The following is a 246,580-nucleotide window of genomic DNA, read 5'->3' on the forward strand; positions in this document are numbered from 1 at the left end:
CAGCTTCTTCCAGTTATTTCTTTTTTTTTTTAAATGCATCAGTTATCACCATATTGATATTCTAGTGTCATACTGTCCAGCGCTACGTTTAAATAGTATTACCTCCTAAAAATATACACTTACAATCCTTGCATAAAATCATGAGCTTCATTTATATATTCACATCAAACATCAGAATGGGGCATAAAGAAAAAAAGTCACAAAAATCCCTGTGACTTTAACCGTGGCATGTATGTTGGTGCCAGATAAGCCGGTTTGACTATTTCAGAAACTGCTGATCTTCTGAGATTTTCACACACACACACACACACACACACACACACACCAGTCTCTAGTTTACACAGAATGGTGCAAAAAACAAAAAGCATCCTGTGAGCAGAGACTCAGTCGCTGTGTATTCTCTAGATCGGGGTGTCCAATCTTATCCGGAAAGAAGCCACACCTGAGTCTATTGAAAGCCAAGCTCAACTGATTAAACAGGTGGAATCAGGTGTGGCTCCTGCTTGATTGGAATCTAAAACTGCACCCACATCGGCCCTTTGCAGATAAGATTGGGCACCCGTTATCTACAGACTGTTGTATGTGAAAATCCCAGGAGATCAACAGTTTATGAAATACTCAAACCAGACCATCTGGTGCCAATATCCATGCCACAATCAAAGTCACAGAGATCATACTTTCCTTCATTCTGATGTTTGATGTGAACATTAACTGAAGCTCTTGACCTGTATCTGTATGATTTTTATTTTTACTGCACTGCTGCCACATGATTGGCTGATTAGATAACTGCATGAATGCGCAGGTGTATTTGTTCCTAATAAAGTAGATGGTGAGTCCATGGGGTATAAATATAAGATTGCACACATGTGAATCCCTGACAACCAGATCTTACAACCCAAAAAAAGACAGATGGTTGTTGACTACAATTGACCTAGCTTCTTTGGCATGGCTGGGGACTACAAACAAACAAACACTATACCCAGTGTAAAATATGGTGGATCATTTATAGTTTGGGGCTGTACTGGGATATTTTCCCCCAAAATCCGGTTGCCTATGTCAGGAGATTTGGCTGTCCATGCAGCAAGACAAACTCACTCTGAATTCAACAATTTATTTTCCCGGATGCAGTTTAAGACAAAAAGCCATAGAGTCAACCCTCTCAGTGTATTTTTCCTCTTTGCCTGTACAAACTGAGGCACTTCTTACCCCATCTCATGCAGCAGTTTGTCTCAGTGGTTGAGCTTTGTAAGGTAAGCAGCAAACGGGGTCAAACTGGAGTTTGATTAAACTTTAATTACAGCTGCAGGGCACAAAATCCGAAGCGTGACGCTCTCTCTCCATAGAAAAACAGTGGTTTAGCCAGTGATTTTATCTCACATCATCTGTCTGCAGTCAACTGTCTGTGCGGCAGCACACTACGGAGTCAGTTAACTTGGCTAGTTTATGTACTCTGTAAGTTAAGCTTTGGAAGGGTGTTGAAAAATGAAGTGTCACATTCTGTGTGTATATGCGGTTAGCAGTTTGAATATTCATAATACCTCAAAAAAATGTAATAGTATTGTTGCTTGAAACGTCCATCTCTACTTTTAACATAATAATGACCTAAAACACAGTTACATATCAGAAAGTATATACATATACAGTCCACACAGGATTGGTTTTTTTGTGTTTGTTGCAGCCAAAAATACTTTTTAATGCGGCGTATTTTTAAAAAATTTGTGCTGCAACTTGTAGAGTTTTTTGTGAAAAACTACTTGAATTGGCAAAATTGCAACTGCAGGACATTGTTTCGCAGTGATGTTGGTAAATGAGATCTTTTAGCTGGATTCATGCTCGATGCACTTGAATAGAAGAGAGCTTTGGCTGAATGTGTGTTGCGATGATATCACATGACGCGTCTTGGCCCAAATCTGCGGAAAATCTGCGGTAATTTTCAAAAATTGAAAAAGCTCCTCAGAATATTGCGGAATTTCTTTGATTTTGCGCTAATTTCTGTGATTGCCAAATCCAGGAGGGAATGTCATTAGATATCTCAGGAAGAGGATCAATTACAGAGGTTATTTTTAATAATTATACATTTTAGGGGTGCCGATAGTTTTATAAATGTTCTGAAAAAATCTCTGCACTACTTATAAAAACTTATGTTTGTGAATATAATTACCAAAAAAAATATTAAGCATCCTTATGTGATTTTTTTTTTCTCGGTGCATGTGATGTTCATTTATATCTTTCATTTTGCTCATTTTTTAAAAGACTAGAAGTAAATCTGGATTCTGCAGTTGACCATATGGCTGAAGACAGAATGCCAGATTGTTAAGCAACTGAACATGAGAGGGAGTGTGTCGCTGAGAACTGATTTGGCCGACAAAAGGGGTGTGTTGCTATGCAATAAAGTAAAATACAAACAAACATTGCTGGAATTTCGTATTAAGCGTATAAGTTACTTATATACAAATTTAAAAAAATTCTAGCTGTAAAGAAGCAAAACAAAGCTGTAGGTTATCACTACGTTTCATGCTAAATGTCTTCTCAATGCATTAATTTTTCCATTTCTGTATTAGATGAAACACAGATTGAATACAGATTGAAACTATGAATACGATTAACAGACTGCTGTTGTGACGCGCTACTGAAGTCTCAGACTGTAAGGGGGATGATAAAGCTATAGACTAAAAGGTGAAATATATTTTCCCCCTGGAATATACAGTATAATACAAGCACAATGCTTTTCAACAGATCAAGTAGTGTGGTCTGATCTTACTGGTATATAAATTCCTAAAATTTTAAGCTCACAATTAAATAAAATTGTTTCATGGGGGAAAAAAACAATAAAAAAAACGCTGAATATAGTGCACATTTTCATCACTGCCCTCAAACACAACTACTCAAATAAATGCCATTCACTCAGGGGCAACTACCAATCAATGTCAGCACAAAGTGCTGTGATTAAGAGGCAAATTATAGATGCTAGAACTGCTCTCGGTTCCTCTGTCAGACAGGCCCTCAGACACACACTGAGGATTCTGTACACCAAAAGATAATGCAGATCACTTGAGTAGAAATGAACGGCAATGATTATAGCAAAAAGCTCTTCTTTAAAGAACTATACATTTAGACCATCATAGAGTCCATCCTCTACAGCATCTTCAACATACGCAGTCTGATTAGCCCTGTGTGTGACGCACTGATCTGCAAGTCTCCTAAACATCTTTGATCTCAAGGGGAAAAAAGATAAAACAAAACAAAAACACAACACATCTGCTTGCAGTATTGAACTGTTCATTAATTCATAGCAGCTAAAGAGAACTCTTTGAAATGCAATTAGTATTTTGTCCTGTGTCTAAGCATTACCTTTAAATTGCATGTGCATATCATTTAATATCCCACTGACCTTTGCATGAGTGTTTCCGTGACATGCATAAAACACAGGCTATCAAAGCACATAATCCATGGCCACTTCACCCTTTTCAATGTAGTTCTAAGGAGCTTGAAAGCCCAAGCTGTTTCTACCACAAATCTTGTGTCCAAAACAGCGACGGAGCCAGGAAATCATTTCAGGGGAAATGAGGATACACCGTATATTAAATAAATTCATCATGTACAATTAAATTGATGCGTGTATTTTAAGTGGTTCACACAGAGTAGAAGCAGTGATGCTTCTTGACATCAACCAATTTTGCCATATTCATAACACAACCATATTCATAATACAACCATCTTCATAACACAACCATATTCATTCAACACAAGTAATCTGCTGTCACCTCGATATCTTTATTCTCAGTGTGTACTTGCACGTTGGTTTGTAGCTTTCAAATGGAAACGGAAAAATGCATAATCCTGTGTACTTAATTCTGGTTCTCAACATAGCATCTGTAGCCAATAAAATGTGATTTTAAAAAATTGAGATGGGCTTATTGTATATTTTAGGCGGTTAAATATAGAATCATAATGATGATTTCTTAACCTATTTTTATTGACCAGTTATTACACAAAACAATGCTATTTGTCATTCACACACATGCACATATGCGTGTATACTCTCTATCTATCTATATAGATATAGATATAGATAAATATACAAAGTAATATAAAAATCCAAAGTAATTTATAATAATTTAGTATTTTAGCATCTTCAAAGTAGACACCCTTTTTGCCTAGAATTTCCAGAAATGTATTCTTGGCTTTTTCTCAACCGATTTCTTGAGGAATCTCCCTGGGATGCTTTTTAAACAGTATTAAAGGAGTTCCCACCTACGCTGGACACTTATTGGCTGCTTTTTGGAATATTTCGCTCCCGGTCATCTGTTTAAAAAAATATTTTTTTGTAAATAAAATGCTAGTTTTCTAATGAAAGAAATGAATATGTTGGCACAATTATATTTCATCTACAACACTGATTTCAAACATTTAATCATACATCTTCAGATCAAAAGGTTTTTAAGATCATGAGAAACATTTCAGTCTCCAAAGTGTCTCCAAATGTTCGACTGGTACTGTATGTAATATATATTACATACACATGTACATACATACATACATAAAAGGGCTGGGCAATAAATCGACACAATATCCATATTGTGATAAATGATTATGCGATGCACTTTTCTGAGATATCATTGTTATGGTGATATACTTTTTTTTTGTTTTTAATAATTACAAATTAAATGGTACTGAACGGATGCTGTTGATTTGACGTAATTTTTGTTAAACTTAATCTTCTTTGTCTTTGTAGGCATTAAAGAAAAGTATCGTCAAACTCAGTTAAACTTTTTTATTTTTTTTAGTTTGCTAACTAAATTATATATTGTGATACACATACACAAAATATTGGGGGGGTTCAAACCCAAAGTACAGCTACACCTGTGTGCGCTCACCTTGTCGGACGGCAGGTAAGAGGAGGTGTGTGGACAGGCTGTGACTGCCTGACTCTCTCTTGTGGTTCAGGGTGGAGATGAAACTGCCATACGAGGAGAAAGGTAGCTTTGTTCCACGATCCAAACTCTGTCAGGGGAACGAACATGAGGCATAAATCCCATTTGAATTGTGACCAAACATGTGTGTCACAAATTAGTATGTGATCTACCGTGAACATTACAATTAGCTGGAAAGCACCAATTTACTTGCAGCACAGACGAGCTCAAAGTCTGAAAATGCTGTGCTGCTGTGTGTAGGATGTGAAAAGTAGTGATTTAATCAGATTCACCGGCCTGTAATCACCGCATCACCAATCATCAGGACAGACCAACAAAGCCATGCTTGAAGCAAACAGAGCAACTGGAAAAGCAAAACCAAACCCATTGCAAAAAATAAAAACCCAGCCCGTCTTCTTATTTGATCTTATCAGAGGCAAATATCTGGACTCTTCTTCTTTTTTTTTTTTTTTTTTTTAAAGAAGAAAAGAAATCAAGTGTTCACCAGATGGTCCCACCCCATTTATTTATTTAATTAATAACATAAGTTTTACTCATCAGAAACGAGGAGTGATGCTTTGGGGTTGTGTGTGATGTATTACATAGACTAATGTTTTGTTTTTTTTTTTGTTTTTTTTAATGTGCAGAACAAATCACGCATGTGTATAAATTTCATCTCAAAGCAACTTGACTGTATAAAAAGCATCTGATTTCAGTGTTTTCTTCTCTTCTGTCCATTAAGATGCAAATGTTCTGTCAGAGTCCCAAATCCACCATTTTCCCAGTGTCGGGAATTTCCATCAGCACTGGGTTTCCCTCAGCTGAAGTGCTCAGATAACAACTAAACTTATCACGACATAGGCTACTTAAAACTTCTTTCTCAGACAAATGCAACTTGTGAGTTTGTAGTAAGAAACCGAAAGAAAAGAAAAAGAAAAAAAACACACCGACTTACAGGGTTTATGATGGGAGGAAGTCTGTCTCTGTCTCTCTCTTCTAGCGGATAATTATTCTCACTCATGTTTAGATGCATGTTTTCCCAAACACGATCACATGGCTTGTTTTGTTTGGAAAAAAAAATGAACCATTTAAAGCAGCGAAGAAGCTGCGGGTCGGTTTCTTTGCCGTTTTCCTCTGAGCAGGAGTGTTTACACTGCTGCTGCTGCTGCTGCTGGAACACTCACTGGGAACGCGCTGTTCCTGACGGCAAGCAGGTGAGTTTTGGAAGTTGTCACGATAACCGAAAAAAAAGAAAAAAGATGCTTTTTTTGCCCTCCAAAGTCGAGTATCAAACTACAGGTTCATGTATGTACACGATAATACAATGACAGAAACGACAAAATAATTCTTTGCGAAGCTGCGTCGGTTCACACGGTTGTGTGAGTTAAGTTAGTGAAGCTGAGCTGAGGCGCGCCGCTGCTGCGCTCCAGCTGCTGCACTCCGCCGCCATGTTGGTGAGGATGAAGCTCGCGAGGAGCAACTTAGTAACGGTCGCTAACGCTACGTCACACCGAGGGCGGGGCTTTCAGTGCTGAGTCAGATTTATCGCACACGGTTTATTTATTTATTTATTTACTTAGCCTAGTATTTATTCATTACATTGCATCATTTAAGGCAATTATATATAGAATAATAATAGAAAAGAATAATAGATATATATAAATAGAATAGAAATAAATAATAGAAATACATATTTTATATACAGTACTGTGCAAAAGTCTTTTTTCTTCTATAAACCTTGTTATAGATTTTTGTTGTTGACATTTTAGATTCCAAAACATTAGTTTTCCAGCACAAAATGAAATCTTACAGCAAAATGTTTGTATGTCAGTAAAGAAAGCAGCATATTATGTAAGAGAACTCTTTTCAGACAAAAAAACAAAAAAAAAACAATGAAGGGTGCTGGGTTTTGCTGCAAAAATAAGAAGCAAGTATGACAGTCAAAGTCTCCTGAAAAGCTGTGGCTGGTTCTGCAAGACGCTCAGTAATACTTATCAGCTAATTTCTTTATAAAACTGCACAAAATGTATGTGAGACTACATTATTATTATTTTTTTAGAGCAAAAAAAATTGGGCGTTGTCACGCCCATTTTTGAAGGCATCTTTGCTGTACGGCATTTCTTTAGAAAGTCATCACAGTAGAAACCATCACGGACATTCAAATGGTTTCCATTACAAATACCATTACAAACCATCAGCTAACCATTAAAACCATTACCATTACCCTTATTAGTCCTTAATGGGATCCACTAAATATAATATGCCACCAGTCAAAGGCAACAAATTGCCAGTAGAGAACATTTAATTTTGTGCTGGAAAATGAATGTTTGGAAATCTAAAATGCTTTTGTACTGACTCAATAATGTAGAAGTCATAAATCTATAACAAAGTTTGTACAAAAACAATAGGATGCCTAAAACTTTTGAACAGTACTGTAGTCCTGATACTTTTGGGATGAACTGGTACACTGTATCCCAGCTCTCCTCAGCAAACCTCACTCTTGTAGTTGAATGAGCACAAATCCCCTCAGCCACGCTCCAGAAGCTAGTGCAGAATCTAGAGCTTCCCAGAAGTTTGGAGCTTATTGTAAGAGAAAAGGGGGACTAAATCTAGAATGTTCAAAAAGCACATATGGTTTGATGGTCAGGTGTCCACAGACTTTTGGCCTTATAGTGTATTTCAAATTGAGACCAATTATATACTCGAGTGTTGTAGCTGAGGTTGAGGAACTGTCAGTAAATTCACACACCATGCTGACAGTGCAATTTAATTTTTTTAAAAAAAGGGGAAAAAAAGAAAGAAAGAAATAACATTGAGGGGAAAAAAACTGTTCAGGCCATACCCACCTTGGGTTTAAATGCAGATACAAATTCAGAGTGTCACTGTTACACCCCTGCTACAAACTTTTATACCCCATGAATGAGGAAATTTTCAGAAAAAACTATCTTAATAGATTTTTGCTCTCTAATAAGCAATTTTAGAAAACCATAAAATGAAAAGCCTAAAAAGAATAGCCTAAAAACTACAATGTGTCACCCTTTTATGAGTGTCACTTAATTGTTTTGTTCTTTCTTTTATAAATCTTTATAGATTCTCTTTCGTCCTTTTTTTTTTTTTTTTTAATTTTCACTATTTGGAATGTCATCTTTTTGTGAACTGATTTATATTGCATTTATTTTTATTTCTAAAAAATGAGGCTAGTGGTGGGAGCACGTTGGTTTAGTGTTTAACACATTCGCTTCACACCTCCAGGGTTCGGGGTTCGATTCCTGTCTGTGTCCCTGTGTCTGCGGAGTTTTCATTTTCTCCCCATGCTGCGAGGGTTTCCTCCTGGTAACCACGCTCCAGGTTCCCCATGACCCAGTAGGATAAGCGGTATAGAAAATGGTTATATGGATGGATGAAGCTTGTGAAAAGTGAAAAGTTTGAATCCATAGTGCGATGTGTTTCTGTGAATCATTACAAAGTTTTTCTGACTGACCACCTTTATCCTACGATAAAACGTGTCCTGATGACAGTTTCCCCATACACAGGGCATGAGGGCTCAATGAATAGTTTGATGAGGATGAAAATGAGGTAAATCATATGACATGGCCTTTGCAGTCACAAAATCTTAAACCAAATGAATATCTTTAGACAGCTGTCTCCTCCAGCACCAGCACCACCATCAAAGCACCAATTGAGAGAACATCTTTTGGAATAATGGTATCTATTACTTAAATACAGTTCCAGACATGTGTATAATATATACCATGGTGCACTGAGGTTGTTCTGGTGGCTTGTGGTGGTGCAACACTATACTAATACACTTTATGTTGTGGGTTTTTCCCCCTTTAATTTGTCACAAAATTATATTGATCAGAATTAGCAGGATTACATTGTAATATCATCACACATTACTACAATGTTGAAGTCTTCCTCTATGGTACATATTCTCCTACCTATTACCTTTTGTTAATCCTCAACATTACCCCAGCCAGTTAAGAGAGCAGTAAATGTGCAGTTTGTCCCACAGGTTTAATCAGAGGCTGAGAAGACTTGCATCAGTCAGCAAAATCTCTGGAACATAGCCACCAAATGCTCTCACTCCTCCATTCACTTTTGTCTCTATTTATCACCCAACAAAACCGGCCTGCATGGAGGAGGTGCTGTGAACAATTATTAAGCTCAGTGTCTATATAAGCCACACTCACAGTCCAGTAACAAACCTCCTGAATCAGCATATATTATTATAGCAGATCTGTTATTTCTGACAGCCTTAGTCAAATTATTCTCTTTGGTTTTCAGATCATTTGCTCTTATCTGCTCCATGAACATGGTAAAACTTTAAGGCATTGAAATAAGTTTTTAAAATATTCTTTTACACCAGGTTTTCCTCAACTATTGACATTTTCTTAAGATTTAAAGTTTTATTTGGGCTATGGATTTGCAGAAGTGCTGTGGTGTAAATGTCTGGTTTAATATATTTAGCTTAGTTTGCATAGTTTGCATATATTGTGTCATACTTTTATTTAGGATTCTGGCTTGAGATTGAGGTTCATTTTATAATTGTATGTAATTTTATTTTCATTTGATTTTTATTTAGTGTATATTTCATCATATTGCATGCCCTGCTCTTATTTTACTCACCTCAGATTAATTTGCCATCATTGTATACCAACATCTGTTGGTCTTAAATCTGGTATATAAATCAACTGCTATAGTTCCTTTGAGATATTTACACTCAACTCCAGAATAATTGTACCAGAATTATCATGTAAAATAAACATTACACACAGTGACTTATTATGAATTATGTTATTGTTTTCTTTCAGGACCTCCCCAGACAGTGAGGAAGGTGGAGAGGAGGTTAAAGTGAAACACAAAGATTGCAGTTTTAGAATAGCATATTATTTATTTGTTTGTTTGTTTGTTTATTTATTGTATTTTATTTTATTTTAATTTTTTTTTTTTTTTGGGGGGCGGGGGGGGGTTCAATCTTCATAATCAATTATCAGATGCACACAGGGCAGAGGCTGGATTTGAACCCCCAGCCCCAGACATAGGGCACATGGTGACTTAGTTGTTAACACATACAACTCACACCTCCAGGGTTAGAGGTTTGATTCCGGCTCTGTGTCTGTGGAGCATGTTCTCCCCATGCAGCGGGGGTTTCCTCTGGGTACTCCGGTTTCCTCCCTCAGTCCAAAGACATGCATGGTAGGCTGATTGGCATGTCTAACGTGTCCGTAGTGTATGTATGGGTATGTGAATGTGATTTCGCCCTGCAATGGATTGGCACCCCGTCCAGGGTGTACCCCGCCTTGTGCCCGATGCTCCCTGGGTTCCCCGTGGCCCAGTAGGATAAGCGATGTAGAAAATGGATTGATGGAGGTGCGAGGCAAACGTGCTAACCACTAAGCCACTGTGCCCCCTATATTATAATATAGTATTTTCTGTATAATATATACCATGTATATAATTATGTAAAGATTGAAGCATATCATAACACTATAGCTCGTACACAGATTTAACCAGCAGGGGGAGAGAGAGACTTCAGTTAGACTTATTTAACCCAATACACTGCTCAACTGCAAAAGTTATTTAACTATATTATACATACTGTATGACAGCTGTATATATTTTAATTAACAAATATTTTCGTGGAAACACACATGCTCAGGTTTGATTAAAATTAAATTCTGTTGATAAATGTAATATACAGATTGAATAGACTATAAGCAATTGCACAGTGATAGTTTTAGTTATAACTACATTATGTGCTATTACATTCACTATAATGAATGTTAATGCTGTTTATACCATATGTGGTAAAAGAATTCAGAAGAGTTTCACAGTACTACAAATGAGACACTGATACTGTATGTGTAGTATAAACCAAGCACACATGACTCCTGGTTGTTTGGGATAAAAGCAATACTGAAGAGATTCTCTTTTAACATCATTATTTAATATAATTTTATATTTAGCATTTTAATAATTTATACACATAGTGTTGCTGTTTCACAGCACCAGGATCTGAATTCAGGTTACAGTTTGTGTAGTTTGAGTTCTCACTGTGTCTATGTAGGTTTCCTCTAGGTTCTCTGGTTTGCTTCCACCTCCCAAAAACACAAAAAAATGCTGAGTGGTTGATTGGTGAAATTCAGTACGTTGATTGGTGAAATCGGTATGTGCCTTGCAACCAGTATTCCTAGGATAGGCTCCAGACCCACCACAACCCTGTCCAGGGTAAACCACTTACTGAAGATGAATGAATGAATAAATGAACATTTATGCATACACATTGTACTGTATATACAGAGTAGTCTGGAGGTTACTGTTAAAAATTCTGCATTATTGCCCCAAGTGTTGGACAAATTAGTATCTGAATAAGTTTGCAGTGTTTTGTGTCAATCTTGTTAACATACGTTGACACACTAATGTACCTTTTGTAAATGTACATCTAATGTACATTTTCTGTTTCAGAATCTCTTATGAAGGCCATGCATGTTAGAATCAAGACTCAAAAGAAAAAAACAGTAAAAAGTTGTTGTTCCTATAGTAAAAAAAAAAAAAAATTCATACACACTGCCAGGGGACACAGTGGCTTAGTGGTTTGCATCGCGCCTCCAGGGTTGGGGGATTGAAACCTGTGTTGTAGGCTGATTGGCATTTCCAAATTGTCTGTGGTGTGTGATCCAGAGTGTTCCCCATCTTGTGCCCCTGTGTTGGATAAGCAGTACGGAATATGGATGGATGGATATACACTGCCAGTCAAAAGATTGGACACATTAGATTGAATATATATTCTTCATTATCTTAAAAACATTTTACTAAAGGCTTTTATGGTAAGTCAATATCGAAGCTAATGTTAATTTATTTCAGAATGAAACAGTATTTTAATAAGTAGCTGTTGCTTAAAACAAGTAGTTTGTTTCCACAACCAATTAGTTTCAAGTTCATTTAGACTTTAGGATAAGCTGCTAACAAATTGTCCAAATTTAGGAACTTTAAAGTTTTGATTAGTTTAACACTTTTCTTGGTCCCTGTGTGTTTTTTCATAGTGTTGAAGTTTTCTTAGGATAAAATACTAAAAATGCTCTGTGAGCAGTTGTTTCCAAAGCTTTGCCTAGTAGTGTACATTTAACATAGTTGCAATATCTTTTTATAATGATGCACCATTAACCTGTTAATTTCGTATACCTTATAATCATAACCACAGCACACATACTGTACAGTACATAAGTAATAAACTATGCAATTATTGTTGGCATAAAAAGTACCAGCATACCTACCGTATTTGCGTGTAAGAAACACTCATATAATTAAACAAATTTATACAAAATACACAAAATATCCAACTCCCAACCCAGTGACAAGTAAAAAAACCAAACAATTGCAGCAGGCCAATAGAAGCACAGTTACTTCACTGGCAGCAAATAAATTACAACAGCCATCAGTGTGCAAAAAAGTGTATAAAAATTTCTGATTTCATAAACATGCTGATACACATACAGTACCAGAAGCAGAATGAGGAGGGATTTTTTGTTAGTATGACTCATTCATAAGGATGTCTTACACATTATGACTGTGTCTTTCACATATCCGTACATATATACGCATGCTCTTACATCACACTTGCCCTGGCTATATCAGTCTGGCAACAACCTCCAAACTGTAACCTGAGCAGGTGTGTACTGTACACAATCATGTGGCCTCAGACAGCATTAGTACCCCTGTACTGCTATATCTTTCTGTCAGTATGGCAGTAATTCTATCTGCAATTATCTAACACCAGGTTGATTATTTGATATGCTTATGTCTTCAGATTACCGAAGAAACTCCTGTCACTACTGCAGCCACATGCTGAAACTGGATCATAACATTTTAATTAATAAGAAAAACGTTTTGAATGAAAGTGTTAAAGTGTTACATTACGGACAAGTTTTGTCCAGAAATCCTGCTTTAATTGGGCTAAACTCTAGAGTGTGTGCAGTACTGGAGCACAGCCAGCCTGTTTCCATGTTCTTGGCTGCAGTGAAATGCAAATGGAGCACTTTGAAAAGTTGTGAGAAGGTCTATCTAATGAGACAGGGGGAAAAGTGACATTATGGGACAAATATAGTTAATCACTGAAAGTTAAACAAAACAAAAGATTTATATGTAATTATAAGATGCATTGTGATTTCTTCAAATAGTTCGGGGACAGCATACAAAACACTACACATTGTAATGACAGTGTTATTATTTTGGCCTGTTGCAGCATGTCTCACATCAACAACTTACCTAACTATATACAGTCTTATTAAAAAATAAGTACACCCCATGGAAACGTCTGATCAGAAGGTTGTGAGTTCAAATCCCAGCACTGCCAATGCCCTTAACCCTCAACTGCTCAGTTGTATAAATGAGATAATTGCAAGTCGCTCTGGATAAGGGTGTCTGCCAAATGCTGTAATGTAATGATACACTCTATCAAATGACATATAAAACTGACAATTTGTAGTAATGTTCACATATCAAATGAACAAAAAACAGATCAGTCATATGGAAAAAGTAAGTATACCCTGACATTTATTATACCTTCAAATCCATAAAATTAGAATCAGGTGTTCAAGATTGGGTGCCAGTTATTAGAACCTGCTTAGGGAGTGCAGGTGGAATCTTTCATATTTATACCCCTCTCATATTTAGTGTCTGGTGTTCCCATTGCTATTGAGGTGTGTGGTGTCATCATGCCAAGATCTAAAGAGGTCTTTAGGCCTTCAGAAAAAAGGTTGTGGGTGCCTATGAATCTGGCAAGGGATTTAAAAAGATCTCCAAATTATTTGAAATACATCATTCCACTGTAGGGAAAATCATCTACAAATGGCGCAGATTTCAAACGATTGCCAATTTGTCCAGGACTGGCCGTCCCAGCAAAAAGACTATCTGATGCAAAAAGCAGTTTCCAAGAACCCCAAAATTTCATCACAGGATCTGCTAGTAAGTCTTGCAACTGATAGTGTCAAAGTGCATGCTTCTTCAATCAGAAAGAGATTGCATAAATTTGACCTGCATGGGAGGCGTGTCAGGAAAAAGCCTTTGCAAGACTACAATTTACCAATGAGCATATAGGCAAAGACCAGGCCTTTTGGAATAATGTTCTCTGGACAGACGAATCAAAGATAGAGTTGTCTGGCCACAGTAACAGCCGACATGTTTGCTGCAGACAAAAGACAGCTTTTCAGAAGAAGCACCTCATACCAACTGTGAAGCAAAGTGGTGAAAATGTTATGGTTTGGGGTTGCTTCGCCGCCTCAGGGACTGGACAGCTTGCATTCATTGATTCAACTATGAATTCTGCATCATATCACAGAGTGTTGAAGATAATGTGATGCCATCTTTCTGAAAGTTGAAGCTGAACCAAAAGTGGAACTTTCAACAGGATAATGATCCTAAGCACACTAGAAAATCCACAAAGCTTCTTACTTTTTCTGCAGAATAACATCTATTGATATTTCTGTTGAATAAATGATTGAAAAAGCTTGTGTGTTTGTTAAAATATATCAACTTTATTAATTGGCACTATTACAAAGATGATCAAATGTTTGCTTGTACAAATATTTCAAAAAAGCCAACAAGTTCCAATTTCTTACACTGATTTCAAGTACTGTATCTTGTACTAATATTAATTCATCCAAAAACCTGATAATAATCAGCAGCTTTGAACACAAAACATTTTCTGTATATTTTCAGTGCATACTAAGTGCATACACAGTGCATACATCAAAAGTGATGATTTTGCTTCCATTGCTTCTGCTGTTTGGAAAATCTCTAACTCATCTCTAATCATAACTCTCTAATCATAACTCTTATACTTCTTTAATATATAAAAAGAAGTGATCGATATCATACTTGATATCAATACTTTATTTTTATCCCAATACCTTTAACTATGCATAACAAAAAAAAAAAATTATTCACACATTTCAAAATCTCCTCATAATGACCAGATTAAATATATTGTGTTTCAAAATAGTTTATTATTTTTGACATCATATTTCTAAAACTATATAACATTATAAAACTATGAAAAACATCCATGTATACACGTGAATAGGTTTAAAAAAAAAAAAAGTGTAATTCAATTCAATTTCAATTCAATTCAATTTTATTTGTATAGCACTTTTTACAATGGTCATTGTCTCAAAGCAGCTTTACAGAAATATATAAACACAGGATACAGATTTTAAATGTGTGATTTTATCCCAATTGAGCAAGCCGGTGGCGACGGTGGCAAGGAAAAACTCCCTAAGATGTTAAGTGGAAGAAACCTTGAGGGGAACCAGACTCAGAAGGGAACACATCCTCATCTGGGTAACAACGGATAGTGTAAAAGTAAAGGAAAGCACACTATGGTTTTATATGAAGTCTGTATGTTGAACTAGTCCACTGTTCAAAGGAGACCCGAGTGCAAAATTGCATGTTGTAATTGCAATAATTTTGATAAACTATGAACTAATGATGAGTTAAGGCATGTACTAATCACAAACGAATGAAGAGCTAACCTTAACTACGACACGAGTCTTATGAATTCATGCATGAATAACGACCGCCTTAAGTACATCAGTACACGTTTGTTAGTTAAGTGTTCTCTCAAACAGTTAGGCGAAAGGACACCTACGTCAACCAGCAATAGCAAGATGATTGAAAGCTGCTGCAGTATGTCTGATGCTAAAGAATATTCATCACCCAAATTCTTCTTGCTGCTTTGGATGTTTGGTAATACAAGATGTTCACAATTCAACAGAATTCTGCTGGATCTTGTGCATTTGTAACCATGTTAGTCATTCATGACCAGTGGGTCAGCAGCCTTCCAGACAGTTTTCTCATGATGTAACATCTATATATAGGTCTGTTTAAAGAACTCCATTTTAACTATTTACACCCAGAATCCACTCAAAGCACAGTTTACAGAGACTTTAGTCTTGCATGAATGAAACCTACTGGTTGATGCAAATGTTGCCAAAAATATTGTAATATAGTATATTTGCTAAGTATAATATACATTTAATAGAGCCATATTATTACATCAAACATATTACTTGATCATAAATATAACTATAAGAATGTGAGAAATATAATTCACACAGCATAAAACATTTGTATCACAAAAGCAGTTTGCTGACATTATTTGATATGTACAGTATATACATTACAAGACCTTATTCTTATTTACAATCCATAGTACAGACGTGTGGAATTTTGTAAATCAGATTACCTATCAACTTATCGGTGTGACTTAGAAACCCAGGTTAGCAGAATTGTCTTAATTCTGGGAAAACTATCAGGTTTAGATATTATACTGATGTATATTCACCCGAAAATTGTGCTTTGTTGTTTGCGCTGCAATGTTAATAAATCCAGTAATGTAATTTGGCTGGAATCATACAGAGTGTTTAGTAGTTTAACTCTGAGTGCACTGAGAAAGGCTCTAACTCTGTAATTACACTGTGTTATTGACAAGAGGTGAGCAAAACCTGCATCTCCCAAAAGAGTAGAAATCTGACAGATATGGTAAATGGCGCACTTATATAGCGCTTTTATCCAAAGCGCTTTACACTGTGTTTCACTCACCCATTCACACACACTCACACACCAATGGTAGCTGCCATGCAAGGCACTAACTTGCCATCAGGAGCAACCTGGGGTTCAGTGTCTTGCCTAAGGATGTGGTATGTGGAGTCATGCGGGCCGGGAATCAAACCGCCAACCCTGGACAACCCTCTCTACCAACTGAGCCACAGCTGCCCCAGGTATACAGGAAGTTACACAGATCAGCATGTTTCACTGTTCATAGATGCTCTAGATTTCGTCACGAAGATTCGTATAACATTAAACTTATGCTTAGATTGAGTTGTAGTTTCAACGCTTCAACTTGCAAATTCAACTCATCAACTTGGGGTAATCTTCTCAACTACCAGTTCCTTCTTTATTTACAGAGTGACATTAAATCAACATGGCCGCTCATACTGTTAGTGTTAAGAATGTGCATCCATTGCTATTTGAAACACCATAAATGCTGCATATAAGTCATCTTCAGGGCTTTTTCGAGCCTCCACAGAGGCTTTGTGTCTCACATACCAGCAAAGCATTTTCATGCTCCACTGTTTAAGCCTCTTCATTTGAACTCTCCCTTCATCCCTCTAAATTCTATAAATAACATGTCATCTCTGAAACGTAATGTCAGCTGACACATTGTCTCATAGCAACAACAACCCTTTCCCATAGCTGAGAAGCCCTGGAGTTCATTTAATATTGAATGTGAGAAGAAAAACTATGACTTATGGTTCTGGCCTTGAACTTGTCTTTGTTAAAGGAAGAATAATTCCACTGGCCACATGACTCAGGACTGACTCTGCCTCAGGATAATATCAATTCCCTTCAAATGAGCTATAATATAGAGATTAACAGACAGTGAAAATTAAGAAAGTATTAAACTTCACATGATCATATTTATGTAGTTTTAAATTGTAAATTTTTTGTATGAATTATAATTCATGTCATCGCATTAAACTTTCCGTATGGGTCCAAAGGAACTTGGAATCAAGAAGAGGTGAATGTTACCTGTTGGAATTTCTGGATTTATGGAAAACGAATCCAAACATCCACCACATTCCTATGCTTTTGCTCATAGCCTTTACACACGTTCCCTTACATAACACAACAGACACCATGCTCTGAGGCACTGACAGGTGTGACCAGTCAGACACTTCAATCACCACTTTGAGGATAATCAAATCACATGAGATATCTTGCAACATTTTGCACAGCTCATTCGTGGCTTGGCTGGCCACCATTACTGCTGCCATGACCCTAACACAGGAAAAGGTTGTAGTTTATTGATCCAATGAGATATGGTTGCTACACACAGTAACAAAATCATTGACAGTGTGTATCACATATGTATACTACTATTTACACATATATAAGATGCAAAAATCAATGCAAAAACAAAATACAGTGGAAAAGATATTGGCAAACTAAATATTATATTGATGGCCAAATATATTGATGGCCAGATGAATACCCAATTGTGCAGCCAAAAGAAAAAAAAAACATACAGTATAGCAGAGCATGGAGTGAACAAGTCCACTAATTCATTTAGTCTTGAATTAAGAATCCAAGTATTTGTATTTGTTTCTTGAATCCAACAAACAAATACACAAATAAGTAAATTAACAATAAAAAATAATTAATTTGTGTGACAAATGAAATGATCTTAAGGTCTTGGGTTACCACGAGCTACCAGCTCTGATGCACTTTGTCATAGATTCTACATGTCTCTGGCACTGTACTGGAGACATGAACACTGTTCTTCCATAAGATATTCAGTCAGTTAGTGTTCTGATGATGGTGAGGGAGACAGATGTTTCCTCTGAGACACATGTAGACAGCCACTGCATCTTTTCAAAATGCTGCTCATGCTACATTATTTCATTTCAGCTACACCAAGCTAGTACACCAGTTTAAAAATGCTTTCACTTGCTTCATACCCAGCTTCACCAGGCTGGAGTACCAGCTCTGACCATTTAAGGCTGGTACTCCAAAAAAACTGTTCAGGATCTAAGCTGGTCTAAGAAGAATTTTCCACCAGTGAATAAAAATGCCATTTGAAGTTAAATGAAAAGATTAATCAATATTGATTAAGAATTAATCAATAATTCTCCCATTCTTATTGTGCATTCAAGTCTTCCTGGGAAGTTCGTATTTACGAGTTGGGAAGTTGTAATTACAACATCATGTGTGTTCAAGTCACATTGGTCGGAGCAAGAAAAAAAAACAGCAAGGTTTATTAACTCTAATTCTAGAAAACGTACAACAAAGAATGCGCATCAGGTGTGTTTTGCTTTTTTATGTTTTCAACCAATTCATGAAGCCACTGTAAACTTTATCGTTACATATTTTATCACAACTGTACAATGCTATCATATTTTGTGCAGGCAATTATCTTGTTTTATTGTAAATAAAAAAGCCTGACTTGTTGCATGTACAGTACCAAACACATAATAACTGAAATCAGCTTCTGAGATAAGTAAACATTCAATCGCAACAAATTTACTGTTAACTGCAGACATTGCATCCATTGATTCTACTATGTTTTCTTACTGACACGCCCCCAACTCGGAAACTTGTAAATACGATAATTCCGACATGACTTGAACGCACGATTAAACAAACAAATACATAAATAAATACATTATCATGCAAATAAATGGGTGTGGCAAATTAAAGGCAAAGCCAGCATACACTAGCTGCGCTAACATGGACAACAATAATCCACTCTTAATCCGATTACGACCATACTTTGATTAAGAAACTACCATGTAAACAGCAATTTTTACTTACCTTAATCTAATTAAGGTCATACTCGAAGTAAGCAATAATCTAATTAAGACAGGTGGAGTACTCCTGTTTTAGTCGCATTATGGACGTGTATTACAGACATGTAAACACCTTAATCACATTATGAACGTCGTGTGGGAGTTTTCACTGCATTTTGCGACAGGACACGATCACACACGGCAGTTTTACGTTTTATGGCAAACAAGAGAGTTCGGCCGTGTCCCAAATCGCATACTTGCCTACTATAGGCCTGTAGTGTGGAAAAATACATGTATCTCGGCTACTATACAGATGGTAATTACGTGATTTGGGACACAGCCCACGGCTTCAAGCAGTTGTTTATTAGCACGTATAGCATGACAAATAATTAACTGCACTTAAAGCGTCCGTAAAAAAAATTCAGTAAAAACACCCAAAACTGTATACGGTACCATAACGAAGACGAACTGTATGTTGATACGTGAAATTCTGGAGGGACGTCGGACGGCGTGGCGTGGTGACGTAATGACGCAGGCTGTTAATCTAATTATGTTCTAGAACATGTAAAACGGGAAAATGACAGGAGTATTCTAAAAACGACTCATGTAAAAACCTTAATCACATTATTATCTTACTCAGATTAAGGTCAATAATTAGATTACTGCTGTCCATGTAAACGTAGTCACTGTCTTACAATGTTGGGTTACCATGAGCTACCAGCTTTCATGCATGTTGTCACTTTGACATGTGAAGCACATACCGTGATTGGCTATTGTTGTCCTGATTGACAGGGGAGAGAGTAAAGCCATCCCTCCCAGCCAGAGAACAAAACCAGTGTCATTTCACATCAAACCAGTGACTACATTTCCCATCCTGCACTGCGGCCTACAAACATGGCCGCCATGGACTACAGTTCAGTAACCCCCTCCCCCCATAAAAGACATTTTGAACACGATGACTTTGTGAAGTATTGAGTGTTATTACTATACCAAGCATTTGTACCCTGTTCCTCATTTTGATTCATGCTCATTGATCGTGCTTCTTCTTCCTTGTCCTCGATTCTTGCCTTGCCTAGTTCATGCCTGTTTACAAATCGCCTGACCCATTGCCTGTTCCTTGATTACGCTATTATCTCATGATTTGGATTTATCTGCCTGCCTCACTTTATTAAAAGCTCTTACCTGCTCTTGCATCCATCCTAACCGTCATTACGTGGAATACGTGACAGAACGTAACAACTAGTTACATTGTCTTGCACTCCCATTCACGGATGGCTGTGGCATCATCAAGATCTTATGATCTCCTGATGATAAGGCAAATTCTTTTCTGTTGCATCACTCAAGAGCCTATAATACTTTAGAAATGGAAAGTCATGTGGTTATTGTTCTTGTCCCTATGTCAAGTCTACTACACAATACATCATCTATTGATGACCTATTGTGATTCTGTGAATCACACAGAACTGTACCTCAAGTACTCAGAGTGATGTTTTTGTTTATTTTAGTTTTTTACTGGAAAATTTCCATGTACAAGATCTCTTGAATTCAGAAAAGTTGCTTCACACTCTTCAGTTCTTACTGAAGGCTAAAAACAGTGAGAAACTGCTAAGTGTCATTTCTGAGCTTGTGTTTGTTTATTCTTTGTAAGGGATAAAGAGCCCTTTGACATACTGCACTCCAGCCAGCTCAGTCTTGGCTGGAATATGTGCCTATGTGTGTGTCTATGTGTCTGTGTGTGTGTGTGTGTGTGTGTGTGTGTGTGTGTGTGTGTGTGTGTGAGTGAGTGCATGGTGAGGATATCATGACAGCACCTCTCTTTTTCTTGGCCATGCAACACAGTCCAAGCAGCTGTAACTAACCTCTTTAACTGTTAGGAAGGATACCAATGACTCTGGCAATGTTTTCCGCTTCCCAGATGTTATTTTCTTTCTTTCTTTCTTTCTTTCCTTTTTCAGAAATAAAAACAACTTTCCACTTTTTCTGCACAGATTTTGGATTCCGAAAATGTTGTGTTTTTTTTGTTTGTTTGTTTGGTTTTTTTTTAAACAATGCAATCTCCTGTATTACCAAATCATTCAGATTTTCTCCCCTGCTGAATTCATTACTATTTACACTGTTGGGTAAACCTATATCCAGTGCGCATTTTCAAAATGTCCTCTGAAGATGCTGTAAGTATATGTATTATTAAAACTTTATTAAAAATGTAATGCATTTTGTCTAAAGGTCTCACTAAAAATACAGCACTGCTGTTTTCCGTGATTAGAACTGCAACCAGAACTTTGAGACTGCAGAGAGGGTAGTTTTACTGGCCCCCATGACCTCTTCCATTCTGTAACATTTCAGCATTTTGTTATCGTTATCATGCAGTATTTTCTTTTAAAGTTGTGGAGCAGACTGCCTCTTTAGGAACCCCATACTGATAATCAGAACATTGAAAAGTTGCATCCTAAAGACAGTAGCAGTAAATGTTCTGCCGCTATTTTCCATCAACTCAGCTAAATCACAAGAAATCAATCTGTTTGGTGGAGTAGATGACTGGAGGTTTTACCGACAGGTTTGGGTCTGAATTTTTTTTTGTACACAATATCCTACTACTAAAACTGCTAAAAACAAACAAATAAATCATACGTATGTTTCTGAAGTGTCAAAACAATAAAATTACAATATGTTTACAGACAGTGTTTGATTGGTGTTCAAGTGAAGCAAGGTATGGTCTGCAGTTTTACTGATATGTCAGTGCAGGTTGCTGTGATTTTCAGTGTGAGAAATGTCAAAGCACTACAAAACAAGCCTGATCTTCAAACTCAAGCTTTGATCTACTGCACACCAAAGTGTTTGTCAGCAGGACCAGAGGAAATGTTTCATCCTCTTTCTGGGCCCCTGAGAGAGTGATGTCATTTTAAATCCACTGACGATCCCATGAGCCCATTGTTAGTTTTTGGATATCCAGAGAAACTAATGATTTATAGGATACAAAAATTGCAAATATTTGAATTATACGTGACAAAAGCTGTAACAATAACAACAATTGTTTACTGTTAGAAAGTTAGCTAAATTAAATGACCAACAGTTGTCAGGCATTGTGGCTTATATACTGTATATTATGCCAAAAAGCATTAATGATGCTCTAGTCAGCGTAAACATTATGATAAATGTCACAATAAGCCCTCTGTGATGCTGCTATAGACTTAAATAAAACTCATAATAAAACTCATATACTTTTATTAAGAAATAATAAATGTCATATCAAATCAAAGTCAGAGAAGATGTAACATTATGTCTAAGCCATGTAGGATCTCTTTAGGAATTCAAAAAACTTTAGCCTTTGAAGAACCATTTTTCTGAAAGACTAGAATTAAATAATTCAGAGGTGAACAAATACCCTCTAGGTCTTTTACTAGTTGTATGTTCAGCTTGGAAAATGTCAAGAAACATACAGAATATATACACATGCCAGCAGTAATGATTAATCAACCCTGCTAATAGCCCTGATTGATTACAGAAATTACTTGGGTACTGGCCTTTGCATTCTTCCTCCTCATGTTTGTTTGACAGTCAAACTCTCAAAGAGCCTCAGGTGAAAATGTGACACATGCTGAACTCAACATTTGTGGAGACATACAAATGAAAGCAGCTGAATAAATAAAGACCTGCAATTACAGCTATTTGAGACATAGTGTCCAGTGTAACCGAGCATCCTGGGTCCAGGATTTTCACTTTCCTCTGCTGCGGCACTGAAGCTACTGTTCTTTTTAGGACACACTGAGGGAGTGACTGATGAAGATAGACTCCAAGAATGGCTTCAAGTCTCCTTTTGTCCAGATGGAAAATAAATTTGGCACGGGTCATGAGGCAAAGACAGAGCTGAAAGAATCTTTGGAAAAAGTGACTGTGTCTTTGGCTGATGTGCTGAGGAGAAATACAGAGGTGTAGCGACTAGCTTAGACATTCTTCTGGTGGAGAGAGGTTTGGTTTTTGCTAGTGCAGAGCTTTTGACTAGCTTTTACAGAGCAGCGCTTCATTCAGAGGATTAATGTAGAGAAAGCAAAGCTGACCACTGACTGTGAGAGCCTCCTTTTTATGTGCTGTGTACTGTGTGACCTTCCTGTCTAGAAAGTGAGAACGGAAGCAGACACACACAGCTATATCCCCTGATCCCCATATTCCCACTCTCATCGGACGCTACAAAAGGACAGTGTGTGTGTGTGTGTGTGTGTGTGTGTGTGTGTGTGTGTGTAAGACAGAGAGAGAGAGAGAGAGAGAGAGAGAGAGAGAGAGAGAGAGAGAGAGAGAGAGAGGACTGGCTTTCCAACAGAACATTTTTTGGCAGCTTTCCCCACCACACAAAAAGCCGAGGCAGCAGAAGGACTTGAAATGTAGATTTAGCGGAGGGGAAATTCTACTCTTGGCAGATAGATCACAGATGAAATCACAGAGAAGATATCAGGTGAAACTATAGCAAGCCTGAAAATTTTGACATAAAATAATTGTCACCAGAGAGGTATGGCTTATATTGCTGTGAGGCTCTGCTCATGTGGCCGTGTGCTTTACATCCAAGTCTCAACCAACACTTATTACCAAATGCCTAATCTTACGTTGTAAAGCATTCTGTAATATTTGACTTTAAAAAAAACAACAGTAAAGTAGTTAGTCATTGAAACTAATTAGCCAGACATGACCACAATATATTCTTCTAAAGTTCATTTACAAATCATTTTGACAGCTTCCTTGGCTCTCCAATAACAGTTTTTGATAATTTAAACATTAATTCACATTAATTAAACTCTGGATAACCACCAGAGGTGGTGAGAATCACATAGAAACATTCTTGTACACGAAAGCACACATACAGAGACCTTCCAACATACAGTAATCATCAACTGACGTATGATGCGTTATCTCCAATAAATACCACTGTCATACAGTCATCTTTCATTGACACTGTCACCAAGTTCTCACCAGGTTTGCACTGGGTCTGAATGACAAGTAACCAAAGCAGATATCCAGGATTCATAAAGCCACAGTCACATATGACATTAATCTTGTAGAATTTAGAAGGTGCCCAGTGATGCCCAAGTAGCTTCATGGAGTGGCATGCCTCTAAGCAATGACTATAAGAAGTAAATGCTCTTCATAGAGCATCATCTCACAGTAGGTCACAGGAGCATCCCCCAGTCTGCATATATGTCATGGAGATGATGTCCACCACATAGTGGACCAGTTATGAGACAATAACAAGTTTCCTGCAAGACAGACGAACAGATGGTCTGAGGATAGGATGGCCTCCGTTCAGTCTAAGTAGCTCTGCAGGTGTAAACACTGGACATAACATATGCTCTCCAGGTTCACCTTCATTGGGTAATATATCCTTGGGCAGAAACCCTGGGTTTTACACTCTACACCCCCACCCCCAACCCTTTCAATCAGTAAAAAAGAATTACTGTATGGTCACAAGACTGTTATAAGTTTAGTCAGGACACTGTTGGGTTTCTGTGTGTAGAGTATCATGACTCTGTGCTTAGCTGCGGGTGAGCAGGGCGAATGAAGAGGGACGGGTGTGAGCCCCATGCTGAGCAAACAATTCACACCTCTCCACAATAACATTGGTACAGAGATAAAACAAACAGCACAACTAAAGCTTTTTTGATATTAAAACACTGTATACAACTGCCACAATAAAATTATAACATTTAAACCTAGAAGGCCATGTAAAAAAATAAAATAAAAGAGGAAGGATATACCTATGAAAAACTGCAAACTCTTAAAGCGCTGAGTGTCTACTTTCATATGAGCCATTACCCACTACTATGGAGTGTGACATCACAAATAAATTCAATTCTGAACACAGGCACCCCCCAAAACACCCCACTGTTTGGCCTCCGGTAAAAAGAGTTAAGTAAATGGTAGGTCTTAGGACCAATGTTTGTCCTCTCACTTGTCTCACAAATGTCTCAAAATATGTCCCTACTGCTGCTTTAGTGTCAGTCATTCTTATGTTTTTGTTTTGTTTTGTTGTAATAGTTTGCCATGTAAAATAAAATAAAAATACAAAAAATATAGTTTTTAAGATTTTTTTTTTTCAAACTATGCCTTTATTAAAAGTTACAGTATAGCTTAAAGTGTAACATAAATTTTACAGTAAATTACAGTTTTTGGGAACCATTTGCCAATAAACAAGTGTTTTTGTACAGTTGCTTACTGTGCAATAGCTACAAATATGCTCAGGTCATTTACTTTATGGCAAATTTCATTTGTAACCAATATGAGTGAAACAACATAAACAACAATGAATGTGGTCTTATTTAGATCTTACAGCTCATAGTTGTTGGTTTTGTTTTTTTATTCAAACAGTTGTGAATCCAAATCACACCACAGAGGTAATTCTACATTCCATCACATGTGTGTATTTAACAAAGCTTCACATTTAGAGTAACTTGCATACAGTGTGTACATGTCTCTAGAGGAATGATATCAGGCACATTGAAAAATAGAATAGATTATCCTAAGCAGAATCTGATGTTGACTAAACATTCAACCACTTCTTTTGAAAAATATTTACAAGTGCTTCTTGTTACAAAAATATACATTGTACATTGCAGCACAAGGACATTTAAAAGATTATTTGATTTAAACATTTATTCAGGTACCACTTTAAACCACTGTTGGATTTTGAAAGTCACTTGTGTTTTTTTATTTATTTATTATTTTTATTTAGGTGTTGTGTTGTTTTTTTGTTGTTTTTTTTTTTGCAAGCATTATAGATATACATACCATACAGAACACACGGTTTCTTAGGCTTTGTTTCAGGTTCGAGTTTGAAAACCAAAAGATGATTTTAGAACAAAAATGCTTTAAAAGAAATTTGCTAAGATGTTCGTATATTAAACGTAAACCTGTGTGTCCAATTCTGTACAATCTGCTGAATTTCCTGCTAAGAAATAACAATAATAAAAGTAAAACAATTGATTTGACTTGTCGGTTAATAAACAGGATTAGACTGAACGTCTGAGCATGAAAAATGCCAAACTAGTCTGGATTCCAGATAGGCAGCACTGGAACAATGCTTCTCATTATTGACTGAAACAATGCCTCCATGTCTGGTTTGCTAGGTACTTTCTATTATAGATAAATGAAAGCCATATTTTTCCCTTAAGTGTTCTTTCAACCTTTTGTGAATTTGATAGCAGAAAGGAAGTGTTATTGAATTTTTCTTGTGTGTGTGCATGCGTGTGTGTGTGTGTGTGTGTGTGTGTGTGTGTGTGTGTGTTTGTGTCTTTGGTGTAATACAAAAAACCTAATAGTAGAATATGGATTATATCTGTAGTACCATCTCTGTACAGTCATGTCAGATACAAAATTGTGGAATCAATTAGTAAACATATTAATTATATCCTTTTGCAGACGGTCGATGTAGATTTGTAGATTTAGCACTTTGTGTCATGACACAGGTCACCAGACTAGAATGGCTAGACAGTGTGTAGAAAACAAACGTGATCTTGATGAAATGGACAGTTCAGAATCAACATCACCTGTAGTTGAATGATTTTTTTTTATTTTTTCATGTCCAAGATAATATTGAGGGACACTCCAAAAACGGAGTGTGTGTAAATACAGAGCTCTCCAATGGAGCCAGGGAGTGTGACTTCATGCAGATGTGGCAAAAAGTGTGCTACTGTATACTGTGTACTGTACTGGTAAAAATGTACATCACTGATACAGTAGATAAAATTGACCAGTGATCTATCTGGGTATTCTGGGTTATGTTTTTTTTTTCTTTTTCTTCTTCTTTGGAGGAGTTTAAGTGCTCCAATAACATCTAGGAGTATTTGTACTTAAATTATTTATGGTTTTAGAAATCATAAGAATGGATTAAAAGAATGGAGGGATGGATTTGCTCCACGTGTAACTATATTTATTTTACTGTGCAAATTTAAATAAATGAAAAACAGGAACTCACTAATTATTTGAATTTCCCTTTTGGTAATTAAGCAAGTGCTTTATCGTAATTAGATCTTTTTTTCTTGATAGAAAAAGTTCAGATCAATTTACACGTGAATTCATTATTCACCAATATGTATTACTTCCATACATATATATTTAAAATAATATAGATATTTTATTTTATACATTTGCAAGCACTTTGAATACATGTGGATTTCCAGGATCCAGATTCACTTTTAAACAAAGCAGCGTTTCATCAGTAAATCTAGTGCAAGATTTCAGTGCTTTTCCTCACTGCTCCTAGTAAGGCTTTTCCTTCTCTGTACAAAGACATTGTTGGAACAAATGTCAGGGGCCACCGTATACCCTGCTGTCCTGTGTGGTTCAGTTAAAGACAGAAAAACAAGTAGCTTATGTGAATAATAACAAAGGATGCTTGGAACTGATAAGACGCCATTGTGTATTTCCTTACTAGCTATGATTTAAAAAAAGGCTGTTGAGATCAGCAAAAACAGGATATTCAGAAAAGGCACTACTTTAACTACTGATACCAAAAAAAAAAAAAAAACAGCTGTCATGATAATTGAACACATTTGTTGAGTAATTATCTCATGTCATGTGAATTTCCTTGGGTCCATAACTTCATGACTGATCATGTCAACAGTTCTTCTGGTAGACCAACTAAATGGAACGAGACACACATGCCAAGCCAGGATGGGATTAAACGCGCGTTCAGACAGCTACAGTCGCAGCTGAGACGAGAAGTCTGTTGAATGAGGAGGTTTTAGAACATATAAGGAAAAACGAAAGAACTCGAACGAATGAAAAACAATGGTGTGATTAAGTCCCTCCTGTGCAGCATGCCCATTCACTGTTCCGTCTTTTGTTGGGCTGAGAAAAGTGCAGGAGCCTCAACCGGTTTAGCCAAAGTCAATACGAGGACGATATTCCAGTACCATTGGGTAGGCCTGAAAAGAGATAAATAAGAGAAATGAGTGTCACTGCAAATCACTGAACATATTTAATAAAATACAGAGTGTGATGAAATTTTGTCACTGTATGAACGGATATACTTTCAAAATTAACTTTGATAAGAATTGGCAGAGACAAGCAACCATAGATCAATGAATATGGAAACAAAAGAGGAACTGCAAATTGCACATAGTTCATAAAGCTTTGTGCTGCGTCCCAATTCACCTACTATCCATCCTAAATAGTGTCTGAGATTAGAATTAGAGTGCCCCAAATCGTAGTATGTTAAAATGCGTATCCTGGATGGTCTACTTTTTCTGGTAGATTTCTGAAGTATGGATCCGTGGACACTTTTTCAGCTAATATTGCCCAGAACTCCTTGCATGACAGAGGAGGAGTTTTGTTATGGTTTGCTTCACCGTATTGAACCTGCAAACATGGCGGACGAGTGTAACGTCAGTGATGCGTCTACGATATTTAGGTATAGTAACTTAAATGTTAAGCACTAAATATAAATATAAATTTAAATAAATCAAGGGAATGGTAAATTAAATTATATAGTATAAATTATATAAGGAATAATGAATGAAGAAAAGCTGAAATGCAATGAGGAGTTTGTTTACGGTGACAGTGTGTGTAACTAGGCAACAATGTTCTCTTCTGTTACATTCCGTGTCCCAGTACTTGAATACACACTCAAAAGTACATACTTTTTCTTCACAAAAAAAGTACATACTTTCGGTGTATAGTATAAGTAGGCGAATTTGGACACAGCATTAATATATATTTTATGTAAACCATTCTGAACTGACAAAGGATATCACATGACATCCTTTTCAGAAGGTCGCTAGCAGCTCAATTAGAGTGATAAAGATTTCAGTGAAATAGTCTTGTATAAATATTCCTTTGTTAGATTTTCAGATGGAAAACATAAATTTAGATTCCATTTCAACAAAAATATATTTTTTTATAATTTTGGAATATATATACAAATACTGTTGTTTGTACCCAGGCAGACTATTTTTAGAGAGAGAGAGAGAGAAGAGAGAGAGAGAGAGAGAGAGAGAGAGAGAGAGAGAGAGCAGAAGTTTTCTGTGTGTTACCAGAAAGGGGGGAAATGAAGTACAGGCCCACACTGACCCAATTCTGTGCCTTTTCAGCCTAATGAGAATTCGGGTAGAATTTCAGGTAGCTGTCACGCCATTCGGTTCGAAGTGTTCAGAAAATAACACCTTTGTGGTACTACTCATTTGTCATCCAGAGTACTTGTTATGTAAAACACCTGTACCACTAGAGTATTGATTTATAAAGCATGTGATGAATGAGGACTGCTTATATTAGTAACAGCTCATTAGTAAACTGCTCCTCAGAACACACATAAAAATGCAAATTTCAAATGGTATCATTTCATAGTGTGTCACTGGTCTGACCCTGAAAAACAAAATCTACTCTACCATAGAAAACAGAATTGCAAATGCACATAACTGTACTGCCAACTGAATGTAGCACTTACATTTGACGTACTTCCAAAAAAAAATTCAACTGGACCAAAATAGATCATGATGTGTAAGCTATCCAAAGAGTGACCAAGCTTTTGTCCCATCATTAAGAAGTCATATTTGAGATATCTGAGAGGGGCAGCTGTTAGACAGACCTCAGCTATTCCCTGTTTGCTTCTCCCCAGACATTTTGGACCTGACCTCTCACCTAAAAGTGGCACTCACAGAGCCAGATTTAGAGCGACAGTGCCAAGATTGTTAAAATGATTAAAGTCAAAGAGTTTATTCCTGTATAGACCAAGCTGTAGGTCAATGCCATGATGCAACCATGACATGATTTTGAGGTTATTGGTGATGTACCTTTAGAAAATAACACCTGACCAAGATGTAGGTCACTGCCATGATGCAACCATGACATGACCTTGCGGTTATTTGGTGACAAGTACCTTTCTTTATTAAGGTTGAGACATGGTAAAATTCTTCCTGGCATTTGAATTGGTTCTAAACCAAAAGCTGCCTTTATAAATACTTGAGGATAGTTTACCTGAGCAATCATTTAAATGACTGGGTTACCCATTCCAAAATAAAGAGCCACTAGCCAAAGTTAGCTCCTTTAATGCTTTGTCAAGTTCAAACCAAATATAAAAACATGAAGTCAGAATGTAAAAAACAGGTCTCAGTCCACAAATTTGCACGGTGTCCCAAAAGTCTCCATACATAGGAGAAATTAACCGTTTTTTAGCAAAATGCCTTCCAAATTTTTCATACTTACTTTATATTGTGTATATATATTTTTTACGATAGCCTGTAATCCATTACACTTTATGTGATTTGACGTTAAAGGAAGAATCCATCTGAATTAGTTTCATAGCAATATTTCTAATCAATAAGTGATCTTGTGCAAAAATATATAGCTTATGATGAAATTCTTTTCATTTTTGAAAACAATTCAAAGTGAGTTAAGAATTGGTTTGGTTCTGGTTTAAACCTTCCTACATCAACAAGTACTCCGACATCTATTTCTATGTTCAGTTTCCTTCCCGTTTAAGCTCACAGAATTTTTTTTCCTTTTATTTTTCATTGTAACCGTGGTAGTAATATCCCCCTGTGACATCAGCATGACACAAAACTTCTAACTTAACAGAAATAGCGAAAAATATAGCATCAACAATCATAAAGCAAACTTTTACTTTAAAGTTCTTATCTATAATTCAAGAGTATATACTGTACATCTAAAAGAGATGTGCAGGAAAAAAAAATATACAGGAATCTTAACCGTTTTTTAAGCCTTTTAAGTTCAAATTTTTATGGATTTCACTGTACTGGAGATCTTTTTGTAAACGTCAACAACTTTGGAAGACATTTGCAAAATGTAGCTGCTTTGAAATTCAAAATCCAAACAAATCTAGACCTTTTACTGTTCCCTGTAAAAACCCGCCCCCTGAAGACATGCATGTGTGACGCCTAGGCTTAAATAAGCGAATGCTGATGTAAGCATGAAAGTTTTCTGATCGGACAAGGAGATGGAGACGGCTCCTTTTCCTGACTGGTTGAATGTTGGTGGTCATAGTTACAGAAACTAGATTTTCTCTTCCGAGTTCTAATGACAGCTGCGACGCCGAGAAGAGAACGTGTGTTCTGATTTAACTATCGCTAACTCAAAGCAAAGGAACATCATATCGAGAGATCATCCATAGAATAATGAAGTTAATTATGAAGAATTATGAGAGGTTTCATCCATAGAATTATGAAGTTAATTATGAAGAATTATGAGAGGTTTCATCCATAGAATTATGAAGGCAGTCTGAGTCCCCTCAGAGGATAATGAGCTTAGAAGCCAATACTGACTCGGGTTAATTCATTATTTATCTTCATTGAGGTGCAGATTTAGTACATGAGGAGAGAATAAGAGACATTAACACATCTTACATTTTCACCTCGAAGCCTCCACCTCGTCATGTATATGAACTCCATGGTGTGATCTTTTCCCATAATCTCGCCATTGCATAGAACGTCTAGCTGTAGAGAAGGCCACATTGCCACAGTGTGAGGAACTGCTAGACTTCAGCTAAGGAGATATATTCTACTGTGTGTTAGCTTAGCAAACTAAATGAAGTTACATCCTGCACTCAAGCTGGGTTTACACTGTGCAATTCTGCTCTGAGAGAATTTTGCTGTTACTGACTCTTTTTAAAATTTTTATTATGAATAAATGATGTAAGAATCACTTATACATCAGGTAGAATTTGTCGCACAGTGTGAGAATGTAAACAATGCCAGATTAAATGTTTGACCAAGCTTTAACAAAAAATTTTATTGTAATTCATCATAAATGAGTTGAGCAGTAATCTGAGTAAATTTCAGTATAAACCCAGTTTTATTCTATTGGTTCGTGCTCTGTGGGTTATACAATCAGGTCCATAAATATTTAAACATTGACAAAGTTATTGTTATTTTAGCTGTCTACCACAGTACAAAGTTTAATTTAAATAATGAATATGCATTGGACTAAAATAATTGGACAAACTAGAATAATCATACATAAATGACAATTTCTAATACAGAAGACGCTGAGTTTCTTCCCTAGTGAAGCTCGGCCTGGTCTGTACTGCAGCTCTCTCTGGCTCCTGCTTGTCCTTTTGGTGTTTTGTCTATGGTTTTGACTTCTTTGTACTTCTTTCCCTTAAATAAGTCTTGGGTCACTTTCGAAAGTATACTTCAGGTCATTGTCCATCTGTATGTTGAAGTGCCATCCAATGAGTTTTGAAGCATTTGACAGAATCTGAGCAAAAAATATAGTCTATACACTTCCGAATTCATCCTGCTGCTTAGGTTAGCAATCACATCATTAATAAATACAAGGGAACCAGTTCCGTTGGCAGATATACATGTCCACACCACAACACTACTTCCACCATGCTTCACAGATGAGGTGATCTGCTTTGGATGGTGAGCAGGTCTGTCCCTTCTCCATACTTTTTCTATCATTCTGGTACAAGATTTTCCAAAACCATACACACTTTTTAAGATTTAATTTTTTTGGCAAACTCTATTCTGGTCTTTCTGATTTTGAGGCTTACCAATGATATATATCTTGTGGTAAACCCTCTGTATTTACTCTGGTGATGGTTTCTTTTGACTGTTGACTTTGACACAGACACACCTACTTCATGGAGGGTGTTCTTCATCTGGCCAATTGTTGTGAACAGGTTTTTCTTCACCAGGGAAAGAATACTTCTGTCATGCATGGCAGTTGTTTTCCATGGTCTTCTGAAGACAGTTGTTTTCCATGTGGCCACACCTATTGTTTTTGCTGTCTCTCTGATGGATTTGTTTTGATTTTTTTTCAGCCTAGTGTTGGCTTGCTTCACTCACAGTGACAGCTCTTTGCACTTCATATTGACTTCATACTGAGAGCTAACACAGAGTTAACACTGAAAGATAATAGAGTTATCTGCTTACTTGTAAGTGAAATAATGAGGGAATAACAGAAAATAACACACACCTGGCCATGGAACAGCTAAGCAACCAAATGTCCAATTACATCTGGTCCCCTAAAAAAAAGGGCGTATGGGGTATGGGGGGCACATATAAAATATGCTGTAATTCCTAAACCGTTCATCTGAATTGGATGTAAATACTTATTTAATTTAAACTCAAATGTACTGTGGTGGACAGCTAAAATAATTCTTTTGTCAATATCCAGGTATGGACCTGATTGTGTAATAACCTGTATAACCCGACTACAGGTTGGCATACACACACACACACACACACACAGTGCACATGTTACCTCATAAGAACTTGGAAGCTTTAACTTTAGACTTAAGAACTTCTTGATTGTTCCTACAGTGACACGAGTTGAGCAGCGAATAAATTTCTTCATTAAGCCCTGAAGAGGGAATAAAATACACAACACACTGTCACAGCTATTCCAACATTACGCTATACAGTGGTGCACTCAATGTTCAGAGTAACCATTACCAGCAATTAGCAGCTTCTCTTCACATTTCACATTAATCTTCCAATTAAAAGTTGCGCAAATGTACTGTAAGGAAGTAGGGTTATAATGCAATCGCCATCCTTGTTGTGAGAGAATATATGAACATATAATTCACAAAAAACCCTAATCAAAGGGTCAAACGTCTCTAGTGGAGTAAAGCTTGAGACCATATATGATAAAATGAGCCATTAAAGCTTGGCAGGAGAAATTAAGAGAGAGGACAACTGGAGAGAGTGTGAATTACTCCCACATTTTTATATTCCAGCAAACAAATGTTTGTTTACTGCATCTGCATAGTGGATGAGTGATTATACATATATATATATATATATATGTGTGTGTGTGTGTGTGTGTGTGTGTGTGCGTGTGTGTGTATAATGGAAGTCTAAGGGCAGTTTTTGGGTCAGGCATTAATGGCTTATGCAAGACATTTTGCAAATCAAGCTCTAAATCGGTATAATTCACCCTTTCAAAGACAGGACTACTTTTTTCAGTGGGAAGAATTTGTGGTGATGCTTAACCAGCATAGTCAATTTCTGCCTGCTCATGCACAGATACCACAAACATTTAGGAAAGGTAGCCAGAATAATTTTTTAGTACTCCAGTGTTGGTAAGACAGTCTCATAATAAGACTCAGTGTGTAAGTTCAGTGTGTTGTAGTTTTGCATTACATTAGGTTGCTGACATATTTTAAAAGTTTAATGACAGAATTCAACACCTGCCCTTAGACTGTTATTAGTGAGTTGTGAGTGAACTGGTTTACAGTGTTTGTTTTTCTCCTTATAGTACAATGTGTTAAATTATATCTATTACTATAGATGCATTGGATAGCGATGCCATTGAAACCAGTCCGTACAGGATTTTGTGGAGGGTTTTTTTCTCCAAAATTTGCGATGCAACTTGTGGAGTGTTTTGTGCGGAAAGCTACTCGAATTGGCGAAGTGCACAAAACTGTTTTGCACGGTTTTTCGCCAATGATATTTGTTAGTAAATGAGACCTTTTTGCTGTACTCATGTTCTACGCATGTGAATCGAAGAGGGTTTTGGCTGAATGCGCATTGTGATGATATCACACGGTGTCTTGGCCAAAATCTGTGGAAAATCTGTGGTAATGTTGAAAAATTGCAAGCTCCTTCGAATATTGCGGAGTTCGACTGGAGCTTGATTTTGCATTAATTTCTTCAATCGACATACTACTTTCAATATTAAACACATAGACAGGAGCTTCAAACTGCTTTTCTTGTCATGTGTAATAAAGATCAGCCTGGCCTTTCACTTGTGATAATTCACTGAAAAAGATTCGATCTTAAAAAGTGACGATATCTTGAATAAAGCTTATCTAAGATTTCTCAATATTTAATTATTATATAACAAATATAAGACAATTAAGCCTATTTCTAGACATGTTTACTGATTTTAAGCTTAAAATGATATTGGCAGATTTTGCTTCATCCTGGGAAAAAAAAATTATTTCAAGCTTGAAATGAGTAAAGAAATATATAGAAATAGGCTTAATCACCTGAAATTTGTTTAGAAATAAATAAAGATACATTATTGAATTTGCCTATATTCAAAATTTATTAACTTGCTAAGATATAATATTTTCTCATAGACACTTGGTGGCAAAGAGAGTATGATCATTATGACGTACATACTAAGAGAGAGACAAAAAAGAGTGAAATACAAATATCAATGTGAAACACCGATAGAGTCTAAGACAGCAAACCTTAACTATGTTCTCTCCTATTGGGCCGTTGTTGCGCAGACAATCCAGGCAGATGGCTATCTGTGGGTCATTCCTGTGGAAGTCCCCATCCCCTCCATCATCAATGTCCTCGTCCATCTTCATCCTCTTACACTCGGGACCGTCATCTGGAATGAGACAGAAGCCCATTAATGACTGTGTATGCATACACCGATGACATCAGCCGTGACATTAAAACCACTGACAGGTGAAGTGAATAACATTGATCATCTCATTACAATGGCACCTGTCAAGAGGTAGGATATATTAGGCAGCAAGTGAACAGTCAGTTCTTGAAGTTGATGTGTTGGAAGCAGGAAAAATGGGCAAGTGTAAGAATCTGAGCGACTTTGACAAGGGCCAAACTTTTATTGCTAGACGACTGGGTCAGAGCATCTCCAAAACAGCAGGTCTTGTGTGGTGTTCCCGGTATTCATTTGGTTAGAAACTACCAAATGTGGTGCAAGGAAGGACAACCAGTGGCAGGGTTATGGGCGCTAACACCTTGGTGCCAGATACCGTAGGACACCTTCAGAGGTCTTGTGGAGTGTTTTGATTGCACAAGGGGGATCTACACAACGTTAGGCAGGCGGTGATGTTTAATGTTATGGTTGATCGGTGTATGCAGCAATACAGACGTGCGTGTAGAAACAGTTCAGTAAAAAAAAACCCAAGGGAATAAATGAAATAGACAAACACATGTAGTATGCATGAGATGCATTGTTTTCACCTCCCCTGAATGAATAACCTCAACATCAAGCGAATCCAAAGCCTGACAATCATTCTGCTGAACTGAACAGATACACTGTTCTTGTAGCGCAGCCGTGTCTTTCACCAATTCTTCCTTTCAAATTAGAATGATGATATACAAGAAGACACACTTGGGGGATATGAAAAGGAAAGTAATTACACAATCATTAAGAATTGCTTACAGCTGCACACTCTTTATAAGCGGTTGTAGAGATTGAAGCCTTCAGGAAATTCTGTGTGGCTGATGCATGATTGGGTAATTCAGTGAGCAAATGGATGGCAGGAACACAAAGCGGCTTTTCTAATGTTCAATCAAAGGCCAAGCCACGTTTCTGCGCAGGCAGTATTTGAATTTTTCAGACCCATGAACCACACAAGGCAGTTTTTGATGTATAAAACGTGATCCTGCGGTACGTCTTCTTACCAGCAGACTCGAGGCTTTATTTAATGTCTGCAGGCTGAACCTGACATCAAACTGGAGCAACATAACTATGGCATTAAACCTCTATCCTGGTCACTTCCATTTATTTCAACAACAAAGACATCTAGTCTCCTAATCTTCCTTGAGACAATCTCAGAAATTGAACAGGCTTTCGCGTGAGAATGCACTTGATGTGTCACTAGAGAACATAAGCTATAGCTTAGTTATTTGTAAGTGACTGATTGCTTTCTTAGCGCACCTTAGTTTGGTGAGATGAAGACAGATATAATCAGAGTTCCTTGGAGAGGGCTGTCAAAGACCAGCTGCCTGCTGTCACCTTTAAAATCGAAATTTAACACTCCCATATGCAGCTACACTGCAGTCTGTCTCAGCTGGCTCTCAGTCTCAGTCTTATCCTTTGACTTATAGTACACAGACATTCACACTATGAACTGCGTAAGACTCACTCTAAAAGCTCTCACTGACATCTCATTGTGTACAGTACTGTATATCAACCATGAGGAGAAGTTTAGGGCTAACTTATACCACTGCATTGTTGAATTATTGAATCTTGATTTGTTTTCTATAAAAGCAGCTCTGGCAATACTGCCAGCTCCATCTAATACATTATTGTTTCTATAGCAACAACTTATATAGGGACTTGTAGAAAGTAGGCCTAATAATAAATAATTAAAAATGTGTTTTTACACATCCATCCATTTTCATACTGCTTATCCTACACAGGGTCGTGGGGGAGTCTGGAGCAAGTTCCCTGGACTGGGGGCCAACCCGTTGCAGGGCACAATCACACACTACGGGCAATTTGGAAATGCCAATCAGCCTACAGCATATGCCTTTGGACTGGGGGATGAAACCGGAGTACCTGGATGAAACCCCTGAAGCACAGGGAGAACATGCAAACTCCCAACCCCAAAGGTACGAGGCAAGCATGCCACTAACCATTAAGCCACTTTGGGACATGCTGTTATATGAAAAGAATCAACTTACCATCATTTTCTTTCAACTTATTCTTTTTCCAGAATTCAATCTCCTGCTGTTGTTCCTCTGAACAGAAACAAGAAAACACAAAGAGAAATAGAAAGTCAAGGATTAAAAAAAAAAAAACATAACTGAGTAATCGGCTCTGTGTTCTGATTCATCAGCAAAACACAAAATTACTGTATTTAAGTTTTCAGTAATTAACTCTATCATCTTAATGGAATACTCCAGCTTTCTTGACCTAATCTCTAATTACTGCATCTGTAGTGTATGTGTGATGAAGAATCTCAACCTGTTTCCCTGTAACGAGAAGCAAATTAAAAACTGTTTTACTGAGGTTTTAATGGTATATATAGTATATAGGCAGTTAAAGTGGCCAATAAGTGTTTGCGCTAAAGATATGCTTTCGAGAAATGTTGAATGAGTCCTTCATTCATAAATTATTTGTAAATTAAGCATTAAATCATAAATGTACTGTCAGATATTGTGCTCCTTTTTTCCGAGGGAATCATTTGTTTGTTTTTGCCTGATCGCACATGGATAAGTCAAAAGTTTAAGAAAACATATAAGTAACTGGACTTCTCCAGTGTTAAGAAAAATACAACGTAATGTGAATATAATGTTTTCACGTTATATAGTCATATATTTGAACTACTGTTGACGGAATTCGACAACTACCCTCATACGTCTCAGGTAAAATGGTTTCTTGTTCTCTTCTCAGTACAGGGAAATGTGTTAACGCTCTTATTAGAGATGTAGTAGACAGTGCTGGAATATTCCTTTAATCGAGAAGAACTCGATTGCACTTACTTTCCCGAAGTCCAGGCACAAGCTTGAATATGATTTCTTCTAATGTGTTGTCCAACCTTTGAAAACAGGACACAGTTAGAGGGTGGACAAAAAAAGGGCAGAAATTTCACAATAAGCCGTAAAAACTACTCCCATAAAAATAACATTTGTGTTGATGTAACTGAGGTCCAGACCAGACACACATACAGAAGCAGTATATTGTGGCTACTATGTTCAGGCTGAGCTACTATGCAGTTCCAGGGCAGGGCTGCACCTGTGTGTGTTGGCTACACTGAGCAGTGCAGCTGTTGGCTGGAATGCATCTCTGCTAATACCAAATTTATTGAATAGCCCACACACACACACACACACATACACACACACACGCACACACACACACACACACACACACACACACACACACACACACTATGGTTCTGCCCAATGGCATGCAGCTACGGCTAGACAACTCAGCGTCAGCTCTGATACATGTGGAGCAATCTATGAGAAATGTTCAGCAGTATTCCCAGTTTGGTGTCAATCTACTTAACTGGGAAATCACAGAACAGTTTATTTAGCTCTGTTTCACAAAGTAGCCCTTTAACATTAACACTAGTTGATTTTGTTATTTGCATTGTAAGAAGATGCTGCAGTCTGCTTTGCTTTGATCATTAATTATGAAATATATCCAGATCTTTGATGTCATTTTGCGTTGTCTGTTCATTAGTGAGACGATGAACAATAGGCTTATGAGTATGAGATGTTGATATTGGAGAATATTTTATAGTACAAAGTACAAGTACAAGTAAATGAGACTGGTGTTGGACTAATAGTAGTAACGTTATTGATGCATCCCTATGCAATCCCAAAATCACCAATTTACCTGACTTACATTTATAAGTCATAAGGCCATGGCTCGTTGGTTGCCATGGCCCTATTCTTATATTCAGCATAAAAACTGTGCCAAAAATCTTCATTTGAAAGTTTTTGTTTGAAAATGACCGTATTGTAGGGCCTTTTGAAGTTAAAGCTTTCCAACAGTTCATTTTGGAACAACACCCTGAACGACTAGCGTTGGTGTTCCCCCTGCAAATTGGCCTACAGCACTTCAGAATGGACTGAAGCTAGACACAGAGGGGGCGGAGCCAACTGGGGGAGTGGAAAAACAGTCCCTCCAGGATTTGGCCATACTGTGATCGCAGAAATTAACGAAAAATCAAGCAAACTCTTATATTCGGAGGCGTTTGCAATTTTTTCAAAATGATCACAGATTTTCCGCAGATTTGGGCCAAGACGTGTCATGTGACATCATCACAACGCGCATTCAGCCAAAGTCCTCTTCGATTCAAGTGTGTCGAACATGAGTACAGATTAAATGTCTCATTTACCAACAAACATCACTGCAAAAGACTCCGATTTCGCCAGTTCAAGTAGTTTTCTGCAAATTTTGAAAAAAGCCGCAGCAAAATCAAGTATTTTTGGCCACAACAATCACAAAAAAAACCTCAGCGAAATACTTTAGGGATTGGAAAAATTTTGAAAATGTTTTCACTGCAATTGCGATTTACTAGACCGGCTACACAGGGCTCTAAATCTTACATACTGCTGCTTTAATATCTTTTATCTTAATGAACTGAAGGTTTAGACGTTTTTATCTTTTCTCACGTAAAGTGCTTGGAAATCTAAACATACAGTGCTGTGCAAAAGTTTTAGGCACCCTAGTCTTTTAGTACAAACATTGTTGATTGTTTATTTTATGACTTCTACATTATCAGGTCAGAACAAAAAACATTTTAGATTCCCAAACACTAGTTTTCCAGCACAAAATGAAATCTTACAGGAGAATGTTTGCATGTCATTAAAGAAAGCAGTGGATTATGTAAGAGACACTTTTCAGACAAAAAAACACAATGAAGGCTGCTGGGTTTTGCTGCAAAAATAAGAAGCGAGTGCGACAGTCAAAGTCTCCAGAAGAACCGTGTCTGGTTCTGTAAGATGCTCAATAAAACTTACAGCTCATTTCCTTATAAAACTGCACAAACTGTACCTAAGACTGTTATTTTTATTTTTATTTTAAAAAAAATTTGTCACACCAAATATTGACTTTGTTCAGTTTATTATGTTTATTTATGGTATTATTTTTTAAAATGTAGAAACATTTCATTTCATTATTTTGAAACCATCTTTGCTTACAGAATTTCTTTGCATATGCCTAAACCTTTTGAACAGTACTATATATAATTAATTAGTTATTTACATATACATACGCATTATAAAACAGTCCTACCTTAACATTTCCAGTGGATTTGTTTCATGGACTTGGATACCACATTTCGGACATTCGTTGCTGTCTTCAAAATGCTGGACGATGCAACTTTTACAAACTATCAAGGGTAGAAACAAGAGAATAAGAATGAGACAATTCACTCAGATGTTTTACAATTCAACAAAGCTGCTACGCACTTATGAAAAAACATTCATAACTCACAAACATTTCCGAATTATTTTTAATCATGCATTCATTAATATGCCAGGACACAAAAAAAAATTCAAACAGCTTTCTGTGGGAAACCTCACCACTTTCTCTAGGCAAACTGATTTCATTGACTGAATGTCTGAATGTCTGCCAAGAGAACATTTGGCTATTTGTGCCATTGGTATAATCTCTTATATTACCCATTTCAGATTTACAGTTTCTGGGAACTTCAGGGTCTGAATCTGGATGACTGATATCTGCATATCTGTGTGGTGTGTAAGTAAAACTAAGCCTGAGGCCTGAAACTGAGATAAAGGACCGAGCTGCATCATATTCACTGAGCCAACTACATTACACACACACACACACACACACACACACACACACACACACACACACTGTACACATCATCTTTTACCACTGTGTCTTACAGCAATGAAGCTGCTTTCAGCTGGACTGTGCATTGAATCGGAATGTTATAAAAATGAACTGGGCTGCTTTTCTCTTAGAACAACCAAAGACACACATTTAACTCTCATTCATCCACAAATCAGTCATGTGAAACCCGCATTAGACACAATTAGGACAGCAATATACAGTATGGTCTGAGAAAAGAGGGAAAACATAGGACTCTTTAGGCCCTTGAGCAAATAGTAAAGTGTGTATTACTTCCTGGCTGTACACTTATGGATAAACCTATACATCATGCATGCCCGTTGGTTACTCTGCTCTCACATACTCCCCCAGAAATAACAATCAGAGTCACACCTGAGCAGATTTATAGGTTAGGCAATAATAGGCAGAGTACAAATAACCCTAGCTGCTGATTCATTCTAATGCATTTCACACTGCTACAGGATAAGCAAGTTGAAGAAAGAGAGAGAGAGAGAGAGAGAGAGAGAGAGAGAACTAAATCATCCTATCAAATGCAAGACTCCACAACCAGGCTTTGTGTTGAAATAGAAGCCTTGTTGTTTGTCTTTCCCCCTTTGGATTACAGTTTGTAGAAAGATAAGAAACTGACTCCTACAAACAAATAATTGGAACACAAAACGCTCATTGAAGGTGGAAAGACATTTGTTGTCATGGTGACTGGGGCTCCAGATATCTCCGTTCACCCTGAGGACTGCAGAAGTGTGTATCTACAAGGGCACTTTCACCTTTACTATTCCATCAAAACATCAAGAGGTGTAAAATAAATACACTGATGGCATGGTGGGTAAAGAAGCACAAACACAAGCAAAAAAATCTTTAGGATCAATTCTATCTGTGGTCCCTTGATTTATATTTTATTTTCATAAGACGTGCCACTATATAAACGAATGTGGCAAAAGAATTGTCCTTAATGACATAATACATGCATCAGTTACATATAATGCATCAAATTCCAAAATTATTGGCACCCTTGAAGTGAACAGGGAAAAGCAAATAAAAAACAATTAAGCACGATGATACAAAGTTCAAATAGATAAACTATTTCATGCTTTTGTTTATCAAGATCATTCTCGTAAGCACTTCTTTAACCCTTTAAGCTCCTGAGACACCTCAGTGACTCCAGAATCTTGTAATTACACCCATTAATAGTTTCCACAAACTACTGCCACAACGTTGGAGGCACACAATTTTATAAAATGTTTTTTTATGCTATAAAAAATAGCATTATAATTTTCCTTTACTGAAACTAAGAGTCCCAAACCTGTTCCAGCATGACAATGCACCTGTGCACAAAGCAAGCTGCAGGAAGACATGGTTTTCGCCATACCACAGGCGAACACTTTTCTGTTTCCAAACACACTGAAATTGAGTTTTATTCATTTTATATATTCATTTTGATAGTTTTTCATAAAGGGTGCCAATAATTCTGGAGTTGCCTGTAATTCCATACTTAATGGTCCATTAATGGAGTTGTCCTCAGGAGGCAGGAGAGTTGTTGGCACTGTAGCAGAAGGTTTTGATAATAACAGAAGTACGAGACTGAAATTCAGTGAAACGTAGCTAACACAGTAACATTCCAATGTTTTCTATCAGATTTCTCCAGCACTACATACCTCGCTTACTTCATTTCCTGACTCAAAAGTACATCTCACTTAGGTCACATTGGTGCCCACTTGCTGCACAAGAGAAGGAGTTTGGAATAACCTGAACAAGAATAATGTAGTACTCTAGTGCAGTTCACCATAGTGGTAGCTTAGCTTGTTTATAGAAAAGAAAGAACTAGAAACAGCGAATCAAATACAATTTTTTACATTTTACTGCTCATACTTAACCCTCTTACCCCTAAGTTCCCACAGTATTATGTCCCATAACCCTATATTCCCCAGAGAAACAGCACGCCAACCCTGAGTTCCTGGGCCAAAATCAACATTTTAATTTTAACATTTTTAGGCCTTGAAACAACTTATAATAATGTATTTGTGTAATATTACTTTGAAAATGAAGCAGTTCAGTGTTTTTACTAAACTTAGAGCACAATTCTTAACTAGAGAAATTACGAAAAAATGCTCGCTAAAATCCTTATACTCATTTAGAAGTACCATACGAGCATCAGCGTGGTCAATGCCTTTGAATAAATTCAAGTAAATAATAAATAAATAAATGCATTTTAGCGCCAAAAGTCAAGTTTCTGGTGATAATCAGACCAGCAGGTAGTGTTTTCACGAATGCACAGAAATGGTCCCGTTATGACTCCAGACCCCTGCAGTGTCAGTCGCACTGGTTGATGCTGATGATGAAGATGGATCAGGGTCTGAATCAGGAGAGTCTGGGTCTCTATCAGTTTCGGTTTCGGTTTCAACATCGCCTGAACTTTCACTGCTGTCACTATCTAGAATCCTCGCTCTCGCCTGTGTAACTGTGTATGTTTTCTTTTTTTTCACTATTTTAGATGTACCTGTGTTCACTGTAGGTGTAACTTTAGCTGGAACACGATTAGCTTTTCGCTTTGGCATTTTTAGTTCACTTCTACTAGTACACCAATATTCAGGCTTGGATCAGCTTCATCGTAATGCCGGCGTAATAACGTAATCACGTCGTGACGTCATGACGTCATCAACCTTCCGGGTCAAAAAATAATAATTAAATAAGTAAGGAATCATAGCAAAGTAATGCCGGTACACTGGCCTTACGGGGATAACGTTTACACTGTAAAGCCGCTATATCGGCTTTACGGGGATTTGGCCTAGACAGCCAAGCCGGTATATCGTCCTTACGGGAATAGATCAAAGATGGGCAAGCCGGTTTTTCGGCCATACGGGGTAAGAGGGTTAAAATACAATCTTTGATTTTTCACTGTTAGATTACAATACCTTCTGGATAAGTTCTACTCCTGAAGTTATGTTGACTAAATCCCTCTCACGCCTCCGTGGGCTCATATAGAAATCTTTATTTGAGCTTATTAAGAATAAGAATGGCCCTACATGTTGATTGGGATCCCTCAAGGGAGAATGATGGGAAGCTGATGAAGGAGTTCTAGCAGTCATGGAACATAGCGTTAGTCTCAGGGTGACAGCAAGCCTGACTTGGCAATTCCTGACTGTGGCTTTAAAAAAAACAAACATGTTTGTTAAGGCAAAGCACTCACAGGTATGCAGGCACTCTGTCACTGTGGTGGGCTTGATCAGGTAGCCTTTACACACATAACAAGTGATGAAGTGGTTGAACTCCTTGACTAAGTGCTTCCTCTGAGTGGCCATTTTCACCTCTTGCCGTCGGACAGGTGGAGGGATATTGGAGATTATGTGTGGGGTGTGGAAGATCTATGGAGTGAACAGCTGAGGGTAGAGCTCAAAGCACGGCTCTGCCGCAGAGCGCCTTGCCCTTACGTCCTGGCATTTTCGGCCTTTGGTGACATCACGCTATGATGTGTGCTGCCTTTTTGTCATCATGCTCCTTTGATATCTGTAAGATACCTGAAAGAAAGAAAGAAATGTTGTACACCAGGAAACTTTTTTTTTAGATTGACATTGACAGGATTTTTGGAAACGGCCCTCATCCCGAGCAGCTGCTAGTCTCTGCTGAAAACATATCCTCATACTCGTACAAATAGACCAGGGGCTAAGAATATCATTAAGCCCAAACCCTGTTAGAGATGAGCTAGTACAGGAATAATAACACAGTACCAGGCAGTTCTTAAACTGTAGCTACACTCATTAGCCATTTTGTCAGGCCTACTATACTACACCTACTATAAAACTTCATTTGTAGTGTACAGTTACTGACTGTGCGCTGTCAGCTGAGGTTTTTAAGCACTGGGTAGTTACTGGCTGCTTTATTAGACATACCTTCCTTGTTATCCAACCTTATAGGGTATGGTTAAATTATTCATTGCCGTGTGAATTAACTGTCTTCTAAACCAGGAGCTTCAAGCACTGTAGTCACGGACCCCTTTAACTATTAACAAAAAAAATCACAGTAGTGAATTCCTATCAGTACAGATTTATTTTACAAACAAACAAAAAATATACAGATAATTTAAATGATTTCTTAATTTTTTTTTAAATACTTTCCATTTTAATAATAATTTACAAATATTAAATATTTATTAGAATTTTCTTTTCTGAATTTCTACCCATAGAAGCCAATTTTATTAAAACTGTCATTAAAATCCAGTTAACATTATTTATATAACATATAATTTATATATTTAATTTATATAAATGTAATAACTTTGATAATGGTCAAATCAAGAAATAGATGAGCTATAGTCAGTAACTGTATAGCTACAAAGTGCATCTTTCGCCCTATTCAGATGGGATTCAATTTACATGGGGTCCTGGAGTAATTTCCTATTTTACAGGTGCTAATCTGTGATTATTTTCCATCCAGATCGGCCATGTCAATATTTTCTTTCATCATTCTCTAAGAAAATTACAGGCCAAATTTCCTACCTACTGTTTTTTTCCCTAAACTCAGCAGTCGTCTGATAATTTTAAGTCCAGTTCAAATACACGTCTATGATTTTTATGCAGACGTCAACTTGTGTTAGAAAAAAAAAAGATGTTTCGGCAGCTGCTACTTGCTATATTTAGTCTCATAAAACATGTATCAGTAACCCTCCCCCAGATATTAAACACTTTCCCAAATCGTGAAATCAAAAATGGATGCTTTAGAAATGACACTCAAGCACATGCTTGGTCTGGGAGGTCACAATCTTATGGTTATAGATTTCTATACACATAATGATTAGTTGTATCACTGCCAGTTCCTTAAGTACCTAATGTTAAATGCTGAAGAATTAATACTGTAAATTATTTCAATATTTCAAAACTGCTAACCAATTGCAGCTTTTAATTTATTTAATATTAGATATTTAAGGATTTGACCATGTGATGCAAACATCCAGCTTCATAGAAATTACATTCCACTAGAAACTTGCACCTCCTGTGTTAATTTTATTGATGTCCAGGTATGAGAGTTTTATCACTGAGCAGAAGTTTAAAAAAATCTATTATTTTCCCCCCTCTTTCTGCTCTCGTTTTGGGCTTGCCAAAGAGGATCACCCGTCTGCATATTGATTCTGTTTCTGGCCAGATGCCCTTCCGGATGCAACCCTGCCCATTTCCCAGGCTTGGGACCCGCAGTGAGAGAGCACAAGCAACCCTCCAGTGACTGGGGTTGGTCCCTTGACCAGGAATTGAACCCAGGCCTTGGCGATGAGCGCACCGCATGCTAGCCACTAGTCCACCAGGGAACCAAAAAAATGTATTAAGTTACGCTCAATTTTTCTTAACTTTGTTAAGACTAGATATGGGCGTGTCCTCGCTGGACACGCCCATATCAAGTCATCAACACACGCTGTCGTTCATGTCGGCAGAAGTTGTCAGTTCTCTTTGAAAATTAATGTCCTCCAGTCGCTTTGTCGCTGCGAGTCTGTATGTGTGAATACACCTTTTCATATGTCGCTCAGATAAACTTATCCAAGCGAACAGGGCTTACATTAGACCTGATAGAGTGGCCAAAAAAACACTTTATTTATTTATTTATTTATTTTATGCAAAATGATCATTTCTGCAAGTAATGTCATTTACAAACTAGCTACACTGGGGGAGCTTATTTGCCATGCGCGCAGGTGCGTGTCGTGTTAAGCCCCGCCCCCTCGTACAAAGCGAAAGCGATATGCCTTCTTCTTCTTCTTCTCGACTCTCAGCGCCTTTAGCGGGAAGAGCACCAACAGCACACACTACTAGCCTGCTACACAGTACACAGAAATAGTGCGCTGAAAAAGTACACACCACAGGTGCCTCCGTAAGCGGCGTACTATTTTAACATACTATTTAGTACAGTAGCACTAGTGTTGTTATTGTTGTTGTTGTTGTTGTTTTTTACGTAACCTATGACACTTTACAAACCGCCGATATAGGCTATTTTACACATCTAGAACCTTCTGTTTTGAGAAAAAAAAAGCATGGGCGTGAACAAGTGCCTAGCTTTCCTCTAAACTTCCAGGAAGCCTGTGTAAGAGTAGAGTAAGTGGCTCCATGGAGCTGAAGAGAGAGTGGTGTGTTGTTTTTACAGTTTGACATGTTTGGTATGTTTGTTATCTCGGCCTGTCATCTTTAAGCATAACGCACCAAAGTTTAAGGCTCTGTGCGGTCAGGAAAGCTGAAAGTTGATCAAAAGCCCATTGTAACTCGCCGGAAATCATTTTAGTTGTAGATACTGTATCAATATGATCAAAGCGGATTGATACATCACATCACATCACATGGCTGGACTTGCTAAGCTGTTACAGTCTAATATCAGCACCATCACATCAACACTGCCTGTCTGTTTATTTTATTTCATTCTCTATCACCCCTGTCCGAAATAACCCACGTCCAATAACGTCCTCATTTCAGTTCACTAGCGTGTGTGTGTGTGTGTGTGTGTGAGAGAGAGAGAGAGAGAGAGAGAGAGAGAGGCAGAATGAAGCCCTGACTAGTTAAAGTGCTGTCCGTGAAGCTGTCACCTCACACCGGGAGCTACACATGCCCTGGAAACTCTAGACACACTGTATGACACCCGATCGCGTCGCCATCCCAACTGAAACTTTACTACACCAGGCACCTTGTAAGAGGTAACCGAAAGGCGATCGTCATGGCTCCGTGAGTTTAATAACAAGCCCCTGTCCCTTACCTTGTGAAATCACGAGTCCTCCTTCATGGTGCTGCGCAATCATTTGGCGAGCGTGTGCTGTGAATGTGACATGCGGAAAAGTCGGCGGGGAGAAGGCGGAACTGCTGCTCTCAGTGTGTGTGTGTGTGTGTGTGTGTGTGTGGACGCGGATGATGATGGGGATGATGAAGGGCGGGGCGGAAGACTCGTGTTTACGCCGAGCTGCTTCAGCGCTGAGACTCTGATTGGAGCCAAAGTGGGGCGCAGCTGCTGTCGTAACGGCGGGCGATACGAGGCACAAAAAAAACCCTCTAAACCTGTTTGTCAGTACACATTAAAAAGCCAGAGCCTGAAATATGTCGATTCATGATAATTTACACATGTGTCTCTCTTTTTTTTTTTTTTTTGCTAATCCCTCTCTCTTTTTTCTAGCTGGAATATTGGTAGAGGCTAGGTGAGGATTGACACTACATACATAACAAATAATAGAACATAAAATGCATCAGTAGAGCAATACACTGTTTTAAGAAACTGAATTTAATGCAAAACACTGTATGTGGACAGGGTAAAATAAGTACTCTTACTGTACCTCCCACCTCTGGGGTTGTGGGTTCGAATCCCGCCTCCACCTCTCCACCCAGTGCGCATGGAGCTTGCATGCTCCCCACCCCTGTGCCTCAGAGGTTCCTCTAGTTTCTCCATTGTAGGCTGATTGGCATCTCTAAATTGTCCGTAGTATGCGAGTGTGTGGGTAGTTGTGCCCTGCGATGCGTTATAGCACCCGGTCCCGGGTGTCCCCTGCCTTGTGCCCCATGATCCCTGGGATGGGCTCCAGGCTCCCCCATGACTGTGTGTAGGCTAAGCGATATTAAAAAAAAATAGATGGAAGCATATCTCAATTAATCTTTTGCCACTGGATAGCTGAGAATATTTTTTTTTATCTGTTGGAATGTTTTCAAAAAATTTGCATCTATTCATGCAAATGAGGCTTCGTGTGATTAAATATGCGTACATTTGCATACTTTATAAATCCAAAAAAAATCTTTGGACGATGTTAGAATTACAAATGTTTATTCCACTGAAGTGAAGGCGCTCTGAAGAGATAGACTTGCAAACCAGTTTACTGGAAAATCATTTCTTTTGTTGCTTAAGCAAAACTAATAATAATAATAATAATAATAATAATAATAATAATAATAATAATAATAATCATGGACTATTGTAAAAACTGTTTTAATACCATTTTCTGTGGGAAATCTATCTTACATCTAAGTAACATTTTGAGAAATGTCTCTGTATTAAGCTTTTAGACAGTAACAGGAATGCCTATGTAAAAATTCATGAATGCAGCTCATCTACAAAATTGGATTTTTGCTTTTGAACAAATTAAAATCTGATTTTAAGAAAAGTTTTGAGTTTAAAGCACATTATTTCATGTATTGCCACATTAGCAATTGTGGTTTTGTAGAGTTTATAAAAGAAAATAGAATGGATATCATAATGACATGGAGATGTGGCATCATGTGGTTGTGGCGAGCTTTCAACTTTTTAACTTTCAGATAATGTGTTGGACAAAAACAGTACATTCAACAGATTACTGTCAAGTTTTGAGAAGAGAAGACATGTAGATTGTATGACATATAGACATGTACATCCAAAAATGTGAAAAATGATTGATGTGTCTTGCCTTAAAAGTACTTTACATTACACCACTTTCACCAACGTGGACTGTTGACACAAGGCAGGTTGGGTCCATGGATTCATGCTGTTGGCGTCAAATTCTGACTCTACCATCTGTGTACCTCAGCAGAAATTGAGATTCATCAGACCAGGCTACATTTTTCCAGTCTTGAACGTTACAGTTTTGGTGAGTCTGTGCCCACTGCAGCCTCAGCTTTCTGTTCTTGGCTGACAGAAGTGGAACCCAATGAGGTCTTCTGCTGTTGTAGTCCATCTGCCTCAAGGTCTGACTTGTTTGCATTCTGAGATGCTTTTCAGCTCACCACAATTGTACAGAGCGGTTATCTGAGTTACTGAAGTCTTTCTGTCAGCTCGAATCAGTGTGAAACTCTGCAGAGACAGTAACCCAAGCTCAGGCTCTAACCTGGGACCCTAGAGCTGTGAGGCCAGAACCCTTCCCTTTGCATTTAAGTGCACAGTCACAATTAATCTCCATAGCACATATTGGAAAATGGAAGTGTTGTACTGCAAGACAATAGGTACATTTTCTTCTTTGAACCAAATATTTCTTATGATAAGAAACATTCCTTATCCAGTTCTGTACTTTTCAATCTTATTTTTTTAAAACAGTGAGTTTTAATCCAATGACTACTGCTGTTAAAATCAATTGCATACTGCCTCACTTGTAAGTCTGCCAAATGCTTAAAAAGTACATTTCTAATTATAGATCTATTTCTTTTCATAGTCTTCTTATCATGGCTTTGCAATAATTATTTAAATTATCTTACACATCTGCTACAGATGCAGTAGATAGAGATCCGGTTGAGAAAAATGTTGGACTATTCCTCTAAGAGCTCTAAAACGTTTATTACATGCTACATCTTTATTATCAAATAAGCCAAATATATTAGAATTATAACAATAAAGCCTTAATAGTATACACATATGCATATTGCAGTAACAGTTAAAATAGAAATTATTAGGCTTCATTTACATTTGCATTTACATTTATGGTATTTGTCAGACGTCCTTATCCAGAGAGACTTACAGAAGTGCATTAAAGTCTCTATGAACAAACACACCCTCATATTGATTCACTAGATACGTGTATATATAATGGATACGTGGGGCACATGGTGGCTTAGTGGTTAACACGTTCGCCTCACACCTCCAGGGTCCAGGGTCTCGCTGGGGCCATGTGTGTGCGAAGTTTGCATGTTCTCCCCATGCTGCGGGGGTTTCCTCCGGGTACTCTGGTTTCCTCCCCCAGTCCAAAGACATGCATGGTAGGCTGATTGACGCGTCTAAAAATGTCCGTAGTGTGTGCGATGGATTGGCGATGGATTGGCACCCTGTCCGGGGTGTACCCCGCCTTGTGCCTGATGCTCCCTGGGTCTCCAGGTTCCCCGTGACCCTGAAAAGGAGTAAGCGGTAGAAGATGGATGGATGGATGGATAATGGATACGTGTGTGTATGTATTACCTCATATTTATACCCCTGTGAAACAGGAAGTCATGGTTGAACAATTTCCTGTTCCTAGTCACTCAGGTGTACTTTAAAAAATGTAAAATATCAATGGGAATGTACTTCAAATATATTTTTCTCATATCAATTCATAGGGTTACCAATAATTGTTGCACACCTATATTTAACAAAGATTTTTTTTTTATTTTTATAAACCTGTGTTTTGTTTGCAGTTGTTTGCTATCCATGAGAGCAGAGTATTTTTGTGAATTTTTTGAACAATAGCTCAAAAGGTTAAACAATAAATCTAATTTTTCACAGCGTTCTTTGCTCATATTTACCAAGGGTGACAATATCAGTGGAGGTCACTGTATAAATTATATATAGACGCCCACTTCTGCTCAGTTACTTTAAATCAAAGACAATAGCAACAGTGATGATTAGAGTCATGTCCAAATCAGACTTTTTAATGAATCACCACAAGTGGTGCTTGAAAAGCACAGCACACAGGACATGGTCTTCATTCCTCTAATGTGTTTGTTGGGTGGGACCGGGACTGTGGGGGAACAGGCTGAAAGCGAGATATGGTTACCCCTTAGCAGCTGTGAGAAACACTCTTTTTTAGAAATCTAAGCATAAATTCAGATGTCTTTACGGGAATAAAAATAGAAACTGCAACTCAGCATACAATTTTATAATTATTTTCATACTAATATAATCGTATCCTGCATAATAGACCTTTCATGGGAAGTAAAGAGGCATCATAATTCTGACAAATTGGATAGGATCCCTTAAAATAACACTGAATAGCAAGGATAATTTGTTGCACATCATCTTTTTTTACATGTATTCAGATTTACTATTTCTATGTCAGCTAGGTTTTGGGTTCAAAAATTATTTAAAACAACATTAAAAACTAGAGCAGATTAAAAAAAAAGTTATTAATCACCACACCTAGCTGCACTTCCCTTTGACAGCACTGATGATAAATGAGGATCAGCAAGTTCAAGATTCACACAGCTTGTGTCAAGGCTAAAAAAAAGTGCTGCCTCAAAGATTTGGTGGGTGGGAGAGAATCTGACTCACAGATGCAAGGACATCACCATAAGTGCCTGTGCTTTCAGTGTGTGTGTGAGCCACATTACAGACCTTGGTAAAACCCAAGAGAAAAAACATCACAGCATACAGCTTGCTTCACTGAAGGGGCATTTTCACGATCTTTGAGCTTTTAAGGTAAGCAATGCTTGAAATATAACATCATGTAAAAATCAATCTATTCGATTTAGCATTAACACTGCATGCACAAAGTGAACAAGAAAGTAGAATAAGGGCGTAGTACAGTGCAGCCCATTAGTAACTGCACTGTGATGTAATTATTTTGTCTCAGTAGCCTACTCAAGCCAATTTGACAAAACAATGGGCACTGTGTTTATGTGCAGATTACCTTCATTATATTATATACATATTATTTTATATATATATTTATATGGGTAATGGTAATGGATCATAATGGCTGCACACTGTATCATTAGTTCATACATAAGAGAGCCGGCAAAAGTAGTACAGTTGTTTTCTAAATGTCACTTATGCATGTGTCGCTGTTCTGAAAATTATTAACCAAAGAAATCAATTCCATTAAAGTTGTGTTATCATATACATACTTTTTGTTCATCTGGGTGATGCCTTTAAACAAGTGAAGCAGCACTAGTAATATTCAAGCTTCTGATCATTAGTACTGAACCTTAAACACTGCCCTGATAGTGAAAATATAACTAAATATTACAATAAACTGACAGTCCCAAACCATTAAGTGTGTTAAAAATCTACTGTTTGGTACATTGTGTAGAAGCAGTGATGCACTGGTGAGCTTAGAAATAGAAAACAACTGAACCAATCATAGTAGACTATCAATGAACAGTATAACTGGTGAAGACAATCTGGAGTGAAGGAATACATTTAACAGGAAGACCTAAACACCTCAAGAATACTAAGGTCATATTCGTTTGTAAAAATGCACATAGTGATGTGCCTAACATAAAGCTCAAACTAATCACTCAAACATGGTGCATTGGTGACAACATTTCTACCAGTTAGAATGATTTTAACTTTACAATGCTTTTGGGAAACTGGGTCAAGATCTAACTAAATGCCTTAGTATCATTAGGCTGCATTTTTACCCTACAATCTGACACCTTGAACAGCTTTCTGCCTTCACTTTCACCTCATAGTAGTTTTCTTTGTTTTTTCTTTAATATAAAACTACCCAATATGATAAAGCTCAGATCCAAAAACTGACCATGTTTAATTACTGACACATTGCCACATGCCAAGCTTTCACTATTAGTTATAAATGTAACAGATCTGTAGGCCTATGTGACTTTAATTATCATAATATCACCGTCCTGAATCATCACAATATAAAATAAATGATGTATTATTGTAAAATAATACTTCATTCCTTCCAAAAATGCTTATGATGTAGTAATCAAGTAAAAATAAATAAATAAATACAATTTTTTAAACAGTTTGTCAGTTTGCATGTGAACTAATTCCTACTGTAATCTGTTTCAATTTCCATTTTCCCCTGGATGCTACACATTGCATATGATGTACAAGTTTGCATATGAAAATGAAATGGCTGATCCAAGCATTTCTTGTGTATCTGTACTTTGCAACAGGAGCCCTTATGCGCGTCACTGATATTCCGTGTGCTCTGGAATAAATGAATAAACCTGTTGTAGAAATGATGGGCACATTTGTCTTCTAAGCAATTCCCTCATTAATAAACATAACCACACATAGCAGCACCTCTGCTGTGTGCCCTCCAGTGAGCTTAACTCAAGTGGGATTATGTGAATCATATTAAATATGCAAAAATTTGGATTATTAACAAAAGCAGCTGAAAAGGTAAATCTGCAATCCTGAAATATGCTCAGAAAAAAACAAACAAAACAACAAAAAAAACAATGAAAAGTGTTACAATGAAAAAGTAAAACAGTTTTACACTGATAGTTGTTTACACTGTATTATGTGGCTTCTATCTTAATGTTATGCAGTAGAACTAATGTTTTGTCGATTTTCAGGTGTGACAGGTCTGGGACACTGATGGAACGCCACTCCTTGGCTTTATTTTCTGGTAAAGACAATGAGCTGGATTTTGTTAAGGTAAGTCATATGACAAGGGAATTCTTTGTGAAGGACTGGCATTTATGAAGTGTATAGATTTTTGAGAGGCTGTTAAATTCATGTTAATGTGTTGCTACTGAGAAATATTGTTTTCCTATTAAGCCGTACAATGCTGAATTGAATTCATTAGTATCCACTGAGTGACTCTCTTCCAAAGTTTAATCTCACTACACTCCAGCAGCTCATTAAGACATCAGCTCTTTGCTTGCTAATAATGAAAAAGAGTCTGGCCGGTGAATAAATTAAATGAATAAACGAGGAGACAGCAGCAGCAGTTACTCTCATTAGTGTTGAAAGGGAGGTTTGACACTAATCACTGACAGTTGTCAGCTATGATAACCTCTCCATAGGCCCCAAGCGCATGCTAATGGTCAGCTCACTGAAACCAACGGGTTTGTAAAGATAATTGATTTATATATATATATATATATATATATATATATATATATATATATATATATATATATATATATATATATATATATAGACACACACACACCTACACACACCTATATGTGCTTTGATAAAAACTTCACTAATGGTCTTGGTGTGTTTCCTCTGCCATGTCAGCACCTCTACCTGTATCCATATTCCATATTAATCTTGAGAAAGGCATGCTGAAGCAGCTCTGTGTGGCGACAGATTCAGGGCTCACATGTGCCTTTCACTGGATAAATCAGTAAGAAAACACCTCACCGAATCTTCTCAGCAGGAGCCTCCAAATGTTCTGCACTCCACATCACACACTCTCACACTCTCTCTCTCTCGCTCTCTCTCTCTCTCTCTCACACACACACACACACACACACAGGCACACACACACACACACACACACACACACACACACACACACACAAACACACACACGGCTGCAGCTGTCCGAGGCATGAGAACAGCCCACAGAGGTGTCTCACACACAGAACCTTAAACATCTTGTGTTTTGCATTTGCTGCTTCCCTTCACAGCAAACCTGTGTATCAGTACGTAGCACAGCAGGAGGAGGAAGCAGCTGCAAATGATCAGCAGCATAATGACGATTATTGCTGCCACTCTCAGGGTCAGGCAAACAAAATATTCAGAGCAAAGCAAAAACAAAATGCTGTTTTTCCCCAAGAAGAATCTCATTCAGAACAAGGACATTAAAAAGTGCTTGGCCTAAAAAAGTGCTCCAACATTCATTTAAAATACAAATCTTCATGAAGACAAATTAATTCAAAGCAGTATATAGCAATCAATAGCTACTGATAATATAAATATTGTTCAAAGACATTTATATATATATATATATATATATATATAAATATATATATATATATATATATATAGAGAGAGAGAGAGAGAGAGAGAGAGAGAGAGAGAGAGAGAGAGAGATCATTATACTGTATATATAATAACCTATATTGATAAAAAGATACAGATGAGAAGAAAAAAGGAAACACTTCACAGTGATGCTCAATAACTCATACTAGCTGTGCAGGGACTTAGCAGGAAGGAATAGTACTCTCTAACACCTACTATTAACCACTAGTGCATGAAGACAGACTAATTCCTCAGTATGGTTTGGTAGTTCGTCATGAAGTAAGCAATAATAAATAAGTATTTCCTGGAGAACTACTAGCTAAGTAGTAATTAGTAATGAGCAGGGGTGGACAAAGCACTGAAAAATTATAATTAAGTATAGATGATATGTGTAGATATGTATATGTATAGATAAAAGTGGAAGTATCCAGCCAAAATGTCACTCAAGTCAAAGTTTAAAATAAAATTGCTACTTTTAATTGTATTCATTATTACTAAGTCAAAACTAAATGTATTTAACTGATAAAAAATTAAATGAGTCATGATTTTACTTCTGAAAGTCTCTTTTTATACCCAATCCCATTACTGACCTGTTGCCAATTAACCTCCAGCTGTTTCTTTTTAGTAACACTTACTTTTCCAGCCTTTTGTTGCCCCTGTCCCAACTTTTTTGAGATGTGCTGCAGCCATCAAATTCAAAATTACCTTATTTTTTCCCTTAAAAAGGTCCATTTCCTCAGTTTAGACATTTGATATGTTTTCTATGTTCTATTATGAATAACATATGGGTTTATGAAATTTGCAAATCATTGCATTCTGTTTTCATTTATATTTTACACAGCGTCCAAACATTTTTGGAATTTTGATTGTAGGTTTACAATAAACTATAAATATGGCAAATTAATACTTAGTAACAAAATGCAATTACCGATTAACAGCCTTAACTCCTGAGGAAGGACACACAAACACTTCAGTCATTACCTAACATATACAAATTACTGACTCGTTTGGTAAAATTGGAAAAGATACAGTATTTCAAAGACTATGTACATTAAACATATACACAGAGTGATATATTCATGTGAGCATATTCATCTCTTTGTGATTGTAATTACTCAGAAGGAACACAGACACACTTACATCTGCAGAAAAGAAAAATGTGATGAAAGAAATTCTATTAGACACTAGCAGAGTCTCCTTGTGGGATTGATGTGCAGATTGGCTCATACAACCACATACAAGTTTCAAAGAGAGTTGAAATGGATCAGCTGTGAACACAGAGGTATGCTGACCTCTGGCTCCTTGGAGCATGCTTTTTTATGTTTGGAACTACAAAAGGTCAAAGAAAATTAAATTGTAGTTACTTATGTTAGGCTACTTTGCATCAGCTAGTAGTTCTTCAGTAAGACAGCATTTGAGGAGTTGAAGTGATTACTGGTTAATGCATAGTTAGAGATTTATATGACTTGATAGTTCATAATAAACATAATGAACCAGTAGTTTATTATTACTTACTGAGTAATTACCCAGTATTTCATTAGTAGTCAATATGAGTGACTTAGGTGTTAATATTGTACTACTCACTCATTACTGCTTGGTCCTTGTATAGTTATTTATGAGTTATTGAACAATACTGGAACGTGTTACAAAAAAACAACAACCCTAAATCGTTATTTTTTCCAGTGACTGTAATACAAAATACCATTAAATACACTTTTTCATTGGATTTCACCCCATTTCATACCAGAAACAGATAGTTATGCACACGTGTTGTGTTTTTCAAAGCATTGTGATGGTCTGTGAATGAAATAAATTATGCCCTTAACATTTATTATTAATGCTTTGACACAGCTTGACCTATCCAAACTGTCTCTTGCATTCAAAATAGTATGTAAAACAATGGCATTAGTCAGAAGTGTAGAGATTTAACAAAGTTAACTGTAAGTGTATGTAAGTGAATCTGTTATGGCATACAGAGTTTTTATACCACTAGGATGGAAAATATTGTTATTCTTTGAGATTTTCACATGAAACATTCAATAAAAAGCTACATTTGAAAATTTGAAAAGACAAACAAACAAAAAACAAACAAACCTGTGATTGAATAGAGATGTGTATCACTTTATGACAAAGCATCAGAATACTGTACCAACAAATATATATACAAATAATGCAATAGATATTTAGGAATTAGAAAATAATATAGCTGCAAAAGAAAAATTCTGTTATGATAAAATATGCAGTGGCTATTTAATATATTAATACTTTTATCATGGATTTGGAATAACAATGCAGAAACCTGAAAACACGAAGATTAACATAAAATGGCTTCCTTATTGGTTATGGTTACTTATTATGATAATACTATTTAGTTTCCTGTTAAATTAATTTGAATGATTTATGTAATAGTGATCTTACTGCACCTGCATCAGTAAGAATGAAGATTTTTATTGTATTTATTTTTTGCATCAGTTGTAGACTCAAAAGCATCATACAAAGGTGTCTTCAATATTACTGATTACACTAAAAGGCTCCAGGAGAAGAATGAAATGGCTGTGTCATGCCTGTAAGGGTTAAATTAAAAGGTGTATGTTGTGTGCTGTGTGGTGCCTGAGAGCTCATAAGTGACTACAAGTGGAATGGAAACAAAGTCAGGGAGACAAGACTATCACTCCCTTGGGTTGAGTGTGAATGAGAAAGCAACACACTCACAGTCCCATTTCCAAACATCAGTGTTGTTTTCAATGCCATTCTTCAGAAACAAAATATCAAGTTTAATGGTTATAATGTATCTCAATATTGTGACATTGAAAGTTTATGGTACTGAATATGAAGTTATCTCAGATGTGATTTGTATGCTGTTTGATATCCACTTCATTAATCCAAACTGTTTATCATTGCATTTCATTCCGTTATTGGGTAAGGCCTTCACATGCCCACATGCTCATTTTAGACTGCAGTACAGCATGTACTTGTAAAAACGGCATATGACACTGTCACGTAATGGAGGCTGAGACGGATGCAAGTGGTGCAAGGGACAGTGGTGGCTTGACGGTTAAGGCTCTGGGTTACTGATCGGAAGGTCGGGGGCTCAAGCTGCCAAGCTGCCACTGTTGGGCCCTTGAGGAAGACCCTTAAACCTTTCTGCTCCAGGTGTGTCATGCCTGACCCTGCGCTCTGACCTCAACTTCCTAACATGCTGGGACATGCAAAGAAAAGAATTTAACTGTGCTGTAATGTATGTGACCAATAAAGATAATATCATTATCAAGAGCAGATAAGAGCTTTATTAAAGATAGGCAGACAAATCCAAAACATGAGACATAGGCGTGGTCAAACAGGCAAATGGTCAGGTGATCACAAAGGGCATAAAAGAGACAAAACAGAATCGAAAAGTGAGGACGAGAACAGGATCAAAACTATGCCGCATGGAACTAGTGATGGACGCTTTCAAAACACTGCTTCATGAAGTTTCAAAACCTTTTGCGCATCTTTTGTTTCGAATAAGTGGTTCAGCGTGTGTATCAAACTGTGCAAGTCACGTGATTTCAGCAAACGAGGCTTCGTTACGTCATTACTGTTTCGAAATTTCCATGGTTCGCCGCTAGGGGGTGTTGATCTCCAGGTGAACCAATGAACCAGTGTTAAATAAATAATTTGAACTGTTCTCTGGTCGGTTTTATTATGTAGGTTTAGAAAACTGAATTGATTCGATAGTGTTTATGCTGATCCATGGTCAGTGCTCGCCTCAGGAAGCCTAGTTAATCAGCTGACGTGAAATCCCATCAAATTTCCTGATAAAAATAAAGACGACATGGCCAGATGTTATTACATAGGCGAGAGAGATTTTTTTTGCATTTATTAATCTTCATTTTCATGACCAAAATAACCTAGTTATTCACAATGAGGTGTACAAAATCAAGCTCGTGTAGTTGTCAGACAAATGTTAAAAACTCAACTCATTAAAAAAAACAACAATAAAAAAAACCCACTAATTTTTAACAATGTAGACAGGCACACTTCACCCAGGATTCGAACCCAAGACAGCAGTGCACCAGTCGACGCTTGTCTAAATCGTTTTTCAAGGTTGTTTCAGAGCAACACCTGCAAGTGACCACTAGCTGTAGGGTGTCGGATTGTTTCGAAGCCTCGACACAATACGGCACATTTGCTTCAACTGCTTCAGTGTTCCACGAAGCCTCGCGCTGCCCACCACTACACGGCCCAAATGCGTGTCACAGTGATAACACTCAGTACTTCGCAACACATAGAGACACACGAGGGATTTAAATAACAAACGTAATCAGGAGTGAAACACAAAACAGCTGAAAACAATGATGTGTCATACAGGAAACAACCAATGACAATAGAGGGGCAGAGACAGGACAGAAATCATAACAAATGCACACGTGTTAAAAGTAAACAAAAAGTCAATGTCACTGTCAAACCCTGAAAGCATATGCTCACGCATCGAGCTTCGGAGTGAGCTGCGTGCTCCTGCACTAGTGTGAGGGGAAATCGTAACAGACACAAAGGTTAAGCACACCTGTGACTCGTTAAGTCCTAGATAATTCACTGCTGACTCAATCCAAATAGGCTACAAGTAACCTTTTTTTTTATCGCCGCTACTAGCCTAGTAGTAAGGCAAGACAAGAAACCAAAGAAGTAAACAAGCATGTAAAATAAGATTCATTTTGAGTAGGGAAAGACAGGACCGAATTCATATAGTATATATATATATATATATATATATATATATATATATATATATATATATATATATATATGAGGTTCCATGCTTGAACACACACAGCAGCTTATGTGACTCAGGGGCAATCAATAGTTCATTAGACTTACATTCTTACTAGATAGCACACATGGGAGTGTCAGATGTTCTAGAGGTAGGTGCATGAGAGCTATTTACCACTGCTAAAGCAACTAAAGATTCAGAAATAACCAGTTTTACATTTCATGTTTTCACTGTGTAGACTTTTCGATTTGATGTTACTGATTAGCATGCTCATTAACATGCTGAAATCTTCTTGACTAATTGAGATCTTAAATCCTGCAGTCCAAGCAGTCTCTGAAAGAAACAATGCATCAAGAATTCAAATGACTGAACATCTGCTCTGGCTTGATTGCACATTTATGATCTGATCTGAAGTGTCAAGATATAATAATTGAAGCAATTATATTTAAATTATTGAAGCAATAATCTCCACTGCCTCCATTTGCGTACATTGAAAATGACATGTATCCAAACCTATCCAATTTCAAGGTGTTTTTTTTTTAAGGTTGCTGGCAAAAGTTTTGGCATCAACGAAGGAGTTGACGCTTTAAAACGGGAATGTCTATCAGGTGAATATGAGAAATCCATCTGCCAAGAAAGAAAAGATGAGTTGAGGATCAACAGTAAGCTTGACAGTGACTATGAAATCTCAACGGTATGTCGAAACGTCAAAATCCATTAGGAATATTGATTTAAAATGAAGTCATTGAGGCACCAATCACCTCTCATACTGTATATACAGTAGTAAAGGAAAATCTGATGAAATTTTACATTTCATTTGCTTGCTTTTGCAGTCAAACAAAGTGAACCAACTAAACCATGACTTCCAGAAGATTTTGGAAGTGAGGCAGAGGAGGAAAATGAGTCAGATCTCTGAGCACAAACGACAGCCAGCACCTGAGATAGTGGTGGGAACTTATAGTACATCTATAATTGCAATTGATCTTAGTAAAACCTTCATTAAAGTTTGATTATTATTCCCACAGTCTGATATTGTTGATGAAGATGACTTTCTGAAAGCAGTAGTGGACAACAAATTACCAATGGTTGAGAGTTATCTCGCCAGGCGTGCGGACCCAAACACATGTGATAGTGTGGGTGCTGAAACAAACCCCGCATTTCATTCAGACTGTTCAGCGTTTCGGACTCCTGCAGAGATGATCATCACACTCTGTCTCTTTTTTTGTAGTTCAAGTGCACAGTTCTTCACAGAGCGTGCTCTCAGGGGAATGTGGAGATTGTGAGGAGACTGTTGGAAACTGGGGCTTTAATTGAAAACAAGGATAAGGTACAATTCAAATCTGATGTTAAAAAATATGTCTCAACATTGTTGGTGTTTTAGTTGGTGATTCCAAATTTGGTGTCACAAAAATGACAGTATTTCATGATGGAATGAATAAGTTAATTGGATTCTGAATTAGAATGAATTCAATAAAAAACAGGTCATCTCCATTTTTTCCCCTAAGTGGAAAAATTCATAAATGTTTATACACGACACACTGCACAATTTCAAATGCTTAGCACATTGCTATTCAAGGCCTGTCATTTTCACTGTGCTGTTACTTGGTGTGATAACAGCTTAGGTGTTAGTGGGAAGAAAAAAAAAAAAAAAAAAACGGTTCTCCAGAAAGCAAATGCATTTCCCATCTATCCATTACTACCTCTAATCTTTTATCATTTAAATAGTCATTTAAAAACAAGTATTTATATGCCACTTTTCATTTTTGAGCTATGCATATAAAAAAATAAGAAGGTCAGAACATGTACAGCTGATTAATTACATCTAAATTAATTACTACAAATCTTGAAACATATACTGACAAAAATTACCCAATAACAATGAATAGGTCAAGTTGAATACAAAGGACATTTTTACTCTGAATTTAAAGACTTCTATAGTCTCTAGGGTTGCAAAAATGTCCTTAACTGTAGCTTTTGGTTTTACAAAATAGCCCTCAAACTGTAGGGTGAAATCAGCAACCTTAGTTTGAGCAGACTTGGTATCCAACATCAATATTTCTGTTTTATTAAAACTTTCTTTTCATCAAAACTCTCAGTTCTTTGACAAGGTCTATTTTCATGGCTGTGCTGCTGAATCTGGACAAATTCAAGTGGACAAGTGTGAATCATTATTGTAGACTGAAATGCTGACATTTTATATGATTTACATGTGACAGGAGCTGTGTATTAAGAGAGAAAAATAAGGAGTGATGGTGCAAAAAATTATTTTGGGACACTCATTTAGACTCTGATACAAAAAACTGGTAACCATCTGTGAAGTAAAACTTAAATCTAAGGCAAGATCTGTCCATTAGAATGCTATGGTCAATTAGATCCAATAGTACCAAAAACAGCAACATATCCGCTGTCCAGTCCAAGTAGTAGGTCAGCAATCACTTTTGCTAGAACATATTCAGTACTATGATATATCCAGGAAACAGACTCAATTACACAATGCTTGTTATTCCTACTTCCTACTTTTACGGAGTGTTGGGTATCATGTATATCCAAAAACTTGGATAGGAAAGATGTGATGGTGAATGCATGGTAATTGGAAAGCTCAGAGGGGTGAAGATGTTGTTTCTTAAAGAGAGGTTTATCAACCGCAAGTAAAAAAAAAAAAAAAAAAAACCAGTAGAGAATTTATGTTTAGTAAAGGCTCCACAATCACCCATAATTCAAATGGTAACTTAGACCAAGGGTTCACAGACTTTTTGTAGCCAGGGACCCCTTTAAGTGTAAAAGAAATTCAATGGGTACAAAGTTATTTCATTAATATGATTGAATAATAATATTATGGCTTGTTATTAGAGTCATGGAGCTTTTTAATTCTGACTTTCCACTGATAGAACACATTAGATACAAGCTGATTTTATGTATTGGCCTACTTGTTTTTGAGTTATTGGGGTTTGGATTAAACTCACGCAGTACAAGTTACGTCAAAACGGCAAATAACTGTAAGAACTAAACTATAAATATAATCACTTAGATAATGGTAGGTTGTGAGTTTCATGAACGTAACTACATTAATCACAGACCCTTGAGGGTTCCTAGACCCTGCTTAGAAAACCACAGCCTTAGACAGCATTGGGTCAAGTACACATAGTTGGCCTAGGGGTTATAGTATTAAGCTATACAGCTTGTTCTAGTCAATGAGTCTAAACAACAAGTCTATGCCACCTTCTGTTTGTTTATCATTACAACACATTTTAACACATAATTAACTGCTGACAAACTGTGGCTAAATTTAAACCCCCTGTTCTCTATTTCTGTACTGAAGAAGTCTGAGAAATTATTGCTGAAGGAATTTGAAAGTCACATTTGTTTGTTAATTTAGATATTGTGTTAAATATGCACCTAATAGTTTTATAGCTTCTTTTAATTTAGTTGTTTTTGCTCTTGTTTTGGGGAGCTTCCCCATTTGACACATATGCAGCTGTTTACTGGCTCTTTTTTGTTGTTTGTTTGTTTGTTTTTTACATATGAGATGGTACTAGATTATCAATAGTTCTGTTTCTATGCAGCTTGACGCGACAGCTGTTCACTGGGCCTGCCGTGGAGGAAGCCTGCCTGTTCTCGAGCTGCTCCTCAACCACAAAGGCAACATCCATGCCAAAGACAAGGTTCAATTACACACGGCAGGAACATCATTCATAATCTGTCACTTAACTGCCATCTTCTGAAATGTAACACTGATCTATATACATTTCAGCTCCAGAGTACTCCTCTTCATGTGGCAGTGAGGACAGGTCACTATGAATGTGCTGAACATCTCATTCACTGTGGTGCCGACATCAACGCAAAAGACAGAGTAAGACAGTCTGTGCCATAATTACCATTTCTGTAAAGTCATTATAATAGTTGCCAATGTAGACACAATGTATGTTTATGTTCTCTTGCTTTTTAGGAGGGAGATACGCCAATGCATGATGCCGTACGGCTGAACAGATTCAAATTTATCCAGCTGCTACTGTTGCATGGGGCCAATCTGAAACTGAAGAACTATGTAAGTTTATTAAAAAGGTCTTCTTCCACAGATTCAAAAATGATATGAAGTTCTAAGTGTGCAGGAAATTCTCTCTCTATTGATGTCACTAGATCGTGTCTAAATATTATATGTCCCAAGAAAAGGTTTACTCTATATTTGGAAGCCTTATTTGGTTTTTCACATTATTATATGTGTTTTTTATTTGTATTTATTATTTGTAAAAAAAAAAAAATAATAATAATAATAATAATAAATTATTGATTGTGGGTGGCTTTAGTGGTTAGCACGTTTGCCTCGCAACCCCAGGATTGGGGGTTCAAGTCCTGTCTCTGCCCTCTATACATGAAGTTTACATGTTCTCCCCATGCTTTGGGGGTTTACTCCAGTTTTCTCCCCCTGTCCAAAGACATGCATTGTAGACTGACTGGCATTTCTAAATTGTCCATAGTGTGTGCGATCGTGCTCTGTGATGGGTTGGCACGGTCCACCTTGTACCCTGAGTTCCCTGGGATAGGCTCTAGGCTCCCCTGCAACCCTGTGTAGGATAAGTGGTATGAAATATGGATGTATTGATTGTAATCCAAGTCTAAAACGCAACCAAAAGACTCTGGTCCTGGCTGCATATTTGTGTCTGTGTTCGCAGATTTGGTTTAGGATGCACACAGTGCCATCTACTGACATTTGGGTGAACATAATCTATTGCACTGTGTCAGAGCTGTTTCAGTAATGATGACCTCATTACAAGACATGCCACAGGAGTTTTCATTTAAATATTCTGAAGTTTTTAAAAGAGAAACTCTCACAGGCGTTCTGTTAATGTAATATTGGACAATTACATTTACATTCATAGCGTCTGGCAGACACCTTTATGCAGGGTGAATTATATTTATCTCATTTATACATCTGAGTAGTTGACGGTTAAGGTCCTTGTTCCAGGGCCCAGCAGTGACAGCTTAGTGGTGCTGGAATTTGAATTCATAACCTTTTGATCAGTAGTCCAATGTCTCAACCACTGAGCTACCACTGCACACAATGGTGAGGCTTCTGTGCTGGCTATGGAACAGTTGCGAGCCCTTAACCTCGGTTGCTCACCTACATGCTTTGATTAGCTTCTGCCTCATTTCTAAGTTTCCTGAGATAAATCTCTCTGCCAAATGAATAAAGTTAAATGTTTTTCCTTACTCTGACACTTGTTTTCTGCAGGAGGGTAAATCACCCATGGACAGCGTTTTGCAGTGGCAGAATGGAGCTAAAACTATCCTAGACAACTATAAGCACAATAAAAACGAACAGTAAACGGGAGACGCAGCAACAAGCTGTACAACATTGTTGAGCAGAAACTGATCTCCATACATGAACAGAAAGTGATACTTTTAGGTGGGCTGGTGATATACAAGTTGGGATGGTAAGCAAACTTGTTGAAGGAAATAAGTGAAAATATGAAATATTTTATAAGGGTATTGGAAAGCAGTGAAATATAATGACTTATTATTCGACTAATAGTTGCAGGCAGACTGAAAAGAAATGCTATAGAAATATATTGTTTGCAGTACAGTTTTTTTTTTTTGGCAGTATGCCTGACTACAAGTTAATGGCATTTTTAATTGCTGAGGATTTCTCTAAAGCCTAACAAACCAAAATTGGACTTAGAATGTGTGCCTTTTTGATAGTGCCATATATACATCCTGTCCACTTTAATAGGAATACCTGTACACTTGCTCATTTATGCAGCTATCCAAAAGCCAATAATGTGGCAGCAGCACAATGCATAAAATCATGCAGATACAGGTCAAGAGCTTCAGTGAATGTTCACATCAAACATCAGAATGAAGACAAAATGTGATCTTGAAGGTGAAAGTGCTAAAGCATTCACTCAGTCACTGGACAGCTGAAGACTGGATTGACAGGTGATCCCCCCCTCCCTTTTCAGCTGTCCTGTTTGGGTGGGTCTGTACCCATGATAGCCTCAGATTCTCGTTCTTTGCTGACAGGAGTGGAACCCAATGTGGTCTTCTGCTGTTGTAGCTCACCCACCTCAAGATTCGATGTTTTGTGGATGCTGAGATTCTTTTCTGCTCACCACAGTTGTAAAGAGTGATTATACAGTATGAGTTACCATTTTTCTGTCACCACTTTAATCAACAGGGCATTTTGACAAACAGAACTGTTGCTCACTGAACTTTCTTTTTTTTTTTTTGCTGTTCGCTCCATTCTGTGCAAACTCTAGAGACTGATGCGTGAAATTCCCAGGAGATCAACAGTTTCTAAAATACTCAAACCAGCCTATCTGGCACCAACAAGCATGTTATGGTTAAAGTCACACCCAAACAGGACAGCTGAAAAGGGGGGGGGGATCACCTGTCAATCCAGTCTTCAGCTGTCCAGTGACTGAGTGAATGCTTTAGCACTTTCACCTTCAAGATCACATTTTGTTCCTCATTCTGATGTTTGACATGAACATTTATTGAAGCTCTTGACCTGTATCTGCATGATTTTATGCATTGTGCCGCTGCCATACAATTGGCTAATTGGAAACCTGCATAAATGACCAGGTGTTCCTATTAAAGTGGACAGTGCATGTATTTTCAATAATGATTTAATAATTTTCACATCATGACTTGCATTGTCTTTTGATTTTTTATAAATGGCTAAGTTGATCTGTAAATATGACTTATTTTGGCAAAACTGTACTGAATAAACCTTTTTACTGGCATGCTTTGCTGTTTTATTAACAAGCTTATGAAATGAGAAAGTCTGCAGTAGGAGTTCCATGACATTTATTGATAATTGACCAAAAATACAGCTTGTAAACTAAGACACCATCAGTTCCATCATTATCTTTTTCAAGGTATTAAGATAAGTAATTCATGAACAGATACTGATCCTCATAATGATCAGGCTGACTCTTTGCAAACTGCTGCTAAGATTTGACAAATATTGCAGGACTAATGACATAATTTAAATCTATTTGATATGCTCAAAATCATTGTTGTGTGTCATTGTCCCACAAGCATTAAACACATCAGTGGATCAGAAATGATGTCAAATCTGAATCAATACAGAGCCAGCAGTTCAGGCAAAAAACATCCTGATCCCGAAAACTGAAAACCAGTGTCTGGATGAATACTGTAACTCAATTGGCAGACTAAACAAAAATGAACCGCTATTATTTATGTCCAACTTGAAATCTGAACTAAAGTGTTTCAGTTTTGGCCCTCTTTACAGCTGGAGTTTCTTCCTCTGGCTGCTCGATGGGTGGTTGGCTCTTCTTCTTCTTCATCATGTGAATAATACCCAACGCTGTCATACGGGTCTCTGTATTGGAAAAGCACAAAAAACCCCACACATTTTTCTTATAAATGTTTAGAAAATAGTATGCATTTGTTTGACATTACAACGGAAACATGACAGGAGTAAAAATCTTTAATAAATGTAAACGAATAGTTTACTAGCAATATAAAAACAAAGTAAAACTACAAGTAATTCAGGTATTTTAACACATACTACCACAGCACAGTTGAACACTTGAATCAAACCGGTCAGAAGGTGTCGATTAATTTTCTATAACAGCATCTGACAGCAGAGCCAGTTACAGGGTGTTTATGCTGGACATAATGTATTACTGATTTAATCTAAACCTAATACATAATAATAACAGAATTAAATGTGTTAAAAATTAACAAATTAAAATCAATCATTGTTGATATGTTGAAGCTTTCCCTAAGGTGACATTTGTTTACCATTTATGGAAGGAGTTTCTGGTGTCAGCACTTTCTAACGGTCTGCTGAACGTTGCACTTTGAGGTTTCACGGTAACAAGCAGCATTTTACAACATACACTGATCACAACATTAAAACCACCTGCCTAATATTGTGTAGGTTCCCCTGTGCCACCAAAACAGCTCTGACTCATCAAGGCATGAACTCTACAAGTCCTCTGAAGGTGTGCTGTGGTATCTGGCACCAATACGTTAGCAGCATATCCTTTAAATCCTGGAAGCTGCGATGTAGGACCTCCATGGATCAGACTTGTTTGTTCAGTACATCCCATAGATGCTCAATCAGATTGAGATCTGGGGAATTTGGAGGCCAAATCAACACCCTGAACTCTTTCTCATGTTGCTCAAACCATTCCTGAACATGTTTTGCAGTGTTTCAGGGCTCATTATCCTGCTGAAAGAGGCCACTGCCATTAGGGAATACCGTTACCATGAAGGGGTGTATGTGGTCTGCAACAATGTTTTGATAGGTGGTACATATCAAAGTAACATCCACATAAATACAAGACCCAAGGTTTCCCAGCAGAACATTGCCCAGAGCCTCTGCAGCTTCCCCTCCTTCCCATAGTGCATCTTGGGGCCATCTCTTTCCCAAGGTAAGCGATGCACATGCACCTGGCCGTCCACATGATAATATGATTAATCAGACCAGGCCACCTTCTTCCATTGCGCCATGGTGCAGTTCTGATGCTCACGTGTCCACTGTAGGTGCTTTCGACATTGGACGGGGGTCAGCATGGGCACTCAGACCAATCTGTGGCTACATAGCAAGCTGCGATGCACTGTGTGTTCTGACATCTTTCTATCATAGCCAGGATTAACTTTTTCAGCAATTTGTGCTGCATTAGCTCTTCCGTGGGATCGGACCAGACTGGCAAGCCTTCACTCCTTATGCACATCAAGGAGTCTTGGGAACCCACGACCCCGTCGCCGGTTCACCGGTTGTCCTTCCTTGGACTACTTTTGGTAGGTACTAACCACTGCATATGTCGTTTAGCAATCACAATTTGTCAAAGTCTCTGGCAAAGACAAAGGACAATCTGCCCTTGTCAAATTCGTTCAGATTCTTATGCTTGCGCATTTTCTTGCTTGCAACACATCAACTTCGAGAACTGACTGTTCACTTGCTGCCTAATTTATCCCACCCCTTGACAGGTGCCACTGTAACGAAATAATCAATATTGTTCACTTCACCTGTCAGTGGTTTTAATGTTATGGCTGATCAGTGCATCACTTCCAGAGAACTAACTTGTTTCATAAATGCTCCACAACATTAAATGTTACTATGAACTGATACAAGGTACGATGTGATTTTCAATAAATAGAAAAATTGAAAACTGCTGTCAAATCACTGTGGTATAAAGGAATAAAACTCTTCGGGAGGTGCTGTAACAGGAAAATAACCAATTTTGAGGAGGTAACAGACATGTGCTTTGCATAGGGCCACATTACACCACCCCTGGTGGTTATTTTGATTATTTAACTATAACAGCACACCAGCAATATTTTATTCCATACATAAATGGATGTTAGTGAGGGTGCAAATAATTTTACCTCCATGCAGTATAACGGATCGGCAGTTTGTGGAGACTGCAGCTTTCGCGTCCCCTTCAGAGAGACCGAACACTAGCCCACTATATTCTGAATTAAGGACCAAGCCAAATACATAAAGGACTTCAAATACCATACAACTCTAACTGTACGTTCACACATGCAGCGGTTCGATCGGTGCAAGTCGCCAGTTGCTGTACTATGAAGCTGCCACTGGGCATTACTACTGGTTGCTATAGAGACGTTTATCAGTGGGTGGCGCAACTAGCATTCCACATGGGACAACAAATCAGTTTCCCTGCCGCTAAAATGAAACATTCTGGAGGTAGAGCGTTTGTATATAAAGTTCACCAGTGTATACATATGCATCTTATCCATCAAGACAGGTCAGAAGCAGTGTGTGTTCTTTGCGATTGTCGCAGTCTATCTGTACAAGAGCTGCGGTTGGATGAGGTATGTCCAAACTTTTGACTGGTACTATAGCTATATGTTTAAAATGCATTATTTTAGGATTTAATCAGCCAAATCTGATTGTCTATCTAGGTTACTCAGCTAATCATGGGTATGGTATGCTATTTGTCATGTCACACATGGTTGATATGGTCCATAATTAAAAGCTAATATTCCAGGCTATTGAATGCTTTACTCAACTTAATTGGAATTCCCATGATGTCGGGTTAGGTTTTTCCACACATCGTTAACACAAGCCCCCTCCCCTTCCCCCTAGGGGCCAATTGCGAAATTTTTCCTCCATCTTTTCTGCACTACAGTATTGGGCAGGAGACGGCTCACATGCGCTCTACTGTCTTCACTCTCATTGGAAGTCGCCTCACCAAGTCACTCCATATTTGCATAAAGTTAAACTTTTCACAACTTCGACGCGTCAAGTCCCCAGTGGTCGTTGTCGCTCATGCCACCAGCTCTCATTGAAAACCAGTGGCCTCCTGACGCCTTGCCGCTGCGAGTCGCTGTATGTATGAATGTACTTTAACAACTGTAAAGGATACAGATTGGCGATGTCATATGGTCCACGCAACTCAAGGGGCTAAAATGCAAAAATCAAGGAGAGCGTCTGAGAATTAAAAAGGACTCTTAATATGCTTAGTCTATTTCACACCGCATGTACAGTAACATTTCAATAAAGAAGTAATGCTCTTACATTCTCCACTCCACTTGTCAGAATGACATTCTGAGAAGGCGAAAATACCAAAGTTACTTCAACACTGAACTCAACACTGAATATCATAGTTGTGTCTTACTGCAAGATAATCACCTTTCCCTTGCACACATCCACTAGGTTGATGGCATTTGCGATTGTGTATTTCTTCATGGTGGAGTCTCTGATGGCCGCTGTGTAGCTTATCTCAAAAAACACCCCCCTTTCGATTGCCTTGAAGAATCAATGTTCACAGTGAAGCGAGTACAATTAGGGAATTATAAGCCTCCTGAATTTTATTGTATTTATCTCTTTGTATAATATTGCTTATCTATTACTCTTATTATTGTTAAATAGATGCTGAGTGTTATAAATAAAACTGTGTAAGAGCACAACTAAACAACAGTCAGTGGTAGAGCTACAATTTCAACGAACCCCATTTACTGGTGACCTTTTGCAATAGAAAGGCTGTTTTTCAGTCGTTGCTATGGAGATGATGTCCACGTCATATGTCATGCAGGCAGCCTGTTTCAACAAGAGATGTACAGAGTTAAACTACTTCACTGCATGAAAATCTAATGTGTAAAGAAAACATTTACAAAGAGAATAATTACAGAGTCAAGATTTATTTACATTCTAATGTGACAAATTTTACCAGCATGTCAATATCCCTAGATGAGAGAAAACTATTTTAGATTTTGTTAACAGAAACATCTGAGGAACCAACAAAGCTGCACTTGATTCTTTACCCAGCATACAGAAAAATCCTCAAGGAAGCTGTCGCAGGAATTCAGTCAAGTGTGGTATTTGGAAACTAAGATCTCTTTTGGACAGGACAGTGTAGTACAGCATGGTGTGCTGTTTCCAAGGTTCATACACATTTTTACCAATAAACTTCCATGACTTTTCAGGCAAATGTTTATGACCATACATTACCTGAAACGTCTATGTATACGTGTAAAATAAGAATAAAAATTCATGTCAAAATTTACCACAGCACATCTTAACTGAAATTAAACCAAAATAACGAGTAAGGTCAGTGTGTATTGAAGAATGTTTACACAGCTATACTATAAAAGCAGTCCATACTACACAAAGGACACTTGAAGAATCGTTTTTATAGTGCACCTTTAAAGCTCATGATCACTATCATCTGCCATTTTATGGAATGAAGCTGTAATAAAGTGGAAAATATCTCCTTTTATGCTATGAAAATGAACAAAATTTGGGTTTGGAATGACAAAGGGAAGTAAATGATAACAGAATTTTCATTTTTAGGTGAACTATCGCTTTAACTTTTTCAGCACAGACCTGATATGGTCATACAGACTCGTATAAAATACAGTGGTTGCAGACACTTGGGGGTTTATTGTCCAGAAAGGAGAATTAAAGGATTAAAGAAAATAGTTAAAGATCTAGATTTGCAAATAATATATTTTTATTTTAATAAATGGCTTTTTCCTAACCACAACCTAAAAACACACGAGTCAAAACCACACGTTTCGCCATGTTCTAGGTTAAGTCTGAGGATGATAACTTTGAGATTTAGGAATCATTTTCTTAGATAAGTGAATTTACTGAAAGGCTACCAGTAAAGCCGGGTAACCACGTTCATTACATTCATTCGCAACATGCACACATTCGTTCGTCATTTTCTGCCTAATATAATGAAAACAGCTCCGTTAATTTTTCTCGTCTCGTCACATTGACAATAACACATTACATTACATAAATCACGTAAATGTTTGCATCCCTGGATATTACTGTCGGTCGTTTAACGTTTCTATTGTGAAACAGTCGTCAAATTTAAAACTTGAGCTACTTAGCTTACATTTTACCTCACGCTCTTTAAAACTGAAGTATCTCGCTGCTTCTGTGAACAGTAAAGCCCCGCCTTCTTTCATTTGATTAGCCAAACATTTTTGACACTGACGAGCGCTGTTAGACGGCCCAGGCAGAGCACTCTAAACATGTTCTGGGTTTATTTATTTTTCTAAAATCTCCAGGCCTGGAACTTGCTATTTTAAAATTCCATGACTTCCAGGTCTTTCATGACCATACAAACCCTGTGTTTCTAAAACCAAAAGTACCTGTATCCTAGGTCGGTTTCATATCACAGTAACCACTAAAGTTCTCTGAAGGTTGTTATACAGCCAAATATGATCAGTACAATACTACTCAAAATCTGCTCCTGAACAGCAGCAAAACAAAGTATGTAGTTGTGGCATAAATGCTAATACAGATCAGCAGCTCCAAAGTAGATGGACAGAAAAATGCTAAGGTTCTAGGTGTTCACTAAACAGACCTCGCCTGATTACACAGCAACATAGAAACGTGATTGCTTTACAGATGGAAGGTTGTGAGTTTGAATCCCGACAATGTCACAGTTATCCGTGGCCAGGCGTTGAAGAGAGAAAAACTGGCCGTGCTCTCTGGGTGGGAGGGATGTTATTACTCTCTCTCCCTTGTCAATCTGAGTGACACTAGCCAATCATTGCCGTCTGTGAGCTCATGTATTCAGAAGATGGCAGAAAGCCCTTTCCTTTAAGTGTTCTCAGCTGGCTGGGATCAAAAAGATGCGATGGCTGGCTTCATGTGACTCCAAACACACGTGTGTTAGCCTTCACCCTCTCTAGCGGGTAGCAGTCGAGTGATAAAGAAAAGCTAGCTAGAGGGCGGGCCTGGCCAAATTACTAAACTGTACTACCTGTGAAGGCTAAGGAAATGGATACTGCCAACTGGGATTCTCAGTGTTAAGTAGGAATAATACTGTACTGTGCTATCTTCTTCTAAGGCCAAAAGTTTGTGGACACCTGACCATCACACCCATATGTGGTTCTTCCCCAAACTGTTGCCACAAAGTTTGAAGCAAAGAATTGTACATCTTCGTATGCTAGTACAGCATTTTTTTTTGTTGTTCATTGTATAGCATTTCAAATCCCTCTTTATTGGAACTAAGGGTCCTAAACATGTTCCAGCATGACAGTGACCCTGTGCGCAAAGCAAGCAAGAAGTGGTTTGCCATGGTTGATGTGAAAGAACCCTGACCTCAACCCCACTGAACACCTTTGGGATGAACTGGAACTCCATCTAAGCACCAGGCCTCCTCTCCTGAAAAACTCTAGTGTACAAACTTCCCAGAAGAGTGGAGGTTATTATAACCAGTCCATACAGGATTTTACAGGGGTTGTTTTTGTGATTGTTGCAATAAAAATGCTTGATTTTGCTGGGGCTTTTATCAAAACTTGCAGAAATCTATTTGACTTGGTGAAGTTGCAACAGCACGAAATTGTTTTGCACGAATTTCACAGTGATGTTTGTTGGTAAATGAGACCTTTTAACTGAACTTGTGTTCGGCGCACATGAATCAAAGAGGGCTTTGGCTGAATGATGTGTCTTGGCCTAAATCTGCGGCAATTTTGAAAAATTGAAAGCTCCTCAGAATATCAAGGAGTTTGCTTGATTTTGCCTTCATTTCTGCCATTGCAAAATCCTGGAGGAACTGTATAGCAGACACTGGGGAATCAACCTGGAACAAGATCTTCAACAAGCACATATGGATGACAGTCATGTGTCCACAAACTTTTGCCCATATAGCGTATAACAATAAAGAACTTGACAGAAACTTACATGGAAGAGTTTCTCAGTTTTGGGATACACGGCCAAAATGTCAAAGTTCTTGTATTCACTGGACGGCCTCTAAAGCGAAAGTCACAAAATAGTATGAGATTAGGAATCGTTATTATGAATGATTTTTTGTTTATATCATGATCGACATTTTGACATTCCATATGAACTTACAAAGTGAGAGGCTTCTGTGGCCACCACCGTCAACCGGTTCAGCACTTTAATTGGTCTGGATTTACCCTGTGTGTGTAGGACAGAAACCAGGAATCAGAAGACTTGCCCTGCTTATTAACATCATCACCCAGATAACAAATTATAACAAATACATCACCTGTACTATGGGGAGTTTCTCACACAACTCTGAAGCAGACAATGGCTTAGGAATTTGCTGCAACAGATACATTATCAAAATTAAAAGGACATTATTAAATGATCAAAATTCAAGTACTCAGTCAGCAGGAATGGAACACTATAATACCTGTTTCTTCTGCTGGGGTTCCACTACATAATTTATTGCAACTGTGGAGTAACCAACTGAAAAATAATATAATTGATATTTGATTAAGTGTGAACATCATACATATACATACATATGTAATATGGGCATGGCTTGAGGCGCCTGGAGTAAAGTTAGTTTATTTTATTTATTTTTTTAACTTTGCTTATAGAGCTATCAACCTAAAACTTACGGTGAGCAGCTGTCTCTATAATGTTTTGCAGCCTTTTCTTGTCGCCGATGGCGATTATGTTTAAATCCATATATACAGACATTTTCGTTTTGAAACTTTGCCGAAAACGCCCAGTTCCACATATAAATAAATATATATATTTTTACAAAAATAAAATTAAACCTATTCTCTCACTTAAAGCTATTTAACGTGCTCTCGTGACACTGCAACGCTTAAAAAGACATACACATCCAGAGCGCTGAGGCATGGGCGCCATATAAAAACGTGGTTTAACGTTCAACAGTTGGTGCTCTTGGGAAATGTAGTTTATATGCGACAGATGTTTCGTTAAGACGTCAAGAACGACACGCTGGTATAAACTACAACACTGCGCTTCCGCTACCAAGAGCCTTTTCGGCTCGACGGAACAATCCGATTGGCGGAATTTAAACAGAAGCCCGCGGACGATGTAAATGCGGAGTTGGTGTGGTTTTTTTTGTTTGTTTGTTAGGTTAAAGTAACAACGGTTAGATAGCACAGCTAGCTAGTACATAATTACAACCAGGGAGAAGAAATAAAAGAGGGGGAAAGAAAATAAGGTTTACATCGAATGTATATCACGCAGGAATAATTGTATGTTTTTCTCACCGTAGTTTAAGAGAAGGTATGAGTTGAAGCTAGTTTTAAGCTATAAGCTACCGTTAGTGCTAACAGACAGGAAGACATCTGTCCTAACTGGTGTTATTAAGTGGCGTAAACATCAGCGATGATTTATTATTATTATTATTATTATTATTATTATTATTATTATGAACAACAGTTAGATAACAATAACCTCTTTATTCATATGTTGTATTGCATCTAATTTAACTCACTTGACTTGTGCTTTAACACGACAGTTTGTTTATTTCTCAGAACCATGGAGTCCTGCTTGAATTACAAACCCGAGAGAGTGGGCTCTGTAACTGTGGAAGATCTACGAAAAGATCTTTTTACGGAATTCTCCAAAATACCTGCATCTCAGGTAACACTGCATCCATGATCATAATCCCGTCAGCTAGACCAGCCTCAGGGTTAAAGTGTTCTTTATTTATTTATTTACCTTGGCATTTACACGGTCATGACACACGCAATAAATTTAAGAAATCAATCATATCTCACTGTCCCTGCAGGAACCTGGATCTGTGGAGAAGGAACACTTGCAGGTCTACTTGCGGATCCGTCCTTTGACCTCCACAGAGAGTGAATTTGGTGAATCACAGGTGTGTACAGTTCACAAGGCTGAAGGGTTTCATGTCTTCAGGCTTTTTGAAGCAGATTAGTCTAGGGATGCTCAGATCAGGAATTTTGCAGCCGACACGATTACCGATTTCTTGTCATCATGATTGGCCGATCCTGATCATTCACGCTTTATATAAGTGATATGTAAGCTTTCTGTTGACCGTCACTGTTAAACATTTTTATTTTTTTGCCCCTCAGATAAAGTAATACCACAGATGTTGCTTTGGTTATATTATTTACAGTAATTTTAGAGATTGTTGTTTTAATTGAGAATCAAATAAATAAGCGCAACAAATATTAATTTTACAGTGAACATTTTAATAGGCCTTTTAAAAATACACGGCAAATGGCGAATTTTTCATTGTATCTTGAGACCTTGTAGTAATTCCACACCGGTGATGACATAACAGCAGCGCTAAAGCTTAATGTTTTCATATGTTTTACGTCATCAAATTGCGATCGGTTCGTGAGATCAGCCAAATTTAGAGACTCTTAGAATTTGATTATTGGTCGAGACCGATTGGCGGCCAATCAATCGGTGCACCCCTAGATTAGTCAGATGGATGGATGAATGCAGCATCGGTGTCAAACGTAATAGAAATGTTTTAACCATTTTCTCACTTCACAGGATTACGTTTCCGTTCAGCCCCCGGACACTGTGGTTTTGAAGGCCCCTAGATTATCACTGCCAGCTAGACAAAGTGAAAAACTAGGACCCCAACTTGCACAGCGATTCCAGTTTTCAAAGGTGCTTTATTATTTTGTTTTTATTGTTGAGCCTGGTTGAAAATACATCTCATAATAGATTTTATCACATTTATGTTCACATGAGATTAATTTTCCAGGTTTATGGGCCGGAAACAACGCAAAGGCACATATTTGATGGAACAACAAAAGCCCTCGTGAAGGATGTCCTAGGAGGAGAAAATTCTTTAGTCTTCACTTACGGTGTAACTAATGCCGGGAAGACGTTCACGTTTTTAGGTGAGATTGTCTTACAGGACTATTTGCTTATGGACATTACACAGCTCTTCTGCAGTGAAGATGCATGATGTGTATTCACTCTGATTTTTAAGGCCCTGAAAGTGATGGAGGAATTCTGCCCAGGTCACTGAACGTGATCTTTAACAGCATTGTGGGACGAGTCTATACGCAGAACAACATTAAGCCCCACCGCTGTGTCGACTTCACAAGACTGACTAAGGACCAGCAGGAGGAGGAAGCCAAGATTAAGAAAAACCTTCTAAGAAGATTTAAAGAGGTTCAGTATAATACAGAAAGTGTTTCGTATTTTTGCAAAGATTGTAATTAATATAATATTGGTATAATCAGCTTTTCAAAAATGTTTGAAAATCTCTTTCTCCTCTAGACCGATTTGCAGAAAAACAGCTCGAACATATCAAATTCGGGTTGCAGCACCTTACTTGAGGGCAAGTATTAAATACTTCTCGATGTATTTATATATTTATTTGTTTTATGGGTTGTTTCATTGGAGGTAGCGGGAGTTATTTGCAGAATTACTCCCACATGAGTAAAAATGAGCCAAAATGAACAACACCTCCATAAAGTAACAGCACTAAGCTTCTTCCTGTAACGTATAACAAGGCTGACTACATTTATTATTTTGTCTTCTGAGAAACATGTAAATATTTTATGTAGCTTGTGGAGGGCAGTACTAAAGAGGATCTTAAATAACAAAATAATAACAATTTACACCATTTATCCTGTCCCCCCCTCCCCCCCAACCTTATGATCATCCAGGTAACAGCACATGGTATTAAGAATCAATCGAATGGAAACCTTACAACTGGTTTATTTGTGTAAATTCAGTTATTATTGTTTTGTAGATTGTATGTAAACATCTGTTGTGTTAAATAGCTTATTTAAGGCAGTACTAAATAATAATAATAATAATAATAATAACGTGTGTGTTTTGTACAATTCAGCAACTTTCTGTCTATTTTGTGTTGAAAGCCTTGGTTTTCTCCATAGTGATGGGCAACAAAGGAACTTTCCATATGTGCAACATCATGCATGGTGAAATACAAGACTTTTTACAGACAGAGAATAGATTGCTTGAATAAATTATTATTAAATATTCATCACCAGTGACAACACTATAAATGTACAATAATATAAAGATCTTTTAAAGGTAAAATAAATAAATAAAACATTTTCTCAGAGAAGATGATCTGCTTTTATATGAGTGGAAGATTTTAAATATGTTGCATAATGTTTTTTGTTTTTCTTTGGGGTTTTTTTTTTTTTTTTTACAGTCGTTTTTGACCATTTCCAATTTTCCTTGCTTTAGGTTCGAGCTATGGTGAGTTAGATGAAGATAGTTTTTGTTTGGAGGAAGATTCCCACATGAAGTTCTCAGTGTGGGTCTCCTTCTGTGAGATCTACAATGAAAACATCCACGATCTGCTCGACTTTGTCTCAAATACGTCCCACAAAAGGAACGTGCTACGACTGTGTCAAGATGTCAAAGGCAATACATTTGTCAAAGGTAACTAGTTGTGGTCATCTGCTCCTGGTTTTCATATTGTTTATATAAAAAATTGTACTATTGTTCAATTAATTTGCTTACCAGCAGGATGATGATGATGTATTTGACAGGGAGAGGAAAAACCACACTACAAAGTGCAATGGCAAGAAATTCTAACCATATTGAACATTATATTAAATATTATTTAAATATTTTTCACAGATCTGACATGGGTCCAGGTAAACAGTGCAGATGAAGCCTACAAAGTTCTGAAGATTGGAAGGAAAAACCAGAGCTTCTCTTCAACAAAGCTCAATAGTGCTTCAAGCAGAAGGTACAATTTTTGTATTATTATTACGCTGACCTTTTCAGCTTCAAGGTGCACTTGCAGTCATTGCTTTTTATAGAACTCTATAATGTATTACTCAAACATGTGCTCTTTTCAGCCATAGTATTTTCTCCATCCGAATCCTGAGAATTGAAGACATGGGTGTTCCTCGAGTCCAGACAATAAGCGAGTGAGAATTATCTTTATTTGTACTCGAGTCAATCTAGATCCTGTTTAGTAATTATGTGTCTTTTCTGAATTGATCATGGTTTTTATTACACGAAAACCATGCAACTAAGTCTTATTCTTCATTATGATGATGACTCTTTTCTTCGTCCAGGTTGTCTCTGTGTGATCTTGCCGGATCAGAACGATGTGCCAAAACCCAGAACAGAGGAGACCGCTTAAAAGAAGCAGGGAATATTAACACATCGTTGTTAACTTTAGGAAAATGCATGAACGCCTTGAGATTGAGTCAGACACAGTCAAAGTGAGTCTGGAATCTCCTAGTTCTTATATTCATATTAGAAGTGACATAGAAGGATATTCTTTGAAGAAAAATCTTGTATTCAAAATTTGTTTGCTCCTGTTAGGTTCCAGCAGCATATCCCCTTCAGAGAGAGCAAACTCACTCACTACCTGCAGGGCTTCTTCTGCGGCCGTGGGAAAGCCTGCATGATCGTTAACATCAACCAGTGTGCTTCCATGTATGATGAAACGCTGAACGTCCTCAAGTTCTCAGCAGTGGCTCAGAAGGTCAGTCATGCTCGAAGTTTCTCCTCCCCTGCTCCTTTTTCACCACTCACCTAATGCAATTTCTTACTTGAAATGCCAGCTTCACATAAGTGTCTACAAAACGAGAGGAAAATAATGAAACGCAATGTCTTTGGCATCTAATATGATTCAGAAATAAATATTATACAGCTAATTAATATTGTTTGAATGCATCCAGTGATTAAGAGGTTAGAAATGTTCAGGATATGCCACTCTTAACCATTCACTGGCTATATGGTTATTTATTGGTTTTAATCTGACAAAAGTGTGAGCTTTCTCTCACTCATGATGAAAGTGAGACATCCATATCAGGTTCAAGTTCATTGTTTTAGAAATCAGTCAGGGAAACCTTTGATAACCTTTGATGCTACAGTGCTGTGAAAAAGTATTGGACCTCATCCTGATTTCTTCTGTTTTTGTGTATCTCTCATACTAAATTGTTTCAGAAATTAAAACAAAATCTAAGATAAAACACAGGTAACCTGAGTAAACAAAATACTGTTTAAATGATAATGTTATTTATTGAAGCAAAAAAGTTATCCTATGTCAACTGGGCCTGTGTGAAAATGTATTTGCCCCATAGTTACTAATTCTGCCAATCTATGAAACTGCATTCATAATGGGCTTCAGCTGGACCAGACGCAACAGGCCTGATTACTGCAAACCCTGTTCAATAACATCAACACTTAAATAGAACTTTTTCAACATCATGAAGTTGGTTAAGTGTGTGAATGTGTATGTGAGTGTGCCCTGCGATGGATTGGCACCCTGTCCAGGGTGTACCCCGCCTTGTGCCCGATGCTCCCTGGGATAGGCTCCAGGTTTCCCCGTGACCCTGAAGGTAGGATAAGCGGTATAGAAGATGGATGAAGTTGGTTAAAAGTTCTCAACCAGTAACACACTATGCCAAAGTTGAAGGAAATTCCAGAAATTATGAGGAAGAAAGTGATGGAAATACATCAGTGTGGGAAGGGTTACAAAGCTATTTCAAAGGCTCTGGAGCTCCAAAGAACCACAACGAGAGCCATTATCTCCAAATGGAAAAACTCTGCAGAGTAATGAACCTATCCAGAAGTATCCGACCTTCCAAAATTACTCCAAGAGCACAGCAAAGACTCATCCAGCAAGTCACAAAAGAGCCAAGGACAACATCAAAGGACCTACAGACCTCTCTTGCATCAATAAAGGTCACTGTTCATGACTCCACTATCAGACACTGGGCAAAAATGGCATCCATGGAAAAGCAGCGAGGCGAAAACCACTGCTAACCCAGAAGAACATTAAGGCTCATCTGAATTTTGCCAAAGCACACCTTGATGATCCTCAAACCTTTTGGGAGAACGTTCTGTGTATTGATGAGTCGAAAGTGGAACTGTTTGGAAGACAGGGTTCCCATTACATCTGGCATAAACCAAACACAGAATTCCACAAAAAAAATAAGTGGAAGTGTGATGGTGTGGGGATGTTTTGCTGCTTCAGGGCCTGGGCAACTTGCAATAATTGAGTGAAACATGAATTCTGCTCTCTACCAGAAAATCCTAAAGGAGAATGTCCGTTCTTCAGTCAGTAAGTTGAAACTCAAGCGCAACTGGATTATGCAGCAAAACAATGCTCCAAAGTCCTAGTCCTAGAAGTAAGTGAAAGACTGATCTCCAGTTATTGGAAGCATCTGCTTGCAGTAATTGCTGCTAAATGTGGCACAACCCGATTAAGTTTAAAGGGGCAATTAGTTTTTCACATGGGTGATAGGTGTTTGATAACTTTTTTTGCTTCAATAAAATAAATAAATATTGTAATGTGTGTTTACTCAGGTTGCCTTTGTTTTATGTTGTCTTTTGTTTGATGATCTAAAACTATTTAGTATGAGATATAAACAAAAACAGAAGACATCAGGAAAGGCAAATATTCACAGCACTGTATGTGAAAATAACATACAGGCTACAAGAGTACTTTTTATTGTACTGATCTCAGAATGCTTCAAAGATCTGCATACTTGCTGTTGTCCACCTGCTGTGTAGGTTGTGGTCTTGAACCCCAAACCAGTCTTAAGTGTTGTGCCCAAGAAATCTGCCAGAGAAGTCTCCATGATGATCAACAATGTGGACAGGAGAGAGTTTACTCGGAGAAGCACTTTGATTGGGTGGGAGACAAGCTTGGAGGACGTTCAAGAGGATGATGATGATGAAGATGATGAAGATGATATGGAGGTAGATGAGGAGGAAGAAGAGGAAAGTTGTGAGGAAAGCATGGTGGAAAACACAGTGCTCGAAGCTGCAGAAGATCAAGAGCTGGGTGAGGTACGGTGTTTCTGATATTGTCTAAACTCCATTTATAAGGCAGCATACATTCAAAGCAGAGCTCACATTCTGCCAGCCTCTATGGCTCTCCAGGTTTTATAAACAAGAAAAAACAAATGATGTGGACCTCCAACTAATCAGGTCAAAGAGGTGTCTCTGCTTGCCTGTTGGTTTAGAAAGCTTACTCCTTTGCACTTGTGTTCAGATTTAACAGTTCTGTGCAGCCCTGGATATGTATATAGAGGTGTGGCTTTAGAAAAAATACTAAATTATTCAGAATTTCCAAACTTGCCAATGCTTTGAATAAATAAGACTGAGAATATATCAGGTTATGTTATGATCAATTAAATTGTTCGAAAACGTTACCATAAAATTTACCTTGCCTTACCAGTTTGTGTGTGTGTGTGTGTGTGTGTGTGTGTGAGAGAGAGAGAGAGAGAAAGAGAGAAAGAGAGAGAGAGTGCAGCAAAATCAAGCAGTTTTGGCCACAACAGCATTTTAAAAAATTTGCAATGCAAGTTTTTTGTGCCTTTTTTTTTTTTTTTTTTTTTTTTTTAACGGAAAACTACTACTGAATTGGTGCAATTGCATTAAATAGCACAATCTTTCACAGTGATGTTTGATGGTAAATGAGACCCTTTAGCTGTACTCCTGATCGACGCACGTGAATCGAAGAGGGCTTTAGCTGAATGCGTGATGTGATGACGTCATATGACGCGTCTTGGTCCAAATCTGCGGAAAATCGGCTGTAATTTTGAAAAGTTGCCAGCTCCTCCGAATATTTTCAGGAGTCTGCTTGATTTTTGCGTTCATTTCTGCAAGTTTAACGCAGCGGTCCCACTCGATTTGCAAATTTATTTGCCGGGGTGGAGTAAAATCAGGTGGTTATGGGCAGTCCTGTTGTGAGTTTGTTTCCTGAACTGTTCCTCATTTGTTGCTTGTGAGTACTAAGACGAAAAGCTTCTTACCATAGCAAAATGATAAACAACTCCTCTGTGTTGAGTTTTCCAGATAGATGTGACTGCACTTATTTTTTATTGGCCCACAGTTCAAGGATTGGCAAAATTTGCAGGTTTGAAGTCTAGATGAATGCTCTGTGACGTGAAATCAGAATAGATAGAGCCGAGTTAATCTCTGCCAATAGCAAATGCCTTTTTTACGTACTGCGTCCTCTTTCATGCAGTTGAACAGGCTTTTTTTTTTTTTTACTAGGCTGAATTTATTCACATCCAGTGTAACTGTTGCTTAATGGCTGAGCTGTATCTTGTGCCTTTTTGATGTACTGTCTTCCTTTCTGTGTTCACTTCAGCTACAGCAGAAGATTAAAGAGCTTAAAGAAGAACTCTCCAAGGAACAATCTGAAAAACTGGCCATGGAATCTCGAGTCCGGGAAGAAGTTACCACTGAGTTCATGGAGCTGTTTTCCAATATGGAAAAGGATTACAAGTAAGACCGTAGTTGGTTTTTACATCACAGAAGTTTATTAACCCGGCCCAAAACTTAACGAGTTCTTGTCTTTCTAGTGAACGTCTACAGAGAGAGAAGGAAATAGCTGAAGAAAGAGCTGAGAGGAGATTGGAAATACTTAAGAATTTAGTCAACAATAATGGAACTGAGACTGGAACCATGAATTCTGCTGAGGATGGAACTAAGGTATAACATGCATTTTCATCCTGGGTGTTTTTCATGAGCAGATATTTTGCTTCGCATCATTTTCGTTTTTACGCAGGCCTACAAAACAGTATGAAGTAGGTTCTTCTCTTGTTCAGGAGACTAGAGTGACGTTCTTGGACGGGATGATTGAAGAGATGCAAAATGATGTGGCTAAGATAAAGAGAGATGCCGAGGCAGCACAGTCATGTCTGGAGAACAGGGGTCATTGTCCGGGAGCTGTCAACAAGCTGAGGACACAGCTGGATGAGATGGCGGATGAGATGGCAGAAGAGCTTCTTAAAAATCGGCAGCTCCTGGATATCAAAACTAAGGGTGAGTTTACCCACTTATTCGTGTTGTTATTTGACATGGCAGGGATCAGTGCTTTGTCCCTCAAACTGTGTCGCTAATTTCTTTACAGAACTGGAAGAACTGCAGGTTTGTTTACAAAATTCCAATGACCAGCTGCTGGAGGCTAACAAGGTTGGTTTTATTTACGGCACTCTTTGTTTTACACTGTTAGGTTATTTACAAATATTAAAAGCATCATTTACTTGGTCCAATAGAATTCTGAAAATCAGAAACTGAGGAATCAGCAACTTATGGAAATCTGCCAAGATAAAGATGAAATGATCTCCAAAATTCAGACTGCTTTGGATCAAAATGTTGAAGTAGCTAATGAAGATGTAAGTTTCAATGAGCATGACGCTATAAAAGTGACATAAATAGTGTGAAAGAAGTAAACCTGCACTGATTATATTACTGTGGTTTTCTCCAGAGGGCCTATATCGACACCATTAAAGAAGAAATCTTACACTACCGAAATAACTGCAAGTGTATGCTCAATGATGATGAAGAAAGGACCAAAGACCAGGAAATTCAGCAGTTTGCAGAAACTTTAAAAGAGAAAAATGATTTATTGGCTGAGCTCAAGCACGAACGGAATTCTCTTGATCAAAAGGTGAAGGATCTCACTGAAGATCTAAAAAAACAAGCTCGTGCATGTGAAGCTGCTTTCTCTTTGCTTGAAGCAGAAAAAGCAGTGACCACCAAACTAATAAATGAGAACAGCGCACTTGCCTGTGAGCTCAGTGATTTCCAGGAAGCAGCCAATGACATGAAGTCCAGGCTTACAGCCATGGAAACTGAATTAAGCATTAAGACAACGGAGGCAGCCAAGCTTTCTGAGGAGCTCCAAAAAGCCCAAGCTTTTCTCTGGAAGCATGAAGAAGAGGCTACTGAGCAATCTCAGACAATCAAATCCCTGAAGCTGGAGACTGAGAACTTGCAGCAGAAGCTCAGTGCCCAGGAGCTTTCGGAAGAACAAACAAGCAAGTGTGTCTTCCAAGAAACCATTGCAGCTCTCCGTAGAGAATGTGAGACAGTAATGTCCACTTCCCAGGAGAAAAGTAGAAGGATCATGGCCCTGGAGCAGGAAGTCAATCAGATAAGAGAGGAAATGTGCCGGAAGCAGACCCTGTGCAATCAGCTTGAGCAAGAGCGAGGAGCTCAGAGAGAGGAAAACCAACACCTGCTCAGCCGCTATGAAGCCGAGAGACTGATTGTGGAGCAGATGAAGAGACGTCACTCTGAGCTGGAGACAGAGCTTCATGGTCTGAGACAGCAGTTGTTAGTCCTGGAGGAGCGACAGCAGGCCTTTACACACAGCTCTGAGAAAGTTGGAGAGCTAGGGAAGAAGCTTGGTGAGAAAGAGGCTCTTTGTGCCGATCTGGAGCAGAGACTCCTGCAGACCCAGAGCAAACTGGACCAGGTGGTGGAGAGTGATAGACATGTGGAGAGCTCTCTAAAACAGAAGACAAAGGAAGTGGAGGATAACCTTGTTCATAAAAATGCAGAATTGGAGATTAAAGCTCAGGAACTATTACAGTAAGTTGCTTCAACCAGTGCACAAAGTACTGGAACCTTTGGCACCAGAACACTAAGATTTGTGAACCAGTCTAGTACCAAAGGATGTAGTTGTATAACTTTTAGTATAAATTAAGTGTTTTGTTGGTGCTATATTTGTACTGTGAAAGGCAACATTATTTTACTTCTTTTAGTCTTTACTAGAACACAATGATTTTTTATGATTGTGTGGAGTGTGACTTTACAAGGGTTTTTGGTGCATTGGAGATAACTTTATAATATTTACAGTTTTAAACTTCTTTGTCAACAAACCTTTTCTGCAGTACTTTTGTGGCAAAAAATCAAAGGAACATTGGTTATTCAAATGCTTCTTCTATGATCAGTGTGTATAAGGTGGTGCTGTGCGAGCCATGATTGTGATTATTCTCAACTTTGCTGTCGCCACTGTCAACAATTGGTGGGAAAGGATTTGGACCAATAGAACTTGGACTTGGATGTCCATGTTTGGGCCTGCTGTTATTTCTGAATGTACAGCATATAAAATGGTTATCATATTAACACTGGGTTTCTTTTTGAAATACTCTGTGTAACCAAAAGTATGTGGACAACTGACCATCGCACCCATATGAGGGTCTTCCTGAAACAGTTGCCACAAAGTTTGAAGCACATAATTGTCTAGAATGTCTTTGTATTGCTGTAGCATTAAGAATTTGCCTTCACATGACAATACGCCTGTGCACAAAGTGAGGTCTGTGAAGACATGGTTTGCCCAGTTTGGTGTGGAAGAACTCATGTGGCCTGCACAGAGCCCTGACATCAACCCCACTAAACACTTTTGGGATGAACTGGAATGCCGAATACACCAATATCACTAATGCTCTTGTGGCTGAATGGGCAAATCCCCACAGGCATGCTTCAAAATCTAGTGGAAAGCCTTCCCAGAAGAGTGCAGGTTATTATAGCAGCAAAAGGGGGACTAAGTCTAGAATGGGGTTTTCAACATGCACAAATGAGTATGATTGGTCAGGTGTCCACATACTTTTGGTCATACCGTATATATTGTTACAGACCTGTTCAGTATCTACATCTGAACCAAAAATATAAAGAAATGGTATCAGCTCTGAAGTACTGATTCTCTCTCTCTCTCTTTTTTTACAGATCTAGAAAACAGGTGAATGATGGTCTGGGCACCATTAAGAGGTTAAGTCTTGATCTGGAACAGAAGGAGAAACTCATCTCTGATCTACTTTCTCAGCTGACTGAGAGCAATGCTCAAACTGAGCAGATGCAAAAAGAGGTTAGTCTGTGTATCTTGTGGTAAATTATCAGAATGATTTTGCTTATTAAAACTTACGTAAAATCATTGTTTTCTCTGTAAGATTGCATTCTTGTCTGAAGAAGTCAGAACGCTGCAACAGAAGCTGTGCGACATGGAGAAAGACAGGGATCAAGCTCTGAGTGCCGTCGCCAATAAAGAGAAGATTATCGAACAACTGAAGACTGTGAGCAACTATCTGCAGTCTCATTGGTTTAGAGCTTTTATCTCCGTTTTATTAAGGCTGTTTACTTAGTCTTTTTTTCTCTTATATTTGACAGGACCAAGCTAACAAAGCTCAATCACAGCAGGACCATGAAACCTGTCAAGGTAATCCTTTAAAACAAGCAACTCACAGGCTAACATTTAGAGCACTGTGGTATTTTTTTATTATTTTTATTTTATTTATTTTTTTAAAAGAAATGGTTATCACATCTGGTGTTGATTTAACCTTCCTAATCCAATGGTATTACATCGAATGCTTAATATGTAAAATAAGTAAAGAAATCCTCAGATAGCATTTGATTTACGCTTGCAGAGCTTCTGGCCAAGGACAGGCTCATTGAGGAAATGCGTCTCACCCTGTCAGATGAAAAGAGGTCACGGAAAGAACAAGAGCGACTTCTGGAGGCTAGACTCAATGAGATTGAATTGATGAATGGAGGTGATAGGACTGTGTCCTGTTTTTTGCTCTCATAGACCATTTAATGTGCTATTTATTTATTTAATTATTTCATATGACTGACATTTAATGATTTCTCCCAGAGCTTCTGAAGCTAAAGGAGAGCTGTCAGAGAAAGAGTGGGACTGAGTCTGGACCTGATTATTCACACCAGGAGGAGCAAAAAATAGGAAAAACTCCAGGACTTTTGACAGTAGGTGTAACAGGCTTTAGATACACTGTGGTTTTATATTCAGCTTATGCCTCTTTAGTCAAGCTACATTTTTAATAGTATTGTAGTAATGGAAGAAATCAATCCCCTGCACTATCCATACTGTTTATAAGCGACCCTGGATAAAACCCCAAGACCAGTGGGGAAGGACAGAGCCACACAGGTTACTACTATATCACCAACAGAGAAGGTTGTGTTTTTGGCAAAGAATTTAACTTCGAATAGTAGGCATAAGCAAAGGCCCTCTTAAACAGTAATGAATGTTGAATATTCATTAAATGGCTTAGTTAATAATGTGGAAAACCTTAGGTATTTTAGACGTGCTGTCTGGTTGCCCTTCTTAAATTTGCTTACAATGCAACATGACTTGGTTACTGCTTTTAAAACTAGGATTATTGAAAAGATTTAAAAGCATATGGAAAGGAAAGGAAAGGAACAGAGAAAAGGAAACCGATATAGTCTGATGCACAGTCATATCTTAATTAGCCTGACTGATAATGCCAAAACATCCGGGTTCAGTAATTCTGTCTTCATTTTTTTACTGCACAAATGTGTAAATCTAACCCTAGAGATTCCTGTGTGGAACTTGGCAGACTGAAAATGCTGACAGGATTATGTGAATCTATCATCTGCTAATAAATATTACGTGGCTCTGATCCCAGATCAACACTCGTATTCTAAAAAACACACTGAAACGTGCAGTGTTGGATCTGTTTGTCCTCAAGTCCCTGTGTGATTATTTTTCAGCAGACTTCAGTGCACGAGGCCTCAGTGCTCTCCACCGAGAGCGAGAGAGAAAAGCGCTTCCCCAAACCCGAGCTGGAGATCAGCTTCACCCCTCTCAAACCTGACCGTCTGAACGTCCGCAGGCCAGGAGACGACGAGTCGGTCACAGTCAAAATCAAACGCACAGCCAGGAAGAGGAAGAGTGCTGAGATGGAGGTCTGTGTCGAAGATTAGGGGAAAAAATTCCTAATATAAAAAGTTTCTTTCTTGTAGTCATTACTTGCCTTTGGCTGTTAATTGTTGCACACTGGTATTAACTTGCAGTCTGGTTTTTCTTTTTTTCTGTTCACTAGAATTCAGTGGAGTCCGAGAACAGGAAGAACATGCGACTTAGAGGAAACTCCAGGGCTAATATACAACATGTAGAGGTATATAGGTGCTAAATTTTGCTTGTACCTATGGCTTCATGATCATCTCGAACAATACCATTATTTTGTTCATTTTGATTAGTACATATTCATAAGTAAATATACGTAACCAGAAACACTTAAGGTTTGTCATAAAGGAAAAAATTCACCCAGAAATACTATTTTATAATTATAATATAACAGAATTTCATTACATTGGTTTATTTGGTTTCAACATGTTGGTCTGTTTTTACTTTGGTTAACGATTTCCTACATTATTCATGATGCCTTTAAAGTGATGAGAGCTCTGTTCATCTATATTTAAAGAGACTGATGCAGCAGTGCTTTAATCCTATAGGCTGTGAAGCTCTGTCACTTCATCTGTACGCACTGCTCCTACAGATCAGGTTTCAAAGTTTTATTAGCATCAAAGTTGGAACAAAGTTGGAACAAAGTTGGAACCAGCACCATTGTGTCAGTCATCTCCTAGAGCACTAACTAGCCATATTTTGCATGCCTGCTAACTTGCCCCAAAGCTGCATATTAAATGCTTTCTCCTGAAAAGTGGTGTGAGAAAAGAAGCTCTTGTTTTTTTGCTTTGTTTTTAGGAGCTAACAGTGAAACCTGACCGTTATCTCTCATGTTTGAGATACTCCAATTAAACACTATTTTAACTGTGCTAGCCTGTGACATCAGAGTGGCAGACAATCATATCTTGCAGGAACAGCGAAAATACAAAACCAACCAACAAATTAACACTAGCATAGCTGGTGAGACACTTAAATATGTTTGTGTCTCAGAGTGGATCTTTCCTTGAAAGTGAACAAGATCAGTTCTGGTACAAAAAACATTGATGTTGCTTATCAGTGATTTGTAAATATTGAGAATGTTGGAGCAGTATTGGATCCAGACTGCCACATTAAGCTTTTTTTTTCAGCTGTGAGAGTCCATTCACAATTCATCCATGTATCAATTCTTCTCCCGTAAGTCCCCCACAGTGCTGGCTAAAAAGGCCAATCAATTGAAGCAAAAAGATTCTCCTGTTAGTCTGAAAGGCAAGAAAGACAGAACCCTGCAGAAGATTGGTGACTTCATCCAAAGTTCTCCAACCCTCCTAGGAAGCAAAGGTTAGTACTGGCTGACTGTATGCTCCATCGACACTATTGTGCAATTGCTCATACCTTCACATGTGCTGATATTCGTTCTCCACAGCTAAAAAGATCATGGCAAAGGTTGCTTTGAAATCACCGGAGCCAGAGAACAACACTGAGACGAGCAACAAACCCAAGAGATCAAAACGCAAGCTGTTTAAGACGCAAATCTCCTCCCCTCTCGACATACCTTCACATCCGGTCAGTAGCACTTTATGATGCACTGAATGATTTACAGTCAGCTCCAGAATTATTGGCACCTTTATGTGAAAATAAATAATATGCAAGGTGTGATATTCTGAGCAAAGATGTAATATACATACCTGCAAACTACTGAATCAAAATGCGTCATTTATGAGAATCGTGTAAATCCGAAAAGGGGGTGTCGTGATACATTTTTACCTAACGTTACCCCATCAAACTTTTCCCAACCTGTCGGTAAGCTTGTTAGAACGTAAGCTAATGTCAGTCAGTTCAGCCTGAATCGGAATACTTTTGCTGGGTTTAAGATTAACTCCCACTGCGTCCGTATTTCTGTCTGTTTTTAACGTCTGTCATTATCGAAAGTTAGAAGGGAAATAAAACCGAACACGTAATGAAACAAGACCCACCGTGTTTTAATGAGTGATCGTGTAGACCATGGTTACATCTTGTTTGCTAATGTATTCAATTTAGATGTCAAATGTAGTGAAGTGTTTTTTTCTTCAGTTTTAAGTTTCAAAGTCGCAAAACAACAGTTGGGTTTTCAGACGTCCCAACTCTCCCGCACGTTCCGGGAGTCTCCCGCATTCTGATAGTGGCTCCCTGATGCCCGCAAATTATATACAATATCCCGGAAACCTTTTTTTTTCTTCTTTTTTTCCCTTTTCTGTTCTGTGGTCATTTTTAATGGTAGATGGGCTCTCTACAAACCAAGAGAGCGAGTGACAGACCTTGTTAGAGAGTGACAGAGCACGTCTCCTGATTGGTCTCTGTTACGAAACAGGGACTTGGAGACCGGAAGTAAGTGCAGGAGAGCTGTCTTTATTGTGCCACTTGACTAAACACATGAGGAGGCAGGAAACTAGATCCACACATAAAACTCTAACCTAGAGCATGGACACTTCATGTACCTAGAGTATGAACACTCAATTTAACTAGAGCAGGAACCTCCCATTAAACTAGAGCAGGAACATCTCATAACTAGGACTGGATACAAACACTCAACTACGACAGGGTATCAACTAAAGGACAGGAAAACAGACAGAGCATGGCAATATCACAACCTGGCACCATTATACATTCTGTCGTCTTCTCTGTTAGTCCTTTCTCTGCTTGTCTTGGATTTACGTTGCTTTACTACAACTCTTTTTTTACAATGTGTAAGGTTTGGAACATACAGTATATTCATACACACGTTTTATTTTTCCCACAGATCATCGGAATGGATCAAGACGACAAAGAAAGCGATCATCTCATCATTAAAAGAAAACTTAGAACAAGAACTGTCAAAAGATGATTTCGGCCATAAGCCGGTGCATGGTAGAGTACTGTTAATTAGCATGTGGTGAACTTGTACTGAACGTTTTAGCAGAGTAGGACAGCTGATGTAAGAAATTTTGTGCATATTTTGTGTAAATAGCTTGGATATTGCACTTAGGCATTACAAAATTGCTTTCTATTTTTCTTTGTATCTGTGTTTTTTTTTTTTTTAATGCAATAATGTGGAAAAATACAATTGTATTTTAAAAATGTCAATGTTGGTTGTGTTTTTCTGGGTAATTCTGTAATAATCAGACTCTGCTCAGGCCGTAATAAGGTAGGTAAAGGCTGACTGCTAAGGTTCGGTGTGCTGTGTGATGGTCATTTGTTTCTACTGTCAGTGGACGGAGGTGGTTGTCATCTTGGAAGAGTAAGTAATAGATTTGAGGAGGCACCCCTTCTCAAGGTCACAGATGTTTTCGCCTGCACACAACTATCTACTAAAACATGCAGTGAAAAAAGTGCAGTTCAAAAGCAAGTCAACAGTTTAACTGAATGAATCCAGCAATGTTGGTTTTGCACTTCTTTATTAGAGGTGTCTAAGAGTATCCATGTGTAATAAATCTTTGTTACTTTCATAACTTTGCATTAGTTTTTACTTTACAGGTCTATGACCATATGGTATATGGTATACATAATATATATTATATACTATATATTTTATAATTTTTTTAAAAAAAGCTATTTTCTCATGTATTTGAACGTGAGACACTTATTGCTCATCTACATGATGAGGGGACATGTAGTCTTGCCTCTCTCACTGTCTGATAGATTGATTGACATCATCTTTGTGTCATGGCTGCTCATCAGCCAATTGCTGTGGACAGTCAGGGGGCGTCCCAAGAGCTGCTGTGGCCACGGCTGTGTTATGTGGATTACCGAGCGGTGAATGAGTGCCATTGTGCTGTCATTTGTAGGACAATGTGTGAAGAGTATCTACATTTAAAAAATAAAAGCTTGGGAAAATAATGCATGTACCTTGATGGTTAGCTGCAATAGGTGGTGTTTAAGTTCAATTTCTTATTACTGAAATCTGGAAGCCTTGTGGCTGTGTTTAGAGCATTTATTTAGTGAGCTTGAACAGTGGTGCAGATTAACTTTTTTTTTTTTTAACTTTCTGGTTTTCTTCCTGTTTTTCCTCAATTCCTGCTCCACTTTGTTCATGCTAGTTAAAAAAAGGTGGGGGGGTTGATTGTGTGGGTTCTCCTCATTATTTAAATAATATTTAAATAATGCAAAATAAATGTACTGCACTAAAAATGTATTTGAAATAGAACCTAGCATCTCTGAATTGGATTCATTCCATTATACTATACTGTAGTTTTTCAGGAAAAACAACTTAAGCAAATGCACCAAATTTTGCATACATTAGATAAATTATTATATTTGCAATGCAAGTCAAATGGATAAGCTGATGAAATACAAATACATCAGTGATATATTCGACCTACTTTTTCCTCACACACCCTACTGGTTTTTAATACTAACTTTATTAAAAATGAATCCTTGTATGTTGCTGTATAAATATTACAATATATTCATCAATGGTAGTCCTGGTTTGGAAGTTTATTACAGGGTTGTGGTTTAAAATTGGTCTGGTTTTAGTGAACAGTGGTCTGGTTTTAGTGAACTTGCCAACCCTGTGTAACATGGCACATAGCAGGAATATTACACATCAAAGCCTTAATACTTTGTAAGATATTCATAATATATAGAGCATATTCTAGAGGAGTTTTGAATATGGCATTTGGTTAAGTAAAATGGCACATGAGATTAAATTTTTCAAAGACATGCTGTCGTGTGAAATTTTTGGCAATAATAAACACTGACTGATTGGCATCACACACACACACACAAGCTGTCACCTTGTCAGGTCTTTACAGTGAACATAGTTTAAATAGAAATGAAAATGTTTTATAAAGGGTCAGTGATGTCAACCTATAAAGTGAATCAGGTCAGTTTCAGGTAAAGAAAGATCCAATTACAAGACATAAACAATAATTACTCAGTCTGCAGCTGCCATTACTCCATGTCCTCTAAATCATTTTTGCACTAATGAAGTCACTGTTATTATTATGATCATCTGAATGGTGCATCCAGAAAATCAACTTGTGTGTGCGCATAGCTGGACCTGAAGTAAATACGCAGAACTTTCCCTGTGTAAAAATTTACGTAAATTTTGGACTTAATTAGGCAACTCTGAATACACTTGTTAAAGAGACTTTGTGTTTCATTTATGCTCTGTGGCTCTCACTTTAATTTTCATTTAAATCTTATCTTTGTTCATCCAAATGTTTTAAAGTCATCCATGAAATATGTGCTAGCTTAGTGCAAATGAAACCCTGTTTCTTGCAGTCTGGGTGTGTTAGCCAAGACCAGAGCCTGATGAAGAGCTTTACTGAAATACCACAGTGAACAAACTGCAGCTTCATCAACGCCTCAGCTCGCACACCACACTGACATCCCAGCTGTTGTTGTTTTTCCATCTCATGAAGAAAATCTCAAGAATATGTGAGGAGTATGTATAACATTACCGATGATGAGTCATTTATGAATCTTCAGTATGGATGGCTGTCATTTAATTTCTATTATGCTAGGATAATTTACCAGAATAAGGCATGATGTATTCTAACCTAATTCTTATTAGAATGGACAAACCTGTTGTTTTGGGGTATACACTGTATATATTTTTTGCACCATTCTGTGTAAACTCTAGAGACTGCTGTGTGTGAAAATCAGCAGTTTCTGAAATACTCCCCCAGGAGGTCAGCAGTTTCTGAAATACTCAAACCAGCCCTTCCGGCACCAACATCTATGGAATGATCAAAGTCACAGAGATCACAGTTTTTCTTCATTCTGATTTTTGATGTGAACATTAACTGAAGCTCTTGAACCGTATATGCATGGTTTTTTTTTTGTATTGTGCTGCTGCCACATGATTGGATTAATAGATAACTGCATGAATGTGCAAGTATACAGATGTTGCTAATAAAGTGGTGTGTATGTGTGTGTGTGTGTGTGTGTATTACACTGTTAGCTGTTAGCCATATCATTAGGAATGGAGCATGCTGAGAGGCCATCTCACACATCCCACAGCATACTCTGGGACTACAGTAAAACTATACTAAAGATATGAACTCAATCGCAAAAGCCCGCTCTGTTACACCCCACACAGGTGGACAATTATAATCTTATTGCAGGAGCAGAGGAACGTCTTTGGATAAAGTCAAGGACTGTGACATTTAAATATACAACATGTACCCAAATGTACACATCTGCCTAAAGAAAAGGACCAATTAATGTGCTTGTGCAAGCTCAATGTCAGAGATCCTATTGTGTGTACTAATAATACGTTCTCCTTTCCTCTAGTGTCTTCTGGAAGCTTCCTTCAGGACTTGCTGATTTATTAGCTTAGAGAATATTTGGTTTCAGAGGTGGCAGAGCTTCAGACATGTTTGCCTGTGAGCGGATACTGTGTGGAACGACACTGGAGTTTGTGAAGTGTATAACAGAGGGTCAATAACAAGAGAAGCTGCTATGCACATGTAAGGCACAAATACAGGTTTACTGTAAATTCAGTGTTGAGGTTCAGCATAGGAACAGATTGTTCTCGTCCATTCATTCATGCAGCCTCAAGACCAAAGGTGAAGTGCATGCCTCTTTGATTTACCTGACAATCTAGGCTATCTTAAAATTTTTATTCAGCTTATTCACACTTAGCTGCTCAGAAAGAATCATTTACCAGCTTTAGCTAAACAACCACTAGTTTGATGTAGAGAGTGAAACTGAGCACAAGGTGATTTGCGAGGACTTTATTGTTACAAGTGGGCTACAAGTGTTTTGAATATGTATATAGAAAATACTGATTATATTATTGTCTAATCTGTCATATTAGAACATCATTAATCAGAGTATTAATTAGTCAGTAATAACAAGTTGCTAAGACTTTTCACTCTAGCTATCATTATGTTGGTACTGTCTAATATCCAGCTGTACAGATTCATGTGACATCTAAATAGCAAGGCATTAAGCATTATCTCCACTAATTCCACGTTAAACGTAGTAACTACATCTTCATCATTAGCTTCTCAGTTCTGTTTATCAGACACAAGCTAACAATATTTTTCCTTCACTGTTGAAGGTATTTTTTTTTAATTGGTACCTACATCCAAAATGGAGGCAAAGGTATATGTTAATACTGAGCAGAGTCACCAATTCTTGTTCGTCCACTACTGTCAATGTGCCTTAAAAGTATCTGATTTACTCACAAGACTTTGTCCTACTTATGGCACTAGATATCAATCCAAAAGGCTTGGGACACAGCTGGCCATTTTCCAACTGTGTATGTACTCGATTGCTCACCTCCATGACCACAGCTTTGGGATGATTGATTTCACCTGCCATCTCACACTCATCCCCATTTCTTGATTAAATTTGTTCACCTATTTCTATTCACCTTAGCTTTATAGCCTGTTGATGAATAATTTCTTGCCAAATGAATTTTGCAAGGGAGTTCTTACAGTGTTCATAGGGCTACATAAGCCCATCCTGACAACTGACAAAAACCTAAAGAAACATTTACCAAAAAAAGCCTTAAGACGGCTTCTGTCAATTTTGATGTCAGGTTGATATATCACTTGAGATTTTATTTTAATCTAAAGTTTGATGACATTTTCAGGGGTGACCTAAGTAAGAATGTCATCACAGCTGACTAGCTCTGAGTACTCCTGGTATGTCACAGACACTCGATGTGGTAACAGCTTGCTAAATCAGATTAACTAGAAGAACAAACAAAAGAGAACACATCCAAAAGATGCCTTGCAGCATCTCCTAAACTCTGCATTTGGAGGTTACGTTGTAATGAAAATCTGTTATATTGAAGCTTACAACAGTTACACTGTAACAACAGAGCTGCTATAACAGCACATTACAAAATGTTTTATTCTTTTTATACCACAAAGCCTAGAATTTTTAGTGTATTAATTAACAGCATGTCATGCCTTTTAAATGTTTAGTTATATTTAAACTTATTACAATGTAAGCTGACACTAGAGATCAATGTTAAATGCCTCCTTACAATAAAACCTCACCATAATCAATGATTATATATTTGTCTTCTTTTAAATACTTTTTATCCATTTATTATTGGTGTTAGATCATGTAGATCGGTGGTCACCAACCCTCTTCCTTGAGATCTACTTTCCTGCAGATTTCATGTCCAACTAAAATCTAACACACCTGTGTAAGCTGATCATGAACTTCTTAAGGCAATGGTTAGATGGTCAGACGGGCATGATTATGGTTGGAGCTAAAGTCTTCAGGAAGGTAGATCTCCAGGAACAGGGTTGGTATCTGTTGAATTGCAGCCAGTGTCAGAGCCTGATACTGACCAATCAGAATTGGGTGTTCAACAGTGCTGTGGTATAAATATGTATATTTTCTCAGGCCTTTTAATAAAGAGTTTTTCATTTAGCTAATTATACAGTATGAGTTCCATGGCAAATGTACAACACTGTCATAACAAAGTTATGCATATTTTAATTTCATTTTACAGTTGCATTATTTATTTTGATGAAAACCTATAACAATTTCATGACACTATAATTCCAAAGTTAGCTATATTTTCTCTAAACCCAAATTAGAAGTAGTTAGGTTTGTTTCTTTAACATAACATCATTGCCATTATGTGACTCTGATATCCCAGAGGTTGCAGAGAGATATGAAGTCAGTTGTCATTATATAAAGAAAAAAAAAAGTACAGTAAGTCAGCCTGGAATGTGTTATATCACAACAATATTTCAAGAAAAATCACGTCACATGATTCAGATGTTGTTTTGCTGATTTAACATTACAACAAAAAAATGTTTATGGCAGCTGTATAGAAGATGATGCCTGTTGGAATAAAATATGTAGTTTAATGTCATGTGCCAGATAGGTCTTATGTAGGTATAAAGTATCCCATTAAACACTGTACAGTTTCACAAGTTATAATACGCCCATTCACCTAATCTTTCATCTTTAACCCTATAATTGACCTGCAATTCAATACGTCTGATGCTATATAATCACCTCATCACCTTACTTTTAGCATTTGTTCTATAAATATTATCAAGTAATACATTAAATATATACATACACCCATATGCACTGCATACTAATGTCAATTCTTATGGAAGCATCGGGTGTCCAAGAATACAAGCAGTTTCAAGGCTGAGTAGAATTGTAACAAACCTGAGCTTTAGCTTGCTGACAAAATAGAATGAACATCATATCCTTTAATCTCCCCTACCTTTCTCACAGCTACAAGACAATTAAAGCCTTGCTTCTAATAATAATACTCATCCCTAATTATGAGACAAGCTTAGCTTGCGGCCCCGTTAGAAGTGACAGACCAATTAATTGCCACTTAGAGGGCAGACAAAGCAAGACCACTTTGCACAAGAAGACATTAATGTGTGTCTCGTCATAAACCCTGATACAGAAAGAAACAAGAGTCTTGCAAGATTATTAGCTGGGAATAAAATATTGATATTTATACTGTCACAAGCGCAAATTCATTGTTACACTGTTATATTATTTGATCATCTTGTACTACTGGTATTGAGGTACAATACTTTAAATTGTTTAAGTCAAAAATTTTGTACTTAAAATCTAGGAGAAACTCTGCATCACTAATGTCTACTATATAGTCACACTAATAAGGTGTTAAGCCATGACTCTGCTTCATTAAATGTTTGTGCCAGTAGTGAATGAGTTTTGACTGGTGCAATAATGCAACACTTCTGAATCCTTTGAACAAAATGTTTTCAGCTGATGTTTACTATCTAGAAATAACACCTCTGAGAGCAGTGAACCCATCAACAAGCTTCTGAATATCTTCTGAGCCTCACATCACCCCAGTGCTATTCAGTAAAATCAATTCTCAACATCTTATCTATATCTCTACATCATGTCTGGGTTCGCAGTTTTAGTGCTTCATGCATGCTAGCTGTTACGAGCTTGTGGTTGAATTTTCTGTAAATGAGGTTCTGGTAGGTGGTCCTGAGGTCTCGGTTGAAGAAAGTGTTTATAAAGGGGTTAATGAGAGAGTTGGCATAGCCCAGCCACAGCAGGGTTCTCTCCACCCACAAGGGCACGCAACTGCAGCGCACACCACAGACAAATGGCCTTGTGGTGGAGAGCAGAAAGAAAGGCATCCAGCACACACTGAACGCCCCCACCATAACCCCCAATGTAGTTGCTGCCTTCTGCTCACGCTTGAACATGGACATGTTCCTGTGCTCATTCCTCAGAAGTCGTGCAAATCTAGTGCACTCCTTCACCTCCCTCTGCAGTTTCAGCACAGCAGACACATAGTTCACACCATCATCAGCTCTCGGGGGGAATGTGATGGCGTGCTTGGCCACACTGACTTTGACAGCTCGGTATATCCGGTAGTACATGATCAGCATCACACACATGGGGATGTAGAAGGCCACAGCTGTGGAGTAAATGGTGTAGCCCAGGTCCTGGCTGATCAGGCATAAATTATCGTCATTGACATTCTGAGCCCAGCCAAACAACGGGGGCAGAGTGATGGAAGCAGAAAGCAGCCACACAAGCAACACTATTTTTGCCATGCACTTTCCACTTCGCCTCACAGGATAGGTCAGCGGCTTCGATATGCCAAGATACCTGTAACAACAAACACAACAGAAACTAATGTAAGCAGAGTATCTTAGATGTGAAGCAACACTTTTGCATAGTAACCTTGGTTCTTCTCCCAGTCTCAAGGACATGTTCAAGGACCTCATGTTTTACCTCCTATTGCAATTAATAAGCATGAAAGTGAAGAGAAATTTAGGCAACACAATATTTATTTCTATTTTCTTATGAATTTGTTTTTACATTCTCTGGTACTTATGTCTCAGTGGATGCACATTACTCCCACACTAAAGTACCACACTGCATAACCATCCATCTCTTTCATCATTGTTTGACAATTATTAGTCACAGCAAGTACTTATTAGTGCTTAATTGAATACAGATTTGCTTCTCATATTTTTAGCTTGATATTATTCTTACACCCTGACCTATTTTTAACAGCATGAGGACACATTTTTGAAGGTTTAAATGTAAATGTAATGTCTCGTTTTCAGAGGAACCTGGCATGTTTTTCAGTAAATGAAAAACCTAAGGAGAAATTAGAACCGATTTCAACATTATACAGGAAATGGAATTAAAAGTACAATGCATAATAAAAAACTTAAAACACTAAAAAGGGAATACACAATACATACACAATTGTTTTTGTTTATTCATCAAGTTATATTTCATAATTACAATAAGTAAATATTTAATAATTATATACTGCATGTAGGCTATTTAAAAAATTTTTTGTTTGTTTGTTTTTTTGGAGATGAGAATGAGAGAGAATGAGAGAGCATACAAGTGAGTTACAAATTAATTTCACCATTTTTAGACGTGTGTCTTACCTGAAAATTGTGTCTAGAAATATTTTCAGTTAATTTTTTCATACAGAGGCTTGCTGTCCAAAAATTCAGTCAGTGCCATTATTTCATGTGACACTACACCATCAGAAATAATTGTACAAAACTGTACTATTCTTTGTCACTGGAGTGGTACACTCTAGGGTCTACTTTTTTTGTACAATTTATATGTATTATTTACCTAGAAAAGTTCATGTTGTGTACCTTTTAAAGCTTTAATCTAAAAGGCAATCACATTCCTATACAATTATGTACATCGAAAGTACAATATATCCATCGATATCTCAGAGTAAAAGATTTTGAAATAACAATGGGCTAATAATAAAGGTAGGCTACAAAAGCAACAAGGTTATGTACAGTTTAGTAACGTGTAAAGAAGCTGAACTGAGAGAGAAAGAGTTTAAAGTAAAGTAGAAGTAAGAAAGATTGACCTGTCTATACTGATCACACACAGAGTGAGGATTGATGCTGTACAGCACATCACATCCATGGCGATGAAAACATTGCAGAAGAGCTGACCAAACATCCAGTGTCCTCCTATTAGGTCAGTGATGCTAACGAAAGGCATGACAGCCACAGCCACGGTCAGGTCCGCTACAGCCAAAGACACAATCAGGTAATTAGAGGGCTGCTTCAGTTTCTTCACCAAACACACCGACAGGACCAGCAATAAATTCCCACAAATGGTGGAAACAGTGAGTATGATAAGCACTCCTCCGATTAGCACTTTCTCAGGATTCCCATAGCGCAGAAGATGCTCAGCACAGCTGCTCTTATTGCCCATGAGACTCGAAGTGGATGGAGTTGTTGGTTGTACTTGGTTCTTCATTAAACGCAGCTCCAGCATCTCAGAGCTCCAGCTGGACATCACAAGTTCCTGCAGGTTTTCCTCACTCTTACTGACCTTTCATTATTGACGCAGAGGAAACTACTCCTGCAAGCCATCAAGGCAGTTTACAGTGATTATAGATTTCGAATAAAGTTGCATCTTGTTTGTAGTACTTCATGCACTCCTCGGACATCATAAAGTATTCTCCCCTGTGCACGTGCGCGCGCGTGTGTACCGGTGTTGGAGAGAGACACGCGCTGAGACGCTTTTATATGGAGAGTGACGTAATTTCTCAGGGTGGACAATGTGTTTTCACCTCGGCCACGCGCTGAATCCCTGTTATTAACACAGTAATAAAGTAACCCATGACGGAAACGTGTCACTGGATATAATGACCACATTTTGGTGTATAGCAAAATCGCCAATGTTGAACCCCTAAAGCAGGGATGTCAGACATATTGATCCACCTAGAAATAACAGGTAAAGGTTCTACTCAGAGCCACCAGATGAATTTTGAATCCGTGCTGTAAATCCCAGGGGGCACAAGGCGTAAGGGTACACCCTGGACAGGGTGCCAATCCATCGAAGGGTACAATCACATACACATTCACACACCCATTCATACACAACGGACACTTTGGACATGCCAATCAGCCTACACGCATGTCTTTGGACTGGGGGAGGAAACCGGAGTACCCGGAGGAATCCCCCGCAGCACCTGGGAGAACATGCAAACTCCGCACACACAGGGCCGTGGCAGGAATCGAACCCCCAACCCTGGAGGTGTGAAGCGAACGTGCTACAAACTCAACAGCTGAAAAATGTTCTAATGGAATGTTAGTGTGAGGAAACTGTTAATAAGAAGACACCCCCCGGAAACTGTTAATAAGAAGACACCCCCCATATTATTTTGGTTATTGGTATTGACAGTAATCAGAAAGACTGGAGGCCTGTAATTTTTGTTGTTATAATTATTGAACAATTACCGTTGAAATATTAGTCGTGATGAGAGCTAGAAAGAATATTTGGTACTTATACCATTAGAGGGCGCTGATGACTAGTGGAAGGGAAAAAATACCCACGAACGCACATAGCTAGAACATCACTGATCGGTGTGTTGAGCTGCACTGTCGCAGCGTGTATGTTCTCTAACGATTAATATGTTTTGTAATTAATTGCAGAACATAAAGACAACGGTGAGCAAATAAAGAAGCTATATTACCCCATACATGCGTTACTCGTTTTAATGTGTGCAACATTAGCAATCGAAAACATTTAATCTGTAACCAGATCTCTTTCCATCATAACAAATTTAGGGGTTTCAGCAAAACTTGTGAAATCAAAACCCACGTTTTCTTCAGTATTATGGACAATTGTATGTAGATTCGTGATATATAGGCTAACCGCAATGAAATCGATTTCAGTTCCTGGCTACAAATGTGGAAAAGTGCAATTCATACAATTGTTTTGAATTGTTTCCTTTTGTGATAAATGTGAGGCGGGAGGCGCGGCAGCTTATAGGTTAGCATGCTTGCCTTGCACCTCTGGGGTTGGGGGCTCAATTCTGTGGATTTAAATTTGTGCCAAAAGTACCAAACATAACTTTCCAAGCAACTAACAAAAATATACAACAAGAAAGAATTAAAACAGTGAACTCAGTGGCAAAAATGTAACATGGTCTTCAAATATACAGCATTCTTTGCTAACAGTTTTCGTTCTTGCTAATAATGGTTAATGAATGCGCTGCCAGAGTTTTATGCTTTCAAACTTTTCATTTACACTCCACAAGTTCACCCTGGCCATTCTGGCACAAATCTCACGTGTGAGCAGGTTAACAGTGTTTTACTCCCATTGGCTAGTGAGATTTGGATTGACAGAGACGAGCTCTCAGGAGCGATATGGAACGTTGTCGTCATCACCAACGTCATCCTCCCCCTCCTCCTCCTCAGCTGGACCCTCGAGCTGTCGATCCAAATCTCTCTAGCCAATGAGAGTAAACCGCTGTTAAGCCCCGCTCACATGTAAGATTTGTGCCAGAATCTTCGATAAGGCACTCACTTTTAGACATCTCTGCAGGAGGGAGACTCTCTATACAGTATTTTCAGTTGAAATGGTAGCACAGATTTAGCACATGATTATACTGCCATCACATGGCATCCTTACACAATCACATATAGATGCAGTCTTTACTTCTTGCTGTGGTATGTAAAGAAAAAGCACAGAAATATTTTTATTGTCATCACAGGTACAAGTACCTCACTTCCAGCCCATGAAGCCTTTTTAATGCATAAATTCTAGACATCGACTGTAATATTAAAAAATCGCCTTTAATATAAAAAAAAATGTATAAAAATGACCAGATTACCAAAGCATGTCAAAATCTAGACCATCTTTTCCATCTGGTAAATTATTTCCTCCAGCTTCCCTATTACTTGAGATAATTAATTAAGAAATTTGAGATTTTCTAGTTACCTTGAATTGTGTTGTGATCCTTTTTTAATAATAACTTATCTATGATGTTGTATTAGTAACATAAATCAGAAACTGTTTCCTTTTCTACCAGCACATAGGTGGCAAAGATGCTGTACCAGTTTGATCAGTTTAGCCTGTGTACAAATTTGAACAGTGATTTTAAATATAGGTTTACATGCACTTCTCTGTTGAGCATTGCATGTCTAGTCTAACCTCTGAGATTACATTAGAAATTAAAATACCTCAATATTTTATTAAAAAAAAAAAAAAAGTAAGTACCAATTCATGGTATGTCATTTGGCCTAAATTACTACTGAAATTGCTGTTTACTAAAATCTAAAAATATGCTGTCCTCAAGTTTTCATATCAGTACTGAAAAATCTCTCTCCACTAAATATGTTCGATGATTGTGCTACACCCTTAAACAATGTGACCAGGAAGATTTGTAAAACCTTTTCCATCGTCTGACCCACATACCAAGAAAATAAAGGTACTAAACTGTACCACTCCTTGTCACTGGTCTGGTAGCCTCAAGGGTGCTTCTTTTGTGTATTGTGAATGTAGTGTACCTATAAAAATTATTTAAGGTACATAATTGTGTGTGTGTGTGTGTGTGTGTGTGTATGTATATATATATATATATATATATATATATATATATATATATATATATATATATACATACATACATACATACATACATACATACATATTTTATATTTTATATAAATTTTTACTATTTACTCTTTATAAGTTTCACAGATCTTTATTGGAAAGGGTTTAAACAATGTTTTTCATGCTTGTTCAATAAACCATAAACAATTATTGCACATGCACCTGTGGAACAGTCCTTAAAACACTATCAGTTTATAGGTGGTAGGCAATTACGGTCACAGTTACAATAACCTAGGACATTAAAGAGACCTTTCTACTGACTCTGAAAAACACCAGAAGAAAGATGCCTAGGGTTCCTGCTCACCTATGTGAACATGCCATAGGCCTGCTGCAGGGAGGCATGAGGACTGCAGATGTGGCCAGAGCAATAAACTGCAATGTCTGTAACGTAAGACGCCTAAGACAGTGCTACAGGGAGAAAGGAAAGACAGCTGATCGTACTTGCAGTGGAAAATTACATGTAACCATGTGTCGTCACCCCCCCCCCCCCCCCATTATTCCATTTCTGTTCGTCAAATGTCTGTGAAACTTCTTCAGTTTATGTCTCAGTTGTTGAATCTTAAATATTTATGCACGTTAAGAAATTTCTGGAAATAAAAGCAGTTAAATGTGAGAGGATGTTTCTTTTTTTGCTGAGTATATAGATATATAAACCTATAAACTTATAAATGAGTACTTAAAATGGTTTGAAATGTCACAGCTGAACCAGTCAAAACCAACATTTAGGTCACTACCAAAATGTTGGTACTACTAAACATTTGGGGGGTTTTTTGTATTGAAATGCATGTTTCTGTATTGACTTTGAGTTATCAATTCACATTCTATATAAACCTATGTGCAGTGTACATAACATTATAATATCATATTGTTATTGAAACACAGGTGTTACCAGAACACACATCTTTTTAGGAAAAATTCAAAAGAGCAAAATTATGTTTAAATTTTCAGGCTAATTCTAAAATGTGTATGTAGTTGTATTACTGTATTTTCTTTTGACTTTTGACATTTACCTAAAAAAAAAAAAAACTAGATTGATTTTGATTTATTGTACATACATTAAAGAATAATAGGGGCTAAGAAAAATTATGAAAAACTAAATCATCCCCACAAAATAGATTTTTTTAAAAAATTCTGTTAACAAGAATTAAAAATAATATCCAACTGTCTATTTGTTCTTGTATTTCTGTCATATTTTAAAAGTATTTAATTAATTATATTTTTTATGAAAAATTACATTTAGAGTTGTGTAAAATTGTGAAAAGACTGAATGCATTTAGTGTCTGATTAGTTACTATCCACCACAAAGGTAAAATCATTTTATTCTTGTTTCTTTTTTGTTTTTTTTTTTGTTTTTTTTGCTTTATTTGCATAGAACAACAAGTGACCCAGACAACATAACTGACCCAAGCTCAGGGTCAAAATGGCAACCCAGAGATACTCAGAGAGATTTGTCCATTTTCTCTGTAGTTTGTCAAGTCAAATTTGTTAATTTGTTTTAATACAAAGAGTATGTTAAAATAGTTTATATCATCAACTTTTTTGTGCTGTTTTTATGTGAAATAAAAGGTGGGATGGTGTGTCTGTAGGCCTACTGTATATTATCTACTAAAAATAGTGCATGTAAATACCACTATTACGTTGCCATTTTGACTATAATTACTACACTCACTAAACACTTATGTAACTCATTGTTTATTCTTGGATACTAGGAGGAGGTCAGATAACACCTGTGAAAAAGCTTTTGGAATTTTGAATGAAATGTATTACAATGGATGACGAATTTCACAAAGATTTACTCTAATGAGCAAGGTGACTTCTACATTTTAGGAATGAATGAGACCCAACAACTCGTACATGCCAGCACAATAAGGGACAGGAAGAACTTCTTCCAAACTGCACCCACCCTCTAATTACCCCAGGCTCTCTAACTCCATTTGCCCCAAGAACCCCAAATAACACACAAGGGCTAGAACTGGACCCAAACCTGAACCCTCACACCACTGTAACACTGTGTGCACTATAACCCACATCCACCCTGACCTTATTTACTTTCAGCACTACACCCTGCAGTGGGAGACAGGTCAATGAACTTACCTGAATTTACTAACTGTTCAACATTTCTCTCAGGGCAATAATTTTTAAACTAGAATGCAAATACAGAAATACACTGGAATGTCCTTATTTAATGTCTTTATTTCATCTGCAATATAGTAAAGCCTTATATGCTTGCAATGACTACTTCTTTAAACAACATTATCTCTCTATTACTTACAACATTATGTGCAGTAATGTAGCAATATAAGCACAATATTCCTGGTAAGAAGTGCAATACACACAATCTACATATTTTAGATTCTTTTATACAATGCTTTTTTCATTCAGTATCTTATTCATATACAGTATCTGTATTTATTTATTTTAAATGAACAGTGTTTGTACTGTTATTAGTGTCTCTCTCTCTGGATTGTATAACAGAAGGCCACTAAGATTAATTTTCTTGTACTTGTACACTGACAGTCAGCTATAGAAACTATAGAAAGCCTCTACTGCTGCTACACCAGCATATATCTCTCCCTCAAAAGAAGACTACAAAAATAACCCTGGAATTTTTATTTCGTCCAGTAGCAAAGTAAACTAAAAATAAAATAGCACAGAAACACATATACCAACTGTATGATGGAGTGATTACTCTCTGACTTTTTCCACGATAAATTTGAAAACAATAGACAATTTTCTTTTTACAGGATCAATTTAAAGTCAGACAATGTGCATTGGTAATTCCTCAGAGTACTCCAGTTTCCTCCCCCAGTCCAAAGACATGCGTTGTAGACTGATTGGCATTTCCAAATTGTCTGTAGTATGTGAATGGGTGTGTGAGTGTGTGTGTGAGATTGTGCCTGGCGATGGGTTGGCACTCCATGAAGGGTGTCCTCCACCTTGTGCCCCAAGTTCCCTGGGATACGTTCTAGGCTCCGGCGCGACCCTGTGTATGATAAGAGGTACAGAAAATGGATGGATGGATGGATGGATGGATGGATTGATGACCTAATATTGTAGACAATTCATGTTATTAATAATGATTGACTTGATTCCCTCCTATATATTAGGGATATGGTGGGTGGGATTTTGTGTCAAATCCAGGCGAGAATAACTTTAGATCATTTTAATTATAACTGGTTTCTTGTCAAATCTGACAGGTAATGAATTTTACAGTATGACTAATATTGTAAATCCATCCATCTTCTATACCGCTTATCATACAGGGTCATGGGAAACCTGCAGTCTATCCAAGGGAGCATGGGGCACAAGGCGGGGTACACCCTGGACAGGGTGCCAATCCATCACAGGGCACAGTTCACATTCACACACCCATTCATACTTTGGACATGCCAAGTAGCCTTCCATGCATATCTTTGGACTGGGGGAGGAAACCGGAGTACCCAGAGGAAACAATTGCAGTACCAGGAGAACATGCAAACTCTGCACACACAAGGAATCTTGTCGGGAATTGAACCCCCAACCCTTGAGGTGTAAGGCGAACGTGCTAACCACGAAGCCACTGTAAGCCCTTGTATTGTAGATAATTAATGTAATTTAAACTATTTATGAAAAATAATGACCCTATGTATGATCCAGGTGAGAAGAACTTGATCATCTTTAGAACATTTTAATAATGTCTGGTTTGTTTTATATAGTTAAGGTGACAAATAGACTTATGGAAAATAAAAATAAGCATGCTGTATTGGACATATCTGAGTTGGAGTACAGTGGCAGAGTGAAATGAGGGCAGAGGTGAGGCCAGTGCAGTGTGCCTCCTCTTACTACCACCCCCCTCCTCCCCCCACCTCTTCCTCCCTCCCTCCCTCCCTCCCTGCCGTGACGTTTCACTCGGTGCGTGACGTCACCGACCGGCTGTTTGACTCGGAAGCTGCAATGCTCGAGCGAAACGCGTGAGGAAAGAAAAATGACCGACAGCGACCTCGAATTCGCGTCCTAGAAGAAAAAAAAAACAAACATTTTCCTTGTCTCAGTGACAGCTCGCCTCAGTATTACAGCCTTCCCTCACTTCTGACCAGATAAAAGCTCTTCACTGTGGTTCGTCGTCGAAAGGTACACGGTTAACAGAGCGTTCCAGTCTTCCAGTGTTCCGTATTAAAGGGTCGCTTCTTGCTATGGAGAACGCCAAAACACCCGAGCATAATGGAGCACCTACACATTACACGAACGGTCTGCTGAACGGATTTCACCCGGCCCAGTCTAGTCCGAGCGGAGGAGGTGTTAGTGTCGGTATCGGTGGTGGTGGTGGTGGTGAAGGAGGAGGAGGAGGAGGAGGCGATGATAGTGGCCCGAACTGTAGCGGTGGCCATAATGGTATCGAAAATTTCCACCATCTTCACCATCAGGATGTCGCCCACAGCAACGGCTCCCCTGCCAAACGCTGCAGACTCCGCAGACGGATGGACTCGGGAAGAAAACACCGACCTCGTAAGTCGCAGCTTCTCCGCAGACACACGGCTTTAGTCCGGCATTTTACTGCCGCTTCCTTCAACAAAGACGGCGCATAATATTACATACAATTAACCAGACTCCTTTCCTTTCATTCAATTAACCAGACTCCAATGATATCAAACGGCACAGCGGTTTCTTCTAAATCAATAAAGTCCTTTCAGCTTATAAACGGGTCTAAATTTAAGAGGAAATGATTTGTCAGGTGCAGTAAAAGTGTCGACTCGGGTGTGGGAGGCTCATGAAAATATCTCCCGAAAATGAGTACAAAACACATTTTTCTGTTCTTGATCTGTTCTCTTCAGTCATTTCTATCTTCTCAAAACCATCGCCACTGTGCCCTTGAATTCCCATTGAAGAATTCAGACTATTACTCAAGTACACTCGACAGTTCATCCTGACAAACCGTCCAAAAACATTCATTTTATTCGGTAAATAACCACGCACTCGGTGTTTTGTTGATTGATTTATTTATTTATTTTAATGTAAACAGTTATAGTAATGTGTTTGGTCTATGATTACCAGAATGAATTGTGCACATAAAATGGCCCTGAGTGCATTGTATTGTGAAATCGTGTATATAGTCTGGAGTCAGCATTTGATTGGCCGCCACAGATTCAGGAGATGTGACAAAAACACCACCGCTCTGATTGACGTGGCTCCTCAGCCAATCAGACGCGAAGCCCATAAAAGGGGCGGGGAGCTTGGTCAACACAATCGAAATGAAGATTCGGGCTTCCTCTGATCACACAAGACATGTAAAAATGTACCTTTATTACAGCAACATATCATCTCTCGGTTTTCTGGTGAACATTTTACCTGCCTCCGACCTTTCAATCCCCCCTCTCCCGTGTGTGTGTGTGTGTGTGTGAGTGTGAGTGAGTGATTGCCAACAGATTTTTTTTTGTACATGCCCTTTAAATGTTCACGTCCCTCCTTATGCATGTGGAGTACTTTGGTCTCTGTGAGCCTCATGGAGGAGGTAAACATACCTTTCACCTACATGTGTTCCTGCCAGGCATGGCATTTCTTTTGTTGGACCAGGGTTAAGGTTCCTTCATCAACTCAATAAGGCTTTGTTGATATGGCCCAAAGATAGCAGATGCATTGTAAAGAATGAATAGTAGCATAGAATCCAGGCGAGAGGATCTCACTTCCAGGGTGTTGCAATTAATTACAAGTATTATGTCTTCACAATGCATGTTTATTATTCCACTAATATTAAAGTCTGCAAAAAAAGGAGGACCGCTCTTGATCACGAGATGCGTTCCTTTTTTACATGGAATGTGAACGGCTCTGTCTCTAGAACCTTGCTGTATTTGTCTGTTTTATTCAAAACTGTAACACAAGGTATTGTTACACATCACTATATTATAGTATAGTCCTACTGTTTCAATAATTTATATCATGCATGTTCTACCGTGTTGTTTGTCAGTGTACTGACACCCCAGGACAATTGTCATCTCAAATTAGCATGCCTTTGTGATTTATGTATGCATACCATACCTTATGAGCACAGACTTTGCTTAAACTTTGTTTTTGTCCAAAAGAATTGTTGTTCGTATAGACAGTCCAAGCTAGTAACACCATTACAACCTATTAAAACTGAAATGTTAAAATCTAATAATATTCTAATATGTAATAATAATTTCACTATAAACGTGAATTACATAATTACTCCATTTGTTATCATGTCTTAATTTTATTAAAAAAATTTTTTAAACAAATATCAACAAAAGGGCAGGTATATCTCTAGGGCATATGTGTAGGGCAGATATGACAAATGGCTGTTTCTAATGGTCTTAATGGTGTGTTTTAGCCTTCCCGTGGTTTGGCATGGATATTGGAGGCACACTGGTGAAGCTGGTCTACTTCGAACCAAAGGACATCACAGCTGAAGAGGAGCAGGAGGAAGTGGAGAGCCTGAAGAGTATCCGCCGCTACCTAACCTCCAACGTGGCCTATGGCAACACGGGCATCCGTGACGTGCACCTGGAGCTGAAGAACCTGATAATGTGTGGCCGCAAAGGCAACCTGCACTTCATCCGCTTTCCCACTCACGACATGCACAGCTTCATCCAGATGGGCCGTGACAAGAACTTCTCCAGCCTGCACACCACGCTGTGTGCTACCGGAGGGGGAGCCTACAAGTTTGAGGAGGATTTCCGGATGGTTAGTTAAAAAAAAAAGTTAGATAGGAAAGAAAAAACTTTATTTTCCCGGATGCGATATCTTCCTACGCATGTGATATCTTGGGCACAAAAATTATTATGGTTTAAAATAGCTAAAATTGGTTTAAATAATCTCCACTGTTGTTCCTACTCCTACAAAATCAGCCCAAACTAGTCCTCACAGGTTTGCATATTTCCTCTGGGACATGGGGCAGGTACCATTGTTAAGAGCATTGGTATTTCTCATATTACTTCTTGGAATAGGCCACAAAATGAGACATGTACTACAGTGTATGAACCATATAATTGTAGTACATTTTGGAGAAGACTTCATCAAGACTTCAGAAGACTCCATGCTAAAGCTATCTCTCACTGTGGCTGCGTATTTATTTTTAGGTGGCGAATCTGGAGCTGCAGAAGCTGGATGAGCTGGACTGTCTGATCCAGGGCCTGCTCTACGTCGACTCTGTCGGTTTCAACGGCCACCCGGAGTGCTACTTTTTCCAAAACCCCTCTGATCCTGAAAACTGTGTCAAGAGGCCATGTTGCCTTGACAATCCCTTTCCCATGTTGCTGGTAAACATTGGCTCGGGGGTCAGCATCCTGGCAGTTTACTCCAAAGACAATTACAAACGGGTCACAGGCACCAGGTAAATGACCCTGGCACATGTAAGCAAAATTACCCTGGCTAACATTAGGGATGTTCTTTAAAGTCTTTATATAGCTACCTAGTTTTAGAAGGAAATTGGCTCCTAACGTTTACTGTGCATCTTGAATCAGCCGCAGTTCTTCAGGAGACTTTGAATGTCGCACTTATTTCTTATTTTTGCATCAAAACCCAGCAGCCTTCATTATGTTATTTGTCTGAAAAGTGGTCTCTTAAATAATATGCCGCTTTCTTTACTGACATACAAGCATTTTTCTGTAACATTTCATTTTGTGCTAGAACGCTAATATTTGGAAATCTAAAATGTTTTTGTACTGGCTTCATAATGCTCGATAATGTAGATGTCATAAACTAAAAATATGTTACAACGTTTGGCTCTTGCACAGAGAAATGTTATGTGGCTGGTAGCGCAAACCTTGACACACCTCGAGGGAAGTATGTGCAGCTTTTGCCCTCGGTGGTTAATCTGTCTGGTATGTATATAGGTGCTACAGGGTAGGGTCTGGAATTCTGAATTAGAAACTATTAAATTACTAATAGACAACTTCATGTCATGCCAGGAATAAAAGTTGGATTATTCTTGGAAAATCAATGATGGAATGGTGAGTTTTGAGACCGAACCCGTGCGAGAGTGTTTTGTTTGTCTTATATCCAGATTAATTTTGCAGTGAAATTTTTAAAAAATGTATTAGTGAATGACGCATCATACTTTTAGAGAGTTTAGAGTTTCATTTAATGTTATGGAAAGTCTGAGAAATACATTAGTTACTGTTATCATTTATAACAGTTATAAACAGTTGTTCCCTCACCAGCCTCTCTGTTTTTTCCTCTCTTGAAATTAATCAGACAAAAAAATTACAGCTTGTCATGTTTTATCGAGAAACCACAAGCACATAGTCCTGTGTTCTGAACACACTCCTGTGGCTGAAAACTTACAAAGTGCAAATTTATAAAGTGCCGACACTGGAGACTCCTTCAATAAATGTTAAATAAATGTGTCCTTACAGAAAGCTTCATCATATCAACAATTATATATTTTATTTGTTAAATAACAACACATTTTAATTTTTAAAAATTATTTGTCTTGGGATATCAGCCAAGTCTGAATTAGCTGTTACTGTAGAAATGATAATGTAATATAATGAGCAGAGTCATATAAACTTAAGATTTGCCATGCCGCCAGCATTACTGACTACGTTTACATGCTCATATATATTCTGATATTAATGGGAATTCGGCAATATTCGAATTATATTGAGTCAGTTAAACGCCGCAACCCGATTGCCCGATAATATTCTGATTTCCACCCCTGAAATATGCCTGTTTTAATCGGAAATTTGTTGCACGGAAACACCTTATTCAGAAAATCCACTGAAAGGAGATATGTGCATGCTCAGTTCACAAGGAATTGTGGGTGCCAACAGATGCTTAGCTGTAGGATAGATATTTAGGAATGGCAACTCAGGCATACTTACAATAACCCTGTATACAGGAAAATTCCGATACCTGTAAGCACGTAAACATCATATTCAGATTATGGCTGCAACCCGAATATGGATTTTAAATGGAATTTGATGTGCATGTAAACATAGTCACTGTCAGCTGTTATAGAAACTTAAAAAAAAAACCTTCTGACCGAAGAGATTTAACAGTGCTTTGGTGTAAGTGCATGTAAAGTCACATTGAAATAATGTATTGCACTTTTTACACTGTAACAATAATAAATAAACTGTGTCTTTCTCAGTTTGGGAGGGGGTACGTTTCTCGGCTTGTGCTGCCTGCTGACCGGCTGTGAGACGTTCGAGGAGGCTTTAGAAATGGCGGCGAAAGGGGATAGTACAAACGTTGACAAGCTGGTAAAAGACATTTACGGTGGTGATTACGAACGCTTTGGTCTTCAGGGGTCTGCTGTAGCATCCAGGTACTATTTTTTTCATCCACTCAATAAGTCTTCACAGCCGTATAATGCTTTGTCTTTATAGAAGCCATGGAACTTCTTTATGGAACAGCTTTTCTTTTGTCCTTTAGTTTTGGTCATATGATGAGCAAGGAAAGACGTGACAGCATCAGCAAAGAAGACTTAGCCAGAGCTACTCTTGTCACCATAACAAACAACATCGGTTCCATTGCCCGCATGTGTGCTGTGAATGAGGTTTGACCATTTTTTTTATATGTATATATTTGTAATTTATCATCGCTGTGAATCATATTCGTTATGACATTGCACTCATTCATTAGTAAGTCAAAGCACAGAATTGTTGTTATTATTTGACAGCTAGCGTTGCTTAATATTAAATTCTCTTTTATTAAAAGAAATGCATATGAAGCATGTCAAAATCTCACCCATACACATCCAAAAGGGAGTGTGTCGAGCCTGTGGGAAGCTGATACTGTTTGCTTTCAGCTTCTTTACAGTGTTGCCTTGTGGCATGGAGATCAAGCAGCATTGTACAGGGCTATCAAAGCACACAGAACAACACATTCCCGCCATCCTACTGTCCCTTCTGTTTGCTTCTGTTTGCTTGTTGCTTGTTTAGTCATTAGAAAATGGAAGTAGCATAGCTCTAAAATAAAGATATTTACTGCAACCATATGAGCCTAGTGGTTGGGTTAAACAGAAGGGATCTGCAATGGAGGTATTATAAATCCCACTGTTGGAACAATAGAGGCTCAAGACAGTGATTTAACACAGGTTGCATTCACTGGTCGGGGTTAAAGCAACACAAACATGGGCACACATGATGCAGTATTAAACCATGAGCATGTCATAATGAAACTAAAGCTGAATCCCGGACATTTTCTCAAATTTAGATGCTTTTTAGGGTCTGAAAAATAGGACATGTCTGGGAAAAAGAGGGCGTATGGTCACCATGACAAAAACATTTCAGAGAAAAATTTGTGTTAATTTCCACCAAATTAACTTGGAGGTTTCTCAAGTGAGGCATGACTAGAAAGAGAGAACTAGAACTATAATCAAGTAGCTGTCTATATTGTATTATGTCAAAAGATTAATTTATTTGGTTTTAAATGAAAAAAATTGTAATCCAGATAGTATTCCCTTTTTTTTCTCTTTTTTTTTTTTTTTTAATTTTTAAAAAAAACAAAATGTACCTGTACTCTGATTTTGTTTTTTGACCTAACTGTAACGGATTACAGTTACCAGTTTTTTGTATCCTGATTACGTAATGCCGGAACTCCCCAAGCCTGAGACTCAGTCAAATCTGTCCCTTCATTCTTTATTTTTGCAAAGTCATAGGTATTTGCTTTCTCCTGTCTGATTAGGTTACACTCTCACAGGCAGTATTGGAATTAAACAGGAGGTCCCAGCAGGGGGCGTTGTGAGGTTGAAAGTTGACGTGACCCTGTTTTACACTTAGGCCTTTGGGTAACAATTTGTTGTGTTTACAGTCAATAAATACTATAAAACTGTTAACAATTTACAAATCATTTTCAGTGTCATTTTAAGACAAATAGGCATCGACAGACCTACGTGTGATTTAAATAATACAAACTCGGAGCCTAATAGAAACAGTATTTATATGTGCCATAGATCTATATCCTACAGGCTATAGCTTACAGAATGAATACAGACTGTGGGAATAAATTGAATATCATGTCCTAATGTGATCATGAGCGATGACACTAGAGACATACAGATGATGGAGTTGGAATCTTAAAAGTAAAGCACATTCTGATCACTGTATATAGGCCGCTTATTTAGACTAAACTAGATGTTCCTTTTCGAATAAAGGGTTGATCCCTGGCTTGACTAAATAAGCCAGACAGGGATCTGGAAACATGATCTGTCACACTTGTGCTTAAAATGAGTAGACATGACTTTCATGTGTAGTTTTCCTAACACTTGAGACATGGTAATTTAACAGATTTTTTTTTTTGTTTTGTTTATAGAAAATTGAAAGAGTTGTATTTGTTGGGAATTTCCTGCGAATCAACACAGTTTCTACAAAGCTGCTAGCTTATGCCATGGACTTTTGGTCAAAAGGACAGTTGAAAGCCCTGTTTTTGGAGCATGAAGTAAGTTATTAACTTCAGTAAAATCAGTCAAATATTTCTAAATATTACACACATTAAATTAAGTACTGAATTTAACTGACTGTTAAGCACATTACCTCTCCATCATGTGCAGAACAAATGTGGTAAACATAGCATTATCGTAGATGATTCTCCTGTGTGCAGGGTTATTTTGGGGCTGTTGGTGCCTTCCTAGAGCTACTGAAGATGACTGATGACCTCTGAGGCATTGAAGAACTCCTGAACTTTCTAACCAGAAGCTGCTGTAAGATGTCAAAGAAAGCATCCTCCTATAACCAGGAAAAGCCAAGTCAGCTATCTAAGATGATGCCTGTATACTTCCCTGTTTGAAAGCTTAATGCAAGCCTGATCTAGATACTTGTATCAGGTTTTGCGAGTATTGTGTGTATTTTGCCACTAATAAGAATGGTACAGTCTGCTGTAAGATAAAATGAAGATGGTTATGTCAATAGACAACACCCCATAAGCCAAACTCTGCTGATGTTTAGACTGATGATGATCACTTTGCAAAATCCTTATTGTGATGTTTGTTTTAAATATTTGGTATAGAACATGACTTAATAGCAGAAATAGATTCAAAGTAATCTACAGCTTTGTCTCCTCCCCCAGTATACTAAGTCATGGTTCCATTGTATTATAGTCTTCTTTACCTAGTCCAAAATGTTTCACTGAGAGTTTGGCTAATTATTTTGGTTTTAAAGGTCCAATAAGTAAGATTTTACTATTAACATTTAATGGTAGGTTATATAACAGAATATGTGATATGTGGCTATCACTTCATTGCCATAGGGATGGGCTGATGGCCGTAGTAACAAGAAGTAATGAACTAGGCATTTGACTCCTTTTTCCCTTTATACCGGCCACACTGGACTTGGGTGCAGTTCACATGTTGCAAAAAAAAACAAAAGAACATGTGACCAACAGTGATTAGCAGTTAGTCAGTAATATGCAATGTACAGCAAAGCCGATAATTCCCTGATTAAGATGTGAGCATTACTATGCACATCTCAGTAAACTAAACACTGTGGTCCAGCATTAATGTACACAGGAGACCTACGCCTGATTGCCAGGGCAGGAGATTTGAGCATATTACTTATTGGACTTTCATATTTATGTTTAAAAAATTGTACAGTTTAAATCAGAAAATCCATAGGATGACTTAGCAGTATTAACCAAATCAAATGCATCATATCAGCATGTCATTTTTGAGATTTCTCCACCTGAAAATTTAGAAGCTATAAATTTTGGGACCAAGATTTTTAGTGTTTACTAATCATCAGCTTTTTGATTTGTTGGATCAGTAGTTGAACACTGATTTATTCAACAGTAACGGTATGCTCTAGTTTTATTCTATACTTTGAATGATGACTTGTACCCAGAATGACTACTCTACTCACATGACCATAATTCTTTTTACCCTTGAGATGTACTTACACTGTAATAGATGTTCTTTTTTTATTATTTGTTTGTATTTATACCATATTTTTGCAGTATCATTTTAGCGATTAGTCATATTTGTTGCATTATTATATGATGGTATCACAGTTTCACTTGAAGCTCCAAATTGAGCCTCTAAACATGTCTCCTGCCTTTTTTCCCGCCTTTTCAACAAACCTGCCTTCATCAGCCTCTCTGTACAGTTCTCCTCGACACTCTGTAAGTTTCTTTTAAAGAAGCCCAGCATAATGTACCTTTAGCATGAACATGCACCTTTACATAGGCTTCTCCATACAGTAGTACGTGTAGTGCTCTGTTTGGCTGAATGCTAATTGAATAATGCAGGCTGTGAAACATGTTCCTATGAGAAAGTGCTGGTGTGAAAAAGTGGATTCTTTATGCTTTAGCAGAGCGATTGTGTTGAGAGAGTGCTGGGAAGCTGTTGGGTTGAAAGCCAGATTCTGAAAAGCTGGATATTCTGGAAAATCCAGTCACTGTAATGAACACAGTGTTCCTCTAGGGACAGTTTGGAATTGCCTTCCTCCTCCTTGTGTATGTGTTTCTGCATTTGCAGAGACTGTGACAAAAGCTTAATGTATAACGAATATCAGCAATGCAATTCTGCTGACCAACACAGAGTGTTAAGCTAATCTTGGTAAATGAAGTCAAACACTAGTAATATTTTTCATGTCACCTCAAATGTCAAAAGTATTCACTCACCAGCTGTCAACAGCCACATATGCATACTTTGTCTATTTAGAATGCCTCATACTCTGAAACTCACTTAAACCCATGTGATGCTGGAGTTCATTCTGTTTCTTTGACAAATTTTTCTACTTCATCGTCCCATTACCTTGTCTTAGTCCTCAGAATTGCCTTATGCTGTTGGTCGCCATTTTGAATTTTGAGTATTTGCGTGTGCACAATGGGAGTCCAACGCAACACTTTTCCGTTTCAATCAAGTGTTACGGGGTGCCTTTTTACTAATGGAGACCAGACTTTTATCTGTGCATTTTCCTTCTTCATCTAGATGTCATTGTAAAATGTTAATGTTAAGTTGGTCTGTTCATGGTTTTTTTTCCCAGGAAATTGAATCCATATGCTAGTACACACTGTTCTAGGCTCTGAGTCACTGCAAAATAAAACTACACCAGGAACGATTATATGAATACAAAGCAGTCTGAGACAAGTTGAAGCACTACAGTCTTTCCCATTAATGTTGAATATGTGCTTTGTAACAGGCTTTGTCTGCTTAATGCACGAGTGGTAGGGATTAGCATATTCTCAGGCATGTTCCTTTTTTTTTTTTTTTTTTTTTTTTTGTATTTTCAGGCACACCAGCCTGTTTAGTCATACTTAATGCATTATCATCTCAAACCTTTAAAGAGTTGCTAATAAAATCCTTCCAGAATCTGGTCTAATCTTTTATCACAGACCACTGTGTGTTTCCTTTCAGCAGTAATGAGTACAACATGCCTGATGGTGTAGCAGAATGTGCTTGGTCTCAGCTGTATGGCACATACATTGTCAGTTAAAAGGCAGTATATTACCATGTGTGTGAGTAATCCTAATCCTTCAGTGTTGTCACTCTGACCTGTCAGTGCGTGGACTGTGTTTACATGTTCTAGAGGGGGCTAGGACTTATTTATACCCCATGTGGAATGAACAGCTCATTCCAACCTGGTCTAAAAATTCATGTTCTCACAAATCTCTTTTGATACCCCCCCATGTTTATTCTTCAGATTTTCTCTCTTGTCAACAAACCTTGTGAATAATTATTAAACGTGATAAATGGGTGAAAAAATGTTCAGCATGTTCTCATTTTATGGCAGTGGTGTGTGTGTGTGTGTGTGTGTGTGTGTGTGTGTGTGTGTAAATAGTTACACAATTTTTAAAAAATCTCAATAATTAATATTTATTGCTTACAAACATCATATAATTTTATAAGGCTTGTGCTTATGTCTCGCTTCGTTATAAATATACACAGTGAATTAGCATTAGATCGAGGAACTTTGGACAAAGTTGTATACTAGCGTTCAGCACAGTATGCTGACACAGTGCGCTTCTCTTTTTTCCTTTTTCTTTTTAAAAAAACAAAAAATATACTATTTAGTATCTTAGTATGCATGCAGGTTGGGAAGTAACCGGGGAAACGCGCGAGCTTGAGTACTGGAGGTCCACATCCGTCCCACAACATGCTCTGTGGGGTCTCCTGTACAGAGCAGGATGTTTCCGCTGCTGAAAACTCGGGCGCCGGAGGAAAGTTTACCACTCCGATAAAATGATGGGGAAACCTCGGAAGTTACACAATGTTGAACTCGTTTATGGGTTTTAGCTCGGTTACTGTAGGGCTGTGTGTGTTGTGCAGCTCGATGAGGAATCGACGCACTGTTTAACTGCACGAGGCTGCTGTCTGCTGCAATGGTAAGCACCATCACCTTTTGTTTTAATTATGTGTCAGTGTAAAGTCAAATACCAAACCTGAACGAAACAACTTGTGTAGTCTCACTTCAAGCCCACAGTTTGTTGACACATGTAACATGTATTGTAATAAATAAATAAATAAACAAACATTTTAATATATATATATATATATATATATATATATATATATATATATATATATATATAATAGATAGATAGATAGATACACCAAATTACAGTAAGCCTCTTTTTAACAGTAAGCTAGGTTTATTTTCTGCAAAGGCTGAGTAGTTGTGTAAATTCATTAACTAAAAGACCAAAACCTTTTCGAAAATGATTGTTAATTTAACTTTGACTTTAACTTCAAAATGTTTAACTCCTATGCCCTAGCAAAAAGGAGACTCCTCTTTAGTGGACAAGTGGATAGTGGATAGATAGTGATGACCATCTAAATCCTACTACACTATACTACACTATACTATACAGTACTACACTATACTACAGTATACTACACTATACTATACTACACTATACTGTACAGTACTACATTACACTACACAGTACTATACTATACAGTACTAACTATAAAGTACTACACCATACTATACTACACTATACAGTACTATACTACTCTATACTATACAGTACTACACTATACTATACAGTACTATACTACACTATACTATACAGTACTATACTATACTATACTATACTATACTATGCTATGTGAGTGCATTGCAAATGCACACTATTAGCCGGCCTGATTCAAAACCTTACGTAGAAATTTCAGACAAATACATATTACATTTCCTTAAACAAATTAGGCCTAAAATACTACTAATGCTGCTGAATTAAGAAGGAACTGAAAGGAAGAGTATAGAAAGGTTAATGCAAGTCAGATTTTTTTTTATTTGAAACTTATGTTCACTCAGAGAAAACAATTACACAATAGGAACACTAAGTCATATATATAGAACAATGGCCAATAAAACTGACACAAGTGTGAGAGTAAGTTGTTATTATTATTTTTATTTTTTATTTTTTTGCTGACATCTGCTGTCGGCAAAATCCTGCCCTTTGAAAGTGTTGTTCTAGATAAAGCATGTCCAAACATGCACCAGCCTTTCAGCAGGGTTATGAAGGTTGCTGGGGCAGACAACCGGTTGCTGAGTCCTGAGGGAACTCCTGAGTAAGCACGGCCCCTGTGTTCATAAACACACATCATGAGAAAACATGTCACCTTTCTCTGGCCAGTTGTGAATCATTAGAGCAGGCTACATGCTGAGAAAGCAAGGACGCATTAGTGGGCTCCACTCCATCCAATTCTCTAGGGTGTCCCAGGGCAATAGGCTAGATTTGTCACATTGTCTGTTAAACATTGTAGCTCACCTCGTCAATTATATCCAGTTATTCTTCTGGTAGTAACATCCTGTGCTCAGCTGAGTTACTGCATTTCCATACAACTTCAAAAGGAACTCCATGACTGCTGGGTGTGCGCAAGACAGGGTGGGAAAAGATTCTGTGTGTGTGTGTGTGTGTGTGTGTGTTGTGTGTGTGCATGTATGAATGAATGTATTTTGGACTTGTTGTTAAGGAGCAAGAAGTGGAGGTGGGTGCAGCTTCCATGGCTCAGGAAAAGAAGAGAAAGAAGACAGCAGGAGTGCGTCCTCCAGATGGTGGCTGGGGCTGGATGATCGTGGCCGGCTGTTTCATGGTCACTGTCTGCACTCGTGCTGTAACAAGGTAAAAACCAGATTGGATCACATCATTATGTCTTGCTGTTGTAATATTGTGCCATTTTTATATACAGCACCACAGCATTGTCTCTAAAGACTCTAAACCTTTTTACCATTGACTTTGAAACTGCGTAAACAAACACAGTATATGAATATTTCTGATTCATTCAGGCTGACTGTTTCTTATGTAGTTATTCTGTGCTCAAACTTAGACATAGGAGCAGCAGATACCATGCATAACACTATGTTTAGTTCGCTCTACAGTGAGAATTCTTGAAAATAAACTGAGCACAGCAAGTATGTGGATTTTCTGTCATGGCCAGTTCAGGTTACATCTGCAACATGGGTAAACAATTTGGCAAGCTGTCAAACAAGGGGCCACAGCAGTCATACTGGTTTTACAGGTAATAGTTCACTGTCCACTATAATTTACATTAATTTACCTGGGACTAAGTGTGATTTTAGCTGTTTGTGTTTCGTTTGAGTAAAGTCAGATATAGTGTAGTGTGAACACTTGTGTTTGGTGCCCTATATTGAGAACTGTAGTGTTGTTAAAGTGTTGTTATCTATGCCATGTCTCCTGTCTGTGATAGTTTGTGAAAAATTAATGAAGGGGAAATATATACTGTAGTTCATTAGCTGTTCCGCAGTTGTGAAAGTGCCCGATGGCTGCTGTACCGTGGCTGGAATGTGCTGTTCTCTGCAAATTTACATGTTGCAAAATAGGCCTACGATGTCCCTGCTTTACCGGTTAAGAAAGGTGTGGTAGAGAAAAAACTGCTTTTTCCATTGTAGTGTAAAGCAGATGGTATGTCTCTCATGTTATGTCTCACCATTATACACAGAGAAACTGATCCCTTAAGGTATCCGTTTAATTTTTAATAAAATAAATATTTTAATAATAAAATAAAAATATATCACTATGTAATGTGTTGTTGTTGTTTTTTTTAATGAAAATGAATAAATAAATGATAACAAGAACTGTCTTGGCCTCTCACCCTATACAGAGATACCAGAGATACGTGGTAATAAACAACTTAGTCCATATCAAAAGTCTCCTTAGAGGTGAAAGAGCAACTGACAATTTAATTTCTCTCTCTCTCTCTCTCTCTCTCTCTCTCTTTTTTTAGCCAGCTTTGATGAGTGTAGTTTAGAACCTGAAGAAACACTTGGCCCTAAGCTGGCTCTAACAAGCCTGAACAGTAGATTGAAAGACATCTCTCCCTCCGATGGCCCCTGGCTGGCGTTGCATGTGTGTTGTTTGGCCAATGATTAAGTATGTGAGAGTCACTGGCTGTCATATTCACTCTCACTGATTTGACCCTGGTCTCCTGCTTGGTGCTTTCACCGTGTTTGTTCAGGTGCAGGCAGGCTGTGATGAGGCTTGTGCCTCATTAGCCCTTTTCCCAGCTCTCCAACTCAAAAGCCCCCCCAGGACTCAAAAGCTCAGCTTCTTACTGTCCAGCTAAGCAGCAGTAATTGCAGCGTCTCCTCTCATTTGATAGAAGGTGATTCTTAGTAATTACTGAATGGGATGTTTCAAGAGGAATATGGCAGTAATCACGGAGTATCACATGCTTTTGAATTTTATTGCTTATATTAGACTTGTAATGACTTTTTTATGTTTTCTAGATGCATCTCCATCTTTTTTGTCGAATTTCAAATGTACTTTGCACATGATTACTCTGGGACTGCATGGATCCACTCGTTAGTAGACTGCACCACCATGCTGTGTGGTATGTGATATTTTTTGGATTTTAATTACTGCACTATAGCCTTTTCAAATGAATAAGAGCAATCTGGCCCTCTATGTAGCAATGGTAAAATGTCACTCTTTTGTCTGAAACCAGTTCTTTCATTCCAAATTAAATCATGAAGTAGACAAATGTAATTCTCTAGTTTAGTGTTCACCATGTATAACTGTTAATTATTTTTCCTTGGATGTAATATCAGGTTGAGCTTATTTTGCATACCTTAAACATATCCAGTTGTCATTCACTTGCATACATTTGTAAGCGAAGCAAACCTTTTACTGTGTGTGGCTTTCATTTGAATAAGACAATAGAAAGAATGAAAGACCACAGGAGGCTCGACCCCCTCTCTCTCTTAAAAGTTAGCAAGACACAGCTTGACTTGTAACAGCAGGCCTATTTGTTTTTGTTCTGCGCAATAATGTCTGCTGTCACAACACCTAGCATTTGTAAGGAACTGAATGCTTCCAAAAATAAAATTAAAAAAAGTGAACAGTCCTAATCAATGCTGTTGACTTATTAACATAAAGTCTTCCTTTGCTGCCATTAGCTGACGTGGTAATTTCTTATCAGCAAACTGATAGCATAGCATTTGCTGGCCAAAATCCTAGCAAGTTCAATGAGTTGAAAAAACAGCAAGCTTTGCAGTTAATATAATGAAATCTGGAAACAGCCTTTTGAATGTGTCTCAACCATAAGTAAGGTTATAGCATTTTAAAGTCTGGGTACCCCCAAAAAGTGAAGATTGCCTTTAAATATTTCATTTTCAATCCACCGTGGCACAATGGCTAAGTGAAATCTGATGAAAGCATGACATTCACTATGTGAGGAAATCACACTTAGCTATCAAGGTTTTAGACATCTTTGGACAGGCTGGTTGTTTTTACCAAAGCTAAAGCAAGATAAAAGAAATATATTTAGTCCTTAATGTCGTGGTGTCAATGTATTTTATAGACAGTAAAATGCAATTCTGATCAAAACCTGATATTTCATCATTTTGACTGTTTCCCAGAATTCATCTGCAGAAGTAGTTTTACCACATTACTCTACACAGTGGAGGCCCCAAGTTTACATACACCTAGGCTAAAGATATTCAGTCTCACTTTTTCACAACTCCACACATTTCATGTTATCATTCATTTTGTTTGGCGAGTCAATTACATTTGGACCTGGGCATCTACATCAGAGATAACAAATAAGACAGTCAATTAGAGAGAGGTTGTTTTTTTTTTAGTTTAATTTGCTTTATCCCAATTCCAGTGGGTGAGAAGATTACATACACCAAGTCGACTATCTCTTTATGAAGTTGGAGGCATCAGGTAACGAGTATGTACATCCACCATTAGGAGAGTCCTACAACGCCATGATCTGAAAGGTTGTTTTGCAACTCGAAGACCAGCATTAAAAGTCAGAGTGAAGTTTACAGGTTATCACCAGCCTTTTGGTGGAGTGTTCTTTGGTCAGATGATACAAAAATTGAACTATTTGTCTATGAAGAGCAATGCTATGTATGGAGGAGAAAAGGTGAAACTTTTAATCTAAAAGAACACCATCCCAACTGTGAAGCATGATGGTGGCAGCATTATGGTTTGGGGTGTTTTGCTGGAAAAGGGACTGGTGCACCTCAGAAAGTTAATGGCATAAAGAGGAAGGAGGAGTAGCCAGTAATACTGAAGCAACACCTCAAGACATCAGCCAGGAAGGTAAAACTCAGTCACAACTGGGTCTTCCAGCAAGACAGTGATCCTAAGTAAAGTTATAACAAAATGGCTTAAAGGCAACAAATTGAAAGTATTGGGCAGTAGTGGCCATCACCCTTGTCAAAGTCCTGACTTAAATCCCACACAAAATGTGTGGACCAAACTGAAAAAAACATGTCTGTGCAAGAAGGCCCACAATCCTGACTGAGTTACACCAGTTCTGTCAGACAGAATGGGCAAACATATTGTGAGAAGCTTGTGGAGGGCTACCCCAAGATTTTGATTCAAGTTTAAGCAATTAAAAGGCAGTGCCTCCAAATACAACAAAGTGTATGTAAACTTTTGACCCATTAAAAATCTGATATAGTAAATAAAAGCTGAAATGATATGTCTCTTAGCTGTTCATTTAAAATGACCTCTTATGGAAATAAAGTAGACTGACTTAACAAAGGAAATCTATAGCAACATGAAATGCTTGAATGTCCTAGGTATACAGTATAAAAAACTAGATAAAATGTCATTTTTACCATGCTAAATGAGTTAGCAAAAACATCAGATTATCTTTGATGCTGTGTTTGGCTTTACCAATGTTAGGCTATGTTATTTGACCATTTTTGTTCCAATGGTAGCTCCTCTGGGCAGCCTGATTGGGAATCAGCTTTCATGTCGTGTCGCTGTGATACTTGGAGGATTCCTGGCCTCTACTGGATTGGTGCTTAGCTCTTTTGCCACCAGTTTAGAGTATCTCTACCTCTCTCTAGGTGTCTTAACTGGTAAGGCACTCTAAATGAATACAGATTCATTCAGTCTCAGCTATGCTCAAGAAATGTTGTATATAGTATAAATGGGATAATATTATAAATGGTTGGCTGTTGTTACATGGAAACATGCTTTTTTTTGTAGGACTTGGCTTTGCTCTCTGTTACACACCAGCCATCATTATGGTTGGCGTTTATTTCTGCGAGAGGAAGGCTTTTGCTTACGGCATTGCTATGTCTGGCAGTGGCATCGGCACGTTCGTGCTGGCTCCTGTGGTGCAGCTACTGATTGAACACTACTCTTGGCGTGGTGCTCTGCTTATCCTGGGAGGCTTGGTGGCCAACCTGTGTGTGTGTGGAGCTCTACTACGGCCCATCACTCTCAAAGAAGAGGAAGCCTTGCCCCTGCCAGTGGACTCTGAGTGTGGATACAGTTCAACACCTCTCACATCTGATCAGAAAGAGATGAACAACAAAGAGCAGAAACACAGCAAGCAACGCTGCATGCACTTCTTGCAGGACTACCATTTCCTGCTTATGCCCGACTTCCTGGTCTTGGCAGGCTCCTTCCTGCTCCTGGCCAGCGGCTGCAGCCTGCCATTTGTGTACTTGGTGCCCTACGCTCTAGACGCAGGTGTCAGTCACCACCATGCTGCCTTTCTTATGTCTATTTTAGGTGTCATTGACATTGTGGGCAACATCACCTTTGGCTGGCTCACAGACAGAAGGTGAACTACAGTGGATGCTTGCAGAATTTAATGCTGATGAAACATTGTGTGGTCACCTGTGAGTGTATATATATAATTCAGAAAACAACAGAGTAGAGTTACAGTATTGTAAAATCTGGCTGCCCCCAAAAAGTAAAAAGGGAGAAAATTTAATTTAAAGATTCCAGGTCTATCAGAGATATTTTGACAGCCAGCATCTCGTCACAAACTCAATTGGCTTATGTCCATTTAGGCTGATGTCCATTTTACTGTCCAAGAACTTGATCAAAATCTGATATTCATTTTCATCCTTAAGCAGAATGACACATTTGTTAAACTGACATTTTACTCAAGATGATCTTTGCAGGAAAACCTAAGCAAGTTTAAAAAGTAAATCAAATAATTTCAGTCTCATTGTGGTAAAAATATATTATGGTTTCTTAGAGTTTCTCAAAGTATGTTAAAGGTGCCTTTTTGATCACAGAGAAAATATTCCTTGGGCTTCATGTTGCTTACTTAGTGGTGTTGCAGATTCGGGCCTTTCAGAACAGGTGTCTTTATACTGACATCATGTGACAGATCATGCGGCACTTTCACTGCAAACAGGTGGACCTTAATCAACTAATTATGTGACTTCTGAAGTTAATTGGTTGGACCAGACCTTATTTAGGGGTTTCATAGCAAAGAGGGTGAATACATATGCACTCACAACTTTCCAGTTTTTAATTTTTCTTTTAACAAGTTTTTTTTTTCCATTCCACTTCAACAATTTGGACTGTTTTGTTAGGTCCATTACATGAAATTCAAATAAAAATCCAAATATTAATTCCAGGTTGTAATGGAGCAAAACAGGAAAAACACCAAGCGGGGCGAATTCTTTTGCAAGGGACTGTACATCCTATGAGTTTTCCAAGATGACCGCACAATTAAAGTGTCTTTTTCTTGTTAGCTGTTACTATTGCTTATTAAGTCTAGGTTGATAGGTCAGTGGTCTCTAGTTGTAAGGGTAGTGCAAGGATTTATGACATGTCATTGATGATATTTTGCCACTTCTCTGAGATGCTTTTTTAGTTTGAAAAGGGTGGAAATTCCAAATTTCCAACTAATCTTTCATAATATCCTGATTGAAAACTTTCATAGATATCAGTCGCTAATTAGAGGCAGAAACTCAATGATGAGTGTACAATATATTTACATCATCCTTTTCCATCCTGTGCAGGTGCCTGAAGAAGTACAGGACCATTTGTTACATGGCTGCTGTGGGGATGGAGGGTCTCTGCTGCCTCCTCATCCCTCTCCTATGTACATTCACTCTGCTAGTGCCCTTCTCAGTGCTCTATGGCTATTTTGATGGTGCCTATGTGGCCCTTATTCCTGTGGTGACATCAGATGTAGTGGGGAAAGCATGCCTGTCATCTGCACTTGGTGTTGTGTACTTCCTGCATGCTATTCCATACCTGCTTAGTCCCCCTATTGGAGGTGAGTGTCACCAGGCATCTACTTCTGTGCATTACATATACTTTCTATCTTAAACCACTAGCTGTTCTGAATTTGTCCGATTGGTACTGTTTTACTGGAAAATACGTGCCCCGGTAGTGTAGACACAAACAACACTGGAGCAGATGATGAAGAAACAGCAGGTTGAAGTTGTATAATTGTTACTGAATTAAGATTTTGGCCTGAATTTGTACTAATATGGTTTATGTTTGATTCTTATTCTGCTCAGGCTGGTTGGTGGACACCACCGGCACCTATACAGCGACGTTCTTTCTCAGTGGTTTTGCGCTCATCTCCAGTGCTCTCCTGCTGTGCATCCTCACCATGGTCCGCCACTGCCAGAGAATTCAGAAGAACTCACTAAGCAAAGTGTCCACACCAGAAGCATGTGAAACAAAACAGGTGGAGTTTTATACTGCAAAATTCTTCTAGTGTTGGACCTATCATTTACTGTAAATGATCTGTTAGCTTTTGTTTTTGTAAACGTACATGTTAAGTACTTGGTCGGGGGGAAAAAACCCATTTGTAGCATTACCAGCACATTTTCACAGTCTCCAATCCCATTAATGTGCCTTTTCTATCTGGCAAACTTTCTGTTGAAAAGCATTTCATTCTTAGATTGTGAATGAAAAGTTGGAAACAGAAAAGGTGAGTTAGAGTTGGTGCATATTGCATCGTTTTTTTTGTTTTTCAATATAAAGTGTTTGTTCAAAAGTGTCATATAACTTGAGTGTGTTCCATTTTACACTAGTATTACTGTACTGTAGTAAAAAAAAAAAAAAAGGTATATTTTCTTATGAACAGAATTGTGCAAGACTTCATGAAGTAGGCAAGACCAGGATTTGTTAACATGATTCAGCTTGGAAAAGAAATGAGTGCCACAAGAGGGCAGTGCTGATTTAACTCACTACAATCTTGGATGATTGTTGGAAGCCGCCATGTTGTCACACAATGTTTATATCAAGTACAATGACATTAAAATAGGTTTTAGTGACCTTTTTATTAGCTAGTTTTACATATCATCTTTATTTTATGAGAGAATAAAGAGTTACAAAGTCTTTTACAATAAACCTGTTTCAAACTAAATTATGATTAATAAAAGCTTAGCCCAGTGAAATAAATCTTCTGTACTGATCCAATGCTGTTATCTTGAATGAACATTTATTTCTGTTAAAGTAATAAAGTGTACATGTTTAATACTGCCCATCTGACTGTGTCTGTTAAAAAGAAAAATTAGTGTTGCCTTTCATTTTTTTGTTGAACTCTGAAACTACACTGTTATAAAGACAGCCTCAGCATACACAGAATATTAAGATATTCAAAAATGTTTGTGAATATTTTGCAGAATTTTCTCATCTCTCTACGGCCCTGCATTTCTCTCCTCTTTCCTTACAAAGGTCCTCCGAGCTCCTCCACTCCGAGGGCTTTTAGATGAACGTCTATCATTAATCTTGTTCAGATGTTTAGCACTTTTCTGTCCATTTATTGTGTCTTCGTCTATCTTCAGACATTCCATGTAATAAGTGATGGCTTCGGGTAGGTCTCTCCTTCTGTACTGCAGAAACTGTGCATAACTCAGATACACTTGTTGTTGGCCTTCATTTTTCTCTTCAGCTATCTGAAGAGTTTGCTGAAACATCTCTTCCGCACGATCAAGTTTCCCATCCTCGCTGTACTGAATTGCCAGCTCAGTCATAGCTATAATAAAGCCAGGTTTCAGTTCTGTCGCCTTGTCTAAATGATAAATGCACTGACTGCGAAGTCTCTGAATCTCAGCACCAGAACTACGAGAGTTTTGACTTCCTTCACGTTGCAAAGAAGTTGTTTTTCTCTTGTAGCAGAGAGCCAGCTGATGGTGTATGAAAGCAGATGCGGGTGACTTCTCTAAAGCTCTTTTTAGAAGGGCGATGGACCTCTCTACATCGCCATAGGCCCTCAAAAATTTACCCACGTATCGAATGACATTAGGAGCATTTGGAGAACCCTCCAGAGCTTCTTCCATTAATCTCTCCCCTTCATCGTACTCCGTGGACTGAGCAAGCTTGACTGCTAGGATAGCTTTAAGCTCATCATTTTCCGAATTTGTGTCTAAGGCCCGCCGTAGTTGTTTAACTATTTGAGAGTCGGTTACACCAGAGGACTTTGTTTCTAGTCTGTGGAGAACAAAGGCATAACCACAATTCCACTCAGCATTCATGGGCTCTAGCTCCAAAGCCTTCTCAAAGCACTCTTTAGCCTGGTTGTAGTACTTGCGAGAGAACTTGAAGAAGGCCCAGGCCTTTTCTCCAAGCACTTCATGATGATGACCCAAAGCAGACTCGGGGAAATTCTGTGCAATACTTCTAAGCTTCTCCAGGTAACTCTCACATTCATTAAAGCACTTCATGTGGTACTGAAGCCAGGCCAGATTCCCATAGGGCACTATAAGCCATTTCTCACAGCCATTCTCCCGGCACTCTCTAGTGAGCTCTACACTCTTCTGCAGGACGGTGAGAGCGTCATGAGGAGACCCTAGAAGATACTTCACAAATCCCAAACAGTTGTATGTCTGCGCAAGTCCAGCTTCCCCCCCAAGCTTCAAGTCGACATGCTGTTCAAGCCTATTTAAAAGATCTGTGAGATCTAGGTCTTCTTTCTTCAGCTCCCAGGTGAAGTGACATTCAAGCTTGCACAGTTCAGCTTGGAGAAGTGTGGCTTCTGTTAAACTGTAACACAACAGAATATCCGCTTAATAAAGTTGCTGTAATGTAGCTATGTCTCATTCTGACCCACATGACACCTCATAGACTCAAGCCTACAATATTTTTTGAAAGAATAGCTACAGTTTTAATGCCTACCTCATTGTGATCGTCTCAGCTGATTTGGGGAAAAAATTCAGGCGGATCGTTAACGTGTGGCTGAGGAAAACTTTACGTGGAAGAATATGAGGCAGTGACAAACATACCAGTCCAAAGCAGGTCGAAATCGAAACCTAGGGAGGCTATGGGCGTGTGTTTAAAGAGACAAACCAATGTATTATTTTCGTAGCGAACGGAACAGACTACTGGAGTCAAGGTGTACTTTCTAAAACTACTGTACATACATATGAAAATGAGGTTAATCTGAAATGAAAAAAGACGCCCTTTGGATCTTGGACTTTAGTGTAGTTGACAGTTTAATGGGCAACATCACTGAAAAACACCACAAATCATTTTCAAACTCGGATTTTTCTCCGGTCGAGCTTCCGACACAGACAAACGCCATTTATACGAAAGTGTTCTCACAAAATAATTTATTTATGTCGTTTAATATTTTAAAGTTGTATTATAAGTCATAAACGGAAGTACTCGTTTCCATGGTAGCGTGGCCGAGCGGTCTAAGGCGCTGGATTAAGGCTCCAGTCTCTTCGGGGGCGTGGGTTCGAATCCCACCGCTGCCAAGCGTGGCTTTTATACATAGACATCCTCACTTCTGAGAGAAAATAAGTTGGACGTGTGTTTGTGGTATGTGTTCTGCAATAAACCTGCACTTCACGTTTTATGCACATTGACATTTCTGATGTGCATCACTGATTGTAATCTTCTGCTTTTTTTTTTCTTGGAGGACCGCTGACATAGTGTTATTAGCTGGTTCCACAACTAAGGGTTAGGGTTAGGGTTAGTGAAGTGTACACTATGAAGTGTAAATGATGTAAGACAAAATCAAAGGACAATAAGGCCAATTGGTCATTTGGTTTCATTACAGCAACATATCATCTCTCGGTTTTCTGGTAAACATGTTACCTGCCTCCAACCTCTCAATCCCCCCCTCTCTCGTGTGTGTGTGTGCTCGCGCGCGCGCGATTTATCTGAGTGTTTTAATGAAAGTCTGTATAAAATCCATTATACCCATTCACTTTTCCTCTCTGCACATATTGTATTTTAACCAATTAACTTGAACTAGGAAAGGTGTGATTATTTGAGACATCTTGAAAAAAAAGAAAAGAGAAAAAATAATATATATATATATATATATATATATATATATATATATATATATATATATATATATATATATATATATATATATACATACAAACATACACACACACACACACAAAAAAAAAATCTTTATGTTCATTTTGTTGCAGGAGAACAACCTAAATTTATATCCGTCATAATGAAAAGAAATTTATTTATGATCAAATATTATACTGGACTAATGATCTTAAATTCAAACCATTAATAACATTAATCTTAGTGTCTTATCCACAGTACATATATTATTACAGATATTACACTGTTACCATTAAATCTCATGAATGTGTAAATAATTGGCTGTGTAACATAATGCATATTGGTAATATTACTGTAATGAAAGCCTAAGTTCACAAAGATCTGTGAGGTAATCCTCATTGTCTACAAAGCTCAGCGCTTGCTCAAAGCACTCTATGGCTTGTTGTTTTTCTCCTTTTTCCTTATGAATGATTCCAAGTATTCCAAAGGCCTCTCCATCCCTTGGGTTGTTCTCAATTCTTCTCTCTGCAATCTTTTGCAGACTTTTAGCACTTTTCCTTCCATTATATGTATTTGGATTTATCTTCAGACTTTCAGTGTAATGTTTGATGGCAGCAGGCTCACATTTCATACAGTACTGCTGGAATTCTGCATAACAGTGATGAACAGACTGTATGTGCTCGTTTTTTTCTCTAGCTACCTGAAATGAATTCTGGAACATTTCTTCTGCTTTCAGCTTATCCCGGTTCGCCCCATACTGGAGGGCCAGTTCATTCATAGCAATGATGAAGCTGGTCTTCAGTTCAGTTGCCATCTCCAAATGGTAAATACACTGCTCTCTAGCTCGCTTAATTTCAGCACCTTTTGTGTGGTGTCTTCCTGCTTGCATCAGATTCACAATCTTTTTCTTATAGCAGAGCCCCAGCTGATGGTGTATAAAGGCTGCGTTGGACACTTTCTCTAACGCTCTCTTTAGAAGGGCAATAGACCTGTCCACAGATCCTTCATTCCGGAAATACTTCCCAACATATCGCATCACATGGGGGTGTTCTGGAGACCTCTCTAAGGCTTGCTCCACTAGGCTCTCTGCCTCGCTATACTTTTTGTGAGCAGCCAATCTCAAACCAAGCAGAACTTTAAGAACATCATCATCTGGGTTAGTGGCTATGGCCCGTCTAAGTTGATCAATTACCACTGGATCTTTGAACATATCATCTGCCCGATACAGAGCAATGGCAAGGCCGGCATTCCATTCACCATCCTCTGGGTCCAGCTCCAAGGCCTTCCTGAAGCACTCTTTAGCCCTTTCATAATATTTCCGAGAAAACTTGAGGAAGGTCCATCCTTTTTCTCCAAGCACCTCTGCGTATGGGACAGATGGATATTTCTCTTTAATTTCGCTCAGTTTATTCAGGTAGCTTTCACATTCTGCAAAATTACCCATATGATAGTATAACCATGCAAGGTCTCCATAGGCAACAACAAGCAGCTTGTCACAGTCATTTCCATGAGACTTGGTGAGCTCTACAGATCTCTCTAAGTTGCTGAGAGCCTCAGTATTGGAGCCTAGTAGAAACTTCACATATCCCATACAGCTGTGTGTGCGCGCAACTCCTGCCTCCCAACCGAGATCCAGGTTAAGCTGTTCTTCGAGCCTGTTCAGAAGATCGGTGAGATCTGTATCATTTTTATTCAGAGCCCAGGTAAAATGGCATTCCAGCTGAATAAGTCTGGTTTTTAAAATTGTGTCTTGTGTTGAACTGGTAGAACTGGTAAAACAATAGATAGATATTCTCAGAAAATAGGGTATTGAAACTTTGATATAGTTAAAATACGTTTAACACATTTAAATACATAAAAACTAGGTAATACTACAAAAGTGGTCCTTAAGGTCAAATTATATACATTAAATTATTTTATAATGTTATTTCACATTATGTAATAGATACAGACAAATTACAAAAAATTTACCCTTATGGGTACTAGTCCAGTGACCAAGAAAAGTTAGGTTTAGTCCCTTTTTTTCAAAGTGTGTAGGCAGAAAGACAGCACTTACCACATCGTGGTCAGTCTCTGTGTATATCACAGTGTGGAAACAGATCGGAGACACTGCTCTGACACGGATATAAGCTGTTAACTTCTCCACCCATAGGGTCAGGAATGGAAACCGAAACTATTTACTTTTCAAATGCAGCCTCAATTGGATGACATCATCAGCAAATAAGAATGTAATAATAAATAGGGAGAAATACGAATGTAATAATAAATAAGAAAATAAAAATGCAATAATAAATAAGGAGAAATAAGAATGTAATAATAAATAAGGAGAAATAAGAATGTAATAATAAATAAGAAAATAAGAATGTAATCGCTTGGATTGAATAGTAAATGATGTAAATGAAGTAACTGAGCCTCAAATATCAAGTCAGACTCATTTAAAAAAAAAAACAACAACAATAAAAAAAAACGTGATTAAGAAAACAGCATCGTGTATAAATATTTCCTTCAGAAGCAGCCTTCATTTAGCTTTCGTTTTCTCCTCCTGATTTCCAACTGCTTTGCAAAGGAAAACTTGACTCTCAAACAAATAGGGTGAAGTCAGCTAAAATGGGCCACTATGTAAAATTTGCCAGATAAGCTTGGCGCGTTATAGCCCTTTAAGTTTTTACAGCCAATCACAATAGCTGATCTTACATTGTTGCTTCAACAATAGTTGACATATAACAATAGTTTTGATTGGTCTAAGGTTCTTAAAGTGGGCGTGGCAGAGTGTTATATGACGCATTTCAGAGAAATTGTATGGTAAGTGAGCATGGCATGGTCAATTTCATTCATCACTAATAAGGGTGATAAAGCAATTATAAGTAAGCTTGCCAATGAAGCATGAACAATGTTTAGGAACAAAGTTTTGATAGGCTCTTTCAAATAAAACGTATTTAGAAAGAAACTTTGATTTTTGTGAGAAAAAAAGTCATTTTCGGTAGTGGCCCATTTTAACTTAACCAGCTAGCTAAAATGGACCACAATTTTCAGCTAAAATGGGCTGCATACACACACACACACACTCAGACAGAAATTACACAGAAATTGAGGGTGAAAAATAGGTTCATAGGCTTAGATATATATTCATACAAATCTTTTTAAATATTTTGCATTGCAGACAGTATGGCAGGAGGACAGGCAAAGAAAGAGAGAGAAGAGAAAGGTAAAGGAAGATGTCAATACAACCAGTGGAGAAAGGACGGAATGAGGGGTGCCATTAATGAATACCAGGAGACAGTTGAGAGAGGGCAAACACTAAATGTTCGCTTTTTAGCAAGGGCTTGGAACATTCCAAAGACCACTTTGCATAGGCGCATTAGTGGCAAAGTTGCTGGCTCTGGTTATGTATCTGGGAAGAAGCAGTACCTGCCAGTGGAATCTCAGAAAAAACTGGCCAGTCTTATCAAGCTCCTCTCCAAAAGAGGCTTCCCCCTTACCAAAAGAGATGTCCAGGTTATTGCATTCAATTATGCAAAGGCCAATAATATCAAAGGCTTCTCTGAAGTAAAAGGCACTGCTGGGTATTACTGGTTTTGAATAGTTTTTAAACGGAATCCAGACATCAGCATCAGGACACCAGAGGCCCAGCAGAAGGAGCAGCAGGGCTGAACCCTGGTGTGGTAGGAAAGTGGTTTCAACAGTATAAAGACCTGCTGGAGGAACTTGCAATCAGAGATGTTCCATCACATCTTTGGAATTGCAATGTATTTGGCCTGCAAGACCAGTTTTGCTCTATCTGTGTGGTTGAGGAGGTGGGTAAGCCCTGTGTAGAGGTAACTGCTGGGGAGAAAGGAGAGATCACGACAGTCCTTGCAGCATTCAATGCAGCGGGAACATTTAGGGTGTGCTGTTGTCAGTTCAACTCATGGTACCACGAAAACTGTGGAGAGGACATTGTCATCTGTGTTGAAGACGGTTACATCTGCAAAGCCTGCATTTGAAAGGAATGCAGGAAAATATATAACTGGCTGGACTAAGTGCGATTTTAAGATCCACAGTAGCTACAGGAAATGTTATTGTATTTTATGTTTTTTTTTTTTTTTGTCAAAGATGTTCTAATCTTTAACAAAATATTTGACAAATATTTTATACAACCATACACACACACAAACACAAAAGACACCAATACACAGAAACGCACACCTATACAACATAAGTTTCTTTTTAAATGCATTTTTCAATTAAATATTTGTTCAACTTTATATTAAATGAAATATATTAACGGTGTTGTTGCTATGGCACACTGAACACAATAGTGTCATTTTACTGTTAAAATTAAAATGATTTCAGTCGAAATTACCTGTGTTGTTCCCTTTTTATATTGGCCCATTTTAACTGAACAGCTGGCCCAATTTGCCGGAATGTTGTGTCGTGACTCAAGTGGATACCTGCCGATACTCTTAACTCTCATAATTTTAAAACAATTATACTTTTTCATATTTTTAAAAGAAAATTATAGTTAAGAGACCCATGCTAATTTATAAAAAAAATATCATTAGATCTCATGCATAGCTTATTTGATGGTATTATAAATCATTTACAAAAAGTGGCCCATTTTATGACTTCATACTAGGAAGCGATTTGCAAATGCAAACGGTAATTTGAGAGAAAACGCAGAGGTGTAACAAGTAGCTAAATTACCTGTGTTTCACTATATATATATATATATATATATATATATATATATATATATATATATATATATATATATATATATAATCTTCTTTCTGAGAAACGTGTCTTTTTTCCTCCAGCTTTATTTTCTCACAAATGCAGCAGAACAACTTCCACTTCCAAACCAAAAGATGGCGCTATTGGTCCCAGGAAAAGCATTACAACACACATTACGTTACACCACAGTAAATGTAAAAAAATTTTTTTAAATGCCTGAGATATAGGTGTGTAGTTAACACAAGTTCAATATATTTTTCACATTTTATTCTACGACATAAAATACATCAGTAATCCCCAACTCGTGATTTTGTTAAGCTTTTACGTGTCTTGATAAAGACGCTTGCTAAGGAGTGGCTAAAAGGGACTAGAGACGTCATCACGCCAAACAGGAACACTCATCTACTACAGCCTCGTTTTGCAAACTATTCCAACTCAAACTTTCCAACTTGTAGATTTATCAATTTATAGTATTTTCTAATTGTAGTGTCCATTCCCCCAATTGTAGCGCTATAAAACTTAGCGTTGGTGACGTTGAAGTCATGTGACCATGGTGTAGTTCGTTTATAGCCTAACTTTAGCCTTTTACTTCTGCCGATTGTATTTAGGCTTCAGACTACATAAAAGTTGCGTTCATTTGTGAAGATTATCTTGAACAAAAAATGTAAAATAAATAATCATTTTAAAAAATTAAATAAATAAATTTGTTGGTCACAGAGCTGCAATAATCCAAAAGCCAAAAGAAAAATCCTATTGGTTTTTTGTGGCGGGAGCCAGGGTGATGTTAACTTCCGGGCTGCCCTACAAAAATATGTCATCCCTCTATAGCCCTCAATTTCAAGTTAATGGATACTGTGATGATCTAATTTCAGGTTTTGCTTTCTGCTTTGACATATGCAGTCACAGGCTCTTTTCTTTTTCACTTGGTTTATTTACAAAATGTTTCAAATAGACTGATAAATAAGACTGTTCTTTACTGTTGGCCCACTGTGTGCTGTATATACTGAGTGGCTGCCAGATAGACATCTGTGCCGTGTGTGTGAGGAGTTTACATGTTCTCCCCGTGCTTCGGGGGTTTGCTCCAGGTGTTCCGGACTCCTCCCCCAGTCCAAAGACATTTTTTGTAAGCGGACTGACATTTGAATGTGAATGGGTGTATGAGTGTGTGTATGATTGTGCCCTGCAATGGGTTTCACCCTGTCCAGAGTGTCCCCCACCGTGTGCTCTGAGATCCCTGGGATAGGCTCCAGGCTCCCCGCGACCCTGTGCAGGAAAAGCAGTAAGGAAAATGGATGGATGAATGAAGGTGAGGGTCCCATGGGATCGATGGCTGCTTGTAGTGCTGCTAGTTCTTCAGGGTTTAATAGGTTGTCAGCTGTGGGAACAACAACAATGACATGTGGGTCAGTGGGTAGCCCACAACCCTCCCAGTCAAGGGGTGTCTTAATAGTGTTCAAAACAGTGTTACTATGAATGCAGACTTTAAATAAATGGATAAATAGTAATATATATTAACTATTAATAAATATTAAAGTAAATAAAATATATACATCCAAATGGAACCAAAAAGTAACATTCCAAAAAACAAATAAAAATAGAGACATTCAAAATTAATAATAATAATAAAAGAGACACTTCAAATAACACAACAAACTGTGCCAGTTTTTCTTTTGCCTCTAGAGGCCACTCTCATACTGTAGTAGGCCCCTCTTCACAACTCCCACAAATAGACACAACCGGGAAAAACTGTGTGGATTTTGAAATCGCTTATTGGTGCTGATTAATCCCCAAAAACCATCAATCAGTCAACTTATCGATCTGATTAATACTTTCTTACATACATATGGTCAGATTGTTTTGTTGTTTTTGCTCTGTATCAACAGCCACGGCTGAGGTGAAGGAGATCTTCACCAAGGCATGGAATGGAGAGTACAGACTCCTTAAGGTGGGCATTGAAAACAGTAGGTTTGAAGGCTGACACTAAGCTCTGTGGTTTGGTTTGTGACTATTAGAATCCATATAAGGTGAAGAGAGATCTCCGTGCTGAGCCTACAGTTCTGCTGTGTTCTTCAGAACAGCTTGTGTTGGGAGGAACCAGATCTGCAGCGCAAAAATGGGAGCTGGATTTACATCCTGCCTCTCTTGGAGGATGACATGCCTTCGTACATCCTCTACAGGCTGGGCAGCACCAATAATCAGGGCTATGAGTGGATCTTCCTAGCATGGTCCCTGGATCATTCTGCCGTGCGTATAACGTAGTGTAAATATAGTGTGCCCAGGAAGATACAGGACAAGATTTTAAATGTTTAGTTAAACTTTACAAGCTGAAACACATAGATTTTTTTAATGGAGTCCTCTCGGAGAAAAAATGGTTACGGTACACCTAGCAGTACATAAGACACTGTTTTTGTTCCCTAATGTACAGGTTAAATGTGTCCTCAAGGATTCACTATTGTAAACCAGGGCAAAATAGCTGCCTTTATATTCTTTTATTTGTTTTTTTTTTTAACCCCTGTACATCCAAAACCTGTGCCATAAAAGAGTTGTAGCTTGGCTTTTAAAAGAATTTATTTACACTGCTAATTTATATTGTTTTTCTTTCGGTATGGCAAATCTTTTCTTTAACATGATTGTCTTGCTTTTTACAGGGTGTGATGGTTGGTATGGGACAGAAGGACAGCACGTTGATGACGAGGCTCAGAGCAAAAGAGGTATCCTGACCCTGAAGTACCCCATTGAGCACGGTATTGTCAACAACTGGGATGACATGGAGAAGATCTGGCATCATACCTTCTACAACGAACTGCGCGTTGCCCCTGAGGAGCACCCCGTCCTGCTTACTGAGGCTCCCCTGAACCCCAAAGCCAACAGAGAAAAGATGACCCAGGTTGGTTTAATGTTTGAAACGACGTGAATCTGCCTTTTGGTTGACATTTTTAAACCTATTACTCTTCTCCTTAAGTTCATCCAATTCATTCACTTTCTCCAGGCTTCATCTCCTCTTAACTCCTGAGTTTCTCATCTGTTGGAACCAGCAGGTTATTTCTTTCCCTGCCCAGTCTTTCTGCACATTGTTTTGTGTGCAATCTTTGTTTACACACGCTTCTCTCTCCATATTTCTGGCTTGTCTTTATTCTAACTAACCGCATGGCCTGTAGCGGCAACCTAATAGAACAAAACGGGGATTAAACCTTCATTTTCTCATTTCAGATCATGTTCGAGACCTTCAACACCCCAGCCGTGTACGCTGTCCGGGAAGTTCTGTCCCTGTATGCCTCCGGTCGTACCACTGGTATTGTGATGGACTCTGGTGATGGTGTGACCCACACTGTGCCCATCTACGAAGGTTATGGCCTTCACCATGCCATCCTCAGTTTGGACCTGGCTGGCCCTGACCTGACTGACTACCTCATGAAGATCCTGACCGAGAGAGGCTACGGCTTCACTACCACAGCCGAGAAAGTAATTGTTCGTGACATCAAGGAGAAGCTTTGCTACGTTGCCCTTGACTTCGAGCAGGAGATGGGCACTGCTGCCTCTTCCTCCTCTCTGGAGAAGAGCTACGAGCTGCCTGACGGACAGGTCGTCACCACTGGAAACGAGAGGTTTGGGTGCCCCGAGGTTCTCTTTCAGCCATCTTTCCTGGGTAAGAAGTTAACAAGCACTGTATTTAGTGCATTTGTACTGTTTAATGTCTCGTGGAAATTAGACAACACTCGCAGACTTTCTGTGAAAAAGTTTATTATAGAAGGGTGAATACAGGATAGAAGAATCTATGTACCAATAAGGAGCAGTTTGAGGCAGTTCAAACAGGCTTTGTTTCAGGGTCGAACCCTTAACAGAAAAACGTGTTTGTGTCTCTGTAAGCAGATAAACATTCTGTACTAATCTAAATGACATGACATTACCTGATTTGACATGATCCTCTGATGAACATGAACAGAACAGAACAAGAACAACAAAACTATTACAAAGTAAAAATTAAAAATTTCCCTCACAAGTGCTTCTGGAGACCTTGTCTAATACTGTCTTGATCTTCAGGTACGGAGTCCTGTGGAATCCGTGAGACCACCTTCAACTCCATTGTGAAGTGTGACGTGGATATCCGTAAGGATCTGTATGCCAACACTGTACAGTCCAGTGGTACCACCATGTACCCTGGCATTGCAGACAGGCTGCAGAAGGAAATCACATCCCTGGCCCCTAACAATGAAAATTAAGGTGAGCTTGGTTTATCCATCATGGGTGGCTAATGAATGAAAAAGCAGGTGAATGCTTTAATGTGAGACTAATGCTGGTCTTGTCTTTGCAGATCATTGCCCCATCTGATTGCATCATCTTCCATTGCATCATCTTCCAGCAGATGTGGATCAGCAAGCAGGAGTACGATGAGTCTGGACCCTCCATCGTCCACCGCAAATGCTTCTAAGCAGACTATTACCACTTCACGCCGACTCAATCTGCGCAGAGAAAAACCTGAAACGACAACATTGGCATGGCTTTTGTTATTTTTGACGCTTGACTCAGGATCTAAAAACTGGAATGGTGAAGGTGACTGCAACGTTTGTTGGCAAATATGTATACCCCGAAATTCTACAATGCACATGAGGGCTCAAAGTACTTTTTTGTTTTCTGTTTTGTTTTTTTGTTTTTTGTTCCTTTTTAGTCATTCCAAATGTTCATTAAATGCATTGTTCAGAAACTTATTTGCCTCTATGAGGGCTGCACAGTGATTGGGAGCATACTTAACAAGACGGTGGGAAAAGACTGTGTGTGTGTGTGTGTGTGTGTGTGTGTGTGTGTGTGCGTGCATGTATGAATGAATGTATTTTGGACTTGCTGTTAAGGAGCAAGAAGTGGAGGTGGGTGCAGCTTCCATGGCTCAGGAAAAGAAGAGAAAGAAGACAGCAGGAGTGCGTCCTCCAGATGGTGGCTGGGGCTGGATGATCGTGGCCGGCTGTTTCATGGTCACTGTCTGCACTCGTGCTGTAACAAGGTAAAAACCAGATTGGATCACATCATTATGGCTTGCTGTTGTAATATTGTGCCATTTTTATATACACCACCACAGCATTGTCTCTAAAGACTCTAAACATTTTTACCATTGACTTTGAAACTGCGTAAACAAACACAGTATATGAATATTTCTGATTCATTCAGGCTGACTGTTTCTTATGTAGTTATTCTGTGCTCAAACTTAGACATAGGAGCAGCAGATACCATGCATAACACTATGTTTAGTTCGCTCTACAGTGAGAATTCTTGAAAATAAACTGAGCACAGCAAGTATGTGGGTTTTCTGTCATGGCCAGTTCAGGTTACATCTGCAACATGGGTAAACAACTTGGCAAGCTGTCAAACAAGGGGCCACAGCAGTCATACTGGTTTTACAGGTAATAGTTCACTGTCCACTATAATTTACATTAATTTACCTGGGACTAAGTGTGATTTTAGCTGTTTGTGTTTCGTTTGAGTAAAGTCAGATATAGTGTAGTGTGAACACTTGTGTTTGGTGCCCTATATTGAGAACTGTAGTGTTGTTAAAGTGTTGTTATCTATGCCATGTCTCCTGTCTGTAATAGTTTGTGAAAAATTAATGAAGGGGAAATATATACTGTAGTTCATTAGCTGTTCCGCAGTTGTGAAAGTGCCCGATGGCTGCTGTACCGTGGCTGGAATGTGCTGTTCTCTGCAAATTTACATGTTGCAAAATAGGCCTACGATGTCCCTGCTTTACCGGTTAAGAAAGGTGTGGTTGAGGAAAAACTGCTTTTTCCATTGTAGTGTAAAGCAGATGGTATGTCTCTCATGTTATGTCTCACCATTATACACAGAGAAACTGATCCCTTAAGGTATCCGTTTAATTTTTAATAAAATAAATATTTTAATAATAAAATAAAAATATATCACTATGTAAAGTGTTGTTGTTGTTTTTTTTTTTTTTTAATGAAAATGAATAAATAAATGATAACAAGAACTGTCTTGGCCTCTCACCCTATACAGAGATACCAGAGATACGTGGTAATAAACAACTTAGTCCATATCAAAAGTCTCCTTAGAGGTGAAAGAGCAACTGACAATTTAATTTCTCTCTCTCTCTCTCTCTCTCTCTCTCTCTCTCTTTTAGCCAGCTTTGATGAGTGTAGTTTAGAACCTGAAGAAACACTTGGCCCTAAGCTGGCTCTAACAAGCCTGAACAGTAGATTAAAAGACATCTCTCCCTCCGATGGCCCCTGGCTGGCGTTGCATGTGTGTTGTTTGGCCAATGATTAAGTATGTGAGAGTCACTGGCTGTCATATTCACTCTCAGTGATTTGACCTTGGTCTCCTGGTCTCCTGCTTGGTGCTTTCACCATGTTTGTTCAGGTGCAGGCAGGCTGTGATGAGGCTTGTGCCTCATTAGCCCTTTTCCCAGCTCTCCAACTCAAAAGCCCCCCCAGGACTCAAAAGCTCAGCTTCTTACTGTCCAGCTAAGCAGCAGTAATTGCAGCGTCTCCTCTCATTTGATAGAAGGTGATTCTTAGTAATTACTGAATGGGATGTTTCAAGAGGAATATGGCAGTAATCACGGAGTATCACATGCTTTTGAATTTTATTGCTTATATTAGACTTGTAATGACTTTTTTATGTTTTCTAGATGCATCTCCATCTTTTTTGTCGAATTTCAAATGTACTTTGCACATGATTACTCTGGGACTGCATGGATCCACTCGTTAGTAGACTGCACCACCATGCTGTGTGGTATGTGATATTTTTTGGATTTTAATTACTGCACTATAGCCTTTTCAAATGAATAAGAGCAATCTGGCCCTCTATGTAGCAATGGTAAAATGTCACTCTTTTGTCTGAAACCAGTTCTTTCATTCCAAATTAAATCATGAAGTAGACAAATGTAATTCTCTAGTTTAGTGTTCACCATGTATAGCTGTTAATTATTTCTCCTTGGATGTAATATCAGGTTGAGCTTATTTTGCATACCTTAAACATATCCAGTTGTCATTCACTTGCATACATTTGTAAGTGAAAGAAACCTTTTACTGTGTGTGGCTTTCATTTGAATAAGACAATAGAAAGAATGAAAGACCACAGGAGGCTCGACCCCCTCTCTCTCTTAAAAGTTAGCAAGACACAGCTTGACTTGTAACAGCAGGCCTATTTGTTTTTGTTCTGCGCAATAATGTCTGCTGTCACAACACCTAGCATTTGTAAGGAACTGAATGCTTCCAAAAATAAAATTAAAAAAAGTGAACAGTCCTAATCAATGCTGTTGACTTATTAACATAAAGTCTTCCTTTGCTGCCATTAGCTGACGTGGTAATTTTCTTATCAGCAAACTGATAGCATAGCATTTGCTGGCCAAAATCCTAGCAAGTTCAATGAGTTGAAAAAACAGCAAGCTTTGCAGTTAATATAATGAAATCTGGAAACAGCCTTTTGAATGTGTCTCAACCATAAGTAAGGTTATAGCATTTTAAAGTCTGGTTACCCCCAAAAAGTGAAGATTGCCTTTAAATATTTCATTTTCAATCCACCGTGGCACAATGGCTAAGTGAAATCTGATGAAAGCATGACATTCACTATGTGAGGAAATCACACTTAGCTATCAAGGTTTTAGACATCTTTGGACAGGCTGGTTGTTTTTACCAAAGCTAAAGCAAGATAAAAGAAATATATTTAGTCCTTAATGTCGTGGTGTCAATGTATTTTATAGACAGTAAAATGCCATTCTGATCAAAACCTGATTTTTCATCATTTTGACTGTTTCCCAGAATTCATCTGCAGAAGTAGTTTTACCACATTACACAATGGAGGCCCCAAGTTTACATACACCTAGGCTAAAGATATTCAGTCTCACTTTTTCACAACTCCACACATTTCATGTTATCATTCATTTTGTTTGGCGAGTCAATTACATTTGGACCTGGGCATCTACATCAGAGATAACAAATAAGACAGTCAATTAGAGACAGGTTGTTTTTTTTTTTAGTTTAATTTGCTTTATCCCAATTCCAGTGGGTGAGAAGATTACATACACCAAGTCGACTATCTCTTTATGAAGTTGGAGGCATCAGGTAACGAGTATGTACATCCACCATTAGGAGAGTCCTACAACGCCATGATCTGAAAGGTTGTTTTGCAACTCGAAGACCAGCATTAAAAGTCAGAGTGAAGTTTACAGGTTATCACCAGCCTTTTGGTGGAGTGTTCTTTGGTCAGATGATAGAAAAATTGAACTATTTGTCTATGAAGATCAATGCTATGTATGGAGGAGAAAAGGTGAAACTTTTAATCTAAAAGAACACCATCCCAACTGTGAAGCATGATGGTGGCAGCATTATGGTTTGTGGTGTTTTGCTGGAAAAGGGACTGGTGCACCTCAGAAAGTTAATGGCATAAAGAGGAAGGAGGAGTAGCCAGTAATACTGAAGCAACACCTCAAGACATCAGCCAGGAAGGTAAAACTCAGTCACAACTGGGTCTTCCAGCAAGACAGTGATCCTAAGTAAAGTTATAACAAAATGGCTTAAAGGCAACAAATTGAAAGTATTGGGCAGTAGTGGCCATCACCCTTGTCAAAGTCCTGACTTAAATCCCACACAAAATGTGTGGACCAAACTGAAAAAAACATGTCTGTGCAAGAAGGCCCACAATCCTGACTGAGTTACACCAGTTCTGTCAGACAGAATGGGCAAACATATTGTGAGAAGCTTGTGGAGGGCTACCCCAAGATTTTGATTCAAGTTTAAGCAATTAAAAGGCAGTGCCTCCAAATACAACAAAGTGTATGTAAACTTTTGACCCATTAAAAATCTGATATAGTAAATAAAAGCTGAAATGATATGTCTCTTAGCTGTTCATTTAAAATGACCTCTTATGGAAATAAAGTAGACTGACTTAACAAAGGAAATCTATAGCAACATGAAATGCTTGAATGTCCTAGGTATACAGTATAAAAAACTAGATAAAATGTCATTTTTACCATGCTAAATGAGTTAGCAAAAACATCAGATTATCTTTGATGCTGTGTTTGGCTTTACCAATGTTAGGCTATGTTATTTGACCATTTTTGTTCCAATGGTAGCTCCTCTGGGCAGCCTGATTGGGAATCAGCTTTCATGTCGTGTCGCTGTGATACTTGGAGGATTCCTGGCTTCTACTGGAATGGTGCTTAGCTCTTTTGCCACCAGTTTAGAGTATCTCTACCTCTCTCTAGGTGTCTTAACTGGTAAGGCACCCTAAATGAATACAGATTCATTCAGTCTCAGCTATGCTCAAGAAATGTTGTAAATAGTATAAATGGGATAATATTATAAATGGTTGGCTGTTGTTACATGGAAACATGCTTTTTTTTGTAGGACTTGGCTTTGCTCTCTGTTACACACCAGCCATCATTATGGTTGGCGTTTATTTCTGCGAGAGGAAGGCTTTTGCTTACGGCATTGCTATGTCTGGCAGTGGCATCGGCACGTTCGTGCTGGCTCCTGTGGTGCAGCTACTGATTGAACACTACTCTTGGCGTGGTGCTCTGCTTATCCTGGGAGGCTTGGTGGCCAACCTGTGTGTGTGTGGAGCTCTACTACGGCCCATCATTCTCAAAGAAGAGGAAGCCTTGCCCCTGCCAGTGGACTCTGAGTGTGAATACAGTTCGACACCTCTCACATCTGATCAGAAAGAGATGAACAACAAAGAGCAGAAATACAGCAAGCAACGCTGCATTCACTTCTTGCAGGACTACCATTTCCTGCTTATGCCCGACTTCCTGGTCTTGGCAGGCTCCTTCCTGTTCCTGGCCAGCGGCTGCAGCCTGCCATTTGTGTACTTGGTGCCCTACGCTCTAGACGCAGGTGTCAGTCACCACCATGCCGCCTTTCTTATGTCTATTTTAGGTGTCATTGACATTGTGGGCAACATCACCTTTGGCTGGCTCACAGACAGAAGGTGAACTACAGTGGATGCTTGCAGAATTTAATGCTGATAAAACATTGTGTGGTCACCTGTGTGTGTATATATATAATTCAGAAAACAACAGAGTAGAGTTACAGTATTGTAAAATCTGGCTGCCCCCAAAAAGTAAAAAGGGAGAAAATTTAATTTAAAGATTCCAGGTCTATCAGAGATATTTTGACAGCCAGCATCTCGTCACAAACTCAAGTGGCTTATGTCCATTTAGGCTGATGTCCATTTTACTGTCCAAGAACTTGATCAAAATCTGATATTCATTTTCATCCTTAAGCAGAATGACACATTTGTTAAACTGACATTTCACCCAAGATGATCTTTGCAGGAAAACCTAAGCAAGTTTAAAAAGTAAATCAAATAATTTCAGTCTCATTGTGGTAAAAATATATTATGGTTTCTTAGAGTTTCTCAAAGTATGTTAAAGGTGCCTTTTTGATCACAGAGAAAATATTCCTTGGGCTTCATGTTGCTTACTTAGTGGTGTTGCAGATTCGGGCCTTTCAGAACAGGTGTCTTCATACTGACATCATGTGACAGCTCATGTGGCACTTTCACTGCAAACAGGTGGACCTTAATCAACTAATTATGTGACTTCTGAAGTTAACTGGTTGGACCAGACCTTATCTAGGGGTTTCATAGCAAAGAGTGTGAATACATATGCACTCACAACTTTCCAGTTTTTAATTTTTCTTTTAACAAGTTTTTTTTTTTTTCATTCCACTTCAACAATTTGGACTGTTTTGTTAGGTCTATTACATGAAATTCAAATAAAAATCCAAGTATTAATTCCAGGTTGTAATGGAGCAAAACAGGAAAAACACCAAGCGGGGCGAATTCTTTTGCAAGGGACTGTACATCCTATGAGTTTTCCAAGATGACCGCACAATTAAAGTGTCTTTTTCTTATTAGCTGTTACTATTGCTTATTAAGTCTAGGTTGACAGGTCAGTGATCTCTAGTTGTAAGGGTAGTACAAGGATTTATGACATGTCATTGATGATATTTTGCCACTTCTCTGAGATGCTTTTTTAGTTTGGGTGGTAAATTCCAAATTTCCAACTAATCTTTCATAATAACCTGATTGAAAATTTTCATAGATATCAGTCGCTAATTAGAGGCAGAAACTCAATGATGAGTGTACAATATATTTACATCATGCTTTTCCATCCTGTGCAGGTGCCTGAAAAAGTACAGGACCATTTGTTACATGGCTGCTGTGGGGATGGAGGGTCTCTGCTGCCTCCTCATCCCTCTCCTACGTACATTCACACTGCTAGTGCCCTTCTCAGTGCTCTATGGCTATTTTGATGGTGCCTATGTGGCCCTTATTCCTGTGGTGACATCAGATGTAGTGGGGACAGCATGCCTGTCATCTGCACTTGGTGTTGTGTACTTCCTGCATGCTATTCCATACCTGCTTAGTCCCCCTATTGGAGGTGAGTGTCACCAGGCATTTACTTCTGTGCATTACATATACTTTCTATCTTAAACCACTAGCTGTTCTGAATTTGTCCGATTGGTACTGTTTTACTGGAAAATACGTGCCCCAGTAGTGTAGACACAAACAACACTGGAGCAGATGATGAAGAAACAGCAGGTTGAAGTTGTATAGTTGTTACTGAATTAAGATTTTGGCCTGAATTTGTACTAATATGGTTTGTTTGATTCTTATTCTGCTCAGGCTGGTTGGTGGACACCACCGGCACCTATACAGCGACGTTCTTTCTCAGTGGTTTTGCGCTCATCTCCAGTGCTCTCCTGCTGTGCATCCTCACCATGGTCCGCCACTGCCAGAGAATTCAGAAGAACTCACTAAGCAAAGTGTCCACGCCAGAAGCATGTGAAACCAAACAGGTGGAGTTTTATACTGCAAAAGTCTTCTAGTGTTGGACCTATCATTTACTGTAAATGATCTGTTAGCTTTTGTTTTTGTACAAGGTACATGTTAAGTACTTGGTCGGGGGGGAAAAAAACATTTGTAGCATTACCAGCACATTTTCACAGTCTCCAATCCCATTAATGTGCCTTTTCTATCTGGCAAACTTTCTGTTGAAAAGCATTTCATTCTTAGATTGTGAATGAAAAGTTAGAAACAGAAAAGGTGAGTTAGAGTTGGTGCATATTGCATCGTTTTTTTGTTTTTTAATATAAAGTGTTTGTTCAAAAGTGTCATATAACTTGAGTGTGTTCCATTTTACACTAGTATTACTGTACTGTAGTAAAAAAAAAAAAAAAAAAAAAAAGTATATTTTCTTATGAACAGAATTGTGCAAGACTTCATGAAGTAGGCAAGACCAGGATTTGTTAACATGATTCAGCTTGGAAAAGAAATGAGTGCCACAAGAGGGCAGTGCTGATTTAACTCACTACAATCTTGGATGATTGTTGGAAGCCGCCATGTTGTCACACAATGTTTATATCAAGTACAATGACATTAAAATAGGTTTTAGTGACCTTTTTATTAGCTAGTTTTACATATCATCTTTATTTTATGAAAGAATAAAGAGTTACAAAGTCTTATACAATAAACCTGTTTCAAACTAAATTATGATTAATAAAAGCTTAGCCCAGTGAAATAAATCTTCTGTACTGATCCAATGCTGTTATCTTGAATGAACATTTATTTCTGTTAAAGTAATAAAGTGTACATGTTTAATACTGCCCATCTGACTGTGTCTGTTAAAAAGAAATATTAGTGTTGCCTTTCATTTTTTTGTTGAACTCTGAAATTACACTGTTATAAAGACAGCCCAGCATACACAGAATATTAAGATATTCAAAAATGTTTGTGAATATTTTGCAGAATTTTCTCATCTCTTTACGGCCCTGCATTTCTCTCCTCTTTCCTTACAAAGGTCCTCCGAGCTCCTCCACTCCCAGGGCTTTTAGATGAACGTCTATCATTAATCTTGTTCAGATGTTTAGCACTTTTCTGTCCATTTATTGTGTCTTCGTCTATCTTCAGACATTCCATGTAATAAGTGATGGCTTCGGGTAGGTCTCTCCTTCTGTACTGCAGAAACTGTGCATAACTCAGATACACTTGTTGTTGGCCTTCATTTTTCTCTTCAGCTATCTGAAGAGTTTGCTGAAACATCTCTTCCGCACGATCAAGTTTCCCATCCTCGCTGTACTGAATTGCCAGCTCAGTCATAGCTATAATAAAGCCAGGTTTCAGTTCTGTCGCCTTGTCTAAATGATAAATGCACTGACTGCGAAGTCTCTGAATCTCAGCACCAGAACTACGAGAGTTTTGACTTCCTTCACGTTGCAAAGAAGTTGTTTTTCTCTTGTAGCAGAGAGCCAGCTGATGGTGTATGAAAGCAGATGCGGGTGATTTCTCTAAAGCTCTTTTTAGAAGGGCGATGGACCTCTCTACATCGCCATAGGCCCTCAAAAATTTACCCACATATCGAATGACATTAGGAGCATTTGGAGAACCCTCCACAGCTTCTTCCATTAATCTCTCCCCTTCGTCGTATTCCGTGGACTGAGCAAGCTTGACTGCTAGGATAGCTTTAAGCTCATCATTTTCCGAATTTGTGTCTAAGGCCCGCCGCAGTTGTTTAACTGTTGGAGAGTCGGTTACACCGGAGGACTTTGTTTCTAGTCTGTGGAGAACAAAGGCATAACCACAATTCCACTCAGCATTCATGGGCTCTAGCTCCAAAGCCTTCTCAAAGCACTCTTTAGCCTGGTTGTAGTACTTGCGAGAGAACTTGAAGAAGGCCCAGGCCTTTTCTCCAAGCACTTCATGATGATGACCCAAAGCAGACTCAGGGAAATTCTGTGCAATACTTCTAAGCTTCTCCAGGTAACTCTCACATTCATTAAAGCACTTCATGTGGTACTGAAGCCAGGCCAGATTCCCATAGGGCACTATAAGCCATTTCTCACAGCCATTCTCCCGGCACTCTCTAGTGAGCTCTACACTCTTCTGCAGGACGGTGAGAGCGTCATGAGGAGACCCTAGAAGATACTTCACAAATCCCAAACAGTTGTATGTCTGCGCAAGTCCAGCTTCCCCCCCAAGCTTCAAGTCGACATGCTGTTCAAGCCTATTTAAAAGATCTGTGAGATCTAGGTCTTCTTTCTTCAGCTCCCAGGTGAAGTGACATTCAAGCTTGCACAGTTCAGCTTGGAGAAGTGTGGCTTCTGTTAAACTGTAACACAACAGAATATCCGCTTAATAAAGTTGCTGTAATGTAGCTATGTCTCATTCTGACCCACATGACACCTCATAGACTCAAGCCTACAATATTTTTTGAAATAATAGCTACAGTTTTAATGCCTACCTCATTGTGATCGTCTCAGCTGATTTGGGGAAAAAAATTCAGGCGGCTCGTTAATGTGTGGCTGAGGAAAACATTACGTGGAGGAATATGAGGCAGTGACAAACATACCAGTCCAAAGCAGGTCGAATTCGAAACCTAGTGAGGCTATGGGCGTGTGTTTAAAGAGACAAACCAATGTATTATTTTCGTAGCGAACGGAACAGACTACTGGAGTCAAGGTGTACTTTCTAAAACTATTGTACATACATATGAAAATGAGGTTAATCTGAAATGAAAAAAGACGCCCTTTGGATCTTGGACTTTAGTGTAGTTGACAGTTTAATGGGCAACATCACTGAAAAACACCACAAATCATTTTCAACTCGGATTTTTCTCCGGTCGAGCTTCCGACACAGACAAACGCCATTTATGCGAAAGTGTTCTCACAAAATAATTTATTTATGTCGAGTTTAATGTTTTAAAGTTGTATTTTAAGTCATAAACGGAAGTACTCGTTTCCATGGTAGCGTGGCCGAGCGGTCTAAGGCGCTGGATTAAGGCTCCAGTCTCTTCGGGGGCGTGGGTTCGAATCCCACCGCTGCCAAGCGTGGCTTTTATACATAGACATCCTCACTTCTGAGAGAAAATAAGTTGGACGTGAGTTTGTGGTATGTGTTCTGCAATAAACCTGCACTTCACGTTTTATGCACATTGACATTGCTGATGTGCATCACTGATTGTAATCTGCTTTTTTTTCTTTCTTGGAGGACCACTGACATAGTGTTATTAGCTGGTTCCACAACTAAGGGTTAGGGTTAGTGAAACGTACACTGTGAAGTGTAAATGATGTAAGACAAAACAAGACAAAATCAAAGGACAATAAGGCCAATTGGTCATTTGGTTTTATTACAGCAACATATCATCTCTCGGTTTTCTGGTAAACATGTTACCTGCCTCCGACCTCTCAATCCCCCCTTCTTGTGTGTGTGTGTGTGCGCATATATATATATATATATATATATATATATATATATATATATATATATATATATATATATATATATATATATGATTAAGTAAAATCTTTATGTTCATTTTGTTGCAGGAGAACAGCCTAAATTTATATCCGTCATAATGAAAAGAAATTTATTTATGATCAAATATCGTACTGGACTAATGATCTTAAATTCAAACCATTACTAACATTAATCTTAGTGTCTTAATAACATTAATCCACAGTACATATATTATACATATATACATACTGGAGGGCCAGTTCATACATAGCAGTGATGAAGCTGGTCTTCAGTTCAGTTGCCATCTCCAAATGGTAAATACACTGCTCTCAAGCTCGCTTAATTTCAGCACCTTTTGTGTGGTGGCTTCCTGCTTGCATCAGATTCAGGATCTTTTTCTTATAGCAGAGCCCCAGCTGATGGTGTATAAAGGCTGCGTTGGACACTTTCTCTAACGCTCTCTTTAGAAGGGCAGTGAACCTGTCCACAGATCCTTCATTCCAGAAATACTTCCCAACATATCGCATCACATGGGGGTGTTCTGGAGACCTCTCTAAGGCTTGCTCCACTAGGCTCTCTGCCTCGCTATACTTCTTATTAGCAGCCAATCTCAAACCAAGCAGAACTTTAAGAACATCATCATCTGGATTAGTGGCTATGGCCTGTCTAAGTTGATCAATTACCACTGGATCTTTGAACATATCATCTGCCCAATACAGAGCAATGGCAAGGCCGGCATTCCATTCACCCTCCTCTGGGTCCAGCTCCAAGGCCTTCCTGAAGCACTCTTCAGCCCTTTCATAATATTTCCGAGAAAACTTGAGGAAGGTCCATCCTTTTTCTCCGAGCACCTCTGCGTATGGGACAGATGGATATTTCTCTTTAATTTCACTCAGTTTATTCAGGTAGCTTTCACATTCTGCAAAATTACCCATATGATAGTATAACCATGCAAGGTCTCCATAGGCAACAACAAGCAGCTTGTCACAGTCATTTCCATGAGACTTGGTGAGCTCTACAGATCTCTCCAAGTTGCTGAGAGCCTCAGTATTGGAGCCTAGTAGAAACTTCACATATCCCATACTGCTGTGTGTGCGCACAACTCCTTCCACCCATGCGAGATCCAGGTTAAGCTGTTCTTCGAGCCTGTTCAGAAGATCGGTGACATCTGTACTCATTCCAGCTGAATAAGTCTGGTTTTTAAAATTGTGTGATTGTGTAAACTTGTGTTGAACTGGTAGAGAAAGCAATAACTGAGTCAGATGTATGATTGAAACGGATTAAAAGTAAAACAATAGATAGATATTCTCAGAAAATAGTGTATTGAATCTTTTATATAGTTAAAATATGTTTAACACATTTAAAAACATATAAAAACTAGGTAATTGTCACGATTCCTCTGCGGAGACAAACGCGGAAGGACAGTCCAGAGTGCGTGAGGTTGATGGAAAACGGAGTACAACGGAAAACAAGGTCAGTAGATCGGGCAAACAGGTGTAGCTGGGATTAAGCAGAATCATAGTCGATAAACACGCAAAAGGTGAAACCAGAATGGCGGCTCAGGAAGTACGGCTTGGTACACGACAGAGACGAGGCTGCTGAGCGTTTACTTCGCAAGCCGCTGATGTTAACGCATCCCTTTTATAACCTTTGATCTGGTGCAGGTGTTTGTAATCAAAACTCCGGCGAACTTGAGCGCGGGCATGGCTGGGAAGTGTAGTTCTCGTCCGCCCCCTCCGTGGGCGGCACTACACGCTGTGAACTGCAGCCACGAGTTCGCCGTGGCATAACAGTAATACTACAGAAGTGGTCCTTAAGGTCAAATTATATACATTAAATTATTTTATAACATTATTTCACATTATGTAATAGATACAGACAAATTACAAAAAAATAATAATAATTACCCTTATGGGTACTAGTCCAGTGACCAAGAAAAGTTAGGTTTAGTCCCTTTTTTTCAACGTGTGTAGGCAGAAAGACAGCACTTACCACATCGTGGTCAGTCTCTGTGTATATCACAATGTGAAAACAGATCGGAGACACTGCTCTGACACTGATATAAACTGTTAACTTCCCCACCCACAGGTTCAGGAATGAAAACTGAAACTATTTACTTTTCAAATGCAGACCCAATTGGATGACATCATCAGCAAATAAGAATGCAATAATAAATAGGGAGAAATAAGAATGTAATAATAAATAAGAAAGTAAAAATGCAATAATAAATAAGGAGAAATAAGAATGCAATAATAAATAAGGAGAAATAAGAATGTTATAATAAACAAGAAAATAAGAATGTAATCGCCTGGATTGAAATAGTAAATGGTTTAAATGAAGTAACTGAGCCTCAAATATCAAGTCAGACTCATTTTAAAAACGTGATTAAGAAAACAGCATCGTGTATAAATATTTCCTACAGAAGCAGCCTTCATTTAGCTTTCGTTTTCTCCTCCTGATTTAACAACAAATAACAAGCGATTTGCAAATGAAAACGGTAATTTGAGAGAAAACGCAGAGGTGTAACAAATATCTAAATGACCTGTGTCACACACACACACACACACACCACACACCTCCGGCTTTTATTTTCTCACAAATGCATCTGAGCAATTTCCTCTTCCAAACCAACAGATGGCGCTATCGGCCAATTTACACTTGTCTCCCGGGAGAAGCATTACACCATAGTGTGTAAATATTATTTTTGTTAAATGCCTGAAACAAGGTGTGTAGTTAACACAAGCTCAAGATATTTTTCACGTTATATTCTACGACATAAAAATACATCAGTAATACCCCACTCGTGATTTTGTTAAGCTTTTACGTATCTTGAAAAAGACGCTTGCTAAAAGTGGCTTAATGGGACTACAGACGTCATCACGCCAAACAGGAATACTCATTTACTACAGCCTCGTTTTGCAAACTATTCCAACTCAAACTTTCCAAGATTATCAATTTATAGTATTCCGCCACGCATTGTAGCGCTATAAAGCTTAGCGTTGGTGACGATGAAGTCATGTGACCGTGGTGTAGTTCGTTTATAGCATAACTTCAGCTTTTTACTTCCGCCGATTGTATTTAGGCTTCAAACTACATAAAAGTTGCTTTCATTTGTGAAGATTATCTTGAACAAAACGTGTAAAAATGAAACTTTTGTTGGTCACAGAGCTTATTTTCTGCAATAATCTAAAAGCCAATAGAAAAATCCGGGGGAACCAGGGTGATGTTAACTTCCAGGCTGCCCTACAAAAATACATCATCCCTGTAGCACTCAATTTCAAGTTAATGGATACTGTGATGGACCTGTTGATGTAATTTCAGGTTTTGCTTTCTGCTTTGACATATGCAGTCACAGGCTCTTTTCTTTTTCACTTGGTTTATTTAAAAAAAAATCAAATAAACAGATTAAAAAGAAGATAAATAAAAATGGTCTTTACTGTTGGCCCAGTGTGTGCTGTATATACTGAGTGGTTGCCAGATAGACATCTGTGCCACGTGTGTGAGGAGTTTGCATGTTCTCCCCTTGCTTCGGGGGTTTGCTCCAGGTATTTCGGATTCCTCCCCCAGTCCAAAGACATTTGTTGTAGGCGGATTTGCATTTGAATGTGAATGGTTGTATGAGTGTGTGATTGTGCCCTGCACACGTCTAAGGTGTCAACCACCGTGTGCCTCGAGATCCCTGGGATAGGCTCCAGGCTTTTGTGCAGGAAAAGCAGTAAGGAAAATAGATGGATGAATGAAGGTGAGGGTCCCATGAGATCAATGGCTGCTTGTAGTTCTGCTAGTTCTTCAGGGTTTAATAGGTTGTCACCTGTGGGAACAATGACAATGACGTGTGGGTCAGTGGGTAGCCCACAATCCTCCCAGTCAAGGGGTGTCTTAATAGTGTTCAAAACAGTGTTACTATGAATGCAGACTTTAAATAAATGGATAAATAGTAATATATATTAACTATTAATAAATATTAAAGTAAATAAAATATATACATCCAAATGGAACCAAAAAGTAACATTCCAAAAAACAAATAAAAATAGAGACATTCAATATTAATAATAATAATTTTGATTATGATATAGTTACTATATATGCAGACTTTAATACAGTGAAAAAGACACACTATTAGCATCACATAAATATATATAAATAAAGTTGGTTTCACTCTGCCTAATTTTTTTTCCTACATTCTTTTGAATGTGCATGGAATAAAATAAAAATATTAGGTGCCATGAGTGTACCTTCTGCCATCATTACACATTTGAATGACCATGTAATATGAAGCAATGTGATAACAATTAAAAATGACCATATCTGGCCATGGGCATTGTTTCGACTCAGGACAGCTGTCATTTGCTGCTATTGTCAAGCAACTGTTTGAAACCGTACACAACAGCACTTCACCTTTACACGTTCGCTGAGAGTAGGCTAATGGTTGACAGGCAGGAATTTGGCCAATATATGCTGCAACCCTTTTATAATCTATCAGTTGGTGTGCAAGAAGGCGGGAATTACAGAGAGAGGTTAAAGCAACGCAAACATGTGCACATATGATGCAGTATTAGACCATGAACACATCATAATGAAACTAAAGCCTAAATCTTTGTATGTTCTGATTAAAATGGCTTGCATTAAACTGCATTTCACACTTAACAGAAATTTCTGATGTGTAAAGAGGGAGAATACAAACTAATACAAATGTGAAAACCAACACTAAGAAGTGCAAATGATGTAAAAGAAAAAAGAAACATGAATATTATAATACAGATACTGAAATACAAATAATGATGGCAAAGTTACAATAATATTAATAGTGATAATCACTCTCTCCCTCTCTCTTTCTGTGTGTGTGTGTGTGTGTGTGTGTGTGTGTGTGTGTGATTTAACTGTGTGTGAGTGAGTGAATGTTTTAATGAAAGTCTGTATAAAATCTATAATACCCCTTCATTTTTCCTCTCTCCACATAGTATATTTTAATACAGTACCAATTAACCTGAACCACAAACAACAAACCTGGTTTGGTAATTTGAGACATCTATACATGATTTGAACTAACTTTATGTTAGCACTCACTCACACCTTATTGTCACTGCACTGATTTAAAATCTGACTCTAATTTCATCTTCAAATTAACTGCTAATCTTCTATTCGCATACTTATGTCACTCACAGATATGCAATATTGAATAATTTTCCTCAATAAATAAATGACCATGTAAAGTACTTTTGTCCCAATTGTTTAATTTGGTTCTCTTTATCTACTTTTAGGACTTGTGTGAAAATCTGATAATGTTTTAGACTAGGTCTTATTTATGCAGAAAAATTAAAATTTCTAATTTGTTCACAAACTTTCAAGCACCACTGTACATGTATGACCTAATGACTTGTCTAACTCGAAACAGACTAGAATTAGCAGCTTACTCCGTGTATTAAATGTGCATGGGCAATCTGTGTATGGTCATGGATAGCGATAATTGCCCCTGAAACACACTGCCTAAAATGCTGCAGCAACAAAGACCTGCCTGTTAGTTGCAATTTGCATTCTTTACACTGCCACATTCACACTCCTAAAAAGAAGAATAAAAAAAGTATTATTAGATACCATATTTAACAAATGACATAAGTAAATCAGATTATCTGACCAAATATGACTTACTATTACCAGGAGGTTGCCACATTCACTTGGTGATGTTCATCAAACTGTGAAAGAGATGATTTATATTAGGATTGGGCACAAGTACTTGAAAGTTCATAGACCTCCTCTAAAGTGCATTTGAATACTCATATGAAAACAAATGTTTTTTTTTTGCTTACATGGATCTATTTTCCCCAACTCTATATTCACTGAATATGACACATTTTACACTTCTCGCAAGTAATTAAACTGATTTCAGATGAGTTTAAATGGCTCATTTGGTACCATTGTCTAATCAATATTAAAAAGGGGATTGGAATACAGACAATTACAACATTTTTTTTTTTTTTGCCTTTTATGTGTATTTATCTGTTTTTAATATATTTTTGTTCTGTCCAACTGTTTTTGAATGCATTTTTTAAACAAAATAAGAGATTAACTACTTTATTGTGCCTGTGCATGGTGATGATCATTAAAATAAACGACATTTAGATCTTGTTTATCATGCTATTCTGTAGAATTTCAGCCTTCATAACTGAAATTTGACTCAAATGTAGGTTAACTGGTGTACTATACGGTAAAAAGTCCCACACTGGGCACAAGCACAACTGCAGATATATTACTAACATTGAGCACCAGTATGTTTTTGTGCATTACTATGCATGCATTTAGGGAAGAGCGCAACATAATAATACATATTACATATACCTCCCATAATACATATAGAAAAATAAATGAAAAATTTATTACACAAAATTTCACAGAAGACACAGATCAATCATTTTAACAACTAATGTGTTAAATCTTAATATGTTGGGTCAGGCAAGTGGCTGTCTAGCTAGCAAGTTTTGCAAGTTGGAAAAAAGTGCTGGGACAAAACACAAGGCATATTTCTTTAGACTCGGACATCGTGCTAGCTAGAAATCAATTTGTATTACTGACATTTGTTCCCTGGGCTAGCAAACTTTAGAAGTTAAATTGAGTATTCACTGACAATGCTAATTTGCACATTGTGTGAGTCTGAATTTAAGCAAAGGGACGCTTGGAACAATTCACCTCGCTTAACTATTTCAATGCTGTTGCATATTACACTCAACATTATAATATATACATTCTTTGACAGCGAGGTCAATTCTTAACTATGAAAAACCAATACTTACCAACAGTGAATATCCAAAAGAAGGCTTATCAGCCGCATTGGTCCTTGCAGAGCCAGCATAAGAAAATGGCGGTCACACAGTATGAGCAAGTTGCATGAGCAAATGGCACTCCCCAAATGAAACTAATTTGTGTTAATCAAATTGAAATAAATATCATAGATGACACTATTTATACATTTTATGTTGGACTAGTTAAATATACATACGTATTTCTCCTAATTAGATATTTTTAAAGAAAGTGAACAAATTTTAAATCTGTCATGTCTATGAAGGGCCTGAATAATTTTTTTTGAGTGTATGTAGATTATAAATGCTATCCAGAGAGAATCTAGGTCAATGGTTTTGCTTTTAATTTCCAGTTTCTTAGAATATATTTAGTATTGTAAGAAGAACTCTGCTGCTTTACTTAGTGATATTAATTTCTGATGTGTCTCCAAAATCTTCTGATTTTGTTCCCTTTATCGTGTTTTATTACCTAAGCACAGATAAAGTGTCCTGCTCACTTTAATTTCCACAGTAATCATGTCTGTGTATATATCCACACTCAACACATTTGTCATTCCCAAATGCATTGTACAAGTGTCTTGTATTAAGCCATCAGCAGTGTGTGACCATGTACAATTTGGCAAACAGCTGTGTTTACTAGACATCCATATTTCATTACCAGGAGTATCTAACATTTTATTGAGTTTTATCCAGCTGTATTCACTCCACAGAAAATATCATATTAAAATAGTTGAAAGTGCTTTAATTACAGTTACAAGAAATTGGTTTTCAGAATTGAAATGCAGGGCAGACATTAGTAGTAAAACATTAATAGTGAGTAAAGCAGCCATCGTATTCCATTACTACATATAATTATGATCAAATATAATAATGAACAAATTATCTTAAATTCACAGTACATATATTATTACAAGATACTACACTGGTTGCCATTAAATTTCATGAATATGTTTAAATCATTGGCTGTGGATCATATTGTATATTGGTAATATTACTGTAATGAAAGCCTAAGTTCACAAAGATCTTTGAAGTAATCCTCGTTGTCTACAAAGCTCAGCGCTTGCTCAAAGCACTCTATGGCTTGTTGTTTTTCTCCTTTTCCCTTATGAATGATTCCAAGTATTCCAAAGGCCTCTCCATCCCTTGGGTTGTTCTCAATTCTTCTCTCTGCAATCTTTTGCAGATTTTTAGCACTTTTCTTCCCATTATATGCATTTGGATTTATCTTCAGACTTTCAGTGTAATGTTTGATGGCAGCAGGCTCACATTTCATAAAGTACTGCTGGAATTCTGCATAATAGTGATGAACAGACTGTATGTTATCGTTTTTTTCTCTAGCAGCCTGAAATGTTTTCTGGAACATTTCTTCTGCTTTCAGCTTATCCCGGTTCGCCCCATACTGGAGGGCCAGTTCATTCATAGCAATGATGAAGCTGGTCTTCAGTTCAGTTGCCATCTGTAAATGGCAAATACACTGCTCTCGAGCTCGCTTAATTTCATCACCTTTTGTGTGGTGGCTTCCTGCTTGCATCAGATTCACAATCTTTTTCTTATAGCAGAGCCCCAGCTGATGGTGTATAAAGGCTGCGTTGGACACTTTCTCTAACGCTCTCTTTAGAAGGGCAATAGACCAGTCCACAGATCCTTCATTCCGGAAATACTTCCCAACATATCGCATCACATGGGGGTGTTCTGGAGACCTCTCTAAGGCTTGCTCCACTAGGCTCTCTGCCTCGCTATACTTCTTGTGAGCAGCCAATCTCAAACCAAGCAGAACTTTAAGAACATCATCATCTGGGTTAGTGGCTATGGCCCGTCTAAGTTGATCAATTACCACTGGATCTCCGAGCATATCCTCTGCCCGATACAGAGCAATGGCAAGGCCGGCATTCCATTCACCCTCCTCTGGGTCCAGCTCCAGGGCCTTCCTGAAGCACTCTTTAGCCCTTTCATTATATTTCCAAGAAAACTTGAGGAAGGTCCATCCTTTTTCTCCAAGCACCTCGGCGTATGGGACAGATGGATATTTCTCTTTAATTTCACTCAGTTTATTCAGGTAGCTTTCACATTCTGCAAAATTACCCATATGATAGTATAACCATGCAAGGTCTCCATAGGCAATAACAAGCAGCTTGTCACAGTCATTTCCATGAGACTTTGTGAGCTCTACAGATCTCTCTAAGTTGCTGAGAGCTTCAGTAGTGGAGCCTAGTAGAAACTTCACAAATCCCATACAGCTGTGTGTGCGTGCAACTCCTTCCTCCCTTCCAAGATCCAGGTTAAGCTGTTCTTCGAGCCTGTTCAGAAGATCGGTGAGATCTGTATCATTTTTATTCAGAGCCCAGGTAAAATGGCATTCCAGCTGAATAAGTCTGGTTTTTAAAATTGTGTCTTGTGTTGAACTGGTAGAGAAAGAAATAACTGAGTCAGATGCTTGAATGAAATGGACTAAAAGTAAAAAAAATAGATACATATTCTCAGAAAATAGTGTATTGAATCTTTTATATAGTTAAAATACATTTAAAAACACATAAAAACAAAAGTGGACCTTAAGGTCAAATTATATATCTTAAATTATTTTATAACGTTACTTCACATTATGTAATGGATACAGACTGAAGTTTGTACAAAAATGTACCCTTATGTGCAGTGGCGGCTGGTCAATAGGGGGCGCTGGGGCACCGCCCCTTCTAAGTTATCAACAGAAGAATGCTACTTAAACATGTTAAACATGAGTTAAATATATATTGCTAAATAATTATGAAATAAAACTTAGTTGTACTACTTGCCTTTTAGTCATGTTAGCATTTATTTATTTTTTATCTAAATTGCATTTTGTTCAGGGCACACAGTGGTTAGTGCTTAGCACGTTCGCCTCACACCTCCCGAGTTGGGGTTCAATTCCCACCGTGGCCCTGTGTGTGCGGAGTTTGCATGTTTTCCCCGTGCTGCGGGGGTTTCCTCCCCCAGTCCAAAGACATGCATGGTAGGCTGATTGGCATGTCCAAAGTGTCCGTAGTGTGTGAATGTGTATGTGATTGTGTGCCCTGCAATGGATTGGCACCCTGTCCTGGGTGTGCCCTGACTTGTGCCCGATGCACCCTGGGATAGGCTCCAGGTTTCCCTGTGACCCTGAAAAGGATAAAGCAGTATAAAAGATGGATGGATAGATGCTATTTTGTTCATATCTGTCTGCAGGGCACCGACCAAATGAGTGTGTATGTAGGTACTTAAACTTTTGAAAAGCAGGTGACTTGAGGCTGCTCTCTAATTGGCTTGCTTCAGATTGTCCTTTGGCCGCAGCTCATTGCACACCAGACACGACCACTTTTGTTAGCGAATCAGTATTTTATATATATATATATATATATATATATATATATATATATATATATATATATATATATATATATATATTGACCTCGTGTGATTGGACCATTCTCAAAGACTCTCTTTCCCACTCAATTGACAGAAGAAGAAAGTGTTAATATTTAGTTTTAAATCGGTGTTCTTGTCATCATTTATCACCGTGCATCTTTGCACTCTTGGGGATTTCCGCATACTTGCCATCACTTCTGGATTTTTGCCTAAATCCCACCCATTCATGAAACCCCGCCCACTTGGTGGCAATTACCTCCCACTTGGAGGTCTCCGGGCTGCAGCAACACATACTTGAATTGTAGAGCAAGATCGTAAACAGTAATCAGGCGACAAACAAGCAGACTGGAATATGTTAGGCAGAAATTCAGAGTCGAGAACAAACAGAATCAGAAACCAGAGAAGTAATAAACATTGACTTGGTACCAACAGAGACAAAAAGACTTTGTGAAGGAAAAGCCCCTTATAAAGGGCGGTGTGTGTGTGTGTGTAATGGTACCAGGTGTGTGTAATTAGTACTCCGGAGATTGTGAACGTGTCTGTGTGCTGGATTGGGAGTTGGAGTCCGTGGCGGCCATATTTGTAGTCTGAGGTGTATTAAAGGCAAAGGCAACGTTTATTTTCAAGTAGTGCTACTGACCATTATTTAGGCAACATTAGTGTTTTTTGAGTGATTATAGTTTTTTGAGTGATTACAATTTTGTGTGATTACCTTGATTAATTTAATACTGATAATAAACCCACATTAAACTCAAATTCGCTGATTCGTGGTACCTTATTGCATGCTTTACCACTTGTATTTTCCATTTTTATCTAAGCAGTAGTGATACATTGTTTTATCACCTGTTAGATGGCTATTTAACAATTACATTCAGTCCCGCATTACTAACGGTGTGATTGTCAGTTTGTTTGTGCCCTCCCCAGTGACCAAGAAAAGTTAGTTTTAGTCCCTTTTTTAAGTGTATTCGGAAAGACAGCACTTACCTCATCGTGGTCAATCTCTGTGTATATCACAATGTGAAAACAGATCGGAGACACTGCGCTGACACGGATATAAGCTGGTAACTTCCCCACCCAACTGTAATAAAGTTGGTTTGACTTTGGACGTTTGATATTCGCAGATTTGCGGAAATTAAGGGACCGTCTTTAAAGTTACATATGACACTGTTAAACACAATTCTAACTTCAATAGCATTTGAAGGGAATGACTTACAGTCATATAACCAAGTGCAAAGTGTTCATCTAGGTGTCAGCTATGAGGCACATCTCTTAGATTTTGATATTTAACAAAATAAACTATTAAATCATATGTAAATTTTGCCATGTAATTCACTACAGAAGTTGCCCATACACAAAATATACTATTATTTAAAGCTCAATAGCATTTGAAGGAAATGATGTACAGTCACACAACCAACTGTAAAGTGTTCGACTAGGTGTCAGGTATGACGCACAACTTTTAGATTTTTGATATTTAACCCTACAATGCATGAACCAAAAAAACCTTCATGAATCCATAAAGGGGGTCAAAATGACCCGTACTGGACTGAATGCTTTTCTTCAAAAAATAGATGTCCTATTAATAAAATCATATATATATAAAATATTATATATATATATATATATATATATATATATATATATATATATATATACATATATATATATAAAATATAATATATATATGTGTATACAGTATCTCACAAAAGTGAGTACACCCCTTACACTTTTGTAAATATTTGATTATACCTTTCATGTGACAACATTGAAGAAATGACACTTTGCTACAATGTAAAGTAGTGAGTGTACAGCTTGTGTAACAGTGTAAATTTGCTGTCCTCTCAAAATAACTCACCACACAGCCATTAATGTCTAAACCGCTGGCAACAAAAGTGAGTACACCCCTAAGTGAAAATGTCCAAATTGGGCCCAATTAGCCATTTTCCCTCCCTGGTGTCATGTGACTTGTTAGTGTTACAAGATCTCAGGGGTGAATGGGGAGCAGGTGTGTTAAATTTGGTGTCATCGCTCTCACACTCCCTCATACTGGTCACTGGAAGTTCAACATGGCACCTTATGGCAAAGAACTCTCTGAGGATCTGAAAAAAAGAATTGTTGCTCTACATGAAGATGGCCTAGGCTATAAGAAGATTGCCAAGACCCTGACACTGAGTTGCAGCATGGTGGTCAAGACCATACAGTGGTATAACAGGACAGGTTCCACTCAGAACAGGCCTCGCCATGGTCGACCAAAGAAGTTGAGTGCATGTGCTCAGCGTCATATCCAGAGGTTGTCTTTTGGAAATAGACATATGAGTGCTGCCAGCATTGCTGCAGAGGTTGAAGGGGTGGGGGTCAGCCTGTCAGTGCTCAGACCATACGCTGCACGCTGCATCAAACTGGTCTGCATGGCTGTCATCCCAGAAGGAAGCCTCTTCTAAAGATGATGCACAAGAAAGCCCACAAACAGTTTGCTGAAGACAAGCAGACTAAGGACATGGATTACTGGAACCAGGTCCTGTGGTCTGATGAGACCAAGATAAACTTATTTGGTTCAGATGGTGTCAAGCGTGTGTGACTGCAACCAGGTGAGGAGTACAAAGACAAGTGTGTCTTGCCTACAGTCAAGCATGGTGGTGGGAGTGTCATGGTCTGGGGCTGCATGAGTGCTGCCAGCACTGGGAGCTACAGTTCATTGAGGGAAGCATGAATGCCAACATGTACTGTGACATACTGAAACAGAGCATGATCAGTATGCAGTATTCCAGCATGATAATGACCCCAAACACACCTCCAAGATGACCACTGCCTTGCTAAAGAAGCTGAGGGTGAAGGTGATGGACTGGCCAAACATGTCTCCAGACCTAAACCCTATTGAGCATCTGTGGGGCATCCTCAAACGGAAGGTGGAGGAGCACAAGGTCTCTAACATCCACCAGCTCCGTAATGTCGTCATGGAGGAGTGGAAGAGGACTCCAGTGGCAACCTGTGAAGCTCTGGAGAACTCCATGCCCAAGAGGGTTAAGGCAGTGCTGGAAAATAATGGTGGCTACACAAAATATTGACACTTTGGGCCCAATTTGGACATTTTCACTTACAGTGAGGGAAAGAAGTATTTGATCCCCTGCTGATTTTGTACGTTTGCCCACTGACAAAGAAATGATCAGTCTATAATTTTAATGGTAGGTTTATTTGAACAGTGAGAGACAGAATAACAAGAAAATCCAGAAAAACGCATGTCAAAAATGTTATAAATTGATTTGCATTTTAATGAGGGAAATAAGTATTTGACCCCCTCTCAATCAGAAAGATTTCTGGCTCCCAGGTGTCTTTCATACAGGTAACGAGCTGAGATTAGGAGCACACTCTTAAAGGCAGTGCTCCTAATCTCAGCTTGTTACCTGTATAAAAGACACCTGTCCACAGAAGCAATCAATCAATCAGATTCCAAACTCTCCACCATGGCCAAGACCAAAGAGCTCTCCAAGGACGTCAGGGACAAGATTGTAGACCTACACAAGTCTGGAATGGGCTACAAGACCATTGCCAAGTAGCTTGGTGAGAAGGTGACAACAGTTGGTGCAATTATTCGCAAATGGAAGAAACACAAAAGACCTGTCAATCTCCCTCGGCCTGGGGCGCCATGCAAGATCTCACCTCATGGAGTTGCAATGATCATGAGAACAGTGAGGAATCAGCCCAGAACTACACGGGAGGATCTTGTCAATGATCTCAAGGCAGCTGGGACCATAGTCACAAAGAAAACAATTGGTAACACACTACGCCGTGAAGGACTGAAATCCTGCAGTGCCCGCAAAGTCCCCCTGCTCAAGAAAGCACATATACATGCCCGTCTGAAGTTTGCCAATGAACATCTGAATGATTCAGAGGACAACTGGGTGAAAGTGTTGTGGTCAGATGAGACCAAAATGGAGCTCTTTGGCATCAACTCAACTCGCCATGTTTGGAGGAGGAGGAATGCTGCCTATGACCCCAAGAACACCATCCCCACCGTCAAACATGGAGGTGGAAACATTATGCTTTGGGGGTGTTTTTCTGCTAAGGGGACAGGACAACTTCACCACATCAAAGGGACGATGGACGGGGCCATGTACCATCAAATCTTGGGTGAGAACCTCCTTCCCTCAGTCAGGGCATTGAAAATGGGTCGTGGATGGGTATTCCAGCATGACAATGACCCAAAACACACGGCCAAGGCAACAAAGGAGTGGCTCAAGAAGAAGCACATTAAGGTCCTGGAGTGGCCTAGCCAGTCTCCAGACCTTAATCCCATAGAAAATCTGTGGAGGGAGCTGAAGGTTCGAGTTGCCAAACGTCAGCCTCGAAACCTTAATGACTTGGAGAAGATCTGCAAAGAGGAGTGGGACAAAATCCCTCCTGAGATGTGTGCAAACCTGGTGGCCAACTACAAGAAACGTCTGATCTCTGTGATTGCCAACAAGGGTTTTGCCACCAAATACTAAGTCATGTTTTGCAGAAGGGTCAAATACATGTTTCCCTCATTAAAATGCAAATCAATTTATAACATTTTTGATGTGCGTTTTTCTGGATTTTTTTGTTGTTATTCTTTCTCTCACTGTTCAAATAAATCTACCATTAAAATTATAGACTGATCATTTCTTTGTCAGTGGGCAAGCGTACAAAATCAGCAGGGGATCAAATACTTTTTTCCCCTCACTGTAGGAGTGTACTCACTTTTGTTGCCAGCGGTTTAGACATTAATGGCTGTGTGTTGAGTTATTTTGAGGGGACAGCAAATTTACACTGTTACACAAGCTGTTACTCACTACATTACATTGTAGCAAAGTGTTTAAATATGATTTAACAGTTTATTTTGATCAATATGAAAAATCTAAAAGTTGTGCCTCATACTTGACACCTAGATGAATACATTACAGTTGGTATTGTGACTGTACATCATTCCCTTCAAATGCTATTGAGCTTTAAAAAATGGTATATTTTGTGTATGGGCCCATTCAGTAATAAAATACATGACAGTATTTATATATGATTTAATAGTTTATTTTGATAAATATCAAAAATCTAAAAGGTACCTGACACCTAGATGAACACTTTACAGTTGGTTATATGACTGTAAGTCATTCCCTTCAAATGCTATTGAAGCTAGAAACATGAATAACTATGTCGTATGTAACTTTAGAGATGGTCCCTTAATTTCTGCACATCTGCGAATAACGAACGTCCAAAGTCAAACCAACTTTATTACAGTATCCAACTATAGGTTCAGCAATGGAAACCGAAACTATTTACTTTTCAAATGCAGCCTCATTTGGATGACATCATCAGCAAATAAGAATCTAATAATAATTAAGGAGAAATACGTGTGTAATAATAAATAAGAAAATAAGAATGTGTAATGGTAAATGTTCTGCACTTATAGCGCTTTTATCCACAGCACTTTACACTGTGTCTCATTCACCCATTCACACACACAGTCACACACCAATGGAAGCAGAGCTGCCATGCAAGGTGCTAACTTGCCATCGGGAGCAACTTGGGGTTCGATGTCTTGCCCAAGGACACTTCGGCATGTGGAGTCATAATAGAAGTAATAATAGTAATAATAATAGTAATAATCATAATCATAGTAATAATAAGTAAGAAAATAAGAATGTAATCGCCTGGATTGAAATAGTAAATGATGTAAATGAAGTAACTGAGCCTCAAATATCAAGTCAGACTCATTTTTAAAAAAACGTAATTAAGAAAACAGCATCATGTATTAATATTTCTTGCACAATCAAATGCAGAAGCAACCTTCATTTAGTTTTCATTTTCTCCTCCCACAGCACCCACTGTGCTCCCATTCACTTTCCTTATAGTCACTCCAGGTCTCCATGTACAGCTGTCATATTATATTAGCCTTTAAGCCTCATATTATCTCAAACGGTGTGTGTTTCAATCCCAACATTGCCAAATGAGGCTTTTGTATCTGACTAAGACAGCGCTTAGTTCAGCGTGTCTTAATTTCAGAAAAATATTTTCGGTATATTCGTATGTTCTGATTAAAATTCCTTGCATAAAACTGCATTTCACACTTAACTGAAATCTCTGATGTGACAAAAAATAAACACTGACACTACTGGAAGTAGTTTAATCTTTGGTAGAGTTATTGGATGCTTTTATTACTAAGGTGCTGTAAAGAATGGGGGAATACAAACTAATACAAATGTAAAAACCACCGGTTTACCAGCAGTTAAGACATTAGTGTCACGAACCTCGAATCGGCATGGAAGCAGGAACGGGTGGCAGGTGTAGAGCGTGGTATCGGGAAGTACAAGAAACGTAGTCGTAAGACAGGCAAAGGTCAAGCGATCGGACGAACAACACAAACGGGGTCAGGCAGAGAGCGTAGTCGAAACCGGAAACAAGGGTCGAGGATCAAACGAAGACAAACTAAGTAGAACGGCTTGGTAACGCAGAGAAATGGGTTAACTGAGCGTATACTTCGCATCGATTGTGGGTGAATGACTTCCCTAAGTACTAGCGGTGAGAGTGTGTGTGTGAGATTGGTGCCAGGTGTGTCTGATCAGAACTCCGGGGATGGTGAGCGCATGCGTGCATGAGAAGTGAGTGTTGCATCTTGGGAATTTGAGTTCTGATCTGACTGAGCTGTGACAGACCCCCCCCCCCCCCCCCAAAGGGCTCACTCTGGGAGCCGAGTTCTTTCCTGACCAGGGTGTTCAGGATAAGTTGCATGAAAGTCTTTAGTAAGCTGTGGATCCAGTATATCCTGCTTGGGAACCCAGCATTGTTCCTCAGGTGCATAACCCTCCCACTCGACCAAATACTCCAGCTTGCCTCTCCTGTGTCTAGATTTGAGGATGTTCTTGACAAGGTAAGCCAGTTGTCCATCAATTTCCAGAGGGGTCGGAGGAGTTTCAGATAGTACTTTGGTGGCTAATGGACCGTTGATAACAGGTTTCAGACGTGATATGTGGAATGAGGGGGAGATGCGGCTGTGTCGTGGCAGTTCCAGACGGTAAGTGACTTCATTGACTCGCTTGAGGATCTTGAATGGTCCAGTGTATCTTGGCGTTAGTTTTTTACAGCTATGAGCTTGTCTTAAGTCCCTTGTGGACAACCACACCCAATCGCCTGGTTGGTAATTAGGGTGTTCTTTGCGGTGGCGATCTGCTTTGTGCTTGTATGTGTCTGTGGTCTCCTTCAGGCATCGGTGGGTGTCAGCCCAGACACGCTCGCTACATTCAAACCATTGGTCAACGGCAGGAGCTGCGGTGGGGGTCGCGTTCCACGGGAACAGTGGGGGTTGGTAACCTAGTACGCACTGGAAAGGAGTAAGATTGGTAGCCGAATGACGTAGTGAGTTCTGGGCGTACTCGGCCCATGGCAAAAACTTGCTCCAATCCTCTGGGTTATTGGCACAGAAAGTACGGAGGAATCGCCCTAGTTCCTGATTGATTCGTTCAACTTGTCCATTGGCTTGTGGGTGATATCCGGAGGTGAGATTCACTGTTACTCCCATCTTAGTCATGAAGCTGGACCACACTCTGGAAGTAAACTGCGAGCCCCTGTCACTGACAATCTCCTCCGGAATGCCGAAATATCTAAAAACATGCTGGAATAGAAGTTCAGCTGTCACGAAGGCAGTGGGGAGAGCAGGTAATGGAATAAAACGTACGGACTTGGAAAACCAGTCCACTGTGACTAGAACTGTGGTATTTCCTTGGGATTTTGGCAAATCCGTTACGAAGACTACAGATATGTGTGACCATGGGCGTTCGGGTATGGGTAAAGGCTTGAGCCTCCCAGCTGGGAGGGTCCGAAGGACCTTATTCTGTGCGCAAGATGAACAGGATGTCACCACCTTGTGTATATCTCTCTCCATATTGGACCACCAGTACTTCTCTTTTAGGAGATGGTGTGTGCGCTGTGCCCCTGGATGCCCTGTACCGAGTACCGTGTGTGCCCAGATGATGAGTTCTTGGCGGTACTCTTCGGGTACAAATAGTTTGTTCGGGGGATACTTTACGGGTACTTGTGACTGGGGAATCTGCTCTAGCTCCTGGTCCAGATCCCACTCTAGCGCATTGATAATACATGAAGGATGGATGATATACTCTTCATGCTCGTTGACACGTTCTGTGTGGTCGAGACGAGACAGGGCATCAGCTTTTATGTTCTTGGACCCTGGTCTGTAGGATAACGTGAAGTGAAACCTGGTGAAGAACAGGGCCCATCGGGCCTGGCGGGGTGTGAGTCGCTTTGCAGTGTGAAGGTACTCCAGGTTCTTATGGTCTGTGAAGATGACAAAGGGATGTGTAGCCCCCTCTAACCAGTGTCTCCACTCCTCCAGCGCTAACTTAATTGCAGAGTTCACAATTTCCCACATCGTAGTTTCTCTCAGCGGGGGAAAGCTTTCGCGAGAAGAACGCCACCGGATGGAGCTTTGGCTTCTCTCCGAATCGCTGGGATAAAATGGCTCCTACCCCGGTTTATGATGCGTCCACCTCCACTATAAACGGTCTGGATGGGTCCGGATGTTTGATGATGGGTGCAGTAGTGAAGGCTTTCTTGAGCTTGTCGAAGGCGGTTTGGGCGGTTGGGTTCCATGATAGACGTTTGGGTTTCCCCTTTAGCAGGGACGTGAAGGGGTTGGCGATGGCACTGAAATTTCTAATAAACCTTCGGTAGAAGTTCGTGAACCCCAGAAACCTCTGTAGTTCCTTGATCGTCATGGGTGGGGGCCAGTTTACTACTGCCTGGACCTTTTCTTAGTCCATGGAGATCCCCTCGGGGCTGATGACATATCCCAGAAACGCAATGGTGGTTTTATGAAATTCGCATTTCTCAGCTTTGACATATAACTGATGACGGAGCAGTCATTGTAGAACTTGGCAGACGTGGTGAACATGTTCCTCCCGGGAGTCAGAATATATTAGAGTGTCGTCTATATAGGCGATCACATGGCGTCCCAGCATGTCACGTAACACGTCATTGATTAGACATTGGAAGACCGAGGGAGCGTTAGAAAGCCCATACGGCATGACCTGATACTCATAGTGACCTGAAGTTGTGATGAACCCAGTCTTCCATTCATCTCCTTCTTGAATCCGCACCAGGTTGTATGCACTGCGTAAGTCCAGCTTCGTGAAGATGGTGGCGGTGCGCAATTGTTCCAGAGCAGCTGGTACTAGAGGTAGTGGGTAACGGTACATGACGCAACACCGGTTTAGTCCTCGGTAGTCGATACATGGTCGTAAACCTCCACCCTTCTTCTCTACGAAGAAAAACCCTGCGGATGCTGGAGAAGTAGATGGTCGTATATAACCTTGGTGCAACGCTTCCTGAATGTACTCTTCCATGGCTTTTTGTTCACTTACCGTTAACGGATAGACTCTCCCTCGTGGTGGTGTAGTGCCTGGTACTACTGGTGTAGTGCAAATCGACTGCGCAGTCGTAATCTCGATGAGGAGGTAGTCCACTAACCTTCTTCTTACTGTATACTTCAATGAGGTCGTGGTAAACACTGGGGATCAGAACGTTGTCCGCCTTGTCAGGGCTCTCAACGGATGTGGATGCTAAGGAGATCACAGGGACTTGGAGACAGTGATTGATGCAGTGAGCTGACCAGCGAGTGATCTCCCTTTGATTCCATGAAATTTGTGGGTTGTGATGTTCGAGCCAAGGAAGACCAAGAACCACTGGATGCCGTGCCGTCACAATGACATGGAACGTAATTTTCTCCTGATGAAGGGCGCTGGTGCGGAGGTTAATGGGTTCGGTGCAGTGGGTGATTAAACCATCTCCAATGGAGGCTCCATCTATGGCTTGGACATGGCGGGGGGTGCTGAGAGGACGAACGGGGATGTTATATTGGAGTACGGTCTCTTGGTCAATGAAGTTCCCCGCCGCTCCAGAATCGATCAGCGCCTCCAAAACACAGTAAACGCTTGAGTATTCTAATATAACTGGTAATACGAACACAGACTGAACTGAGTACTGGGCAATGGGTTCTAAACTCACCCCTGGCTGAGGTTGTTTGGCAGGTTTGGTTTCCCCTCGGGTAGAGCACTGTTTGAGAGGGCATTGTTGCACGAAGTGGCCCTTCTCGCCGCAGTAGAAACAACAATGTTCACGGCGCTGTTGTTCTCTCTCCTGCATGCTCACCCGAGTCTGTCCCAGCTGCATGGGTTCACTAGGGCTCTCAGATGCTGGTGCTTCCGCCTCGCTGCATATGGAGCGGCGGCTCCGTAGTAAACGATCCAGGCGTATAGCTACGTTGATGAGTGAATCGAGAGTCAGCTGATCATCGCGGCACGCCAGCTCTGTTACGATATCGGCATTTAATCCCTGGCGAAACATAGTCTTTAGAGTGGGTTGATTCCATCCGCTCCTAGCGGCCACAGTACGAAATTCAAGAGCGTAATCTGCCACACAACGTGATCCCTGCATCAAGGATAATAATTCCTCCCCAGTTTCCCGGTTGTCTGGAGAATGATCGAATACAGTGCGGAAACGTGATGTTAGCTGATCATACATGCTGATGACGTTCCCTTCCTGTTCCCATTCCGCGGTGGCCCACAGGAGAGCTCTCCCGGTTAAGAGTTCCATGAAGTGGATTATCTTCCGATTCTCCGTCATGTCTGGGTACGTGGAAAAAAACAGGGAGCACTGGAGTAAAAAACCTCGGCAGCGTGCCGGATCTCCGTCGTACTTCTCCGGCGCTGGAGTGGGAGGTAAGCGTGTGGTTGGTGCCGTAGAAAGCTGCGCGGCTTGGTTTAGCCGAGCTACCTGCTCAGTCAGGTTTGCGAGACGGTGATCATGGTCACTAATCATCCGGCCATGTCCCTCGATGGCTTGCGGCCAACGGGGATCTCCCGCTGCTTCCATTGAATTCCGTCACGAACATCGAATCGGCACGGAAGCAGGAGCGGGCGGCAGGTGTAGAGCGTGGTATCGGGAAGTACAAGAAACGTAGTTGTAAGACAGGCAAAGGTCAAGCGATCAGACGAACAACACAAACGGGGTCAGGCAGAGAGCGTAGTCGAAACCGGAAACAAGGGTCGAGGATCAAACGAAGACAAACTAACTAGAACGGCTTGGTAACGCAGAGAAATGGGTTAACTGAGCGTATACTTCGCATCGATTGTGGGTGAATGACTTCCCTAAGTATTAGCGGTGAGAGTGTGTGTGTGAGATTGGTGCCAAGTGTGTCTGATCAGAACTCCGGGGATGGTGAGCGCATGTGTGCATGAAAAGTGAGTGTTGCATCTTGGGAATTTGAGTTCTGATCTGACTGAGCTGTGACAATTAGACTTTTGATCAGAAGGTTGTCAGTTGAAATCCCAGCACTGTTGGGCCCTTGAGCAAGGCCCTTAACTCTCGACTGCTCAGTTGTATAAATGAGATAAGTGTAAGTCACTCTGGATCAAATGCTGTAATGATAATCTCTTTGTGTGTGTGTGTGTGTGTGTGTGTGTGTAATATAGATATGTTTTAATGAAGGTTTACAGATGTGTACAGCTGTAGGAGTCCAGCTTGCTTTGACTGGTTGTTCTTGTGTTTACGGTATATTATAGTATATTGCTAAGGGGTCACTGATGTAAGTAGGTGATGTCCAGATTGAATCCAGTTTGGCAGTTTTGTTTTAGATTGAGACAGATCATTTTTCCATTGACTTATAGTCAATTATTACTTTTTTCTAGTGAGTGAGATTGATAGTTTTTTGTGATTTCCAGTGCCTCCGAATACTTCTCTTGACAATAGTTAGTGTTGTTTTAAGAACCCTGCTGCTTTTCTTAGTCGTATTCATTTCTGTCTCCAATATCATCTGATTTTAATGCTCATTTTGGCATCACCATGTTTGTTACATAAACACAGATAAAGAGTCCTGATCATTTCACTGTATTTACAGTGCCCTCCACTGGCAGTGGACAATGGCAGTGGGCAGTGGTGGCTTGGCATTTAAGGCTCTGGGTTACTGATCGGAAGGTCGGGGGTTTAAGCACCAGCACTGCCAAGCTGCCACGGTTCAGCAATTGAGCAAGGCCCTTAACCCTCTCTGCTCCAGGGGCGCTGTATCATGGCTGACCCTGCGCTCTGAACCCAACTTCCTGACATGCTGGGATATGCGAAGAAAAGAATTTCACTGTGCTGTAATGTATACGTGATCCATAAAGACTCATTAACATTATCATTATTATTATCACTAATATTGGCACCCTTGGTAAATATGAGCAAATCTTATAGCACGGATCATAGACAATACATATACAATGTCTTTGGGAGTGAAGAATGTGTTGAGAGAGGATATCCAGTATATCCTCTCTCAACACATTCATCATTCCCAAACATATTGTATAAGTGTCCTGTATTAAGCTCTATGAGTGCAGTGTGTGACTATGTGTAACTTGGTGAACTTGGTAAACAGCTGAGTTTATAAGATCGGTGCTTCTCAAAGTTGGATCCAGGGACCCCCAGGGATCTGTGAAGCATATCCAGGGGGTCTTTGGATTTTTTATTATCAGATTTATTATAGCATTCTTAAGATTCCCTGGTAAACTAGTAGCTATCATGTGGCACCCCCCCACCACAGCCTGGGTCCAATTTGCAGTCAGGGAACCAACCTCAGCCACTGGATGCTTACCCAAGCCAGTGCACTCTCAGTGCCAATCCCAATCCTGCAAAATGGGGAGGTTACATCAGGTAGGGCATATGGCGTAAAATTTTAGGCCAGAATCAAAATATGCAGATGGGTGATTCGTTGTGGCCACCCCGAACAGGAGCAGCCAAAAGATGAAAATTATTGCTCTCTTATAGTTATACAGGTCTGTACTGTACTGAACCGGCCAGGGGAATTTATTTTAGAATGAAATGGGGCCCTTGCTACAAATCCTTTGAGAGCCGCTGTATATGCACATTTAATTACCAAGTGTATCTAAAGTTATCTAGTGTATACTGTTTTCTTTCCACAGGAAAATATGAACACACTCATTTTTCATTTAAAACAGTTTTAATTTTAGTTAGAATAAAGTGCTTTTCAAACAGATCTTAGTATAATAAAACACTAATAGTGAGCCAAGCAACCAAACACATATCATATGGAACTAAAGATGTAAAATTCAAACTATTACAAGATTAATCTTAGTGTCTTATCCACAGTGTCACAATTCGAGGTTGAGCCAGAAGCAGGTGCAGATAATGACATTTATTGAAGGAAACGTACTAAGAAACGAATACACTATGACAACTTGGAAACACACTGTGGCAAGAAACAAACACCGAGACATAAACAACGTGAGTCTTAGACACTACTTGGTAGAATACTGTGGCAAAACTAAACATAGACTAACAAGATCAGGAAACATGGAACACAGGAGTCTAAGACAACGAAAGACCAACACATAGTGCAGACCAGGACTATATATACACATGAGTGCTCATTAACCAAAACGTGAATCAGGTGCAGGTGGTCATGTGACAACTAGAGCAGTGCAGTGGCTGATGGGAAGTGGAGTCCAGAGTTTCTTGATACGTGACAGAACCCTCCCCCAAGGGCGCTACTCCCGGAGCGCCCAAAATTATACGTCCTCCATCGGGTGGTCCTGGCCCCCTGGAAAACATGTCCCCAGCAAAACCAGGAGGCCGGGCGGCTTCCACAACGGTACAGGGAGGCTGAGATACTTCCTCAGCTGAACATGAAAGCGGGGCGACGTCCTCGGCAGAGCATGAACGCAGGGCGACGTCCTCCACGGGACAGGAGAGGGGAGAGATGTTCTCCATGAGACTCAAGGGGGGAGCGAGGTTCTCCGCGAGGCCAGGAAGAGGAGCGAGGTTCTCCGCGAGGCCAGGAAGAGGAGCGAGGTTCTCCGCGAGGCCCAAGGGAGGAACGATGCTCTCCGCGGAGCATGAGGGGGGAACTATGTCCTCCGTGGAGCAGGAAGGGGGAGCGACATACTGAGAGAAGCAACGAAAAGGAGCGACATCTTTAGCGGAACATGGAGGCAGAGTGACATCCTCAGTGAAGCAGGATGGCAGAGAGACGACCTCAGCCGAGCAGGAAGGCCGAGCGACGACCTCAGCCGAGCAGGAAGGCCGAGCGACGACCTCAGCCGAGCAGGAAGGCCGAGCGACGACCTCAGCCGAGCAGGAAGGCAGAGCGACGTCCTCAGCCGAGCAGGGAGGCAGAGCGACGTCCACAGCCGAACAGGGAGGCTGAGCGACGTCCTCGGCGGGGCATGAAAGCGGAGCGACGTCCTCGGCGGGGCATGAAAGCGGAGCGACGTCCTCGGCGGGGCATGAAAGCGGAGCGACGTCCTCAGCGGAGCATGATGGCTGAGCGAGATCCATAATAGGGGAGGGAGGGTGGGAGATGGTACTAGCCCCGACCACAGACTCCCCCTTGTACCCGGACTCCTCCTCCTGTTGGCGTGACATGCCGTAGTCCTCCGTGAACATAGGAGGTAAGTTGAAGCCCAGATAATTCCTGGCGACCTGCTGCTTTCGTAGCGCAGCTTGGTAATCCTCCGCCTGTTGGCGTAACGTAGCAAAATACTCCACGAACATCGGTGGCATCCTGACGCCCCAGTTATCCATCCTGGCGATCTGCTGCTTCTGATTGTGGGTCTTTCGTTCTGTCACGAGTTGTGGTCGAGCCAGAAGCAGGTGCAGATAATGACATTTATTGAAGGAAACGTACTAAGAAACTAATACACTATGACAACTTGGAAACACACTGTGGCAAGAAACAAACACCGAGACATAAACAACGTGAGTCTTAGACACTACTTGGTAGAATACTGTGGCAAAACTAAACATAGACTAACAAGATCAGGAAACATGGAACACAGGAGTCTAAGACAACGAAAGACCAACACATAGTGCAGACCAGGACTATATATACACATGAGTGCTCATTAACCAAAACGTGAATCAGGTGCAGGTGGTCATGTGACAACTAGAGCAGTGCAGTGGCTGATGGGAAGTGGAGTCCAGAGTTTCTTGATACGTGACACACAGTACATATATTATTACAGATATTACACTGTTACCATTAAATCTCATGAATGTGTAAATAATTGGCTGTGGATCATATTGTATATTGGTAATATTACTCCAATGAAAGCCTAAGTTCACAAAGACCTGTGAGGTAATCCTCGTTGTCTACAAAGCTCAGCGCTTGCTCAAAGCACTCTATGGCTTGTTTTTCTCCTTATGAATGATTCCAAGTATTCCAAAGACCTGTCCATTCCTTGGGTTGTTCTCAATTTTTCTCTCTGCAATTAATCTTTGCAGTCTTTCAGCACTTTTCTTCCCATGATATGTATTTGGATTTATCTTAAGACATTCAGTGTAGTGTTAGATGGCAGCAGGCTCACATTTCATAAAGTACTGCTGGAAGTCTGCATAATAGTGATGAACGACCTGGTAATTAACATTTTCTCTAGCTACCTGAAATGTATTCTGGAACATTTCTTCTGCTCTCAGCATATCCCAGTTCTCCCCATACTGGAGGGCCAGTTCATTCATAGCCATGATGAACCTAGGTTTAAGTTTGGTCCAATTGGTAAATACACTGCTCTCGAACTTGCTTAATTTCATCATCTTTTATATGTTGGCTTCCTGCCTTTTTTATATATATATATATATATATTCATGATCTAATAAATTGTGTCTCGAGTTAAACTGCTAGAGAAAAAAAAAACATTCAGATACATGAATTAAACTAGACAGATGCACATTCTCAGAAAAAAATGGCATTTGTAATACTAAAGACTTCATTATCTTCATAAGAACATTCTTAAACTCTTAAGAATGTTAATTTAATGTTTGTAAATCAAGTAATCTGAGCCATTCATTAAATATTTCGTGACAACTCTGATCTGAAAGGATTGTGAGGCTGTGAGCAGACAGTGTCAATACATTGTGGAAAACAGCACCATAAATGTAAAAAACAGTGTTTATTTTAGTGTAGATTTTGTATTGTCTTCACTGTAAAAACAAATCTACTGTATAGAATCTACTCCATAAGAGTGAGGTAACCATTTTTAACTATAGATTCTTTTAAATCTGACTGTCAACATATTCCCTTTCTTCAGTGTAGCTCTTTCTTTTGTTGTCTTTCAGACTGTAAATTTGTGGCATTTCCTAAGTGGAGGGAGACGTTTATCCCACCAAATTCAGTAAATCCAACTACACCACCCTAGGGGAGAACCAGGGATATACTCCCAAATAAAAGCACACAGAAGTTATACCAATCGGGGCAAGGAACATGAGCGAGACATGAGTACGAATATAAAAATTATATTTTATTATGACACTTAATCATTTAAAACTTGACATGAAAATATAAAATCGCTTTCCCCTGAAGCACAGTAAGTATTTTAAAACTAATCACCTCTCCAAGCCCAGGCTTGGCAGGGACAAGGCAGGCCAGCTACAGCTTGGAAGGTCACCCCACTGCAAGTCACACCAAAATCATCAAACACTATCTACACCATAAGAAAGTTGTTGTGTTGGCACACTGAACACGCAGTGAAGCATATCACCAAATAAATGCAGCTAGCCTCCCCTGTCCCACCAAGACTCACTGGCTCCTGGAGAAAAAAGATTAACATAAAATTACACAAAACACTAAAACAACAAACAAAGAAAAACATTACAGACACTGATGTGGTGACTAACACCCAGGCCCACTGACACCACCACACGAAATAGAGGCAGTTCACAGCACCTAAGCAGAACCAGAATTATAGTAAACAGTACAAATGAGAAGTATAGCCACTATAGGATGGAGACAGTAAGGCTCAACATACACCCTCTCAGGAGTAAAGTGGTTATGTGAAATAACAAACCTGAAACAGGTTTGAGGCTAAGAACACTAATTTTACCACTCACACTACTCACTCTCTTACTACATGTGGTTACAAAACAAACCAGACATACATCCAAAACTAAAGTAAAGCAAAACAATACATAAGACCATGAGGCAGAACAGTACATAAAGCAAAACAATCGAGTGAAACAGAACAAGTAAAAGCAAAACAATTGTTGAAGCAAACAAGCAAAACAGCAATTAAAAGCAAAACAGCAACGGCGTCACATGTAGCGTCTTTGGCTAGGGGTTTGTCTTAAAGACTTAGCTCAACTCCCCACTCTCACCTTAACACAAAGGTCAGAGTGTCAACCTAAATCTACCAAGTCCCAATGTGAAAAAGGGAGAGGTGCACATACCATTAGATTGAACAAACACCAGACGCGAAGTTGTACGATTACTCACAGGTACCGTCGCTCGACATACATACACATATTCAGCCACCGGCTAAATGTTTCTTTACGTGATCTCCAGCGCCAATTCGCCACAATGCACGTGCCACCAGCACCGCTCTAAGACTATAAAAACAAACAAATTAGCCTTGAGGTGTTCACTTCATTACACCGTGACAAAGCCGGACCGGACGTGGGGGCCGGACGTGCCAGGAGCGCGAGGGACTCGGAATCACCAAGACACCTATCTGCTTACCAAAATAAGGTTCCTTAAATAATCGGGTAGCTCTCACCCTATTGGTCTGCCGAAACCATATCCCAAGCAGAACCAATAGGATAGCCAAATCACTTACCCTGCCACAAATTGATTGTTTGGATATTGACTCATGTGGCTTTTCTCCAGACTCAGACTAAGTCAACAAAGAACTACTTACCACCTGTTCATAGGCTTAACCTTTTCTATCCTCTTACCCATACACTCACAGAAAAAGATGGTACGAGACTGCACCTTTCCCGATCAGTGTTGTTGCTTTAATTAGCTGTTAAGGAAAGAAAGTTACATTGCATGCACTTTTCTAGGTAAAAGATACATACTAATGGTCCAAATAACGTAGCCTTGAGGTTACCACCCCAATAACAAGGGAAGGTACAATTTAGTACCCTTTTTCTGATAATAAAAAAAAATATGACCATGTTTACCTCTCATACCGTGTATAGCAACTTGAAAACAGACAGAGAGACTATAGCAACAGGGATATAGGGTATTTAATTAATCATTTATGGGTTCAGGAATGGAAACTGAAAGTATTTTTAAAATGCAGACTTGTTTGGATGTCATTATAAACACCTGGATTTCAACAGTCAAGTCACTGAGTCTCAAATATTAGTCTATCACTGATTTTTAAAACGTAGGCCCAATTAAGAAAATGACACATCATACTGTGTCATTGCCTGCAGTCATTTAACTAACTGTGACTTTTAGGGTTAATCAACATCATCATCATCATCATCATAAACAACAATAACAACAACACATTTTGTTGTGATCAACATCTATAGCTCTTTACATATAACATTTATAATATTTTGGTGTTAGATCTGCCATATTTTGAATTATATTGGGACACATTCCTGTGTACTACTGTATAAACAGCAGTTATGTACACTTATGTAATCTCAGGGCAAATGCGGGAAGTGCTATTGTAACAACCTACTCCAAAAGCAACGTGTAACACTAGCTGTAGCAGGTTGTAACAATAGGAGAAAAACTATAGCTTACACATTTCCATCTCATCTTGGTACTTTTCCTCCTGGAATTCTTATCTTTTCTTTTGACACTGATTTACAAGCTTAGAGGGCTTTGGTTGGAAACCCAGTTCTGGTATGTGCCTAATTGCTTTTTTATTGCCACAAAGTGAAGCTGCTTTAGACAAACACAAGGTTCTTAATTTACTGCCATAGAGTGAAGCTGCTTTAGACAAACACAAAGCACTTAATGTACACACTTAGAATACCACTCGTTAGAAAGTGTTTTATAGTTTTAGATTATGCTTGCTGTGCAGAGAGGTATGGACTGACACAGAAAACAATTAGGCCTACTGTTTAGTAAGACACAGAATTCTTCTACCTCAATACACACTTAGAATTTAGACAATGAATTTAGAATTTGAATTTAGATAATGCTTCCCACAAATAATTCTTAACTGTTGGGTATACATACCAGATTATACCTGATTAACATATCCAAACATTAGTAAACTTTGTAGTTACACACATTGAAACATTAGTCAACTTTGTAGTTACACACATTGATTACACTTTATATTCTATAAAACATATAAATGCAGGATACAGATTTTTAAGTGTGTGGATTAATCCCTACTGAGCAAGCCGGTGGCGAGGAAAAACTCCCTAAGATGATATGAGGAAGAAACCTTAAGAGGAACCAGACACAGAAGGGAACCCATCCTCATCTGGGTAACAACGGATAGTGTGAAAGTAAAAGAAAGTTCATTATGGTTTTTATATGAAGTCTGTTTGTTGAACTAGTCCACTGTTCACTAAAGGAGACTTGAGTGCAAAACTGTATGTGGTAAATGCAGTCCTAAGGCCATAGCAACAACCATAGTCCCAGCAACCACAGCGAGAATGTCCATGTGGAATTGAGGTCCAAAACCATTTCCATGGCACTTCATGTGGTACCATCCTAAGTAATCTCCAGGCTGTAGCCTCCAGTTGATGAGAGCTCCACCAGAGGTAGGGCATCAGGATGGATCAGGCAGGTCCGGAGAGCAGAAAGGGTCAGGATCACTGGCATCTCCATAAAATTATGTGTGGCTCGAAAGAAGGAGAGAGGGTGAGAGTGGTGCGCATCTCCGGGTCTGCTCTCCCATTTCTGCACGACATCTACACCAGCGATGCAGTACAAGAGCTGCTAAAATGTTCAGGGACTCAGGGACTCCACCCACCCCAGTAACTGTCTGTTTAGCCTGCTGCCATCAGGCAAGTGCATCCGTAGTCTGATGGCTAAAACTGAGAGGCTCAGGAGGAGCTTCTTCCCTCAAGCCATAAGTCTCCTCAACACGGACATGCCCTCCCTCCATAAAGAGCCTTTAGGACTCCATAAGGACTCTATAGTTCACTCTGCACTACACTGAAACTCCACACACTGCACTTTGTTTCGTATTGTTATTACACAAACATACTGCATATTTTGTACATCCATTTTCTACACAATCCATGCTAATTTTGTACATCCATTTTTGCACATTACTGTACATACATTTCATATTTCTTATCTTATTTCTTATTATTTTCTGATTCTATTTTTAATTTAGTATTTGATGCATAGTCTAAAGAGGAGTAGGCCAGGTTAAATACTGTATACAGACTAATTGTGTATGTGACAAATAAAATCTTGAGTTTTGAATCTTGAACTTGGATAAGCTGCAGTGTGATGCACAAGCTCAGTCCTATCATTAGTTGTGGGCTCTTTCCAAAAAAAAAAAAAGTTTTTATCGTTTATACTGATGTAGCCTGATCTGACAAGTGGTAGTGTCATGATTTCAAGGCGGAGACAGATGCAAGTGTAGATTTCAAGTTTAATAAAAGTGAAACCAAAACACCAGAAGACACTATGAACACGTGAAAATGAAACAAACACAAAATACATACGAGATGAGAGAGCATAACATGGCAACAGAAGACAATTAAAGCAAGATCAAGAGTGCAGTGCAAACTGTGACTATATACACATGATTGCTCGTTAACATGAATATTATTCAGGTGCAGGTGGTCCTGTGAGTGATGCAGCGAGGTGCAGTGGCTGCTGGGAAATGTAGTCTAGAGTTCCTTCTCTGATATACATGACATAAACCTCCCCTCCAAAAGGTGCTACTCCCAGAGTGCCAGAAAACACTTCCTCCCCTGGCGGTCATGGCCCTCTCAGCAAAATGTCTTCACAGCCCCTTAGGTACCGAGGCAGGCATTGTCTAACAGATAGCAGGGTCCTCAAGGAGACAGCACCCAGACATTGGGAGCTGGGTCATCAGCTTCAGCAGGGCGAGAAGGAAGTGTGACATCCTCAACGGAACAGGATGGCAGAACTTGGTCGGCCGGGTCAACAGTCTCAGGCGTGAGCAGAACTTGGTCGGCCATGTCATCAGACTCAAGCATGAGCAGAACTTGGTTGGCCGCGACATCAACCTTAGACAGGAACTGGGTGTGCTCTCTGAGGTTCAGGTGTGGGGCAGTCTCTTCCCCACCGCAGAGAGATGACATGATATCAGCGCCCTGGCTTGAATGCGGAGCGATAGCTACTGCACAGCCAGTGGGAGGAACAAAGCTCAAGGCGGAGCCTGAGGGGAAAGCGACGTTCCCCATGAAGCTAGAGAGGGAAGCGGCGCTCTCAGCGAGGTCCGAGAGGGGAGCATTACACTTACACTCTCACTGCTTCCCTCTAGTGTCTAGGGAAGCATTACGTTACACTCTCACTGCTTCCCTCTAGTGTACAACCTTATTACATTACACTCTCACTGCTTCCCTCTAGTGTAGAACATTATTACATTACACTCTGACTGCTGCCATCTAGAGTAACTAATGTCTAGCAGCCTGGCTAGCTCAGCCAGTAGAGCATAAAACTCCTAATCTTGGGGTCATTGGGTCATGGGTTCAATCCCCCTGTTGGAGGAAACTGTTTGCAGAGTTCAGTAATTATATTACACTTTTATTGCTGCTCTCTAGTGTACATCCTAATTACATTACACTCTCACTGCTGCCCTCTAGTGTACAACCTAATTACATTACATCACTGCTGCCCTCTATTGTACAACATAATTACATTACACTTTGACTGCTGCCCTCTAGTGTACAACCTAATTACTTTACATCACTGCTGCACTAGTAAGTGCCAGTAGGTGGATTGGCAAGGTTAAATTGTCCCTAGGTGTGAATGAGTGTGTGCATGGAATAGGAATCCCAGAGTTTCTGGAAAAGGTCAGGATAAGGTGGTTACTGAAGATGAATTCATGAATGAATTAATTAATTAATATAAAAGGCTACTAAAATGCCTTTCCTTGGCACTGGGGTCATACCTTCAAGAGTACAGTCTTTAATACCGTTACCGTTTATTTTTTACCTGGTAAGGTGGATATAATGTACATTTAAAGAATTACTCTAAAAGCTAATTAAAGGTAGAAGAGTGGTTTATTTAAGGTCAAATTACTGTATGTAACTTAAATCATTTTTAAAGGAACACTACATTCACATTACCATGCAAAACATAAACATTAAAAGTGCAAAAGATGTACCTGAGAGAGAGAGAGAGAGAGAGAGAGAGAGAGAGAGAGAGAATAGACATGAACTTGAACTCAAAATTGGATTAAAAGGTTCAGGATAAACAGACAAAGGAACACACCTTTTATACTGTGCTTCAATGTAAATGCCATACAGCACAAAGCATTTTAAAAACCCATAATCAATCACATTTGGTTAGAAGCATACAACTATGATAACTCTGTAATCATGTGGAGGGAGGGTATGGGGGGCAGCTGGTTGTGAGGTTACCATCAGTGCAGCTTGTTTGACACTTTCTTTTCTTTTTTCTTTTTCCTCTTGTTTAGTCCTGGCTATCTCTCCCAACTGCTCCTTATAAAGTTGTGTCATCAATGCTTCAGTAGCTTCCATGGTCTCATTTTTTTGTTTTCTGTGTTGTTCCACATAATGGATTTTGTGAGCCATAAACGAGTTCCATTCCATTGAGCTCATGCCCACTACTTCTTCCAATCTTTTCTGCACCTCTTCTGGGAGGGCCTTCTTCAACAACATCTTAAACAGACCCGTGCTGGCCGCAGATTCGTCCCATTTTGCACCTGTCTCTTCTCTCCATTTCTCTTGAAAGTGTTGCACAAACTTGGTTATGTTCTCATCTTCTTTTAGGTTGATAGTGTCTCTTACAGCGTCCCATATCTCCTGTCGGTACATTCCAAATGGGACGGGATCTTCCATGGGGTTTTTCATTAATGTTTCGTGACCCGCTGTACTCATGATTTCTTCCGCCCAACCTTTGCCCACCGTGTGGCAGAGTATGGCCTTTATGTCACCAATCGCCAAATGTTGGCCTGCCGTTTTTTCTTCAAATTAAGTGATCCATTTCTGTCCCCCTTCACACATGTTGGGTAGCCGTTGAAGTAGACCAGTCAAGTCCAAAAAACTCCAAGGCGCGTACTGCAGTGCTCTTCCCTTTACTATCAGGGGATACTGTGTGGTGGGGTAGTGGTGTGTGGTGTAGTTCGGGTCAGCAGTGGAGATCCTTACACTTTTCCTCTGGGCCTTTTTCTGACCGTACTGGAACTTGGCTGGGGGTCGCAATTGTTTTTCTGTCTCGCAGTGTCATTGTGGAACTTCGCTCCCCTTTTCTTTCCATCACAGATCTTGTACCTTTTTCCTTTTCGTCCTTGCTTTTTTCTTCGTCCCCGCTTAGCTCCATATCCAAACTTGTCCTTCTCGACTCCCTTCCCTTCTCTCCCGTGTGGCGGTGTAAGACTTTCATTTCATCCAGGACCTTGGTTGTATCTCTTATTGACTTCAACTGTTCTGTTGAGGTACAGTTTAATGTCTCCTCCATGTCATCTAGTCAAATTATCCTTTCCATCTGCATCAAGTTTACTTGTCATATGTTCTGTGCTGCTTCCCAGGTCCTGGTTGCGAGCTCTTCCAGTCTTCTCATTTCTCCATCTTTGTCCATTGCCAAGTTTTCTTTTCTTTTAGTACTTCTCCTTCCTCAGGTGGGTAAGGGGTAATCGTTACATCTCCTTCCAGGTGAACTGTTTGTCCTCGTTCTCTCCCTACCCCACATCCCTCTTCCGGTCCCTCTTCCACTGATGCGTGAAGTTCCTCTTGGTTGCAGAATTCTTGTCTAACCTCATTTCTTATCATGCCTGCTTGATCCCATATACTGTGGTCAAGTTCATTCGCTGGCTTTCATTCTTGGTTTTCATTCTTGGTTTTCAAATCTGAGGGGCCTTTTTGTGTAGCTTGTGTTACACGCCGGTTCTCTGTCTTTCTTCTTACCATTGGTGTACTAGTGTATTGATATTGTGGGTATTTTCTAGAATACTCCTGCATGCGCTCATTCCCTTGCCTGCTGCCCAAAAGTTCCCACCACAGGCCATTTCAACACCCCACTCGTTCATTCGCTCCATTTTTTGCAGTAATATTTTACATCATTTTCATTTTCTTTGTGCTTTTCAATAATGATCTCTATTGGATTTTCTCCTTTTTTTCCAGCTGCCATTCTGCTTTAGTAAAAATATGTTTGTATGTATTATTTTGTCAACTAATCTCAGACTGTATCTCACCATCCCCAGCTCTTTTTAAATAGGAAAACACTCTCAGTGAGTCTCCCTCCCTCTGTTTTGGGTGTGCCTTTCTTTCTGCTTATGAATATTTTCACAACCAAAACACTTTTCCCCTTACCCTGTCCTTTTGTATTGCCTTTCCCACACCAGACGCTGCTTCGTTGTTTTCTCGTAACGTGGCGATGGGTTTTATGGTTTTCCTCTCCCGTCTTCTCCTTGGCCCAGATTTCCCTACAGGCCTACAATATTTATTTATTACTTATTTGTTATCTTATTATCACACACTTTAAACATCATTTACACTGCTTTTTCTCCCCTTCAACCTCTGCAGCAATGCTGGTAGCACTCATACATCTATTTCCCAAAGACAACCTCTAATTTCACACTGAGCATGTGCACTCAACTTCTTTGGTCGACCATGGCGAGGCCTGTTCTGAGTGGAACCTGTGCTGTTAAACCGCTGTATGGTCTTGGCCACCATGCTGCAGCTCAGTGTTAGGGTCTTCGCAATCTTCTTATAGCCTAGGCCATGTTTATGTAGAGCAAAAATTCTTTTCTTCAGATCCTCAGAGAGTCAAATACTTACATCAGCTAGTGGATGAAGAAAAACCCAAAGAACCATGAGTGAGAAAAGAAAGGGTCCAAGTTTATTGTTCACCAACACGAGATCCACACAGTGAGACATCTCAAAGTGATCTGAATTCCTATTAGTCTTGGATTCTTTTTATACAGTTTGCTAACCCTTTGATCTGCCCCCTAATTTGTTCTTTCCCAATATGTATGAGTTTTGGTTGCTTCCGTTCCCAGTATGTTTACTTTTTCCCAGACCAATATGTTTTCGTTTCAGACTTTCCCAGGCCCTATATGTTTATGTTTCAGGTTTTTCTCATACCCTTAAGTTCCCGTTTTTCTGTTTCATGATTGTTAAAAAGTAATTCTTGATGTGTTTTTATTTAACTACACAAAGTTTTCAAAACTCTTTTTCTGTGTGCGTGTGAGTGTGTGTTGGCGTGTCTATTTTACTTACGCACAAATTTTCTTATCTGTCCCTGCAGGCTCACTTCGCTCGGGTACTCTCGACACAAGTTTTTTCAACTATTGTAAAGGAGGGTTTTTCTTTTTAATTTCTATATTTTCCTATTTTAATTTAATATAATTTTCCAACACCTTCCTGCCTTGACTTTACCCCGGATTAGCCAAGGCCTTCCTGTATCCTAGGCCGGATTATAGTCCTAAAGTGCCTACATCTGCTGCCCAGCCAGTCATGTTGCAGGCTTTCTGCCCTCCTCTGTTCCTAATACCGGAACAAGAGAAATTGCACCAACTGTGTCCAGTAAGGGTGTACTTACGTCTACTGCTCCGGCCAGTGGCATAAGTCAGAGCAGCTCCTGGTCTGCTTTGGCGGCGACAGCAGAGCTGATGTTATGATATATGCATTCTTTTACAGCGAGGTCAATTCTTAACTATGAAAAACGAATACTTACCAACAACAAATATCCAAAAGAAGGCTTATCAGCTGCATTGGTCCTTGCAGAGCGAGCATGAGAAAATGTGAGCCGAGTTGTCTGGTGCTCTCCAAATGATACAAATTTGTGTTAATCAAATTGAAATAAAGCTCATACATGACACTATTTATACATTTTATGTTGGACTAGTTAAATATACATATGTCTTCCTCCTAATTAGATATTTTTAAAGAAAGTGAACAAATTTTAAATGCATCTGTAACAGAGAGGGGACTGGAGGCGGATGCAGGTGCAGATCAAAAGTCTTAATTAAACACTAAACTCAAAACCAAAGTAAACGCGGTCTTCGCCGGCAAACGAGAAACGTGGTATACAATGAGATCATTCAAGGCATGGAAACGACCGACACAAATAATACAACCAATAATACTGAGCGCCGTGTTCAGTAACCAAGGCGTTTAAATCCCAAACATAATCAAACTCAAAACATAGACACCTGTGGCAAATGAAAGTCACTTCACTAAATGTTCAGCTGGAAGCGAGCGAACCAAAACAAAGTCATGTGACTCAACCGAAGACGAGCCACAGTGCCATCTGCTGGCCGTATCGTCACAGCATCATATCTATGAAGGGCCTGAATAATTTTTTTGAGTGTATGTAGATTATAAGTGCTATCCAGATAGAATATAGGTCAATGGTTTTGTTTTTAATTTCCAGTGTCTTAGAATATATTTTGTATTGTAAGAAGAACTCTGCTACTTTACTTAGTGATATTAATTTCTGATGTGTCTCCAGAATATTCTGATTTTGTTCCCTTTATCATGTTTTATTACCTAAGCACAGATAAAGTGTCCTGCTCGCTTTAATTTCCACAGTAATCATGTTTGTGTGTATATCCACACTCAATACATTTGTCATTCCCAAATGCATTGTACAAGTGTCTTGTATTAAGCCATCAGCAGTGTGTGACCATGTACAACTTGGCAAACAGCTGTGTTTACTAGACATCCAGGTTGCATGACCAGGTGTATTTAACACTTTACTGACTTTTATCCACCTGCGTTCACTCCACAGAAAAGATCATATTAAAATAGTTGAAAGTGCTTTAATTACAGTTACAAGAAAGTGGTTTTCAGAATTGAAATACAGGGCAGACATTAGTAGTAAACATTAATAGTGAGTAAAGCAGCCATCGTATTCCATTACTACATATAATTATGATCAAATATAATAATGAACAAATTATCTTAAATTCACAGTACATATATTATTACAAGATACTACATTGGTTGCCATTAAATTTCATGAATATTTTTAAATCATTGTCTGGGTATCATATTGTATATTGATAATATTACTCCAATGAAAGCCTAAGTTCACAAAGATCTGTGAGGTAATCCTCATTGTCTACAAAGCTCAGCGCTTGCTCAAAGCACTCTATGGCTTGTTGTTTTTCTCCTTTTTCTTTATGAATGATTCCAAGTATTCCAAAGGCCTCTCCATCCCTTGGGTTGTTCTCAATTCTTCTCTTTGCAATCCTTTGCAGACTTTTAGCACTTTTACTCCCATGATATGTATTTGGATTTATCTTCAAACATTCAGTGTAGTGTTTGATGGCAGCAGGCTCACATTTCATACAGTACTGCTGGAAGTCTGCATAATAGTGATGAACAGACTGGTAGTTATCTTTTTTTTCTCTAGCTGCCTTAAATGTATTCTGGAACATTTCTTCTGCTCTTGACATATCCTGATTCGCCCCATACTGGAGGGCCAGTTCATTCATAGCAATGATGAAGCTGGTCTTCAGTTCAGTTGCCATCTCCAAATGATAAATACACTGCTCTCGAGCTCGCTTAATTTCAGCACCTTTTGTGTGGTGGCTTCCTGTTTGCATCAGATTCAGGATCTTTTTCTTATAGCAGAGCCCCAGCTGATGGTGTATAAAGCCTGCGTTGGACTCTTTCCCTAACGATCTCTTTAGAAGGGCAATAGACCTGTCCACAGATCCTTCAATCCGGAAATACTTCCCAACATATCGCATCACATGGGGGTGTTCTGGAGACCTCTTTAAGGCTTGCTCCACTAGGCTCTCTGCCTCGCTATACTTCTTGTGAGCAACCAATCTCAAACCAAGCAGTACTTTAAGAACATCATCATCTGGGTTAGTGGCTATGGCCCGTCTAAGTTGATCAATTACCACTGGATCTTCGAGCATATCCTCTGCCCGATACAGAGCAATGGCAAGGCCGGCATTCCATTCACCCTCCAGTGGGTCCAGCTCCAGGGCCTTCCTGAAGCACTCTTTGGCCCTTTCATTATATTTCCAAGAAAACTTGAGGAAGGTCCATCCTTTTTCTCCAAGCACCTCGGCGTATGGGACACATGGATATTTCTCTTTAATTTCGCTCAGTTTATTCAGGTAGCTTTCACATTCTGCAAAATTACCCATAATATAGTACAACCTAGCAAGGTCTCCATAGGCAACAACAAGCAGCTTGTCACAGTCATTTCCACGAGACTTGGTGAGCTCTACAGATCTCTCCAAGTTGTTGAGAGCCTCAGTATTGGAGCCTAATAGAAACTTCACATATCCCATACAGCTGTGTGTGCGCGCAACTCCTTCTTCCCTTCCAAGATCCAGGTTAAGCTGTTCTTCGAGCCTGTTCAGAAGATCGGTGAGATCTGTATCATTTTCATTCAGAGCCCAGGTAAAATGGCATTCCAGCTGATTAAGTTTCGTTTCTAAAATGATGTCTTGTGTTGAACTGGTAGAGAAAGAAATAACTGAGTCAGATGCATGAATGAAATGGATTAAAATTAAAACAACAATAGATACATATTCTCAGAAAATAGTGTATTGAATCTTTTATATAGTTAAAATACGTTTAACACATTTAAAAACACATAAAAACAAAAGTGGCCCTTAAGGTCTAATTATATACCTTAAATTATTTTATAACGTTACTTCACATTATGTAATAGATACAGACTAATGTTTGTACAAAAATGTATCCTTATGTGCAGTGGTGGCTGGTTAATAGGGTCCGTTGGGGCACCGCCCCTTCTAAGTTATCAACAGAAGAATGCTACTTAAACATGAGTTAAATATATATTGCTAAATAATTATGAAATAAAATTTAGTCGTACTACTTGCCTTTTAGTCATGTTAGCATTTATTTTATTTTTTTAAATCTAAATTGTATTGTGTTCATATCTGTGTGCAGGGCACCGACCAAATGAGTGTGTATGTAGGTACTTAAACTTTTGAAAAGCAGGTGACTTGAGGCTGCTCTCTAATTGGCTTGCTTCAGATTGTCCTTTGGCCGCAGCTCATTGTGCACCAGACACGACCACTTTTGTTAGCGAATCAGTACGTATATATATATATATATATATTGACCTCGTGTGATTGGACCATTCTCAAAGACTCTCTTTCCCACTCAATTGACAGAAGAAAAAAGTGTATATATAAATAAATATACACTAAATATAAATAAATAAATATAAATAATATATATATAAATTGATTTTATTTTACTTTTTTTAATTTTTTTGACCTCATGTGATTGGACCGTTCTCAACGACTCTCTTTCCCACTCAATTGACCGAAGAAAAAAAGTGTTACTATTTAGTTTTAAATCGGTGTTCTTGTCATCATTTATCACCGTGCACCTTTGCACTCTTGGGGATTTCCGCATACTTGCCATCACTTCTGGGGTTTTGCCTAAATCCCACCCATTCATGAAACCCCTCCCACCTGGCGGCAATTACCTCCCACTTGGAGGTCGCCGGGCTGCAGCGACACATACTTGTAGAGCAAGAATTGTAGGGCAAGAGCAATTGTAAACAGTAATCAGGCGACAAACAAACAGACTGGAATATGTTAGGCAGAAATTCAGAGTCAAGAACAAACAGAATCAGAAACCAAAGAAGTAATAACAAACACCGCCTTGGTACCGACAGAGACAAAAAGACTTTGTGAAGGAAGAGTCCCTTATAAAGGGCGGTGTGTGTGTGTGTGTGTGTGTGTGTGTGTGTGTGTAATGGTACCAGGTGTGTGTAATTAGTACTCCGGAGATTGTGAACGTGTCTGTGTGCTGGATTGGGAGTTGGAGTCCGTGGCGGCCATATCTGTAGGCTGAGGTGTATTAAAGGCAAGGGCAACGTTTATTTTCAAGTAGTGCTACTGACCATTATTTAGGCAACATTAGTGTTTTTTTGAGTGATTATAGTTTTTTGAGTGATTACAATTTGTGTGATTACCTTGATTAATTTAATACTGATAATAAACCCACATTAAACTCAAATTCGCTGATTCGTGGTACCTTATTGCATGCTTTACCACTTGTATTTTCCATTTTTATCTAAGCAGTAGTGATACATTGTTTTATCACCTGTTAAATGGCTATTTAACAATTACATTCAGTCCCGCATTACTAACGGTGTGATTGTCAGTTTGTTTGTGCCCTCCCCATTGACCAAGAAAAGTTAGTTTTAGTCCCTTTTTTAAGTGTATTCGGAAAGACAGCACTTACCTCATCGTGGTCAGTCTCTGTGTACATCACAGTGTGAAAACAGATCGGAGACACTGCGCTGACACGGATATAAGCTGTTAACTTCCCCACCCATAGGTTCAGGAATGGAAACCGAAACTATTTACTTTTCAAATGCAGCCTCAATTGGATGACATCATCAGCAAATAAGAATCTAATAATAATTAAGTAGAAATACGTGTTTAATAATAAATAAGAAAATAAGAATGTGTAATGGTAAATGGTCTGCACATTAAAATCCAAAGTTTCACATTGTGTCTCATTCACCCATTCACACACACACACACACACACACGCCAATGGAAGCAGAGCTGCCATGCAAGGCGCTAACTTGCCATCGGGAGCAACTTGGGGTTCAGTGTCTTGCCCAAGGACACTTCGGCATGTGGAGTCATAATAGTAGAAATAATAGTAATAGTAATAATCATAATCATAATAAGTAAGAAAATAAGAATGTAATCGCATGGACTGAAATAGTAAATGATGTAAATGAAGTAACTGAGCCTCAAATATCAAGTCAGACTCATTTTTAAAAAACGTAATTAAGAAAACAGCATCATGTATTAATATGTCTTGCACAATCAAATGCAGAAGCAAACTTCATTTAGTTTTCATTTTCTCCTCCCACAGCACCCACTGTGCTCCCATTCACTTTCCTTATAGTCACTCCAGGTCTCCATGTACAGCTGTCATATTATATTAGCCTTTAAGCCTCATGTTATCTCAAACGGTGTGTGTTTCAATCCCAGCATTGCCAAATGAGGCTTTTGTATCTGATTAAGACAGCGCTTAGTTCAGCGTGTCTTAATTTCAGAGAAATATTTTCTGTATATTCGTATGTTCTGATTAAAATTCCTTGCATAAAACTGCATTTCACACTTAACTGAAATTTCTGATGTGACAAAAAAGAAACATAGATAAAGAGTCCTGACCATTTCACTGTATTTACAGTGCCCTCCACTAATATTGGCACCCTTGGTAAATATGAGCAAATCTTATAGCACGGATCATGTACAATACATACACAATGTCTTTGGGAGTGATGAATGTGTTGAGAGAGGATATCCAGTATCCAGCTCTATGAGTGTAGTGTGTGACTATGTATTACTTGGTAAACTTGGCAAATAGCTGAGTTTATAAGATCGGTGCTTCTCAAAGTTGGATCCAGGGACCCCCAGGGTTCTGTGAAGTGTATCCAGGGGGTCTTTGGATTTTTTATTATCAGATTTATTATATTTATTATTGCACTCTAAAGATTCCCTGGTGGACTAGTGGCTATCATGTAGCACTCCCCCCACCACAGCCTGGGTCCAATTTGCAGTCAGGAAACCAATCTCAGCCACTGGATGCTTGCCCAAGCCAGTGCACTCTCAGTGCCAGTCCCAATCCTGCAAAATGGGGAGGTTAGCATCAGGTAGGGCATACGGCATAAAATTTTGGGCCAGAATCAAAATATGCAGATGGGTGATTCGTTGTGGCCACTCCGAACAGGAGCAGCCAAAAGATGAAAATTATTGCTCTCTTATAGTTATACAGGTCTGTACTGTACTGAACCGGCCAGGGGAATTTATTTTAGAATGAAAGGGGTCCCTTGCTACAAATCCTTTGAGAGCCCCTGTATATGCACATTTAATTACCAAGTGTATCTAAAGTTATCTAGTGTATACTGTTTTCTATCCACAGGAAAATATGAACACACACTAATTTTTAATTTCAAATTGTGTTTTAATTTTAGTTAGAATAAAGTGCTTTTCAAAAAGGCCTTAGTCTTAAGTGTTTTAATTTTAGTTAGAATAAAGTGCTTTTCAAACAGACCTTAATGTAATAAAGCACTAATAGTGAGCCAAGCAACCAAACAAATGTCATATGAAACTAAAGATGTAAAATTCAAACTATTACAAGATTAATCATAGTGTCTTATCCACAGTACATAGATTATTACAGATACTACACTGTTACCATTAAATCTCATGAATGTGTAAATAACTGGCTGTGGATCATACTGTATATTGGTAATATTACTCCAATGAAAGCCTAAGTTCACAAAGATCTGTGAGGTAATATTCATCGTCTACAAAGCTCAGCGCGTGCTCAGAGCCCTCTATGGCTTGTTGTTTTTCTCCTTTTTCCTTATGAATGATTCCATGTATTCCAAAGACCCATCCATTCCTTGGGTTGTTCTCAATTTTTCTCTCTGCAATTAATCTTTGCAGTCTTTCAATACTTTTCTTCCCATGATATGTATTCCCATGATATGTACATTCAGTGTAGTGTTTAATGGCAGCAGGCTCACATTTCATGAAGTACTGCTGGAAGTCTGCATAATAGTGATGAACAACCTGGTAATTAACATTTTTTCTCTAGCTACCTGAAATGTATTCTGGAACATTTCTTCTGCTCTCAGCATATCCCGGTTCTCCCCATACTGGAGGGCCAGTTCATAGCCATGATGAACCTAGGTTTTAGTTTGGTCGCCATCTCCAAATGGTAAATACACTGTTCTGGAACTTGCTTAATTTCATGATCTTTTATATGTTGGCTTTCCACTTTTTTATATTCATGATCTAATAAATTGTTTCTTGAGTTAAACTGCTAGAGAAAAAATACATATTCAGATACATGAATTAAACTGATTAAAATAGACAAACAGATGCATATTCTCAGAAAAAAAGGGCATTTGTAATACTAAGGACTTCATTGTCTTCCTAGGAACGTTCTTAACTTCTTAAGAATGTTAATTTAATGTTCGTAAATTAACAAGTAATTTGAGCCATTCATTATATTCATTAAATATTTCGTTATTTGGAGCTTGCATGCAGTTTTACCTCAAAAAGGCAGAGACTGCCTTTTTTTAGCTGTACAAAAACAAATGAAGGAAACTACATTTAAAACTGTGATTATCTAAATCAGTTCACATGGAACCAACAAGTTAAATTAACAAGTGTAAGAGACGAATTTATGTCAAAGTAACATGTTTCATTTCTGTGGAACAGATATACACATTTGTATTAAATAGATTTAATTAACTTTTTAGTGTACATTTTGTACTGCCTTTGGTTGTTCTGCACAATTAAAAAAATGTTATTTATTTACTTAAAGCTGCAGTATGTAACTTTTTTTAGTTAAAAATAATCAGCGTTCAAAACTGTCTCCTTACTTTACCCCGATTCACAACGGTAAACCTATAATAATGATTTATAAATTGAGCTGTCTGGTTGGATTTTGCTGGAAATGTCACTTGACGTCATTTGTGATGTCATTCGTATTTGCGTGGTTACATCACGTCCGTAAACAGATCGAAGAAGAGCTGGCTACTATATCGCATGTGTGGGTGCTGAGGATGGTGGACTGTTTGTAGCTTGCTTTTACAACAGTTGCTTAAAATTTAAACTTGTTATCTAGATGGCTGCTTTTAATCTGGATTGGTCTAAATGCAATCATCGTTGTATCAGAGAGTTGTAATATGTAAAAATACAACTTTTAATTAAAAGATTTTAATGACATCTGTGGAATCAGTTGCTGTTAAAGCCAAGAAGCATTGAAGGGAAAGTGTCAGAGCCCGTGCTGAAATGAGAATAAATATCGGCATAGCTTTAGAGAGGTAGTGACAACTCTGAGATCTGAAGGGATTGAATACTGACGCAGAGTATTGTGAAGCTGTGAGCAGACAGTGTCAATACAATGTGGAAAACAGCACTATAAATGTAAAAAAAAAAAGCGATGTTTATTTTAGTGTAGATTTTGTATTGCCTTCACTGTAAAAACAAACCTACTGTATAGAATCTACTCCATAAAAGTGAAGTAACAATTATAACTATAGATTCTTTTAAATCTGACTGTCAACATGTTCCCTTTCTTCAGTGCAGCTCTGTTTTTCTTTTGCTGTCTTTTCAGACTGTGAATTGATTGTTTGAATATTGACTCATATGGCTTTTCTCCAGACTCAGACTAAGTCAACAAAGAACTACTTACCACCTGTTCATAGGCTTAATCTTTTCGATCCTCTTACCCATACACTCACAGAAAAAGATGCTACGAGACTGCACATTTCCCTGTCAGTGTCGTTGCTTTAATTAGCTGTTAAGGAAAGAAAGTTACCTTGCATGCACTTTTCCAGGTAAAAGATACATACTAATGGTCCAAATAATGTAGCCTTGAGGTTACCACCCCAATAACAAGGGAAGATACAATTTAGTACCCTTTTTCTGATTAAAAAAAAAATGACAGTATTTACCTCTCATACCGTGTATAGCAACTTGAAAACAGACAGAGAGACTATAGCAACAGGGATATAGGGTATTTAATTAATCATTTATGGGTTCAGGAATGGAAACTGAATGTATTTTTAAAATGCAGACTTGTTTGGATGTCATTATAAACACCTGGATTTCAACAGTCAAGTCAATGAGTCTCAAATATCAGCCTATCACGGATTTTTAAAACGTAGGCCCAATTAAGAAAATTACATGTCATACTGTGTCATTGCCTGAAGTCATTTGATTTACTGTGACTTTTAGGGTTAATCAACATCATCATCATCATCATCATCATCACCAACAACAACAACAACAACAACACGTTTTGTTGTGCTCAACATCTATAGCTCTTTACATATAAAATTTACTCTATAATAATTTGGTGTTAGATCTGCCATATTTTGAATTATATTTGGACCCCATACCTGTGTACTACTGTATAAACAGCAGTTATGTACACTTTTATGTAATCTCAGGTCAAATGCGGGAAGTGCTATTGTAACAACCTACTCCAAAAGCAACGCGTAACACTAGCTGTAGCAGGTTGTGACAATAGGAAAAAAACTATAGCTCATACATTTCCATTAGAGCTTTAATAAAAAATGGACTGAACAGATGAACAATATGAATGTATTTTGTTTTTTGCGGTGTGTGTGTGTGCATGGTTGTGTTTTTGACAGTGAAAATCCTTTTGAGTTGTACCAGTGCTGTATTTTAATGTAACTATGCAAGCAAAACAATGTGACTTCCAGTTAATGTGTATGGGTGCATTTGTGGGGGGTGTTTTATTTTTGTTTGTTTGTTTTGTTTTGCTTTTTTTTTTAATCATTTTTCCATTGAGTTGAACTCAACATGCTGAACATTCCTTTATATCAGTGTTTAATCTAATTCACAGTGATAACAGATGTATGTCAGCATAGGAAGGGGACACAGTTTCTCTCCTAAAATTCCAGCTTAGTCAAACTGGCTACCAGCTGCCAGGGGGAGCAGGTCAAATTGGTAAGATTTTTCTAGCAGGGTTGTGAAGCTTATAATGGTGGAATGGTGCTATTACAACAAACCTAATGACAACCCAGTCACCCATACCTATTGGTAAAATGTTAGGCAGCAATTCTGCTGTCAACCACATGCTCAATTTAATGCCTTCCCCAACTTCCTTTAATGGTTTCACCCACTTCCTATCTATGTGTAAGTATTTTTTCCCCTCTGTGAATAGACTCATCCGATTCGTCATCTGGTGTGACAAAATTCATGGGTAAGACTGGTTAAAATAGCTATACTTAGGTCAGGGTTGACATAAACTTCCTAATTTAAAAATATATAATCATTTACAGTGCCCTCCACTAATACTGGCACCCTTGGCAAATATGAGCAAAGAAGGCTGTGAAAAATTGTCTTTATTGTTTAACCTTTTGATCTTTTGTTAAAAAAAAATCACAAAAATAATCCATGCTCTCATGGATATTAAACAATTGCAAACAAGACACAGTCAAAAAAAAAAAAAAAAAAATACTTGTTCGATATATGTGTGACACAATTACTGGCACCCCTATGAATTCATATGAGAAAAATATATTTTAAGTATATTCCTACTGATATTTTACATTTTTTAGTACACCTGGGTGACTAGGAACAGGATATTGTTCAACCATGACTTCCTGTTACACAAGATTATTAATATGAGGTAACACATAAGCCAAATTCCCTTAGTCATTCATCACAATGGGTAAAACCAAGGAATATAGCTGTGATGTACGGCAAAAGGTTGTTGAGCTTCACAAATTGGAAGTGGTTACAAGCATTGAAAATGCCCATTTCCACCATCAGGACAATAATTAAGAAATTCTAGTCACCTGGAAATGTTATGAATCAACTTGGAATTGGACGTGTGTCTATATTGTCTCAACGCACTGTGAAGAGGATGGTTTGAGTGGCTAAAAAATCTCCAAGGATCACAGCTGGAGAATTTCACAAGTTAGTTGCGTTATTCCTTTCAGTCTGTACAGTGTCAAATAATACACCATGATATAAGACACAATGACTTGAAAAAATCAGAAATCTAATTTTTTTTACGGACAGTCTAAAAGGTGGAGGGAGCCTGACACAGGTTTCTGCAGGTAAATATCAGCTGTTTTACAGCTATATGGCGGATTGTTTGTTGTCTTCTTTCTTTTTCATTCTACAGATTGTCACGGATGCAGCCACTACTTTTCAAAAAGTAAAATATGACACTTAATCCGACAGGTGGCGATATTTAGCCTACTTTATTCAGCAGATTCTGCACTGCCACACTTAATTTGATTTTGCTTAGGTTCTTAAGGTATATAGTACAGCAGATATTAGATCAGTAAATCTGAGTGTATAAGATCTTTTACACTCAGACCTTATACACTCTCAGAAGAAATACAGCTAAACTGTACCTTTCTTTGTCACTGTATGTTCAAGGATACATATTTTGTACCCAGTCTTTCACCTGTGTGCACCTTTAAAAGAAAAAAAAGTCAATTAAAAGTAAATGACTAATGTAGTTTTTATAGTAAAGAATTAAAAGTACAGCATGTGCACATTTCTAGGTAAAAGATACATACTAATGGTTTTTAAAAAATTTTTAAAAATTTAAAAAAAGTACCCTTGAGGCTAAAATCTCAGCAAAATGGAAAGGTACAGTTTAATTTTTAAAAAAATTCTGAGAGTGTATAACATTATGGTTTTATGTAAACCTTTAGCCAGTTTTGTGTTTACACTTTGCATTGGCCTTTTTATAATCATGTCTAAACACTTTACTCATAGAATACCACTATCTGTAAATAACCACAATAACTATATTGGCTAAGCCAAGTTGGTACGCAACATGTAATTTCCCGCTTCAAAGCAACAATTAGGCAGTCTGGTGAGTTATTTAGTGAGGTAGGACCAGGCAATTCCAGCTGAAAGATCCATGAACAGAGAAAACAAAATGATCAAAGACATAGTGACGTCTGACTGACTGGAATTTCCAACAGGAAGCATTTACTTTCAGAACAGGGTAAGTTCAGGGGGCGTAGCTACAGATATATAAGACTCAAACAGCAGCTCACAATCTCACACAGACACAGAGCAACATGTCTCAGCTCACACAGGACCAGAGCAACATATCTCAGCTCACACAGGCACAGAGCAACATGTCTCAGCTCCAGGGAATCTGGAACTGTATCCTACAGTATGAGACCTGGTTACGGTCTCCCCTTTTCCCTGTACTGTTTTCACTGGCAGTCTACTTAAGCTTCTGTTTACCTTTTGTGCTTCTGGACCTCCTGTCCTCCAGAGTGGACCTTGTGAGGAGATACAAAATCCAGCAGAAACCAGTGACCTTGAGGATGATGTGGACCTGTCTGGCTCTCTCCCTCTACAATCATGTGGTGTACATCTTCCCGCTGAGCGTGCTGCACTGGTACTGGAGACCAGTCATCTACCCAGCAGAGGCTCCCAGGGTCCTTGAAGTCATCGGGCACTTGGTGAGCTGTTTGTTGCTCTTCGATTTCCAGTACTTCATCTGGCATGTGCTGCATCACAAGGTGCCATGGCTTTACCGCACATTCCACAAGGTGCACCATAAGCACACGTCCACCTTCGCCCTCACTACAGAGTACTCGGGTGCTTGGGAGACGCTCTCACTCGGCCTCTTTGCGGCGATGAACCCCATGCTGTTGGGCTGCCATCCGTTCACTGAGATGCTTTTTCATATCCTGAACATGTGGCTGTCAGTCGAGGACCACTGTGGGTATGACCTGCCCTGGGCCACACACAGACTTGTTCCTTTTGGACTGTATGGAGGAGCGCCACATCATGACCTTCATCACCAGAAGTTCAAGGCCAACTACGCTCCATACTTTACTCACTGGGACAAGCTGTTCGGGACACTTCACTCAGAGTGAACAGGCAAAGAAGGACTTTCAGATCACAATATTATTTTGCATCAAAATGATCTCAGAGACTTTTTTGGATTCAATGAATCTACAACATTAAATAATTAATTATTATTGTAAATCAGCTAAATGTTATGCTATTTATTGAAAGTAACTTATGAAGCTGATTGTCAGTTTTGATATGTTTGTACGTATTTAACTGGTATCTATGAAGTGTAATTTATATGGTTTGTTTTCCTTGTTGAAAAAGAACAAAATCCCATAAACTGCATTAAAAAAGCTCTTTGAACATGAAATACAAAGTATGTTTGTGTGTTGAATCAGAAGAATCAGAATTGCTATTATCAGATTAATATAACTAGCATTTCATTTCAATTTCATTTAAATTAGCAAAGCACACAGAATAATTTAAATATAGAATAATTTAATCTGACAGTAAATTTTATTTCACAACTGCATGTGTAGTTTATTACAGCTGTCATTAAGCGAGTGGGAAGGCCTGGTGGTCAGTTCAGGTTAATTACAGACACTGTAAACTATACATTTGTTAATTCTTTGTCAGGTTTAAAGATGATGAAGGATCAGACTTGGTATTTTAGCTTTGATCTTAAACTACAAAAAAAAGTACTGTATACATTTATCTTGAAATTATAAAATAAGGCATCCGATTACAGCCTGCATGTTTTCTTTACTGTAATTACAAAAGGCACCTGGTTACAACCTCCACTTGTTTTTGTTTACTTACTATCTAGAATAGGAGTAGTTTTAACACAGCAGCAGCAGCAGCTCAGCTGTGAATTGACATCCAAAACTACCAGAGAGTCGCTGTTGGACCCTTGATTAAGCTCGTAACCCTCAGCTCAAAATCTGCATTCAACTGCACTTGAGTAAAAGTGATAATTGTGTACTTTCATTCATTCCCTGATCTTCAGTAACTTCTTTGTCCTGACCAGGGTTATGGGTCTATCCTTGGATCTGCAGCCTATCTTTGGAAGACTAGGTGCATATATTGTTTTTTATATAATAATAATAATAATAATAATAATAATAATAATAATAATAATAATACAGGGTATGCCAAAGTCTCCATATATAGAAGAACTTAACACTTTTTAGCAAAATGTAACTTTATTTACAAACCATCCTCTACACAATTGCCATTTCTTTGCAAACACACATATTTCCCAACTTTGGATCCCAGTTTGGCAACAATGTTTTGTGTGATGTGCTTGCCATGTTTCCTGTTAAAATCCATCGCAACCTTGTGACAGCTTCCCAATCCAGCCATGAAATTGATTTCAATACGTTCTTATTTTGTCAAAGGCATTCTTAAAGGCTATCAGAAAATATATATATATAATAAACTAAGTATGCAAAATTTTGAAATACATTTTGCTAAAATAAATAAATAAATAAATAATTTAAAAAATTGACTTTGTGGACACCCTGTATAATAGTATCCACAGTATAATAACCCCATAATCACTTTATCTGATGTTACCCATTAGAGGATGGGTTCTCTTTTGAGTCTGGATTTTTCCTCATGTAATCTCAGAGTTTGAGTTTCAGAATGAGTTTCTCATTGCCAATAACTGTTTCTCTTTCCTACTCTCACATCTGGTTTGAGATCTAAATATAAATCTACATATAGATGTCTGTAAAGCTGCTTTATGTCAATGGCTATTGTTAAAAGCACTATACAAATAAAAATTAATTAGTAAGGAAATTTGTGCTTGAGGTGATAATATTCACTTTCATCCCATTTTCCATTTCCAAATCAGACTTTCCATCTCTTCAGAAATCTTTTTATTTCCTTCTCACTTTCAGGAACATTGTTAGGATGCCAATATATATGTACTATTTCATTCAAATTTTAGACTTCTACCACTAGCAAAAAACATGAAAGTACCTGTGTTTTCATGTAGCAAATAAATGATGAAGAATTGTATTAATTACAAACCCCATTTTATATAGTTTACAACTTTTAAAGAATAGACAGTCTGAGCTATATCTAATTTAGAAAGCAGACGTAGCAAATTTCACACTTCCTCTTTTCAGCCCCATGTCCGTATTCTGGCTTTTGTTCTGCTTTGTGCATTATTGCACTATTTCTTTAATATGATCTCTGAGCTCCTCACTTGCAGCATAACTTAAAACATAAATTTAAGTGTGCTTCTGGGGAAACAAGATGTGCAGGAACTGAAACGCACATTAATGCGTAAACCACATAAACTACATTAACTGAAGCCAAAATCCTAGATTAAGAAGAAGCCCTTATTTGTCACATATACATTATAGCACAGTGCAATTCTTTTCTATACATATCCCAGTTAGTTAGGAGCCATGATATGGCGGTCCTAGAGAAGAGAGGGTTAACAGCCTTGCTTAAGGGCCCAACAGTTGAACCGGCCCTTCTGATCAGTAACTTAACCATTGAGCCACCACTACCCAAACAGGTCATAGTTGTAGATTAAGGAAAACCAACTTAAAGTGTAATGCTCATGCTAACTGCAACAACAATACAATGTTCATATTTAGCAAAATTTCAAACAATTTGCTGAATGTATTCACATAATCAACAAAAGCATTAAATAAAAGTAAAAATACTGTCACCACCAGAAGGTTTACCAAAGCTCAGTGGCCTTACATGCATAGTGGCCAAGTACTGATCCTTGTTTTGAACAGGTTCCTCATTTTGCGTCCCCTGCTGTGATACATACAATCTTATCAAAACATTTCAGTAAGGAATCAGACTATTAATTCGCTACCAAAAATTTTATGTTAGAAATGCACATTTCGGGATCTTAGTCCTGTGACCAATTTTCCGTCATGCCTTTGAACTTCACTCTTATTTGTAATAATTTTTTCCACTTTATTATTAATACATAAATAAAGAGAAGACAGCTTAGGTCCACACTTCTCACTGAATCACAAGAGAGTCATGGAGACTACTGGAACATCAAGTTGTAACCTATACAGTGATTTATTTATTTAATGTACCTCACAGAAATATATGGTCCTATGCAAGTCTTCTACCTCATGGATAGAAGATTCTATACTTTTTATATATTTATACTTATTAAACTGTATATAGTTTTTTAGTAGTTCTCTGGGAGGCATGAAAGAAATAGTAGTTATTGATTAACTAATAGTGAACTACCGCATACATCTGTGTGCTATTACTTACTAGTTAGGAGTTTCTAGTTAGTTAATAGTAGTTACTAGAAAGTTAATATTGCATTAATCATTTCTTCCTATGTAGTTAATCATTAATGACGGATCCATATTCTAAAGTGTTACCATAATATGTTCTAATTTTCTTGCCCATTTGTACAGTTGCACAATAACTGGACAATGCTAGGTGGTTAAGGAATTCAATGTGTTTTAAAGTTCTACCTATTGTACAAAGATAGTTTTTGGGGGAATAGAACTTCTTGATATTGGGCATATACTGTTAATATCACAGCTGGAAGCACTGCAGGTAGATATGCCACCTCTCAGCTCTAGTGTTTCTAGTTCAGCCCTGAGCTGGTTCACCATGTGTCCATGTCAGTTTCCTCCGGGTTTTCTGGTTCCCTCAGTGCCCTTTGATGAACCAGCATCCTTCATGCCCAGAGTTCCAGGGATAGGCTCTGAAGAAACCATGACCATGACCAAGACCCTGATCTAACCGAAGCAGTTACTGAAGATGAACGATTTAAAATATAGGTGTCATGGCTGACAAAATATCTTTAAGGTTTATTTTAGTTCAAGTTTAAGTTCAAGTTCAAGTGGTTTTATTGTCATTTCAACCATATACAGCTGGTACAGTACACAGTGAAATGAAACAACGTTCCTCTATGACCATGGTGCTACATAAAACAACACACTAACCACATGAGACGACACAGAACTAAATAAGATCTACAAACATTCTACATAAAGTGCATGTGCAGACGTGGAAAGTTTTCAGTCCTGTTTTTCTGTCCTGAGTCTTATGAGACAGTCACATCGTAAATGCGCAACAAGATCTGCAGGAAAATATCTGTTCTTATCTAACATATACAGTAGCATATTTACTCCCACTGGTTTCATGCCAGTTAAATTTCCAGAGAGTGGTATCATGTCCGGAAGAACTGATAAAGAACCATTTTGGAGTGGTGAAACGTCACGCACGTTGAGTTGCCAAGATTTAAGAGATTACTCTAATCGTACTCGTTAATAGTTAATATCCCTGCATAGATATCAACTATAAAACTGTACTGTAAATCACAGGGAATGTTGAAGAACTTCCCAATGTATCAGCATGTTGCTTATATTGGGCTAACCACCATGATGCCAGTTTTATAACATTTTAGAATATACAGTAATTTAGGGGAATGGGGATAGGAAGGATAATAACAGATAAGCAAAAAAAGAGGTATGCCCATTCCCACTAAAATGTTGTTGGTCTCTATTGTCTGGAAGTGCAGAAGAAACTACACAATTATGAACATTTGCTACCTCATTGAACAACAGTGGAGCTCCTCACTTTCAAATAAATGTGGCCCTGTCCCCATACTTTTTTTTATATAAAGAACAATGATGTTAAGAAGTTTCACGTCCATGTAGGTACAAGTTTATTTCTCAACCAAACACAAAGAGATATCTCTGATTGGTTGTACTTTCAAACTAAGCTAATGGTGAATGAAGATTAAGTGTAGTGGCACAGTGTTAAAACCAAGGAGAGCATCATATGTCCAAGGCATATGGGTCAGTGATCCACCTAGCCAAAGTTAACCAAACAGACAAACCTCAGTGTCTGTGTCTGACGCAGTTATAAAGGAAAACAAAAACCTTAACTTTGGTAATGTTCACTATCTTCATGAATGTTGACTAAACTTAACTGCCACTGTATCAATAAATAACTCAAGCTGTTAAATCCATCTTTATTAGTAATTATTGTAATGGAGACAATAGAAAGGCCCACAGTGACAGTGAGACCTACATAACTACAGGTCTTGATTAATTGTTTGTGATGGAGAGATAAAACAGTTATTAAATAAAAAGACAACATTTGAAATCTGTCATCAGACTTCAGGGGTGGCTGTGGATCAGGTGGTAGAGCGGTGGTAGGTGGTTGTCCACTAATTCCAGGGTTTGCGGCTCAATCCCCGGCCCCTCCACGTGCCAAAGTGTCCTTGGGCAAGACACTGAACTGCAAGTTGCTCCCGATGGCAGGCTAGCACCTTGTGTGGCTGCTCTGAGTGTGTGTGTGTGTGTGTGTGTGTGTGTGTGAATGAGTGAATGAGAAACAGTGTAAAGCACTTTGTAGTACTGCTAAAGTTTAAAAAAGGCGCTATATCCTCTAAGTGCAGACCATTTCCATTTACCAATAATAAGATGAAAAGTTAAAGCACTTGTCTTCAGTGTCCCACTCACATTTTAAATGGCTCCTATGCCATTTATGTGTGTATGTGTGTGCGTGTGTCTCTGACATCCTATCTAAGGTCTGACCTACCTGCCTTGTGCCCAGTAATCCCCAGATTTCTGGGGAATTTCCAGTGACCTTATTCAGGATAAAGTGGTCACTGGAGAATGCTTGAAGTGATACCAGATGCTGATTTCAATGGCTAACAGTACAATGTTTAGTTATGAAGTTACACACAATTTGTTCACATGGGGTGAGGTTTCAGCAAAACACAAGTGTGTTTCAGTTACTCGATATGAAGTCTGATCTACTTAATCAGTTTGCATTTTTTTTAACCTCTAATATTTTTTCATACTCAGAGACAAGTTCTTGATAAGTGGGTAAATGGGTCTGCCAGAAATTCAAGTAAACCACTTGCTGACTCTGAATACTAACAACCTTCTAAATACAGATCTACCACTCTAAATATAGCTGTAAAAAAACATTTGAAGACCAAACATATCTTGACTGATTGATCGAAATAAATGAAGTATTTGTATAAAGGTGATTTGTGACTGAGGATTTTCTTTAAAAATAAGTGGAAAATCTTTCAAACCTACACAGCATATGATGTGAACGTTTAATTGAGCAGGCTATGATTTTTAAATAATAATTTGAAGCAGCTTGTAGCATTTGCTTCAGCGCTGAGGACACACACACACACACACACACACACACACACACACACATATGCACGCACACACAAAATACCCATGAATTCCTGGGAATTCCAGGGATGTGCATGCACCTGAATGCATAAAATCCAAGTAAAATCTTGCATAATTGCAAAAGACGTGTATTGTCCTGTTAAGCACCGGATGCACGGAGGCAGGGCCGTCTTGAATGACGTATGTAGGTTGTGTGTGTGGTGCTCATTCAAATATGTTATAGACCTGAACATAACCTGTGTGCAAATGACAGCATACCAAATTAACCATTTAATAATTACTATAATTAATTTAATGACATTTTTTTCTTAAGGACTTGTTGTTTAACAGGGATTTTTTAATGATATGCAGTTCACACCTCAAATACGTCAATGTCATAAAATTCTCTCTCTGTAAAAGTCCCACAGAGTCAGGAAGTGTGCTACATTATTTCGTCAGTCTACACAGCATTGTGCCTGTTAATAATTAGTCTGAAACTATTCATGAGCTGGATCTTCTGCTCAGGTGTAGCAGCAAAAGCAACATAAACGGTGGATGAATGGCTAATTAAAATACACACACAGCGAAAGTATATAGGCCCATTTATACACACCCACTATCCACTTTATTAGGAACACCTGTACACCTGCATATTCATGCAGCTATCAAAGCGATCAATCATGGGGCAGCAGTGCCATGTACAAAAAAATCATGAAGACACAGGTCAAGTGTTTCATGTAATGTTCACATCAAACTTCAGAATGAAGAAAAAGTGTGATCTCTGTGACTTTGACCGTGTCATGGTTGTTGGAAAAAGACGGGCTAGTTTGAGTATTTCAGAAACTCCAGAATCCTGAATCTCCTGAGATTTTCACACACAGCAGTCTCTGGAGTTTATACAGAACAGTGTGAAAAACAAAAAGCTATAAAACATATATAATACAGGCTTAAATGGCAAATGAAATTGGCTTATTTACTATTGATTTGGAAACATGTGGAGTTCTCACAGTAACCTTTCTGACAGGCTTTTTAACCATTTGTTTTATTAAAAAAGTGAAATGTCAGAAATAAGCTAGTATGATCATGAGAGAGAAAAGCTTTATACATGCCTAAGACTTAGGCTCGACAGTACAAATATTTTCACTAATATTTCTATAACATTCATAAGCTTAAGTTATAAAAAGTCATTAGAATTAAATAAACAGATACAAATAAAATATACACTGATCAGCCATAACATTAAAAGCACCGTGCAAAGCTAATATTGTGTAGGCCCCCCTTGTGCCGCCAAAACAGTTCTGACCCGTCACAGCATGAACTGCACAAGATCTCTGAAGGTGTGCTGTGGTTTCTGGCACTAAGACATTAGCAGCAGATCCTAAGTCCTGTAAGTTTCGAGGTGGAGCCTCCATGGATCAGACTTGTTTGTCTAGCATCCCACAGATCTTCGATCATATTGAGATCTGGGGAATTTGCTGGCTAAGTCAACATCTTGAACTCTTGTCATGTTCCTCAAACCATTCCTGAACAATTTTTGCAGTGTGGCAGGGCGCATTGTTTTGCTGAAAGAGGCCACTGACATCAGGGTATATTGTTGCCATGAAGGCCTGCATTTGCATTTGGTCTGCAACAATGTTTAGGTAGGTGATATGTGTTAAAGTAACATCGACATGAATGCCAGGACCCAAGGTTTCCCAGCAGAACATTGCACAGAACATCACACTTCCTCCACCAGCTTGCCTTCTTCCCATAGTGCATCCTGGTGCCATCTCTTCTGCAGGTAAGCGATGCACACGCACCCGGCCATCTACATGATGTGAAAGAAAATGTGATTCATCAGATCAGGCCACCTTCTTCCAATGCCCCATGGTCCAGTTCTGATGCTTGGTGCCCATTGAAGGTGCTTTCGGTGCTAGACAGGGGTCAGTATGGGCACTCTGAAAATTATTTCCCCCTTCCAATAGCAAAGCTATTGCTCTACAATAGCTTTGCTACAACATAGAGAATTTACCAAAATGTTTAAAGAGATATGTTGCGATATTAAGAAAAAGTGACCCTTAAATATACACCACAATCATTTTCGTCAGTTGCTTTTGCCAAGTTGTGGGCAGGAGGTTTACTTGGTGCAGTTAGTGATTACATCAGTCTAGAAATACACTTCAGAAACTTGACCTTTCACACTGCCACTAGACTGCAGATGTCAGACAGACATTTGGGAAAGAATGGCCACACAGAAGTGAAACAGTTGACACCACTGATTCAATCTTAACAGAAAGGGAAATTGATCATAGATTAAATTTAAAAAAAAAAAAGAAGTGAGAGAAACAGTATCAACTGGTCTTCTATTCCAACTGTGTAGATGAGAGTTGTGTTCACAAACTGCAAAACCTCAGTCAGCTGTTTTTTTGTCTGCAATTATTCCAGCTAATCTGACGCATACAAAATGAAAAACCACAAAATGAATCTGCAAAAAAAAAAAAAAAAAACCTGACAATTTGCTGTTTTCCCTTGCAGCATCCTTTGGAACATTAATTACTTAATTTTCTTCACTTCATTTTCAGTTTGGAAAATTCATACCACATAAAACCCTCCCAAATATGAACCCATTCAATGACACGGTGGAAAAGGTTAACAGTTGTACAATAGAGTGGGGGAAATGAGATATGATTTTATGAGTTCATTAGAAATCCACTATGAGAGTATATGTTCCTTCTGACATGAGTCTTTCATCTGAAAAACTGCCTTAGCGTCTGTTACCTAACAATCAGCAGTACATCACAGGGGGGCAGAGAAGAGAATGTTAACTTATCAGTGATTATAGGAAATTGGGCCCTGATTGAAATATGAAAGTTGTAAGTCTTTGTGTTTCTGGTTGAGTATATCAGAAGTGCTTGTTTACAATGAAATAGTGTTTGATCCATGTTTGTTTACCAAAGCCTGATAGAGCATATCAGTTTAAACAGTAGAAGGTCTCAAGCATCCCTGGGATTTGAACTCACAACGTAATCTTCACTTCAGAGAAACCAACCAATTTTGAAATTAACGTCCACAATTTTCTTTTTTCTCACACAGCATCTTGGTGCTATTTCTCTTTTCCATAATTATTTGCATGTGTACGGCCTGGCTGAGATATGCAGGTCTGGGCTGAATATTGAGATGGCTGAATATTAACAGGTGGGATAATTCAGGCACATCCACCGAATGTTAAAATATGTTTAAGGAGAGTAAATCAATTACAATAAAGGAAACTGGTAAATATTTTTGTTCATTGATGATTGACAGCTCAATCTGTAATCAAAGAAAAACAGTTTGCTGGTTTTTGTCACTTGGATAATGAATTAATGTGTCAACAGTGATTTAGGCGTGATGTACGTACGTGGCTCAGCACACACCTTAGGCGCTGGTCTTCATATCAATTCAAAAGCAGTAACAGCTTTGATAAATATAGACTGAGTTCATGTAGGGTGTGTTTCAGGACATTTACTGAGTATGGTGTGTATTTCTGCAAGTACACAGAAAAGTGACAAACACAAACAGAGCTGAATTAGGCCAATTCTCACTACTGATTTAAAAAAAAAAATACGTATGAGTGAAAGAGTGAGTAAGAGTAAGAGTAAGAGTAAGTACGAGTGAGAGAACGAGTGAAAGAATGAGTGAAACTTGTGATACTGATCCAGATGTTGGCTATTTTTACAGGGAAAGAAACATGTGGTTTTTGAGTTAGTGAGTTTGAAAAATCTAGAGATTATATTTGACTCAGAGCTCTCATAAAGGGCTGTTGAAAGCATAAAGTGCTGTTGAATGGCTGTTCGAACTAATGATTGTGCAATACTGTACAATACAATTAAAGAAACATGTTACAATCAGCATTTCGTTATTATGCAATCACCATGAGTCACGTGCTTTGGAATGCTTTTTCATGAGTCACATGTTTGGAATGAACTTCCTGCAGAAATAAGAAATATGTAACAACTGATTTGTTCTTCAAGATAATTAAAAATCAGGAGTGCCAAAATGATGTGTAGTTATATAGCATGTATAGCAGTGCTCACATAAATTAATGTTAAGATTGTATTATGGATTGTGTTACGTGTTATTTGATGTGTTTGGTGTCTTATGGGTTAGGTTTAAGTGTCACATTACCTTTTAATGTTTCTTTGTGAAAATTTTTGTCCCCCCCAACCCCCCCTTTCCTTTCCTTAAACATCAGCTTGCCCAGGGACAGCAGATAAAAATGAGCCATTTGGCTAAATCTGAAACATTTACATCATTAATACTAATGTTTATTAATGTGTATTGTCTCTGTTAAAGAAACAAAGAAAGAAAGAAAGTAGGTCAGTGATTGAGTGATTTTTTTTGGATAAATGATTTACAACATACATGTAGGAGCAGTATTGCAGCAAAAAAGTATAATACCCAGAAATCATCCTGGGTCATTTCATTTAAAAGGCAGGTGTTTAATTTCACCACTCATCCACAATCCACATATCTAGCCTGAACATGTCTGAAGTTGCTCAGTTAGTTTCTCACAAGATGTTGCCTCTTGATGGCTTCTTTTGTAAATTTTTTCTCTCTCGTTTTATCTGATCTCATAGATGGCTTATCACATGTGAAAATTTTCTAAACCTCAACAGCAGCAGGGGAGGGCCATGTCTACGTGTGCGATACAGTTTAAGATGCTGCAGTTCAGTTAACATTCATCATTGCTTACTTCAGAAATTCTCAACTCCTATTATGGTGAACATTTTTTATGTTAAATAAATATATATTTAGCAATGATACGTATTAGACAGAAGGGTGAAATCTGAAGCTGCTTTTACAACAGCTTTTATCTAAACACACATACACACACACACACACGCACACAAATTCCCCATGATTTTTTGTGCGTGTGTACGTGCGTGTACATGCATGCATGCGTGTGTGTGCATGTGTGTGTATAAAGTGAATTTTGCTGCCATATACCTTTCAGTTACATATAATTCTTGTTACTCTTTCTTTGGATTCTATTAACCATTAAATTTCCATTCCAGTTCATTCCATTATATTACATTACATTAAAATTCCATTCCAATGAAATCATTACATGATAGAAAAATAGTTAGGTCAATTTCTACATTGGAGAGTTGCTTTTTCAGCAGAGTGACTGTTATATTTTTCACCAATGGGAAATCCTCAACTTATATCCAGTTGACGAACTGAAGAATATCCAGTTGAAACCTTATTCTGTAATTCCTAATTATTTTATTATACATGGTGTCCCAAAAGTCTTCATACATAGGGGAAATTGAAGACTTAAATTAAGGCAAAATGTCTTCCAATATTTTTCCTACCTAGTTCCTGTATATATCATGACTGGATCATGGACGATGGACATGCAATTACATGCCTAACACCAGACTGGCAAGTTCATCAAGGGTGGGAGAGTCGACTCAGTGTGTGTTTACCAGGAAATGGCAATCATGCAGAAGATGTTAAAGTAAATAAAGTGTTAGTTTCCCCTATGTATGGAGACTTTTGGGACACCAAAAGAATAAAGTCGAACACATGTAAAGTAGAATAAACTCTCTGAAATGTAGTGCATTTTTGTTAGCTATTAGTTAAGCTTACAACAAGCTGACTGAGTTGCGTTGAATTGAGTGTATTAAAGCAAGGTGGCACTTTTTCTAATGATTTCTAACAGGTTCTACTGGATCAACACTGTGAAACACTGAGCTATTGTGTAGACAGATGAAAACGATAATCACGTTTGGTGACACGTCCGGAGGTGGTAGACTATTGTTTCAAAATGGTTTGTTTTTTTCCTATTGGAAAATCATCATAAGTTTCCTTTGGTTGCTTGCAAACCAGTACAGCCTGAGCCTACTGATAGTGAATCATGTGAATGTCATATCCAACATGTTTCAAAATATATCATGCATGATGTGTACAGTGTAAAAAATATTTATAGACTTTAGTAAGTTCAACTTATTTTATTCAGTTGATCCAGATAATAGCCGATTTAGTTGTATTGACATATTTAAACGAATTAGCTCAACACTTCATTATTTATATGGAATCACAAATGAGTTCAACACGATGTATTCACTATCAACCAATTACATTACTGCTTACGTCACTTAGGCAAGCCTTTAAGTTTCCTTCACAAGCAGTTGAGCTTTGAGCTTCTGGTCAGTGGTTGTACACGTTTATATTGGATCCTATCGAGGTTGCACTTTCATATTTGTAATGGAATTTTGCTTCCGAAATCACATTTATATTCTTTTCAAAATAGTGATTACTTGTTCTTATCCTGGGTGTCTAAACAACAATGACATCAGTCCTCGTGCAGTTTCGCAAGCAAGCTTGCGTTACTTGAAAGGAAGTGCGACCTCGGTAGGCTCCAATACAAATGCGAACAATTATAACTAATAAAGTTTTAAATAGTTTTCCATTGTTTTGCATAGATCTAACGTTTGGCTTCAGAACACATTAATTTTCACGGTGGAATTGCATGGAATACTTCGATGCGGCTTTTATCTGCTGTTTGGACTGAAAGTTCTGGCACCCATTCATTTACATTTTATGGACATATGTGTTCCGATGAAAACACAGGCATAAAAATCATGGATGACCTGGGGTAAATTATCAGTAAATTTCATTTTTGGGTGAACTAACACTTTTAACGGCTTCTGATCACAATTATACATTGATTTGTGTGTTTCAGCAATATTTTATTGGTCAACTTGCGTACAAGGCTTATACTGTGTGTTTGTAGACAATAAATGTACTGAGCCTTTGAAGTGTGATAATGCTGTGTATTTTATTATTTTTATACTTTTATTCTCATTTTGGATACAATTTTATTTATTTAATGTACTAATATTGAGTACATCTAACTTAAATGCACTAATATTGAGTACATCTAACTTAAATGTTAGTTGAGCCAACTTAGATTGCAGTTGAATAAAGAAGTTGAGATGACTTAACTTAAGTTTTCCTAACTACATTTTATAAATTACAATTACTTTTTTAATTGTTAAGTGAACCTTTCTATTGAAGTTCACAAAACTAAAAAAAAAAAAAAAATTAAAAAAAAAAAAAAAAAAACAATGGAAAAAAGCCACTTAATATATTAAGTTGAGTCAAAAAAAATTTTTTTACAGTGTACTTTTTCTAATCCAGACACTGGGCCAGCAGTGACAGGTGGGAACACACACTTTGTATAGTTTACATGCACTTTCATCAACTCCACATAACTTGTACTCATGACTGATGATGAAATTTCCTCCCTTCCTTTTGTGGAAAGTGATTGCGTATAGAAGTGGAAACTGAAAAGGGAAAGTCCCAGCACTTCAAGATTAGCTACCAAAACCCTCCCATTCTCACCAGCATTATGTAAAACAATGAAACATACAAAAGTAACATACAAAAACTTGTCTAACAACTACTATAAATAACCTAATTGTGTGAATGCCCACAGTATAATAACATCATGATTGACTGATCTATATATAGTTGCTTATTATTCAGATTGGGGATTATTTGTTCTACCTTTCTTTTGTACCTTGTAAATACTACAGTGGGGAAAGGGAAAATGCAGTTATCTCATCAATACATACTAAATCAATTACATTTCTCTTTATGTACCTACAGCACATATAATTGGACATTTCAAAAAGTTCCTAGGTGTGAATGAATGTGTATTTGCATGGTGCCCTGTAAGGGACTGGCATCCCATTCATGGTGTATTCCAACTTCACACCCAGTGTTTAAAGGGTAGGTTCAGAATTCACAGTGATTTCAGTAAAGAGATTACTGAAGATGAATGAAGTTATTATTATTTCAAGTTGGTGTAATTACTTCTGTTTGCCTATGAAGAGCATAATAATAATAATAATAATAATAATAATAATAATAATAATAATAATAATAATAATAATAATAATAATGATGATGATGATGATGAATATGGGTGGCATGGTGGCTTAGTGGTTAGCACGTTTGCCCTGTACCTCTGGAGTTGGGGGTTTAAATCCCACCTCTGCCCTGTGTGCACAGAGCTTGCATGTACTCCCATGCCTCTGGAGTTCCCTCCGGGTACTCCGGCTTCCTCCTCCAGTCATGTGCTGTAGGCTGATTGGCATTTCCAAATTGTCCGTAGTGTGCAAATGGATGTGTGTGTGTGTGTGTATGTGTATGTGTGTGTGTGTGTGTGTGTGTGTGTGTGATCTGCGATGAGTTGTGCTCCACCTTGTGCTCCAAGTTCCCCCGGATAGGCTTCAGGCTCCCCCATGACCCTGTGTAGGATAAGCGGTATGGAAAATGGATGGATGGGTGGATAATAAATACTTTTTATCATTTAAAAAAATTAGAACAAAGTTGACCCATTAAAAACTTATAACTGTATATTAATGTATGCCATACTAATATATTAAAACATGTTAACTAACTTGATTTTATGTTAAATAAATAAATCAATAAATAAACCATAGGTTATATATTTATTTAGGCCATATGGTCATAATCATGTGCCATTTTGGTATTGCACTGAAAGCCCCAGCTCAGTGAAAGTGGGGAATTTCCGCTTACCTAACACAGGCATATTTGTCCACTGGGTGGCAAAATAGGCAAACTAAAACCATGCATGAGTCATACACAGAAAGAAGGGGTTTGTGTGGGGTCTGTGCACATCTAGTCACCTGGTTTTCTTTTTGAATCAGAAAAAAATTTAATTTAATAAAACACGCATGTATTCAAGTTTCAAACTTAATGTTACTTTCCTGTGTGTATGAACTGAAGACCAGTACTCTCTATTCTAAACATTACTTTTCCATTCACCAGCTTTGTCAGATAGACATATGGAAAATATATCAAGTCAAGTTGGTACAGATGAGGATCTGCGAGGTAGTGTAGGGAAGTGTTTCTGACTTAAGGTTATAAATATAATGGAATTTTTTTTTTAGAGAACTGTCTTTGACTTGACTAAATGTTATGTTCCCCTTTCTAAGTCCCCTTAGTCCCCTAAGTCCCCCTTCTTTTGTGAAAGAAGCTGCTTTTAGGGTGTCCATATTTAAAAATGATATCTTAGCAATTAAAAATATCTTGAATATAGGCAACTTTAACTATATTTTATTTTATATAGTACATATTTGATATTTTCGCTCATATTTCAAGCTTGACATTTCAAGTGGTTTTTGCTAGAAAAAAGCAAAATTACTATATCTGCATGAGTTTCAATTAATATGGCCTATGGCACATGAGATCATCATGATTTTATATTCTCTCCCAATTGTATATCAACTAGATGGAGACAAATAGGACCAATACTAAATGACCAAACGTTTGTGGATACCTGACCATCACACTCCTATGTGGGCCTTCCCCAAACTATTGCCACAAAGTTAGAGGCACACAATTGTATAGGATTTCTCTGTATGGTGTAGCATTACAATTTCCCTTCACTAGAACTAAGGAGTCCAAACTTGTTCCAGCATGAACAATAGGTGTTCCACCTGTACACAAAGCAAGGTCCATGAACACATAGTGTGCCAAGGTTGGAGTGGAAGAACTCGAGTGACCTGCACAGACCCCTCTGAAAACCTTTGGGATGATCTGGAATGCACCAGGCACAGTGTCTAACCTCACTAATGCTCTTGTGGATGAATGAGCAAATCCCTACAGCCACACATACAAAATCTAATGGAAAGCCTTCCCAGAAGAATGGAGTTTAAAGAGGGAATAAATCTGGAATAGCACATTTGGGTGCGACGGTCAGGTGTCCACAAACTTTTGGCCATATAGTGTAATTAGAAGTCTTACTGTAAGCTACAGGAGGGGAGGAAACTGAGAATGAATTCAGAATAGCAGTGAATGCACTAAACAAGAAGGCTTCTTGAGCACTATATGCAATAAAGAAAAACTAATTACAATATTGATTTAACCTTTACAATCTGGTGCAAATTAGTTTATAGAATAATCCAGTCTGTTGTGTTGTATGAGATGGGCTCTGGGGTCCATGCAATCATCACACTAAATGGGACAAGAATCCGACAGCTCTTCAGGCAGCATTTTGCAAAATGATCTTGAAAAATCAAAGGAACACTCCAATAAATGCAGGCAGTGGAGAATTAGACCTTTTCCCACTATACATAAACACAGGAAAAAGCCTTTAGTTTCTGGATGAACAAAGACAGCATTCCAGTGAAACTTTGGAAACTAAGACCCAAGAGCTGAACCCTGTAACAAACACTGAGCAAAACCAGAAGAGCACTGCTTTACACAGTGTCATTGAAATCCAAGCTAAATCTAGAACACCGGCAATGAGAAACTACAAGTCACTGTAGATTAGAGTTTTATCAGGTCCTAAACAGAGTGTAAGAGCCAATTCTTTTACTGGTATTATGTGTTAATTTATACAATTATGGTTATATTGTGGGTATATAATGTTATTTCATTTTTAAATAATGTAATATTTATTAGTGCTTTTATTTTGTAATTGGTTCAAAAGACTTCCTTACTTAGTGACTCCTGCCATTTTATGTTGTGTAGTTTATAAAGTGTGTGACAGGAAAAGGATAATGGTTTTCTTATTGTCTCTCCATCTCTCTGCTACATTGTCCTTTTATAGGTGCTATAAAGTTAAGGACTGAAGTGTTACTTATTTGTTTTAAGGAGTAAACGTATTGTATTCTTAGACCTTATATTTTTTTGATAATAAAGTATAGAACCATCTGGATGTGTAAGAAATATTCCCTTCTGCTGGATACTGTCAAGTTAAGGAAACGTTGGACCTTGCCAGTATAGGAGGTACAAATTGGCTTCCCGCTGGCCGAGATACAAAGCATACGTAGATGGATCCTGACCAGGGACAAGCTGAATGACTCAGACAGGAGAAAAGTATGTAACAACATACATCACCGCATGATAAGTCACACTTCCCAACTCATACCAAAACCCACCCATTCCTGTAGTCATCAGGGCAGAAATCATGATATGCTGAGTGTCACATTTTTGTCCAGATTGTTGCAAAATGCACATTATGCAACAAAATGGTATTACTGGAAATTTAAGGGCAATACAATGTGTCATATGATCTGTAATCAGTCATTACTGGTCATCGTGATTTCATGATTTGATCATAAGGTCAAGCTGAATACATACTAGCAGGCAAATCTGCTATGAAATTGTGTCTATGTTAAGCCTTTGCCAAAACATGCCAGAGAAAAGAAAATACCAGAATTATCTTATGTTAGTAACCAAAGAGACAGTATAATTTGTATAATAAGACAGTATAAGTCTGAATTCTGAAGGATGCCTAGATTTAGCATGAGTTATCCTCCACCAGAAATCTACCTGATTTTTCACAACTGAAGTGGCACTACTGAGCATGTGACCCTGTTACAAAATGTATTACTATATATATATATATATATATATATATATATATATATATATATATATATATATTATACAAAATGCTGCACTTTATGTTAACAGTTTTTCTGTTACAGTATTTTGTAGTTTGTTACGTATACATTTCAGGTATTTGGGCCAGAGAGAGAAAGAAAGGATGAATGCCAGAGCCACTAAGAATAAGTAACAGTGCGATATTAGAGATTCAGACACACACAGTAAGAGAGAGAGAGAGAGAGAGAGAGAGAGAGAGAGAATTCAGGCATTGCACTAAGGCATTCTCATGCTTATTCTGAGTTGAATTGTGTTAATCCTAGGCATCCAATGAGATGCTGACTGGAGGAGTCCTTTAAGAGAACAGCTGCCTTGCCATTTTCGGTCAAAGCACATGCCAAAAGAGCATAAGTTCATCCACCGCCCAGTAGCAAACATTACTCCACACTGCTGCTGCCGCTGGTTCTGATGAAGTGCTTTCCTACTGAACCAGAATGAAAGCATTTCAGTTAAATAATTCACTGAACTCATTCAGTTATTCAGACATTTTATGGTAGATTATTATCTACGGCTGGTCCTGTTTGATTTTAAAGGATTCAAGATGATTTGTAACACTTTACCACTAGTTTTGATAACACTTTTGCTCTGCAGTCATTGTTGTGAGGTGATAGATACCGCATGTCACTGCATTTTCCCCAATGTTCTTATGCAGGCAAATGTAGTGTCTGTGAAGGACAACATTAGTGGCTCTTAATCCTGGTCATGTGGACTTCATGCATTGTACAGTTTTCTGTTTTCCCATCTGTAACACAGCTGATTTACCCCATTCAACAATTATCAGGTCCTTCATGTGTTGAGGCATGAAAGCCGTAATAATGTGCACAGTGTTTCAAAGGCCTTGTTTTAGCATACAAGTGTGCTGAAGGCCAGTGGCACAGGGAGAGGAAGTCTCAACTTGGAAGAAAGCACATCTAAACATGGCAATGGAAATGTGCACAGTGACCTACTAATATGAATTGTATTAAGGATATCCAGCTCTGAAGCTTTCATTTATGGTTAGCCCTCCCAGAATCTCCCAGGCTCAAATATTCCCATTCCTTTGCCTTGTGTCCTTATTCCCCCTCCTAAATAAGCATGCATTACACCTACAGGTAGACAGATAGGCATTCATCCATATATACACACTCTGTAATTCTCCATGCTAGACTGTGTTTTTTTCCCAACCCACTCCTTCCGCAGAGTTCTTTTCTTTCCTTACATGCCTGAGAGAGGAGCACGCTGCCAAGTCTCTCCTTATTTACTGAACAGTTCCTTTTTTGGTGCTGCATTAAAGACAGCTAACAGGGAGGAGAAAACTGTAGCATTTCACTGTGAACCACTGAATGTGGAGCACGGCTAAAGAAAAAAAAAGTCAGACACGTGCTAGTGAAGTGTTTACATGAGAAAGAAATCCTTAACTTGTGTAGGCATGAATGTATCCAAAAAAAAAAAAAAGAGTGACCAACCCTTGGTGAAGAAATGAACCCAAAGTAAATGGCTAGGACTTGTAAGGGTATCATAACCAATATTTATTATTTATTTATTATATAATGTGTATAATATCATATAGTAATAGTAATAGTACATAGTGTGTATTCTAAGTTCATAATCATGTGCACATGTGTACTTCTCCCATTAACTGTGGTCCTGTAGCTGTTTTCCTTCTTATTTGGTCACTGATAGCTAATCTTGTACATTCCTCTAAATTTTCCATTAAATAGTTGAGCAGGAACTTCACGTGCCAAGCCTGATAGCAAAAACAAAGTGGAATCAGCCTCATTGTAGCTGCAGATCAGGAAACCAGAGGCAGACCAACCAGGCTTTTCAAGAGCAGAGCTTATTCCCTCCATACTCAGCACACAATCTGTCAGTTACAGGTCATGAAATCTGAACACATACTGAGTCAATGTTTAGTGACAGAGCCCTGTCAAGCACTCAGTACTATTTATTAAGCTTGCATGGACAGAAGGGATGAGGCATCTAAACCACTTCAACTGTTCTTACTCTTAAGATCTATTCACTTGTTCTTCATTGTACTGTACAGTACTGTATGTCCTGTGGGATGTGGCTGATGCAGAACAGTGAACAAAAGGAAATGACAGCATCCATATAGTTTGATCACTCCTGATATATTACTCTGTCACTTCATTCTGTCATTTCTAATCTACAATATTTAAGCTATTGTTTTGTTTGGTATTTTAAAATCAGCAAATATATGTTTCTTCATTGCTACGAGTTTATATCATGCTTATATCTGCTGATGGTGTACTAACTTCTGTAAATAAATAACCTTCATAATTCCTGAAAGTACATTATCCAGCTTTATTTTGATTTCTTCACAGTGAGCACAGTGACTGGCATCATCATGAATCATTTTGTTTTCTCAATCAAACCTTTTTTATTATGTCATCTGTGAACAGTCATGTATGAGGCAATGCCATACTATATTAAAAGACTAAATGGTACCAGTAGATTTGTAATATATATAAGACTAAATGGTACCAGTAGATTTGTAGTGTTTTAGTCAATGTATGAGTGATTTAAATTCCCCTCAAGTTTTGGGATAGTGTCCATAATACTGTCAGATACTTCTATTACGTTACTAGTGTGTATGTTTTATTGATGTAATTCAAACTCGTGCACCATTCTTGGGTATATCTGTACATGGCCTTCTAGTATGTGCTTGTGCATGTGTGTGTATAAGGAGGGCTAGCCTCAGTTCTGTGTTTATGTTCCTGCACGATGAGGTCCCCATCCTTTCAGAACAAAAAAAAAAAAGGAAGAAAGAGAGACAGTGGCTGGAATGCCCTGAGCGATGGCCGCCCGGATTGGAGTGTTCTCCCCAGTCATCCCTATAAGGCTGTAGTAGAGTGAACCCGATGGGCTGCGTGCGGCCCTGGCTCCATGTTTGGGAGGTGGGAGGCGGCAGAGAAGCACAGACTGGAGCTACATAAGAGCTCCACACGCTGGTCAGGGCCACACCATCACCAAGTGGCTAAACCCCCGGCCCAGCACTGTCAGGGTAAGTTGCCTCCACCCACTTTCTCTCACTCCATCTCTCTGTCTTTCACTGTATTTTTTTTTTCACGCCCTCTGCGATATGCTATGTAAAGCGGGACACTTTGAGGTGAAATTTGCTACACAGGAATGCAGATAGTAGATCAGAACTTAGTTGATGTTGGCATATGATTGCAGCTTATGATCAATTGTGGCCCATTATGACCCAGGTGCATGCTGTTAAGATGGTTTGAAATGGAAATTGAGAGCTGTGGTTTCAGTATTGTTTGGCACTGAATGAAAAAAAAAACATTCATTGAGATAGTGAATAGGATGGAGGTACCTTGTCTAGACTGTAACATGTTGGATACACATTTATCATTAGTGGCATTATAATGCAGATATATCAGTAATGGTGTAAAAATGCATACTTGTCATTGGTAAGTGTTATAATGCAGATTTATCAGTGCTATAGTGCATATGTATCATTAATGAATGTTACGATGCAGATTTATCTGTAATGGTGTTATAAACCTGTAATAAATTGCTATATGCATGCATAGTTTCAGTAAATATGTATAAATCTGCATAACCTTTAAAAGCTATGTTTTATATAGTGGATGCTTGGAGACATGACCCTGAGGCTAAATGGTTGAGGCCCTTGCTGGATTAAAGTCTGTGTGATTTGTGAGGTTTATGCCTAAATATGGTTTTCATAAATGGAGCAGAGACATCAGTGTGACTCCCCAACTCTCTCTCTCTCTCTCTCTCTCTCTCTCTCTCTCTCCATTAAATGTTGTAGACAGGGAGGGCCAGGGAGAGTTTGTGAAGTCCAAAGACAGACATGCCTCCTCATTATTTCCAAATTAGGAATTTTTCCCATGGTGAAGCATTCATTCATCAGGGACAGAAATACAAGATTCAGGATACATGGGAGTGGGGCAGTTTGAGTTCTGCAGAGATATCCTTTTTTTTTTTTTTACTATTTGGATTACTTTTAGCATATTTATTATTAGTAATTTTAGTAGAAACTTATTTTATCTTATTTTATCCTTTTGTAACAATTGGAACAGTTAGATTATTCCACGCATTCATGATTTTGTGGAGTAGGGTGTGGTCCTTCTCTCTCTCTCTCTCTCTCTCTCTCTCTCTCTCTCTCGCTCACACACACACGCACACACGCGATTTTTAGACATTCAAAATTCAGTAAATAATATTTCTGATTATTCGCTTGAATTTATAACAAATGTTTAAAAAGCAAGGCTCTTTGCATGCCTAGACAGCAGATTTATTGATGTTCGACTGGTGCATTTGCAGTGATTGTCTCCTGTTGGAGTGAAGAAGGAAATCCGAGCTGAACCATGTGTGACGACGAAGAAAGCACTGCTCTGGTATGCGATAACGGCTCAGGACTGTGTAAGGCAGGCTTCGCCGGGGATGATGCCCCCCGAGCCGTGTTTCCCTCCATCGTGGGTCGTCCCAGACACCAGGTGACCTTTCCCCAACCACACCACATAGAGACAATATACAGAAAATATACGCCTACAGGAACCATGACATTTAGCTTAGTGGAATGGAAAACACTGATCTTTTTTATTTCCATTTATCTGATTATGATGTTGAACGCCTTTCTGTCTGCTCTCAGGGTGTGATGGTGGGGATGGGGCAGAAAGACAGTTACGTTGGTGATGAAGCACAGAGCAAAAGAGGTATCCTGACCCTCAAATACCCAATTGAGCACGGCATCATCACAAACTGGGACGACATGGAAAAAGTAAGCAGACCTTGCTAATTTAGGCATCATTACAAACCAGAACTTGCCGAGAACAAGAGGCCAAATAGTTCCTCAAAATAGCAACACATAGCATGTGAGCCTTATGATAGATATGTGGCTGAAATTAACATGCAATTGTTCTTATCATTAGACTTCTTATCTGATCTTCTGTGTTCAAATAGACCCCACTTATACCTGGAAGAGCTGTGTTGCCTTATGACTCACTGCACACATGACTCACATACACACACACATACGTACAAACACATACGCACCCACACACACTAATGTGTCAAACACTATCCTTCAGGCACACACTATCATCAACTAGCAGATGCATGCAGCAGATGGTATTATTCACTTAGCTCTCTGTGACTACTCCATATCTCACTCATTATAAGGATCATGTGTCACAAATAAGAAAACTACAGGTTTTCGTTGATGATCCATTAAACTTTCATCAGCCCATTTGTAAGTGATTCATTATAATCTGGACACTCTGACTTGATTTGCCCATAAAGTAATTGCTTTTAGTCTTTTATGATGAATAAAATGCTTTTATTCTTTTGAAAGATATGGCATCACTCCTTCTACAATGAGCTCCGTGTTGCTCCTGAGGAGCACCCGACCTTGCTGACAGAGGCCCCACTCAACCCCAAAGCCAACAGGGAGAAGATGACCCAGGTCAGGCTCAGTTTGCACTGTTCACACTAGCCAATATTTAGATAGAAATCAAAATCCTCTATAAGATCAAAGGAACTAAAAAGTTTCTGCAAAAAATTAAATAAAAACATTACAGTATAGAATAGTACCCTAGCTCCTTCTCACCTGTGAACACTACTGTCCCTTCCTTCAGATTATGTTTGAGACCTTCAACGTTCCAGCCATGTACGTAGCTATTCAGGCAGTGCTATCCCTCTATGCCTCTGGACGCACAACAGGTCCGTACCCTTGTCCCCTTTGGAAAAACCATAGTACATTTAACCTCAGAGTGACAGAACATTTGCCTGATCAAACATTTGTTTTTGTGCAGGTATTGTTCTTGATTCTGGTGATGGTGTCACCCACAATGTGCCCATTTACGAGGGCTATGCTCTTCCTCATGCCATCATGCGTTTGGACTTGGCCGGCCGTGATCTCACTGACTACCTCATGAAGATCTTGACTGAACGTGGCTACTCCTTCGTGACCACTGGTGAATGCAAACACTATTAAAACACTCTCTGTTTATATCTGTTAAAACTTTAACCCAAAATATAGTGCATTCAACAACAAAAGAATTATGAAAAATGATGAAACAAGACTGAGAGTATCGTAATTTGCACAGTACTCTGTTAAACTCTAAAACACTGATTTTTTGTTGTGTACTGTTGGGTATGGAAGCACAAAATGTTTTACGTGAAAACAACAGTGCCAATTTACTGAAGTAATCCGTCTAATACAGCTGAAAGAGAAATTGTCCGTGATATCAAGGAGAAGCTGTGCTATGTCGCATTGGACTTTGAGAATGAGATGGCCACTGCTGCCACCTCTTCCTCTCTGGAGAAGAGCTATGAGCTTCCTGATGGGCAGGTCATCACCATTGGCAATGAGAGGTTCCGCTGTCCTGAGACCCTCTTCCAACCATCCTTCATAGGTAATGTCTCTTTCCTGTTTCCTCAATTTCTGCTACTTTCCTCAGTTTCTCTCTGCACCATTTGATCCATTAAGTTCTGAGTTATGATTTTCCCTCCCAGGTATGGAGTCTGCTGGTATCCATGAAACTACTTATAACAGCATCATGAAGTGTGACATTGACATCCGTAAGGACCTGTATGCCAACAATGTCCTGTCTGGTGGTACCACCATGTACCCTGGAATTGCAGACAGAATGCAGAAGGAGATCACTGCTTTGGCCCCCAGCACCATGAAGATCAAGGTGAGTACTCTGACTAGCTGGATTTGCAGATCATAAAAGTTTTGGCTCAGTTTTAGTTAATCAGTCCTTGTGGCACTACTGAAGATCATAATACCACTGAACTTTTTTTTGTAATTGTCATCCTGTGTGTGTGTGTACATAGATCATCGCCCCACCAGAAAGAAAGTATTCAGTATGGATTGGTGGCTCCATCCTGGCTTCCCTCTCCACCTTCCAGCAGATGTGGATCAGCAAGCAGGAGTATGACGAGGCCGGTCCATCCATTGTGCATCGCAAGTGCTTCTAAACTCGACAGCCCCAAGCCCTCAAAACTCTGCTCTCGCTTCCTAGCCTGTAAACTGTGAATGTATCCGCTGGTTTCTCTCCTGTTTTGTCTTTGCACTGCCCACACTTGCGTGAATGTTTGGATTTTTTTTCTCGTCATTGATTGTTTTTGTTACATTGGATGAGCAAAGCCGCCAACATGAACAGATTGGAAAGATTCCTGGGGTATAGCAAGGCTCCAGATGGAGGGAGAGAGAATAATTGCGAGGTGTTGTGTAATGGTTTATAGAAGAACAGAGCTCACATACTCCCTCTTGTGTTTCAAACACCATAAGATACCCCTTGCATGTGATTTCTCACTGCTGTGGGCTTTGAGACAGTTTGTATGGATATCTATACAATAACCCCAGGAATGAATAAAGCTCTGCATACTGAAACTGTATTTACTGTCTTTTTTTCTGTGCATGATTCCATTTTAGACCATGATAAGAATAACTTACAAGTGATTCTATGTATTATTTGACAACCTCTTGGAAGATGTATTCGCATTTCTGAAGAAAACTGAAACCAAATACTGTACAGATAAACCATCTAACCTAACAGTCATTCATTTTATTATTTGCTCACACAAATTCCAACAGGGTTACAAATTACTTTGTTCATGAGCAGGATGGCAGCACCTTCATTAAAAAAGGTGAAGCAGGAAGTTTTGAATCAGTAGAGAATTTTTGCTATGATGTAATAGACTTCAGATCAATTGGATTTCTGCCTTTATTTGAAATCATTTCATTAAGACTAAAATCTTGTTACAAATGAGATTAGTATGATTTTAAAATGACACCATCAAGCTCACAGGCACTTTTTTCTTCTTTTATTGAAAAAAAAAAAATGGCAGTAGAAGGGAAAAACATTGTACAGTCACTGCATCATATTGCCCACAAGTTCCTGTTGCAAAACAGCACTAAAAGTTTCAGAGGAACTACTGAAACTCAGACATAGACATACCTCAAAAGAAAAGAGGAAAAAATACAATGCCACAGCACACACAAAATCCACAATATGCTAACAAGACTCACTCAACATCAAAGAGGATATCGAACCTCGGAACACTGTAATTTTCTGTTGTACCACTGTGGAATGGAAAGTTGAAAAACAGAGGAGGAGCCACTGTTTGATTTAAGTTATCATGAGACTATGATACCTGAGATCACTGGTTCTATCAAGCCTCTAGTTCCATGGCAGTAGCTCCTCTAATAAGGCGTATTAGGCTTCTTTGCTTATTCTACTGTACTGTAGGTGCTTTGGTTAAGGAAAAAGTGAGGCAAAACTGGGGGACATCTGCCTGTTTATGCTGCTCAGCTTTACCATTTATTGTAAGGCTCAAACTCCTGAGCACCATGACGAATGCCAAATAGGTCAACATAATACAACTGCTTCAGTAATATAAAACCTGCCACTCCTTCAAGTCTAACACCACCTTCAATGACCTGAAGTTCTCTAGCTGGAAATGGTTGCTTTTAGCTGTATACCACACAATACATACTGATTATAGTTTGAGGTCCCTTGACAAAACATTGGAGCTGTAACAATTAGTTTCAGCATAATTGACAAGATATAAACATTTCAACACATATTGGATAAAAGGTATCTTAGTATATAGCAAGAAATAAAATTTAAAAAAAAATCTAAAATCACATCATTTTACATAAGGCAACTGTCTAAAAGTAGCTTTGCATCCTGGTAAAAAGTTTACATTTGGTTGTGGCATTAATAGCTAAAAGACGCCACCTTCAGGACACACTGTAATATTAAACCTGATGAGCAGTCAGATCAGATCACGAAGCTGTCCAAAAAGATTTCTTTTGAACAGGCACAAAAGCTAAAGCAAGCTGTTTAAAAATTCCATAACCAAATAGAGCCAGAGGGGGGAAGAAAAAAAAACACCACTTACAAGCTTTACAGCTTCATTACAAAATGCCTACAGCAACCTGTGCAATACAGACTCCACTTCACAGTACTTTTTTGTTTAATAAATAAATAAATACAAAAAAGCCTTCAAGTAGCCGAAGATAAAAAATAAAACTTCTGGGCCTGTGGCTTCTACTGAAGCATGTCCTCCCTTTATCTGTCACCTGAGGTCCAGCACTGTCGTTTTGGCGTCCTTCACAACCACGTGCTTACAGATCTGTAAATTACACACATTTGATTTTCACTTCCCCTAAAAAGATGTGCTTGTGTCCCACTTACAGAGTCACATCAAAGGAGCCAAGAGTCTGTAATAACATGTTATTTAACTTTGACATAGATTTGGTTCTGGATGACATAATCCCTATCAGAAGTGTTGAACTGTCCCCAACAGTATTTTTAGTGATATGTTTATTAGCACCACAGGGTACATCAATCACAAACTCATTGTTGAAGCCACTCAAAAAGGCACTCGTTTGACTGACTGTACTATAATCAGGCTTTCCTTACACCAATTAGTAAAGAAAAATATTAGGAGAACAAGGAAGCAAAAGAATGGTTGAATAAAGCAAAGTGAGCTAGCTGACAAATCAGTTGAATATCACAGGATCACCCAAAGATGTAATGATTCAGGGGTTGAATAGTACAATAGCCATAACTTCACACTCCATTATCATTAGCTAGCAGAGACAGTTTTTTCTAGCTAATCTACAAGTGTAGCTAGCAACTACCTAGCTAGATGGTGCTAGACTGCCTTGCCCAAACTTAATGTCATAATTTCATCAACGCTTGTAGCATCATGGTTCCACAAAGGCAAAAATATATACATTGATAAATGAAAAACAAAACAAAACAATGTCTAAGAAATATGCTAGCTACGTTTTCCAGTGAAACAGGACTAGCACAAATGTTGATGCCAGCAACTGTAGTTTCAAATTCTTTACAAAAATGGTTAGCTAGTTATAACTGTGCAATTATGTAATTTAATGAACCAGCATCGAATTTATCATAAAAGAGACAAAAAGAACACAGAAGTAGCCTTGACTGAGGTAGCAAATGTTGCCACAGTCTCAGATGAGGTTTTACAGCAGTGTAGTGATTAGGCCTAAACTGTAGCTAACTGAAAATTTGAATCATAAAAAGCTAGTAATTTAGGAATATACTTGTGTATTTATGTGTGTTTAATGTTAGAACCAAACCTTGCTTTTGGTATTTAAATCAGAAGAATACGACTGAGGGTCTTACAGTGAAGAGAGTTGTAACATTATACTGCAGCAATGTTAGCTTGCAAGGACAGATTTTTCTAGCTAATCTACAAGTGTAGCTAGTTAGTACCTAGCTATATAGTGCTAGCTGCCTTTTCCAAACTTAAAGTTGTGATTTGATCAACACTTGTATCAACATGGTACTGAAAATGCCAAAATAGATATTATGAGCTTTTTGTTTAACAAATGCAATCAATCAATGTATAAGAAATTTCCAGTGAAAAAGGACTATCAGAGAAGTTGGTGCTAGCTAACTAACTCTAGTAACACATTCATTACATAGATTTGTTAACTAGTTAACATTAATGTTAGTTAGTTGACTTTATTTATATATTTTGTATTCTTTTTTTTAGCATTTATGTGTATTTAATCCTTAGCAATTCAGTACTAGTGGTTGCAATGTTAGAACCAAACCTATGCTTTTGGTATTTAATCAGAAGGAGTACAGCTGGGGGTCTTACAGCGAAGAACTGCAGTAATGTTAGCTAGCACGGATGAATTTTTATAGCTAATTTTACAACTGTAGCTAGCTAGTACCTAGCTATACAGAAATAGCTGCCTTTACCAAATGTAAAGTTGTGATTTGGTCAACACTTATAGAAACATGGTACTGAAAATGCCAAAATGGATACAGTATACGAAATATGCTGCCTAGATCTCCTTTGAAAGAGGAGTAGCAGTGAAGTAGTAGCAGAGAAGGACTAGCAGGTACTAGCTAGCTAACTCATTCATTACATAGACTGGTTAGCTAGTTAACATTAATGTTAGCTAGTTGACATTTTTATATTTCTGTGCATGTAATCCTTAGCTATTCAGTACTAATGGTTGTAATGTTAAAACCAAACCTATGCTTTTGCTATTCAATTAGAAAAAGTATGGCTGAGGGCCTTACGGTGAAGAGGGGAGGGTCTTTTGAGTGCGGGTGAAAGCCTTTCAGTCTGCAGCCAGCCACCTCGCTCATTCCAGCAGTGGTGAGGCGGAACACTCCGGTACTGCATAGAGGCAGACAGTGTGAGAAGACCATCTTTTTTTACACAGTGCATTTTCCCCCAACACACCCAGAGCAGATAATAATATTGACTATTATACTGCACTGTTCATAGGACTTCCTAATACCACAACAAACAAACTCTCTGCACAATAAAGCAGCATGGATATTAACACGTACTCGAAAACAAGATCATGTTATACCTGTTTTAGCATTATGCCACTGTCTCTCTGTTTCCTTTAGAATTAACTGCAAACTTTTCTTACATGTTTTTTTAAACTCAATGTTTTAGAACTCTCAAATGCCTGATAAACTGATAAATTGTGGCTTAATATCATCCCATGCGAGCCTTCTATACAAATCTTTACACAGATCTGGAAAACATTATCAATAAATATTGACCTGGCTCCATCAATCACTAATATTAAAAAAAAACAGCTAACACTTTTTTTTTCACTTTAGCTTTTATTATTTGTCTTGCTTTTACTGGCATGTTACCTTTACATTAGGTCCATCCATCCATCCATTTTCTGTACCATTTATCCTACACAGGGTTGCGGGGGAGTCTGGAGCCTATCCCAGGGGACTCGCGGTACAAGGTGGGGGACACCTAGGATGGGGTGCCAACCCATCGCAGGGCACAATCGCACCCACATCCACACTACGGACAATTTGGAAATGCCAATCAGCCTACAAAACATGTCTTTGGACTGGGGAGGAAACCCCCAAAGCACAGCGAAAACATGCAAACTTTTCATACGCAGGGCGGAAAGGCTTACTGATGTGACTTACTGATGCTTTGTTTATTCATAATAAGCCGTGTCATTCTGAAAAAGAAACTTGGTCCTGTTCCCTGCATGGCAACTATGAGACAGGGAGGAGAGTGTTTGATTATACTCACTCGTTATGCTTGGGTGAGCAGACAATGGCAATGGCCTCGGGCAGCATCAGTTGATAGGAGCTGTGTGTGTGCAGATCCACACTGGAAAGAAAAGCTGTCTGTGTGGGATGCGTCTGTAGGCATGCATAAATAAAGACACATACACACACAGGTTAACAACCAACATCTTTACATAATCGGTTCTTGCATGATCACTAGCTGGCTTGACAGGAACTGAGAATAACTCTGTAAAATTATTAGGGATGTTACCATGGTGACCCTCTGCCTGAAGCCCCATTACATTTGATCCAACAGGTAATAGGACCAACTCAATAGTCATTTTTAATAAAGCTATCTGCTTTTCATAAACATCCCATTATGTTTTCAGAAAAGACTATTCATCTGTTTTCTCTGTCAATACAAAAAGCTTACAAAAAAATAATAATAAAAAAAAGACAAAAGGTGGCAATTCGATGAGAATGGTAAAGAGTGTCCTACATGGATCCAGCCAAGGGTCAGTAGGTTATGGTGGTCCTGATAACTGAACAGCTCCTCCACGTTCTCCATGTCACAGTAGTCTGGCCCGGATGACTGTTTGGGCACAATCACATGGGTGAGCATGAACTCGTTGTGAGTCTGGGGGTTAGGAAAAAAGAACAAAGAGGGGTTTTTTTCCATTCTGTCCATTGTGAGGCCATTTTAGCCAACTAAGCAAACAAAGCCAAAGTGCAACCTTTTATCAAATGTTTATGGAACCATTGTGTGAGAAGTGAGCAAGCCTTGAATACACTCACGCCCAGTTTCAGTATCACCACAGCTATTCTAAACATAGGCACTCTTATGCCAGAAAATGCAAATGGAAGAGAAACAGGTTGGACTATGTATAACCATGGAACAAAAATCAAATGGCCTCATTCACAATACTGGAACTCTGTATATGCCTACTCCATTGAACATGTCAATTAAATTTCTAGCACCCAATGAATGCAGAAAAAGGAAGCATCATGGAGCTGGTAACCTAAAGAACATAAAGTAAGAACGAAGAACATATATAAGATGTTTGAGGCGAGAGAGCTCATACCATCGAGATAAATTTAAATAAAAAAAATTAGATCTGGATTTCTGCAAAACTGCTGGGTGACAATGTGCATTGTTCAAAGCGTTGACAAATTGAATTAGATTGAATACCAGTTTTCCACAGAGCACGCCACATGTCTCAATGCCTCTGGCTGTGTTGCGGTCGGCCAGCAGCAGAAACCTGTATGTCAGGTCTCGAGGAATTAGAACCCGCCTCAAGCCTTCCACTTGCTGATCTAGAATAGACACACACAAACGCATGCAGTCTACACACACACTCTGAATACAAACTCAGCCAGGTATGGACACAAAGCACTCTCCCTGTGTGACTCACTCTGGACGGCAGCTAACGTAGCCGCAGGTTTGGGGAGAGGCGTGGCTTGTTTGTTGCGGTTGGGGTCAAGGCGTGTGTGGTGTTTTGGAGTCTGGGACAGGCACGAGCCATCCGTTTGTTCAGATTCTTTAGGGCCGGCATCCTGTTTACGGTTGGCCTGCTCCTGACGCCGCAGCTGGTCCTCGAAGTAGCGGAACTGCTCTGACTCCAGCTGCATCTTTCTCAACTGTGCCACGCGCTGTTTTTCTTCCTCCAGCAAAGACAGCCTCTGTAACTGTTCTCCACACACAGCTACAGGCATGGCCTGGCTCTAAAAGCACATGCACACACACACAATATTAATTAAAATACAACACAAAGAAACAGAAAGACAAGGACTGCATCAGTTCTAGCTCTGCTTACTTCAATAGCTTGTATGTGTCTCTACTGTATGCAAAACCTAGTGCAGCTTAGATTACAAAATGGTGAAACACGCAGCTTAGAGTCACAAAGAGCTGACAGTATGACGTGAGTTTAATCTGTTCAAGTGCACCTTGAGCTTACCTGCCTCTTCAGATATTCACTGTACTCTTTGCTGTATTTTTCATGAAGGAGTTTCCTCAGTTGATCCTTGCGGGGAAAAGCCACTTCTTGCAATTTCTATAAAAAGGCAAAGTGTGAAAATGAAAGGAATGAAAGGTGTGAAAGGAATTTATATTCAAGGAATATTTCCTCTAGGCAAGATGACAGTGTAATAGTGATGAATTTTATATGCAGCTTGATGATAGTCCTCAGAGAGATTTATTGACTTTGTAGTGTATCCAAGGTGCAATATCCACCTTCTTTTGAAAGTTTTGCTGGCACTGCTATCCTAAAAAATATAATCATACGATATTTCTGCCCACTCTAAAGCACATCACATTAGCTGGTGCTCATGCCAGCAGGACATGCGGGTTTATGAAATCTCTCACTTCTACAACAGAAAGAACAGTTTCAAAAGGAGTCATGAATCAATAATAAACTGAATAGAGGGAAAAAACAGTAAACCCAACAAGCAGAAGTGATATCTTTACTAACTGCAAAACTCCATTTGCCTAAAAAAAGACTGTGACCTGACATGCACCATGCAGTGAGTCTGCATTTCTAGACTGAACTGCCTACGCAACAACAGTAGTACACTGAAGACATTTTCTGTGATGTCTCAGTGGGAATGAGTGTGTTAGTGTGTCTGTGCTAATGAAGCATAATGTTAATACGATTTACAGTGGGCTCAGCGCCACTGGGCTCCATCACTCAGCTCAGGCTGCCAGGGGCTTACCTTCATTATGACTTGTTTCTCAGGGACATTGCACTGCTGATAGTCCCGATGACTGGGGAGTTTCTCTACAAACAAACTGCAGAGTGAACATAAAGCACAAGCAGTGTACGTTAAAAGCCATGAAAGTATAATGGAAGGCTATGCTTTTGATATATAAAATTAGTTAAAATGTTCTTTCCACTTATAAGCGGTTAGTGCATACAAGCTCGCAAAGTTTCCATAATTAAAACACATATAAGTTAACTATACAACATCCATCTTCTGTCATAACTGGTGCATTCAAATTAGTAGTTAAATGTTGTTGTTTTTTTTGTTTCTTTTCTGTTCTTTTTTTTTTTTAATCGTTCAGACTGTATGAGAACCGAGCAGAGAACCAAGCTACTGCCATTAATAACTTTTTGTGCATGATTCTTCCAGACAAAATGGAAATGGAATATGAAATGAAAAATTAATGGGTGATAAATTCAGATAGTGAATTTGTGTTCAGTGTGCATGTACCATCAACAAAGAGGCACGGTGCAGGTTCAGGCATACACAGACTTGCAAATATCACTGACAGAACAACAAATAACAGAAATTCCTGTAAAATCTATATTTGAAAAATCATGAAGTTGGTTATGGATCCTGTTTTAGTAGTATTGTACTGTCCTGTGTTGTTAGCACACGTTCGCATGTGCACTTTATGTAGAATGTGTAGATCTTATTTAGTTCTGTGTCGTCTCATGTGGTTGGTTAGTGTGTTGTTTTATGAAACAGCAGGGTACTGGAGGAATGTGGTTTCGTTTCACTGTGTAATGTACCAGCTATATATGGGTGAAATGACAAAAATCCAGTTGAACTTGAATTTCTATAGAATTTCTATAAAAATGCTCTGGCTTCCAGAGCAGTTTTGCCTTTTGGAATTGTGAAGCCCATCAGCATCCACTGAACAAAAGGTAGTGACCAATACTGATACCAAGTTATTCAGCTTAGTGACTTGCTTAAAAAGTCTGAATTGTTCACAAACGACACGTCTAGTTCGAATGGAAATTGGGAGTTTATCCATTTACGATATGAAGTGACTAAAATCATAAGTGAACTATTGCTGAGAAACATGCACTTTGAGCAAAATCTAGCTGAATTTAACAATCTAGCTAGCTAATTCATAGCTATTAAATCTTTTATACAGGCCCTCTGAAGGCCTAGTGACAATAAAAACATGAAAGAACTGTTCAGAATATCACTTTTCTCTCAGATGTGCTGGTAAAAGTCTAAGAAAAGGCCATTTATGGCTTAAAAAAAGCTTTACATATACTGTATGTTATATTAACTGCAAACTGATCATAGGTTCATTTTAACAAATGTCAACATTGCATCACAATTTGTGAATATAATAGAAGTGGATGATTCATATGGAATATCCTTGAAAAAAATGAATGCCTTACAGCTACCATTATGATTAAACGCAGCACATTTCTTTCTTTGTCCAAGTCCGGATCACATTCATTCTCTGCCTTACTGCCTGTACTTCATCTATACTTTGCCCTAATGATTAAAATGTACCACAGTTATCCTCTACCCTAGTGGAAAAGGTGTGTCAAAGCTGTCTTTAATAAGTACGTGATAAACTTGTTGTAGAGGACGAAGGCGTTCTCTAGACTGCCCTCCTCCAGGTAGACGGCAGCCATGCGCTCCATCTCGACCCCTGAGCGGAAGTAGCGGCGTGGCGCGATGTCTTCGCTGATCTCAATGTTGTAACCCATTTTACTGAGCGCTCGCACACGCTCCACTGCCGGCAGCGTCACATCCGTATAGTCTGGCTCAGCTGCCAGCTTCTTCTGCAAATAAAGAGCGGAGCTGAATCACCACATGAGAACACAGACACACACATGAATTAGTGCTGTTTGTTGTTTGTTCTCAGTGCTCGTTCAGAAGTGAGACAGACCGGAAGCCACAAGCAGTGGCCTCGGCACCCATGCTAACACCCACACAGAGTGGCTTTTGAATGGTCATAGAGGAGAGAAGGCTTTTTTATTACCATTCAGTAGGGCACCACAGACCTGGAAGGAAGATTGGCTCAGCACTCAATACTTGCTGGAAATGACGACCAGTTTCACTTCTGAACACAACAATGAACAACAATGACGAGCTTAATTGAAGCGCTACAAAAAGCTCCACAGTTGTTAGTCAGCGAGGGGAAAGAGGCAAGAGGGCACGTTTATTTACTGAACCAAACGATGAGAACACTCTCTTTGTCTTTAATCGTCTATTCATGAAGAAGGGAAGCAAAGTGTGAAGGGGGCTTATATCCGTTCCTTCCTTCCCCACTCCCTCCTACTTCAGGATGGAAGGATGTGAATGACAGCGCAGCTGCATTGAGCATGCTAATGGATGAGTCAGACACACACACCAGCCCTTCTGCCCCCTCACACTCTTCCCCAGCACTCAGAAAACTGACCCATTAACCACTCCACCCCAGCATAGACCCCTCCATACCCCCATCACTCACCAGTGTGCTAAAGCTGAACTCCTGCTCCATGGCGCATTTAGGATGCAGGCTGGCAGGCTTCGATCCTACCGATGTCTCCATCTGTCATCTCCCAAGATGATTCCTCACTGAGGGAAAAATAAAATACAAGTGTCAGCTTGACATCATGACATCATGAGCCAGACAGCTGCGAGGCCACTGGGTCGATAGAGCCTCCTAAAAGGCCATAAAAGCCTGCTAAATGCAGACCTTTCACTTTACCTTCTGACTCCACCTTCCATTACTCAAACTAACACCAACCTACACACTAAAGCTTCTATCAGTTTTGTTTAGATCAGGTATGTCAGTCTGCAGTCTCCAGGTCCACAGCACTGCAGAGTTTAATATTATAGCTCACTTAACCTTCTGATTCAATGTGCTGAATGAAGCTGTTGTCCTCCTGAGTTTGACACCTCTGCTTCAGATAGTATTCCTTAATTAATTTACAGAGTTACAATGTGGGGGTGCATCAGTCTCCATAGAGAGATTATTAATTATATTATTCACTAAAACACAGTGAGTTTTAGTACAAAACAGCAATGCACACTTCTATTCAGGGCAGAAACTGTGCTACAGTTGCTATGACAGCTTGTAACCATGCAGAAAAATATGGTGAGTCATGAATATCAGTTGTGGAACAAAAAAAAAAACAAAGAGAGACTTGGTGGGCTGTCACACAAAGCAGACTACTCAGTGAACCTTAGACACTTCTCCTGTATGAGGCTTTTTTACTTGTCCATCACCAAGCCACACTTTTGAATTTATGATAGATGCAGCAGAACGGTTCGTTACCAAACACTGTGGCACTCAGGTTGATGATGCCATAGCAACGTGAAATGGATGTGGAGTAAGAATAAAGACCTGGTGCGAAGGAGATGTATACATGCAATCTAGCACTGATCAAATTATATCCAGCACCTCACACATCTGATTTGTCAGCTTTTCCATCAACATAAATTACATAAATCATGTGCATGGATAACTAGTAATGAAAAAACTGGGTCAGACCATTTGCATATGACCATGTAATGTGAATGGCCACCAGGTTCAGATATACTAATGATCTCAAATTTTTAAAAAGGGATCCACATTCTCTTATAAGAGCTGAATTTGTGAAAGTATACAGATGTCTGCATTTTATTCTATTAACTTGCAAATCCTCATTGAGGAACTCTTAATACTACATAATACAAGACTACCTAGTCAATTCAAGGCATTTTTAACAAAGGAATGAAAATGACATACATTGGGAAAGCCAATATTTACTGAATAATTGATTTCTAAGTTATTACCATCAAAGCAGGCCATACAAAGTGGCTTAGCAATCCACAAAACCTTAGGCCCATCATATTTAGAGACTTTTGAATACCTTTGAGGTTGTTCAAAGAGTCAGACAGAATAGAGACACTGTGAAAGCGAGTGATGCAATAAGTGGTTGTGCAGCATACCTTTAGTGCTGACTGAACAAAACCACCACCCCATACTAAGCACGCTTGTGAAAAAGGAAACTTCTATCATCTGTATTTCTACAGCTTCGGTACGTTCTGGATTTCTCTGCAACATGGTGACAAGCATGGTCCATACTCCAAACATTACACTTACCAGTCTTCACTTGGGTCCTTGAAGTTAAGGGTTCTTAGCTTCGTAAAAGGGCTCTAGTCTGGAATGATTTCTGAGAAACACTCAGATGTAGGGTTCTACATAGAACCTTTAAGTTCTCTTTAAACCTTTACAAGTAAAAAGGTTGTCCTTTTGCTTTCTAAGAGTGGACATAATAAATCTCTCACTGCACATGCACTGATTTTCATATACAATCTGATACTGCTCTGAGAGTGAAAGTGTAACAGGAAGTGTTTCAGTGCTTAACATAAACACAGTAAAGGCTTAAAGATTAAACTTGGTGACAATGTGACGCAAATAACCTGCTTAATATGACTTATTCTTGAGTTATGAATTATCACAAATCCACAGTAACATTAAACTGACATAAAGCACTGACACCAGCCAGCATTAGAAATTCTGCATTAAAGGTGGAAAAATTCAATGGGTAAATAATAAATAAATAAATTAATTAATTAATAAAAACAGACTATTGTAAAATAATTACCGGTAAGTGGACTGCTGGTGTCCCATGCTCCGCATCCCTCTCGCGCTCCTGTCCTCCTCACATGCAGCACATGCTTACACAACACAAGACTTGTGTCAGTAAAATGCTCAGCTCTTTCCTTTGACAAAACCGCGATTCGTTTCACCTCTGCACTTCATAAACAGGGTACAGGCGAGATTTACGGCAGCTATACCTAAAACTTGCTCTTTAACGACATAACCTCTGTAATATAAGCATTTGGACAGGAGCGCATGAGCAGCACAGCGGCTCTTTGACACATAACGTGGGTGGAGAGAACCAATGACACCATAATGAGTCCTGCTGTATGGAAAGCCACAAGTGCCAAACGTTCTCCACCATCCTGGCACTATGTGGCTACATGGAGTATTTAATGCTACAGTGCTTAGACTGACTAGCTACCAGCTGTCAAAACACAGGCTGATCTGGCCAAGCTGGTGGACCATCTTTGCCAGATGGTAACCCTGCTAAAAAAAACAAAACAATAGATACCCTCATAGAATTTGTAATGTTTTGATGGTTATAATGGGAATTGTATTGTTTTTAATGGAAACTGTAATGGTCCCTGTAGGTCTCTACTGGTAATTTGTTGCCTTCTATTGGTGGCATGTTATGTCTAGTGGATACAATTAAGTATTTCATTTAACGGTTAGCTGATGGTTTGTAATGATATTTATATCCAAACCATTAGAATTTCTGTGATGGTTTCTGTAACGCTTCACAAATACAGGGAGGAAATGAGGAAGCTGGAGGCGGGCTTGGAATAACTAAAAAGGCTTTATTCTCTCACTTTCACTTTTCAGCGATATTTATCTATATATAATACGCATGCCTGCACACATGGCTCGCTCTTCCGCCGGCCTCTACAGGGAGAACTGAAAACACAAAGAGACGCAAACAAATCAAACAAACCCTCACCCCCTTTTTGGTTTTGGCTCTCGGGCAGGCCACAATTGCTACTGTCTTATCAATTTGAGGACACACCTGCCTATGACCCAAGTGGAAGCCCAGATACCGTATTTCCACCCACCCAACTGCACACTTTTTTGGGTTAGCTGTGAGTCCCGCCCACCTCCGGGATCTCAAGACAGCCCTTAGATGTTGCAAATGCTGCTGCGAATCATTACTATAAATGATTATGTCATCTAAGTATGCAGGCTTTGATGGCCTGGTGTCTACTCTCTCTACATTCCTGGTCGATCAGGGGAGGCTTGCGGCGCATCAGGAATTCAGATCAGTATTCCTGTTTCTCTGAGGGACCCTCAGTCCTGGTGGGTGTGGAAGGGGAGGGCAAGGAGGTGTAGGAGAAGTATGAAAGGGAGAGAGAGAGAAAGAGAAAGGAGGGGCTTGCCTGCCCCCAGATACGATGCCAGGTAGTCCTCTGCCAGCTGGAATGCATCATCTAGCATCACCAGACAGTAGTACTGGATCCACTCCGCCATCCCTTCCGGTAAACGGACAACGAACTGCTCCAATACCATGAGGTCAACTACTCCTTTGGCATTGCACTCTTCCACCAACAGCCATCTTCGGCAGGTGTCTTGGAGATTTTGGGCAAAGGCGGACGGACAGCCGAGCAGAAGTGCTGATGGTGCTGTCTGGGGGTGTGGCCGACTCGTTGCAATATCACTCACTTCAGGTCCGTGTACTCCAGCAAGTTTGCTATTGGAAGATGTTGGGCCACAAGCTGGGGTTCCCCTGACAGGAGGAGAAGTAAGCAGGCCGCCCACTGGGACTCATCAGTCAAGCATGCTGGAGGAAGTGTGACGGCTTGGGGTCGCATGGCTGCTTCTGTAATGGGCTCACTAATCTTTATTGATAATGTAACTCATGGTGGTAGCAGCAGAATTCAGAAGTCTACATAAACATTCTGTCTGCCAATTTCCAGAGAAATGCATCCAATCTAATTTGGAGGAACTTCATCATACAGCAAGACAATGACTCAAAACACACTGCCATCACAACAAAGTAAATGACTGTATGGAGCTAAATGTGTTTGGACTTCTTTCTTTAAATAATTTAATCAGGATCTTTAAAGCCAAAGGCACTCCACCAGGTCATCACCTCCATCCTCTTAGTAAGCCATTGTTACTAATGCTCTAGCAAATTTGCAACCTTACATAAGTTCATGAGACCAGCTGTCTTGTCAGTGAGACAAAATACCATGCTGTCTTTACAGCAGTGATACTCCGCAATAGTTTAAGTTAAAGAGAGAGATACAGTGGAGTGAGAGCTTTTGAGGACTGAAGAAGTGAAGTAAGTATGTGAGTACAGATAGGAGGTGTGTTTGTGGAGGAGAATCTGAATGGTGTTGAGAGTGTTTGCAGTGGCAAGAGTGAGTGTGTGTTTTGTGCGTGCGTGTGTGTGTATAGAATGCTAATCCTTTGTTTTCTTCGATGTCCCCTACATGTGATGATGGACACTGCAGCTCCAGAGCCTTTGGGTTTGTATCCTATTCATCTCAGGAGGTCGCTGTATGTAAAATAACATATTTTTAAAAGTACATTTACAGTTACTATGTAGGCCAACTCAAGTACTGTAATGAGAGTACATGTAATTTGCTTCATCATTATAAACTATATGAACATATTAAATAAAGACTTCTCAACCTTTTTTGGAAAGAGCCCACAACGATAGGACTGTGTCTGTGCATTGCATTGCAGCTTATCCAAGTCAAGACACATAATTCAAGATTCAAGATTTTATTTGTCACATACACAATTATATACAGTATATTACTTGTGAAATGAAAACCTGGCCTACTCCTCTTTAGACTGTGCATGAAATACTAAATTCAAAATAGAATCAGAAATTAATAGAAATAATAAGAAATAAGATAAGAAATATGAAATATATTTACAGGAATGTGCAAAAATGGATGTACAAAATTACCATGGGATGTGTAGAAAAAGGATGTGCAAAATATGCAGTATGTACGTGTAGTAATAATACAATACAAAATGCAGTGTGCAGTGTGTGGAGTTTCAGTGCAGTGCAGAGTGAACTGTAGTGTTTTTATGGAGACCTAAGGGATGTCTGTGTTGAGGAGTCTGATGGCCTGAGGGAACAGGCTCCTCCTGATCCTCTCAGTTTTAGGCATCAGATTACGGAAGCGCTTGACTGATTGCAGCAGGCTAAACAGACAGTTACAGGGGTGGGTGGAGTCCCTGAAGATTTAAGTAGCTGATTTACTGCATCACCTGGTGTAGATGTCGTGCAGAGAGAGCAGAGCAGACCTGGACATGCAAACAGCTAAGCGCACCACTCTCTACAGGGCTTTGTATCTAATTTCAGCTTTTACACCAAACCTAGATCACTATTTTGATTTGATGCACATACTGGCACTGACTTCTGTATCCCATAAATAAGTGCTAGCAAATGGTTGGTTTATCTGGAGCTATATTGCACTTCACACAACATTTTCATGAGTGTAAAGCTTATTTTACTTTTTTTTTTAAAAAAAAGTGTGGAGCGTTCGTTTCTGCTTTTTTTTTTTTTTTTTTGCACTGGTTTAGTAAATAACTGTAAATATTCTAAGCATGCATTACCATTGTATATTATCCCAAAGTTTGTTAATCAAATGAGATTTTCATTTCTACACTCTGTGACAGTTAAAACTTTCACAAAGTTTGCATACTTGGAAAGGATGTGTTAATAAATATCCTACACACCATTTGTGTTATTACTATTTCAACACATGTTGTGTTAAATTATCCAATAATTGTGTTTAAAAAAAAGAAAAAAAATTCTCACGAGGGACCAACACAGCATGTGTTAAATTGTTGTCCAATCACGTTGCTGACTGCGCTGCTGATGTCATCATCCAAATCTAAAATCGTCTCAAAGTGAATGTTTGTTGCTTTGACCTTTTGATTGTGACCGCGGAGTTGGAGTCCTGAGGCGAGAAAACCAAATGACCACTGACAAATTAGTGTTCATCAACATTTAGTGTTAATGCTGCTGAAAATGCCTGGCCGAGTTTGTGATATTTAGGCAGGGAGCGCTCAAAAATTTATTCATTGGAAAACAGTAACTCAGCGAGTGATAATTAACTTTACCTACCATGGCAGCTTCAAAAGTGAATATCATGTACTGCTTCCTCAATGTTGGTGTTAAACACTAGTGTCATGTGTTTATGATGGCTGTGAAATATGGACTGAAGTTATTCTATAAGTCTCTGGGTCTACATCTTATCTGAGGCTCTGAGTTAGGGTTAGCTAGCTGGATGCTGTCACCAATCACAGTAGGGATGAGTGATGCTAACCTAGACGCTCACTTGAGTTAATAACACTACTTTAGCATACAGTTAGCGGTAATGCTAGATATTCCCATTCCCTTTTTGAAAGTTAACGAAAACCTAGCGTCACAGCTATTCACCGTGATGTAATACAGAGAGTTGGTTCATGTTACTTACATTTAGCAGGTGTTTTGGACAAGGCAAGCTGTAGTAATTAGCATTAGGAGGATGAGTTAGAGCCGTGTTTCTTCATGTATTCGGTGTATGTTAATGCTGGGTAACAGGTGCAGACAGTCAGTGGCTAACGGAACTTAGCTAGCTCAGTAATGTCAAGGAGAAAAGTTCTTCACAAGGTTAACGTGACAAAAACAGAGGATAGGTTTTAGGTTGTAATTGGCAGTGAGGTGCTAAAGGCAGGAAAATAAATATTCGAAAATAAGCTAGATTTTCCTGGTGAGTCTACAGAGCCATTTTGTTCATTGGGAGAGGGGAGGTCACATTTCCATATACACAATTTGGGATTCTGTAACGCAATTTCTCAGTTAAAGCCCAAAGGCATTTGTCCATATTTTGTAGCTAACAACTAACCAACACTATTTTTGCTCTTTTACAGCTTTTCAAATGGAAGCGAGTGAGACTCCTGTCTTCCCAGATGGCAGGGACATTTGTAAGAGGATGCATCAACTCCATTTCTTACAAATGTTTACATGATTTTAATAAATGTCACCTGAATTTCATGCAATTGTTTATTTATTTTGTGAGCATTTTAGTAGAAGTTTAGCATACAATAAATTGCATTTTGGGGAAAAAGTACAAACAACACATTATTTTGTTATTTTTTTTACATCTTTGTGTGGAAATGTTTAACACACCCTATGTGTTAAATGTACTAACACACTGATTGTGTTAAAAGCAACATAAAATGTGTTGTCCTTAATTAGACAGGCAGGTGTGATTTGGGCAAAAAAAAAACCCCACAGGGGGGCGCCATTGCCCATAAAATGTGACAGTCCCATTATTCTTATAGTCCCACAGTCTGTAAAATGGAATTATAAATCTTTTTTTGTTGTTGTTAACAATTTGCTAATCCTTACTTTGAGTGTACAGGAATTTTACTGAATTACAATTACCTCGAATTATGCTGAATCTGGCAATATATAACACTTGATTTTTGTAAGAATTAGGGGTGGAAAAAGTAATGAAAGAAATATGCTATTTCTAATGCCATTTGTAACGAGTAGAGGAGAGCAAGGCACAACCTAACACTTTATTTTCTTTATTTTAAGTTTTTTGAAAAGCATTTTTCTTTTTACACATTCATTTTACACATCTTTAGTACAAATATTTGGTCTTGTTTTATGAATAAAACATACTTTTTTCATTATTTAACTTAAAAGAAGAGAAGTGAAATGTTAGAACTTGCCCCATAGGTGGGGCACATTGTAACATGTGAGGGATACGATGTAACATGGCCATATGACTGCTTAAAATCCCCCTCTAACAATTTAATCTGATTTAATAATAAAAAACATACAAGATAAACTATGATATATTATGTAAGTAAAAACACTTATTTACTTATAAAATCATAAAGTCATATGAAATAATGTCAATTTGCATGCAACAAATTTTAATGCTTGACAATGAAGACAGAACAAAGCAAAAGCATAATGAAGGCAAAGAAATAACACACACACAGGTACACCCCTGTCTGTCTTCCTTGGCCAGTTTCTCATGCTGCAGTAAATAAAATAGTAAGGGAATTGTGTGAATTTACAGTGTCCTCCACTAATATTGGCACCCTTGCTAAATATGAGCAAAGAAGGCTCATAAAGAAGGCTGTGAAAAATCTTTATTGTTTAACCTTCAAAAAATTCACAAAAATACTCTGCTCTCATGGACATCAAACAATTGCAAACACAACACAGGTTTATATATATATATATATATATATATATATATATATATATATATATATATATATATATTTATATATCTTTGTGTGATATATATGTGGGCAACAATTATTGGGCCCCCTATAAATTCATAAAATATAAAAGAGACAAATATATTTGAAGTATATTCCCATTGATATTTAAAAAAAAAAAAAAACTTAGTTCACGTGGGTGACTAGGAACAGGAAATTGTTCAACCATGACTTCCTCTTTCACAGGGGTATAAATATGAGGTGACACATAGGCCAAATTCCCTTAGTCATTCATTACAGTGGGTTAGACCAAGGAATATAGCTGTGATGTGTGGCAAAAGGTTGTTGAGTTTCACAAAATGGGAAATGGCTATAAGAAAATAGCACAAGCATTGAAAATGCCCATTTCCACCATCAGGGCAATAATTAATACATTTCATTCAACTGGAAATGTTATGACTCAACCTGGAATTGGACATGTGTCTATATCGTCTCAATGCACTGTGAAGAGGATGGTTCGAGTGGCCAAAAAAAATCTCCAAGGATCACAGCTGGAAAATTGCAGAAGTTAGTTGCGTCTTGGGTCAGAAAGTCTCCAAAACTACAATCCGAAGTCACCTACATCACCACAAGTTGTTTGGAAGGGTTTCAAGAAAAAAGTCTCTACTCTCATCCAAAAACAAACTCAAGTGTCTTCAGTTTGCCAGACACTACTGGAACCTCAAATGGGATCGGGTTCTATGGTCAGATGAAACCAAAATAAAGCTTTTTGGCAATAAACACCAGAGGTGGTTTTGGCGCACACAGAGAGGCCATATGGAAAAGTACCTCATGCCCACGGTTAAATATGGTGGTGGCTCTTTAATGTTTTGGGACTGTGTCATGTAACAGGGTTGGAGATGATTGCAAATGCAATAAAAGTTTTTAGTAAAGAGACAGGCAGATAAATCCAAAACGTAGGGAAATATCACGGTCACAAAACAGGTGAGGGGTCAGGTCAGCAAACAGGCAAAACAGGGCTTAAACAAGAATCACAACCTAGAACGAAAATCGGATCAAAAACCATGGAACAAGAAACACAGCACTGGCGGCAAAACACAGAAACACACATATCAAATGTAAACAGTCAATGCGCACTGAGTGCCAGAGCATTCAGCACAGGGGGAATTCCGTGACAGGCTGTTTTTCTGCCAGAGGACCTGGATATTTTGTTAGGATAAATTGCATCATGGACTCTATCAAATAACAACAGATATTAAATGAAAACCTGAATGCCTCTGATTGAAAGCGTAAAATGGACCATGGTTGGAACTTCCAGCAGGACAATGATCCAAAACATACATCAAAATCAACACAAAAGTGGTTTACTGACCACAAAATCAAGGTCCTGCCATGGCCATCCCAGTCCCCTGACTTGAAACCCATAGAAAACCTGTGAGGTGAACTGAATAGGAGAGTCCACCAGCATTTGAAGGATCTGGAGAGATTCTGTATGGAGGAATGGTCTCAGATCCCTTGCCATGTATTCTCCAACCTCATCAGGCGTTATAGAAGACTCAGAGCTGTTATCTTGTCAAAGGGACGTAACACAAAGTATTGACTAAAAGGGTGCCAATAAATGGCCTATATTTAACCTATATTTAACAAAAATATTTTTTGATAAACCTCTGTTTTGTTTGCAATTGTTTGATATCCATGAGAGCAGAGTGTTTTTATGAAATTTTTTTAACAAAAGATCAAAAAGTTAAACAATAAAGACAATTTCTCACAGCCTTCTTTGCTCATATTTACCAAGGGTGCCAAAATTAGTGGAGGGCACTGTAACTGCATGGAATAGTTTCTTGTAATAGTGGGGCAGGTTTTAATACAGCATGACAACATGCCTCCTGTGCTCAACTAATATTCGGACATGACTCTTCAATTCTGTAGGCTATGTAAGCATTTACGGAATGTGTAGGATTATAACTGAGAGATTAAAGATTAAAATTATATAAAATTTTACTTGTTTTAAATTAATGCTAAACACAGAACTGAAAATGAACGTCTGTGTGAAATTTTACTTATACTATGATAAAATGATCTTCCCTTGATATATTCAAAGTCGTCTGAATTTTGTTGCGATTTTTTTAAACACATTTTTGGTATGGCAACAAGTAAAGACAGGAGGTTTCATCATACCAGTGTACCAAACTACTAAATAAAGTTTGTTAGAACAGGCCCCATGCTAGGTTGCGCCCCTATGTCACAAATGTAAGGAGAAAATGTTATGGTTTTTGGAAAAATTACGTACACAAGTATTGAATTTCAATATTACTCAAATAAAGCATAAATATGCCACAATAATATTTAAGTATAGTAATGAAGTACTCTACAATTACATACAAGAAATACAAGTATTTTTCACCCCTGCTAATAATTTAGGTCTTAAAGGGCTAAACAGTTTGGATGTTTTAAAATTGTAGTTCTAAGAATCTAATCTAATTTAATGTATTTTTGCTATTTTCAATTAAGGTGGTGAAATTTGCTGATCTAGCAGCACTTACAACCTTTCTATAACTAAGAAGATCTCATCTCCTGCAACTGGAAATGTGTAAGAAATTACAGACTGCCTCTAAACAGATTCCACTCCAAGGCAGTTGTTGGAAAAAGCTCATCCCTGAAAAAAAAAGAGTCTGAATTATCAAAGGGACAATTCACCTCAGTCTCAGCAATATGTGTATAATATCACCTGAAGTGACATTCACTTCGGGGTTCACTTTGACTTCGATGAATCCAAAATGCTTCATGTACTTTGTCACTGCTATGCTGCAATAAAGTTATTCTTCATTGAGATCTTCGACATCCTCATAAATTTTCTTACAAATGCTATAAATTTAGTGTGACGCCATTTGCCTTTGAAATTTCAAGTGTTCTGTTTGAAGCTGCACATGTGATTATATATTTTTTTTTTCTCTCTAATTATTTTTAGTGGGGCTATATTATCTAGAGAGTAGTGGATTGTTGACTTTAAGTATTCAGTCACCTGATAGAGTTCTGTGGGGTCAGACGGTGAACCAATCAAGGTCAACACCTCTGGAAGGTTTTCAATAAAATTGTGTACAGTAGCCGATGTGATTGTATGCTTGATATAGAAGTGTGGTGAGTTGCATTTGTTATGACTAAGACATATTATAAATGAAATGAGGTAGTCATGTGAGTTAATTTCAGATTGGGGTAATGTGACCATGTTTTCTATATTTAATTCAAATATCAGTATTAAATCCAGGGTGTGTCAGCCATAATTTTCTGATTAACCCCTACTGAGTCTAGAATGGACATAAATGCTGTTTTTAGAGGGTCTTGCAGATTATCAAAATTAATATTATAGTCTCCAACAATTTCAACAATTTCTACAGAAACAAC

At 38.6% G+C, this 246,580-nt stretch overlaps 18 protein-coding genes, 1 long non-coding RNA gene, 2 other non-coding genes and 1 pseudogene across 30 annotated transcripts in view; 10 read left to right on the forward strand and 12 right to left on the reverse strand.

Annotated features, from left to right (window-relative positions):
- hectd2 (HECT domain containing 2) overlaps positions 1-6,396 on the reverse strand; it is a 22,605-nt gene extending 16,209 nt beyond the window's left edge. Inside the window, exons 1-2 of the mRNA XM_053639019.1 lie at positions 5,869-6,396; positions 4,878-5,004 (exon numbers count right to left, since the gene is read on the reverse strand). Coding sequence (XP_053494994.1) covers positions 4,878-5,004; positions 5,869-5,946 — 205 coding nt within the window. The 5' untranslated portion in view covers positions 5,947-6,396. The remainder of the gene's footprint in view (positions 1-4,877; positions 5,005-5,868) is intronic.
- Positions 6,397-17,742: 11,346 nt separating this feature from the next.
- LOC128617160 (uncharacterized) lies at positions 17,743-20,063 on the reverse strand. The gene is made up of 3 exons (XR_008387526.1): positions 20,023-20,063; positions 18,187-18,284; positions 17,743-17,753 (listed from the first exon to the last, which is right to left on the reverse strand). It is a non-coding gene; the product is annotated as an uncharacterized LOC128617160 (long non-coding RNA).
- Positions 20,064-26,054: 5,991 nt separating this feature from the next.
- On the reverse strand, positions 26,055-48,093 carry pcgf5b (polycomb group ring finger 5b). Its single transcript, XM_053640066.1, has 9 exons — positions 47,969-48,093; positions 44,436-44,763; positions 40,667-40,763; positions 38,401-38,456; positions 37,600-37,656; positions 35,403-35,548; positions 33,467-33,565; positions 31,603-31,692; positions 26,055-28,170 (listed from the first exon to the last, which is right to left on the reverse strand). The coding sequence occupies exons 2-9, from the start codon at positions 44,545-44,547 to the stop codon at positions 28,123-28,125; spliced, it is 705 nt and encodes a 234-aa protein (XP_053496041.1). The 5' UTR covers positions 44,548-44,763; positions 47,969-48,093; the 3' UTR covers positions 26,055-28,122.
- A 4,034-nt stretch (positions 48,094-52,127) lies between these two features.
- Positions 52,128-66,954, forward strand: ankrd1b (ankyrin repeat domain 1b (cardiac muscle)). Of its 3 annotated transcripts, XM_053639899.1 has the most exons (10): positions 52,128-52,324; positions 54,175-54,256; positions 60,871-61,020; positions 61,160-61,273; positions 61,352-61,459; positions 61,555-61,653; positions 63,890-63,988; positions 64,078-64,176; positions 64,273-64,371; positions 65,557-66,954. In XM_053639899.1, exons 2-10 carry the CDS (start codon positions 54,197-54,199, stop codon positions 65,647-65,649), a joined length of 921 nt encoding a protein of 306 aa, XP_053495874.1. In that variant the 5' UTR covers positions 52,128-52,324; positions 54,175-54,196; the 3' UTR covers positions 65,650-66,954. The 3 variants fall into 3 exon arrangements, with proteins under 3 accessions (XP_053495874.1, XP_053495872.1, XP_053495873.1); XM_053639897.1 differs by lacking the exon at positions 52,128-52,324 and having other exon boundaries at positions 53,670-54,256; XM_053639898.1 differs by lacking the exons at positions 52,128-52,324; positions 65,557-66,954 and having other exon boundaries at positions 53,670-54,256; positions 64,273-64,426.
- Positions 66,955-67,109: 155 nt separating this feature from the next.
- rpp30 (ribonuclease P/MRP 30 subunit) lies at positions 67,110-75,645 on the reverse strand. Its single transcript, XM_053639900.1, has 11 exons — positions 75,156-75,645; positions 74,945-75,000; positions 74,798-74,854; positions 74,641-74,706; positions 74,470-74,538; positions 71,275-71,364; positions 70,957-71,073; positions 70,843-70,872; positions 70,691-70,728; positions 69,687-69,766; positions 67,110-67,668 (listed from the first exon to the last, which is right to left on the reverse strand). The coding sequence occupies exons 1-11, from the start codon at positions 75,235-75,237 to the stop codon at positions 67,547-67,549; spliced, it is 807 nt and encodes a 268-aa protein (XP_053495875.1). The 5' UTR covers positions 75,238-75,645; the 3' UTR covers positions 67,110-67,546.
- Positions 75,646-75,681: 36 nt separating this feature from the next.
- Positions 75,682-94,066, forward strand: kif20bb (kinesin family member 20Bb). 3 transcript variants are annotated; one of them, XM_053639896.1, is made up of 29 exons: positions 75,682-75,798; positions 76,050-76,158; positions 76,307-76,396; positions 77,044-77,163; positions 77,261-77,399; positions 77,492-77,676; positions 77,785-77,845; positions 78,727-78,924; positions 79,126-79,237; positions 79,350-79,421; positions 79,572-79,721; positions 79,825-79,987; positions 82,024-82,302; positions 83,612-83,748; positions 83,826-83,955; positions 84,075-84,288; positions 84,377-84,438; positions 84,522-84,641; positions 84,734-85,842; positions 86,980-87,118; positions 87,201-87,323; positions 87,418-87,466; positions 87,675-87,800; positions 87,902-88,011; positions 88,777-88,971; positions 89,109-89,183; positions 90,151-90,289; positions 90,375-90,514; positions 91,728-94,066. In XM_053639896.1, the coding sequence occupies exons 2-29, from the start codon at positions 76,054-76,056 to the stop codon at positions 91,809-91,811; spliced, it is 4,626 nt and encodes a 1,541-aa protein (XP_053495871.1). In that variant the 5' UTR covers positions 75,682-75,798; positions 76,050-76,053; the 3' UTR covers positions 91,812-94,066. The 3 variants fall into 3 exon arrangements, with proteins under 3 accessions (XP_053495871.1, XP_053495869.1, XP_053495870.1); XM_053639894.1 differs by having other exon boundaries at positions 75,683-75,798; positions 84,072-84,288; XM_053639895.1 differs by having other exon boundaries at positions 75,683-75,798; positions 84,072-84,288; positions 88,780-88,971.
- Positions 94,067-98,781: 4,715 nt separating this feature from the next.
- Positions 98,782-103,080, reverse strand: LOC128617329 (5-hydroxytryptamine receptor 7). The gene is made up of 3 exons (XM_053640409.1): positions 102,973-103,080; positions 100,755-101,227; positions 98,782-99,508 (listed from the first exon to the last, which is right to left on the reverse strand). The coding sequence occupies exons 1-3, from the start codon at positions 103,078-103,080 to the stop codon at positions 98,782-98,784; spliced, it is 1,308 nt and encodes a 435-aa protein (XP_053496384.1).
- Positions 103,081-108,213: 5,133 nt separating this feature from the next.
- On the forward strand, positions 108,214-118,954 carry LOC128617262 (pantothenate kinase 3-like). The gene is made up of 7 exons (XM_053640329.1): positions 108,214-108,784; positions 110,625-110,977; positions 111,373-111,626; positions 113,388-113,564; positions 113,672-113,795; positions 115,553-115,678; positions 115,841-118,954. The coding sequence occupies exons 1-7, from the start codon at positions 108,472-108,474 to the stop codon at positions 115,898-115,900; spliced, it is 1,407 nt and encodes a 468-aa protein (XP_053496304.1). The 5' UTR covers positions 108,214-108,471; the 3' UTR covers positions 115,901-118,954.
- Positions 118,955-119,450: 496 nt separating this feature from the next.
- Positions 119,451-128,910, forward strand: LOC128617174 (monocarboxylate transporter 12-B-like). 4 transcript variants are annotated; one of them, XM_053640202.1, is made up of 7 exons: positions 119,451-119,557; positions 121,152-121,300; positions 122,926-123,029; positions 125,374-125,517; positions 125,648-126,230; positions 127,429-127,688; positions 127,936-128,910. In XM_053640202.1, the coding sequence occupies exons 1-7, from the start codon at positions 119,555-119,557 to the stop codon at positions 128,136-128,138; spliced, it is 1,446 nt and encodes a 481-aa protein (XP_053496177.1). In that variant the 5' UTR covers positions 119,451-119,554; the 3' UTR covers positions 128,139-128,910. The 4 variants fall into 4 exon arrangements, with proteins under 4 accessions (XP_053496177.1, XP_053496176.1, XP_053496179.1 ...); XM_053640201.1 differs by lacking the exon at positions 119,451-119,557 and adding an exon at positions 120,320-121,063; XM_053640204.1 differs by lacking the exon at positions 119,451-119,557 and adding an exon at positions 122,655-122,801 and having other exon boundaries at positions 121,210-121,300.
- LOC128617175 (interferon-induced protein with tetratricopeptide repeats 5) lies at positions 128,688-130,779 on the reverse strand. Its single transcript, XM_053640205.1, has 2 exons — positions 130,544-130,779; positions 128,688-130,411 (listed from the first exon to the last, which is right to left on the reverse strand). The coding sequence occupies exons 1-2, from the start codon at positions 130,546-130,548 to the stop codon at positions 129,067-129,069; spliced, it is 1,350 nt and encodes a 449-aa protein (XP_053496180.1). The 5' UTR covers positions 130,549-130,779; the 3' UTR covers positions 128,688-129,066.
- Positions 130,780-131,042: 263 nt separating this feature from the next.
- trnal-aag (transfer RNA leucine (anticodon AAG)) lies at positions 131,043-131,124 on the forward strand. The gene has a single exon. It is a non-coding gene; the product is annotated as a tRNA-Leu (tRNA).
- A 694-nt stretch (positions 131,125-131,818) lies between these two features.
- LOC128616993 (interferon-induced protein with tetratricopeptide repeats 5-like) lies at positions 131,819-134,250 on the reverse strand. The gene is made up of 2 exons (XM_053639913.1): positions 133,737-134,250; positions 131,819-133,449 (listed from the first exon to the last, which is right to left on the reverse strand). The coding sequence occupies exons 1-2, from the start codon at positions 133,739-133,741 to the stop codon at positions 132,030-132,032; spliced, it is 1,425 nt and encodes a 474-aa protein (XP_053495888.1). The 5' UTR covers positions 133,742-134,250; the 3' UTR covers positions 131,819-132,029.
- Positions 134,251-139,032: 4,782 nt separating this feature from the next.
- Positions 139,033-140,948, forward strand: LOC128616628 (actin, cytoplasmic 1-like; annotated as a pseudogene).
- LOC128616626 (monocarboxylate transporter 12-B) lies at positions 140,858-148,775 on the forward strand. Of its 2 annotated transcripts, XM_053639247.1 has the most exons (7): positions 140,858-140,944; positions 141,241-141,389; positions 143,031-143,134; positions 145,476-145,619; positions 145,750-146,332; positions 147,529-147,788; positions 148,034-148,775. In XM_053639247.1, the coding sequence occupies exons 1-7, from the start codon at positions 140,936-140,938 to the stop codon at positions 148,234-148,236; spliced, it is 1,452 nt and encodes a 483-aa protein (XP_053495222.1). In that variant the 5' UTR covers positions 140,858-140,935; the 3' UTR covers positions 148,237-148,775. The 2 variants fall into 2 exon arrangements, with proteins under 2 accessions (XP_053495222.1, XP_053495221.1); XM_053639246.1 differs by lacking the exon at positions 140,858-140,944 and having other exon boundaries at positions 141,133-141,389.
- LOC128616627 (interferon-induced protein with tetratricopeptide repeats 5-like) lies at positions 148,571-150,967 on the reverse strand. The gene is made up of 2 exons (XM_053639248.1): positions 150,648-150,967; positions 148,571-150,515 (listed from the first exon to the last, which is right to left on the reverse strand). The coding sequence occupies exons 1-2, from the start codon at positions 150,650-150,652 to the stop codon at positions 149,171-149,173; spliced, it is 1,350 nt and encodes a 449-aa protein (XP_053495223.1). The 5' UTR covers positions 150,653-150,967; the 3' UTR covers positions 148,571-149,170.
- A 181-nt stretch (positions 150,968-151,148) lies between these two features.
- On the forward strand, positions 151,149-151,230 carry trnal-aag (transfer RNA leucine (anticodon AAG)). Its single transcript has one exon. It is a non-coding gene; the product is annotated as a tRNA-Leu (tRNA).
- A 667-nt stretch (positions 151,231-151,897) lies between these two features.
- On the reverse strand, positions 151,898-152,623 carry LOC128617270 (interferon-induced protein with tetratricopeptide repeats 1-like). The gene has a single exon (XM_053640339.1). The coding sequence runs from the start codon at positions 152,575-152,577 to the stop codon at positions 151,972-151,974; it is 606 nt and encodes a 201-aa protein (XP_053496314.1). The 5' UTR covers positions 152,578-152,623; the 3' UTR covers positions 151,898-151,971.
- Positions 152,624-159,152: 6,529 nt separating this feature from the next.
- On the reverse strand, positions 159,153-161,340 carry LOC128617251 (interferon-induced protein with tetratricopeptide repeats 1B-like). The gene has a single exon (XM_053640316.1). The coding sequence runs from the start codon at positions 160,907-160,909 to the stop codon at positions 159,428-159,430; it is 1,482 nt and encodes a 493-aa protein (XP_053496291.1). The 5' UTR covers positions 160,910-161,340; the 3' UTR covers positions 159,153-159,427.
- A 26,469-nt stretch (positions 161,341-187,809) lies between these two features.
- LOC128617475 (interferon-induced protein with tetratricopeptide repeats 5-like) lies at positions 187,810-192,241 on the reverse strand. The gene is made up of 2 exons (XM_053640601.1): positions 191,944-192,241; positions 187,810-190,173 (listed from the first exon to the last, which is right to left on the reverse strand). Exons 1-2 carry the CDS (start codon positions 191,946-191,948, stop codon positions 188,763-188,765), a joined length of 1,416 nt encoding a protein of 471 aa, XP_053496576.1. The 5' UTR covers positions 191,949-192,241; the 3' UTR covers positions 187,810-188,762.
- A 7,043-nt stretch (positions 192,242-199,284) lies between these two features.
- Positions 199,285-200,418, forward strand: ch25h (cholesterol 25-hydroxylase). Its single transcript, XM_053639958.1, has one exon. The coding sequence runs from the start codon at positions 199,319-199,321 to the stop codon at positions 200,129-200,131; it is 813 nt and encodes a 270-aa protein (XP_053495933.1). The 5' UTR covers positions 199,285-199,318; the 3' UTR covers positions 200,132-200,418.
- Positions 200,419-220,534: 20,116 nt separating this feature from the next.
- acta2 (actin alpha 2, smooth muscle) lies at positions 220,535-225,014 on the forward strand. The gene is made up of 9 exons (XM_053639067.1): positions 220,535-220,646; positions 221,939-222,111; positions 222,267-222,395; positions 222,969-223,079; positions 223,252-223,336; positions 223,429-223,590; positions 223,840-224,031; positions 224,132-224,313; positions 224,456-225,014. Exons 2-9 carry the CDS (start codon positions 221,983-221,985, stop codon positions 224,597-224,599), a joined length of 1,134 nt encoding a protein of 377 aa, XP_053495042.1. The 5' UTR covers positions 220,535-220,646; positions 221,939-221,982; the 3' UTR covers positions 224,600-225,014.
- Positions 225,015-225,079: 65 nt separating this feature from the next.
- stambpl1 (STAM binding protein-like 1) lies at positions 225,080-237,486 on the reverse strand. 2 transcript variants are annotated; one of them, XM_053639066.1, is made up of 11 exons: positions 236,997-237,486; positions 234,872-234,978; positions 233,983-234,197; positions 232,384-232,459; positions 231,630-231,725; positions 231,087-231,396; positions 230,864-230,988; positions 230,174-230,311; positions 229,697-229,809; positions 228,700-228,799; positions 225,080-226,762 (listed from the first exon to the last, which is right to left on the reverse strand). In XM_053639066.1, exons 2-11 carry the CDS (start codon positions 234,950-234,952, stop codon positions 226,706-226,708), a joined length of 1,311 nt encoding a protein of 436 aa, XP_053495041.1. In that variant the 5' UTR covers positions 234,953-234,978; positions 236,997-237,486; the 3' UTR covers positions 225,080-226,705. The 2 variants fall into 2 exon arrangements, with proteins under 2 accessions (XP_053495041.1, XP_053495040.1); XM_053639065.1 differs by having other exon boundaries at positions 233,983-234,200.
- Between the last annotated feature and the right edge of the window lie 9,094 nt (positions 237,487-246,580).

The sequence above is a fragment of the Ictalurus furcatus genome, chromosome 13 (assembly GCF_023375685.1).
Source record: "Ictalurus furcatus strain D&B chromosome 13, Billie_1.0, whole genome shotgun sequence".
NCBI lineage: Eukaryota > Metazoa > Chordata > Actinopteri > Siluriformes > Ictaluridae > Ictalurus > Ictalurus furcatus.

Bases quoted from the DNA above. Each gene is read 5' to 3' on its own strand.
- pcgf5b (XM_053640066.1), bottom strand. From the start codon at position 44,547: ATGGCCACTCAGAGGAAGCACTTAGTCAAGGAGTTCAACCACTTCATC. The intron at 38,457-40,666 runs GTAGGACTGTTT...CTGTTTTCAAAG, and splicing joins AATCCACTGGAAATGTTAAG to GTTGGACAACACATTAGAAG. The intron at 33,566-35,402 runs GTTTGCTGTCTT...TTCCCTCTTCAG, and splicing joins TAGGAGAGAACATAGTTAAG to GGCTTAATGAAGAAATTTAT.
- ankrd1b (XM_053639897.1), top strand. From the start codon at position 54,137: ATGTTATGCAGTAGAACTAATGTTTTGTCGATTTTCAGGTGTGACAGG. The intron at 61,654-63,889 runs GTACAATTCAAA...GTTTCTATGCAG, and splicing joins TAATTGAAAACAAGGATAAG to CTTGACGCGACAGCTGTTCA. The intron at 64,372-65,556 runs GTAAGTTTATTA...TGTTTTCTGCAG, and splicing joins ATCTGAAACTGAAGAACTAT to GAGGGTAAATCACCCATGGA.
- rpp30 (XM_053639900.1), bottom strand. From the start codon at position 75,237: ATGTCTGTATATATGGATTTAAACATAATCGCCATCGGCGACAAGAAA. The intron at 74,539-74,640 runs GTAAGTTCATAT...CTTTCGCTTTAG, and splicing joins CCACAGAAGCCTCTCACTTT to AGGCCGTCCAGTGAATACAA. The intron at 71,365-74,469 runs GTAAGTTTCTGT...TTGTTGAAACAG, and splicing joins AAACTGAGAAACTCTTCCAT to GCTGCCTGCATGACATATGA.
- kif20bb (XM_053639894.1), top strand. From the start codon at position 76,054: ATGGAGTCCTGCTTGAATTACAAACCCGAGAGAGTGGGCTCTGTAACT. The intron at 79,988-82,023 runs GTCAGTCATGCT...CCTGCTGTGTAG, and splicing joins TCTCAGCAGTGGCTCAGAAG to GTTGTGGTCTTGAACCCCAA. The intron at 84,439-84,521 runs GTTGGTTTTATT...TTGGTCCAATAG, and splicing joins AGCTGCTGGAGGCTAACAAG to AATTCTGAAAATCAGAAACT.
- LOC128617329 (XM_053640409.1), bottom strand. From the start codon at position 103,080: ATGACGTTGGTGATGACGACAACGTTCCATATCGCTCCTGAGAGCTCG. The intron at 101,228-102,972 runs GTGAGATTTGTG...CAATAATGAAAG, and splicing joins CACTGTTAACCTGCTCACAC to GTCAGTAAGAGTGAGGAAAA. The intron at 99,509-100,754 runs GTCAATCTTTCT...TTGTTGTTACAG, and splicing joins TGTGTGATCAGTATAGACAG to GTATCTTGGCATATCGAAGC.
- LOC128617262 (XM_053640329.1), top strand. From the start codon at position 108,472: ATGGAGAACGCCAAAACACCCGAGCATAATGGAGCACCTACACATTAC. The intron at 111,627-113,387 runs GTAAATGACCCT...TGTCTTTCTCAG, and splicing joins AAACGGGTCACAGGCACCAG to TTTGGGAGGGGGTACGTTTC. The intron at 113,796-115,552 runs GTTTGACCATTT...TTTTGTTTATAG, and splicing joins GCATGTGTGCTGTGAATGAG to AAAATTGAAAGAGTTGTATT.
- LOC128617174 (XM_053640201.1), top strand. From the start codon at position 121,037: ATGACTGCTGGGTGTGCGCAAGACAGG. The intron at 121,301-122,925 runs GTAAAAACCAGA...TATGTTTTCTAG, and splicing joins TGCACTCGTGCTGTAACAAG to ATGCATCTCCATCTTTTTTG. The intron at 126,231-127,428 runs GTGAACTACAGT...CATCCTGTGCAG, and splicing joins GGCTGGCTCACAGACAGAAG to GTGCCTGAAGAAGTACAGGA.
- LOC128616626 (XM_053639246.1), top strand. From the start codon at position 141,217: ATGTATTTTGGACTTGCTGTTAAGGAGCAAGAAGTGGAGGTGGGTGCA. The intron at 141,390-143,030 runs GTAAAAACCAGA...TATGTTTTCTAG, and splicing joins TGCACTCGTGCTGTAACAAG to ATGCATCTCCATCTTTTTTG. The intron at 146,333-147,528 runs GTGAACTACAGT...CATCCTGTGCAG, and splicing joins GGCTGGCTCACAGACAGAAG to GTGCCTGAAAAAGTACAGGA.
- LOC128617270 (XM_053640339.1), bottom strand. From the start codon at position 152,577: ATGGGTAATTTTGCAGAATGTGAAAGCTACCTGAATAAACTGAGTGAA.
- LOC128617251 (XM_053640316.1), bottom strand. From the start codon at position 160,909: ATGTATCTATTTTTTTTACTTTTAGTCCATTTCATTCAAGCATCTGAC.
- ch25h (XM_053639958.1), top strand. From the start codon at position 199,319: ATGTCTCAGCTCACACAGGACCAGAGCAACATATCTCAGCTCACACAG.
- acta2 (XM_053639067.1), top strand. From the start codon at position 221,983: ATGTGTGACGACGAAGAAAGCACTGCTCTGGTATGCGATAACGGCTCA. The intron at 222,112-222,266 runs GTGACCTTTCCC...GTCTGCTCTCAG, and splicing joins TGGGTCGTCCCAGACACCAG to GGTGTGATGGTGGGGATGGG. The intron at 223,337-223,428 runs GTCCGTACCCTT...GTTTTTGTGCAG, and splicing joins TGCCTCTGGACGCACAACAG to GTATTGTTCTTGATTCTGGT.
- stambpl1 (XM_053639065.1), bottom strand. From the start codon at position 234,952: ATGGAGACATCGGTAGGATCGAAGCCTGCCAGCCTGCATCCTAAATGC. The intron at 231,726-232,383 runs GTAAGCCCCTGG...GCCTTTTTATAG, and splicing joins AGAAACAAGTCATAATGAAG to AAATTGCAAGAAGTGGCTTT. The intron at 228,800-229,696 runs GTGAGTATAATC...GCCTCTATGCAG, and splicing joins TGCTCACCCAAGCATAACGA to TACCGGAGTGTTCCGCCTCA.